The sequence below is a fragment of the Pantherophis guttatus genome, chromosome 4 (assembly GCF_059756535.1).
Source record: "Pantherophis guttatus breed Tessera chromosome 4, ASM5975653v1, whole genome shotgun sequence".
NCBI classification, from domain to species: Eukaryota; Metazoa; Chordata; class Lepidosauria; order Squamata; family Colubridae; genus Pantherophis; species Pantherophis guttatus.
The window spans coordinates 95,572,996-95,809,870 of record NC_142066.1 but is presented as its reverse complement, the minus strand read 5'-3'; the positions used below and the strand labels follow the sequence as shown (position 1 = coordinate 95,809,870).

Below are 236,875 nucleotides of genomic sequence, written 5' to 3'. Positions count from 1 at the left end.
TTAAAACCCTTATTATTTTCACTAATGAAAGAAACTGCCTTCCTAGAGCTCTTTTTCTATTAAATATACAGGTACCTACTGCCCAGAATTTCTATATATTTTCAGTAACTTTGGTGGTAACTCAGTGGCCAGATTTCATTAATGAAGGATCTGTTTTAATTCCAGCATTCTATATAACACTGTATTGAACATGTAAGTGGAGACTTTTTTAGGTTATTTGGTTATCCTTTTCAAGTTCATTTCATGCCACATTGAAACACTCATTTTTGCTTTACAACTACATTGATCATTCTGCATTCCCTAACTTGAGTGCTACAGCTCTCCCAACCCAATTTTAAACCAATAATTGCATGTATTAGTGTGCATTTTAACATTTAATTCCAAACAGGATTTAGTAATTCCCACCTGATATTTTAACACAAAAGAAAAGAGTATTAATACTGAAAACACTCTTGAATGAACTGCAAATAAGGCTGAAATAGTTCTCAATTCCTCCAATCTCTTAGCTAAAAGTGATATGAAACCTATTTGAAGACTTCTAGTTGATTTAAAACCTTTTCATATCCTTATGGGAAAAAATGTGTCTGTCTGTCCATACTAACGTGACTGTCCAGACTACTCAGATTGGTTTTAGTGAGTAAAGAGTATCACTCTGAGAACTTGGGAAGAACATACAAATGTGGGAATCTTCTCAAATTTGAAAACATCTTCCACGCAAGGCATTGTATGAAGTTTATTTTTTAAAAAATTACAGAAACATAAATTTCCCAGTCATACAGTCATTCTGTCTGTCTAATGCTGCTTCTACCTATTTTATTAGAACTGTGGCAAAACTGAAAAAAAGCCTGCTTCACTACATCCATTTACTGTAATATTTTAATTCAGCTGTTTATATATGTATTTTTCTTTTTGAAGGTTCTACAATTTGTGGGGTGGAGGGTGGGGGCAGAAAGTTTGAGACAAAAGCCAGGAAAGAATACTAAAGTACTTCCAATGTGTCCATCAAACCCATTTAAAATAGTCTGTTTATGTATGCATTGTAAAAATGTCTACAATTTACTCTTCCTTTTTAGGCATGGATAAATAAATGATTCTGCTCAGATGATCTACACATTCTCAAATTTCTTAGTGAGGACTGATCAGTTGCAAGGACATCAACACATGGATTTTAAAAATTATTACAAAGAAAGTAACAAAAGGAATAGCAGAAGAATTGATTGAGAAAACATGATTTTTATTTGATAGGAACTATTCATAACTAGAAGTGGTAGAGAAAGTAGAGTATGTGGAGATATACTTTGAGCTAAAAGACATAATTAAATTTTGGTGATATAAACACTTAAATAACTTTTAGGCACTAATTTGTGCTTCATTGGGAGCCATATTCATAGAGTGTACATGTGTAGAAAAGAATATTGAAATCTCTGTCAGTTATATTAATTATGGAAGTAAGCTTGAAGCCAGCCTAATATATCAAACACTACCTAGCATATTCTAAATGAAAGAACAAAGTATATGCAGCTTTGTAACATGTTGCATATTAGCAATTAGACCTACAGTGGGGAACAGTTACAAATTATAAAATGAAAAGAGAAGGCATAAATCTTGCCAGCCCCACAGAGCTAAAGGAAGACAAAATTCCTTCTAAATTATTCCAACTCCAGATTTCACATATCATGACTTCCGTAGTCATAAACTGTCAGAACTCTGCAAACTAAAAACATACTTCAATATCCTATTAAAACTCCATTAGATAAAATCAAAATAGTAATCCCCTGAAGCTACTAAAATTCTTTTATCTGTATATAATCTTTTGGCCCACAATCAAGGCTGCAAGCAAAATCTAGAAACTTAAATCATAACATGCATCTCTAGTGCCACCAAGTGATGATCTTTGGGAATACCATCATCACTATTCAAGGATGGAAATAATCTTTTCCACGGTTATTTCTTTTAGCTGAGTAGAATTCAGTTTGGCCACTATTTTCTTCAGTCCAGTCTTCTTTGGAGCACACACTATTTTGGATTTAAAGATTTTACCAGGCTCTATGTCCCTAAGAGAGAAAAGATAAAATGAATTGTATAGGAGCCTTTAGTTTGAAAAATCTGAGGATAGAACTTCTAGTTAAAATCTGCATGCAAGGGATAATTTTGCCATAATCTATAAGTGGAATTGTAGCTGAACACCAGTTATTTGGTATCTATATCTCCTAAACAGCAGACACGATGTGGCATAAAAGGTCTGCATGATGCTTGCTTACATTCCAGAAATGTTCTTAGGTATGTAGAGCAGGAATGTTGCATCCAATGTTCCTATTCCAGCCTCTAAGTCTCTTCCTCTTAATTTAATGTCATCCTAAATAACAATTTCAAAGAAAAGACACAAAGGAGCCACAGACTGACAAAAGAAAAAAAATATGGCAGCTTTATCCCAAAGGTGCTTTTTCAAGAGGCAACTGACTTTCTGGTTTTTCTTTGAAGATGTTTCGTTTCTCATCTAAGAAGCAACTTCAGCTCTGACTGGATGATGGGGAATGGAAGGATTTATATTCCTTGCAGGCAGCTGGTCACTTGCATTCTTTTAGTGAGTCGTTAAGGTCACCTGGAGGTTTATCTGTGTCATCAAGGTTACCTGAGATGTGGAGTCTTCTTGGAACTGTTGAAAGGATTGTGTTATAGATTGGAGATAGATGATGTCATATCTCTCCCTCTCTGTTGAGAGAGGGCTGTTCAATTTTGACATAGATGGCCTCTTGACCCCTCTTTCAAACCATTGGTTCTCTCTGTCCAAAATGTGGACTTTGCTGTCTTCAAAAGAGTGGCCTGTATCTTTTAAATGCAGATGGACTGCTGAATCTAGTCCTGATGTGTTTGTTCTCCTATGTTGTACAATGCGCTTATGAAGGGAAAACATTTCAACATTTCATGATCAAAGAGGCCATCTGTGTCAAAATTGAACAGCCCTCTCTCAAAAGAGGGGGGGGAATACAACATTATCTATCTACAACCAGTCCTTTCAACAATTCCCAGAAGGCTCCACACCCATTGGCACATTCAGGTGACCCTGATGACACTGATAAACCTCCAGGTGACCTTAATGACGCGCTAAAAGAAGCAAATGACCAGCTGTCTGCAAGGGATAACCATGATCTGGATAACTGAGAATCTCCATAGACATATGGCTGTTTTAAAAAGTTGCAGACAAAAATGCTACCATATGGTCCAAACTACCTATTAGAAGTTGCATTGTCTTATGCTTCATAGGGGCCTGCATCAAATGATAACCCAAATAAGATGCTTCTTAGTGCTTTATTAGCAATCTGTGAGCAAGTTCAGTTGTTGAACTAGCAGCATTAATAACAATAACAGTGAGGTGATTATGGTTACATTTAAACTACCATGGGACTAGTGTACCACACTTTAAAGCAAAGAAAAATAGCATGCATTACCATGTACAGAAAGAAGAGGTACATTTATGGTCACTAAGTCCAGAAAGCTAACTGCTTCAGTGTGCTATTGACTGACAAGAGAAAACAATTGTGGTTCAGCTATTTTCATCTTACCCTTGATCAAATACTTCCATCATAAAAATGCCCAGGCCTTCTACATACAATTTGCAGTTTTCCAATGGAATGGATAAAGTATTCTTGAAGATAAATGCACAGGTAAAATCTTGATTAATCTTTGCAGTATCTGCCATCTAAAAAGGATAAAAAAATCAATTAACTGAACATATTCAGTTAAAGAAAATGCAGTATAGAAGTCAAATATAATACAAAGATAGTAAAGGGAACATAATCATAGTATTTTTTTCAAACAACTATTTGAAGATGTTTAAGCCTGAGTATGGATGGAGAGGAAGTTCTTGCATTAATAGTTCAGGATCCTAGACTGATTATTTATTTATTTACTTATTTATTTATGTATTTATTTATTATATTTCTATATCGCCTTTCTCCCGTAGGACTCAAGGCGGTGTACAGTCAAGAAAAATATAGACACACAAACATCATAAAATTGCTAATTAAAATTATTACTTAGTTTGGTCAATTAAATAAAACCCAGAATTAGATAACATTTAAAAAATCATTCACATGTTCATATGTTTAGCCCCGCCTGTTGGAACATCAGGGTCTTGAGGGCACGGCGGAAAGCACGGAGATCAGGGATATTCCGTATCTCCGGGGGCAGTTCATTCCAAAGGGTTGGAGCCCTCACAGAGAAGGCCCTCCCCCTGGGAGTCGCCAGTCGGCATGATTTGACTGACGGTACCCTGAGTAGTCCCTCCCTGTGAGAACGAACTGGTCGGTGGGAGGCTATTGGTGGCAAAAGACGGTCTCGTAGGTACCCAGGTCCTAAGCCATGGAGCGCTTTAAAGGTGATAACTAACACCTTGAATCGCACCCAGAAGACCACCGGGAGCCAGTGCAGCTCGCGTAGGAGAGGTGTTACATGGGCGTAACGAGCTGCGCCCATAATCACCCACGCGGCTACATTCTGGACCAGTTGGAGCCTCCGGGTGCTTTTCAAGGGGAGCCCCATGTAGAGAGCATTACAGTAGTCCATACGGGAGGTAACTAGGGCATGAGTGACCGTGCGCAAGGCATCCCAATCCAGAAAGGGACGCAACTGGCAGATCAGGCGAACCTGATAAAAGGCACCCCTGGCCACAGCCATCAAATGATCTTCTAAAGATAGCCGTGAATCCAGGAGGACACCCAAGTTGCGGGCCCTCTCTGTGGGGAGCAAGATCTCATCCCCTATTGTCAGTGATGGTACCAGCTGACTATACCGGGATGCCAGAAGCCATAGCCACTCGGTCTTGGAGGGGTTGAGTCTGAGTTTGTTTCTCCCCATCCAGATCCGCACGGCCTCCAGGCAACGGGACATCACAGCAAGGGCATCATTGGGGTGGTCTGGGGTGGAGATGTATAGCTGTGTGTCATCAGCATACTGATGATTATGATTAGATTTAGTATCACCCAAAATTTGCACTGAGGTCCCTATTTAATCTCAGGAGCATTTTATCTGAATCAAATTTATTAGAATATAGGAAACTAACTTAATTCTATCCTCATCTATAGTCTCTTGTCTGTTTGCAACCTTCAATTAGCTGAAATGTTTGTATCAAATAGCAACCATTTTTGAATCAAAGTACCTCAAATCCTGTAACTTAAAAGAATATATAGCTGCAATGATGCAGTGGTTAGAATGCAGTACTGCAGGCTACTTCTGCTGATCACTGGCTGCCAGCAGTTTGGCAGTTTGGGTCTCACCAGGCTCAAGGCTGACTCAGCCTTCCATCCTTCCGAGGTCAGTAAAATGAGGACCCAGATTGTTGGGGGCAATATGCTGACATTGTAAACCGCTTAGAGAGGGCTGTAAAGCACTGTGAAGCGGTATATAAGTGCTATTGCTATATAGAAAATCCAGAAGCCATTATTCAGGATAACTGAAATTTCAAAGATATTCCCACCAGTTTTGTTCACAAATTTGCATCCATTGCAGGGCTGCTGCAGTCAGCTATAATCACAATTGTGATTTTTGATGCTGTCTGTCAGTTTTCAGCAAACAAAGTCATTGAGGAAGCTGTTAGAAAAGCGGAAATCACTTCCTCTCCCTCTGCTTTTTTGCCCATTCATAGTTATCTTGTTTCTCTCTCTAGATACGTAAATATTGACAAAAGAAGACTCAGTGGATCATAGGTTGTCTAGTGTGTTCTAAATACCAATCACAACCACATGTTATCATTGAATAGCTGTTTATTTTTTGTCATAGAAGCTAATCTCAAAGTAAGGAAGATCAAATCTGATTCATACCTAAGACAAATGGGAAATTCCATAGTTGTAAACTATACTATGAAGTTAAAAAAAATCACAGAGAGTAGAAAGAAAGCATTTTCATATTTATTGCAAAGAAAATAATATACTTACAGTTATCAGTGAAATTTTGAATATTTTATTCTTACCTCAATTTTGAGAGGTGGGTGCTCAAAATTTAAAGTAATCTGTTTTGTGAATTTTTCATTGGTTTCTTGAACTTCAGCAATAATATTTACTTTGATTAGAAGTTCATCCTCAGTAGACATCATTTTTTGCATGTAAGTGTCAGCTGTTATTTTCCAAGGTATTTGAATAACTGCAACAACACAAAAAAGGAACAGCTAGAGAAGGATAAGTTCACAGACTAGAAGACATTGTGTCCTTTATTTGGATAATTTTGCTGCTTTTTAAAAAATATTGCCGCCTTCTTTTGAAATGGAAATAGTAAGAAAGCTGAAAAGAGGAAGGCAATGAAGACACAGCTCCTCTATTTTTTATGTTCATATAGAAAATACTACAAATAAAAAGTCTAGGTAAAAGTGAGAAGAAAAAGGCTGCTTGTAACAAAAACTAGTTCTTGATGCACACATGCATGCACACACCTGGTTTGCCTTCAGTCTGGACAATCTGCTTGATTGTTGAAAGGTCTGCATATACTTTCCCAGTGTAAGATTCAAGCTGACACGAGGCAACAAGGCAGCCAGTCCAACTCCTCACAGATTCATTCTCTACAATGACATTCAGGTCAACTGGCTGCCCAGGCCACAAAGAATATTTTCCTTCCACCCCAAGTTTCAGATTTGCTTTCAGGAGGTTAGGAGGTGATATAGATTCATGGCTTGAAAGTTTTGAAATGAAGGAGTAAGCAGTTTCCACAGATTTTCTTTCCTCGTGAGTACCTTAAAAAACAGAACAAAAGGAACAACCAAGAACAAGAAAAAAGGTTGAGTTCATCAGAAATCATTTCCACTGTCAGTTATAAATATCAGATAAGTTTGTATCGAACAGTTTATTAATATTTAGAATTTCAGACTAAGAACTCTCCCATGCATGAACAGTTAGCAATGAAAAGGCTGTTCCTTATTGATTTACCTTTCTGACAATTATGCTGAATTATTTTTAAAATAGAAGTTTGTTTTAGTCATATATTTACAGCATAAGTGCACACTTCAAAATCTGAAGTGGGTACCATTAATAAACTAGGTGAAAAAATAAATTTCCCTGTTGATAAAAAAAGATCAAATGCATCAGTTGGTTACCTTCCAGAAATTTGTATTGGGTAGTGATGTCTTCACGGATGTTCTTCCCAACAGCTTTAGTGCTGATGTTCTTTCCTATTGCCTTAATTTCTTCCCACAGCTTGACACAGTCTTTTGTGCTCTTCTCATTCTTTACACGCCAAAAAATCTTGTCTGCATTTACTGCTGCAAACACAAACTTAGAGTCATAGGGAAGGTAGACTTCACCATTTTTGATGGCCTTGACCGGGCTTGGGCCACACTGGTAAATTCCTACAAAGAATGGAGAATAATTATGTTCCTATTAGTGGACCCAACAGAAGGCATTTCTGTGTCCATCCAGAATTTCAAAGTAAGCATACAATGGGCAGCATTAAGTAACACAGTTTCCTAAAGCCCTCCATTTCCATTTGCATGTCTTTGTAACCAGGAATTTTATTGTATTTATGAAAATACTGCAATAAACAATTATTAAAGAACGCCTGACGATGACAAGCAGTATACTAAATGTGCATTGTAGAAAAACATATTTTCACACATAACATAGATATAAATGGTTTGTCCTTTGGCAATTGTTATCAGAAACATGATGGCACCATAAAGTATTCCCTTGAACCAATTCAGTTTTATGAATTGCTTCACTGAGATCTAGGAATAATATTCCTGTCCCTCATCCATCTGTTATATTACATTCTTGAATTTGGTTTCTAATCTGAAAAAAGAACTAATGAATAACTAATCCACATTTAGTTTGTATATTCCATTCTGATACCTATGATTGCAATTTCCAGCCTGGTAAGTGATTTCAGGAATGCTGTTCTGTCTATAGAAAGTACATAGCACAGAAGTTAATAGTAGACCAAGAAAAAAATTCCTAAAACCTTGCTGAACAAGCTAGATACTAGGCCCATCTGAGTTGTTTCTGTCTCTTTTAACACCAAAAGTGCAAAAGACATGATGGGAATATAGAGTATAAATGTATACTGTATATAGAAAAGATAGAGAAAGATAGAAGCTCTTGGGCTGATGCTAAACTGCAACTCCCAGCAGTCCAAGTCAATATGAACGATGTTCAGATACCTCACATACTTCACTCCTCAGATCTAAAGTTACATTTCTGAATAACGTATTTTCCCCATGGGAACCAAGTCACTTAGATCTGTTTTGCCTCATCCACTATTGCACAATCCTTCCATAATTTCACTTCACTATCCCTGGTTTTCTGTAAAACTAAAGTTAATCGTACATTTCATGTATATAAGTAAAATATGCACAATTTTATTATACATGCATGCAGCATAAAGTAAATTAATTGTGAGAGGACAAACTTAATAGATTTTTGGGACTTCCGGTTGGCGCCGCCATCATCACTAGACGGTCTCTTTAAGACCGCCAGCCCCGCTGCCCGTAAAGAGCCGCCTCTACAGCTGAGAGGAGGCTTGAAAAACTCTGTGTTCCTGAGGAAACGTGAGGAGAGCCGGCAAGACCAGGTAGAGCCCCCTGTGAAGCCCCCAGATTGTCTTTTTTGCTTCTGGGGAGGAAGCAGGGTGAGGCTCCCTATCCAGCCCGCCGAGGCTCCAGACTCCGGGGACAACTCTGCATTCAGCAGAGCCAGACGACGTGACCAACATAACCAGCGAAATCCAAGAGATTTATCAAAAATAATCAGGGTGAAACTCAAAACTGCAAGTATTTGTATTAGCCCTGTGATTGAATTTAAGAACGGAGAAAGAGTGACAGTCTGCTAAAATGGCGTCCGGCTTCAGCGGTAGGAAAAAAGCTGAAAGCGAAAGTGGATTTGCCTGAGTGTTTTAACACGCTACAAAGTACTTAAAGCAACAGCGCTGGCTAGAAAAAAAGGGAAACGTTTTTTTTAAAGTGATTTTGATTTGTTCTTCCTCCCTTAGAGACTTGATTAAAGCTGGGGAAATTTCTGAGAGGATTCTGTGGTGGTGAAAAGGGAGGGAAGACTTCCTTCTTAGAAAGAGTCAGACTGCGTGGCAGAATGGCCTCAAAGCAGACAAAGCCAGCCACTAAAGCTGCAGGGGGGGGCTCCCCCACTCATAAGTCACAAGAGCAGTCATTAAGTTTGCAGACTCAGAGCCAAGCACAGGAGACTGGTTTTAAAGATTTGAAGGAATTTATTGCTGCGGCTCTGATGAATCAAAATGAAGTTATGGACCAGAAATTTAAAAAATCTCAACAGGAAATTAAGGAAGTGGTTCAAGAAAACTATGACAAGATGAAGCGAGACATACTGACAGTTGTGACTGGCTTGTCAGAAGTAGTTGTTCAGATTGATAAAAAAGTGGGAGAACTTAGTTCAGAAGTAGAATCTAAAATGAAGGAAGCTGATTATAAAATTTCCAATGTGGACAATAAAACGCAAAGGATTGAAAATGAAGTGACAATGATGCAATTTAGATTCATGGAGTTTGCTGTAAGACTGAGAGGAATAAAAGTAAACAACAGAGAGGATTTGAGAAGGGTTTGTGCTGATGCCTTGGCTGTGATGCTAAAGGTTAACCCTGAAGAGATTTTGTGCAAAATGGACAAAGTCTACAGAGTGAATTCTTGGGTGGCAAGGGAAAGGCAATTGCCTAGAGATGTGGTGATCTACTTTACAGATAGAAGAATAAGAAATGATATCTTGCAAAAGTCTTTTGTTTCTACTATTCAAGTGGATGGAAGGGAGATTGGGATTTATAAAGAGTTGCCGCCTAAGATGCTAAGAGATAGAAAGGATTTTGGATTATTGGTGACTGAATTAAAGAAACAACAAATTCCATTCAGATGGGACGCTCCAGTTGGCATAATATTGGGGCATCAAGGAGAGAGATATTGATTAAATACTGTTGAAAAAGCGGAAAAATTTTACTTCAATGTTTTTAAAACTGGCCCAACATCTCCATGTACATCCTCAGTGTTAGGTGTAGAGGAGGGCAATAAAGAGAAGCAATTTGAACAAGAGTTTGAAGAGCAGCGGAAACAGATGGAGGTGGAGGCAATGGAAATTCAAGGAGCAACAGGTTTTTTTTTGGATGAACCGTTGCTGGATCTTCCTTTAGAGGCTATAGGTGGACCACCCAAAAATACAAGAGAAGTGGTAGTGGATCTCAAGTTGATGTCGTATAAAGCTAAAGATCAGCGTATAACTCGATCAGCTTACAAACAAATTCTAGAGAAACAACAACAGCAGAGGTCTAAGCCACCACAAGATAAGAAGGGAGCCAATGGTAAAACAAAAATCCGAAGATATGGGAGGAGCTAAGCCGAAGACTACCAGTCTAGAACAGAAACTTCAGCAAATACTCTTAACGCTTCAGGAGACTACAAATGACAATTAAGTTTTTATCCTGGAATGTGAATGGATTGAACTCACCACAGAAAAGAAGGAAAATATTTCATTATCTGAGACAATTCAATAATGATGTTATTTGTCTACAAGAAACTCATATTAGAATACAAGATCAAAAATATTTGATAAAGTCTAGATTAGGAGCACAATTTATAGCCTCAAATCCGGAGAAAAAGAATGGTGTGGTGATTTATATAAATAAAAGATTGTCAGCTAAAATTATAGAAGCAGATGATTGTGGAAGATATATAGCAATTGAACTTTATACATATAATGGTTCAATTTTGCTGATTGGAATTTACGCTCCTAATCAGCAACAAGAAAATTTTTACAAAATATTGTACTCTAAAATATTACAATGGGACTATAGATCTATTTTACTTATGGGAGATTGGAATGGAGTAATAGATCCCAAAAAAGATAAAAAGAGTTTGGCAAAGTCATGTGTTAAATTACCACAGATCTTTTTCGATATGAAAGAAGATTTGGAATTGAAAGACATATGGAGAGTGCACAACCCAAAAGAACTGGATTTTACTTTTTTCTCAGACAGACATAGATCCTTCTCTAGGATTGATTTTATCCTACTTATGGCTGATTCACTTCTAAAAACAAAGAAAACAAAGATATTTCCGAGGACTTTAACTGACCATAGCCCGGTATGGATAGAAAGAGAAATGGGAAAGAATGAGAGAAGATTGTGGAGAGTAAATGAAAATTTGTTTAGATATGAAAAGAATGTAAATGAACTCAAAAAACAAATGAAGGAATTTTTTGAAATGAATTTGAATAAGGGTACCCCTATTGAAATTGTTTGGGACGCGAGCAAGGCGTATATGCAGGGGGTACTGATCTACATGAATTCTAAACTTAAATTAAATCAACAAAGAAAAAGATTAGAAATGGAAGGAGAGATAAAGAAAAAACAGTTACTCATAAAAAATCCAACAGATGAAAAACTACAAGGAATTATAAAACTTTTGAAAGATCAATTTCAAATGCTCACAGCGGAACAAGCAGCAACTAATTTACAATTTGCGAAACATAATACATTCTGTAACACTAATAAACCGGGCAGGTGGCTGGCTTACACATTGAGGAAGCAGCAGAGTACTCGGACTATTGGCAGTATTGAGTATGGAGGGAAGGAAGTTTTTCAACAAAGACTAATCAAAGAAGCCTTCTTAGATTACTATACCAAACTATATGCCAAAGATGATATACAGAATGAACTTATAAATAAATATCTAGAAGAAAGGAGAGTTATGAAAATTTCTAGTGATCACAAGGAAAGAACGAGTCAACCAATAACAGCTGAGGAGATTATCGTTGCTATTAAACAACTGAAAACAGCTAAAGCTCCAGGGACGGATGGTTTAACTGCGGTGTATTATAAAACTTTACAAGTAGAAATGATTGAACATCTTAAAGACTTATTTTGTAGCATACAACAAGGGGGTAAAATACCCCCTTCATGGAAAGCAGCTTTTGTCTCATTGATACCAAAAGAGGAAACAGGTTCTACAAAACCGGAAAATTTTAGACCAATATCTCTCCTGAATACGGATTATAAAATTTTTGCAAAAGTATTAGCCAACAGATTAATGCCAGTTATCCAAGAGGTGATTCATCATGATCAAGCAGGATTTATAGAAGGCAGATACATGAAGGATAATGTGAGGCAAATTATAGACTTATTGGAATATCTTGAGAAGAATAAACAGATCTCTGCAGTGCTGGCGTTTTTGAATGCGGAGAAGGCCTTTGATCGAGTGAATTGGAACTTTCTATTAAAGACTTTAAAAAAGATGGACTTTGGGGATCAGTTTGTGCAGGCGGTTTCAGCAATTTATCAAGAGCAAACAGCACAAATTATCATTAATGGAAGCTTAACTACAAACTTCAATATAGAAAAAGGCACAAGACAAGGTTGTCCGTTATCCCTGTTGTTGTTTATCTTAACTCTAGAAGTCTTGTTGAACACAATACGGGACTCGAGTACTTTGAATGGAATAGTTATAAGGCAAGAGGATTACAGAACAAGGGCATTTGCAGACGATCTGGTTGTTACCCTAACACAACTGATGGAATCAATAATCCAGATGAAAGACATTATAGAAGAATATGGTATGGTATCAGGATTTAGACTGAATCAGAAAAAAAACAAGATGATAGTTAAAAAGATGACAGAAGATCAAAAGAAGGAACTTGAAAGGAAGGCAAGCTTTGAAATAGTACCAAAGGTGAGATATCTAGGAGTCCAAGTTGCAGATTCAAATATAAAACTGTTCCAAAATAATTATGAGGTGTTGTGGCGAAAGGTACAAAAGGATATGGAAACCTGGAAAAAACTGCAGCTGTCCTTACTTGGAAGAATAGCAGCAGTTAAGATGAATGTTCTACCTAGATTTTTATTTTTGTTTCAAAAATAAAACGTAAGGTTTTTGTTATGTTAGTCATGATGTTTGCAGTTGCTTAAAAGTGATAAACAGCTGATGCTTAAAAGTGATAAACAGCTGATGGAATGGCAAAAAGGAGTGAATAATCTCATTCTTTGTTTGGAATGAGAAAAAGCCGAGAGTTAAACTGAAAATTATGCAAGATGTTCGTGAAAGGGGTGGCCTTAAACTTCCAAACCTACGACTGTACTATGAAGCAGCAGCGTTGACACAAGCAAGTGATTGGTTTGGAAGGACAAAGACTGGAATATTCAATAAAGAAAGTCATGACCTTGAACTTGGTTGGCATGCATATTTATTTTACGAAAATAAAGTGGATAAAGTATTCAACAGCCATATACTTAGAAACTCCTTGATGAGAGTATGGAAGAAGCACCAGTTCAAATGGGATTATAAAATACCGTTGTGGTTGGATCTTGGTCATATTATACGGAATACAAATATAAAGTCACTCGGAGGGGGTTTATACAAAGAAGTACTTTTTAATGAGGGGGGTAGATGGCAACTAAAGACATTAAATACACTGTTGGAAGAAGGGATCAATTTAACTTGGTTACAATATAATCAACTTCAATTGAGATGGAGAGAAGATCAAAAAACTGGTTTAATGTTGCATGAAGAAGAATTGGTAAGACAGATAAAAGAGAAAGGCCCAATGCATATCAAGAGGGTTTATAACGTTTTGCTAGAAAGAGATTCAGAAAATGAATTGGTTAAAGATTGTATGATAAAGTGGGCGCAAAACTTTGCAGAACCAGTTATGATGGAAACGTGGGAAAAAATATGGGTCCAGAATGTTAAATTTATGCAGTCACAGAATTTGAGGGAAAATTTTTACAAAATGTTTTATAGGTGGCATTTAGATCCTAAGAAATTGTCGTGCATGTATCCTAATGTTCAACCAAAATGTTGGAGATGTGATTGTTTAGATGCTACATATTATCATATATGGTGGACTTGCAAGAAAGTGAAGGCTTTTTGGATAAAAAATTGGTGGGTTATGCAAAATGTTCTGAAGAAAAAACTCCAATTTTCTCCTCAATTGTTTCTATTGGGCATAGTTAAGGACTTTTCATTGGGTGAAACAAAATTGATATTGTATATGGTGACAGCAGCTAGGTTACTGATTGGTCAATATTGGAAAAGGGATGTTATGCCTACTATTGAAGAATGGACTTTGAAGGTGGCCAGTTTTGCAGAAATGGTGAAGATATCAGCATATTTAAAAGACTGGACTCAAGAGACCTATGCATGGGAGTGGAAGAAATGGATAGATTATGTGCAGAATAAATACCAAACTAAGAAGTACCAGATAGCTTTTAGCTGAATGTTGTGTAGAAATGTATAGTATACAGGGAGTAGAATAGTTGAATGTCATGTAGAAATGCATAGTACACAGGAGGTAGAATAGATGGGCGGTAAAGTATGATACTTGCAGGGTCGTGCTGAGGATTTTGTTCAGTATCTGCACGATAAAATCACTCAGATTCGGGAAGGCCTGGTTTCCGACTGGGTAGGTACAGGCGGGATGATGGAGGCCGGTCTTGAGAATGTCATTTGGGAGGAGTTCGATCCTGTTGCTCCCGAGGACGTGGACAGGATACTGGGGCGGCTGAATGCGACCACATGTTTATTGGACCCGTGTCCTTCCTGGCTAGTACTGGCCTCCCGGGAGGTTACGCGAGGCTGGCTCCAGGGTATTATCAATGCTTCTTTGGGTGAGGGTGTCTTGCCATCAGCCTTGAAAGAGGCGGTGGTGAGGCCCCTCCTCAAGAAGCCTGCTCTGGATCCAGCTGTTTTGGCTAACTATCATCCGGTCTCCAATCTTCCCTTCGTGGCGAAGGTTGTTGATAGTGTGGTGGCATGACAGCTGCCTGGGTACCTGGATGAAGCTGTCTATGTGGATCCACGCCAGTCTGGCTTCAGGCCTGGGCACAGCACGGAAACGGCATTGGTCGCGTTGGTGGATGATCTCTGGAGGGCTCGGGATAGGGGTTGCTCCTCTATCCTGGTCCTATTAGATCTTTGATACCATCGACCATGGTATCATGCTGCGCCGGTTGGAGGGGCTGGGAGTGGGGGGCACCGTTCTACAGTGGTTCTCCTCCCATCTCTCCGACCGGACGCAGTCAGTGTTGGCAGGGGGCAGAGGTCGACCCCGAGGCGCCTTGTGTGTGGGGTGCCGCAGGGATCGGTTCTCTCACCCCTTTTGTTCAACATTTATGTGAAGCCGCTGGGCGAGATCATCCGTAGCTTTGGGGTGGAATTCCATCAGTACGCTGACGATACTCAGCTGTACATCTCCACCCCAGGCCATCCCAACGATGCCCTTGAAGTGATGTCCCGGTGCTTGGAGGCCGTGCGGATCTGGATGGGGAGTAACAGGCTTCAACTCAACCCTTCCAAGACCGAGTGGCTGTGGCTTCCAGCGTCCCGATATAGCCAGACTTCACCTTGGGGAAGTCATGGGGGGAGGGGAGGGTTAGGGAGGGTTAGGGAGGGAAAGGGGGGGAATGGGAAAATTTGTATTTGTAAAACTCAATAAAAAAAAACTTAATAGATTTTAAATATAACCAAATACTAACTTTTCATTTGCTTGTGCATATATCTGGCATCCTACCTTGGCTTATTTCCTGAGGTGTGGCATCAATTGCCTGCCAGCCGTCAAAGCCACTGGGCAAGTCCAGTCTTTTCATCCAGACCTCATTCCATACATGAAAGTTCCTACATGCAGATAAGTATTAAGAGTTCCAAATAAAGATACAAAATTATAGCCATTTCATTTATTTTGTAAATTGCAGAGAATGTTAACAGGCCTTATATATTCCAATCTTTCTTAGAACAGCTTTACCCCCAACTGATATCCTCCAGATGCATTGGCAGTTATATGAGGTTTATGGCCCATCTCGATGAAAATTATATGGGCAGCAGTAGATTATATTAGATTTTTCTCTAGTCTGATACCAAAATGGTTTTGAATACTTTGAATGAACCTTTTGTGTAACAAAGTGTAGGGTTTTCTAAGAAGCTTTTTGAAAGAGGATGATGGGCTTTTTTAAAACTTGCAGGACCAACTGTGTGCCATAGTGTTAAGGAAATTGGAAAAAGCATGAAGATGGTTCTTCTGCTCTGGCTAATGAGGTGGGTGAAGGACCAGGTTTTGTCATTCAGGTTCTGTGTCTTAAGATGATGCTTTCCTGCTTCTCTATTACGCAAAACAATAGGATTTTCAAAAAGGTTTTAATGTAGAAACAGGACACAAAGAAGCTATGTTCACAATGCATTTATTGTACATAAGAAGGCAGCAAAGATTTATTCTAGCTGTTCATTCATCTTCTAGAACATAAGAAAGTCTCCAAACCTTCATGAATAGGATTTTAGGAAACATAAAAAGAGTAATATATTTTTTTTAAGTAGCAATTTTGGATCTCACAACATTTCTAACATTTCTAAACTAATTGCCATTTCTGTTCAAACCCAAAGTTAACAGAATAACAGAGTTGGAAGGTACCTTGGAGGTCCTTATAGTCCAACCTCCTGCTCAAGCAGGAAACCTATACCATTTCAGACAAATGACTGTCCAATCTCTTCTAAAAAAATCTCCAGTGTTGGAGCACACACAATTTCTGGAGGCAACTCATTCCACTGATTATTTGTTCTGTCAGGAAATTTCTACTTAGTTCTAGGTTGGTTTTCTCCTTGATTAGCTTCCATCCATTGCTTCTTGTTCTGCCTCAGGCATTTTGGATAATAGGTTGACCCCTCTTCTTTGTGGCAGCCCCTTAGAGATAGGAATACTGCTATTGTATTACTCCTTGTCCTTTTTAAAATTAGACATATCCAATTTCTGCAACTGTTATTTGTATGTTTTTAGTCATCAGTCCCCTACTCATCTTTGTTGCACTTCTCTGCACTCTTTCTAGAGTCTCAACATCATTTTTATATTGTGGCAACCAAAACTTAGTGCAATATTCCAAGTAGGGTCTTGGGAAGGCATTATAAAGTGGTATTAATATTTTATGTGATCTTTATTCTATCACTCTGTTAATATAGCTTAGGACTGTATTCTGTTTTTTTGGCAGCTGCTGCACACTGCTGGCTCATATTTAAGTGATTGTCTAGGACTCCAAGATATCTCTCACAGTTACTACTATCTGTGTTTTTCCTGAAAATAAGACCTGGTCTTATTTGCTTTTGAGCCCCAAAATAAGCACTAGGGCTTTTTTTCAGAGGATGCCTTATTTTTTTTCCATGTACAGGAGGCTCACTTCTGCTTGTTTGCAATGGGGCAGGAAGCTACACGAAGTACAAGTGCTGCTGCAGTGAGGCAGGGGGTAGAACTGCCCAGTGCACCACACAACAGCTTACTTAGGACCTCCACAGCCAGGCCATCCACACCCAACACCTGCCTCACCTTGCATAACTTGATGCGGGGCACAAGGGACAGGTCCACCATGGCCATGAGCAACTAGACAGAATGGGTGGCTGGCCGGCTCTGCAGGCTCTTAAGTAGGGCTTATTTTGGAGGTAGGGCTTATATTAGGCGCATGTGTAAAACATGCTATGGCTTATTTTGGGGATAGGTCTAATTTTCAGGAAAACAGGATTATTGAGATAGGTACTATATATTCTATACCTATGTATTTGGTTTTTCTTGGCTAAATGTAGAACTTTCTGTAGAGATAAACTTTTTTTTATGTAGGGCAACTCCATCTCCTCTTTTATTAGGTCTGTTTCTTTCATGAAATTTAAGTCCCTCTAGTTATATATTCCATTCATGGGTTTCATTCCAAATTTCTGTAATGGCAACAATATCATATCTGCCGTCATGTACTTAGATTTCTAGTTCATCCTATTTATGCAATGGGGTATAGGCATTTGAGTCCTTTTTGACTCAAACCCCTGTGTTTGTTTTCTACATTACCTGTTTTGTGTCCGAGTTCCCCTTTAGCCTTACTACCTATTTGATTAGTGCACATGGTATTGTACATACTGCCACACTTGGTGTTTTTTTAACATCAATCTTAATATTCTTAATTGCACAAACATCTATGTTAGAAACACTGAGAACTCTATTGGTTTTGGGTTGCTGGGGATAGAAATGTTCTGTATCAATTCTGTCCCCATTATTCAGTTTAAATAATTCTCCAGAAAACTTCTGAATTTAGTACTAAATAACTCAGTCCCTTTCTGTGATGGATGTAAACCATCCCTTTTGTAAACTTTTCATCAGGTCAACTGCAAACATCATGACTAACATAACAAAAACCTTACGTTTTACACCATTCCTTTAGTCATGCACTGAACTCCGCTATACACTGGTCTTTTTGCTTGTATACAGATAAAACCTCTGAAAAAGTAAGATTACAGGCTATCCTGCTAAGTTCCTGCCCCAAGCACTGGAAATCCTCGACAGAAAGTATATCTTTTTTGTACGAGTCATTAGGGCTAAGATGCACAACAACAACAACATCCTTGTCCTTACTAGACAATCTTAACACCACACCTCTTTTCTCTGTTGGCAGTAGCACTGGGCAGACACCTTACCTGTTTCAAGACCTCCACATCCTTTCTTAAATTGTAATTGAATTGCCAAACAGAAAGTGGCTTTTCTTTTTAGCTACTTTGCTAAGGTAACTAAAACTACTTTGCAATACTTGATTCACAACTTCCCCTATCCATAACAATTTATTTCTCACAAATCACAATCCCCTGGTCAATTGAGTCATCGCTGTCATTATAAACAGCTAAGCCTGCCAACTTAGTATTAAGTTCAGTAAGGGCACTGTATCTATTATGCAGGGACACACCAAATGTTTTGTGTTTATGGCGTACAGATCTCACTCTGCTAAATCCAAAAATTGTCCATGTCAGTTTTGGAAGACAATTTTCTTTTTGCTTCTAAACTGCCACATATTTTAGTTGGGGAAGTTGGGAGGGGGTTGTTGTTGGAGCGGTAGAAAGTTAGTCATAACAACATTAAGTATTCAAAGACTTTTGCCTGCGTCTGATGGAGACTGCCTGAAGATTGTATCTGGTGGAGTGTGAAGAGTTGATTGGACAATGTGATGAACTTGTAAGTGTGGGGCAGGGCTGTGAACTCTTAGCTGGGTGGGGGAAACATGGAAGCTTTCAGATTTGGGTTTTCCCAGATGTGCCAACATGACATCTCTAATAAATTAGAGCTTTGAGGAACCTCAGGCCTCAGAGCTTTATTTTGTTTGGGGTGTTCCTTGGAACCCTGACATTAACCCAAATCTCCTAAATAACTAAGCAGCACCCCAAAAGGGGGCTGAATGGGGTGCTGAGCCCCAGCACTAACCTAAAGCTTGGGTGGTGCGAAGACTCAGCGAAGATGGAAGGGAGAGAGCAGATTGCAGAGGAAGCCATGGGAGCCCATACCAGAAGGTTTATTGAGACCTGGTATTCTCCTTCTGAAGGTGTGGTATGAGCCCTTGAAGCTGCAGAGGTGATGCAAAGCCTAGGAGCTTGGTCCAGGGAGATGGATTCTGGGAAAAGTTGCCAGCCTGATCCAACTCCAGAGATGGGACAGAAAGAACGATCACCGGGATGTCATCCTGTATCCAGCCCTCGTCAACCTGCTTTCATGCTACCCCCTGCAGAATTTATTCCCCCAGGCTGGGGATTCTATCCCAGCCAGGGGTGGGTCCACTGCCAGTGGATGCCAGTGCCTGCTGCTCCCCCTCTTACGGGATCACCATGGGCCCAATTTGCCCCAACGATCCCAGCACTGCTGTGGGGTCTGATCCAGCAGCCAGCAGCGCTGCCGCAGGTTCCAGTTCAGATGCTGGCATTCACCCCACCTCCAGTCGCCATGGCAATTCTGCCAGCAAGGGCCCCACCACCACGGTTTAGAGCGACGTTTGACGGTAAGCCTACCAAACTGGCCTATTTCCTCAGCTGGGTATGGGCTCATATAGATCAGTATGGAAAGCAATATGAAACAGATCGCGACTTGGTATCTGCAATCTCAGAAAGGATGAATGAGGGAGATGCTGCTGACTGGATAGCCAAGCTCCATAATGAGGGGGTTGCTGAATTAAATGATGTGGAAGGTTTTGTTGAGCTGCTTTGGGCCAGATTCAAAGACCAAGACCAAATCAACAAGAGTGAAGCTGAAATAAAGGTGATGAGTCAAGGAAATCGACCTATAAAGGATTTTGTATGGGACTTTAGACGGGTCGCGGGGAATCTTGGACATTGGCTGGACAGAATACTTCTGTATTATTTTAAAGAAGCCATTGATCAAGAAGTCAGAACCGCCTGTGGAATCCGGGGGGTGCCAGAGCAACTGCAAGACTGGTATACCATGTCAATAGCTCTTGATAGAGAAGTTCACCTGTGCCACAACCCCTCAGCTGAGAGGCCCCCAGGGAGAACTTTGGCTAGATATCCTCTAACAAACCCCACTGAAACCCCTCCTGCTCAATCTACAGGGGTAATCAAGTGCTATCGTTGCAGACAAGTAGGTCATTGAGCTGCGGAGTATCTGGCACCTGCGCCGGTTCCACACCCGCGTCCCGCCATGTCAGCCTGAGGCAGAAGGGACCCACAAAAGCCCCTGGATGCCAGCAGAATTTCCCGGCAGGCAGTCAAGATTTCCCCTCCCCCTGTAGAGAACGAAGAGACCTCGACCAAAGATTTGCCGCCTGGGCTGGCCAGTAGTAGCAGTGGTAAAGACGACCCAATGGTAAGTGGGACCATCCACCCCTTTGTGGTCAAAGTCAAGCTGACAGTGCCAGAGACAGGGGTGCATGGAGAGGTAGCAGCAATAATAGACACTGGCTGCACCCATTGCTTAATTAGCTCCCCCATTGTTGAGCAGCTAGGCATAAAGACATACCTCTTAAACCGCCCCATACGCTTTCAGCAAGTAGATGGGACCTTAATAGATGGCACCCCTGCTACACAGGTCACTGAGCTTGTCAGATTGGAACTAGGGATCCACACAGAACTCATTTGATTCATAGTAGCCCCAAAAATGGCAGAATCAATAATCCTGGGACTTGCCTGGCTAGACAAATGGGCCCCTACAATCAAATGGGAGGATGGCTACCAAAAAGTCATGATAGGGGTGGGGCCTTTGCCGCCCATCCCTCCTGAAGCTGAACCCACTGAGACAAGCCCTCAGAGGCCCCACCAATGAGAGGTAGCCACCACGGCCATCGAAGCCCTACCTGGGACTCCCCAGGTCCCCAAGGAATACAGGGACCTGGCTGAAGCATTCAGTGAGGAGCAATGCAACATCCTTCCCCCTCATCGCCACACTGACTGTGCGATTGAGATCAAGCCTGGGGCCAAACTCCCTAAACCAAAGATATACTAAATGACCCCAAAAGAGATGGCTGACCTGAGGAAGTACATCGATACAACCTAGTCTGAGGGTTCATCCAACCTGCAAAATCCAGAGTAGCCGCCCTGGTGCTGTTTAAGGAAAAGAAAGATGGGAGGATGGGGGGGGGATGAAGGTCTGCATGGATTTTCGTGAAATTAAATGCCATATGCGTGGAAAACACCTACCCCCTTCCCCTCATGAAAGACCTATTGAACTACCTTTCAAAAGGCAAAGTGTTTACTAAACTTGACTTGAGAGAAGCCTACTATAGGGTGTGCATAAAGGAAAGGGATGAGTGGAAGACTGCTTTCAACTGCCCATTAAGTAACTTCCAATTTAAAGTCATGCCCTTTGGTCTCCAAGGAGCCCCTGCTGTATTCATGCAATTGATTAATGAAGTGCTGCATGAAGGCATAGAGGTGGATCCTGGGAAAGTGCAAGCTGTACTTGACTGGCAGGCCTCTCACACCAGGAAACAGCTGCAAAGTTTCCTGGGGTTTGCTAACTTCTACCGGCAATTCATCCCAGCCTTCATGGAAGTGGCCCTGCTGCTTACCAAACTACTAAAGACAGGACCCTCCCCTGTAAAGCCATGGCCAATGCAGCCGTTAGCCTGGACACTAAGCTGTCAAAAAGCATTTGAAAAATTGAAAAGGCTGTTTGCAGAGGAGCCCATCCTTCAGCACCCGGACCCAGATAGGCAGTTCATTGTTCAGGCTGATGCCAGCAAAGTTACAGTAGCAGCAGTGCTCCTCCAGGAAGACCCCCAAGAGCGGCTGCTTCCTTGCGCATATGTGTCCAAAAAACTCACGGACACTGAGCGGAGATGGGCAGTATGGGAAAAGGCAGCCTTTGCTGTTCATTGGGCTCTTCTATCATCGTGGCACTTCCTAGAGGGAGCCAAGATCCCCTTTGAGGTATGGTCAGACCATAAAAACCTTGCCTTAAAGATGCCATGATGGCTCTCCCCCAAACAGGTCCGCTGGGCGCAGTACTTCAAGCGGTTTGATTTCAAGCTGAAATACATCCCAGGGGGGAAGAACCTGCTTGCAGATGCCCTCTCAAGGAAACCCAATATGACAGCCACAGGGAGGACATCATCCATGCCATCATCCCAGACACGCAGAGTGCGGCGCAAGTCACTACCTGGAGTCAGGCCAGCAGGTGGACTGATCCCATGGATGGGAAGCTAACTGCCGACTTGAAGGCAGCACTATCTACTGATCCATGGCTAACCGACAATTGAAACACTTTGACAACCTGTGATGGACTAGCTTGGAAATGTTCAAAAATTTACATCCCCAACAGCATGAGACTCCTGGTGCTCCAGCTAGGGCTGGATTTTCCTATAGGCTAACTAGGCTTCAGCCTAGGGCCTCAAGATGAAGAGGGGCCTACATTCAAATTGTTAGCAAAATTAAAATTACACTTTCACTATAGGTGAAAGGGCCTCATAAGTGGAATAGCCTAGGGCCTCTTTTCATCTAAATCCAGCCCTGGCTCCAGCGTAGCCATGATTCTCAATTGGCTGGTCACTTTGGATTTCTAAAGACCCTTCATCTGATTAGATTGCAGTTTTAGTGGCCAAAGATGAAAGCTGATGTGGAGGACTATGTAAAAAGTTGTGCCACATGTGCCAGCAATAAGACAAGACCGGGAAAGCCTCCCGGTTTGCTTCAACTGGTAGCTGAGCCCAGGCACTCTTGAGAAGAAATAGCTATGGACTTTACAGTAGAGCTCCCAGAAAGTGGTGGAAATACTGTAATATGGACTGTGATAGACCTGTTCTCCAAACAGGCCCATTTTATTCCTTGTTCTGGACTTCCCTCAACTAAGAGATTAGCCAAGATGTTTGTCAAACAGATCTACCAGCTGCATGGAGTTCCGCAACGGGTGATCTCCAATCGAGGAGTTCAGTTCACTGCTAAATTCTGGAGGGAGTTTCTGAGGTCCATCGGGTTACCTCAGGGACTTAGCTCAGCTTTCCATCCGAGTACGAACGGAGCCGCGGAACGTGCTAATGCCATGGTGGAACAGTATATCAGATGTTATGTAGATTACCAGCAAGATAATTGGGCTGACTTGCTTCCTTTCGTAGAAATGGCTTACAATAATGCGGTGCATAATAGTATGGGACTGACGCCTTTTCAGATTACGAGCAGCATGGAATTCGTCCCTATGCCAGAACTCTGAGAGAACAGCTTTCTTCCATGACTCTGAATGAATGGATGGAGTCATTAAAGAAAGGCTGGAAGAATACCAAAAAAGCCCTGAATGAGGCGGCCAAAGCATACAAAAAGCAAGCAGACAAACACCGATCTCTCCAACCCCCCTTTCAAATGGGAGATCACATGTATCTTTCCACCAAATACTTACATTTGAGGTTGAAGAGTGAGAAGTTAGGACTGAAATATTTAGGTCCCTTACCTATAATGAAAGTGATTAACCCAGTGACTGTACAGTTAAATCTTCCCCGCATACTGGGAAAAATTCATCCTGTTTTCCATTGTAACCTGTTAAAGCCTGCTGTGGGATCTAAATTGAGACCTCAACCTGCTGCTCCCCCAAAGCCAATTGTGGTGCAGGGTGAGACTCATTATGAGGTAAAGAAGATTTTGGACTCTAGATTGCAGAGGGGATGTTTGCAATATTTGGTTCATTGGAAGGGGTACCCCTTGTCTGAAGCCACATGGGTGAAGAGTTGGGATGTTCAGGCAGGCACCTTAATTAGACAATTTCATGATAAATTCCCTGATAAGCCTAAGGGTCCTCCGGGGGGGGGGGGTTAATTTGGGTTATTAATGTGGCTAATTGTGTTAACTCCTGATTTCAGTCTTGTCCCAGGATGCGTTCCTTTCCTGAGGGAGGGAAGCCTATCAGTTTTGGAAGACAATTTTCTTTTTGCTTTTAAATTGCCACATATTTTAGTTGGGGAAGTTGGGAGGGGGTTGTTGTTGGAGCGGTAGAAAGTTAGTCATAACAACATTCTGTATTCAAAGACTTTGCCTGCGTCTGATGGAGACTACCTGAAGATTGTATCCGGTGGAGTGTGAAGAGTTATTGGACAATGTGATGAACTTGTGGGTATGGGGCAGGGCTGTGAACTCTTAGCTGGGTGGGGGAAACCTGGAAGCTTTCAGATTTGGGTTTTCCCAGATGTGTCAACATGACATCTGTAACAAATTGGAACTTTGAGGAACCTCAGGCCTCAGAGCTTTATTTTGTTGGGGGTATTCCTTGGAACCCTGACATTCCACGCTACATTTCTCCTGCAGCGTCTTTGTAGTAAGAGGGGGGTTGATAGCAGGGCAGTTCAAAAGAACACACCGGCTAAGTTGGCCATCTAATTTCAGCCAGAAGAGCCCAATAAAGACTCTAGATAAGCAATAAGTCCATAAATTGGTTATAAATAAGACAGTATCCAAATTTGAAAAGAGCACCATGAAAGATAGCTGCAAAACAAGTGTAAACTAAGTTAGACATTGTAAAATAAAATTGTAATCACACAAATACTTACCAAGGATGAATTATTGCTATTTTCGAACTAATGATGTTTTCTGGTCAGAAGATCAGTTGCCCTCATGATGAATAATTTCACAGAGTCAGTGCAAATAGATATTCCCTTACAGCCTTCCTGTTTTAGATTTATAGCTGTATGATTTGTGTGCCATTAGTCATGTGGGCTGCTACCTTGCTCACTGGACCCAGTCTCAGTCCTGTTGAAATTGCTGTGAGCTGGGTAATCATTCATAAGACTGTACTATATATGAAGCAGTAAACTAACTATGATTAATCCCTCATTCACTTTGCATCTGCATAATAAAAAATAATAGTTTTTCCTTTTCCACTACCATGTTTCCCCGAAAATAAGACCCTGTCTTATATTTTTTTGAACCCCGAAATAAGCGTTTGGCCTTATTTTCAGGGAGGTCTTATTATTTTGGGGCGCGTGAAGCAAGACAAGACTCCTCTTGCCATCTTGCCTGATTTCCCGCTCTGTCTCCCTAACCCTAACCAGAGGAAATGGCGGGGACCAGCTGTGCATGCAGGGAGGACTTATTTTCAGGGAGGGCTTATTTTAGCACATGCACTCAAAAGCCTGATTGGGCTTATTATCAGGGGATGTCTTATTTTCGGGAAAACATGGTATTTTCTTCATAAATTAGCATTTCAATAAAAACAATTTCTTAATAATATATATTGATAATTACCAAACTGAATCATTTGTTAAAGAGTCTATTTTTCTTCCTTTTTCATCCAAATAAATGTCCACTTTAAGGTTTTCCTCTGTATCATGAGCTGAACCAAAATTTGACACACTTCTGCATGGAATCCCCAGACAGCGCATAACTGAGACAAAGAGAAAATTGTTAGCTCTCAGTTCATTAGCTGCTTTACTGTCTTTATTAACAATTTTGTTTATTTTCACATATAAAAAGTAATTAATAAATGCTTTCATAAAAAGGAAAAGCTTCTGCTTGGAGGAGTACATCTTACCTGTGGTAACCACTCCAGAGAAAACCCAACATTGACCATATAGGACACTTTTTTGTGTTCTGTAATATTGTTGCAAAATTGGGACACTTCCTGTCCAAGCCAAAGGAGCTGTACCACCAGTATAATGCCCTGTCCAGTTTGCATGCAGAATTCCTCGATCATCATCAGAATTAACCTAAGAAAGAGTTGATGAGAATAAAGCCTCCCATTCCTGGTTCTGTTAATAACATCATGAAATAACATCCTTCTTAAGGCTAGAATGCATGCTGCATTTTCAACCCTAATAGTACAAGACAGTCTTCATTTAAATAAATAGAGGATGTGCTGAAATTGTGAGGTGTATTTTTGAAACTTAAAGGCAAAAAGCTCAAAGCTTGCATTTCTAGTCATTTTTAGAATCATTAGATCTATGACTTCCATCCTTCCCCTGTCATATATAATACTGAAATGCTGTCAACCTGTCTTCACATTTCAGAAAAAGCTTTTATTATAAGCATTTTTACAGACAATTTCCCCTCCATTTGAAGGAGGGGAAATTGCTTAGATTAACAAAGTACATTTCAGAACAGGGTCTTACTGGTAGCAAACAATTGACTGCATAATGAACTAGAAGACCATTATGCTGTGGTCATGTTGCATGTACATAATATGCAGCATCTTGTGTGGAGAATAGATAGGAGAAAGAATGCATGGAGAGAGGAAAAACATTAGAGTACAGGTTTGGAAGAAAATATTCTTCAGGCTGTTGCTTATGTGAAAGAAAGTAAATACAACCATTATTTAGGGAATAGCATAGTGACAGGAAATCCAGAGTTACTTAAGTTCATTCAGAGCAAGGAGTCTTAATATGCTCTCCTCTATTATAGAGAGAGAACAAGGGCAGATCTGAACTTCCAGCTTTCTCTAGCACAACATAACCCACTCATCATTTCTGGAGGACAGGAATGCATGATGTCATTTTCAATCCACTTCCAGGAGGCAGGTAATATAAATTCCATTTGTGCTCTCTGGCCATATGTCAAAAGGAGTATTTTATGCATTGTGGAGGCTCAAGCTAGAATGTCTAGTTTTCATGCTGTACTTACTTCTTTGTAAACAACCTATAAATTCCTATTGACTAATAAAGTGGATGCTTGCTTTGTTCGGGTCACTATTTGCTATCTTCCACTATCACTTTATTAACAAGTTTTTAAAGAAACTTAACAAGAAAGGTGAAAAACTAGCTTTTTCTGATGAAACCATGCAGTGTGGACCTGTCTCCCCTTCCTCCTCCTATTTGAACCAGGTGAGATTCATGAGAATTCTGCCACTTTCCCCTTCAAGCTCAGCTAATAGGAAAAAAAACTAAAACTATATTTTCATTTCTTTATCTTTTTGAGTACCGTAAGTTTCTCTACTAGGAGAAATAGAAAAGCAAAGGAATTCAAGAAAGAGAGGTTCGGATCAAAGAATCCAGACCAAACATGAAGCCATCATGGTGGCCAAAGCAAAGAAAATTGTTGCTAGTTTGATTATTCTGGTTAGGCCCAAAGACTGTAGACTTTCTTGTGTCAATAATATTTATTTCTCATCTTCCTCAGGAATACTTTTGGACTGCAAGAAGTCTGACAGGAGTAAAGGCTTATATACAGAGGAGGCGGAGCAAATGGTAAGTAGTAACCAATGGCAAGGGACACAATGACATCACATAATGACATATATACAAGTACACATATTTATAGAGAGCAAGTTAGGTATTTTCAATTGTAACAAATCCCCCTCTAAAATACCTAACCAATGGTGGGTTATTAACATTATATATGTACATTAAGTTTAGAGGTCAAATATACATGTTGTTTGGTTGCTAATGGCTTAGTGAGGATGTCAGCGATTTGTTCATTAGTATCAATGAACAGCCTTAATGAACCCTATACTTGACAATTGCCTTACATGTTTATATTTGATATCGATATGTTGAGATCGTTGGCCTATTGCTTCGGAAGCTGATATATCTATTGCTGCTTTATTATCTTCATTGATAATAATTGGATAAATAGGTTCATCCCATACATTAGATAACAAATCATCGAACCAGGTTAGATTATTGACCGCTTTGGATAGACAAACGTACTCAGCTTCTGCTGTAGAAGTGGCAATTAAGTTTTGTTTGCCAGTGTACCAGTGCACCGTACAACCATTTATAAGAAAAACATATCCAGAGGTGCTTTTTCTGCTTTTTGAATCAGCAGCCCAGTCTGCATCGGCGTAGCAGGTCAACGTTGGTTTTTCAGAAGTGAATGGTTCTAAGTATAGACATACATTAATGCTAGATTTCAGATATCTCAAAATTCTCTTAATTCCTTCCCAATGGTATAAATTAGGATTGGTTACATGTCTTGACAACAAATTAACGGCAAGGGTGATATCAGGCCTCGTCCAATTAGATATGTATAATAAGGACCCAATAATTGATCGATATAAAGTGTTATCTTTGAATGGCTCGTGTTCATTGTGCACATTTCTATAAATATCAGTTGACATGGGAGTTTCACAAATTTTTGAGTTAACCATATTGCACTTTTGTATGAGTTCTATAATTTTATCTTTCTGAGACAATTTGAAACCCTTATCCGTTTTATCAATTTGGACTCCTAAATACTTGTTTACCTTTCCTAATATTTTTAAATTGAAATGTTTGCCCAATTGTTTAGCAAAATCATCACATTTAATCTTATCACGTCCAAAATATAATATGTCATCAACATAAATCAAAACATATTCAATAGAATCATTATTTCTTTTTGTGAAAAAACAAAAATCAGATGAAGTAGCTATAAAACCCATACCATTAAGTATCTTTGATAAACATTCATACCACCGCTTGCCAGACTGTTTTAGTCCATAAAGACTCTTATTCAATAGCCAAATTTCTCCCTTTTTTGTATCCTTTCCTGGGGGGGCTTTTACATAAATTTCTTTATCAAGATCAGCGTGTAGATAAGCTGTCTGTACATCAAATTGATATACTTCTAGATTTAAGATGGAAGCTAATACCAATGCTGTTTTCACACTTTCTGATCTAACGGTTGGAGAGTATGTGTCCTCATAGTCATCTGGAAATCTTTGGGCAAAGCCTTGAGCCACTAACCTGGCTTTATATAGGAATTTACCATCCTCTAACTCCTTGATTTTATAGATCCATTTAGTGCCAATGGGGGACTTCTCTGTGGGTAGATCTGTTGGTGAGTATACATTTAGTTCTTTCAAACTGTCCATCTCTTTTTTCATTGCTTCCTCCCACTTACTTTTTTCTTCTAGAGGTAACTTTAGTATGTCATCATATGTATTGGGAGTCAGGTGTTTAGCTTGGATAGACAGTACATAATCATCTAATCTTTTAGGGATTGTGCCTCTATTGGATCTAATGGGCCTATTCTGGGGATGTTCATCACTATGCATATATTTAGTTTCTTTTTCTGTTAATTGATCTACCTTCAGAGTGGGATGTCCTTTCTTCCATTCATCATTAATTACTTTTGGGTATTTGATTTTGCTCGTTGTTATACTTTTGGGGTTGGTATCTGATGTATAATGTTCTGTGTGTGTGTGTGTAGTGTTTTTTGATTCTGGATATATTTCGTTGAGATGTATTTTTGACCAGTTCATGTGTTCATGAAACACGGCAAATCTGGATACAAAGAAATGGTTATTTTTATCAATGAAGCGATATCCCTTGGTTCCTGATTCATACCCCATAAATATTAGTCTTTTGGATACTTTCTCTCCTTTGTGCCTTAATTGTGTGGGGACATATACATCAGCAGTTACACCAAATACGTGTAAATGTCCAATTTTTGGTTTTCTTCCATACATGAATTCATATGGAGTTTTGTTGATTGTACTTGACCATAAGCGGTTTATAGTGTAATTGGAATAAGTAAGGGCCTCAGCCCAGAATGATTGGCTCAAGCCAGCATCGTCTAACACACATTTAACCATGGTTTGTAGCAAACCATTTTTCCTTTCAGATACTCCATTTTGAAAAGGGGAGAAGGGACAAGATTTAAAGTGCAATATTCCTTGTGATTTTAGCCAATTTGAAAATTCGTTGGATAGGAATTCCAACCCCCTGTCGGTCATTATTTGTTTAATTTTAATATTGTGTTGTGTTTCTACCATTTTAAAGAACTCCTTGAATTTTTTGAAAACTTCACTTTTGTGGTTAAGGGTGTATACAAAACCGAATCTACTGTAGTCATCGACTATGGTTAGAAAGTATCTTTTTCTATATTTAATTGAAGGTTTCATTGGGCCTACTACATCCATATGGACTAATTGAAAAATTGATTGTGTGGTGAGAGTGGCTTTTTTGGGTCTAGGTTTATTTTTAAGTTTGGATGAATTGTACACTGAGCATTCCAAATAATTTTTACAGTTCTTTATTTTTAAATCTTTGGAACATTCTAACATCTTTCGTATGACAGGAAAACTTGCGTGTCCTAGTTTTCTGTGGAGTAGGTGGCTACAATTATCATGTACAGGTTTTCCATTGTGTAAATTTTCAGACATATTAGTATCAGTAGTTGATGCATTATTATCATTACCCTCATTATGACTATCTGACTTTGCCTCTTTGTTTTTCAATTGATAGTTTGCGTAGATTAATTCGTTACTTTGTCGTAGTAGATATGTTAGTCCGTCATTTGTGAATAGTTTACCTATGTTTCTGTTGTTTTTAGTCATAAATACCTTTCCACCTTTGAAAGTGGTTTCTACTTCATTTTCTATACTTAATTTTAGAGTTGTCAATATATTACTTGGAATTTCGGGTACAAATAGCACCCCCTCTATTTTTCCTATACCCTTTATATGCGTGTCTCCCATTCCTCTTACTAGGACTTCATTTTGGTTTGCTACTTTAATGTAATATTTCTTTTCAGTGAAGTTGCTTAATATTTTTCTATTGTGAGTTGTATGACATGTGGCCCCAGAATCGATGAGCCAAGTGTTGAGTGAATCAGATGTTAAAGTGTCACTGTTTCTTATTCCATATAGTGATCCTTTCTTAATTTCCCTAGGGTTATTTCTGTACATCTGTCTTTCTCTAGAATGTGGTGATTCCCTGCGTTTATATCTGTAGTCAGGGGAAGTTCTGTCTAAGAAATGTATTCTCCTATCTTTGTGTTGATATGTGTCACTGTATCCTGTGTTTTTGGGGTAGTCTCTTTTTTGATGTCTTTTAGATCCACATATTGAACATTCATGTGGGTATCTGTCTCTAACTCTAAAATCTGTCCTTTTTTGATTTCTACCTTCCCTTTGTTGTACATATCGCTCCTTTCTAAGTCTATCTTCAGTAATAAGTTTATTGGTAAGGTTTTCTAAGGTAATTTGTTCTATACTTAAGTTATCGATTAAGGTAATATAGTTATCCCAGCTGTGGTCTAATGAATTGATTATAATGCTTTTCATAGTGTTATCAGAAATAGTTTCCCCCCTTTGGATAAGATCTGCCCTGATCGCGTTCAGATTCAAGATATGTTCACTCATAGAGGTATCATGTTTTAGTTTGGTAGAATAGAATTCTCTAGAAATTTCTGTGGTGGTGGCTACACTTTTGCTATAGAACAAATTGAATAATTTTTGGTATGTTTCAAATACGGTTAGATTATGTTCAATACTAGGAAGTATACTTGGGGAAACAGAGGCAATTAATATATAATATGCTTTGTGATGGAGGCAGTCTATTTCATAAGTCCAAGGTTTGTCTGGTGGATTATCAATAAAAAATAAAACATTCTCTTTCAAATATGTAATCTGTAAACACTGGTTCCATTCCATTAAATTGCTCCCATCTAATCTTAATTTTATAAAGTCTGAAGATACTGTCCCTGAGTGTTGTGAAGTGTTATTTATGTTTAGGAGCTGTCCATGGTTTAAGACCTTAGCATACTCGCAATAAGGCCTGGGTATGGTAGATGCATGTCTGTATTTACTTATCTCTATGTTCTGGCTGGATCTGCGCTGACTTGTATCTATGTCTTCTTCTTTTTTCTTTGCAGGTTCGTTCTGCGCATGCTCAGTCCTCATTCTTCTCCAGCAGTCGACGAGGGAGGATCCTGTGTTTGCAGCTCCCGGGGTGAAGTCCCAGTCGGCCTTCTGTTCTTCGGCTTTGTTTCTGGAGGGCCTCTGGTGACTGAAGGATGCCTGGGATGCTGCCCTGCTCGTTGGGGAGTCTCCGAAGTCGCGACGATCGAGGAAGAAGCCACCGGAGGCTTGTCGGCCATTTTCTTCGAAGCAGTCAGGAGGTGGAGTTCGAGGCGGGCCGCCATTGTTGATGAAGCCGGGTTGCTCAGCAAGTCGTTCTTCGGTAGGTAAGTATGATTGCCAGTGCGTCTTTTTTCGGGTGGCTAGGTCTTTCTTTAGACAGTTTATTTCTTTTTGACTTTTGGTAGGTGATAGTTTAGAATTTTCTTTTTCATTTTCTGGTTGTTCGTTTGGTATTTTTAGTTTAGTCCCGAGTGCTGCAGTCAGCACCTGTATAGCGTTATCTATTTCTAGTTCAGTAGGTTGGGTTTTGTTTTGTTTAAATAGTTGTTTTTTATTTGTTTCTGAACTCGGGTAGTCATCTTCTTGGTAGGTTTTGTTGCCTACTTTGTAGTTTGAGGTTTGGGGTTCTTTTAGTAATTGGTCGGCCATTTTGGGAGTATTAGATGGGTTAGATGGCTGCCATGAAAAAGGCGGGAAGCTGTCGCTATCTTCGGTGTCGTTTTTAAAGTCAGGGGTTGAGTTTCTTACCTTGTATTTTTCTTGTTTGTTATTTTCGTTATCTGCTGCTGTTCCGTGGTCGTTTATCATGCTGCGGATTTTCACAAGCAGATTTGATTCAACTGTAGTTGTTTCTATTAATTCTAGTATTTTTCTTTTTACTTCATCTTCTTTGTTTGGGGTTGAGAAGAGTTCTTCTGCTCCAGCTAGTAGTTGTTTGTTTTGTGTTAGCAGTTCATTTTCTTGTAATTGCGTTTGTTTCTTCATGTTTTCAATTGGTGTATATTTATCAGGAGTCAGCTGAGCTGCCATTCTTTTTGTTATGTATCTGGTGGCAGGTCTTCTTTTGTCTTTTTGTGAGTCTTGCATCTTTATGTTTGGTTGGGCCTACCAAACCATCCTCTTGCTACAAATTTGTTGCTAGTTTGATTATTCTGGTTAGGCCCAATATAAAAGACTGTAGACTTTCTTGTGTCAATAATATTTATTTCTCATCTTCCTCAGGAACACTTTTGGACTGCAAGAAGTCTGACAGGAGTAAAGGCTTATATACAGAGGAGGCGGAGCAAATGGTAAGTAGTAACCAATGGCAAGGGACACAATGACATCACATAATGACATATATACAAGTACACATATTTACAGAGAGCAAGTTAGGTATTTTCAATTGTAACAAAAATCTAGAAAGAATTTGTTAGGCTTCATTTTCAATCAATTTACACACTGAAATTGAAGGTGGACAAGACCTAGAAAACTGAAATGACACAGGTTGAAAACAAAAGTCAGAGAGAGCTGACCTGTGAGATGAAGGAAGTGATTAAAGTGCTTAGAATAACCAAAGATGGCATATTATATAGAGGCAAGCATACTAAGTATTTTAGATAAGGAAAATGGGTAAAAATGCAAAAGCTTTATCTGTCATCTCTAGTAATCAATAGGCATATGTACATATAGATAGCCAGTGTAGGCAAAATTAAAGTCCAACAGTCTCTCTCTCTCTCTCTCTCTCTGTGTGTGTGTATGTGTGTGTAGTGACATATTTTATGTCACCAGAACATGTATTATTTTAAAGATATTTTTCCCCAATGGATTTTTGGAAACCATAATGTTCTCTTACAGGTTTTATATTTTCCCACTTCAAGTAAACACGCCACCAATTTTTGGCAATTGTGAGCACCAGAGACCATAAAACTGGTATGTTGAGGGTTACATGCAGATCAGGGGTGGGTTCTACTTACCTTTACTACCAGTTCGCATCGTGCCCACACGTGCGCTCTTCTGTGCATGCACAGATCACTTCTGATGATGTCCAGCTCAGTGGGCAGAGCCTCCTGCCAGTTTTACTACCGGTTCTATAGAACTGGTCTGAACTGGGGGCAACCCACCACTGATGCACATTCTTTGAACTTCAATTCTCTGCCCTAGCTAATAGGGCCATAGGGAAGTGAATCCCTGCAGCAAAATGCGGTAGATTGTAAGAATGATCACTTGATCTAACAATGTAATTTTAATAGCAGTTAACACTGATTGGGTAGATGCAGGGGCGACATTATAATATAAATTTAATTATATTTAAATAGTACTTTAAATTATTGTATTTTATCCCGATTTTATTTTAGATCGTATTTTATTCTAATTGTATTTTAATTGTGAGTTATTCCAATCTTACTTAATTTGTTTTACCAAACCTTTGTAATGATTTGTCTTTGTAATTCTGCACTTGATATGGCCCAAAGGGCTAATCAATAAATGAATAAAATTGATTGATTGAATTGAATCCAAGAGTTGTAGGCTAAAATATCTGTCAGGCATTAGATTTACACTTATAGGCTAAAGTTCAGGTTGATAGGAAGATTAGTTTTACTGATTTCTGTTTTGTGATTTACAATATACAGATTAGCATAAAGCATTTTTAATGACATACCAAAGCTGACATGACCCTGGAGATGATCACTGGATCCTTTTTAGCACTCGCCTTGAGTTGACTTTTGTCCAGAAGATAGATACAGCAATCCAAAATATCATCTTCAAACTATTTTGTAGTACAAGGCAAAATATGAGTAATGTTTTTCACTGCTGGAAAAATAATTCCTTTTTAAAAACATATTTATTTTCAAAAAGAATAAAATATAAAACAGAAAAACAAACATCCAACACTAACAATGAAAAAAAAGGCAAAGAATGATTATTTAACATTCTTCAATGCTGGGAAAATAGTTTCTTAATGCAATCAACAGCAACTTCATAAATTTCAAATGTGAAGTCTGCTCTGTAAAAAGTAGTTTGATATAATAATAATAATTTCACAATGAATAGTACTTAATGATAGAAATAGTCATCACTGTAGAAATCATCTTATGCAGACATATTCACAGTATGTTAAAAAAAGTCTTTCTTAATGCATTAAGCATCTATTATAGAGATAAATTTTCCTGTAAATCATACTTGAGATTTCCTATAAATCATAAGGTAAGGTAAAGGTTTCCCTCACACATATGTGCTAGTCGTTCCCAACTCTAAGGGGCGGTGCTCATCTCTGTTTCAAAGTCGAAGAGCAGTGCTGTCCGAAGACATCTCCGTGGTCATGTGACCAGCATGACTAAACGGCAAAGGTGCACAGAACACTGTTACCTTCCCACCAAAGGTGGTCCCTATTTTTCTACTTGCATTTTTTTATGTGCTTTCGAACTCCTAGGTTGACAGAAGTTGGGACAAGTAACAGGAGCTTACCCCATTACGCGGCACTAGGGATTCGAACCACTGAACTGCTGAACTTTTGATCAACAAGCTCAGCATCTTAGCCATTGAGCTACCGCGTCCCATGTATAAATCATACTTGACATTTAAAGACACCATAAACACATACATTTGTAATTTTATTAGCATTTTAACAATTGTGTGCAGACCAAGTAGCTTTTGTGGGAAACACTTATGACAACAGAGAAGTGCAATGGTATTTAAGAAATGTTTCATGAGAGTGAGAAAGAAAACAGCTTTTTTTCTCCACTTCCTGTTTCCTACTCCATTTTAATGTATATTCTTGACCAGAATTTCAACATTTCTTGGTCATTGTTTTTCTAGTCACTTAGGTAGAAGGATTTTATGCCCTGAACTTTCTTTATCAAGTTACTGAAAAAGTGAGAAAATGGAGTGATTTGAGAGAAACCAAAACAGGTGTCAGCCTCTCAAAATGGGAACCAGGTGAGGAAATAGATACCACAAGGATTTCAGGTATACATATTATGCTATTTTTTCTTCCTTAGTGCTTTTGCATTCCTTAAAAGTTATTTCACATTCTTCTACATGGGGAAACAAACATTCTTTCTTACCTGCCCAAAATTCCATGGCCTTTCACGAATATTTGCTACTGATCCTACATAAATGTAACCAGTATCATTGAGGATGTACTCCACTCTTTTATCATCATCCGGCATAAAAACAGAATCCGCTAAAATAGACATGTAAGCAGATTTAGGAGGTCAAGACCTGATGCAATGAAATATCCACAGGACCATCAACAATGGGATGGAGAAGGAGGTTAATTTATTTTCTTCACAGTTTTGAATCTGTTCAGGGTAATACCTTGAATCTCTTTGGCTGAGAAACTGCATACTTAGGGTTGGACACTAAAAACAATGACCGTTAGTCTCCAAAATAATATGAATATTCAGATAAGCAGACTGATAGATTTCAGTTCAGAGCCTTTCTTATTAATATGTTCTAGGTTTTCTTATTCCAGCTACAGTTACCCAAGAATTATCTCTCATTACAGAAGATTCAATATTCAATTAAGGTTTTCCTTGACTAAATCTCTACTTGTTTAACGGATAAAATTTGTCTCTCTGGAGTTCATTGTATCCATATTGTATAAGAACAGCCCTCCTGAATCAGACGAATCATCTGTTTCCCACAGTGGCCTCCCAACCCCTGTTTGAACAGCAGGAAGGCCTCAGCCCAATTTTGGTTGGTGCACTAGTACCCCTCTACTTGGGGCAGGAAAATCTTAACTGCAATGGCTCATGCCTGTAACACTATCTGTTTGTTATTACTAATGTACTAAACTTCCAACTGTTTTTAATAACAACTTGGGAGCTGCACAATGATCCACAACATACTTCAGAGAAGTCAGGGACATGGATGAGGGTGAGACAGGAGGCCCTGGTTTTTTATTGCAGCTACTATCCTTTGGAACAGCCTCCTGGTTAAAAGGAAATTGACTGACTGGCTTTTGCAAAGTGTTTATAGAAGATCTCTTTAATAGTGTTACAAGACTCTAATTGTTGTTTTATTATTGCTTTTCTACTGGTTTTTTTTAGTGGATGTTTTAATTGTATACTATATGTCTATAACTGTGAACCACTGGAAATCCTCAACGGAATTACAACTGGATATGATAAATAAATAAATATACATACATACATACATACATACATACATACATACATACATACATACAGTACATACATACCAGTGATAACTTTTAAGCCACTCTAGATTCTCTTAATTACCTTGACACCAAGGATTGAACAAAATATAGATAAAATTCTTAGGAGGACTATAAATATTAGATCCTGTATCCACTGTCAGAAGATATTTTCCAATTATTGCATCAGCTGGGCTGGTTATAACTATTACACACTAAGAGAAGAACAAGGTGTTTATAACAGTACAACATTGTATATGATAAATATCTAAATGCTGCAGGAAGATGTACATTAAGAAAAGTGTGCTAGTGTGTACATAGCTGTGTATGAATACAAATTCGTGGGGAAGCATGGCTATTGATTAGAATATGGGTGAGCCATTTTTTTCTCTTGCTCCATCTTTGCTATGTGTCTTCTTATAATGGTATGTGGGATTGACTATGGGAGAGAGGATAAAGACCCACAGCCTAGGTCAGTGATGGTTAACCTTTTTGGTGCCGAGTGCCCAAAGCACTCGCATGTGTACGCGAATGCATGCACGTGTGCTTGAACCCCCAAAATGCAATACGAATGACCTCCATGCATGCGCCCCACCCTCTGTGCCCCGTTTTAGCTTCCAGGTTGGTGCAGGAGGCTTTCCAGGCCCAAAACAGGATGCAGGGGGGCTGTGCAAGCCCCCCCCCCATGCCCCATTTTGGGCCTGGAAAGCCACCTGCACCAGCCTGCCTCCCCTGTGCATGCAGCCACCCCCCATGCATGCACGGCAGAGACCCGAAGACCGGCTGGCTGGCGGGAGGTGCCGCATATGCACGGTGGAGCTGGACTGGGGCGATAGCTGGTGTGCCCACAGAGAGGGTTCTGTGTCCAACCTATGGCACGCGTGCCATAGGTCCGCCATCACGGGCCTAGGTAATGGTCTGCTAAGAGGCAGCTTTATTTATAGGTGTGGGGAAAGCATAGGAAGCATTTGAGAAGATTAAGAAGAGCATGCTTTTCCCCTTCATCCTTTCTTCCAAGTTCATTCCTGCATACCATTACTCTTCCGCAAGAATGAATGACAATTAATATGGTACTTAAATTATAAAAGATTCAGCATACCTGATCTAGTTGTTGCATAAAATAGATGCAAACATATTTAACTCTCTCTGAGAAGAGACATTAGAATTATGCCACTATTTATATTCAGTGCTTTGGATCATCCAGAAGTTTGAATGTATTTCACTATTTCATTCAAATTTCTGCATCAGTGTTTGTGTGATGCTAAATTCTTTATTTCAGAAAATGCAGTCTTCCCTTGTTAGAAGTTTAGTTGCATTTTTAAAATGGAAGGTTATTATAAATTGATTAGTCATATGATGACACTTCTCATAAGGTTTGAGTTCACCTGGGGTCATTAGCCTAATGAAACAGCTCTGGAGAGTCAAATTCATCTTCAAGAGATTAAACAATAATCAATAAACAATAGTCAACACATTATATTTGCTACCCAGCTAGTCAATACAGAAAGTTCAAAGCACTGAGCACTGATGATGTTACTTAGTTGAGTAATGAAATATCTGCAATCAAACAAGCAAGTAAGAGAGCACCAAGGACTCCACACAGTTCAACCATTAGCTACAGATATTCTCTTCCATCACTTCTGTATCTAAAATTGTTTACATTCAGTTTCAAAAATAATTCTGTCTCCTATCATTCTTTTCATCATTCATCCTTTTCTTTTTTTATCACTATAAGAATTATTTATGCATAGTATTTCTTTTGTAGGATTCTTCTTAATGCCTTCAACAAAATGTATTTTGGTCTACAAACACTGCAAGTGCATTACTATTTAAGGAGCCACAAGACTTTCTGTTGCTTTGCTTCCTACATAAAACTAATACAACTTTACCTGTTGAGATTGCTAACATTGTAAGTATAACATGCCAAACTAAACTACTCCATCCTATGTCTGTGCTGAGTTTACAATTCATAGGTTTTTCTCAATACAATCTAACTTCCTCTGGGAATTGTGGCCTAATATATCTACAAGAAGTTGAGAAACACAGCTCTAAGCTGACATTTCAATGAAGAACATTCGAAAACTTTTTACCTCCTTCCCATTTGTTTGACAAATGTTAGCATGCCATGGTTGAGCATCTTGTTGTGCCCTTGCATTTAGGGTTATGAATGTTCCATTGGATGGCATTGGTGTTTGACCTACAAAAATATAAATTCATTTAGACTAACATTAATACATCTGAATGGTAGGGCAGCAACTTTGTGTTCTATCTGCAGCTTTGACAGATTCTATTACTGAAATAAAATTGTACTAATAATGCCATCAGAGCAGCACTATGGAACGGATGTCTAAGATCTTAGCCAAAAAAATGAATTGGGAGATTTCTAAAAATGGAAAGCCTGATTTAACACATTTCAAAGTACAAGTAATCCCCAGGTTACGAGTGTTCCCTTAGTGAACATTCAAAGTTATGCAATAAGCGCCCCCTAATGTTTACAAACAAGTCCCAAAACTATGAATCTTGCAGCACCATGGCAGTTGTTTGCCCTTATGAATAACTGCAGAGGCTCTGCAACATTCATCCTGCACGGTTTTAAGCAGGTGATGTGTTTCATCCCTAGGCCCTCATGGCCTACCCAACCCTGAAATACCTCAAGTGCACTTAATGAACTGTGCATTTGATTAGCAAATGTGTGGGTGAAAAGAGAGAGTGATCCCATTCAAGGTATGAGATTCACTCCCATGAATCCTTGGGTTACAAACGGATTGGGGAGGCTCCATTACATCCGTAACTTGAGGACTACCTTTAAATCAATGCACAAATCACCAATTAAACAGAGCATTGGGATAAATCATCTAAGAGAGAATAATAAGAACTCCATATATCCACTGAACAGCCTACTAAAAGTAGTTCTTAACTTACAACGGTTCATTTAGTGACTGTTCAAAGTTACAACGGCACTGAAAAAAATTACTTATGACCATTTTTCACACTTATGACTGTCGCAGCATCTCCGTGGTCACATGATCGAAATTCAGATGCTTAGCAACTGACTTATTGCCACATAAGTTGAGTGACTATATTTAATTTTTACTGCAGAGAGATAGGAAACTGTCTAGATTGTCTTTGTTAGCTCCAATAGGCCATAAAAGAGCATCTGCAGATTGATGTAGTCCTGTGCAAATTGTCCTTTAATAAAATACCACCTTTAGAGCTTTTATGAGCTATGGCATATATTTGTTTATTTTATTTATTCAATTTCTATAGCCACCCAACTCTGTTAGGGTGTGTGTAAAAAGTATTTGTTGCTTGTGCAACGAGCAGAGCAGAAACACACAGGGAAGGAGATAAACGTACAGCTCGTGTGAGAAAAATACTTTATATACAAGATAAGAAGCAGTCTCGGTGTAGGTAAAACAGTCCAAGGTCATAAACAGTAATATCAGTCCAGTAAGTATCTTCCCTTACTAAAGCAAACAGACTTTAGTAACTCTTGGTATACAGTACCATATAACAATTCAGTCTAACACGCAGGAAGCAGCAGGAACGATCAGGAACATTCAGGAAGAACCAGGAAGAACGAACGCTTCTCTGTGCTGCTTATTTATGCACTGTAGCCTAATTACAGGGTTCAGCAAACCCTGATTATGTGGCTCAGTTGTTTCTTAAAGAAACAGATATATTGCCTGACCAACAAGTTAGGAGTAAGCTACAAGCTGAACCTAACAAACTCAATGAAAGAGAATAGCAACATTATGTTGAAAGAACAGAATGAGTTGAGAAAACATTGTTTAATAGCTTAAACTCAAGGAACTCAGCTACTGACTTGAGACAAAAACAATTTTGGAGGCTCATGGATAGCTAAAAGAAGATGGGATACTAATGTAAAATGCAAGACAGAGCTTCTCCCATAAATTCCTCATCCCCATCCTTTTTCTTATCATAGGTGTTGAATATGCAAGTAGGAGTGAGTCTTACATCAGCCTTCACTCATTTGTTCATTTTCCCCGGTGGGAAAATGAACAAGCGTCAGTGGCTGACAGGCTGGACAGCTCTCTGTAAAAGGAGCTGCAGCCTTGGGCAGTTCTCAGTTCATAGTTATTTTTGTTGTTGTTCCTGTTGCCTGAAATAAACAGTTGTTTTACTTCACTATAATCGTCCTGCCTCTCTTTTCGTGTTCGGACCTAACACTGGTGACGAAGGTGGGATACTGAGAGAGATCAAAGGACGGATCACCCTCATGGCAGCCGCGGCCATCTTCGCAGAACCTTCAAGACTGCATCGGCTGTCACATGATGACCACACATGCTCCACCAGCACCTTTCGACCCCACCACCAAAGAATGGTCTTCATACATGGGCAGATTTCAGATGTTCATGGAGTGGAATAATCTACAAGGTTTGTCAGATCCCAAGAAAAGGGCCCTTTTTTTGAGCTACTATGGACCATGAATCTACAAGATGGCGAAGTCCCTGGCAGCACCCACAGATGTTGAAACCATCGAATGGTGAACACTGCAGGACATCCTCAAGGACCATTACATGCCGTCAGCCTCCCCACTAGCCTGCCAACATGGGTTTTATCACAGAGACCAACAGATGGGTGAGACAATAAATGATTTCATTGCGAGCTTGCGAGAGCTCACAGCGGAATGTGAATTTATAAATCTGGAGGAAATGATGCGCAATAGACTTGTCCTGGGACTGAGAGACCATAACTTACAAAAAAGATTGCTGGCCAGGAGAAACATCCCCTTCAAAGAAGCCCTCGAAGAAACTCGAGCAGCCGAGACATCAGACAAATCCGCCGCCTCCATTCAGAAGGCAAGCAGTGTTCATTCTTCGAGGGGTGAAATGCCAGGCTATTAAGAGGCTACAGAAAGGGGTGAGTTCTGAAGAGGATGAGGATATCCACCGAATAAGATCGGAATGGAAGACTGGCATGGCATAAGCAGGACAAAGATTTCAGAACTGTGCTGGATGCGGAGGGAACCATCCTAGGGCGGCTTGTAGATTCAAAGAAACTATTTGCTGCTGATGTGATTGCAAGGGACACATAGCCGAAGCCTGCCAAGCCAGCCAGCCAGCCAGTGAACCGCCAACAGAGGCAAAACACAGCACAGCCACCACCACGTGGCCAACAACCGGGATTCCGGAAGGCACCATTTTCAAAATACAAGCAGCGTGAAGGCTGGCCGGCTGAAGCGAGAGAAATACATCAGACAATAGTAGGGCACTCCGATGCATATAAGTCCAGGAAATTTCACATCACCATGGAAATAGAGGGAACCCCATGCAATATGGAGGTGGACATGGGTTCCTATATGTCCATTGTGTCCTGGACTATGATCAAGAAAGGGATCCCGGGAATCACCAGGCAGAAATTAAAACCACAAAAAACACTGCTGAAGGACTACCAAGGGAAACGCATACCAGTGATCGGGAGCAGATGGAAATGTCAGCAATGAAGAGGTGTTTGTTATGGGGGGATAGAGTTGTTATACCACAAAACTTAAGGGAAGCTGTGTTGGAAGCATTGCATGTGGGGCACCCAGGAATTGTGAGGATGAAAGCATTAGCTAGGAGCTATGTGTGGTGGCCGGGAATGGATAGAGAGATAGAGGCTTGGGTCGCCGCATGTAAGCTGTGCCAGAAAACCAGGCCGGCACCACCCATTACACCCACAGAAGAATGGGACACACCCAGGGCACCCTTGTCCCAATTACATATACACCTTGCAGGGCTGGTGCAAGGGAAAGCATTCCTCATAGTAGATGCCTACTCCAAGTCACTGGAAGTAACAATCATGGCCACAACCACAGCAAAAGCTGTTATTAAGGTACTAAGGGGACTATTCACAATGCATGGATTACAGACATAATGGTATCTGACAATGGGCCCCAATTTACAGCCAATCCATTTGAGATGTTCTTAGCTGAACAAGGGATCCACCATGCCCTCTCTGCACCAGGGCATCTGGACACTAATGGTCAAGCAGAAAGGATAGTGAGATCCACAAAAAAAAAACATTAACCAGAATGGGACCAGGAGATTGGCAAACAAAAATAGACACCTTACTATTAATTCAGCATATCATCCCCAGTGCAAGATATTCAGCAGAATTACTGATGGGTAGAAAATTAAGGTCAAAGTTAGACAGATTGCACCCCCAATAAAGTGCAGAAGTACCCGTAGAATCCACCAGTAAATGCCAGTCATTCAGCGTGGGAGACCCAATGTAAGCCCACAGCTATACAGGGGCTACTATGTGGGTACCGGGAAGGGTAACCCAGATCCCAGATCACAGGTCTCCGATCTTACCGAGTAGAGGACAAAGGACACACAGTGCCTGTAAACAAACAGAGTCAGACCAGGCCCTGACAACTAGAGATACTAATGCACAATTAACTCATTCCCCCACACTATACTCAAGCCAGGAGGATGAACGCAATAATTTAGCTAAGGAAACAAGAGTTCAGTGAAAAGTCTCTGAGGAACTGGGAGTCTGACCAGGAGTCATGTTAATAATCCAAACCGTGAAAGTTTTCCACAAGGTCAATAATCTCCTGAAAAACAAAACAAAGCAAATCCTTTGACTGCTAGTTCAGCTCTGATTAGTCCAATCAATCAAAGCAGAAATTATATAAAGGCCCCTTCAGTTTGACCCCTTCAGTTTGATGGAGGATGCAGTCTTACAGCAAGCAGTTGGTGTCCTGCCAACATCTAGTTTTCCTTAGACTCATCCTCCAAGTGACACACTATTAATATAGAGAGCTTGTTCCATATTTCAAAAGAAAACATTAGTTTCATGCTGGATTCTACCTGAAGTTTATTTAGCAGCAGTCAGTCCCAAGATGAAAATTCAGTTGTGAATGCACATCCTAAAAAAATTGGAAGTAGACCATCTTGATACCATGGCAAGGAATGTTGTGTGTGTGGATTAAATCATTTAGCTAGTCTGAAAAGCTAATGTTCCATAATCCATTTCATTTTATTATTTATTATATTTTACATAAATACATCACACTCTTGACATGTTTTGAGGATAGTAGTTGCCAGCTTACCAATGCTCAGTTGTAGAGTGACTTTGTCATTGTCTTGCAGCTCCCTACTAAGTGTCACTTTTAGCTGAAATTCCTGTCCACGTCTCACAATTAAGCTACTATGGGAAAACTCATTGGTATGATGAAGATGGGTGTTGTCATCCCTGAGAAAATCAACACCAACAGCTCTCAGAGGATCTCCTGTAAATAACAAAGAATGATTAACTTTTTAAAAATTGATATTATTGCCTTTTCACTCTTTGCAGCAGCACATAGCATAAACATGTTGTTTCGATGAAGAAAGACGCGTAGGCAGGAAGATGGTTTACGGGAAGGCCCCTCGGTGGGAAAGCACCTTGTTCAAGGCACACTGACCCCATTCAAAAGGCTCCCTTTTATTGTCATTTTACAACTATCATGGCAAAACATTAATCAACGTTTACTGGTACTGATTGGCTAAAGAAGGCTCGTGAATTCCATATGGACCCCTCGTGTTTCCCTCATGTTCTTCCTGTGACAAACAATGTCTACGTGCTGGGTCCCATGCCTTGCATATCTGAGATAAGGTCTCTGCCAGACATCCTGTCTTTACATTCCTGACGAGATTAGGACTTTGTGTTAACGTTGTTTACCCAGTGCAGTTTGCCAACCACTGAGATCACACCATCCCCACATAAACATGCCCTGACAAATATATTTTCTGCTATTTGCTTCCAAATAGCCCTTAAATGAGATAGGCAATAATAATCCTTAGCTAAACTGTAATATATTAGCAATATAAGTAATATTTTCCTATTTATTCTATGATTTGATTCACATTTTATTCACATTAACTGAATGAGAATATTCCCTATATGTTTAATATTTTTTGTCATACTGCAATTATACATTCAGGCACGAGCAAGACCCACATGCAAAGTTTAAGTCAACTACTTTATTATGTTCCATAATAGAAGAATCTCTTTAGTCTGGAAGTTCTCCCTTGGGAATAATTAGGTAAGGCTCCAAAGAATTCAGGGAGAGCGCTTTTATGGTTGCACAGTGACTCTACTGTAATCTAGCTCTGTGCTTTATCCTCCTCTCTGCCATTCTGGGTACTTCCCAAAATATTACTTATATTGCTAATATAATATTCCCAACAGCGAATTGTAGAAGGGCTTTGGGAAGCATAGCCAAAGTTTGGGTGGCCCTTAGTTCTGTGCCTCTTTCCAGGGATTTGGGGCTGGCATTTTTCCTTTCCAGTTGCTTTCCCCCCCCCCAAATGTAGCACTTTCCCATCACTCCCTTTAAGAAATATGCCCAATGTGGCCTCTAGCTGCATGAAGAATATATATAAGAATCTGAAATCTGACGATATAATGGGGCATGTGTTGTGGATGAAAGTTCCCATTCTTAGTTGATTAAATAGAGGTGAGGGATCTCTATTCAATTTTTGAGGAAATCCCTCTTCTCTGAAAGTCAGGGTTTATAGCAGAGATTTTTCTGGATCTAACCTCATCATTAGAAACCCATGTTGCCTCATGATAATAATCTGACAATGGCAACTTCTCGAGGAACCCTCTCGCCCCACTGGGATTTGCCCGCACCATTCATTCTGGCAGAGGTGGCATACTGCGGCTGCCATCAGTCTGATTATTCTGATTCGCAGGATCCAGGATGACGGCCTTCTTTGCTTTTGCTCCTGCCCTCTGAAACAACTTGCCCCTCAATGTAAGATTGGCCCCAATCCACCTATTTAGGTCCTTTTCATAAGGGCCTAAAAACGTGGCTCTGCCAGTTGGCTTGAGGCCCCAGTAGGGAAATAGCACAATGGAGATGGTTGATTGACAGTTCCCACCTCTCCCAACTCCGCCCCTGCCCTCCCCATGTCCTTGGTTTTAATGTCTGATTTTAGCTTTTTATGATTTAACTGTATATGTAACTGTAGGTCACCAAGAGTTACCCTATGGTAAAATGGACAGCCAATAAATTTTATGAATAAATAAACTTCTGGCTGAGATAAGCTTAGTTCTTCCAACTGAATTATTACTACTTTTTCCAAATTGGCAACCTCTGCTTCCATTCAACCAATATAGCCAAATTGGACGAAAAAGCAAAATGACATTAGAAGTAAAAATCAAGAAAAAATATTTTTCCTAGTCAACTGTAAATCTTCTTTGTAACTCTAAAGAAACAAGTGGAAGCCTATCTCATTAATAAGTAGCATTCTTTTATTCTTCTTCTCTAGCACTTAAAGCTATATCTGCAAGATTTGTGGCCCCAGAGTAATTTTCCATGGCATTTTTTCCTGATGGAACTTTCTTTTGAATATTTATGCCAAATGATTTTTTTCTAGCATATATGATTACATGGATCTCCAACTTCCTATTGCAGAAATGTTATGCAAATTAGACAACCACCTGACTAGACTAGTCAAGTAGAGGATGATAAGGCTGATAAGACCACATGTTTAGAGATGGTTTCTCTAAGTGAATCTCTAAGTATATGTGAGGGTCATCCCTCTCCTCATTCAGCTCTCTTTGTGCAGTCTTTAGCACATCCAGGCTGACATCACCAGTTGCCTTTAAACATGCTGCACTGTGACTCCTTTGCGCCTCTAAGAACACTGCCTTCCATTTCCAGCCAAAGTTTAGCAAAAAGGCATCCTATTCTTTGCAGGCAGGCAGAGTAGGCAATGTTTATTTCCCACAGCAAGAAGTAAAAAAAAAGTTGCTGGTTTCCTCTGCTTACAAAGAAAATTAACAGCTTAGTTGGCTTGATAACATCTTTGCCCTACTGCTGCAACTTCTTCAGATTTCACAAATGCTTCTGGGTGTCAACATGGTGATTGCTGCTACTTTTTTCTCTCTCAAGTGTAGTAGGGAATTATCAGCTAACTCTGAAAATGTAACAGTTACTACAGTCCTAAAATATATTAGTTTCCATGGCATCATTTAGGGTTAGGCCTGCCCCAGGTTCTGCAGATTTGATAACAGCTCCTTCCTTGATATCAAAAAAGAAGCTGTCGTTTTAAAGCACATATTTATTGTATTGTATAACAACAGTGAGTGGCTATGTTGCCTTTCAGAATGGGAAGGAACAATGTTCTCCAAAGCTCACTGAACCCCAGTTCCTAGAAACCCAATACATGATGTTTTTAAATTTGAGCTCAAGTTTCTTTCTCAAGGAAATGAAAGAGAATGACTGATGTGTTGTTCTGCACTAAATAAACAAAAGCAAGAATCAGAAATATGGGTTATTAAGATAATAATGATAATCTCATGATAATATATAATAGAAATTTCTTCTAATTAGTCACAGATTCCTTGCACTTCAAACCAGGGGTGAAATGCTCCTGGTTCAGACCAGATTGCGATGGTGGCAGATGGTTTGGAGCAAAAATCCCTGCTCCCTCCCGCCATGCCCAGCTGAGCTGCATGATCATCAGAGGGTGTTTTTTTTTAACTTTTAAAAGCTTTTAAAAACTTTTTCTACAACCTCTTCGGCTGAAAAAATGCTTTTAAAAGTAAAAAAAAAAAGCCTCTGATGATCGCATGGCTCAGCTGGGATCGTCAGAGGCTTTTAAAAGCATTTTTTCTACAACCTCTTTGGCCAAAGAGGTTGTAGGAAAAAAAAATGCTTTTAAAAGCCTCTGACGATCCCAGCTGAGTTGCCTGATCATCAGCGGCTTTTAAAAGCATTTTTTTCTGCAACCTCTTTGGCCGAAGAGGTTGTAGAAAAAATGCTTTTAAAAGTTTTTTTTAAAAGTTGGCCACGCCCGTCACATTAAACCCCCCTCCCACCAAGCCACGCCCACAGAACCGGTCGTAACAAATTTTACATTTCACCACTGCTTCAAACCCTATATATATTGTCAGAACTAACGTATCTTTTGTCAATTGTAACAGTTCACATGCTTCTTAAAGATTATACAGTATGTGCTACTATGGCAGCAATTCTATTGCTAATTATGTTGGAGTAAATTCTATTAATCACAATGGAACTTATCAGGGTAGAAGTAGAGCCCCAAGATAAACCTCTCAGATGAGGACCTTCATGATAGGAATGTCCATATGCCAAATCTCCTGCAGTTGTGGCAATTGAGGGTAGGCAGGAGAAAGGAAGAGGAGAGTCACCTGACCATTTTTTCCCATAATCACCTTAGCAGGCTTCAGCCAATGAGGGTCTCCCTTTACATTATTCTCACTAATCCCTCCTCTTCTTCTTGGCCACTAAAACTCTGTCATTTGCTTAGCAATAGCCCATTCAAGAATGGCAGCAGACATCAAACCAACAACAAAGTTGGTGACACTTCCAAACAGTTATATTAAAACAAAAAGATTGTCAGCCTAAATTGTGGTCCCCCCCCCATTGCTGATCCCTAATCTGCAATAATAAGTCTGGCAAAGGGTATAGCCCTCCACGATTAAGAAAATGGGGTGGAAAATTCCCAGGTTTAACCCAAAGGTGCTTTTTTTCAGAGCACCTGAAAAAAAAGCTGGTTTTTCTTTGAAGACGCTTCACTTCTCCTCCAAGAAGCTTCTTCAGCTCTGACTGGATGGTGGGAAATGGAAGGATTTATACTCCTTGCAGACAATAAATAAATAAATAAATAAATAAAAATCCTTCCATTTCCCAGCATCCAGTCACAGCTGAAGAAGCTTCTTGAATAAGAAGCGAAACATCTTCAAAGAAAAGCTAGAAAGTCCAGTTGCCTCTTGAAAAAAAGCACCGTTGGGACAACCATGGCCTGGATGATTGAGAATCACCATAGATATTTCTCAGGCTTAATTTGAAATGTGCATGACTCATCGGCTACTTATGCTGTGGTGACTGAAGGCTCTATCCTCCTCCAGCTCAAAACTGTGTCAACTGAATTAAATTTAGAACAACACAGGATACAAAGAATCATACACACAAATAAAATTCAGGCTTGACATAAAGATCTTATGGGTCTTCTACTTGGGTTATGTTTGGACTGTGAAAATCTGAACAACCACTTAGACATAGCAGTAAGAGAGGTAGAAAATTTATTCCAAATTTATTTTCTGCAATAATATCCTGTGGTTTTTTTTAAAAATAAAATGTAATCATAAAATCATTAAAGACTGAAAGCTGGAACTGAGGCTTTTAAAAGTAAAAATGCTTTTATTAAATGTTACTTCTTAATTATTGTCCTTGATGACTGGATAATAAATGAAATTTGCTTGAATTAGTCAATTTTTGGTATGTGCATATATTAGGAAATACAAAAAAAAAAAAAAAGATGTACCGAAGAATAGTTAAATAATTTATTTAAGAAAAAGGAATATATACTAAGTGCAGGAACATTAACCATTAGCAGGATAAAGGGTAGGAAATTTGAAAACAGGAAATTTTAATTGATACTGGAATTGGAAGGAAGGAAGGAAGGAAAGGAGGAGGTGTTAACCTTAGTTTTAAGCAATGCATCTGTCAGGCTCAAGTCTAAAGCCCAAAGTGAAATTTAATTGACAGCAATTCTTTATTTGCTCACACCTAATAGAATCTCGCCAGACTAAAACTATAAACTTCCAAATTACTATATATATCGTGAGAGATTCTAGGGTGTGGCTACCCTGAACTCTTCTCCCTTTCCCCTTCAGCTCAGAACTGCACCGTCTCTTAATTTGGGCTTTTGTCTGGAATATAGTGCCTCCTTCCTAGGAAATGATGCCCCCCCACCACTCCTTCTCCAGGTGCACATTCATTCACAGCATCAACATCATTAAAAGCTTTATCAATCAATCACAGACCCTAAAAAGAATCAGTCACAAGCCTGACAATTAAAATGTGGTTGTTCAGATTTTATTTTATTTTTTAAATTTAAAAATAATTTTTATTAAACACTTTTGTTTTTAAAAACAACATAGAAAACAACCACAAATACATAAAAACAAAACAAAACACAGCAAATAATACATACCAGCTAAGGTCATTTTACAGCTTTCTGTATCGGCATATGTATTTTGCTTTTCTGGTTCTCTATTCTATCATATCTATTTACTTCTCAATAATAGTATAATAACATTACATCAACATGTATATTAACACATATAGCAATATTCATTATTCTTGACTATTGGTTTATATTCATTTATAGGGGTATCACGTTTTGCCCACATGACACCACTCCTGCGCGAGCTGCACTGTCTCCCAGTGGTCTTCCAGGTGCGATTCAAGGTGTTGGTTACCACCTTTAAAGCGCTCCATGGCATTGGACCTGGGTACCTTCGAGACTGTCTTCTGCCACCAGTAGCCTCCCACCAGCCAGTCCGCTCCCACAGAGAGAGTCTCCTCAGGGTGCCATTGGCTAAATTATGTCGGCTGGTGACACCCGGGGGAGGGTCTTCTCTGTGGGAGCCCCTGCCCTTTGGAATGAACTGCCCCCAGAAATGCGTAAGATCTCCGATCTCCGTGTATTTCACTGTGCCCTCAAAACCTTGTTGTTCTGCCAGGCTGGGCTATCAATGTAAAGATTTTAATTGGTTTTAAATGTCGGATTTTAAATTTGGGGGTTTTATAATTGAGCCAATTATTTAATAATTTTAATTATTTTTAAATTTTGTCTGTCTTTGTGCTTTTAATCAGGCTGTACACCGCCCTGAGTCCTTCGGGAGAAGGGCGGTATAGAAATAAAATTATTATTATTATTATTATTATTATTATTATTATTATTATTATTATTATTATTATTATTATTATTATTATTATTTATTGGTTAATCTTTAGTGAGATTCACAGCCTTTGAGGCTGGTTAATAGCTCAGCAGCTCGAGTCCTAACCAAGGACCTAGGAACTGTTAAGGTATCATCGGAGGATGTAAGCTGTTCCGAGTAAGGTGGTTTTTTGTAGAGTCAAAATGTTCAAGTCCGGCAAATTTAGAATTTCTAAATAGCGGGGTAGCCCTTTGGGTATTGCTCCGAGGGCTCCAATTACAATCGGGACAACACACGATTTCTTTTTCCACAGTCGCTCAACTTCAATTTGTAAGTCCCGGTACTTTGTGATTTTTTCTTGCTGCTTATCTTCAATTCGTGCATCACCAGGTATTGCAATGTCAATGAACCATACTTTTTTCTTTTCAACTATTGTTATGTCAGGTGTGTTGTGGACCAAGTGCCTGTCAGTCTGAATCCTAAAGTCCCACAAGATCTTGAGTTTCTCATTCTCTAAAACTTTCTCAACCTGATGTTCCCAGTGGTTTTTGCTGTACTCAAATCCAAACTTCTGGCACAATTTCCAGTGAATGATTTTAGCAACACGGTCATGGCGTTGTAGGTAGTCAGTTTGTGAAATTTTGCTGCACCCACTGATCAGGTGGTCGACTGTCTCTTCTTTTTCATTGCAGAGGCGGCATTTGCTGTTGGTGGTAACATGTTGAATTTTTGCCTTCATACAGTTTGTGGCTAGGGCTTGTTCTTGAGCTGCCAAAATAAAGCTTTCTGTTTCTTTTTTCAGTACTCCTGATCTTAACCAGTTCCAAGTTAGTTTCTGGTCAGCTTTGCCTTCAATACTTTTCAAGTATTGGCCATGCAGAGCTTTGTGTTTCCAATTTTCAGCTCGCTGCTCAATTACTTCTTTCTTATATTCTGCTTTTGTTTTAGTTGTCTTTAAAAGGCCTCCTTTATTTACTTCCTTAATCATTGGTTCTTCACTTTTCTGGATGTAACCATTCAAGCTGCATTTTTCTTCTTCCACAGTCTGCTTTACTTGTAGGAGTCCTCGACCACCCTCTACTCTTGGTAAATATAATCGGTCAACATCACTTTTAGGGTGCAAGGCATGATTCATTGTCATAAGCTTCCTTGTTTTTCTGTCCAAATTGTCTAACTCCATCTGGGTCCAGTCAATTATACCTAATCACAGGTATAGCCCAGGTATTTATGGCTTTTATGATGTTTCCTCCACTCAATTTGGACATTAATATCTTACGAATTCGTCGAATGTACTTGGCTGAAGTTAATTCCTTGACTTTATTATGCATTAAGTCAGAGGCTTCTAAAATCCCCAAGTACTTGTAGCCTTCTTCTGATTTTACTGCCTTTATCATTTCTTCATTCTCTAGTTCTATTCCATCCTCTTCTATGATCTTGCCTGCTTTGGTTGCTATTGTTGCACATTTGTCAATTCCAAACTGCATACCAATGTCTTGGCTGAATTCTTTTGTGTTTTCAATTAATAAATTCAGTTCAGCTTTTGTTTTACCAAACAGCTTCAAATCATCCATGTACATCAAGTGCGAGATTTTCAGTCCTTTCTTTGCAAGTTCGTATCCACAGTTCATCTTCTTCAAAATGATTGTCAGTGGTAGCATTGAGAGTATAAAAAGTAGGGGTGAAAGGGAATCGCCCTGGAAAATGCCTCGTTTAATTTCAACTTCACCCAGTTCTTCTTCATTAGCCATAAGTTTTGTTTTCCAGAGGTTCATTGAAGATTCCATGAATTTTTGTATGTTGCTGCTGATGCCTAAGATTTCCAGGCATTTCTTGATCCAGCTATGGGGAACTGAATCAAATGCTTTCTTATAGTCTATCCAAGCCATGAACAGGTTGGTTCGTCTTTTCTTTGAGTTCTTTAGGATTAGCTTGTCGATCAGCAATTGATCTTTTGTTCCTCTTGAGTTTTTGCAGCATCCTTTCTGTTCTACAGGAAGCAAGTTATTTCTTTCCAGGTATCCATAGATTTGGTTTGCAATGATACCAGTAAAAAGCTTGTATGTTGTTGGCAAGCAGGTGATTGGCCTATAGTTTCCAGGGTCCTTTTCTTTTTCTTTATCTTTTTGGATCAAAAATGTCCTTCCAGTTGTCATCCATCCATCATTTTCAGGTGTTTTTAGGATCTGGTTCATCTGGGTTGCCAATCTTTTGTGCAGACTTGTAAGTGCCTTTAACCAGAAGCCATGCAGCTCATCCGGTCCAGGTGCACTCCAGTTCTTCATTTTTCTTGACTGTCTTTGCACCATTGCTTTTGTTATTTTCACGTCTTCCATTTTATGCATTTTAATAGAGTCCTCAACCTGTTTGATCCATTTTGCATTTCTGTTGTGCTTCTTGTTGTTTTCCCACAAATTCTTCCAGAATTTCAGAGCTTTCTCTTTATCAGGCTTTTCATTTGTTGTTACTCCATTTCCATTTTCTAAATTCTTATAAAACTGGTGCTGATTTGCTCTGAACTGTGAGTTTTCCTTGAACTGAGTTACTCGGTTTTCATACCTTTTAATCTTTTCAGCGATGGCAACAACCCTCTGCTTCAGCTCTTCAATTACTGTTGCAATCTCCTTATTCCTTAGATCGTATCTTGCTTCCAGGATGCTTTTGACCTGCTTGTTCTTTAGCTGACCTTGCCTTAGGTTCTTCAAGTTGCTCAAATCTCCACGTACTTTTTTGATCTTCAATTCTAACCGAATTTTCCACTTAGGCTTCCCCTTCTTGCCTCTTTGGTTCTTTTGTATTTTCAACCCCAGTTCTTTGGTGGTTATGACAGCTGCTGCATACATCAGTTGGTTAGTTTCGGCTAATGTAGTGGTTCGAATAGTTTGCACAGTCTCATTGACCTTTTTTAGTACATTTCTCAATTCTTTCCGGTTCACTTGGTTCAGCTTTGGCAAACGTGTTCTTTCATCATCTTCCATTTGGTGCTTTATTTTTCCAGCTAATTGAGCACTATCTGTTGGTGTTTGTTCTTTAGTGCTTTCTTGTTCTTTATCTTCATCCATTTCAGTATCCTCTTCTTCCCTTTCTTCCTCAATTTGCTTTTGAGTCTGGAAATCATTCTTGATGTTACTCCTCTTTGTTGTTGTACTCAGACCATTAATTGCTTTCTCTTCTATTGCTATTAATTCTTCTGTAGTGAAAAATTTGTGGTTTAGGATTACACGTCGTTGGTCCATTAACCTTTGTTCACTGGTGTCACAGTCCGTATGGTTCATCTTCCAAATCTGATACATTCTTTTTTGAAATCCATGTTTTGCTGGTTCAGACTGATAGTAAGCTTTCATAATAGAGGTGTTTTTATTATTATTATTATTATTATTATTATTATTATTATTATTATTATTATTACATCTCTTTGTTTATGTTGTTCAATTTCATCAGTACTACGTTAAACGGTTTCATCAGTAGTATGTTAAACATTTCCCATTTTGGTTTCTATTTTGGAGCCAACTGTACATTTTATTCCATACTTCATAATAGTCCGAATTATCCCTCTCTTTTAGCTCCATAGTCATTTTATCTATTTCTGCACATTCAAGAATTTTCCTAATTACTATTTTGTCTGAGGGTACATTATTTTGTTTCCAGTTTTGTGCAAATATGATTCTTGCTGCAGTGAGTATGTATAGTGTAATGTATTGAAATTTTTTGTTCATTTTCGGGTCCAGTATTCCTAATAAAAATAGTTCCAGTTTCAAATCTGTTTTTTGCTCTGTAATTTCTTCCAGCCATTTTTGAATTTTACACCAATATTTCCTTGTGATGGGGCATGTCCACCACATGTGATAGAATGTTCCAGGTTTGTGGTTGCATCTCCAGCATTTGGGGGATAAATTTGGTTACATTTTGGCCAATCTTGCTGGGGGCAAATGCAGTGGTGAAATGTAAAATTTATTACTACCGGTTCTGTGGGCATGGCTTGGTGAGGGGGTAATGGGACTGGGGGGGGGGGTAATGTGACTGGGTGGGCGTGGGCAACTTTTTTTTTTTTTACTTTTAAATACATTTTTTCTACAACCTCTTCGGCTGAAGAATTGCTTTTAAAAGGCTCTGACGATCTCAGCTGAGTTGCCTGATCGTCAGATGCTTTTGTTTTCTTTTAAAAGCTTTTTTTTTTTGCTTTTAAAAGAAAAAAAGTCTCTGACGATCAGGCAACTCAGCTGGGATCGTCAAAGCCTTTTAAAAGCATTTTTTTACAGCCTCTTAGAGGTTGTAGAAAAAATGCTTTTAAAAGGCTCTGACGATCCCAGCTGAGCCGCAAGATCATCAGAAGCTTTTTTTTTTTACTTTTAAAAGCATTTTTTCGGCCGAAGAAAAAATGCTTTTAAAAGTAAAAAAAAAAAAGCCTCTGATGATTGCGCAACTCGGGGGGCAGGGATTTTTGCTACCGGTTCTCCAAACCACCCACTGCCATCGCTACTGGATTGGGTGATCCGGTCTGAATCCGGAGCATTTCACCCCTGGGCAAATGCTGTCTATAAAACATTTTATAGAGGTTTTCTTTGTAGGCAACTACTGTTGTAAGGTTATAGTTCCTTGTCCATAGTTTGTCCCACTGTTCTAATTCTATGTTATGCACAAGGTTCCTAGCCCAGCTAATCATCGTTTTATTACTTCTTCCCCCATGGTTGTTCAGTTTTTTAATTACATAATTGAAATAGCTATATATCTATATTTAGACTGTATATCTTTTCTTAAATCTGAATCATCTGTGAATAGAATTGCTCTAATTTTAGTTTTGTTTGTATCATGTTTCTATGTATCTTCTATAGAGGAATTTCCCCACCTTTGCTTTTCACTCATCTTCCTCTTTGATAATGAGTACATCCTGTTATTTTGCAAAAGCAAATGATTCTGATATGCTAATAGGCAACAATTGTGACATAATCAGAGGAAAGTTTATCAGATTTACAAGTGTCATTTCCTTAACTGATCTTCTATTCATTTACATATTTAGTTGCCTATACAGAAATAAGGAAATTCCTTTATTTCCTCTACTTTCCATTTGGGACAATTATTGTACTTTATTTTTTTATTTATTATAAGTATTCTATCCTGTGACAATCAAATGACGTGGGCAGCTTAAAGGCTATACAATATAAAATAATTAAAACACCTATAGTGACATTAAAACCAAAAAACCATCGTAACTATAACCATGATAGCTCCTGAAACACCCATCCACCCCACTTCCCACCAAATAATAAACAAGAACAAAAAGCAAGATGGCATCAGATACAGAATTAAATAAAGGTCCTCCAAAACAGTTCATTTTTAGAAAGCACACAAGCTTAGTCTCCATTAGGAGGCTTATCCATGGAAAAGTAGAGTCATCTAGCTTCTCTCTCTCCCACGCACTACTTCTTAAAAATGTGGGGTTCCCAGTCCGGTAGACCCAGGCCTCCTTTTTCTCGAGTATCTTGCATACATTTTATTTTAATTCTGGCCCTTTTCCCATTCCAAATAAATTTTGTTGTTATTTTAGTGAGGTCCTTAAAGAAATTCTTTCCTGGCCAGATTGGGGCTACTTGGAAAAGGTAGAGTAATCTAGGGAGTATGTTCATTTTTATGGATGCAATTTTCCCTAGGAATGACAGTTGTAATTTATTCCACGTTTCCAGGTCTTTTCTAATTTGTTTCATTAATTTATTGTAATTGTCTTCTCTGATTGTTATTGCTTTGGCAGTAAGCCAGATTCCTAAATACTTTATTCTCTTTACAATTTGTATTCCTAATTTGTCTTCTAGTTGTATCTCTTGTACCTTTGTCAAGTTCTTTGTTAATACTTTAGTTTTTTGTTTGTTAATTTTAAGCCCTGCAACTCTTCCATATTCCTCTATCCTCGCTAAAAGTTTGGCTCCTGTTGTTTCCGGTTGCTCCATTATAAACACCACGTCATCAGCAAAGGCTTGCAATTTGTACTCCTCTTTCCGTATTCTCAAACCTTTTATTTCGGGGTCTTTCCTGACTTCATTTAATAATATTTCCAAAGAGATTATGAACAATAGTGGGGATAAGGGGCAGCCTTGTCTCACTCCTTTTTGTATATCTAGGTTTTCAGTCATATCTCCATTGATCATAATTTTGGCCGTTTGGTGGGAATATATTTTTCTAATCATTTGTAAAAATTTAGCGCCAAAGTCCATAATTTCTAATTGCGATATGAGGAAGTTCCAGTTTAAATTATCAAAGGCCTTTTGTGCGTCTAGGAAAAGTAGGGCTGCTTGTTTATCGTTTCTTTTCTCGTAATGTTCCAGGACGTTAATAATTGTTCTTATGTTGTTTTTGATCTGTCTTCTTGGGACAAAACCGTTCTGATCCGTATGTATGTATTTATGAATAATTGTTTTCAATCTTTGCGTTATGACCAACATGAAGAGTTTATAATCTACATTAAGCAGTGAAATCGGCCTATAATTTTTAATTTGTGTGGGGTCGGTGTCTTCTTTAGGGATAAGTGTAATGATGGTTTCAGTCCAGGATTTGGGAATTTCTGCCTCTAATAGTGCATCGTTGAGAACCAGGAGTAACAGTTCATCCATTGCATTTTGACAGTTCTTATAAAACTCCGTTGATATCCCATCCGGGCCTGGGACTTTGTTGTTTTTTTGCTTTTTCCTTGCTTCCACCAGCTCAGACATCGTAATTGGTCTATTTAATGCTTCTCTATGGGACTTCTCTAATTTTACGATGTTTGTTTTACATAAGTATTCCTTAATGTCTTCCTCCCGAATCTCTTCTCCCTTGTAGAGACTTTGAAAGAAATCTTTAACTATACGTTTTTTGTCTAGATTGGTATGATATATTTGTCCTGTTTCGTCTTGCAATTGAAATATTGTTCTCCTTTCTTTTTCTTTTTTCAATTTATATGCTAACCAGCGCCCCGTTTTGTTTGCATGCTCAAAGTGTTTCTGCTTTGCTAATTTAATTTTCTGTGCGATTTCTGTCTGGGTAGTCAGATTGATTCTATGTTTAGTAAGGTTTAATTTTGCTTTTATTGTTTTGTTTTGGGGGTCCTTCTGCAATTCTAATTCATATGTTCTGAGTTCTTCTAACAACTTATTCCTTGACTGATGTTTCTCTTTGTTTTTTTTTGCCATATACACGATTGTAAGACCTCTTATATATGCTTTAATTGTGTCCCAAAGATTTTGAAGTGATGTCTGTTCTTTAGTGTTTATTTGTAGGAACATTTTAACCTCTTTCTCGATCATCTGTATATATTCCTTATCCTTTATTATTCCCGTGTCCATCATCCACCTCCTTTGCTTTCGATGTCCCTTCCATATTATTCTAATGGGGTTATGATCTGCCCAGGTGTTCGCTGCTATTTCGATATCTTTTACCCCAACCCTCTCCTTTCCGCTGACTTTCAACTGCTTGTCTCTTCTGCACAAATCGGCTAAAAATGAAACTGCTTTAAGAATCCTCTTCCAAATTTTATCCCAAAGGTGTTTTTTCAAGAGGCAACTAGTGTTGTGGTCCACCAGCAGATTGTGGAGCTGGCAGCGGAGTCGGACAGTGAGGAGGCTGGGCCAGTCCTGGAGTCTGGGGAAGGCCCAGTCGAGGGCTCTGCGTTGGAGGCAGAGATGTGGCAAGGGCAGTGGTGGGTTGCCCCCGGTTGGGACCGGTTTACAAGAACTGGTAGTAAAACCAGTGGAAGGCCCCACCCATCACCCTGGATGTCATCATCTGTGATGTGTGCATGCAATCCCGTTGCGAAGTAGTAAAGGTAAGTAGAACCCACCCCTGGGCCAGGGCCATCCAGAGCCTCCAGAGTCAGACAGCAGAGAGGCAGAGGAACAGGAGGAGCCTGTTCCTAGTGCACACATGCACAGAGCTGCCAGAAGACATAAGCAGCTAAAGCAAAAAGGATGACTCAGGAGTAAGGCCAGGAGATGATTGGCCCCTCCCATAAGGCTTAAAAGAGCAGCAAAGGCACTTGGGCTCTTTGTAGGAAAGCAACATTGCTAAATCTGTCTCCAGTCAGTGTCTCTTGTTTCTGAACTTCGTGGGGCTTTGCCAAGAAAGGCCTTTGGCAGGGTGCCAAAGAAGATAAAGGTTTGTGATAAGCTCAAAGGACTTTTTCTGAAGGACTTGTTTGGAATTAGTTTGGACTAAGCTGGGAATGAAGTAATTTTCAGCTGTTATAATAAAATAGGTTTGTTGGGGACTAATTGTGTCTTGTAATGACTAAGTGAGCCTAGGTCACAACAGCTGGACTTTCTTTATCCTTGAAGACATTTCCCTTTTCATCCAAGAAGATTCTTCAATTTTGACTGATGGGAATGGAAGGATTTCCAGGTAGTCCTCAACTTACAACAGTTCATTTAGTGACTGTTCAATATTACAACAGTACTGAAAAAAGTGATTTATGTCTGTTTCTTACACTTACCATTTTTACAGCATCCCCATTGACACATGATCAAAATTAAGATGCTTGGCAACTGACTCATATTTATAATGGTTGCAGTTTCCTGGGGCCATGTGATAACCTATTGAGAATTTCTGACAAGCAAAGTCAATGGAGAAGCGAGATTCCATTAACAACTGTGTTACTAACTTAACTGCAATTATTCACTTAATTATTTCAAGAAAGATTGTAAAATGGGGCAACATTCACTTAACAACTGTCTCACTTAGCAACAGAAATTTTGGGCTCAATTATGGTTGTAAATCGAGGACTACTTGTATATTCCTTGCAGTCATCTGGTTGTCATTTAGAGGTTTATCTGTGCCCTCATGGTCACCTGAATAGTGCAAATGGGTGTGGTGTTGACCCTCTCTTAACAGACAGGAAGAGATACATCATCATCTCCTATTTACAACATAGTCCTTTCAGCAGTTCCAAAATGGTTCAACACCAACTTGCACTATTCTGGTGACCCTGAAGGCACAGATAAATCTTCAAATAGCCTCAATAACTCTCAGAAGCATCATCTGGTGCTAATGACCAGATGATGCAAGAGTTATAAATCCTTCCATTCCCACCATTTAGTCAGAACTGAAGAAACTTCTTGGATGAAAAGTGAAATGTCTAAAACAAAAACAAAGAAAAGCCAGTTGCCTCTTGAAAAAGCACCCTTGTATTAACCATGAACTGGATGATTGAGAATCTTCATGGACTTCCTGATTTTAATCTCTTCCTCCACTTTAGCCCTCCAGTGCTGGGCAACTGTTTTGCCCAGGCTACAATTAACATGGCCTCTGACTTGTAGACTCCCCTGCTTCTTTTCCTCTCCCACTCATGCCAGAAAAGCATATGTCAATTGCTTCCCTTTTGGTGGGGTGGCCTTTGAAAACTAGTAAAGGAGGAGGGAAAGAAAACAGTTTTAAGTCCTTCTTGTCATTTGGCCCAGAAGGGATAATGTAGCACAACTCTTGTCAATTTCACCCAGTTGGAAAAACTACCAAGGAATGGCAACAGTTTTTCACTGTTGGACCAATGAAGCTGTTTTTAAAAAGATCCATTAAAAAAAAAATCTAGCCTTTCTTGACAGCCCAATGCAAAATAAATGGAAGAAAAAAAATGTTATTTTTAGCACACGACAAGAAAAAATGGCAGGGTCCTTCCCTACAGATACTGTCCATTACTGCCCTACAAAAATGGTACCTGATCCATTCTCCACAGTGGCAAGGAGGAATATATATTAGTGTTCTATGCTGCCTGGTGAATTCTGGGAGTTGAAATCTACATATCTTAAGAGTTGACAAAACTGAGAATACTGATCATTTTCAATTTTAACAAGCAAAGGATTGCTAAGGATTGCAATTGCAATTTTATCAGCCCCAGCAAACAAAGGATTATTAGGAGCTATAGTGTAAAACATTTGAGGAGCATCAGTGTTCCTGTATTCGGTGCTCAATCAAATAATCAAACTCTTTTTTTCAATCAAGAGGCTATAATCTCATTATGCTTAATTATCCATACAAATAGTTTTCTGTTTATTTTTGGGATACTTAACATACTGAACCTTGATTTAACTACTGTTTGTATTTGCAGAGTTTCTCAGGCTAAAATGCAATCAACTGATTTATAGCTGTATCAGGGGTGAAATCCAGCAGGTTCTAACAGGTTCTGGAGAACCTGAAATTTTGAGTAGTTTGGAGAACCGGCAAATACCACCTCTGGCTGGCCCCCGAGTGGGGTGGGAATGAAGATTTTGCAATATTCTTTCCCCAGGAGGGGAGGTAATGGAGATTTTGCAGTATCCTTCCCCTGGAGTGGGGTGAGAATGGAGATTTTGCAATATCCTTCCCCTGCCACACCCACAAGCCATGCCCACAGAATGGGTAGGGAAAAAAATTGGATTTCACCCCTGAGCTGTATATACTATGCCAACCCAACCAGGGATGGAAGGGATGCACATTTAAGACAGGGATGATGGTAGGTGAATCTTCATGATTCTGCTTCTTTCATTGATGGCTTGACATGGCAACTCAGACCACATGTGGGACTTTGTCTGTGTTGGCTTACTGGCCAAGTAGAGCAATATAAAATGTGGAAACAGTAGCAATGGCAATGGTTCCTCAAACTATCTATCACACCATGGGGGTGAAAGGTCCTTAGATTTCATAAAACCAATGTCACAGAGCCTATCCCTCTTTTTTTTTTTTTTAATTTGATTTATATGCCGCCCTTCTCCGGAGACTCAGGGCAGCTTACAATGCTTTAAGCAATAGCCTTATTGAGCATTGTGAAACTCTTGAGCATTGTGAAACTATATTGCAATTTATTTGTCACTAAGACTTAAAACTATCTGCATTGAGATATGTTTAAACATTCTTCCACAAGATTGTAAATCTTTAAATCCTAAGATTTAGTTTTAAGGCTTAAGTGCCATTGAATAAAGTGCTACTTCCAAATCAGTATTCTGCAAGTTTTATTCTTTTGGAAATTTCCTTTAGGAATTCCTGAACCAGATTCATTTGGTTTATTTCCCTATCTGTTAATAGGCTTACAGGTGTATGATATCTTCTTTTTCTAATTATGGCATTCATCTATTACTGTATAGCAAATACATTTTGAAAAATATCCCTGTTATGGGTTTATATCGATCCATTAAATCATTATTAAATATATAAAAAAGCATAATATAAAAAAGCATATGACTCTTTGGTGTAGTACAACTGCCTTTGTTATGTGTGTGCAAGTCATGCATCAAGTTGGATCCTTAAAGCTTATGAAATATAGAGAGTCCCAGGATTTTCCACAAGACACTTCAATCACAGCACTCTTGAAAACACCCACGCCGATCTTCTCAAAAGGTAATCTTAACAAGTACAGCCTCTGCCGCCGCTTATTCACTCCAGCCTGTCAGTCGATTTGCCGCTTTCAATGGAGCCTCCCACACTCCCTCTTGTCGGTTTTCCCTCGTACACACACCTCTCCAAGCAGTCCAATCCCAGCACGGGTTCCTCCGCTTCACTTATCTCTGTGTTGTGGACAAATCTTCCACTGGTGCGAGCCTGGCTTCGGGGCTACCATCTGGAGCCCTCTTCCTCCGCTGGCATCCCAAGTGGGCAGGATTTCCCTTCGCAAACCCCCGCCGATCGCACTTCGGTGGGCTTGCTAGAGCTTCCCCTCTACTATACTCACCCCAACGAGGTGGGCAGTGGCCAATTCACGCCGCTCGGTGGGTAAAATCCAGCTAAGGGACCAGGAGCGGTCCACCTTAGCTGCCAATGATGTCATGTCCGGAAGTCTTGTGGAAAATCCTGGGACTCTCTATATTCGTGAATTAGACTTAGTTGGACTTGTTTGGGCTTGATAGTGAGTAAGGAGTCATTGTGACTTGCATTCTTAAGTTTCTCCGGAACTGCTGAATAGTAAGAGCTTCGCTGGGACAAGAGGTAGGAAGAGCTGATCTAACTGAAACTGAGGCAATAGCATCACCCTGTGGTGGCTTGGAAACTTACCACCCTGTGGTGGCTTGGAAATTTACTGTGCAAGAAAATGAGCCCTGGTAGCGCAGCAGACTAAAGCACTGTTATTAACATCAGCTGCCTGCAATTACTGCAAGTTCAAATCTCACCAGGCTCAAGGTTGACTCAGCCTTCCATCCTTTCTAAGGTAGGTATAATGAGGACCCAGATTGTGGGGGCAATAAGCTGACTTTGTATAAAATATACAAAAGTATGAAGGCTATTGCTTAGCGCATTGTAAACTGCCCTGAGTCTCTGGAGAAGGGCGGCATATAAATCAAATTTAAAAAAAAGAAAAAGAAAAAGTTTTTTTGGTTGATTCACTTTCAGACACGATTTCTGGTTCTTGGGGATTGAATTGAGTAGAAAATTGGATTTCTGGCTCTTGACTCTGAAATTACTTTGTAATCCTTTTGGATAAAGAGCCAGTGTATGCAAGAGTGGGGTAGGCAGTAGAAGCTTGCAATTATGTCGACAGTGACGAAGAAGGAGGTCTTAACCCTTTCAATGGTGCCTACTCCCACGGCGACATCTCCAGCATTAAGAGGATCAATGGATGATGTAAGACCCCCGGAAAAAGGGGTCGGAGGACAGGAACTTCAAAATATGCTACAGATGATACAAAACACTATTACAAAGAATCAGGAACAGACAATGAAAAAGTTTGAAGATATGCAGGAGGAAATGGCAAATATCAAACAGGAAATCATGCACATCCACACAAAATATGAGGAAGTTCAAAAAATATTAGTGGCTCATGAACAAAGATTTGACCGAGTAGAAACAAAAGTGGAGAAATCAGAGAATAAAATGGACAGATGTGAAGCATGATTAATGCAAGTAAATCAAGAGTTGGAAGGGGAGATAATCCACTTGGAGATGGATCGTACTGCCTTCTATCTTAGATTTCAGAATGTGACGGAAGCGAAAGACGAGCAGCTTGAAGATATAATCGGGGAAATAGTAGCTGGTGGGCTTGGGAGAGAGAAGGAATTGGTACAGCACGATATAGACGAGATCTACCGAGTCTATACAAATTATACTAGGCGGAATAAATTACCTTGTGAAATACACGTCCGATTTAGCAAAAAATCATTAAGAGAAGAACTGTATCAGAGCACTAGGGATCAAAAGATTACTTATAAGGACCGAGAAATTGTGATACTAAAGCAGGTCCCGCGACGTGTTCGTAAGCAAAGACAGAAATACCAGTTCTTGACAGAACAATTAAGGAAATATAGGGTTCCTTATCGGTGGTTGCTCCCAGAGGGATTGATGATGACGTGGCAGGAAAAGAGAGTGAAGATTGAGAATCTTCGAGATGCATACGATTTCTATGAAAACCAGTTTAATGCAAGCGAACCCAGTAGTGAAGAAGAACTGGAACAAAAGAATTGCGAGAACCGAAAGAGTGACAAAACAGAAAAGGGCGGGAAACTGAAAGAGACAACGAAAGAAGGAAAGAGTGATATAAGTGAAGATGAAATCCCAGGAACCTGATGAAAAACAAGACAACAACAAAGCCGAAAGCCAGCGAAGTGAGGATATGGAGAAGATTGGAAATTTGATTTCGATTAATATTAATGGACTAAATGCTCCAATAAAACGAAATAGGACCTTTTCAAAATTACAAAAATTAAAAACTGGTATAATATGTCTCCAGGCAGTCCACATTAGGAAGAAACTCATGGATATATTAAGATGTTCACGATTGGGTGAGTTATACGTATCTCTGGCGGACCAAAAGAAGTGGGGTGTAGCAATTTATGTTCAAACTTATATAGAATCTAAAAATATATACTCAGATGAAGAGGGAAGACTGTTAATGGTCAAAGTAACAATGTATGGTAGACGTATCTTGCTGGTGGGTATTTATGCCCCTAATAGTAATCAAAGGAAGTTCTATAAAAGGGTATATAAAAAATTGGTAGAATTAGAATATGAACATATTTGTATTATGGGGGATTTTAATGCTATAATGGATAGAGAGGATTATAAATCTGGAAAAGGGGGGGGAGTGAAAAAGAAAGGTAGGAAGATGTTGCCGGCAATTTGGAATCAATTAAGGGAAGAATTTGGACTACAGGATATGTGGCAGAACTTTTATCCGATAAGGGAACAGTTTACCTTTTTCTCTCCCAGGCATAAATCATGGTCCCGCATTTATATGATATGGATGTCGTTGGAATTAGGAGAAATGGTATGGGAGGTTGAAATTTTAGGGAATGATTGGGCAGATCACAACCCTTTAATGCTTGTCTGGAAAGGAGAGCACAGCAGAGGACGATGGATGATGAGGGCAGAACTGTGCAAGGATAAGGATTTTGTGGAATTGTTAAAACGGGAGCTGGCTCTTTTCTTCCAGGAAAATAGATGAGAGGATATATCTTTACAAATAATATGGGACACGGCTAAGGCAGTGGCAAGAGGGGTCATGATTAAATATATGGCCAAAAAATGGAAGGAAGATAAGCAGGAGAGACTAGAGTGGGCAGACAGATTGGAGAAATGGGAAATGAGATTACAAAGGAACCAACAGATAAGATAGTGAAAGAAGCAAGAGGATTGGTGAGGCACCATATGAATTTATTGGACCAAGCTGAGTTAGTGCAAAAAATCTGGAGAGCAAAGCAAAATTATTTTGAATATGCCAATAAAGCGGGAAGATGGTTGTCAAGCAGATTGAAAAAGGAACTAGAAAGCAGAAAGATTAAATGGTTAAGGGATAAATCAGGTCATTTAGTGGTCAGTACTGGGGAAAAAAAAGAAGTGGCGTATGAATTTTTTCAGGAGTTATATCAAAGAGAAGACACCAGTCGAAAGCAATTCAGTTTCCTAGAGAACTTGCCAGAGGTACCAGATCAGATAAGAGATATGCTAAACAGAAATATCTCAGAGGGGGAAATAGAAGAAAGTCTGAAAAAACAAAAGAGTGGTAAAACCCCTGGAACAGATGGACTGCCTGTAGAGGTGTATAATGTAATCTGGGAAGTGATCGGGACCCACTTGTGCGATGTCTTTAACAAAGTGCTGAATGATGGACAAATACCAAAGTCTTGGGAAGAGACGTATATCTCTCTCCTTCCTAAGGAAGGGGCCGATATGACCTATATTAAGAATTATAGACCAATAGCCTTGCTTAATGCTGATTATAAATTGTTTGCATCCATCCTAGCAAAAAGACTACAGGTTTTTTTAAATCAGTTCATATATAGAGACCGGAATGGTTTCTTATCGCATAGATTGTTGAGAGATAATCTGAGAGTAGTATTAAATGCTCTTGAGTATTATGAACACCATTCGGACAAACAGATGGCACTTCTCTTTTTAGATGCTTATAAAGCATTTGACAGCGTGAGTTGGGAATTTATGTTAACCCAGCTTCGTAAAATGGAATTTGGTGAAAAGTTTACTCAGGCGATACAAACAATTACTCTTCCCAGGTGGCATGTGTTTTAGTTAACGGGGAAAAAACAAAGGAGGTTATAATCAGTAGGGGTACGAGACAAGGTTGCCCGCTTTTATTTATTCTGACACTGGAATCTCTTCTTAGGGAAATTAGGAATATCCCAGCAATTAAAGGACTTAAAATACGAAGGCAGGAATTTAAAATACAGGCATTCGCGGATGACCTTGTCTTCATTTTAGAAGATCCTTTAGAGTCGGGCCCAGAGTTGATAGAGATGATAGAAGAATATGGTAGAGAGACTGGGTTAAAAATGAATAAGGACAAAACCCAGATATTGGTCAAAAATATTCCAAAGATGCAGAAGGATATATTAGAATCTAAATTGGATGTTCAAATTGTAAATAAAATTAAATATCTAGGAATTTGGCTAACAGCCCGGTGCTCTACAATTAAGGAAGATAATTTTGTTAAATTATATGATCAGACTGCAAGAGACCCGGAGAAATGGAAAAATTTACAATTGTCTTTGAAGGGACGGATAGCAGCAATTAAGACACACGTTTTGCCTAAATGGCTATTTTTATTTCAATCAACTCTGGCGAGGCTAGATAAAAGGTTTTTTAAAGGTCTGGATCGAGTCGTGCTGAAATTTATTTGGCAGGGGAAAAGGCCTAGGGTGAAGCTCAAAATGTTACAAGAATATAGAGAGGGGGGGGGGGCTTCGGCCTCCCCTACTGGGAACTATATTATCGAGCTTCACTACTGGCCTGGTTGAAGGATTTGGTGTTATTGAAGAGGAGGTCTTTATTAGATTTAGAAGGGCACGACCTACAACACGGCTGGCATGCACTGCTATGGAAAGAGAAAGTGCAACAGTATAAGTATTTTAAGAGACATTACCTAAGGCAAATATTGCTGGAAACCTGGGATATATTCAGAGGAAAATTCTATACTAAGATTCCAACCTGGATCTCAGCAACAGAAGCGATGACATATCCAACAGCTCTTAAACAGGATAAAATTGTTAGATATAAAGATCTTGTGGATGCTCAAGGGATATTAAGATCTAGGGGAGATTTGGCTGACAAAGGAATCAGGCTAGATTGGTGGACCTACGCTACATTTCAATCTCGTTACAGGAGAGATAGAGATAATTATGGGATATATGTGATGGAACAGAGTTTTGATAAAATATTATTGGGAGAGGACCATAAATACATAACGAAAGTGTATGCACAATTGCTTGAGCGAATGATAGGAGAGGAGGTTGTAAAAGATACTATGATTGCCTGGGGGAGGAATTTTGGGTCCTCAATTCCTTTAGAAAAATGGCAACAAATGTGGGGGGAAAATATTAAAATGACTATGGCAACATCTTTCAAGGAAAATGTATATAAAATGTTGTATAGGTGGCACCTCCCACCAGCAAGAATTGCTAAAATGTTTCCGGATGCATCAGAGTTATGTTGGAAATGTGGGAAAACCAGAGGTACGTATTTCCATCAATGGTGGACTTGTATAATGGCAAAGAAGTATTGGAGAAGGATTAGGAATTGGATTAAGGAAATTACTAATGTGGACCTCCAATGGAAATCTGAGATATATTTACTAGGTATTCGCCCAGAGGGGCTGAGTAAGAAAAAAATGGTATCTCACTCTACATATTTTAGTCGCAGCTAGAATAGTGTTCGCCCAACAGTGGAAAGAAAAAGAGATACCGGCTAGTGCCCAAATTATAAATAAAGTATTACAGTGCGCTGAGGCGGACAGAATGACATATATGTTGAAAGAAAAAGAGAATTCTGAATTTTTTCAAAGTTGGGACACTTGGTATCGGTGGTTGAATAAAAGGATTGAGATGAAGTGAGGGCCTAAGTCAATATGAGGAGAGATATACTTATCTAGATTGAAAGATAATTGTATGAAAACCATATTTGGGGATTATTTACTTTATTCTGTGTTGTGGTCATAATTATTTATTAATGAGGACAGGAATATTATCTGCTGGAATAGACGTGTTTAGTGTTATGAATGGGGGAGGGAGGGGAATGTATGGTTTTTGTTTTTATGTATAATCAATGTTTTTGTCTCATGTTGATTTTAACCTGGAAAACTTAATAAAATTTATTTAAAAAAAAAAACTTATGAAATAAAACATGTTATCTCTAAAAAGCCACAAGATTCTGATACTTCTTTTATAGCTGAGTTAATGTGCTATTCTTGAATTGGCACTGAAGGGACATAATAATAATATAATAGGTGGAATTACTGGGACATAATAATAACTTGCTGTTTTCCTTCTGTAAGAATTGCTTTGCTAAGAATTGGAATTGTGTTTCTACCAGTGATCTCATCTCTGTGTTATTTTGTTTTTCTGTACCACTCCATGCCTGATGAATATCTCAAGAAGTGGGGTATCTAGGCACTCAACCCCCCTGTTCCTTGCTGCACTGCCAAAGGAAGGCATGGGCCAGGAGGCCAGAATTTGGTATTCTGAAGGTATAAAAGGATACCATACCTTCCCCAAGGTGTGGCTATTCCTCACATGCATTGTATTTGTACGTTCTGGATATAGTCCCACCCAGTATTTTGTTTTTGGCCATAAATAAAATTTGTTTCTTTTTGCAAGACTCATCTTGAGTTTCTCTCTTTGGCATTCTGGTGACTCAAGTACATTTTGGGACCTTACAGCATAAAACTATTCTGGCATGAAATTTGTTGTCTCCAATGCCACTTCTACTCCTGCTTTTTTCCCCAGACACTATAGTCGCTCCAGGGTATTGGGTAATAGCCTAATAACCATGAGACTGATCTTGGGAGGCATCGGAAATATAGAAGAAAATATTATTTGGCACCAATCAAGTAATGAATGACTTAAGTCTGTTTCATACATGGGCTGATTATGAGATGAAGGTCATATCATGGGAACATGAGAAAAAAATTGATATTACCAGGGCATATTCATGCTGTGCATAGCCACAAATAGGGAAAGATGGTTGTTGTGTTGGCTGCAAAACACCATTACAGCTACTTCCAGAAATCTATTTTTTATAATGATTTAATTAAGCATTACAATTAAGAAGAAAAAAACTAATATAAACTAAAAAAATATAAAAGAATAAAAAGTGCAGAAAAGAAAGAAAAAATAGTGAAGAAAATATATAAGGAAATGACTTCCTCCTTCATATATAAACAATTTTAGTAAATTATTACCTTCTTTTAAAATGCAACAAATGATCTTCCGTATCTCATCTCCTATCTATAAACAGATCTTTGAAGTCTCACTGTTCAATTGTAGTCAAGAAAAGTTCATTAGACTTACCAAAAATAGCAACATATCTACTTTAACCTTGATCAAATAAAACAACTTAATCAATTAATTAAATTTCTATAGCTGCCCAATTCAATCAAATGACTCCATGTAGCTTACAATTCTAAAACTATAAAAGCAATGAAAAGATAAACAAAACAATCTAGATCTTTAATGATCAAGATAATGATGAAACTCGGTATCTTTTAACTTATTCTTTGTCCCATAAATATCCTTCAATATGTCCAATGTTGAAATATTATATTCCATTCTGGAATGGAATAAAATACTTAAATTTAGTAAGATAAATTTAAGTGTTCTTAAATTGTAATCTTTAGTTCCTTCCAGTTTCCTTTAGGCTCTAACCTTCAAAGTCACATCCAATATTGTTTTTTTTAACAACAGCAGCATTTTCTACAAGATTCTTATAATTCATTTCTTGAAATCTTATTTTATATTCATGTGGCCCCTTATTCATTTCTAACTTTCCAAAACCAACATTCTAATTACTCTTGTGATTAAGAAAGCTCACCAAACTTTATGTCCATTTAGACTGCATTATAAGTTTGGATGAAATCCCTTGACTCCCAGCCTCTTGACTCCCAAGCTGATCACAGAAAAATTCAGTATCTGCAGTCTATTCATGAGAAGCAGGTGTCCAGAATACAAGTGGGCAATCTCACAATCTCTTTCTGGAGATACTTTGCTGGTCAGAATTCATTACCTGGCCACCAATCTCCACCACAATGTAATCCCTGCTCTTTCAGGGACATCTAATCCCTTAAGGACATCTCATCCCTGAATTTACTTTTGACTGTTTAGACTCTAGGAGTTTTGCAAATAGAATGCAATACCATTGATTATTTCACCAAAGTCAGTTGATAATTGGTAACAGAAGCTCATTCCAAAATAAGGGGGCTAGGATGGCTCAAAGTGGCATAAATAAGAGCACGAATATGACTATTACTTTTTTACTGCACAAAGAGAGTTCTGACTGTAGTAGAATTTGTTGCAAAGGGAAGCAGAAATGTCTACAGGAAGTCCTTATTTACTATGGGTGTCCTTACACTTTTAATGGTGAAATCAGTGTTGAACTTAACTTCCATCTTAATATTATTTATTTATTTATTTAATTTATATTGCCACCTATTCACCCATGGCAATTCAAGGTGGCTTACAGAATATAAAACCACATTTAAAACAATAAAAACTAACAAAAAGAATCAAATAAATTAATATAGTACAATATAACAAAATCACCCCCCACCTGCCCCCCCGCCCAGCGACAGCAGATCACGAGTCATTTAATGGGCTCTATCCCGCTCTGGGTTCCCCAGGCCCGCTGGCAGAACCAGGTCTTCAGTGCCTTCCGGGACAATATTAGAGCAGGGGCCATTCTAACCTCTGGGGGAATGATGTTCCAGAGAGAGGGAGCCACCACGGAGAAGGCCCTTCTTCTGGGTCCCATCAGGTGTATCTTGCTCGGGGATGGGACCCGCAACATTCCCTATCTCTCCGCTCTGATGGGTCGGGTAGACGTGACCAGCAAGAGACGGTCCCTCAAATAACCTAGTCCTAAGCCATGAAGGGCTTTAAAGGTGAGAACCAGCAGCTTGAATTGCACCCGGAAGCAAATCGGCAACCAATGCAGCTCCTGCAGGAGAGGTAATACATGTGCACATTGGGGTCTGCACAAAACCATGTGGGCTGCTGCATTTTGCACCAACTGAAGCTTCCAGATGCTCCTTAAAGGAAGCCCCATGTAGAGCACATTGCAATAGTCAAGATGGGAAGTGACTGGGCATGAGTGACTGTGAGTAGGGACTGTTGGTCCAGGTAAGGGCATAACTGGCGCACAACCCGTATTTGCGCAAAGGCCCTCCTGGCCACGACCGCATATTAGCCTATGTATATATACAAATGAATCTTATATTAAGAAATATTGCAAGGCTTCTTGGACTTATACTTCCAGACAAGGCAACTGAATTTAAAAAGAACAATGTACCTATAAAATTTATCACAGATTAGAAGTTAGATCCACGTGAATAAAATTTAGTGTGATATATGATATTTGAAAATCATTCAGTGTGCAAATAAAATAATAAAATGAAAACAAAATGAAATGCAATCTGATATAGCAGAAATGCCTATATAAATAGTATTAAAACAGAATAACAGCAGTTCAAATTGCTAATCCAATTTCCACCAAAATGTGAAGAAGTGGCAGTTGCTGAAAATGACTATTTAAAATCTCTTAAACCTGCAGAAGCCCTAGTTTTAGTTGACTATACCTGCTGAACAAGGAGCTGTGAATTGTTTTACAGAGCTAATGTCCTTTAAAAATGATTAACAACAATATTTGGTGCATGTTATCACTCAGGCAAATGCATATTTTTAAAGAAAAATCCCATTGAATTTTGTGGGATAGAAAAATTAGCAATTTTAACCAGATTATCATTTATTTTAGCAGCTACATTAATAAATGTGGCGCAGAAATTTCAATGCAACCTGACAACCGAAGACTAAACTATTGATCCTACTGATAGGGAAAAAAACTCTATAGAACAAATGTAAAACAAATTACAATGCATATTGAGCACGGACATATTAAATCAATGTCATCCTTATTTGAAGATCCTGTAGTTCCATCTGTCATTTAAAAGGTTGAATTCCAGATTTTAAAATACCAGGGACTGAGTACTTGTAAAATTCCTAATATCATCCAGCATGCTGCTCAAAGTTTTGTTATTAGAATTATCAAATAATAGCAAGGAAAAGGAAAGGAATTTGAGTTGATTTAAAATATTTTCTTGTACTTACCAGTTGTCTTACTCATTGTATTTTTTAGTTTTATTCCTGCAAGTTTTGCAAGAGGCAGCCAGGAATTGTAACAGGTTTGGTGTTGTTTTTGAATGGGCCAAATGAACCTTTCTCCTTTTATCAGGTTTGCTGATGTCAGTGTACACTGCTGATGGGTGGAGATGGAATGGGGGAATTGAAACATGATTGACTTTAAAAGTTTGCAGAATACATTAAACATTAAGACTACACAAAGATCATTTAGATAAATGGCTTTTCTGAAATAAAAGAAAGCCAGTTTTCATTTACAAGAGGAAGCTATTACATGAAAAGGATGTAGAATGCAATATGTTAATCCCTAACAAATGATTATCAGAAATCATGCACATTTCAGATTTTGAAAAACCATGTCTCACTTTGTAGCATATATAGCATCTTTCTGCAACTTTTTAAAGCAGTCATATTTTCCCCTCAGGTAATACAGATATTCTTGACTTACAATTGTATTTCAACCCAGAATTAGTGATAAATCATTGCAATCTTAAATGCTCAGTCACTTTGTGTAAGATAAATGAATATATAAATTTGATAAATAAATAAATGTGTTAAAATAGAACCTAGACAGCCATCTGTCGTGGATACTTCTTGTACTTAACAGGAGGTTGAACCCAATGGCCTAAATTCTGATTCCAGTACATTTGTCAATTGTCAAACATTTCCAGAAGGGAAGTCACATTTATTTGTTAATGAAAGAAAAAACTTTTCACCCTTAATATAAATATTGTGTCTTGTTTGATTTTTGGTCTGGGATGATGAGCAAATAGGATTTACAAACCATAAGTATCTTCTCTACCTGTTTGATTTGAAGTTCACAAATGTTTGGAGGCCATATCAAGGAAGAAAGGATTAATGTGTTATGCAGTCCCAGGCAATTTTGATACCATATAACAATTAATAAATTCTGATTTAAATTTTAATATAATTCCACACCAATATGCAGTCTTATCCTCTTTAGACTAGAACCGTGATGGCAAACCTATGGCACGCAGAGCCTTCTCTGTGGGTACGCATAGCGTTGCCAGCTGTTCTTCTGGTTTCCAGTGTGCATCTTTGCAGGTGCCGGAGCACCAAAAAAACAGCCTGTAAAACGGCCAAAAAATAGGCCGTTTTTCAGGCTGGTTTTTTTTGTGTGTGGCTGTTTTCAGGTCGAAAAATGGGCTGAAAAACAGCCTGAAAACATCCAAAAAACGGCTCAGAAACGGCCTGAAAAACTCCCAAAAAACAGACATGCAATGCTGAGCAGCTGATCTTTGGGTTTCTGGTGCTCCAATACACACAAAGACCAGCTGGCCGGCGCACATGTGCATGCCGGAAACCTAAAGACCACCTGGCCGGCATGCACATATGCACTGGCCAGCTGGTCTTCGGGTTTCCAGTGCTCCAGCGCGTACACTTGTGCATGCATTCCAGTTTGGCCACTCGGTGCCGAAAAAGTTAGCCATCACTGGACTAGAGCATAGCAGTGGGGAAAGAGGTTGAAGAAGATTATACATTATATTCTGTTCATGGACTCTCTTCCTGTTTAGTGTTTTGAGTATTGAAGAAATATGTTTGGTAAAATCAAGAAATGTGTGAAGAAACAAATTGCACTTTAAGAAAACAAATTAAAAAACAAAAGTGAATGACCAGTGGGAAACAAAAGCAATAGAGATGGTTTGGTCAAATACAATGAAGATGGAATCACAAATACATATGCCCAATCACAAATACATATCAAGAGGAATGAGAAATTTGTGACTGAGAGTTGAAAAGGTTCTCAAAGAATATTGAGATATTTCAAGAACAAAAGGAAATATACAAAGCAATGTTTGAATGTGGCTGAAGGAAAAATAGTTTGGAAGGATAACAAGGTATGGAGAGACATAGTGAGTTGTTTTCAGATAAACTAGATAGTTCTATTTGTTTATTCTTCTGATGAAGCTTTAATGTCTTTTCCTTTTTACTTCTATGTATATGTCTTTTATATTTCTCACTATATATGTGTAGAGAAAGTTTTGTGTAATAGTTAAGGCATCAGGCTGGCGACCATGATGCCTTAACCACATCAGTTTTAGTCCTGCCCTAGGTATGAAGTCAGCTGGGTGACTTTGGTCTAGTCACATTCTTACAGCCTTAGGTAGGAGGCAATAGCAAACCACTTTGAAAATACTTGCCAAGAATATTTCAAGGACTTGTTCCAGCAACCTGTGAGAACTGGATATGATTGAATGGGATGTATGTGCAGTTCATATATTTATATTTGCTTTTCTTGGGAACTGCTAGAATAGATGCGGAAGTTTGCATTTATTTTAGATAAATATTGAGACTTTCCTGACCAACTTTAAATGATTTCCCACCCTGGATAAGCAATACTATCATTAGGAAGAAAAAGAAATACACCCTCCAAATAAATGTTGAAGTACATATTTGGTACATCAAATTTACTTGTTTTTATATAGAGAATCTTGACCTCAGAGGGCATTCTGAGAAGTGAAGACTTTTTTAAAGGTCTCAGTGTAGAACAGAAAAAGGTGATCTGCATCTCTCCAGAGCTTTGGCATATTTCCCACAGCCCATCAAAGTATCACATATTTCATGACACTGAAGGGGAAATTATTAAATAATCTAACTGCATCTAATTCAAACCATTAAAACACATTATCCTGACTGTAAGTACTAGGAGCGCAGCATAAAACCCAGCTTTTAAAAAACTTGTGGATGTATCTTAGGATGTAGTAAATTAGAAAATTCTCAAAAATTTAAAGCCATGGAAACCTTACCACGATTGATGCTGAACAGATGTCTGTACAAGGATTTATAGGTGTTGTCAGCAGTATTGTATTTACAGGTAGGATGTAAATACACATTTCCTATGACTAATGACTTTCAGACCTGTCTAAAGGATTTTGGGAGTTGAGTCTAGCAGTCAGAAGTAGACATATACAACTGGAGTATACTTAACCCCATATCTAGATAACTCAATCTATCAGCTTCATGTAGAATGGAGAAATCAGACCTCAGGGAATCCCATAAAGAAGAGGCAGACTTCTCTTGCCCATATTTGAACCTACCCTAGAAGAAGGAAGTTCTTGTTTGCAAAAATTAACAATAAAGCAAACCAAAATCAGATCCTATTAAGTTGGCCTCACTGAGAATGGGGAAATATCCAACAGCTGGAGATATTATTAGTCATAGGACTAGCACAAAAACTCACAAACATTTGTTGAGATATTAAAAAGATCAATCATAGATGAATTATCAAAGAAACGGGGTAAGTGAAGCGCTCTGGGAAAATGGAGAATGAGCAGCAGTTTTGAGCTTTGCTCTCCTTTTTACTCTCTATTTTTATCCTTTTTAAAAAATACTCTACTTTTAAATCAATTTTTAACTTTTAACTTTAAAAAGTTTCAATTTTACTACTTGAGAAGTTCATCTTTTTTTCCAGCTTTTACCCCAGTTTTTTACTCTAGCTAGTAAAGCATTTAGTTAATGAGAGGAAAGTTTTCTCTACTAAGCAAACCAGCTATCCATGGGTGCGACAACGCCCAGACAACCTAAGATAAAAGACTTTTTTCAGATAACGGACACTGCAAGTAAGTCTTCTTTTCTCTTTTCTTCCTCCCTTGCGACTCCGGCAAACAAACCTAGCCCCCTTCTGAATTGGGAAGAGGACGACTGCACATCTGTGGAGGAGGGAGTTGCAATTCCAGTAGGAGTTGGAGGGGAGAACAATAATAACAATACTAGGAACAATTTTAAAGGAGACTTGAATTTGGTTACTAAGAATTGCCTTCTAACAGTACAAACAGTTGCTGCCATATTTGACCAGCTCCTGGAAGCGAATGGAGGGATTAAAGAATTAAAGTCTTTAATGAGAAAACATATTAATAAGACAGCTGAAGAAGTAAACAGCAAAACTCATATTCCAAAGCTTACCCATGATGTTAGGCCAGCCTGTGTGGACTGCGGGTGTCAGGGCAAAGAGGATGCGGTGGAGAGGCTGGTTTTGCAGAGGCACAGGATTTTACTCCAGGTTGCTAACACCCCTCTGAATAGGGGCAGGTGACACAACAGAAGAGTGGTTCCGATTTCTCTATCCCAACTCTTACGCTGTAGGGTATAGTCTGACGAGCTAATAGAGATTTCTTGGCTCCCCGACAGACATGGTTGCAAAAGTATATTGCTAACCTTTGGGAAGATTGTATTACCATCGATGTTACTCAGGCTTGAGACCTCACTAAAGAAACTCTGTATTTGGCCAAGACGGGTATTTCACACCACCCAAATTCAATCCCTGTTAAAGTCTGGGCAGAGAGCCAAGACAGTGAGGGAGGTCGATACTAATCTTGGGAATGCCAAAATACCAACGGCCAAACAAACAAGCCCTCAACTAACAAGATTAGGAAAAGATAAGATAAAGAATTTCTAAACCTACATAATGGAAAGCTTCAGTTTATTGATGATGAGAAGGAACTGGTCCACCAGTTTTCTACCCTCTGCCCAGAAGACCAAGAGATGATACTGGAGAAGATTGAGGTAGTTGGTCTAATGTTGATGTCAGCAGCTGGTGCAACAGAAAGCTTGAACGTTTTGCTTCCTTCTGGCAGCTGCTCCATGGAATTGCTATCAAGACCGGCTTCTGAAAGCACTCAAGCTTCATAAATAAAAAGAGAAGGCATACTAGTCCAAAAGAAAAAGAGAAGAAAAGAGAAATCCATCAGGACTTGGTAGTACGTCCAAATTGACCATCCAGTAGAACAACTAGATAAGGAGAGGGAAAGCCAGAGTACCTGCTCATCTGAAAAAAAATTCATTCTTGGAGCAAGGGCAGAAGCACTGGCAATCAAGATAAAGAGGAGCAACAAGTTCTGCAACCCACAAGGAGAAGTATCAAACCTCACAATAACTGTGTTTATATGGGAAGCACAGTTGATATCGACCCTGCTCCAACGTCAAGGTGACATCCAGCATTTTTATCATCTAGCCAACCAACCAAGCCAGACCACCTTGCCTCCAGAAACTCTATACAGTTGCTGACCTGGAACGTAGCTGACTGGAAAAGGATGGTTGATAGTGGACTAATGAGCTTTCTCCCTAGATTTGATGTAATAGCCATTCAAGAAACCTGGTTAACCAAAGTGGACGAACCAGTACAACTGCCAGGCTTTCAGGGTGTCCCCAGCCCAAAAATAAAAGAAATACAAAGGGACACCCTCTGGTGGGCTATGCATTCTTATAAAGCAAGAGTTTCAATGGCAGGGGGAGAAACTATACAACAAAGACAATATTCATACTTCCTAGCTGTTAAATTTGGATATGAAGAGTACAAGTTAATACTGGTAAATGTGTATATCCTTCCAAACACATCCGAGTATTATAACTCTGAATACTGGATGGGCTTGGAAGTTATCCTAGATATATCTGTATGGTACCCTCAGCCCATAGTGGTATTACTAGGAGATTTGAATGCTAGATTGGGTCCCTTTGTATGAGCTCGCCCAGAAGAAGGGAATCCCAGGGGAGTTTTTTGATAACCATCCTGTGGCTCTCGAGACCGTAAAAGTAATGCTACTGGCCTGCTCCTAATCTCCTTAATTTTTAAGGGTAATCTCCAAATTCTGGGTGGTAAGGATAAGACTTACACATATCCTTACACATACCACTTGGCCAAATCAAGCAGTGTACTGGATCTCTTTTGTGTGTCTAGATAAAGTTGACCGCTTTTCGGAGGTCACAGTACACCTTAGCGACAATAGCAATCATCAGCCTGTAAGTGTGACATTGCGAGGCTGCTCAGATCGAAGATCATATAACATGGCTAACAGATGGCTCACCAAAAAGGTAGAAGTGACCCAAAATAAAAGGTTAATTTGGGCCAAAGTTGATACTAAGGCAATATCAGACTGCCTTAAAACAGAGAATGCTATTAAGTGGGGTAGAACAATCCAGTCATCTACTGACTGGCTGTCAGCCTTCAATGCATTCTCTAATCTCTGTAATATTCTGAAGAAACACCTAACAACTAAACCTGCTACAAAAAGAACCTGAGTCGGTAGATCCTGGTTTCATCCTTAATGCCAGCAACTGAAAAAGAAATTGAAGGCAGCCATGAGGCTCACCCAGAGGAATCCTACTGCTCATATACAAGCTGAGATGTTGCACACAAGGGAATATAAAAAAAATCATAACATTAAAGAAAAAAAGTTTTGTCATTTCAATCTGGTCAGAACTTGAGTTGGCTGCCAGAAGTCATAACTCAGTAATATTTTGGCACTCTGTAGCAGGTGTCCTGAAGGAATGGAGATTTGCATTTGACACACCAATTTCTGCTGAGGATTGGGAGAATTATTATCAGTGTTCGTTTGCTTCCACGGAATCTGCAGAGAAACTGTCTTTACGCAGTGATCTAGTAAACCCTAGAACTCCCCCCCCCCCAGTCTCTGAAAAGGAGATACAATCCATCATTAAAAGCTTAAAGAGCAATAAAGCCCCAGGTGAGGATTTTTTACCAGCAGAATTATTCAAGAAATTTTCCAACTGGTGGGGTCCAGTATTGGCAGGTCTTTTTACACATATAAATAACATTTGCCATATAACAGATGGGTGGAAGATGGCAATAATTGTCCCTATATATATATAAAAGGAAATAAAAAGGATCCTAGTAATTATGGGTCCATTAGCCTGATTGACATTGCAGCAAAAATATATGCTAGGTTCCTTTTGAACAGAATCGAAATCTGTGTAGAGGAAAACAATATCCTCACAGAAGAACAAGCAGGTTTTAGATAAAACCGATCCACTATTGATAACTGCATTGTCTTGAACCATCTAATTGCAAATATGCCTATAAGAGGAGACCCGTTTACTGTTTTTATAGACCTTACAGCAGCATTTGATATGGTAAACAGAGAAGTACTATGGAAAAAAACGGACATCTCTTAAAATAGAACCTAGACTGCTGGCTTTGATTAAAGCCCTTTACACAAGTACCTGTTTGAGGGTGTGGTATGGGGTTAATGGGACTCTGATTAACAGGATTCACACAAATAAAGGGATATGGCAAGGGTGTTTTATTATTTAGTTTATATATCAATGACTTGCCAGGGTTAATGAAGGATTCCTTGGTACACATGGCAATGATCCTAAATACTTATTGTAACAGCTTGCTTTATGCTGATATGATTTTATTATCAATTCATTAGTAGGATTACGAAAGCTATTAAGAAGATTCAGCTCTTATTGCCAGGATAACTCCCTAATCATTAGTAAATCTAAATAGAAAATAATGGTGTTTGGAAAACATCATCAGAGACATAGGTGGCAATTAGACAGTGAACCAATTGAACAGATGAACACTTCAATTAGGCGTAATCTTTTCTACAACTGGATCTTGGGCTTGCCAACATAAATGGAGTATACTTAGAGCAAAAGCCCATTTGAATTTACTGCTTATACTAAAGAACCATAGTTACCCAGGGTCCCTAGCCCCATTAATTAAAGTATATACAGTTAAGGTTACTATGCTCTTGTACGGAGCAGAGGTTTGGGGTCTATACTCAACCACAGTCCTAGAACAAACACAGTCCTAGCATTTGAGACGTATTTTGGGTGTAGATCTAAGAACATCTGCTGCAGCAGTTAGAGCTGAATTTGAGAATTCATACAATTCATGCACTATCCAAAATTAGAGCATATAACTATTGGTGCAAAGTCAATGAAGTGGAAACTGATAGACTCCCCAAGTTATGTCTACTAGAGCAAATAAAATTACAATCACAAATCTCCTGGATCACCAAACTAACAAATTTTGTAAGAAGCTGTGGCCTTCCTGTCTCTTGCGTAACAGGAGAACAGTTAAAAAAAAGAGCTGCCCAAAGAATTAAGGATATAGAAGCACAAAATGATATAGCTATCCTTAGTAAGGTACGTAACTTCAAATGGCTGAGCAAATACAAGCATACTTTTCAAATAGACAGCTATTTGAGTTACAACTGCCAAAACATCTTAGGGAGATATTTATGCGAGTGAAATTCAAACAGCTTGACACAATGGTGAGATATGAGAGATTCCATTCTATACCCTACAATGAACGTCTCTGCATTTGCAGAGTAGCAGAGGTAGAAGACCTGGCTCACATCCTATTTGATTGTTACTTGTATAAGGGGGTGAGAGACAAGTACCTTGGTCTATATACCAAACGAATGACCCATTGGGATCCCCATATCAAAACAACTTACTTTATGTGTGGCCAGAACCTTAAAATAACATTTAACACAGCACAGTACTTAAAACAAAATGGTTCAGTTGAGATTTGCATATGTGGGACTGATTGGGGTAGATTGTAAGGGTGACACCGAAATGTAATTTTATGTAATTTTATACTATTTTACATATTTATGTATTAAATTATATTATATCTTATCCTATAACTATTGTATTTTACCCTACTCTTATTTTAAATTTAAATTTAAATTGGTATATGATTTTATTGGTGATATGTGTTTGAACCTTGTGCTTTGATATGGCCTATAGGCTAATCAATAAAGCTATCTATCAAAGAAACATTTATTTTTATATTGAAATTCATCTTCTGCACTGAATTTTTTTTTTGAAGAGTGAGTATTTTCGTATTATACATTGGGAACAAAATTTAAATTCTTACAGTTGATTTTGCATTTTGTTCTAATTGAATGTGTAGCTTTGACTTTGAATAAAAGCAGCCCATTTTTCTGTTAGGAATTTTTCTGTTAAGTATTGCCATGTTGCATACATAGTTGGTTGATTATATTAAAGTGGTGGCATTCACAAAGCATGTCTAATCATATTGATGTCATCATATTTATATTTTTATTGATATATTTTTAAATTTTGTATTTGATATATATTTTGGTAATCTGCATTATCATAGATACCACACTGTCAACACCATCAGCATACAATGTACAATTTTGTAATATGAAAAGAATAAATCAATTTATTTCTTACTCTCTCTTTGTGATTATTCAGCTTAACATAGAAAAAGGGAAACCTATTGCATTTAGTACCATATCGTTCTTAAGAATTGTGAAAGATCTTTTATTCCAATTGGTCATGGTAAATTGTGTGATAATTATTCACCAAATATCCTCAAATGTCACGGATAATTGATGGCTGTCCTTTTTTCCAAAATTCTGTTTATGGTCCTTTTTGCAGGAGTTCAGTGTGATTAAAGTATTTTGATATCCAGCACAACAATATCTACTATAAGAACATCATGGCAATTCTGTATTTCCACCAAACCTGGACTTCTGTTTTATTTGTTTATTCCTTTCCTGTATTATGTATTAAAAGCCTATTGCATTCTATTTCTTTTTCTTCTTCAGACAGATTTGCTGTTCTAGTAGAGATGGTGTGGTGTGAAGTAACAGAAGTCCAAGGAGAGAAATGGATATTCCAGTCCACCATAACAGGTCATCTATTTCTCCAAACAACAACCTTCCTAAAAAGGCCTGTAAGACAAGAGGAAGAATAATCAATAGTAAAATTGTACTCTGATCAGAGCGTAAATTTCTCAGCTGCAGTAAACTGAAGATGCATAGATTATCTTTAAGACATATGCAGAAGAATAGTATTTTGAACATATTGAAAAGGTTCTTTATGTATAACAAAGGCTACAGTTGCAAGAAAAAGTATTTGAACCCCTTGGGATTATGTGGAGTTTTGCATGAATTGGTCATAAAATGTGCTCTGAACTTCATTTAAGTCACAACAATAGAAAAACACAGTCTGCTTAAAATAATACTACACAAACATTAGATGTTGCCATGGTTTAATTGAACATAACATGTAAACATTCACAGTGCAGGGAGGAAAAAGTATGTGAGCCCCTAGCCTAATGACTTCTCCAAGTGCTAATTGGAGCCAGGAGTGAGCCAACCTTGACTCCAATCAGTGTGATGATATTGGATGTGTTGCTGACAGCTGTCCTGCCCTTTAAAAACACACACCTGTTTTGGATTTACTGGTTTCAAGAAGCACTGTCTGATGTGAACCATGCCTCGCAGAAAAGAGCTCTCAGAAGATCTACGATCAAGAATTGTTGACTTGCATGAAGCTGGAAAGGGTTACAAAAGTATCTCCAAAAGCCTTGATGTTCATGTGTCCACGGTAAGACAGACTGTCTACAAATGGAGAAAGTTTAGCACTGTTGCTACTCTCCCTAGGCGTGGTCGTCCTGTAAAAATGACTGCAAGAGCACAGCGCAGAATGCTTCATGAGGTAAAGAAGAATCCTAGAGTGTCAGCTAAAGACCTACAGAAATCTCTGGCACATGCTAACATTTTTGTTAACACATATACAATAAGGAAAACATTAAACAAGAATGGAGTACATGGGAGGACACCACGGAGGAAGCCATTGCTGTCCAAAAAAAAATATTGCAGCACATTTGAAGTTTGCAAAAGAGCACCTGGATGTTCCACAGCACTACTGGCAAAATATACTGTGGACAGATGAAACCAAAATTGAATTGTTTGGGAAGAACACACAACACTATGTGTGGAGAAAAAAAAGGCACAGCACACCAACATCAAAACCTCATCCCCACTGTAAAACATGGCGGAGAGAGCATCATGGTTTGGGGCTGCTTTGCTGCCTCAGGGCCTAGACGGATTGTTGTCATTGATGGGAAAATGAATTCCAGAGTTTATCAAGACATTTTGCAGGAAAACGTACAACTATCTGTCCGCCAACTGAAGCTCCGCAGAGGATGGGTGATGCAACAGGACAATGACCCAAAGCATACAAGTAATTCAACAAAAAAATGGCTTCAACAGCACAGAATACGCCTTCTAGAGTGGCCCAGTCAGAGTCCTGACCTCAACCCGATTGAAATGCTGTGGCATGACCTTAAGAGAGTGATTCACACCAGACATCCCAAGAATATTGCTACACTGAAACAGTTTTGTGAAGAGGAGTGGTCCAAAATTACTCCAGATCGTTGTGCAGGTCTGATCTGCAACTACAGGAAACTTTTGGTTGAGGTTATTGCTGCCAAAGGGGGTCAACCAGTTATTAAGTCCAAAGGTTCACATACTTTTTCCTCCCTGCACTGTGAATGTTTACATGTTATGTTCAATTAAACCATGGCAACATCTAATGTTTGTGTAGTATTATTTTAAGCAGACTGTGTTTTTCTATTGTTGTGACTTAGATGAAGTTCAGAGCACATTTTATGACCAATTCATGCAAAACTCCACGTAATACCAAGGGATTCACATACTTTTTCTTGCAACTGTTTAGGATTTAAATATACTGTTTAGAAAATAGCTAGGGACTAACAAAAGAAATCACCCAATATTATCAACTATCAAATAAGGCTTGCTAAAACCTTATTTGTGCATTCAAAGTCCTGAGTGTGTTAAATGTTCCAGTTCCAGAAGGTTTTGACACCAAAATGAATTTTCTAAGTCTGGACAAACTATTTGGTTTTGGACTACTTGCAGATCATTTAGAACACTCATGAGTGGTACAGCAAGACTACTATGATATTCTGCCTTAAAGAAAAGAGAGGGTCCCCTTTTAGGATTTTCATCAATCATATGGTCTCACTATACTCACTGAAAAGATGAAGTTGGATGTTGTTGTTGTTACAGTTACTGTAGCTGAGGAGGAGGAATATCTTAAAGCTTTAGCAAAGGAAGTCCACATTATGGCATTGCACACAAATACTAGACCACCACAAACTATTCGAAGTATTATGGATACCTGCAGAACAATTGGGAGCAAAAATTATGATATTTTCTATTTATTTTACAAACATTCAATTTAAAGCAGAAACAACAGATATGCAGAACTCAGGTAGAACTCAGCTCTGAATATTACATTATTAAAAACATTCTTTTAAAGAGAGAAGGATGTTGTTGCAGTGGGAAATCTTATGAAAGACACTGGTCATGATTCAGATTTGCTTTGCAAATGGCATATCAATGTTCCATGCATCATCTTGTACAGGTAGTCCTCGACTTACAACCAACCACGATTAAGCCCAAAATTTCTATTGCTAAGAGAGACATTTGTTAAGTAATTAACATTCGTTAATTACTTTTTTCAGTGCTGTTGTAACTTTGAACAGTCACTAAATGAACTATTCTAAGTTGAGGATTACTTGTATTTGGTTCTGAAGGTTAAAAGGAATAATCACTTTAAATTGTGCAAAATTGTGCCAAAATTCCTCACTGAAACGGAAATAGTAATTCACTCACCATATTTTGATAATTATCACTGTAAGCATAGCATTAATGCTAGAGCTATTGAAATAGAAATACACTTTCAGAGTACATCAATTTTATTTAAAGTCATGTAAACACCAAGTTGAGGAAAGCTACTTTAGGTATCCAAATACATGAGCCAGCTACAGAGATAAGAATTAAAAATTACGCATCAGGTGATGAGGGCAGAAATTAGTAAATTAAGATGAATAAGCACACTACAAAGAAAAATAATTTATGTATTTCCATGTTTCTGACAACAGCACAATGGGACAAAATGCATAAAATGCACATGCAAGTATATGGTATTTTCTCACTCAGATACAGGAAGCTCCAAAACTGTGTTTGTTTTACTCATCGTTCATTTTTGTAATTATTTGACGTTTCTTTATACAATACATAGCACCACACATAATTGAACTCTATTTTTATAAAAATAAATGAGCATGTAAAAAATTATTTCTCTTTTTTTTAGAACATTTCCTGCCAAAACTTTGGAGGACTCAAATCATCTGTTATCAGGTTAGGAAACAATTCGTTTTCCCCCAGAGCTACTTTAGCATTTCTTAACTAACTGGTTTTCCCCAACTTAATATTTCTCAGTTGTTTGTAGGGAACTATTCTTTAAACAAATTAGTTTGTAAATTCTATTATCTAATTAGATACCAACTGCATTTAGCAAGTACTATTTTTCCTATTAGCATGCTATTTCCTAATTTCATATTACATACATATATGTAACAGGAGTGGGTTGTATTTACCTTTACTACCGGTTTGCAATGGGACCGCATGCGCAGATCACCCATGATGACGTTGTGGCGGGTGGGTGGAGCCTCCCGCCAGTTTTACTACCGGTTCTATAGAACCAGACCAAACCAGGAGCAACCCACCACTGGTATGTAATAGAAGTGAAGTAAAGTGTTATAAAGTTATTCATTCAGGGGCTACTACATGCATACAAAGCCTTCAAACCTGTCCTGTAATGCAGTGATCTTTCATGCAATTATTTGTCATCAGAACAGAATTTTTAATATAGAACCTGGGAGATATGGGGGGGGGGGGGGAATTCTCTGGTTAAGACTCTGTAAATCTCACTGCCCAACCAGGTCATGTGCTAGGATGTCTTTCATCATATCTACAGTTGGAGCAAAGCTTATTGATTTCATTAAGTGCTTTCACCAAACATGTACATATTTTGCCTCAACATCTTTACAGAACTGCTCAATTACTCTGAGCAACAGAATAATAACAGGGCATTATATTCATCTGGAAGAAAGACAACAATATGGAAAGAGCAGTTTTATTGGAGAAAAAGGTGATAATAGATAGCTGATTTCTCCAAGTAAAATCTGCAGCTTCATATTTCCTTGCTTCAAAAAAAAAAAAAAAAAGGACATGATTTGCATGCCACACTAAATCACAATATGTTCAATTCTGATTTAGAACATTATGTGAACTCATTGTTATGGTTTCTAAATCATTGTTCATAACTTGATCATAAACACTCAAGTTTAAAAGTAATACAGATAGTCCGCCTCTATGTACAATCACAACGATGGTCATAAGTCATTACGGTCTTAAATAGATTCAATTTTATGAGAGTTTTTACTATGGTCATAAAATGAGTCACTGCAATTGGCAAGCACCTGAAAAATGATCATATGACTGCAGGAGGGCAGCAGCAATTGTAACTTTGAAGACGAGTCATAAATACTGCGGGAAGATTTATATCAAAATATATTTTATTCTTTATACTGTTTCTATCTTTCCTTAAACATTAACAGAATCCACAATGGACTGAGAATCAGTGTCTCTACTAGATAATTGACAGTCAAACTGAAATTAAGTTAATCAAGTAAAAATAGCAAACAAGGCAGTCTTTTATTCAAACTTCCTCAAGCCCCCGCATACTGTATGTTTCCCAGACTTAATCCACTTATGAAAGGATAAGGTCTGTAAACACAAATAGAGTTAATAAAATTAGGTTTCTCAGTAGAACTGTATGTTCACAAGAATAAACATCATAGGCATATGTACAAACACATACATACCCTAGAATCAGCACATAGACATTTATACACCCAGGACAAGCACCCCTATATAAACTGTGTTGCTGTATCCCATTTCTCTACAGCTACCCCTAAAGGCAAACTTTTTGCTTGTACAGTAGCAATAAATATTTCTTCTTTCCTCACAGCTGTCTGGATCTCATTTTTATTTATTCTTGCACAAGCCCAGCTTAAGTTGGAACCCCAAATTATTCTTCTGACAATATGGCAATCCAGGTAGGGAATTGAAACTAACTTGGCCAGTGGACCTATCTTGGGTAAATTCACCCAGCTAGCACCAGAACATTTTTATTAGTGGGTGCTGCTCCTGGATTCTGCCTGCTTGGCGCTGGTAATAGAGGCCTTGAGTTTTGAACCACACAGCTACTTGAAAAGGAGAATCTTGTAAGTACCTCCAAATTTGTTTTTTGTGCCCAGGGAATGAGCGAGTGAATTGTGTGTCTGTGTGTATGCAGTTTCTTCCCTTCTTTCCTTTATATTATTTATTAATTTATTATTGAATTTGTATACCGCCCTACTCCCAAAGGACTCAGGGCGGTGAGCAGCCATAGAATAAAACATATAAATACAAAATTTAAAATAGATTAAAATGAATTAAATAATTTGGCTGAACAAATTTAAAACCCCAATAATTTAAAACCAGATTTAAAATTTCCATTTAAAAAGGGGAAAGATTTAGGTCAGGCCGGCTTGATGAAATAAGGAAGTCTTGATGTAATAAGAAATATTACTATTTGATTTTATGCTCTGTGCTTTTCCTAGCTACTCCCCAAATTCTTGCGGGCCTCACTGGCTATGAGATAGCAAAGGGATTGGCACATTCCATATCAAAGCCATATTATTTATTTATTTATTTATTTATTTATTTATTTATTTATTTATTTATTTATTTATTTATTTATTTATTTATTTATTTTTTTTTTTATTATTTATATTTTATTTTATTTTATTTTATTTTATTTTATTTTATTTTATTTTATTTTATTATTTTATTTTATTTTATTTTATTCAATTTGTATACTGCCCTTCTCCTAGTGGACTCAGGGCGGTGCACAGCCATAACTAAAACACATACCAATACAAAATTTAAAATTTTTAAAAGAATTACATGACTTTGGCCCAAAATTTAAAACATTCAAACTAAAACCCATTGACAATTTAAAAAGCTAAAAAAAAAAAAAGGGGGGGGGGTTTCACGCCAGCCCTGCTTGATGGAAAAGTTTTTAGGGCATGGCGAAAGGCCCGGAGAGCCAATATCCTTCATATCTCCGGGGGCAAATCATTCCAGAGGGCAGGAGCTGCCACAGAGAAGGCCCTCCCCCTAGGGGTCGCCAGCCGACATTGCCTGGCTGACTCCCTGAGGAGTCCCTCTCTGTGGGAGCGTACTGGTCGGTGGGAGGCTATTGGCGGCAGAAGGCGGTCCCGCAAATACCCAGGTCCTATGCCATAGAGCGCTTTAAAGGTGGTAACCAACACCTTGAAGCGCACCCGGAAGACCACTGGAAGCCAATGCAGCTCACACAGGAGAGGTATATAATATAATATAATATAATATAATATAATATAATATAATATAATATAATAAATATAATATAATATAATATAATATAATATAATATAATATAATATAATATAATATAATATAATAAATATAATATAATATAATATAATATAATAAATATAATATAATATAATATAATAAATATAATATAATAATATTATTTATTAATTATATTACTTATATTTTATAATATAATATTATATATAAATAAAACACACACACACACACACACACACAAACACAGGCAGGAAGGGAGAGGGAGAGACCAGTATCTTTTTAATACTTTAACACTCATGAAAAGAGTTAGGTGGGAGGAGGCCCATACTGTTCCAAATATAGCAATCCTCCCAAATAAAAAGCTTGAAAGCAGAACAGCCGGTAAAAATAGAGACACTGCATATCTTGCTTAGGTCATCTCCTTGGGTGTATGTGTACCTCCCAAATTAATAAGAGACATGGGTGTCAGGTAGGGAAAAGGAAAAATGAACTTCGGATTTGCATGTTTCCCCAACCTCTCCAGTGGGAAGGTTGCTGGACGCCTGGGTTTACACAGGAATGAAGAAGCGAAAAGTATAGAATTTATGTAAAGAAATGGCCTAAGATATGGGAACAGACAAATAATTTAATTTAGCAAAACAAAGATACTTTCAACTGTAATTAAAAAACCCCTTAAAAGAACCATTTTCTTGAAAAGTTACATTGTTATTGAATATGCAAACATTTCTACAAGTTTATAGTGAAAGTGAGACTATTTTAGTATCATTGTATATGTATGAGTATTGTAATTTTGTTTTAAAATTAAAAAAAACTTAAAAAGATGACTTAATTATGCTGTTTTGATGATCAATGAAAATAACCTATAGAGGGGCGTGGCCGGCATCAGGCAATATGGTGTGGATTCTGGGTCTCCAGGAGAACACCGATATCCTAGCCGATTTTGGGGATCCCCAGGAATCATAGCTGTCTTGTGGAGACAGCGCAGAAAGAAGACACTGGCTGGCATGGATAGGGAATGAGCAAGTTCCCTGAAGTGCCGGCATTAGTCTTCGACCCGTCGGCGAAGGAAGGCAGCCATTAAGGAGGTGTCACAAGCCAGAACGGCCACGATCAGAAAGAGGGAATGTAAGAACGGTAATTGAACGGAGTATTGTTACCGGGTGAGTAATTTGGCCAACTCACAGGTAAAAGAAAAAAAAATCTTTGACAGCTTGAAAAGATTGTAGTAGAAGATTAGTGGCCAATTAGCACAGAGACTAAAGTGGAGAGGAAAAAAAAAACCCGGAACTTTAAAAATCAAACCTAAAGCCTGGAAAAAAAATCTTCCATTCGGAGTTAAAACTGGATTTGGGGGGGGGGAAAATAAGGCAAGGAAAAGAAGATAGAAAAACATTTTAAACAGCAGAATAATTTAATTTAAAGAGTGAATGCTTTTTTATGGAAATTGTGAATCGGAGAAACAACTGCTGGCAGAAAGCGTGTGAAAAGAATTTATACAGCTCTACCAAGATAAGAGAACAAAGGAACAAAGACTGAAACGGTGCTGGGTCAAGTGAAGATTTGAAGTGGACATTATTTAAGGGGGGCGGGGAAGAACACTATATGGACTTGGAAATTTGAAATATATGTAAAGGAAAAGAATAAATTTAAAAATCTCAGCCTTTTAAATTGAAAATATGGAGAATGGGGAGGAGAAATATGGGACATTGAGGGAGAAGTTTCAAAAAATAAGGGAAGCTTTTGGGGGAAACAAAGAAGCAGAGGACTGGTTAGAATGCAAAAAAGAGAAAGAGAACAGAAAAATGAGAAGCAGGAGAAACAAAGAGATAATATCGGAGAAGAAATAATTGAAAATAAAGATAAAGATGATTATACTGGGTTTAGCAGTGACAGAATAAAAATGGATAAGGGAAAATGTATCTCAAATAAGAAAAGAAGAGAAATAAATGGGGAAAGATTGAGAAAGAAAATTAATAGAGTTAAAATTAAAGAAAAAGAGGCTGAAGGGGAGATATAAGAACAGGAAAAAGAGGAAGGTAAGAGAAGGGGAGAGAGGGTTAGACAAGGAGTAAGAAAGGAGGAGAAGGAGAATGGAAGGGGAAGTAGAGAGGAGTAGGAGAGGAGGGAAAAAGAAAGTAAGAAGGAAAGAAGAGAGGGAGATGGCAGGATTGAGAAGAAAGATTGCTGTACAACAAAAAAGATGAAATGGAAGAAAGGCAACCATGAACATATATAAATATACTAAGATAAAGAATGAATGGTTAAAAAATAAAAGAGAATTAATATGAAGAAGCAGGAAAATTAGAATTTGAGGGCGAAGGAAGATGCTGTTTATATAAGCAAAGAAATATTGAGATAAAAAAAGGGAAAAAAGAAAATTATGGCAAAAATTGTAATTGAGTAAAATATATTTGAATTTGATAAATTGTATAAGATGAGATATGGCCAATACTCTCTTCAAAAAAGATGTGGGTGAATGGGGGGGGGGGAACCAATAAAACTTGTTTTTTTAAAAAGAAAATAACCTATACAAATCGTTATTTCTTTCAGTTCCTGCATTTCATCTGCGTTTACAAGCCTCCTAGTAAAATCTGGATGCTGAGAAAAAGAGCGGGGGGGGGGACTCTTTAATCCCACTCCACTCTTTAGCCTATTCTAACCTTTTGCAACTACGAAATATTTCTTCCCTCTAAATTTCTTTAAGAAAACCAAGCTATGAGGAATAATCTTTCTAGCTTGACTTGTCTGGCCAGCAAGGCAATATGGAGAGAAATCCCTCTTCTCCTCATTCCTTTTCTTAACCCTCCCCCACCAAAAATGGAGCAAGAGTTCTGTTTTAAAAATCTTGTGTGAGTGTTTTGGATAAAATATGTTTATCAATGCTGTTTATATTCAGTCCTAATTTTAGTCAGCTGGTTTCTTCAATTAATTCCTGGTTAACTTACTGTTTTACTTATCAAATGTGCTAATTAAGAGGAAGAAATTGCAAACCCACAACTCAACAAAAGCTTGTTTCCCAACTCCAGTGCAAAGTATATTAAAAGAAATGCTAGCCCCATTATGCCTTTTTAATTATAACTGCATTATGAGAGAGTAGAATGTATGGATAAGCACAACTGTCATGTTTACAACTTTCATTTTCATAAACATATATGCTATAAGAAAGTTAATGATTTGTAACTCTGTGTAGAAAGGGGAGTTTGAGAAATAATGCCATGTTTTAGAAGAGTAGTTTAGATAGGATGTAGAGAAGGCGGAGAAAAGCTTATACTATATATGGTCAGTAATAAGAAAATTTAAGAAATTGATTTAGATGATCTGAAGCTAACATATATGACCATATTTTTCGGAGTATAAGATACACTGGAGTATACCTTTATTTTTGGGGAGGAAAAGAAGAAAAAAAATTCTGCCTTTGCCTACCAACATCAGGACCAGCAGTGTCCTCACTTCCATTCGGATTTTGATAAAGAGTAGCACAGATCTTTTTATCAGTTTAAAACAAATTCTAACACTCTATTTAACTGGAGTGGGTAGGGTGGGGTGGGGTATGATTTTCATGGGGGCAGAAGAGAGACTTGGCACCGAAGGCTCTACTCTTGAGATGCCCCCATCTTCCTACCTTTAGCTTTAAGTTTTGAAAGTCTGGCTTTCTGAAAGTTTGGCATGACCCCATAGAGGCACAGCACTTCAGTCCTCCTGGACACTGCCATCTCATAAATATGGTACTGGGCTTCCCGGCAAGCCCCCTGCACCTTTGCTGCCTTGGTTGGAGCCTGATTCTGGAAGCGGCCTGGGGAAGCACAGACGTCAGGACTTGGTTGGCGAAGCAGGCGCTGTGCAGGGGGCATAAGGCAAGGCGCTGCCATCCAAAAACACTGTTGCCGCGATCTCTGCTGCCTGGAGATCTCCGCTGCCTCCCCGATTCCAAAAATGGGGTGTGTGGAGGCAAAGAAAGAACAGTGGAGATCGCGGCAACAGTTTTTGGGTGGCAGCGCCTTGCCTTACACCTCCTGTGCAGCACCAGCAAGCCACCAGTTCCTTGAAGATGCGAGCCCACTCAGCACACCTGAAGCCTGCAGGTAGTAGGCATGGAGCCTACCCTATACCGCATAGCAGTCATGGGGGCAGAAATCTCAGGAGGTTAAAGAGAAGTCTACTGCTGTAGGGAGTGGGGATCTCCAGTCCTCACACAAGTTGTGAAGGCAGCCGTCAGAACTGCTGGAGCTGCTTCCAAGCAGACCCTGGGAGAACTTGGAACTCTCGGTGGCTAAAGGGGAGGAAGAAAACTCTGGGCACATTGAGAACACACACACTCCTGTTGCTGGAAGAAAGGGAGAAGGGTTGCTTCTCCTGCAGTCCCCCCTCCTGTTCTTGCGCCTTCACTCCTCCCTCCTCAGCCACCTTCTCCTCCAAAACGGTCTTCGTGCCCAGAGGGGCTCCATCTGCAGTTGAGGTTGGTTTCCCTCCTTGCTCTCTTAAACTGAACTGCACTGAGCAGCTGGGGGGGGGGCTGAAGGAGAAATGTCTCAGCTCCCCAGCCGCTTGGCGTTTTGACCACCCGAAATGTATCAGCAATGCCTCCGCAGTGGCCAGCTGCTGCTTTCTCCCAGGATCATTTATCAACAAGTCAGAAAAGCAGTGTAATTCAGTTTAAGAGAGCAAAGGGGGGGGGGAGAGAAACCAACTTCGACCTTCTTCCAGCAACAGGAGTGCATGTCTTCTCAATGTGCCCAGTTTTCTTCTTCCCCTTTAGCCACCAAGAAGGAGGGCGTGCAGCTCTGTGAATTGCACTGGAGAATCGGGGAGGAAAACCCCGGAAAACATGATGCATGGAGGCGATGCTCTTGCGAAGCGGACGCTTCTGCGTGAGAGGCGTAAGGCAAGGTGCTTGCTGCCCGGCCTGCCCCTTCTGCAGATGACTCAGGCTGACGGCACTTGGCTTCTGCTCCTAGCCCGGGAGACGGATTTGGCCAGGAGGAAAGAGAAAGTGAGACTGCAGAAAAGGAGGACGTGTGGCTCTGCGAATTGCTTCGGGGAGTGACGTAGGAGGCTAATGCCTCCTAAGGCAGCATTTAACATCCAGCTGCCTGCAATTACTGCGAGTTCGAATCTCACCAGGCTCAAGGTTGACTCAGCCTTCCATCCTTTCTAAGGTGGGTAAATTGAGGACCCAGTTTGTGGGGGCAATAAGCTGACTTTGTATAAATATACAAAAGTATGAAGGCTATTGCTTAACGTATTGTAAGCCGCCCTGAGTCTCCGGAGAAGGGCGGCATATAAATCAAATAAAAAAAAAATACTAGTATTGAACCTGGTAGCATGTACACTATATCTCTGCATTTGGTTTTTCTTGCCCAAAGGGACGTTGGTCCTACCTGATACGCCCTTTCTCTGAGTAGCTGTGGGAGAGTCCAAGAATCGATTGACTCATCTGTTCCTCCAGAGACTGAGCTGTCAACTTTGTGGCCATGCCCCATCCTCCTCCTCTCTGGCCCAGTTTCGGTGAGGAAGTAGCTGTGAATCAAATCTCAACAATGGTAATTGATAGCTCCTGGACTTCAGACCAATTGGTTGCCAGGGCAGGGTCTGGATTCTCCCGGAACTACTCAGAGAAAGGGCGTATCAGGTAGGACCAACGCCCCTTCTCCTGAGAGCTCCTGGGAGAGTCCAAGAATGGGACATACCAAAGCCAACCAATTTAAGGGTGGGTCACTGTTTGGTTGGAAGTCCCCATATCCACATGCACTCTTTGCCAAACCCTCCATCCAAAGGACACCTCCACTGAAGCAAAAACATCTAATTTGTAATGACGAATAAAAGGCGAAGGGGAAGCCCATGCAGCCCTGCAGATATCCTCAATGGACGCCCACACTGCCATTGTGGCTGCACTTTGTGTGGAGTGGGCAGTCACCCCTCTGGGAGCCAGTAAGGCCTGAACCTGATAGGCCATGGATATACAAGCCCTCAGCCAACAGCCTATGGTCAAAGGAGTCACCTTGGCACCCCTCGAGGAAGGGTGGAATGACACGAAGAGTGCCTCTTTCTTCCTAGTAGGGGATGTCCTCCTGATGTAAATTTGGAGGGGCCTCCTTACATCCAAGATATGCCATTTCTTCTCCAGGGCATGAGTTGGCCTTGGGCAGAAGTCTGGCAAAATGACCTCCTGGGCCCTATGGAACCAGGAGTTCACCTTGGGGATGAAGGAGGGATCCATCCGGAGGACTACCCTGTTCTGATGGAAGATACATAAGTCTTTTCTGACTGAAAGAGCTGCCAGCTCCGATATGCGCCTGGCTGAGGTGATAGCCACCAGGAATGCAACCTTAAAGGTCAGAAAGCGTAAGCTCACAGTCCGTAAGGCTTGAAAGATGCAGATGTCAGGGCCTGCAGGACCTTAGACAAGTCCCAAGTGAGGGTACCTGTGAATCACAGGTGGTTTGAGGTTTGCTGCCCCCTTGAGAAATCTCCAAATGACTGGGTGGTGAGCTAGAGATGCCTGTTCCCCACGCACCAACACCATTGATGACAGGGCTGCTACTTGTCAACGGATGGTGTTGTGCAACAGGCTCTTGTCTAGTCTGTCCTGGAGAAAGTCCAGGACTTGGGGTACAGATGCTGAGGTAGGCATAATGTTCCCTTCAAAGCACCAATTAGTGAAGGCTGTCCAAGTAGAATTGTAAATTCTGTTCGTAGATGGCCTTTGTGAGGCCTGAATTGTCTGTATTACCCTCCTTCCTCAGGAGCTGCTCTCAATGGTCAGATGGAGCCACTGTGGCTCCGGATGGATCAAGACCCCCTGGCTGAGGAGATTCTCTCCTGAGAAATCCTCCAGGGTTGAGAAATCGAAAGGCCTACCAGTCTGCGAACCACGGGTGACTGGGCCAATGGGGGGGGGGCAACAAGCAGGACCTCTGCCCTCTCCATCAATACCTTCCGAAGCCTCTCCTGAGGCTGTCCGCAAATGGGTATTATTATTATTATTATTTATTATTATTATTTATTCAATTTATATACCGCCCTTCTCCTGGTGGACTCAGGGCGGTGCACAGCGGTGCACAGCCAAAACTAAAATACATAACAATACAATACAGTATGCCAACAATACAATACAGTATGCCAGCGAGACTAGGCAGGGACTCTGTCAGAGTCCTTCAGAGCCTTCAGAGGCTATTACTAAGCTTCTGGGAGAGGTGGTGGCCGTATCTGAGCTGACAGCTCGCACATCCCAGCTGAGGCAGCCAGACAGTCCTATAAGAATCTGGCAATCCCACCAGATAAGGGGAGAGTGCAGTGATGTGCTGCGGCACTCTTGAGTTGCCGAAGCTCAGATGACAGGCCAGCAGCTCTATGAGGGAAATTGGAGTGCGTGGTGGCAAGTCGCGGCTCCTTCGCAAACCTGCAGCTCCAAAAAATCCCGCAACGCGAAGAAAAACCTGTTGTTGAGAGTCCAAGAATTCCAGTTGACATGCTGAGACCGAGCCGAAACTGGGCCAGAGAGGAGGAGTACGGGTGCATGGCCACAAAGTTGACAGCTCGATCTCTGGAGGAATAGATGAGTCAACCCATTCTTGGACTCTCCTGGGAACTCTCAGGAGAATGTAGAACTTTTTTTTTCACCATTGAATTTTATTTTGTTAGACAAGGTGCAACATTCAAGTCTGTCAAGATCCTTCTGTATCTTAGGTCTACCTTCTATCTTCTGAAGTGTTGGCTATTCCTGCCAGCTTGATGTCTGAAAATTTGATTAATTCCCCATCTATCCCCTTATCTAAACCATTGATGAAGATATTGAAGAGTACTGGGCTCAAGACAGAATCTTGAGGTGCCCTACTGCATATTCCCTCCATGTGGATGCAGTTCCATTGAGAACTATATGTTGAGTGTGGTTAATCAACCACTTATAAATCCATTTGGTGGTGATGCTGTCAAACCCACATTTTTTTAATCTTATCAAGTAGTAAGTTGTGGTCTACTTTATCAAATGCTTTACTAAAGTCTAAGTAAATTATATCCACAGCATTTCTCTGGTCCACTAATTTTGTCACTTTGTCAAAAAATGCAGTAAGATTTGTCTGGCATGATCTGTTTTTGACAAACTCATGTTGATTTTGTTTGCCTCTAGGAGTTTGAAAATTCATTGTTTGATTATCTTTTCCAGAATCTTCTCAGGTATTGGTGTCAGTCTGATAGATCTGTAGTTTCCTGGATCCATATTTTTTCTTTTCTTGAACATGGGAACTATATCAGTTCTTTTCAGTCCTCTGGTAGTTCCCCGGTGCTCCAGAATCTTTGAAAGATATCGTCAGTGGTTTCGAGATCACATCCAGAGCTTTGGCATGTAATCCATCTGGTCTTGATGACTTGAACTTATCTAGGGTGGACAGGGCTCTCTTACCATTTTCTTGCCTATTTTAACTTGAATTCCTAATCTGGTACAGTAAAAAGGTACCAGTAAAGGTACCTTTTACGATACCAGTAAAAGATAAACAAATTAGTGATGAGAGCCAGTTTGGTCTAAGGCAGCAAGCTAAAAAGTAAAAAAAAAAAAAAAAAAAGTGGCTTCAAGTCTTACTTTAGCCATGAAAGTGGGCTGGATGACTTTGGGCAAGTCATTTTCTCTTAGCCATAGGAAAATGGCACATTTTTAAAATTTCCCATCTGTTATTGCTTAATCTGCTGTACTGTTGTCTAATCTGCTGGGTTGCCTCCAAGACAAACTTGCATTTCAGCCTCTATCAATAATCCATCATCTGCCTTACACAGGAACATTTCAGCATTGTTGACTCCATGTGGGCCAGTGAGGAAACAAAGAAACTAAAGGTGTGCGACTTTATCTTTTACCTGTGTTTTACCTTTTTAAAAACAATTCCTAAATGGGTCATGAGAGTATATTTACTGAGTTTCACTTTTGTTCCTTAATATGACAACTGATAAAGGTGAAAGGGAGGAGGAAAAACAATGATTAAGCTCCATAGACGGGAATAGTTTATCTGCAATAAACTTTTTGTATTGCAGATAAAATAGTTTATCTCCAATACAAAAACCAATATAAAAAATAAATATATTTTCATGTACCTGCCTAGTTTTACAAGATCTTATTCTGGGTAATTAAGAAATGGGAAAGTATTAAACACCTCTATAGTTCAAGTAAAGGACAGTTCAAGTCTTGTTTAGAATATACGTGAATGCAAATAATCCTATCTCAGTATAATTGGCAACACGGCTAAGGGCCAAGACAGGAGACTTACAGACTCTGAGCTTGCAAGCATCCAAATTAGTTATAGCACTGATGATTTTAAAAGTATTTTTACAGTTAACCTATGTCCTGCTGACCATGGGCGTGGAAACCACTTTGAACTTCAATCAATGATTTGTTGACCCTCACCCAGTCAATGCCTAGCAAACGAGCCTTTTCCCAAGAGAGAAGTTTGCACATCCCATTTTTGGAAAGAAAAACCTGCTTTCTTGCTAGTGGACGTAATTGAGAATTACTGAAATATATCTGAAAAATATCCAATTACATCAATATGGAATCTGAATGGACACTCAGTAATAGACTTGGCTCTACTAGGTGTAGATATGTGGTGAGTGTTAATGGAATCCTGGCTCCTCCACAATAATCCTAACAATTGCCTTTTGATTCAATAGACTTCAACAGGAGAAACTACAATCACTTCAGGAAGAGTTCTCCAAGCTACTGAAAAGTAAAAATTTCTTTTTAATAAATTTACAGATATTTCTAAAACTGTGTTTTCACTTGGTCATTATGGGGTACTAAGTGTAGATGAATAAGAAAAAAATGAATTTCAACAATTGTAGAATCAGGCTGCAGCGTAATAAAATTGACAAAAGTGAATATTTGGGTTTGAATATTTTCTGAATGCACTGTATGTAGTCCTCAACTTTAACAGTTTATTTAGAAACTTTCAACAAAGTTACAACAGTACTGAAAAAAGTGACATGTCTGGTTTTCACACAATCATTACAGCATCCCCATAATCACATGATCAAAATTCAGATGCTTGGCAACTGACTTATATTTATGATCAGTAGTTTCCTGGGGTCATGTGATCACCTTTTGCAACCTTCTGACAAGCAAAGACAATGGGGAAGCTAAATGTAAGGTCTTGCCTCTCCAATCGTCCCAAAAAAGCAGGACTCATGAAACTTATATTGCTTAACGCATTGTAAGCCACCCTGAGTCTCTGGAGAAAGTCGGTATATAAATTAAAGCAAAAAAAAACAAAAACCCAAAACCCTGAAGTTGTTCCAAAAGGAGCTTTTTTTGAAAAGCTTGTTATACCAAGAGGTCTAGGGCAGGAACTAAATTTTTCCACTTAAAAACAGCAATTTAAAACAGTGCAAACAAAACTCCTCTCACAGTACAGTAATGCAGGAAACAGAAACTCACAGCATAGCAATGCAGGAAACAGAAACTTCATATAGAGATCTCTCCAAGCAGGAAATAGAAACAGAAATGTTATATAGAGATCCTTCTAATCCTCCCCCCTCCCATCAGAATGCCAACGTCCCAATAGAAATATATGGGACCTGACATGCTGTCCCCCTAGAAAAATGGAAATTTCACTTGAAAGAAAACAAAAAGAGGGGAGTCAAAGAAAACATAAAATCAATGAGGTTTGTCAGGATACAATTGGTACATTATGTTAATTGGTATATCAACGTAAATTAATATACATATTAATTTAGGGGCATACACATGTTTTTGTGAACCCATTCATTGTGTGAGAAGGGGAGGTGTTTCCAAGCCACCACGAGTGGCTCGGTAGAATTTCCTAGAGTCAGGAATTTCTTGAATGTCAAAATGTTGTTCACCCTCTACCATAATAGGGGGTGGAACAGGGATAGTGACCAGAGGAACATCAGAGGTGACTTCAGGTTTCAGCAAGCTACAATGGAAAATGGGGTGGACTTCCGTAATGACTTAGGGAGTTGCAATTCCACTGTGACAGGGTTAATAATACGAATGATGGGGAAATGCCCAATATATTTAGGACCCAACTTTTTAGACTGCTGCAAAGATTTTAAAAACTTAGAGGAGGGGGAAGAAAGGGGAAGTAGAGAAGGAGTAGGAGAGGAGAAAAGAGGAAAGTAAAAAGATATAGACAAGGGAGTGAAGAGAAAGAGAGGAGAGGAGAAGAATTGCTGTAAAAGAAGGGAGATGATGGTAGAAAGACAACCCCGAGAATGTGCAAATTTATTAGGATGAAGAACGAATTAATATGAAAGTTAAAAGGGAATATATATGATTAACAATGGATAAGGTGCTTGAAGCATTTAAGGGTGATAAGAAGCTGAAACCTGGTTAGAATACCAAAAAAAAAAAAAAAAGGAAAAAGAGAATGGACGTTGACTTACCTGAACGTCCCTTTTCTGAGCGCTGCGACCACTATCCATAGCTAGCTGGGTTTGTTCCTCAATTCTTGGCAACAACTGAGTGAGAGCTGTAATCAATTCCGTGGCTAGGCCACACCTCCACTCCCATAAATCCCCAGTCTGAATGAAGGCGCAGCAAACTGCTAGGTTCGAAAAAATTTTTTTTATTTCTAACAACGATAAAAAACCCCCAACAGAGACCAACCAACTCCCAACCGGGCAGGAAGCGAAACAGGGGAGGGAATGGATAGTGGTCGCAGCGCTCAGAAAAGGGACGTTCAGGTAAGTCAACGTCCATTTTCCTGATCGCTGCTTCCCACTATCCATAGCTGGGATATACCCAAGCCTAAACTCCAGGGTCGGGATGCTGAGTGCCCCCCAGATCTGCATCGGCAATGACGCTCTGTAAGACTCACTGGCCAAAAGAAGCCTCCGCCGAGGCGTAAGAGTCGATCCTGTAGTGTCTAATAAATGGTGAGAGTGACGACCAGGTCGCCGCCTAACAGATGTCCTCCACTGACGCCTGGGTGGCTCAGGCCGCTGATGTGGCTGCACTGCGCGTAGAGGGGGGGAGGACCCTGACTGGTACCGGCCTCGACGACAAATTATATGCCAATTCGATACAAGCTTTGATCCACCTGCCCACTGTGGCCGGTGAGACCTTCAGGCCCATCGACTGCCGGTTGAAGGAGACCAGAAGAGCCTCGGACTTCCGGAAGTTCGTTGTCCTACTAATGTAGTGCTGGAGTGCCCGCCGCACATCCAGATTGTGCCAGCGTCGCTCCTGGTGATCCCGTGGGGAAGGGTAGAGGTCTGACCACACAATCTCCTGCGCTCGGTGAAAGTGGGAATTCACTTTAGGAGTGAAGGCTGGGTCCAGACGAAGTACCACCGTGTTCTCTCGAAACAGACACAGGTCCTGCCTGATTGATAATGCCGCCAGTTCCGACACCCTTCTGGCGGATGTGATGGCCAGGAGGAAGGCCACCTTGAACGTGAGATGTTCTAGGGAAATCGACTCCATCGGTTCGAACAGTGGAGAGGTGAGCACTTGTAGTACCAATGGAAGCTCCCATGTCGGATATCGGTGTACTTTGGCCAGTCTCAAGTTTGTGGCTCCCTGAAGGAACCCTCTAATGCGTGGGTGCTGGGAGAGGGCCGGGTAAGGAGCACACGTGACTACTGTAGACAAAGCTGCTGTCTGACGTCTTAGAGTGGAAGGGGCCAGACCTTTCTCAAGGCCTGCCTGGAGGAATTCCAAAATCTCGTTGACGGTAGATGAAGCGGGGTCTACCTGATGATTGGAACACCATGTACAGAACGCTCGCCACATGGCTTCATAGATACGAGTGGTGGAAGGTCTTCTGGCTGCCTGGATTGTGCCAATCACTCCGTCTGACAAGTTGTCCTTCCTTAGCAGGCCCGTTCAAATGCCAGACGGTTAGCTTCAACCACTGGGGGTCGGGGTGTTGAATGGCCCCCTGGCACAGAGCAATCCGTTGAGGTGGGATCACCCATGGATCGTCCACCGACAGTGCCACTAGGTCGGCATACCACGGTCGGCGTGGCCAGTTGAGTGCTACCAGGAGTAAGTTTGCCTCCTCCAATAGTACCTTCCAGATGAGTTGTGGTATCAGCGGGATCGGTGGGAAGGCATATAGGAGTCCCGCTGGCCATCTGCACCGAAGGGCATCGTGATCTTCGGCCTGTAATGACGGGTAACGGGACACAAAGCGTGGCACCTGAGCGTTGGACCGGGTCACGAATAGGTCGACTGGGGTTCTGAACCGGGAGGTCAGTTCCTGGAACAACTATGGGTGCAGCTGCCGGGTCTATCTGTTCCCGACTGAGCCAGTCGGCTTGTACATTGGTCTCGCCGGAGATGTGATCTGCCTTTCGATTGAAGGTGTTTCTCCGCCCAATTGAAGAGGGCTTCCGCTTCGAACATCAGGTCCCGAGAAATCGTGCCCCCTTCCCTGTTCACATGGGCCTTGGCGGAGATATTGTCCATGAGCACTAAGATGTGTTGATCCTCCACTGTCGAGCGGAATTGAAGTAGAGCTAGTCTGATTGCTCGTAGTTCCAGCAAGTTGATGCTGCAGTGCCGTTCTGTTTCCGACCATTGGCCCTGTGCCACTAGTGAAGACAGGTGGGCTCCCCAGCCGTGGAGACTGGCGTCTGTTGTCAGGACCAGCCTCTCCAGTTCGAGGAAGTCGCAGCTCTTGAGAAGCGCCGGGGACGACCACCAAGCAGGAGCGAGGCGGACCTAGGGAGGTAAGTACACCTCGTTCCTCGAGTCTGCCCTGCCCGCCCGTTGGAACGGTAACAGGAACCACTGGAGTGAGCGGGAGTGTCTGCGTGCCCACGGTACGATGTTGAAGCAAAACACCATCTTTCCCAGCAGGCTCAATAGAGTCCGTAACGGCACCTTCTCCAAGCCCAAGACTTGTTGGACTAGTTTGACGATGCTCCGTGTTCTGTCTGGAGCCAAAAACACCTGACCCCTGGCCGAGTCTATCACCGCACCCAGGTGTAGAATGCGGGTTGACGGGACCAGATGACTTTTTTTGAAGTTGATGGTGAATCCATGATCCTGGAAAGCTTTTATAACTAAGTCCATATCCCTGACTGCTTGGTTCTGGGACTCTGACAGGATCAAAATGTCGTCGAGATAGCATAGGACCCGCACCGGCAGGGTTCTGAGAGTTGCTGCCACCACCGCAACCAGTTTGGTAAAGGTGCGGGGTGCTGATGACAGGCCGAAAGGCATCGCCCGGTATTGGAAGTGCTCTCCGGCAAACTCGAATCTCAGGAAATGCCTGTGGTCGGGGTGCAGGTACACTTCTTTCAGATCTACCGACTGCAGAAAGTCTCCGCGCCTCACACCCATTAAGATGGATCTTAGCGAGTGCATTTTGAATCTGCGGTAGCGTACGGACCGGTTGAGGTGTTTTAAGTTTAGTATGCCTCTCCAGCCCCCGGAAGCCTTTGGTACTAGGAAGAGTACGGAGTAAAACCCTTCCTGATGCTGGGCCGTGGGCACTCTTTCTATGGCCCTGATGTTCAGCAGATGATTGATTTCCGTGTTCATGAGCGAGTTGAGTTCCGGTGATGCCGGGCTCTTGCATCGTAAGAAGCGTGTGGGCGGTGGGCCGGAGAACTCGATGGACAGTCCCCTTGAGATGATGCGCTGCACCCATGCGTCCGGTGTTGAGTGGGCCCACTGATGGTGGAATAGGCGCAACCTTCCGCCTATGGGCCCCTGGCCCCGGGAGTCATTTGCCTCTCCTGAAGGGTTTGTATCTGGAACCCCAGCCTGGGTGTCTGGCTGATTGTTGATTCCTGCTGCGGTCCTGGAACTGACGCCTGTCGTGATAGCCGCCTCCTCCCTGAAACATGGAGCGTTGTGATGAAGGACCGCCTGGTCCTGCGTTAGTCCGAAAGGGCTGTCTTTGGGGGTAGGGAGTGTAACGACGCTCTGAGCGGCGGGATGAGGATGGGAGCACCTTCCTCTTGTCCTTGTCCTCAATGAGGACTGGGTCCAATGCCGCACTGAATAGCGACGGAGCCTGGTAAGGGGCTGCGGCTAATTTCCATTTGGCTTTAAGATCCGCTTTCCAGTGGCGCAGCCAGAACAGTCTTCTAGACGTGACCGTGGATGCCAAGGCTCTGGATGCGAATTTGGCCGAATTCAGGGAGGCATCTGCTGAATATTCTGTGGCTGCCATGATCTTGTTTATGTCCTGGTGCAGCCTTGTTTCCTCCGGGGGCAACCTCTCCTGCAGTTGACGGAGCCAGATAAGTGATGCCCGATTGAAGAACGATGTAGTCGTCGCTGTCCTGATCGCCCATGCCACCGCTTGGTGTGATTTCCGAAAGGTCATTTCTGCCCGTTTGTCTCCGGACTTGAGTCCATCCATGGCGTCCGTAGAGATTACCGAATTCGAGGCTAACGCTGCCACTGGTTGGTCCACTGTGGGGAATGTTAGTAGGTCCTCCAGTTCAGGAGCCGAACAGTAGAGCTTTTTCTCCTGGCTGCTGGGTGTAGTCATCGAGCTGGGCTGGCCCCAGGGATTCTTGATTACTTCCGAGAATAAGTGGGGACAGGGGATGAAATCTTTTTCCTGTCTTGACACCTTAAAGAGTGCATCGTGGGGTCCTGCTGGGGTCTGAGAGCGCTGGGGGTCTTCCCCAGGCACCCCCCAAATTCGTCGAAAGCCTTGCCTTATGCAGGAGAGATTTGAAGAGGGCAGGACGAAACAACCCCGAAAAGGGTGGGTTGTCTGGAGCCAGACCCTCGTCCTCAGAGAATTCCATGTCTTCCAAGCCTTCCTCCCCCTGGTCCGATTCCTCTGAGGATTCTGCTTGGCCGTGATCGGCCCTCTGGGATGGAGCTCTGGGTTCATGAGGTCTGCCCACTGCCCCCTGGCAGGGGGCCTGTGCGTTTTGTTGCAACTCCGCTGCTAGAAAAGATGACAATGCAGAGGAAAAGGCAGATTGTAGATCCATATGGGACATAGGTTGCAGACCTTCCGGGGCCCTAAATCCTGCTGCCATAGGGGTGAAAGTGGCTTCTGGTAACCGACGGAGAGACCTGAAGCCGCTGGCCGCTGACACATCGGGCAGGGATGTGGACACCCCTTTTGAAAGTAACAGAGGTTGGGCAGCCACGGTCGTTTCCTGGAAGGAGGGAAAAGTGGGTGCCAATTCCTGCTCTCCCCTCCTCAGACTTGGGGAGATGTTGTGCATAGGGTCTCCCTCTGTGTCTGGGGCAAGGGCCGCCACCTCCTGTGTTCTGGCGGCCTGGTATTCTGGGGCCTTCTGATGCCTCCCGGTGTCCTTTTCCTGACCCAGGATTGCCTTTGACTTGTGGGTCCTGCGGCTGTGTGCCTCAGTCCGCTGACCCGTAGTTCTCTTGGAGGCATTGTCGCGCTTGCGGGGGGGGCTCGCCTCCATTTCTAGATCGGAGGAGAGTGGGGAGTCTGTCATCCTGCAATGTCTCCCCCTAGCAGTAGCCTGCTGGCTTGAGTCCAGTCTCTCCCCCCTCCCGAGACTTCTTAACGTGAGCGGGTAACCGACGGTGGCCCGAAGGTCCTACCCATGCAAGCTCCCCTGCGGGCTTTAGGCCAGGCGGTGGAGTGACTTTAGAGGCTCAAGGGTCCTTCCAAAATGGCATCGCCTGCCTTGTGGGAGCAGTGATGGCGGCCACGTGGTTGCGGGCTTAAAATGGTGGCCCGGAGGTCCGACCAAAGGCCGCGTGGTTGGTAACGCTCTCCGCTCCTTCCACTCACACCCTCTTCGCCCTCAGGTAGGGCAGGCCAGCGTTCGCGGTCTTAAACTGACGGCCCAAAGGTCCTACCAGTTGCCGCGTTAGCTCCGGTGCGAATTGGGACTTTCCGCCGCTTTAGCGCTCATCTGATCCCCAGCTGATTCGACTTCGCCTCTGTTAGAAGTCTCCGAGGTGAGCCGGAACGCCGGTATGCAGGCAATTGAGGCGGCGGCGGCAGATGGTGAGCTCGCCGCCCCTCGCAGCTCTTACCTTGGCGCTCGCCCAGATCCCGAGTCCCTGGGGGGGGGGGGCTGGCGGGATATGCGGTGATTCGGCATTCAAGCGCAGCGTCCAGGAACCCCAGGCTAATCCTCGTGTCTTCAAGGCTTCTCTCCGTTCTCTTTCACGAAGCAAGCGTAAAAAAACGGGGTGAGAAATAATCAAAAATAAAAGAAATGCCTAAACGAACCTAAACTCAGTAAAAAATTAGAAAAAAACGGAGGTAAACTCCGCAGCTCAAAATTTCACAACAGTTCTTGCCAGCAACTGAGTGAAGACTGGGGATTTATGGGAATGGAGGCGTGGCCTAGCCATGGAATTGATTACAGCTCTCACTCAGTTGTTGCCAAGAATTGAGGAACAAACCCAGCTAGCTATGGATAGTGGGAAGCAGCGATCAGGAAAATATAAATGTGAAGCAAGAACATAATGTTGAAAGGAAAATAATTGAAGATTACACTGGGATTGACAGTGAAAAATAAAATGTGGATAGGGGGGAATATCACCCAAAAAAGAAAGTAAGAGAAGGAAATGGGAAAAGACTGAGGGAGAGAATTAAAAGGGTAACAATTTTAAAAATGAGAGAAAGGATTCAGGGGAAAAGATACAATAAATATAAAAACAAAAAGAAGAAAATAAGAGAATGGGAGAAAGGGAGGAAAAATATTAAGAAGTGCAATTTTGGAGAGACCATAAGAAAATGGGTAAAAGGGGAAGAATAATGGAGAGAAGGAAGGGAAATAAAGCATTTATTAGTTGATTTAAGGGAAATGTATTAATAGTAAAAATTGTATATAAGAACTAAACAAGAAGTATATTGTTTATTGTAAAATGGATCAGCAGATGCAATATGAAATGAAGATTGGTTTAAATGTGAAAATAACTGAAATTAAGATATAAAATTGAAAGTCTAGTAAATGAGTAAAATAATGGATGTTGGAATAAGAACTAAGGAAAAAGAGGTGGAAGGTTAATTAAGTTAAAAGGTTTCAATGTAAAAATGGAATGAGTTGAAATACATTGTTAGTTAAAAAATGTGATGGGGACTTTGAAAAATATAGTTAATAAGTGGGGAAGAAAATTGGGGTTGCCCGGATACCATTGTGGAAAATATTGAATTAAAAATGAATACAACAATGGAAAGAGAATGGAAGGAGGAGTAGAGGGAAGGAGAAGAGAGGAAGGAGAGAGAGGAATAGAAGAAAGGGAAAAGGAGAGGAAGAAAGGGAGGGAAAATAAGAGTAGGAGAGAAGATTAGAAAGGGAGGAAGGAATAGAGGAGGGGGAAGGAAGGGGAAATAGAGGAGCAGAGGAGGAAAGAGGAAAGTAGAAAGGGATAGACGAAGGGAGTGAAGAGAAAGAGAGGAGAGGAGAAGAATTGTTGTAAAACAAGGGAGATGATGGTAGAAAGGCAACCCCGAAAATGTGCAAATTTATTAGGATGAAGAATGAATTAATATGAAAGTTACAAGGGAATATATATGATTAACAATGGATAACTAACTGAAATAATGTTAAAAAACTAGGATTTGAGGGCGGATGGTGATGCTGTTTATATAATAAGTATAGAAGTATTAAGATAAGATTAAAAAGTATGGAAAAAGAATATTTTGGCAAAAATTGTAACTATATAAAATGAAATTGGATGTGATAAGTTGTATAAGATATGATGGTCAATACTCTGTTCATAAAATGTGTGTGTGTGTGAAAAAAATCAATAAAACTTTATTTAAAAAAAATTCTCACAACTCTTGTAGTGATCAAGGTCACTGTTTTTTTATTTAAAAAATAATCTTTATTAAATATTTACAATAAAATTAATACACAATAACGATTGGAAAGCAATATAGGAAGCAAAATATAGAAACACATAAACACAGGACTAAAACGAAACAACAAACATGACTAACCGAGAGTTAAGCTCACTCTCCAATTAATATTAACTAATATCATCCTAGCCAAACATTTCAATGCAATCAAGTTCTTTTTACTAACTACAAAACAATTGGTCTGTTTTTATCAAAATTATAAAGAGTTATAAAGCCTAGTAAATATCTAGTTAATCTAATTAGACGATCTTATCACCCTTTTCCTAAGTTTAACTATCAAGGTCACTGTTGTTATTTCCCAAGCCGGTCATTGTAGTGCTTTCTTTCCACCAGCAGATGTCTCTCTCCACTCCACAATTCTCAGAACAACAAAGTATCCAACTTGCAAAAGCATTTTGAATCAACATAGAAAATACTTTCTCTCAGATTTCTTTTCCTTTTATTGTTTTTAATTTCTCCAAATTCAATTTTAAATCCAGTTATAAAATTTCCTCTCCTGGGCTTTAATATTTTAACCTTCTCTTTGTTCTTCCTTCAAATATCCAAACTGTCAAAATTATTTCAAATCTTCATTAAAAAGTACTTTCCCTCGGGTTTCTTTTTCTTGTACTAGTTTTAATTTCTCCAAATCCAATTTTAAATCCAACTATAAGGTTTTCTTTTCTGGACTTTAGTACTTTCATTTCCTCTTTGTTCTTCTCCCTCCATTAAAATTCCCAAGTGCCAATTAGACGCTCGTTTACTCGCGAGGACACTTTAAAGTTGTTTTTTTGAAAAATCATTTTTTATCTGTGAGTTGGCCAATCAGTCACCCGATACAATACTCCGTTCAAACACCGCTCCATCACAAAGTCTTATTCTGGTTGTCTCAGCTTCAAAGCGGTTGTTTTTAATGGCCGCTACCCCCGCCGCCGGATCAAAGAACTGCCTCCGACCTTTCAAGGAACTTGCCTGTTCCTCTTGGTCGTTCGAGATGCCTCTCCTTCTTCACTGTCCCTACAGGACAGTTCCAGTCCGAAAACCCGCCAACAGACCCACTGTCTAGCTGGATTTTCGCAAGGCTCATTGGAGCCCGCTATTTTCCAGCCAGTCTCGCCACTATGCTTCTGGTTTCCCGCCCCCTGGTAAAATTTTGATGGCAGTCTATAGACCTATGGGAGGGAGGAAGGAGTTCATCTGAGGCCACTTCGCTGTAAACATCCATCAAATCTCGGTATTCTCTGGGGACGCCCGATAGGGGTCTATTCACCGCAGTCGCAGCTTACCTTCTCAGTCTGCGGTGTTCCAGTTTGGTGGGGTTCCTCACTCTGGATTAATTCATTATTAGGGAATTGGAGAGTCTCCTCCATCCAATATATCCTTGGGTTCCACTTCTTTAACCAGATCAATTCCAGAACTAGGGGCCAATCCATCCCTGGTGTCACAATAAAGCAATGGTTTCAGAGTGATTTGCCATCATTAGTTCAAGTGGTTCAGTGGCAAACATGGCGGGGCACCACCTGCAATGGACCCATCAAGTTGGCAGAACAAGACTGGACGACTAAGTGGCCTTAGTCGAATGCCCAGTTCCCCCATCAGAGTTGGCCTTATTAGACTTCTTGTGCACCCTGAATCCAGCAGTGCTTTAAGTCTCACTTTTCTCCCCGTTAATGGAATTAACAGTTCTACAGGAGTTGTGAAGGGTTTGACAATCCCACTTACCAAAGGGTCTTCATAGTCCCTCTCTGACTGATTGAGTTCTTCCACTGGAGGGGTCGGAGTTCCTCATACCATAATTAATCCCAGCAGGAATTCAACGACCACATAGGTATTTAGGGCAGTATCTATGGAATGTGGTAGTGGCTTTGAGGGTTTCCCTCCAACCTGCTTCTTTCCCTTCCAGGTGGGTATCCTCTCACAGCACTTGGATGCGCGGTGGCCTTCCTGCAATTGAAGCAGACGGCTGAGTGCTGCAGGGCACAGCGAGGTTGGGTTCCCTCCCTTCTCCCTTCTGTTGGGGATCTCTTCCAGGGGTGGCTTGCGTGGTACTGTTTTCGAGTTTGGTCGATTTCAGCTTCCTCAGCCAAGGCACACCAGCCGTGCAGGCGGACTGGGGCTCCAAGGACAACTCAGATGTTGTACAGGTCATTTGTTTAAGCCATCTTTGAACCAACTCATGAGTATTTCCTCTGGCCAATCTACGTGACAAATTAGGTTATGAAATTCTTTGATGTTGTCAGCGACTGGACTGCGCCCATCTGACATGCCTTATGTAGTCTCTAGTCTTGCAGTTGGCTAGGGGGTCCTCAAATCTCCATCTCAGAGCTGTCATGAAGCGTCTGAAGTTGCAGAGCTCTGGTGCATCTTTATTATGGAGGCTCACCATCCAATGTGCAGCTGGTCCTTCTAGAGCCAGTGTGAAAACCCTGACTTTGGCACCTTCTGTAGTGAGATCCCTCCCATACATGTGCAAGGAAAAATCCCAGTTGCTGGGGATTCCCTTTGAATTTAACACCTTCCGTTCTAAGGGTAGGAGCCTCCTGCCGAGTTGCAGGCCTTGCTTTGCATCGAGATGTCTCCGGGCGGATCTTCCATGATGGCAATGGGTTCGCCAGTAGCCCCTGCGATTTCAGTAGATGCCCCTGGGGTTGGGGAATCCCCTTTATTCATTGGTAGCCTCTTTTTGTGTTACCACGCCCACAGCGCAAGCCGGGGCTATCTGGATCCGCATGCCATGGATGGCCTCCCTCATGAGGTTCATGGCTTCCCTAAGGAGTTGGTTGGACTGGTCTGGGCTTCTTCCAGTTCGTCGTTGTCGTAGAGGTCTTCTATCTCCTGCTCCAGCTGGGTTGGCAGCTCCCAGGGTGAGGGTGATATCTTGGTCCTGCCGCCCCAGCCTTCCTTCTTCCAAACACTGATGGACCACCTCGGCTTGGCAGTGGTGCTTGAGGCAATGTTTTCCTTGATCCAGGCATTGAAGGCCTCCTCTGCTTGGGTTTTGGGTGGGGGTTCTTTTAGTTCTTTTTATTTATTTATTTATTTTATTTTATTAAAATTTATATGCCGCCCTTCTCCCGAAGGACTCAGGGCGGCTCACAAGTATAAAATGACAATAAAAACAATATCACTAAATAGCATTAAAAGTCCAATTTAAAATCCCAGAGTTAACTAAAAAACCCAACCAGATCAGGTGATTTGAGTAAAAAGCCAGGTCTTAAGATCTTTGCGGAAGGAACGGAGGTCAGGGGCTGTCTGGAGCTCAGTGGGTAATTCATTCCAGAGGGTCGGCGCGGCCACAGAGAATGTCCTCAATCTGGGGGCCACCAGCCGACATTGTCTGGCCGATGGCACCTGGAGGAGGGCAGCCCTATGTGACCGCACTGGGTGGTGGGAGGCTGGTAGGAGGTGGTCCCGCAAGTACCCCAGGCCCATGCCATGTAGGGCTTTATAGGTGAGAGCCAGCACCTTGAAGCAGATCAGAAAGGCCACCGACAGCCAGTGCAGCTCGCGCAGGAGAGGTGTTACATGGGAGTAACGAGAAGCTCCCGTAATAACCCGCGCGGCCGCATTCTGGACCAGCTGGAGTCTCCAAATGCACCCCAAGGGCAGCCCCATATAGAGGGCATTACAGTAATCCAAATGAGAGATAATGAGAGCTTGAGTGACTGTACGGAGGGCATCCCTGTCTAGGAAAGGGTGCAACTAGTGCACCAGGTGAACCTGTGCAAAAGCCTCTTGTCACGGCCATCAGATGATCTACCAAGGACAGCCGGGAATCAAGGCCAAGATTGCGAACCCTTTCAGAGGGAATCAGCAACTCCCCTCCCATCTGCAGAGATGGGGATACTAGATCAGGGGATGCTGGCATCCACAGCCACTCAGTCTTGGAGGGTTGAGTCTGAGCCTGTTCCGACCAATCCAGACCCGTACTGCCTCCAGGCACTGGGACATCACGGAAAGGGCATCCCTGGATTGGCTCGGAGTGGAGATGTAAAGCTGAGTATCATCAGCGTACTGATGATATCCCACCCCGAAACTCTGAATGATCTCACCCAGAGGCTTCATATAGATGTTAAAGAGCAGGAGGGAGAGAACCGACCCCTGTGTCACCCCGCAAGTGAGGGGCCTCGGGGAGGATCTCTGCCCCCCGCCCAAACAAACTGTGTATGGCCCAAGAGGTAGGAGAACCACTGTAACACAGTGCCTTCCACCCCCAACCCCCGAAGCCAACGCAGTAGGATACCATGGTCGATGGTATCAAAAGCCGCTGAGAGGTCAAGTAGCACCAGGATGGAGGAATAACCAACATCCCGGGCCCGCCAGAGATCATTCACCAGGGCGACCAATGCCGTTTCCATGCTGTGTCCACGCCTGAAACCCGACTGGTACAGGTCCAGGTAATCCGCTTCCTCCAGGAATTGTGGAAGTTGATAGGCCACCACAGACTCAACAACCTTCGCTATAAAGTGAAGGTTGGAGACAGGACAAAAGTTGTTCAGGGAGGCTGGATCCAGGATAGGCTTCTTGAGGAAGGGACGAACCACCACCTCCTTAAGTACGGCGGGGAAGGCCCCATCCCTCAAAGAAGCGTTGTTAAGTGGCTGGATCCAGTCTCCGGTCACCTCCCTGGTTGCTGCAACAAGCCAGGAGGGACACGGGTCCAATAAACATGTGGAGGCCCCCAATCTACCCACAATCCTGTCCACTTCATCTATGGAAACAGGGTCAAAGTCAACCCAGATATTACCTTCAAGACTACCTCCCACTTCCTCGTCGGATCCTGTACAGTCAGAGTCCAAACCTGTCCGGATCTGAGCGACTTTGTCCTGCAGAAACTGTTCAAAATCCTCAGCACTGCCTTGAAAGGGGTCCTCCCTTTTTGAGTGTTATTTGATTTGAAACCGTCAAGAAAATAACTTTTAATAGATTTGCCAAAGAAAAGTAAAGAGCAAGGATGCCATCTATTGACTAGAACTTGAAAATGGTGCTAACTTTGTTATAACTACAGAGGCCCTTGGGAACTGTTAGTTACAAAGTGTTTTTTACAGCTGGCTACTGATATCTGTGGGATGCTTTAGTGTGAGAACACTAAATACCTTGAGTTGTGAAAACTGAAAAAAGGAGTAATGAGTATTGTGAACATGAAAGCAATCTTTTCATCTTGATATTGCTTTGAAGTGAAAATCTATTGATTTGGATATACAGTGGGACTTGGGGCCCTGGTGGATTACAAATATTGTCAAAGAGAAAGAAAATAGTGGTTGTCACTGAGTAGAAAGCATAAAGTATAAAGAAGAAACAAAGATTATATTTGCAGCTGTCTTCACTGGACATATAAACACAGGCTGTGAAAACATTGACTCTTGTATGAGGAGACTTACAAATATAAATTAGTCTGGTAAGGTGAAATCAAGAAACAGCTTTGACTGACGCTGGATACAAGTGGAATATCTTTTTTTGGCCTGGACAGAAATTTAGGTCTTCCAGACACTGTCAGATACTGTGGATTACAATAAATGGGAAGGCTGATAGACCAATGTGGATTACAAATTTAAATTATTAAAAGAAGGAGGACAGAGGGAAACAGCTGTTCCTAAAGAAATTTTAAGTTGTTGATGGACTTGTTGGATTGATTAATTTTATGGATTATAGAGATATATGACAGATATATGACTGTAAAACAGGGGTGATTGGGAATCTTAGTTTTTTGGCTAATGTCTTGGAGTACTATACCAGAAAAAATTAAGAAGTAATATTTGGAGATTTGGAAAGTATTCTTATCCTGACTAGATAAAATTATTTTTTGTTTCTCCTTCTTTTAAGTTCCTTTTGATCAACAGAAATGACAAGTGCCTTGAATATATCTAAGATAGGAAAGAAAGTCTCATCTACACCACCTTCTGCAGCATCAGTAGCAGCATCTAGCCCGTCTAGTCAAAGATGTATAGAAAGTATGTTGGGTTAGGAGAAATTGAACTCTTTTCAGAATATGCAAGCGATGCTTCAATCAATTCAAGAAGCTATGGTTAAAAACCAAGAAGCCATGGCAAAAAATCATGAGATGAAAAATGAAATGGGGGAGATGAAGGGGGAGATATGTAAGATGGATGGAAAAATTGGGAATTTTCAGCAAATGATAGCAAAAAATGAACAGGATACAGAAAATGGAGGAAAAAGCAGAACAAACAGAAAAATGTGGACAAAGTAGCACAGGTTAACAAAGGCCTGGAGACTTCTGGCTGATGTTGCGGTAAGATCGGACATGAGGAGCAGGTCTCCGCACTCCCACACCAAGTTCTCCCCGTTGGAGGGCTCCGAAAGGAGCTAAAGTCACCCTGTAGGGATAGTGAAGAAAAGAGGGACGCCCTGCAGGTTGCGGAGAGCAGCAACTCTCCTGCTTGACCCAGAGCTTCTTCTCTCTCATCCATGACGAGATGGGGCAGCCATCAGGTCTGCCACAAAGCTGGAACAGTTGAGAGTGGTGTAGATGAACAGTGACTGGAGCTGGGTGAGAAGATTCCTTTTTTAGACCCTAATCTTAAAAGAAAAGAAAAAAAAGGAAAATCCAGGAAAAGAGACTCTTAGAACTATTTCTTAAAGCCGTGGACAACCATAGAGAGAAAATCCTGGACCGGAAAGAAAGGAAATAAGGGAGAAAAACTAAAGATCTTTTAAAACATAGAAAATTCTATTTTTAAGGTGGGTAGGCGTTGTTTTGGAAAGGCATTATAAAATGCTGGAACTATTTACTTGAATAGCCGACTTTGCTTACATAAATTGAACTAAATTTGGATTAATCAGTTTATCAGACTTGAAACAATGCTGAAACCTAAACTGAGGGCACCATCTACTGGTGAATAGAAAATATACCATACCCCTACAAGATTAGGAAAATTCTTGATAAGAGAAATAAACAACATTCATCTGGAGGACTGAGGTTTATACTTACTATTCTATAACTATCTACTTTATGATTATTGGAAACTATTGTGAGAATAAGGAAGACTCTTAAGTAAAGTAAAGTGACTCTTGATTTGTGGAAGCTGCTTGGACTACTTAAATGGAATTGATTAATAATCCTGAGATGTAAAGAACTATGATTATTGAACTTTCTGAGGAGCAACATTGGATTTGAATATATTGTTTTTGGACTTGAGTAAGAGCAGGACTTATTAAAATAAGACAAGATGCTCCATCAGGGGGAAATAAGTGAGATTTCAAGAGAAATTGTGATGTTTCAAAGCATTAGGGGTACTATGACAAAGAATCACAGAGAGATAAAGAATCTAATGCAAGACATAAGTGGGAAAATAGAAAATATGCTACAATTGATAACGAATGATGATCAAAGAGCCCAAAAATGAATAAGAATTAAATATTAAAACGGACAAGAGATGATGGATAGAAAGGAATTATTATTACTTTTTCTTCTTTTTTCTAATATAATGATGGCCTGATTAAAAACTAGAATAGAGGTAGAAATAAGAATACACACCTTTACATAAAGCAATATTTAGATGGAAAGATTGAAGGTTGAAAGATGGTATTATTAGGTATGTTTAAATAATAGGATGACTCAGGGGTGAAATGTAAAATTTGTTACTACCGGTTCTGTGGGCGTGGCTTGGTTGGGGGACGAATGTGACTGGGTGGGCATGGCCAACTTTTTTTTTTTAACTTTTCAAAGCATTTGAAGAGCATGGAGCATGTTCTGCTTTGCGCATGCTCCAAGATGGCGACCTGGCTCTAAGTCTGCCGAGGTAGAGATGGGGGTTTTTGGCTTGTGGGGAGCTCCGGGGGGCGGTTGACCATCTAGACTCCCTTGCCCAGCAAGTGCTACTTGAGGCCAGTGGATTGAGAGCTTCTGTGCTCTCTGAGACACTTTCTAAAATGCTGAAAACAGCGCGGCAGCGAGGCCCCGAGGAACAGCTGATCTGTGCTCGCCGCGAGAAGGGCGGCGTCCGCGGTTTATGGATGGCGGTGGAGGCGGAGACAGTGAAGCGGCAATGAAACAGAGGAACTCCCATGCTGGGGAGCCCACCGGCACGATGGCTGGGTCGGTGGCTGCGGTGGAGGCTGCGGTGGGGGCGCTGGCGTCATCGCGGATTGCACCCCCCCCGCGGTGGAGTAGTGGAGTTGGATGCTGGGGGAAGGAGATGGGCGTCAAAGGAGACGAGGAAGAACCGAAGACGTGACTGTTGGTAGTGCCCGCGAGGAGGCCTGCGCCTCCACCCCCCCGCCTCTGCCGCTGCAGCAGCTAGTTGCTGAGAGGACTAGAGTGATGTAGCCAAGAAAGATCATGAGGTGGGAGCCTCCATCGTTAAAATCTGTAATACTTGGGAACTTCAGGCCGCCATAGGGCTTTGGGGTAACTCCCAATTTTCAATTCCTATGGTGAGGCCCCCTTTATAACTATTGGGGGGGAGTTAAGACTGGGCATAGATAGGGTGGCTGGAGACCTGGGGGGGCTAAGGAGGGTTGAAAGGCTGTCGGAGTGGTTACTGCGTCGCCTCGGACAACCCTCCCCCATCCCTCCTCCTTCCCCCACTGGGCCATTACTAGGCCCGATAACTAACATGCTTGCCCTGCCGGTTTCTGCTTCGTGGAGGCGGTTCCCACCTGTTTTCCATCCACCCACTTGCCTATACTACCCAGCTATACACTGCCTGTATGAACATTGTGGGCAGTTTTTCCCAGAGACTTTGGACCTGGCTCTGTTTGTCATCCAGTACGCTGGCTGTATGGAAAATGGCAGTTTACGGGAGGTTGAACGGAGCCGGTATCTATCATTGTTTCACCACCGAATGGGATGCACCATCTTCCCCATGGCCAGTTGGCCGACCAGCGTGAGAGGCTGGTTGGAGGATCACCCTGAGCTGGTTGGAACATTGGACTCCGCCACTGTCGTGAGAGGACAGTGGAGACTCTCTCGTTTATGGTCAACCTGCCTTGTTTTCCTGGACAATTTTGGACTATCATAATGGAGTCCTTGGCCATGCCTCACGACTACCTCAGGGCTTTTGATGTATTTAAGGTCTCAGCTTCTTGCACTGCGAGACTCCCCCCTCTCGCAAGCCTGGCCCTCCACGTTATCGAGGGCCTACCTCAATGACGGGCTTTGGAACCCAGAGAGGTGGCATGTGGCGAAGAGGGGGTTGAGGGGTTTTCTATGTAAATTTTTGGATAAATTTTTAAGGGATCCTGGGGGGGAGGGTAGGATTCGAACTAGAGTAGTGGGTTTGGGGGATAACCCACTAAGAGGAGGGTCGGGCCTGGCCATGATGCGCGGTGAGGGGGTAGGGGATCCGGGGGTGATGGGAGGGGTCGAGCTTGTCCAGATTGTGTTTTTACCATCGGTACTGTGAGTGGAAGGGGTAGATATGGCGGGAGCAAGGGGCCATATCATGTGGAGGGAGCGCGCACCCGCTATCTTCAAGCGGTGGCGCGCTCCAGCCCCAAGGCTCCACTCGTTCTCCAGGTTGCACAGACCCTGGTCATGGGGGATTTTTTTTTTATTGAAAAAGTTTTACAAATACAAATTTTTCCCCCTTCCCCTCCCCCCCATGGCTTCCCCAGGATGAAATCCAAATCCAAATCCAAATCATATTATATAATACTTTACCGCCCATCTACTCTACCCCCTGTGTGGTATACAATTCCTGACATTCTAGTATACTATCCCCTGTAAACTATACATTTCTACACAACATTCAACTAAAAATTATCTGGTACTTCCTAGTTTAGTATTTATTCTACACATAATCTATCCATGTCCTCCACTCCTTTACATAGATCTCTTGTGTCCGGTCTTTTATATATGCTGAGAACTTCACCATTTCTACAAAACTAGCCACCTTCAGAGTCCGTTCTACAATAATTAACATAACATCCCTTTTCCAATATAACCTAACCTATCACCATATACCATATCAATTTTATTTCACCCACTTTCCCGCAGGTCCGCCATATATAGTTATTTATAAAATCTGAACAATCACATCAAATCCTTCTTCCAACAGTGTATTTAATGTCTTTAGTTGCCATCTGCCCCCATCATTAAAGAGTACTTCTGTATATAACCCCCCCCCGGAGTGACTTTATATTTATATTCCATATGATATCTTCTGCAAAGTCTTTCATCTAGATTATTAATTCCATCGACCATGTTAGGTAACAACCAGATCAACTGCAAATGCCCTTGTTCCGTAGTCCTCTTGCCTCATGATTATTCCCTTCAACGTACACATAGTCCATCTTTCTTAAAATCTATAATAGAAAGTTCCAATTCACTCAGTTACAGGCCTTCTCCACATCCTTAAATTCCAGCACTGCAGGGATCTGTTTATTCTTCTCAAGATAATCCAATAAGTCTATAATTTGCCTCATATTATCTTTCATATATCTGCCTTCTATAAATCCTGCTTAAACATAAATCAGTTCTTAGATAACTGGCATTAATCTGTTGGCTAATAATTTTACAAAAATTTTATAATCCATATTCAAAAAAGATATTGGTCTAAAATTTTCTAGTTTTGTGGAACCTGCTTTTTTTCTTGCCTTGTGCTGGCTTGAACCTCTGCTGTTGTTGTTTTTCTGGAATTTGCTTGTATGCTGTTCGAGTTATATGCTGATCTTTAACTTTGCAGGACATCAAATCAAGATCCAAAGCCACTTCTCTTGTATTTTTAGGTGGTCCACCTAAAACCTTTAAAGGTTGATCCGAGAACGGGTCATCCAAAAAGCCCCCTGTGGTTCCTTGTATTTCCATTGGCTCCACCTCCATCTGCTTCCACTGGACTTCAATCTCTTGTTCAATTTGCTTTTCTTTATCTCCCTCCTGTATTCCTGGCGCTGAAAATATACATGGAGATGTTGGACCATTTTTAAAAACGTTGCGATAAAATTCTTCCGCTTTTTCAACAGTGTTTAATCGATATCTTTCTCCTTGATACGTCAATCTTATACCAACTGGAACATCCCATCTATATGAAATCTGTTGTTTCTTTAGTTCAGTCACCAAAAATCCAAAATCTTTTCTGTCTTTTAGCATCTTAGGTGGCAACTCTTTATAAATCCCAATCTGCCTTCCATCCACTTGTAGGGTAGAAACAAAGGACTTTTGCAAGATGTCATTTCTTATTCTTTTATCTGTAAAGTATATCACTATATCTCTGGGCAGTTGCCTTTGCCTTGCCACCCAAGAATTCACTCTGTAAATCTTGTCAATTTTGGACAAGACCTCTTCAGGGCTAACCCTTAACATCACAGCCAGAGCATCAGCACAAATCCTTCTCAAATCTCTGTTGTTTTCCTTTATCCCCCTCAGTCTTACAGCAAATTCCATAAATTTGAATTGCATCATTGTCACTTCATTTTCAATCCTTTGCATTTTATTATCCACATTATAGATCTTATAATCAGCTTCCTTCATTTTAGACTCTACTTTTAAACTGATTTCTTCCATTTTTTATCCATCTGGACAATTACTTCTGAAAAGCCAGTCAGAACTGTCAAAATATCTCGTTTCATCTTATCATACTTTTCTTGGACCACCTCCTTAGTTTCCTGTTGAAATTTCTCAAAACTTCTGATCCATAAGCACATCTTGTCTCATCAAAGCCGCAATAATAAATTCCTTCAAGTCTTTAAAATCAATCTCCTGTCTCTGGCTCTGAGTCTGCAAACTTAAAACTGCTCTTGTGACTTATAAATAGGGGAACCACCCCATACAGCTTTATTATCTGACTTTGAAGCCATTTTGCCATGCAGACAAACTTTTTTTAAAAAGGAAGTCTTCTCTCCCTTTTTACCAGCACAAAATCCTCTCAGAGTTAATCAAGTCTCTAAGGGAGACAGTTTGAGGAAATAAAAAAAAACTTTTCCCTTCTCTTCTAACCAGCGCTGTTATTTTAGATACTTTGTAGCATACTGAGAAAATCAGGCAAGTCACTTTCGCTTTCAGCTTTTTTTTTCCTTTTCAAGCAGCTAAAGCCGGACGCCATTTTAAACTTTCACTCTTTCTTCATTCCTAAATTCAATTACAGGGCTATTATATATTGCAGTTTTGAGTTCCAGATCCGGATTTCACCCTGTTTATTTTAATAAATCCTTTGACTTTCGCTGGTTATGTTGGTCGCGTCGTCTGGCTCTGCTACAAGCAGAGTTCCCCCGGCGTCCGGAGCCTCAGCGATCTGGATAGGGAGCCTCATCCTGTTTCCTCCCCAGAAGCAAAAAAAAAAACAATCTGGGGACTTCACAGGGGGCTCTACCTAATTTCACTGGCTCTTCTCACGTTTCCTCGAAGAAACGGAGTTTTTCGAGCCACCTCTCAGCTGTGGAGGTGGCTCTTTATGGGCGGCGGGGCTGGCGGTCATGAAAGACCGTCTGGCGACGACGGCGCCACCAATCGGAAGCCCGTCATGGGGGATTTCAACCTGCCGTCCGTGGGTGAGGCATCTGAGGTGGCTCGGGAGTTCATGGCTTCCATGACGGCTATGGACCTAACCCAGTTAATTCATGGCCCTACACACGCGGGGGGAAACACGCTGGACTTGGTTTTTGTCTCTGGACAGTGGCTGAGTGATCTCGAGATAGGGGATATAGTCATCGAGCCCTTGTCATGGTCGGATCACTCTCTCCTTCGCCTTGACCTTCGAACTGCTGCACCCCACCACAGGGAGGCGAAACCAACAAGATGGTACCACCCCAGGCGCCTGATGGAACCTGACAGCTTCCAGATGGAGCTTGGGCCAATCCCCGAGGTTCTGGTTCATGCCTCGACTAGAGACCTAGTGGCCGCCTGGGATAGGGCAGCCGCTGGAGCTCTGGATCGAGTCATGCATTTGCGGCCTCTGACCCAGTGCCGATCTCACCTGGCTCCTTGGTTCACTGAGGAGCTAAGGGAGATGAAGCGCCGGAAAAGACACCTAGAGAGTAGTTGGAGGGCCAGTCATACTGAATCTGACCGGACACTGGTAAGATCTCATATTAAGAATTACCTAGTGGTGATAAAAGCAGCAAAATGTACTCATTTTGCTGCTCTTATTGCATCATGTTTGTGTGTCTATATTTTTCTTGACTGTACACCACCTTGAGTCCTACGGGAGAAAGGCGGTATAGAAATATAATAAATAAATAAATAAATCATCAGATAATCGCCCGGCCGCCCTGTTAGGGTGACCCGCTCCCTGCTCCACCAGGAAGCGTGGGAGGACTCCTTGGAGGGAAGAGCCGAGGATTTTGTTCAGTATCTGCATGACAAAATCACTCAGATTCGGGAAGATCTGGACTCCGACTGGGTAGATCCAGCAGGGATGACGGAGGCAGATCCTGAGAATGTTATCTGGGATGAGTTTGATCCTGTGACCCCTGAGGACGTGGACAGGATTCTGGGTAGACTGAATGCGACCATATGTTTGTTGGACCCATGCCCCTCCTGGTTAGTGCTGGCTTCCCGGGAGGTGATGCGAGGCTGGCTCCAGGGGATTATAAATGCTTCATTGGGTGAGGGTGTCTTTCCCGCCGCCTTGAAAGAGGCGGTGGTGAGACCTCTCCTCAAGAAGCCTTCCCTGGACCCGGCAGTATTGGCTAACTATCGTCCAGTCTCCAACCTTCGCTTTGTGGCAAAGGTTGTTGAGAGTGTGGTTGCGCGACAGCTCCCCCAGTACCTGGATGAAACGACATATCTAGATCCATTCCAGTCGGGCTTCAGGCCTGGGTACAGCACGGAAACGGCATTGGTCATGTTGGTGGATGATCTCTGGAGGGCTTGGGTGCTCCTCTGTCCTGGTCCTGTTAGATCTCTCAGCGGCTTTTGATACCATCGAACATGGTATCATGCTGCACCGGTTGGAAGAGTTGGGGGTGGGAGGCACCGTACTACGGTGGTTCTCCTCCTTTCTCTCCAACCGGTCGCAGTCTGTGTTGACGGGGGGGGCAGAGGTTGATCCCGAGGCCCCTTATATGTGGGGTGCCACAAGGATCGGTCCTCTCGCCCCTTTTGTTCAACATTTATGTAAAGCCGCTGGGCGAGATCATCCGTGGCTTCGGGGTGGAGTACCTTCAGTACGCTGACAACACCCAGCTGTACATCTCCACCCCAACGATGCCCTTGAAGTGATGTCCCGGTGCCTGGAGGCCGTATGGATATGGATGGGGAGAAACAGGCTCAGGCTCAACCAATCCAAGACTGAGTGGCTGTGGTTTCCGACGTCCCGATATAGTCAGCTGGTGCCATCGCTGACTATTGGGGGCGAATCATTGGCCCCCACGGAAAGGGCTCGCAACTTGGGCGTCCTCCTGGATTCACGGCTGTCTTTAGAAGAGCACTTGACGGCCGTGACCAGGAGGATTTTTCATCAGGTTCACCTGATTCGCCAGTTGCGTCCCTTTCTAGATCGGGACTCCTTACGCACGGTCACTCATACCCTCGTCACCTCCTGTCTGGACTATTGTTAACGCTCTCTACATGGGGCTCCCCTTGAGGAGCACTCGGAGGCTCCAACTGACGCAGAGTGCGGCCGAGCGGGTGGTGACGGGAGCGATGTGGCGCTCCCATGTAACACCTCTCCTGCGCGAGCTGCACTGGCTCCTGATGGTCTTCCGAGTGTGCTTCAAGGATTTGGTTATCACCTTCAGAGCGCTCCATGGCTTAGGACCTGGTTATTTACGGGACCGCCTGCTACCACCAATAGCCTCCCACCGACTAGTACGCTCCCATAGAGAGGGGCTCCTCCGGGTGCCGTCGGCCAAACAATGTTGACTGGCGGCCCCCAGGGGGAGAGCCTTCTCTGTGGGGGCACCTACTATCTGGAACGAGCTCCCCCTGGAGATACGGAGGATCCCGGATCTGCGTACCTTCCGTCGCGTGCTCAAGACTTTCCTATTTCATCAAGCCGGCCTGACCTAAGTCTTTCCCCTTTTAAATGGAAATTTTAAATCTGGTTTTAAATTATTGGGGTTTTAAATTTGTTCAGCCACATTATTTAATTCGTTTTAATCTATTTTAAATTTTGTATTTATATGTTTTATTCTATGGCTGTTTACCGCCCTGAGTCCTTTGGGAGTAGGGCGGTATACAAATTCAATAAAATAAATAAATAAAATAATTTTTTTCTAATGCTTTGCAAAGCCTCTGCCGATCAGGCAACTCAGCTGGGATCGTCAGAGAGGCTTTTTAAAAAATGCTTTGAAAAGTCTCTCTGCCGATCAGGCAACTCAACTGGGATTGTCAGAGAGGCTTTTTAAAAAATGCCTCTCTGCTGATCAGGCAACTCAGCTGGGATCGTCAGAGACTTTTCAAAGCATTTTTTTTACCACCTCTTCGGCCAAGAGGTTGCAGAAAAAAATGCTATGAAAAGCCTCTGACAATCCCAGCTGAGCCACGTGATCATCAGAGACTTTTTTTTAACTTTTAAAAGTATTTTTTCATCGGAAGATATTGTAGAAAAAATGCTTTTAAAAGTTAAAAAAAAGCCTCTGATGATTGTGCGGCTCAGCTGGCATGGTGGTGGGGGGGGCGCGCAGGGATTTTTGCTACTGGTTCTCCGAACCACCCGCCGCTATCGCTACCGGATCAGGCGATCTGGTCCAAACCGGGAGCATTTCACCCCTGAGATGACTGGTACTTGAATGGCGTACTGTGACTTTGTACAAACAAATAATGAAAGACTATGTCTTCATATAAACAATTAGTAATTGTGGCCTGACTAGAAGTTAAAATAGAGGTAGAAATAAGAAATAGGAGAAATATTAGCAGATATAATTTTTATATAATAGAATATAATAATTAGATGGAGAGATTAGAGGTTGAAAGATGGTATTACTATGTATGCTTAATAATATCATTGGCATTAAAATGGAATATTGAAATATTGAATAACTACTCTAAAACTATCATGTATATCAATACTAGGATTATATATATTTGATTAATGTAAGAACTATTAGTATCATTGCTGTTTGAATCAAAATGAATTATATCCAGAGGTCACACTGTTCATGTATTGATATTGATGTGTATTTAAAAATAAAAATCCAATAAAACAAAAAAACAACAAAGGCCTGGAGAAAACAGTAATTGTCCTGGAGATGGAAAAGGCGGCCTACTTCCTGAGATTCCAGAATATTGAAGAAGAGAAAGGGAAGAGCTGATGGACATGATGACAGTTGTTGGCCGGAGCTCTACAGAAAAGTAAACAAAAGGTTCAAGGGGAAATAGATGAAATTTAGAATTCATACAAACTACACAAGAAGACATAAACTCCCAAGAGAGGTACATGTGAGATTTACTAAAAAGACATTGAGAGATGAAATACTTAAAGGATCAAGAGACGAGCCTTTGAAATATAAAGGAAAATAAATTGTGACTTTGAACAGATCCCTAGGAGAGTAAGAGATCAAAAAAGACAATATCAATTTCTGACACACAACTGATTAAATGTAATGTGATTTTCAGATGGCTGATACCAGAGGGAATCCTGGTTATTTGGCAAGAGAAAATATTTAGACTGGATTCACTAGATAAAGCATATGAATTTTTTGATCATCATTTTACTGAAAATGGACAACAGGGAAGCAGAGAAGAGATAGAAAGTAAAAGACAAGAAAAAATACAAGCAGAAGAAAAGACTTCAAGAAGAGAGTGAAAATGAAAAAAGAGAAAAAAGAGAATGAGCAGAATGAGAAGGTGCATGAGCAAAAAACAGAGAGAGATAAGAACTAGGAGTGTAAAACCTATATATAAATGAAGCAATGAAAGAAGAAATAAAGATGTTATCAATTAACATAAATTGATTGAACTTCCCTATGAAAAGGAAAAAAAGTTTACAAAACTACAAAAATTAAAATTGGACCTAATTTGTCTTCACGAAGTGCATATTAAAAAACAACATGGTGATTGACTTCTGGTTGGTGCCGCGGGGACACAGACGGGGAAATGGCGAGCTCTGCGGAGCCCTGCCAAAATCCCGTCTGCCAAGCTGCCGCCGACTGGTCTTCGGACCTCCCCTGTCTTGAAGGGACAGGGGGATAAGAAGGGACCCCTCGGGCAGCTGAAAGGAACGGGCAGGTTCCTCAGGGCCGGAGGCTTTCCCTTCACGCCGGAGGCAGTGGAACAACAGCCATGGCGGCTGTCCCGAAACCGCAGCAACCGGGAATAAAGATCGTACTGGAGGAGAGGAGGAGAAGCAAAAAGCGGAGAGCGGAGCAGGGAGTTTGAAAGCCGGGTGAGTTGACTTTTGCCCAGGCAAGAACAGCCCGTAAATATTGGATTATAAAAAGTGTGCCCCAGCCTTAACAGCGGCTGAGAAACATCGGGGCAAAAAGACTCAAATGAATGGTGGAGAAAAGACCTGTTGATAGATAGAACTAATTTTAGACTTTTTGGAAATGATTTTACTACAGATTTGGTTTTCTTTTTTTTTATTTTTCTGGCTATTTTTTGTGGCTAAACAAGATTGGATTATATTTGAGAGAAAGGAAGGAGAAGAGGAAATAAATATGCTTTTAAAAGTAAAGATAAAAGACAAGCGGAGATGGAAAAGATGGCTGCCAGCTGAAAAATGAAAGCGTAAATTCTAGATTGCTTGTTACTTGAAAGAGAAACTTTGTCGCTTGTTATTTAAAGTGGATTATCCTGAGAAAAATTTCAAGAGGCTTGTCTTTGGACATATAATCTGTGTATTGGAGGATATTGAAGACTAGAAAGAAGAAACTAAATGGAATAATAAAATCTGATTTATTAAGCGTGGCAACAAGAGAAAAAGGGCATGGCAACAAAAGAAGAACATGATGATACCATATATGGAATAGTTAATTCAGAACTAACTTTATAGAATTTATAACTCTGAGGATATTGCAATGGAAAATAAATATACTCAGATTGGAGAAGGGAAAAAAATGGAATATAAAGTAACAAGTTAACAAAATACCATAGTTTGAATTAAATGGATGTAATGATGTCTGGGAGTTTGATCTTTGAATAATTTTAGGAGATATCTTCCTTCTTCTCTGGGCTCTCTCTCAATTCTATTTTATTTTATTTTATTTTTCTTTCCTTTCTCTTTTTTTTTCTTTTGTCCCTTCCCCCTCTCTATTTTTTCTAATTCTCTTTTCGATTTTTTTTGTTATATTTCTATTCTCTTTCCTATTTTTATTCTTGTTTTTTTTGTTTTTAGTTTAACTAGTATTAATCTTGTTACTATTCTCTCTCTTTTTTCAACTATTATTTTTACCCAAGTTGACTTTATGAATATACAATAATTTGATTAGGAAAAAATGAGTATAAATGATTGAAAATTATGATTTTTGGATGTTTTAATACCTTTTTAAAACTTGGAATTTTTAAGCTCTATTTATAGACCTAATAATTTAGAAGAAAACGTTCTCTAAAGTGCTGGATATTAAGAAGAATTAATTACAGGTTTAATAATTATAGAAAATTGATTTTACAGTAATTTAAAATGTTGATATTCACTGGAAATAAACATGGCACGGGAGAAAGCCTAGGAGAGAATAGGAGCTAAGATATTTGTTGATATACTTTTTTATTTTAAATTAGTTAAAGATATGGAGGAGAATGGATTTAAAAATGAATATGAGTAATAAATACATTGTGAATTAATTTAAAGTTAAATAATTGAATAAGAAATGTAGAAATGGAGGAAAACATAAAGCTGGACAACAATTAAAATAAAATGTTATGAATTAGTTAAACAAATGAAGTTAGGAGTGGAGGGAAGCATGATTCTGGAGAACAGTGAAAGTAAAGCTGTGATCTAGTCTTACAAATAAGGTAGGAGTGGAGGAAAGCATCATACTGGAGAACAGTTAAGGCAAAACTGGGAACCAGTTAAAAATAAAAATAAGAATTAGGAGTGGAGGAAAGTACGGGCTGGAAAACAGCTAAAGTAAAACTGTGAACCAGCTATTAGAGTTAGGAGTGGAGGAAAGCATACACTAGGTAACAGTTAAAGCAAAACTGTGAACTAGCCAAAAAATAAAAAGTTAGGAGTGGAGGAAAATATACCTGGAGAGCAATTGAAATACAGTTGTGAACCAGTTAAAAATAGGGGTTGGAGCAGAAGAAAGCATTGCTGGGAAGTAACTATTTCAGTTGCGAACCAGTTTCATAATAGATTTAGGAGGATCAAAAGAGATAAAGTTGGTATGCAGTTAAAATTATACTGTGAACTAGCTCAAATAAGTAAGGTTAGGAGTGGAGGAAAGCATTGCTGGAAAGCAACTGATTAAGATGTGAACCAGCCAAAAATAAACTTAGGAGGAAGTGGAGGAGACAATACTGGAGAATAGTTAAGCCAAATTGTGAACCAGTTAAATAAATAGAGATAGAAGTGGTGGGAAACACTGTTGGGAAATAGCTATTTAAATTATGAATTAGCTAAATATTAGATTTATATTACAAAATAAAGTATTTTGGAAGTGACAAATTTTAGATGGAAATGTTGATTGATTTAGAAACAATTAAGAGAGGAGGAAAATACTCCTTGTCAAGATTATGGATACTAGTTGCCATTTAAAAGAGGTATAACATAGATTCGATGAAATGGGTCTTAGAAAAGAGGAATATATATGAAATATTGATTGTTAAAATGACAAAGATTTGGAATGATGTCTATTTGGAAATAATTGTTTAGAATTTAGGGTGACATGGTAGAATGTTTAAAATTTAAATGTTTTGAATAAGATTTTTTTTCTTTTTTCTTAAGAGGTAAATGGATAAAATTTGGAACAAAATTGGTTGAGGGAATGTGAGTAATTGTGTTTGCTTTATACCGGATCAAATTCTTGCTCTAAAAAGATGTATTTTATGTTTTATGTTTTAAAAATAAAAAAAAATTCAAAAAAAAAAAAACATGGCATAACCCAAACTGGTATAACCCAAAATTGGGAAATTATGTTCCGCATTAGCACAACAAAAGAAAAGAGGGGTGGCATTACATGTTAAAGAAACGTTAAAAGCCAAACAACTATATTCAGATGAAGAAGGGAGAATATTGATGGTTGAGATTATAATAAATCAGAAACAGATTCTCTTGATCACAATATATGCACCAAGTAACAAACATTTGAAAATGCAAATAAACCAGGTTAGCATACAAGCTGAAAAAAGAGAGAAAAGAAAATGATACATAAGCTGATAGATGAGAAGGGGATCCTTCACATCAAAATGAAGAAAAAAAGGAATTCTATGAGAAACTTTACACTCAAGAGAAGGTGTCAGAAGATATAATAAAACAATACTTAGAAAAGGAAGCATTATCCAAATTACCAGAAACAGTGAAAGCAATGTTAAACAAAAGAATAACGATGGAATTAACAGAAGCAATTAAAAAACAAAAAAAACAATAAAACACCTGGACCAGATGGGTTTCCAGCAGAAAACATCCACAAGATGTCATAGGCTTGTCAATGTTGGAGATCTAATCTTTCCAAAACATGGGCAGATGCAAATATTACCTTAATACCAAAAGAAGACTCAAATTTACAGCAGATAAAAAACTATAGACCAGTATCATTATTAGACTACAAAATATATCCCTCAATAGTAGCAGAGAGACTAAAAAGTTTACTGAATAAACCAGAACGGTTTCTTACCTAAAAGACAAATTAAAAATAATATGAATATCATCTTGAATACATTGGAATATTACGAAGTACACTCTGAAAAGGGGCATTGTCTTACCTGAACGCCTTTTCTCAGTGACTGCAGAATAGTCCAGGAATGGGTGCTACAGTCGGATCTGCCCAGAGACTGAGTCATAAATTCTTAGACATGCCCTCTTGCCTCCCTCCCAAGTTTTTCGGCGATGTCACAGCTGAAAGAGAGGCTTTCCAAAAATATTACTGACAGCTGGCTCCAGATCCCACAAACATCAGGATGGGGCTGGACTATTCCACAGCCACTGAGAAAAGGCGTTCAGGTAAGACAACGCCACTTCTCTAGTGTAGCTGCGGAATAGCCCAGGAATAGGACATACCAAAGCCTGGCTGTCCTAAGGGCGGGTAGCTGTTGGGACTGGAGCCCCCAAGGCCAAATACACCTATTGTAAAACTCTCCTACAAAAGGATGCCTCTGCAGATGCAAAAACATCCAACTTATAATGGCAAATGAAAGGCGAGGGAGTAGTCCAGGTGGCCGCTCTACAAATGTCCTCCAGGGAAGCCTGCGTTGACTATGCAGCAGTAGTGGCTGCACTTCTAGTTGAGTGTGCTGTTATCCGCCTACGTATAAGAATTGACCGCACCTCGTAAGTTTTGGTGATACACGCCTTTATCGAAGAAGACACCTTGGTGCCCAACAATGTGGGCTGGAAGGAGACAAACATTGCCTCAGATTTCCGGTTTTACCTACGTAAACTAAGTTGTTCTACAGCCCTGGTTCTGTGAAATCTCATTCACAAATTTCTGGGCCTTTTTTCTGCTGACACTCTTTTAATTCATAGGTATAAATGTGTGATATTTTTTAATCAGGGTTTGTCCTATGTTAATAAAAGATGTTAAATGGCCATGGTGGGATGAAATCTCTAATCATCGCTTTCAGGCCTGTCAGACATTTTATGCTGTTTCTTCTGAGACTTATGGGAGACTGGGATAGCACTATTTCAGTTTTTTTGAACCTCTTCAGCCAGACACACCCATATTTTATTACTCCTCCCTGTAAAGGTCAAATATTTATTCCTTTTAATTCATAGGTATAAATGTGTGATATTTTTGTAATCAGGGTTTTTCCTATGTTAATAAAAGATGTTAAATGGCCATGGTGGGATGAAATCTCTAATCATCGCTTTCAGGCCTGTCAGACATTTTATGCTGTTTCTTCTGAGACTTATGGGAGACTGGGATAGCACTATTTCGTTTTTTTTGAACCTCTTCAGCCAGACACACCCATATTTTATTACTCCTCCCTGTAAAGGTCAAATATTTATTCCTTTTAATTCATAGGTATAAATGTGTGATATTTTTGTAATCAGGGTTTTTCCTATGTTAATAAAAGATGTTAAATGGCCATGGTGGGATGAAATCTCTAATCATCGCTTTCAAAAATATCACACATTTATACCTATGAATTAAAAGGAATAAATATTTGACCTTTACAGAGAGGAGTAATAAAATATGGGTGTGTCTGGCTGAAGAGGTTCAAAAAAACTGAAATAGTGCTATCCCAGTCTCCCATAAGTCTCAGAAGAAACAGCATAAAATGTCTGACAGGCCTGAAAGCTCAATGTACTCATTGGGAGAACTCCTCAAACTGCGAGATGCCCCCCTCTCGCAGGTCTGGCCCTCTTCTTTATCGAGGGCCTATCTCGATGACGGACTTTGGAGTCCGGAGAGATGGCATACAGCAAAAAGAGGGTTATGGGGTTTTTTAGGGAAATTTCTTAATAAGATTTTAAGGGATTCTGGGAGGGAGGTAGATTACGTGGGTTCGGGGGAAGACCCGCGGGGGAGGGTATCTGGGCCAGCCGTAGGGCGTGGCATGGAAGGTGTGAACTCTGGGGTCAAGGAGATGATTAGATCTTACGATACAGATGCCCATAACATCGATACTGTAGGTGGGAGGGGCAGATATGGCGGGAGCAGGGGGCCACATCATCCTATGGGAGTGCATCCTCACTGTTTACAAGCGGTGGCGCGCTCCGACTCTCAAAGCTCTTCTCGTTCCCCAGGTTGTACGGAACCTCGGGCCCCAGGCCTTCGGCTGATGCTGTGCAACGCCAGGTCCGTGGTAAATAAAGCCCCCCTCATTTGTGATCTTATTCAGGAGGGGGGTGCGGACCTGGCGGGTATTACGGAGACCTGGTTGGGCCAGGAAGGGGGAGCCCCCCTTGTTGATATGTGCCCACCAGGTTTCCGTGCTTTCCATCAGCCAAGGTCTCAGGGAACGGGCGGAGGGGTGGCGGTTGTTATTAACAAAGGTCTTGGACCAAGGGAGGCCACTGTTCCTCAGACGGCTGGATGTGAGTCCCTTCTTGTGAAGTGGGGTCATAGGGTGCAGTTGGGCTTGCTAGTCACGTACCTGGCTCCCTGCCATGTGGCAGCAGCCCTGCCTGAGCTGCTTGATGTTATAGCCGCGGTGGCTGTTGACACCCCCAGGCTTATGGTCATGGGGGATTTTAACCTGTCATCAGTTGGCGAGACATCTGAGGTGGCTCGGGAGTTCATGGCTTCCATGACGGCTATGGACCTGACCCAGTTAATTTATGGCTCTACTCACATGGGGGGGACACACACGGGACCTTGTTTTTGTCTCTGGACAATGGTTGAGTGATCTCGAGATAGGGGATATAGTGATTGAACCCTTGTCATGGTCAGATCACTCCCTCCTTCGCCTGGACCTTCGAACCGCCACACCCCGCCGCAGGGAGGCGGAACCGACCAGGTGGTTCCGCCCCAGGTGCCTGATGGATCCTGAAAGATTCCAGATGGAGCTTGGGCCATTTCCTGAGGTTCTAGCACACGACTCGGCTGAGGACTTAGTGGCCACCTGGGATAGGGCGGCGGCTGATGCTTTAGACCGAGTCGTGCCTTTACGGCCTCTGACCCGGCGCCGGTCTCACCTGGCTCCTTGGTATACTGAGGAGCTGAAGGAGAGGAAGCGCCGGAAAAGACGCCTAGAGAGCAGTTGGAGGGCTAGTCGTTCTGAATCCGACCGAACACTGGTAAGATCTCATATTAAGAATTACCTAGTGGCGATAAGAGTAGAGAAGAGTAACTACCCATAAGTCTCAGAAGAAACAGCATAAAATGTCTGACAGGCCTGAAAGCAATGATTAAGAGATTTCATCCCACCATGGCCATTTAACATCTTTTATTAACATAGGAAAAACCTTGATTACAAAAATATCATATATATATTTATATATATATATATGTGTGTGTATAGTTAATATTTCGGGTTTCTTCCCGTGTAATTGTGGATATATCCCTAATAGGGTAGAAGCGACGTTTCGGCAGAATCCCATCTGCCATCATCAGGCTTATGCCAGTAGTCATTTTAAAATGACTTTTTAAGAGCCTTGGTACTACAGTGGTTTAAAGCACCCTGTTATTAACACAGCTGCCTGCAATTTACTGCTGGTTCGAATCTCTCCAAGGCTCAAGGTTGACTCAGCCTTCCATCCTTTCTAAGGTAGGTTAAATGAGGACCCAGTTTGTGGGGGCAATAAGCTGACTTTGTATAAATATACAAAAGTATGAAGGCTATTGCTTAACGCACTGTAAGCCGCCCTGAGTCTCCGGAGAAGGGCGGCATATAAATCAAATTAAAAAAAAAAAAATATCCAGAGAGTCCTCCTTACATCCAAGGTATGCCACCTTCTCTCCAGGGATAGACAGACATTTGGCAGGATAACATCCTGGGCCCTGTGGAACGAGGAGTTTTACCTTGGGGATGAAGGAGGGATCGAGTCTCAGGATCACCTTATCCGGATGAAAGATGCAGAGATCAGCCCTAATAGAAAGAACTGCTATCTTGGATATGCACCTAGCTGATGTTACAGCTACCAAGAATGTCACCTTAAGAGTCAAGTATCTGAGGCTCGTAGTCCAGAAGCTCAAAGGATGGCCCCGTAAGGGCCCACAAAACCTTGGGCAACTCCCAAGTGGGGTATCTGGATGGTGGGTGGTCTCAAATTAGTCGCCCCACGAATGAACCTGCAGATGACAGGGTGGCGCGCAAGAGGGCCTGGTCATCGCCTGTCAGTACAGTAGCTAAGGCCATGACCTGCCTTCGAATGGTATTATGTGACAACCCCTTGTCCAGACTGTCTTGCAGGAAGTCCAGGACCTGTGGGACAGAAGCAGAAGTAGAAGCGATGTGAATGGTGGTACACTACCTGACAAATCCAGCCCAGGTGGCATTGTAGATTCTGATGGTCGATGGTCGCATTGATAGGTCTTATGACCTTGTCAGAGTACTTATCCCTCCTCAAGAATACCCCTTCAAGTGCCAGGCGGTCAGTTGAAGCCACTGTGGCTCCAGGTATTCCAAGACCCCCTGGCTGAGAGAGATCCTTTCCAGAGGGTTTCTCCAGGGCTGTGACGTGGACAGACTGACTAAGCCCACAAACCACAGTCACCTGGGCCAATGAGGGGTGACCAGGAGAACCTCTGCCTCTTCCGAAATCACCTTCTGAATCACTCCCAGCATTAGGGGAGAGGTGGGAATGTGTATAGAAGACTGGGAGGCCAAGCACTGCGGAGGACATTGGTCCCAACTCCTGGAGTTGGGAACCTTGTGAAAAAGCATGGAAGTTGGGAATTTGTCTGTGATGTGAACAGGTCTACTGTCTGCACGTGTCCTGGAAAATCACAGGATAGAGACACCATTCGGCGTTGTCCTCTGTAGTTCTGCTCAGGTAGTCTGCCTGAGCAGTCGATGTCCCTGCAATGTGCTCTGCCTTGAGGGAGAGGATGTTCAGTTCCGCCCACTTCCCTAACCTCAAGGATTCCTCCATGAGATGCCGTGAATGGGTTCCTCCCTGGCGGTTGACATAGCTTTTGCTGCTACATTGTTGGTCAGTACAAGTACATGTTTCCCCTGTATTGAGTCCTGAAATTGACAAAGGGCCAGGTGAATTGCCCTCAACTCCAACCAGTTGATGTTTTTTTTTTTTAATTTTTATTGAAAATTATTAAAAAATACAGAAAAAAAATATAATAATATGGATAGAATTGCAGAGAGTAATATAATACATATAGAGTTTTAAAGTATCAATTTTCGCCTGGAGAAAGTACAAACTTCCATTAAGCTAACTCATCAAAAGAAAGGAAGGTTTAACCAGAAAAAAAAATTCTCAATCGTCATGCAGTACTCCTGGAAGTATTTACCCACGTTCACATTAAGGTTAATATTTTCGTTCTTCTTAAGATTTCTTTTTTTGCAGCCAAGCATACCATCTGTCCCAGTTCCTATATAACCCCGATTCTTGTCTATCTCGCAAAAGTCCAGTAAGCTTGTCTGCTTCTGCACAGTCCATGATCTTTGCAATTAACGTAGCCTCCGATGGGATATTTTTAGATTTCCATTCTTGCGCGAACGAGATCCTGGCTGCAATGATGATGTGGAGAGCGAGATACCAATTAGATTTGTTTAAATTCTCTGGTTTCATGCCTAGTAAAAACGTTTCCGGGTTCAAATCTATTCTACATCCTATGATTTCTAAAATCCATTTTTGAATTCTAGCCCAATATTCTTTTGCTCGGGGACAGGTCCACCAACTATGAAAGTAAGTTCCCATAGCGGCGTTGCATTTCCAGCAAACCGGAGAGGTCCCTGGGAACATCTTCGATAATCTAGCCGGGGGCAGGTGCCATCTATATAGCATTTTGTATATATTTTCCTTATAGGAAACTGACATTGTTAATTTTAAGGTTGTCCCCCAGATTTCTTCCCATTTTTCAAGTTCAATCGAGTATCCCAAATTTCTCCCCCAGGCAATCATTGAGTCTTTGATGACCTCCTCTCCAATCCAGTCCATTAAGAGGAATTGATAGAGTTTGGATAATACCTTCTCATCCTTCCCCAACAAGATCTTATCAAGTTCCTGTAGAGAATTATAAATTCCTCCTTTATTTTTATCCTGAGCTGTCCTAGATTGGATCTGATTGTATGACCACCAATCTAGCTCATAGCCTAATTCCCCCAGCATATTTCGAGATTTTACTTTGCCTGAAGGATCCAACAGAGCTTGGTAGATTAGTGGTTTATTTCTGTTGTAAAGAGTCGGGTGTGTCATTGCCTCTAAAGGGGAAAGCCAAATCGGAGTCATCAGGTAAAATTTATTTCTTATTCGATCCCATATGGTCATCAAAACCTTTCGAATAAAGTGGTCCATAAAATATTTATGTTTTTTGGGCCTTTCCTGACTCAGATAATAGTGCCATCCCTGTTGCAAATTGTGACCTTCCAAGCTAAGGATTCTCCTCCTCCTCAGGGCAATCCAGTCTCTGATCCAAGTTAAGACAGCTGCCTGATGATAAAGCTCCCATTTAGGTAGGCCAAATCCTCCCCTGGAAGGGGATTCTTGAAGCATTTTCAATTTAATCCTTGGTTTTTTATTCTGCCATACAAATCTACGTATACACTGATCTAAAGAATGAAAAAAATTTGTATCTACTAAAACTGGGGCTGTCTGAAAGAGAAAAATCCATTTAGGCAGGATATACGTCTTAACTACTGCAATTCTACCTAATAATGATAGCTGTAAACTTTTCCATCCTTCCAACATTTCTTTAGTTTGACTAAGTAGTTTTTGGTAGTTGTCTTCTTTAATGGTCGAGCATTTAGATGAGAGCCAAATTCCTAAGTATTTTAGTTTTTTGACTATCTGGATCCCTAGTTCTTCCTCTAACTGCGCTTTTTGATTCTTGGTCATATTTTTAATTAGGATCTTGGTTTTATCTTTATTTAATTTAAATCCCGCTACTTTCCCGTAAGCCTCCAATTCCTGTAGCAGAATTGGTCCCGATTCCAAAGGTTCTTCCAAGACAAATATCAAGTCGTCCGCAAAGGCTTGGAGCTTAAACTCTTCCCCTCTGTTTCTTAGCCCTCTAATTCCTTGATTTCTTCTGACCTCATTCAATAATAACTCTAGGGTTAAAATAAATAAAAGTGGAGATAATGGACATCCCTGTCTAGTACCTTTACTTATATCAATTTTTTCAGACTCCTCCCCATTAATAAGTATTTTCGCTGTCTGTTTTGCGTATACTGTCCGGATTGCCCTGGTAAATCTTTCCCCAAATTCCATTTCGCTCAACTGTGCAAAGAGAAATTTCCAGCTCACTCTGTCAAAGGCTTTTTGTGCATCCACGGAGACCAGGGCCACCTGTTTATCAGAATTACACTCATAATATTCTAATATATTCATTATAGTTCTCACGTTATCTTTCAATTGTCTATGAGGTAGGAAGCCATTCTGGTCTCCGTGGATGTACTCATTCAGGAAAATTTTTAGTCTCTTCGCTAAAATCGCAGAGAATAATTTATAATCGGAATTAAGCAGGGAAATCGGTCTGTAATTTTTAATCAGAAGCGGATCAGTGCCTTCCTTTGGAATTAGTGTAATATATGCTTCAGACCAGGAGGGTGGCATTTGACCAAAGACCAGAACCTCATTAAATACTTGAGTCAAAAATTCCCCCAAAGTCTCAAGGAGGGCCTTATAAATTTCTACTGGCAGACCATCCGTATCTGGGGTCTTTCCCCCCTTTTGTTCCCTTAATACTAACTCTACTTCCTTCAAGGTAATCTCTGCATTCAATATTTCTCTCATTGGGGGTGGGACCTTCCGGGGATCCGCTCTAGCCAAATACTCTCTAATCTCCTGGTCCTGTTCATCTCCAGCTGAATACAAAGCAGTAAAATATTCTTGTATTATTTTTCCTTTCCCTTCCTTATCCGAAACACATCTTCCCCTTTGGTCCTTCAAACAAACTATCCTATTTCTCTCCTGTTGCTTCTTCAGTCTATAAGTAAACCATTTTCCTGCTTTATTTGCATGCTCAAAATGCCTTTGTTTTGCCCATCTAATTTTAGTAGCCAATTCTTCCTGATCTAATAGGTTTAACTGGTGTTGGGTTATTTTCTTCTTCTCAACTAGTTTTAAGTTCCCTGGGTCTGTCTGCAACCTCGCTTCCACTTTCTCCAATTCACACCTCAATTTACTCCGTTTCAGTCTTTGGGTCTTCCTCTTTCCAATTATATGAGATGATACTACTCCCCTGATCACCGCCTTCGCCGTATCCCAGATAATCTGTGGACTAGTATCCTCTTTCCTATTGACCCTAAAGAAAAAAACCATCTCCTCTTTTAGCTTTTGGAGTAAATCTTTGTCTTTTAATACTCCTACATCCATCTTCCATCTCTTTATTCTGCGGGCTCCTCTCCATACTATTTTCAACGGGTTATGGTCTGCCCAGTCATTAACCTCAATTGCCACATCTAACACCTGGTCACATAATCCTACAGTCATCCAGGCCATATCTAATCTGGACCAGGAATGATGTCTGGGGGAGAAATAAGTACCCTGTTTCTTTCCCGGATTTCTATCCCTCCATATATCTCTCAACCCTGTTACCTCTCTAATCTGTTTACAAATTTTTGGCAGAAGTTTCCTCCTCTTTTTCCCGGCTTTACCTCTCTCTGGTATATAATCCAAGTTTGGGTCTATAACCGCATTAAAATCCCCGAGCAAACAAATATTGGCATAGTTAACCTCTAATAGCTTCTGATATAATTTCCTGTAGAAGTTTACTTGGCATCCATTTGGGGCATAAATTCCAACCAACAAATATTTCCTTTGGTCCATTGTTACCTCTACCATCAGGACTCTACCTTTTTTCCCGGCATGAATTAATTTAGATTCTAAGTGTCCTTTTACATATATCACTACTCCCTTCTTTTTTTGATCTGCCAGGGAGGCATACAAATTTCCCAGTCTTTTATTCTCCAGTATCGCTTTCTGGTCTCCTTTTATATGAACCTCCTGCAGGCATATCATATCATAATTTCCTTTTACCAACCGGTTAAACACTCTCTTTCTCTTACATGGATTATTTAAACCATTAATATTAGCTGAAAATAAAGATACCCCCACCTTTCCCTTTATCATCCTCCTTACTACTTACTTATTACTTGCTCTCTGTTTTGTTTTTAGTCTGTCGGGTTCTCCTTGGGGAAAGGGGTTCTTTCCTTCCACCAACTCCTTCCCTCTCTATCTTTCTCTCCTTCCCATCTGTTCGTTCCTTAAATTCTTCATCCTCCTGTAGGTCTTCTAAGCTTCCATTTTCCGCTTCCCCCTCAGTCTCCAATTCATTCGCCTTAAAGTTTAGTTCATAGAAATCTCGTGCATCTCTCAAGTTCTCAATTTTAATCCTCTTATCTCGCAAAGTTATCAGTAAGCCTTCCGGTATCAACCATCTATATAGAATTGCATTTTTCCTTAATTGCATCGTCAAAAATTGGTATCTTCGCCGCTGCTCTCTAACTTTCCTAGGGATTTGCTTTAAAATCATAATTTGTTGTCCTTTATATGATATCACCTGGTCCCTTGCCTTCCTATAAACTTCCTCCCGTATATCCTTCTTACAAAATCGAATATGAATTTCTTGAGGCAAATTATGTCGCTTTGCATATCCCGTAAATACCCTATAGGCCTCATCAATGTCTTTCATTATTAACTCCTTATCTTTTTCCAAGATTTCAGTTAAAATACTTCCAACTACTTCTCTCACACATTCTTCTTTATCTTGAACCACATTCTGCATTCTTAGGAAAAAGGAGGAGCGTTCCATCTGTAAGAAAATTATTTCTTCTTCCATAATCCTCGTAGTTGCGGCCTGTTCACGTTCCAGTCCTGCCAAGCGTTCTTCATATCTGTTAGTACGGGCTTCCACTTCGTGAAGTCTTCCCTCTTGTTTAACCATTACCTCTTGCACTTCTGTCAATTGTTCATTTAATATTTTAATGTCTCCCCGCACCGCTCCCATTTCACTTCTCAAATTCATCGTTAAGTCCTCAAAATTTTTCATCATTACCTCTTGCATCGTCTGCATCATTCCCTGTAAATTCTGTAATGAGGGGGACTTTCCCAATGTATTTGCATCTTCTATAGGTTTAGATAACATTTGGGATGATAATACCGGCGATGATGCCGAGGGGGGCAGTAAAACTTTCTTGTTCCCTTTAGTAACGGTTGTAACTGCTGCAATGGACATCTCTTCTTGAGGTCCTCCTTGATTTTTATTTGGAGACCAAAAGTTCTTCCAACCCAGCATACACACTAAGTTCTCTCCACTTTTCTGCTTACTTAATTTTTCTCTTCCTCAAATTCTCTATTTATCAATTAATTTAAATCAGCTAAGTATATAGATATATTAATTATTTTCTACTGTAACAATAGTAAATCTTATTTAAGTTTCTATTCAGCCTGATATATCACTCAGGCCTGATCAGTAAATAAAGGTTGAAGAAAGGAGGGAGAGTACTGTCAAAGATTAACCAAAAAGGGGAGGAAAGAGGAAATGAGGAGGACCAAATCTTTAGATTTTAAATTTCCTCTAAGTACAGCACGAAGTTTCTTTTGGGGTTTCCAAGTCTGCCACTAGATGGAGTTGCTGATCTTATATTGCCGACAGTTCCAAGCAAAGACGTTTTCAGCTACAAACATAGAGTACCAGAAAGCTAGTGATTCAGCTTAATAAGGGAGATTATTGATAGTTTGTCCCGGATTTATAAGTTTATGATAGAAAAAGAAAAGTCCACAGCCAAATCCAATAATCCAATCAAGGAGATAGCAGATGCAAAGGAGAGAAAATTTACACTCCGTTACCAGCTCTTCCCCTATTAAATAGGCAGATTTCTTCACTGTCCGGGTTACTCTCACTCAGCCGCTGATCAAGTGAGGCTGTTTCGCCTCGCAGCTTGTCCCGGCAATTAGAGCTTCACCCTCTCTCTCTCCACGTTCCTCACCTCCGAATTCAAAAATCAGAGTTCTCCAATTCTCCAGCTCTCTGCAATCGGCTTCCTATCCAACACGATGAGTCATTCCTTTGGGGCCGCCATTCCTCGGCGCCCTCTCCTTGACTTCAGAGACCGAAGGAGGATCAAGCCTTCAGCGCGCGGGATCGCCACATCCACGCGCGCCCTGCACTCCTCACTCTCCCCGCTCCCTCCAGGGGCGGTTTCGGCAGAAAAAGAAGCCGTCTGAGTCAGGGAAAAGAAGATCAGGTCAGGAGTACTTTTCCTATCCTTCTTCTTCTTATGGTGACGTCACCGGAAGCCCAGTTGATGTTGTTGATGAGGTCCTGCAGGAACCAGCAGCCTTGCCCTTCTCTGGTGTGGAGGTGAGCCCCCCAGCCGTAGAGGCTCGTGTCGGACGTGAGTGTTATTCAGGTAGATTCCCTGAATACACTTCCGTTGTTTAGAGCTGAGGACACCCACCAGCAGAAGGACTTCAGGACAGGCAAGGAAACCCCGACCTTCATCAGTGAATTGGACCTTTTTCCTCTTTAATATGGGAGCAGGAACCATTGGAGGCTCTGAGCATGCAATCAGGCCCAAGGCACTATTGCCATACAAGATACCATCTTGCCTAATAGCATGGACAAGGTGGCTATGGGAACTCTGGGGTTCTGTTGGATCTGAAATATTAAGGCCCTTATGCTGTCTCACCTTTCTGGTGAAAGGAAAACCTCCACCCGTCTGGAGTCAATGATTGCCCCCAGGTGAGTGGTGATGATGGATGGATCCAGCTGGCTCCTTTTGAGATTGATCAGGGAACTATGTTCCTACAGAGCTTGAATTGTTATGTCTAGATGCTCTCTTGCCCTGGGAAGAGAGGAGGCCTGGATCAAAATGTCGTCCAAAATGTATCCTCACCAGAATTGATCTCGGGTGAGCTGCAAGGGCAGCCAGGAGCTTCATGAAGCTCCTGAGGGCCAATGCCAGGTCGAAAAGCAGGACCCTGTATTGAAGGTGACTTCCTGCATAACAGAATCTGAGAAACCTGTGCCAGCAGGATTGGAATGTGGAGGTACGCCTCCGATAAGTCTATTGATGCTATGAAGTCCCCAGGCCGAATCCCCTCCAGGATGGATTATAGGAAACTCATTTTGAACCTCCTGTAGACCAAGTGGGAGTTGAGGTTCTTTAAATCCAAGATTGCTCTCCACCCGAAGACTTTGGCACAATGAAAAGGATTGAGTAGAACCCTCATCTCCGCTGGGCCTCTGGGACTGGCTCTATAGCCTGGGATCTCCAAAAGGTGATGGATGGCCTCTTCCAGGAGGAAGAAACGGCACGTTCTGATGAGTCCCGCGGAAACCCCGGCTACCGAACCATTGCCGATGGGTCGTCGGACTGGAACTGTCCTGCAGGGACGGGGGAAAAGGAAGGGCACCTCGGACGACCAAGAGGAACAGGCAAGTTCCTCGGAGGTCAGAGGGAACCCTTTGTGAGTCGGCAGCAGGGGGAGGCAGCCATGGCAGCTGCCACGAAGCTGGGACAACCAGGCTAAGAAAAGTGCTGGAGGAAAGCGGAGCTCTTTGAAGCCGGGTGAGTGACAACAAACTCAGGCTTGCAACAACGTGTGGAGCAATATTATTATTTAGAAGACCCCTAGCCTAAAATAGCGGCTGTGCAACAAAAGGGCTTTGGAAAGTTTTAAACTGCAACCTTTAAGAGACAAAGACCCGAGAAACAACTTATTTTTGAACAGAATCAAGGGAATTAATTATTGAGCTATGGTAAAAAGACTGGATACTTTAAAATTCGAATTGATTCTAAAAAAAAAGATTTGATACTTTTAAAATCAAAAGAAAAATTGCACAAAATGGATACTTGCGTGACTAATGGAAAATGTGGATTGTAGAGAGACACCATCTGGTTTAAAAAGGAACTTTGTAACTTTTTTTTGTCATGGAAAATTCTGACCTCTACAGATAAAAGCCATGGGACTTTGCAGAGGAGTTTTTTTTCCCCCCTGTCTGCAGGCAGCTGGATTTTGGTGAAAAGAAAAGGAAACTATAATGGAACTCCTATAGTTGAAACAACAATAACAACAACTAAAAAATTGGCGCAGGGGCCGAAGGGGCCAAAGACTCGCCCCCAATAGTCAGTGATGGAGTCAACTGACTGTATCGGGATGCCGGGAACCACAGCCACTCAGTCTTGGAAGGGTTAAGCTTGAGCCTGTTTCTCCCCATCCAGATCCGCACAGCCTCCAGGCATCGGGACATCACTTCAAGGGCATCGTTGGGGTGGCCTGGGGTGGAGATGTACAGCTGGGTGTCATCAGCGTACTGATAGTACTTCACCCCAAAGCCACGGATGATCTCACCCAGCGGCTTCACATAAATTTTGAACAGAAGGGGCGAGAGGACCGACCCCTGAGGCACTCCACATATAAGAGGCCTCGAGGTCGATCTCTGCCCCCCTGCCAACACGAACTGCGACCGGTCTGAGAGAAAGGAGGAGAACCACCGTAGCACAGTGCCCCCCATCCCCAACTCCTCCAACCGGTGCAGCATGATACCATGTTTGAAGCAAGAACCATGTTTCAATGTTAAATTGTTATGAAAAAGAATAAGGATAAATATGATTAATTAAAAATGTTAAAAGGAATTTATAAATATATTTAAAGGTATGATTTAAGCAAGAACCATGTCTCAATGTTAAATTGTCATGGAAAAGGATAAGGATAAATATGATTATCTGAAAATAAGCAATGCATAGATGGATGGAAACAACAAAGAAAGGACTAAGAAGGGATTAATAGTTAAACCAACTATGATTATGCTGTGTTTAACAGCCAAAAACAAAATGGTTATGCTGTGTTTAACAGCCAAGAAATAAAAATGATTGGTTTAACAACAAAGATAAAGATAAAGATAAAGATGCTAGATTTTATGGCAAAAATAAAATGAGGTGGGATAGCCAAAATAAGGAGGAGTATGTTGAGATTAATAGTTAAAATGAAATGAATAAGTTAGGTTTAATAATAGAAATAAAGATTATAATTGTTGAGTTCAATAGTAAAAATAAAATGATTATGTTGGAATTAAATATTTTATGAATGTTTATAATAATTGTATGATATATATTTTTAAAATATATCCATCTAAGCAAATGAAAGAGAAAAGGGGAATGATATTTGGTTAGGATTTATGATTTAAGTAATGGGTTTTTGGAGATAATGGCATAGTTAAATAGACAGATTTGAGGGAAATAACTGAGTAAAATATTAAGTTGTGTTAATTGAAAATTAAGATTTGTTAGTGATTTGTATTAATTTGTGACCTGATCAAAAGCTTTGTTTTGAAAAGATGTGTTTTATGTTTGTTTTTTAAAAAATAATAAACTTTTTTTTTTTAAAACCAATTTGTCTGTCGTTGTCTGCATCCACTGGTCTATGAAGATGCTCAAGCACCCCCCGATATGGGGGTGAGCCTGTTGAGTCACTTCTGTCTACGGAACTGGCGGTAATCCACTCCTCAAAATGGCCGCTTGTTGGAAACAAACTGCCTTGGCCTGTCTCAAAAGCTCTGGTTTGCCGGTCTGCTCTTTGACCATAAAACCTCTGCTGGGATGGACCTGCCTGCTCGTTGGGGAAAAAGGATGGCCGTCGGTAGAAGGGGGTAGGACAACGGCCTGCCCACCTGGCTGCCAAAGGCAGAACTTTTCTCTTTTCCAGATTCTCAAATTAGAATTGGTTCAAGAGATTAGCCAAACAACATGTACCCTGTATAGGAAGAAGATGCCAATTGCCCCTTGGACTTCACATCAGCTTGCTACTGGCAGAGCCACAATAACCTCCTGGAGGTTATCGAGGAGGCCAGAGCTCTGGAGGCATATTTGGTGGCATGCAGAGTCATATCTGCAGAGAATGGGTCCCTGCAATGAGCTTATTAAGGTCCTGATGCAAGCGAGCCTCCTGGGAAGCCACCCACGATTGAAGTTGGCAGAGCCAAATGAGGGAGGTGCGGTCAAAGAACAATGCTGCCATAGAAGCCCAAATTGCCCAGGCCGCAGTCTGGTGGGATTTTCTCAAAGTCAATTCAGACTTTTTGTCCTCCGCTCTTAAGCCGTCAGTGATATCTCCCACCAAATATGGCGACGGGGAAGACAAGGCCAGAATGGGTGTGTCCACTGAGGGCAGTTGCAGCGCCTGTGACAAGCTTGGAGCCATGCCATAAAATCTTTTGACGTTCCCACTCGGAGTGGGAAGCAACGCTGGGCTTGTCCACTGTTTTTGAACAACATTCAGAAATAACTGGGGTGTTGGAATGAACTATCGGCTCAGAGAGCAGACCCTGACTATGATCCTGAGGAAGAACTGCCAGCTCCTCCACAGGTGAGTCCTCCGCCAAGTGGGCTGTAGCCCATGCTTTATGCAGTAATGACTTAAAAAGTCCTGGAGGAAACAGCCCCGTAAAGGCTGGGGCATCCTGGAATATCCCCTCATAATCTGAGATCCAGTTCTCTCTGGGACTCGCCACCCAAGGAGTCATCACTACACATGGAGTGAGTTGACTGATAAGGTATCTCATCTACAGTTACAGTGGGCGAGATCTGATGTGGGTGAGGAAGTGAGCCAGAAATGCAAGAGGCAGAAAACTGCTGATATAAGCCAGCTGCAATGCCCCTGGTTATGGCCTGAGAAATCAATTGCTGCAGGTTAGCAGGTAAGTCTGACAAATGAGCCTCGTTGGAAGGGAAATCAGCAGCTGGAGCCCTGTAGGAAGCTCCTGTGGCACAAGACCTATTATAAGAAGACTGACGCTATTCTGATGCTGGTTGGCAAGCAAAGGGATCAGGCTCTGCATCATTATCCCTGCTATTCAGTGAGGCTGAAGTTGGGGATAGCTCACCAGCTCCCTCTGGTGACCAGGCCTGAGGGGCTTGAGATGAGTGAGCCAATTGAGGAGACACAAAAGGGTAGGAAACTGATGTCTCATTAGAGACTGGCGGCTTTTCTAACCCTGCCAGGTGTCTCTCAGCTTTTGAAACCTGTTTTTCCAGAGCCCTCTGTCTCCTTTCTCTGTCTTTTATCTCAGCTTTTGAGATGTGCTTGCCCTTCCCTCCTTTAGAGGACTTGTGAGTTGCCTTCTTGCCCACTGAGGCTTCAGCAGTCTTCTGTGAGGAAGCTAGATGTGGCTTCTCCCCCACCACAGAGCGATCCACCAACTTGTTGCAATAATAAGGCCAAAGATCAGTAAGGGCTATTGATTAGCAATTCCGCTCCTTGGGGTTTTTAGGTAGCACCCTGGTGTTAGAGGGCAGGGACCTTTACCTAAGGCCACTTGTAGACTCTGAAAGGCTGGAAAATGAAAAGGAGAAGGATTGTGGCGGTGGCAGTGCCAGAATAGTTTCAGATTAGCCAGCACACACACGAGCAGCGACAGAACAACTGCTCAATAGGGCGACTTTCCTAGGGTGAACCTAGGGATAGCCAGCATCGTGAGCTATTCCGTAGTCCCTGAAAGCCAGGAGGTGGTCCCCTGAGCGTAGTAAGCGCCCTTACGCCACCTCGTAATGGCCGAAGATCCAGGGATTTGAGGCGATTGGCGCTGCGCCAATAACTGCCGCGCGCCCCGTGGTGGGAAAATGCAGGCCGCTCCACTTGCAATTAGAAGGGCTGGCCGTTCTGCTTGCAATTAGACAGGCACATGAGCTGTCTATACTTGTTTCTGAGCGGCTAAAGTTTGCCCGTTGCAGAAGCTGCCTTAAAGGCACAGGTATATCCACAAAGTCCGGCGAGCCTGCTCTTCAATGCCGACGCCTCTGGCCAGTGCGCCTCCATGGCAGAGAACTGTCATCCGTTTATCTCTCAGCTGTTTGATTAGAGCAAGCGAAAGGCTGATACGCTCCCTTTGAGCATTAGTGATAATAGGCCCCCTGGGATGGGGATGGCCTGAAACAACATCTAGGCTGGACCTAGCCAGCACGCTCCCCAGCAACGTGACTATGAATAATCGAACCAAAGGGAACCGATCGCAAGTTAAAATATAGAATATGATATAGAAAGAAAGAATACTCCAGGAATGGTTAGAAGCACAGCAATCTCTAAAAACATCTCTCTCATGCCGACTGAGACAAAAAACTGGAGAGAGAGGAGGGGGCAAGAGGGCGTGTCTAAGAATTTATGACTCAGTCTCTGGGCAGATCTGACTGTAGCAATTCATTCCTGGACTATTCCGCAGCTACACTGGAGAAACAGCTAGTGCTGATCTTCTTAGATGCACAAAAAGCCTTTGATAAACTGAATTGGCAATTCATGATACTACAACTAAAATGTATGGACTTTGGCGAAAAATTTATAAATATGATTAAGGCAATATATTCTAAACAAATGGCGAAAGTGATAGTAAATGGGGATATGACAGATAATTTCAATATAAGTAAGGGTGCAAGACAAGGATGTCCTCTGTCCCCTCTATTATTTATACTAACTTTGGAAGCCTTGATTAGAAAGATCACACAAGTCCCAGAAATAAAAGGTATGGAAATAAAAAAAGAAAATTACAAATTACAGGTATTTACGGACAATCTAGTACCGTGTTGGCAAATTTGTGGCACGCAGAGCCATGTTGTTTGGCACCCGTGGCGTTGCCCATTCCTCTTCCGGGTTTCCAGGACATGCATGCGCACTAGCCAGCTAGTCTGCGGGTTACTGGTGTGCATGCGTGCATGACAACCAGCTGGCCTTTAGTACAGGTGCGCACCAGCCATGCCATCATTGCCCGTATACAGCCCCAGGATATCTACCTCTTGCCAGTCAGGAGCACTGCACAAGTCGCTCCCCTATGCCCGGCTGCCTGTTTGCCTCATCACCGCCACTGCCACTGCGAGGAAAGGCCCTGAAGCTGTGCTGCCTGGAATCCACATGGGCTGCTGCAGGGGGAGGACGGGTATGGCTGCCTGGACACTGACCGGAGTGCGAGGGTGGCAGAAGGCCTCATAGCCGGCGTGACCAGCCTGCTGCTGCAGCCTACCGCCACCCTCTCTCCTCCGCCAGCTGCTCCTGCCACTGCTGGGGAAGGGGAGCACAAGAACCGCCGCTGCCGGGTGCAAGGGGGTGGTGGGAAGGTTCTGTCTGGGGCTTCCCTGTCTCCCCACCAGAGTAGGCTGTCCAGGGGAAGGGATTGAAGCCCCCGCCCACTGCTTCTGGAGCGCAAGAACCACCGCCGCTGGGTGCAAGGGGGTGGTGGGAAGGATCTGCTGTCTGGGGCTTCCCTGTCTCCCCACCCGAGCAGGCTGTCCAGGGGAAGGAAAAAGCTGCTGCCAGCTCCAGACTTGGTGGCCCGCAGGCTCAGCCCGAACTTTACAAGCCACTGTGGTAACTGCGCAGCCTTGCCAGATCACCAAAAAGCCCACCACGTAGGCATAACAAGAATTGGCTGGGCCAAACAGCCCTGCCTCGGAATAATGAAGACGCCACCCCCATCCCCCTTTTCCACCTCCTCCAAAAAAGAGTTAAGCGGGTCGCTCCCTTCCCATTCTTCATACGTTGCGGTGCGAAGGGGGAAAAACCCCACAAGAAGTTCTGCTCCTGGTCCTGTCAGGGAAGAGGCACCGCAAGAACTGCTGTTGCCGGGGGTGAGGGGGTGCCAGCGCCAGAAGCACACACACACTTCCAGCACGCAACGAGAAAAAGGTTCATTATCACTGATCTAGTATTTATACTAGAAGAACCACTAGAAATGGGATCTAAATTAATAAAAAAAAAATTGAAGATTTTGGTGAAGTAGGATTAAAAATAAACAAAAAAAAGACTAATATGCTGGTAAAGAATCTTATAAATAAACAGAAAAATGAATTGATGGAAAAAATAGGCATTTAGGTAACTAAAAAAGTAAAATATTTAGGAATTTGGTTAACGGCGAGATGTGCAACCATTAAAGAAGATAATTGTTTTAAATTAATACAACAAATTTATTTATTTATTATTATTATTATTCATTCAATTTGTATGCCGCTCCTCTCCAAAGACTCAGGGCAGCTCACAATGCATTTAAAATCATTATAAAAAACATTTAAGAATTAAAAACATTAAAAACATTAAAACTGATTCACACAATTCATGGCGGGATCTCACTGGATCGCAAGAGCGAGATCAACGGCCCCAGGCCTGCCGGAAAAGCCAGGTCTTCACCGCTTTTCGGAAGGCCAATAGGGTGGGGATGATCCGGACCTCAGGAGGTAACTGATTTCAGAGAGCTGGGGCAGCCACAGAGAAGGCCCACCCCCACGGGCCAGCCAGCTGGCATTGTTTAGCTGACGGGACCCGGAGGAGACCAACTCTGTGGGATCTTACCGGTTGTTGGGAGTTATGCGGTAGAAGGCGGTCTCAAAGATACCCTGGCCCTGAGCCATGTAGGGCTTTAAAGGTAATAACCAACACCTTGAATTGTGACCGGAGACCAATAAGGAGCCAATGCAGATCGCGGAGAATTGGTGTAATGTGGGTGTACCTAGGTGCATCCACGACAGTTTGCACGGCTGCGTTCTGGAACAACTGTAGTCTCCGAACACTTTTCAAGGGTAGCCCCATGTAGAGCGTGTTGCAATAATCTAACCGTGAGGTGACAAGGGCATGAGTGACCATGAGGAGAGCCTCCCAATCCAAGTAGGGTCGCAATTGGTGCACCAGGCGAACCTGTGCAAAGGTCCCCCTAGCCACAGCTGTCAGATGTTGCTCTAATCTTAGCTGTGAGTCTAGGAGGACACCCAAATTGCGAACCCGTTCTAAGGGGGACAATTTCTCTTCCCCCCCCCCCAGAACCAAGGATGGACAGTCAACATAGTCTTTAGGACGCAATATCCATAGCCACTCGGTCCTGTCTGGGTTAAGTCTGAGCCTGTTGACTCCCATCCAGACCCTCACAGCCTCCAGGCACCGGCCCATCACATCCACCGCATCAATGAATTGACCCGGGGTAGAGATATACAGCTGGGTATCATCAGCGTATTGCTACCTCACCCCGTAACATCGGATGATCTCACCCAGATGTTAGATGTTAAATAGGAGGGGAGATGTTAAATAGGAGGGGAGAGAGGACCGAGCCCTGAGGCACCCCGCAAACGAAGGGCCTAGGAGTCAACCTCTGTCCTCCTACCAACACCGACTGTGATCGACCAGAGAGATAGGAGGAGAACCACCGTAACACGGTGCCTCCCACTCCCAGCTCCCTTAGTCATCCCAGAAGGATATCATGGTCAATGGTATCGAAAGCCCCTGAGAGGTCAAGTAGCACCAAGATGGAGGAATGACCCCCATCTCGGGCTCGCCAGAGATCATCCATCAGCGTGAGCAAAGCAGTTTACGTGCTGTAGCCAGGCCTGAAGCCAGACTGAAAAGGGTCTAGATAATCCGTTTCCTCCAATGACCGCAGGAGCTGAAGTGCCACCACTTTCTCTACAACCTTTGCCACAAAGGGTAGGTTGGAGACTGGACGAAAGTTCTTTAATTCTGCTGGATCCACGGAAGGCCTCTTGAGAAGGGGCCTCACAACCGCCTCCTTTAATTGTTGCGGGAAGGCCCCTTCCCTCAAGGACGCATTAACTAAAGTCTGGAGCCAGCCTCGTGTCACCTCCCTGCTGGCCAAAACCAGCCAGGAGGGGCATGGGTCCAACAAACAAGTGGAGGAACTCATCGCTCCTACAGCCTTGTCCACTTCCTCAGGAGTTACAAGCTCAAACTCATGCCACACAATAGGACTAAGACCTGCCCGTCATCTCGGTCGGAATTGCCCAATCAGAGTCTAAATCCAAATAAAGATGGATCTGGAAAAATGGAAAAACTTACAGCTGTCAATGGTTGGAAGAATAGTTACAATAAAAATGAACATTTTGCCAAAGTTATTATTTCTGTTTTAAACAATTCCAATAAAACTAGAAAAAAAGGTTTTGAGGATTTAAACAAATTGATTTTAAAGTTTATTTGGCAAGGGAAAAAAGCAAGAATAAAATTGAAAATGCTACAAGAAGTTAAAAATAAGGGGGGATTTGGGTTAGCTGATTGGGAGTTGTACTGCCAGGCCTCAGTGCTTACATGTATGAAAGAATGGGTTAATTTGAGGAACAACCGAATATTGACTTTAGAAGGATATGATTTACAATTGGGGTGGCACGCATTTATGTGATATGGGAAAAATAAAATATATAGATAGTTTCAAAGACAGAGACTTCCAGTTGACGTCATGGCGAGAATTCCAGTTGACGTCATGGCGAGAACAGCTGGAAAATAGCGGAACTCTGCCAGGCTCTGAAATGCAGCCAGCAACTGCTTGCTGGGAGACCCTACGGGGTTAAGCTGTCCTGGAAGGGTGGTGAAGAAAGGAGAAGCGCTTCATCAATAGTGAGGAAATCACAATTTCCTCATTGATCTGAAAAAAGTTTTCCTGAACGGCAGCAGGGATGATGGCCATTTTTGGTCAGTCACAAGCTGGGACAACTAGAGCACTAAGATCTTGTGCTGAAGCAGTGTGTGGACAGAGCAGTGAAACTGGGTGAGAAAATTTCCAACTGTTAACCTAAGTTAAAAGTTCCAAAAAATGATCTCCAAATGTTAAAAAACCAATAATTGGATTTATGGAGAAATATTAAAGACTAAAAACTAAAGAGGAAGATTAAGATTAACAATTTAGAAGTAAAAGAAAAACCTAAAGGATGATTTAAAACATAGAAAGCCTGGAAAAGCCAAACAACATTGTGAAACATGACTATTGGGAGAAATTGCTTTTGTAAACTCTATCTCTAACTCCCTTGACTGGATGATAATCAGCTGTTTTTGACTTTTACACTCTGTTGAACTCTGGAATTGGGAGCAGGGGAGCCATCTACTGGAGAAAGATTACTGCAACATGTGACATTCAAAGGAAAGTGATGAGAGAAAGTAAACAACATCTGGAAAGCTACCTGACCTTGACTTTATCTTAGTAGACAATTTAGATGCTGGGAAATATTTACTGAGCTTTTTGAAAATTCATAAGGCAAATTAAATTAAACACTACAACTTTATTAGAACTATACAACGAAAAGCAGATTTGAAAGATTTGAAGAAACTTGGTGAGCTAAATTGGATTTGGGTTATCAACATCATGAGAAAAAAAAGAAAAAGATAAATAAGACTTTAAAATCTGAACAATTGGGAAGGTGTAAATTGGAAATTATGAAGACTGAAAAGCGCAAATTTATAGCATCTAAGGATTAGAAATTTAGGGGACTTGGAGGAATAACTTGGGGATTGACCAAATCTTATTAATAATTGATTTTTTTTCTGTAGTTTTCAGATATTGGGATACTGGGATATTAGAGGTATATTAACTTGTTACAAAATGACCCAGCAAGGTACAATAAAGTTTTATGAAGAAATAAATGTTAGAAATAGCGACGAAGAATTATAAGAAGTTGATAGGAATATTTAAAGATAAAGATGTGAAAGTAGAAGGCTCTCAACAAATGGTGGGAAAAGATGAATATAACACACAGAAGACAGCTGAGAAATTAGAAGGAGTAGTGGAGGGGACAAAGCAAAATAAATTACAAAAAGATAAAAATAAGTTAAAAGCAGATAAAAATACTGAAAAGTCAGTAATAATAAATACTAAAAATCAAATAGACAATCCCTTAAGAGCTTATAATAGAATAGAGGGGGGGAAAGGAAGATGTTTAAAAAATAATGAAAGGGTTATGGATGGATATTCAAAAGATGCAGCAAAAAGAAATAAAGGGTAAGGCAGAGGGAACAATCAGTCTGTGTAAAAATGCTAGAAAAACATAGGATTCCAAGAGAGAAACATAAAAGAATCACCAAAAAATCAATAAATGATGAAATTCTAAAAAGGAAATTTATAAACATAAATATATTAAGATTACAAAGTGAAAGACTAGGAGTAGGTATATCTAAAAGTAATTATTATGATCAACAGGATAAAAAATATATTGGAAAATATAATTTTCAAGGACTATAAACTCAGGGGACTTAAGAGATATAAGCTTGGAACATTAAATCTTATTGATAACTGGTTTTATTGGTGTTTATAGAAAATTGAGATATTGAAAATGTGGAACACTGAGTGATATTTATAATAAAATATTAGGGGTTAATAAGTATATTGTATAAAGAAATATTATTGATGTTTACATATACTTTTGGAGAAAGTGATAAAAAATCATAAAGAGAGAATAGTATTGTTTAAAAATAATGACGTAAGAACCCCAACAAATGGGAAAAATAAAGTAATAAGTATAAATTGGGAAAATAGTATAATATAGATTGATACATAGAAAAATATATTGAAGTTGGAAGATAAAAATTTTGTATATGTAATTGTATTATTACCACAAAAATGTTGGTTGTTAAAGAGCAACATTTGGTCTTTATTTGTATATGCAAATAAAACATATACCAAAAAAAGAGAGATATTTTCAAAGACATTATATTAGAAATGCTCTGCTTTTAGCACGGGAAAGAATAAAAGAGAAACATTACATGAAAATACTGGTCTGGCAATCCACAATGGAAGCACTAATACATCCAAATGTTCTTGAACTGGAAAAAATCACAAGATATAAAGATATCCTAAATAAACAATGGGAATTAAAATCAAAACAAGAACTGAATAATCAAGGAATTGATTTAGCTTAGTGGCCACTTATGCAAATACAATCAAGATACAAGAAAGATGCAGATATGTACGGATTTTACAAAGAACCTTCAGAATTAGAGCAGATATTTTTATAGACGGATGATAAACTAATAAAAAAAAATATATAGCTCCCTATTGAGTTTTAAAATGAAAGAACAAGAAGTAAAAGAAACTATTCTAGTATGGTCCAAAAATTTTGGATGTACTATAGAATTAGACAAATGGCAAAAACTCTGGGAAAGAAACCCAGAGTTTTGATGATGTCAACAGCCTACAAAGAAAATTTCTACAAAATGTTTTATAGGTGGCATTTGCCACCAGCAAGATTGGCAAGGATGTTCCAAAACATATCTCCCAGATGTTGGAAATGTAAACAGATACTGGGTTCTTACTATCATATATGGTGGACCTGTCCTATGGCAAAAAAAAAAAAAAAAAAGTTAAAAATAAAAATGTGACTAGAAGAAATGATAAAACAACAAATAGATCTAAAACCAGAGATGTTCTTGTTGGGTATCCTACTGGAGAAATTAATAAAAGAAATACATATTTAATTTTATATGTGATAACAGCAGTGAGAATTATGTATGCACAAAATTGGAAAAATGAAAATATACCTATAGGGGAAAATGTAATAAAGAAAATACTAGAATGTGCTGAAATGGATAGATTAACGTTGAAAATAAAGGATAAGGAAGAAACAGAATATTTTTTAACTTGGGAATTATTTTATCAAAGGTTAGAAAATAGAAGCAGAAGTTAGAAATTTAGAATCAGGAGAATATGTAAATAAAAATGAAATAAATATGTAATTAAATAATGAATATTGAATAATGAGGATAAGTAAACATTATGATTAATAGACTTGAGCAATAATGATTACAAATGTGATGATTATATTATATATATATGATGTTTATAATGCTTGATATTAGCTAATTATAGATAAAACTGAATAGAGCGTTTAATTAAATAATGGAAAATGTTTAATAAGGATATGTGAAGATTATGGTGAATAGATTTTGAGGATAATAGGTATAGCTATTGTGTGCATAAGATTTATTATTTGTATTTAAAAGAGATTATATCCAGTAAGTACACTGCCATTGTGGATATGGAAATTTTATATATAACAAAGAAAATTTGTAGTACAGTGGACTAAAGCACTGCTATTAACATCTGCTGCTTGCAATTACTGCAAGTTCAAATCTCACCAGGCTCAAGGTTGACTCAGCTTTCATCCTTTCAAAGATAGGTGAAATGAGGACCCAGATTGTGGGGGCAATAAACTGACTTTGTATAAATATACAAAAGTATGAAGGCTATTGCTCAACGCATTGTAAGCCGCCCTGAGTCTCCGGAGAACGGCGGCATATAAATTATAGCAAAAAAAAAAAAAAATGCATAATAAAAAATAATTTTTAAAAAAGAAATATATGGGATCTGACACTAGATTAATAATTGTATTACTAATTTAACAACTGTAGTGATTCACATAACAATTATGGCAAGGAAAAATAAAATGAGTTAAAATTCACTTAACTGTCTCTCTTAGTAACATAAATTTTGGGTTCAATTGTAGTCATAAATTGAGTACTACCTGTGTATTCAATTTGATTTACAACCTTTGGAGAGCCTTTACTTATCAAATTAATCAAAAATATTTCAATCTCGTTACCACAACAAAAATAATTTTCAATAACTGATTGTCAAGAAAGGATCAGAGAATTTCCAGAATGCAAAACACTGCGTGAGTTTAGCATAGCAAGGCTTCCTTCTGATGACAAAAGCAGAGAACTTAACAGTTTTGTAGAAGTCACCTGAAAATATTTACCTGCTTTATAGCCTCTTTATTTATATTTGTTTTCTGTAAAAGAGGCATGGAAAACAGGTGGTCCTCCTGTTGTTCCTGGCCTACAACTTCCAGAAGTCCCACACAATCAAGTCAGGGCCAAAGTAGTAATAGAATTGTTGGAAGAAATGTCCATCTGGGTTCAGTTCCAAGTGGGAAGAAAGACACTGGAAACATGGGGGCTGTTTGGAAAGATGATTTAATGGTGGACAGGACCACATGGGTTTTTTTGGTCCTGGGCAAATTATACCCTCTTGGGCCCCGCCTTAGAGCTTCCTGTTCCTGTGTAAGGGCAGGTATCCTGATTGGTTGTCAGGCTCCCATGGGGCCATATAGGGGTAACTTTTTAGGTTGTCTTGAGACCCAGACTTGGTTGAATCTTGCTGGGTGATGATGTAAAGAAGAGGGTTGTGTTCTTAAAGGGTGCTGGGCAATTCCTATTATGGCTGAATGGTTTTGTCCTGGTTTGGATCTTGAGTGAGGGCTAATCCTATCATGTCCTGAAGTTGAAGGTCCTTTGTTTTGTAGATATACTGGCCCAGTCTTTTGTCTTGTAGATAGGTTGGCACCGGTCTTTCTGGAGCTACTAACAAAGGTGGGGGCTACTTTCCAAGAGCATGTTTCTCCTTTTTTCATCCAGGGAGGTATAATATTCTGCCTTTTTAATATTTCCTAGAATAGTTCATTCTTCTAGAGAAGGGTGGATGCTAACTTTCTACAGAATGCAACAGATTTTCCTATTATATATAAATTTTGTGTACTCTTGCATAAATTTTGAAGGTGTTTTACAACATAATTATAAGCATATTATTTTTCTTGCAATGGCTAATTCTGCTTATTCTTCTGAAGCCAGTAATTGATTGTTTGCTGGTTATAGCAAACAAGAATGTTATTTAGTGCCATCTTTAAGTCAAACTAATTAAGTTGAGATCTTATCTCAAATCATTCATGCTGAATATGAAGGGTTTTTTGAATGTGGGGTCCTTGGTACTCTCTGATAAGGGCATCTTCACTAGCGTTGCTAATGTTACTTATTTGGGCAATGAAACGTCTGCAAGAAAGCAACCAAGCTCACAAGATACCCTCATTTCAACAGTAAGCTAAAATATTCGCCTTTATTTTTGAAGGATTACATGAACAATAGGCATTTCAAACTGAATTCTCAGCCAGGGATGATCATTGGGTAAATTTGAAATAGGCATTCTCTCTCAGCCCAACCTTCCCCACAAGGTTATTGCTGTGAAGAAAATAGGAGGAAGAAGGTATGTTGGATATATTTGCTGCTTTGAGTTATTTGTGAAAATAATAAAAATGGGAAAATAGAGAAATATAAACCACACAAAGGAGCCTTGTTGCAGCAACATAAGCTTTTGTACATCAGCCCCCAAAACTTCTTCCAAGGCAGAAGTATGGGCTATTTCCCTTCCTGCAAAAGAATTTGAGGGGAGGGGAAATCTGCCCAATTTTGCTTCGGATCCCTTGAAATATGCTACATTTATTGGACCCACGAGTTTCTCTCATGCGGCCCTGCATTTCTTCCTCGTAGGCCACTCGGCCTTCCAAGCTGCTGCCGGGCTAGAGGGCTTGCAGGCCCGCGGTGGCAAAGAATCATATCGCCAACCGCTTCTTCCGCAGCGAAGGCGGCCTCTTACCCAGATACAGGCTTCCCCGGTGATCTCTTCTTCTCCGAGGACGGCTTGGCAAGTAGCCCTCAAGTAATCATCGTCCAAAGCCAGCTTGGCTGAGGAAGCAGCCAGCGTCCCCAGCAGGCCAGCGCCTATAGCGCATGTAGTCCCCAACACCAGCGGCATAGGCCTAGCGATTCGCTTTCGCGAGTCTTTCGAAAAGACGGCGCTCGCGCGTTCGACTGAGGAATTGTTACGTGACAATGTGACTCCGCCTTGCTGTACTTATTCTCCAAAGGAGGTAGTCGGCTAACACCTTACTGTAAACTATGGGTATGCATTGTAAAACTTCCTCAGATGTCTGCAGGTCTATCTATTTTATTTTAAATGTCAGAAATCTTATAAAGTTGTAAAGTTGTGCTGTAACAATGCTCTCTAGTAGAGATATGTGGATTGGAATAAAAAGGGGAGATACATCTCTGTTCCATTGTTTTAAAACTACAGAGAAAAGTTGAGTTTCAATGCACCAATAATACTGCAACCAAGAATTATGTATGCACTTAAGGAAGCCCTCCCTATCCAAAGACAAAAGCCAGAATGAGGATTGTTGTAAATTTCTTACAATATTCAGCATCTTATTACACTTTTGTCTGAAGACAAAATGAAAGTGGCTTAATTGATTATACATGAAATAATTTTAAAACCATTACACTAGAAATCATGGAAAGTAAAGATTTTTCTCAAATGTTACAAATCTGGAGTGAAACTGCATCATAATATGGAAAAGACCTGTGCTCCATCATGACATCTTCAAAGTCACAAAACTCAGAAAATCTTTGATTTCATGGAACATCATATGCACACATGCAGAAGATCATTGAAGATGTACAAAGTAAGATGTACAAAGTAAGGGATTTCTCTCACTGCTGAGTCAATATGCCATCCATACTTTGGGGGGGCGGGGAAACTATCCCAAGATGAAATTGGATTCTCCAGTATGTTTGTCCTTCCCCTGTTGCCAAATAGATTGGTTGAAAAAGCTTAGTAGATGCTATATATCTAGAGAATGCTCTTGGATAGTTTCAGAATACTGATACAGTTTAGGATGATTTAGGATTATCCTGCACCTATTGGCGAGACAAGATGAAGTCAAAATTATGAAGACAAAAAAAAGCAACTTTTCTTCATCAACAAAAAAGGAATGTCCAAAGACTCGGGATGTATTTTCAAAGCAGGACTATATCTGCTTTACTAATTAGGTCTGAAAATAGACTAGAAACTTAACACAGATGGTGAAGAACTGACATGATTGCCCAGGCTTAATTAATATATACTTGGCCAATTTTTAAAATTATTGATTCTGGACACTTTTTAAAGACAGGATCATCTACACTACATCAGAGTAATCCAAAAGGGGATAACTAATCTGTATCTGAATTTACTATACTGGAAATAAAAGCAAAGTATTTTTGTCTGGATAGGATTGTGGGTGGCTTATCATCCTAAACTAATAAAAGTATTCTGAACTAGAGAAGCAACATTTAGCAATGGTAAATGGACAATGGACAAGATGTATTTTATAAACATCTTACATATAAACTTTTGCCATAATTCTCTTGAATGTTCTGAGTACTATAGACCAATTCAATTTGAAGGGAGGCCAGGATCCATGTGGATACTTCCTTAGCAGGGGTGGGTTCTAAATATTTTTCTACCGGTTCTGTGGGCATGGCTTATTTTATGGGCATGGCTTGATGGTCATGTGACAGTGGCCGTGGTTTGACAGTCATGTGACTGGGTGGGCGTGGCCAACTCAATGTCACTCACGTCAAGGGGTGCCTCGTCTGGCCCCTCCCCTCCCAGCCATTCCTTGTCACACCCTGCCTCAATGTATCTATAGTTCTGTAAAAATGTTGTTCACCTTTTTTCAACGTTATTATCTACATATTATAGATCTACTTTCATGGACCACTGAAAGAAGGAAATGGTTCACATGCTTTGCCCAAGAGTGTGATAGGCAACAAGCTTTTAAGGGGCTGCCAGAAGGGGAGGCAATGTATTTTCCAAAGCACCAGAAAGCAAACAAGAAGCAATAGATGGAAACTGAACAAAGAGAGAAGCAACCTAAAACTAAGGAGAAACTTCCTGACAGTGAGAACCAATATAGGTGCAGAAATATTTCAGTCATAATTTCACATATAAAATAGCCATTCGTGTAATACAACCTGCATATTGTTCAAAACAGTCATTAATATTATGGCTGATGTTTGACAGCAAGCCTAAGAATCAAAGATCACAAAAATGCTTCTTTCTCTGTATGTATGCAAAATATCACATACCAGGAATAGCATATTAAGATGGATTTATGCAACCTGATGTACAAAATAAACACGCACATATTTATGCTCTGGACTATAGTCATTGAATGCATGTAAATCCCGGAAAAATATGTGGTAGCCCTGGGCAAAAGAAAGGCAGTAAAATCTAGGTATAGGGAAAGTGTAAAATATTAACATATGATAAATAATGGAACAATTAAAAATAATAGCACAGAGTTTTCTCTCTCTCTCTCTCTCTCTCCCTTCCTTTCTCTTCTCTTCTCTCTCTCTCTCTCTCTCTCTCTCTCTCTCTCTCTCTCTCTCTCTCTCTCTCACACACACACACACACACACACACACACACACACACACACCCCTGGTCTGGGCACAAAGTATCTGTTGTCTCATTTCTCTCTATAATACACCTCATGCTAATCGATACCCTATCTCTCAACTATGTAAAGCCTATGCATGTTTACTTGGCAGTAAGGCTACTCTCTTTCAGTGGGATTTACTCCTAATAGATACACATGATTGCAGCCAGACAGCTAGCTCCGTTGTTTAATAGGCTGTAAGTAAAATTTCTACATTAACAAAATTTATATCTAAACAACAGAATATAGGAGCAAAAAAATCATAGCAATAGTCTGAGCTATGCTTTTTGTTGGATCGGCGAAGGGAAAAAGAGACGCAACTCAGCTTCAGTCTGTTCAGCACTTTATTAGGTAGAATAAGAACTGCCGGCTGTGCTGCGGAGCCTCCTTTTATGCGGCTCCGGCAAGCCAGCCGGCCAATGACAGCTATTTAAAACTCCCGCTGGTGGAATTGACCAATCCTCCAACGGATGTCCTTATAAGGACATAACACCCCTTCCCTCTTAGTTCATAGTCTGTCAATCTGTGACCCATGTAGGTCACGTAGTCGTGCAGGTAGGCGGGACGATTAATGGTCCTACCTGACCTGCGCGGTTCAGTTCTTTCCTCAACGCTGCTCCGGACGGGTTGTGCTCCTGTTCTCTCCCGTCCCTGTGGCGGTACATTCCGGAACTCAGCCGTTGAGTGTGTGGGGCCTCGCCTAGCACCTCCAGCTGGAGTCGATGAGCCATCCTGCAGACAGTGAGGTCCCTCTTCCCGGCCGGAATGCCAGGCACTCAGTTCCTGGCATTCACCCTGTGCTCGGACTGGACAGTTGAATCTCGGTAGGACCCTTGGTTCTTTTCCCCTTTCTTTGCCTCCCATTCTGGGTGTCCCACAGTCGATGGTGGTGGGGCCTCCCCATGGGAGTGTTCCCGCTTGACGTTGGGGATGTTGCCGGCCGGCCCTGCAGGGGTGATGCTGGCCTACCTTGTCAGGGTTGAGTAGGCCTCCCCCACGGGGTGGTGTTGGTCTCCCGGGCAGGGGCGATGTTGAAACCTGTCGTTGATGTGGTGCGAGTCCCCTGCGCTGGGGTGGCGGATGCTTACCTCGTCGGGTTGGTGTCAGCTTTCCGTGTCAGGTTGTCACCGGTCTACTTGGTTGTAGCGGCAGTCTCTTTCGCTGTGGAATTGCCGGTCGTTGTTGTTTGCGGGATGATGGCCTGTTGTGCTGGGTAGTCGCCGGTCTACCTTGCCTGCTGCACTGCGGTGGAGGTGGCCAGGTGAGGCAGGCCTATCTCATTGGGGTGTGGCAGGCCTACCTCATCGGAGTGTGGCAAGCCTACCTCGTTGGGGTGTTGCAGGCCTACCTTGTCGGTGTGTTGCGGGCCTACCTCGTCGGGGTGGTTTTCCTCAACTTCTCTCCACCTTTTCCGGAGTTGGTCGATGTGCCACCTGCAGGTCCGCCCGTCGTCCAGCTCCACCTCGTACGACCTCGGACCGCTGAATTTCAGCTGGATGCTGAAAAAGCCTTTGACAAATTGAATTGGCAATTTTTATTAAAATTAATAGAAAGGATGCAACTTGGAGAACAATTTGTACAATCTATTAAGGCAATATATCAAAAACAAACAGCACAAATAATAGTTAATGGTGGCTTAACAGATCCTTTCAATATAGAAAAAGGAACAAGGCAAGGTTGTCCCTTGTCTCCGTTATTGTTTGTGTTGACGCTGGAAGTTTTACTAAGTAAAATACGTGAGATGGATACAATAAAGGGAATTAAAATTAGACAGCATGAGTATAAGTTATGAGCATTTGCGGATGACCTGGTTGTTACCTTAACCCAACCGGTACAATCGATTACAGCCTTGATGGATATAACCTGCTTATATGGACAAGTATCTGGTTTTAAAATAAATGCAGCTAAAACTAAAATAATAGCTAAAAATATGGTTAGAAGCCAGAAAGAAGAGATAGAAAGATTAACAGGATTTGAAGTAGTTAAGAAGGTTAAATACTTAGGGGTTTATATTATGACTGCAAATATGAAATTATATCAGCACAATTATGAACCATTATGGCACAAAATACAAAAAGAGATGGAAAATTGGAAAAAACTACAATTGTCTTTGCTGGGAAGGATAGCCGCTGTAAAAATGAATATTTTACCAAAATTTTTATTTCTTTTTCAAATGATATCTATACTAAAAAAAGATGAAAATTTGAAGGAATGGCAGAAGGGCATAAATAAGTTTATGTGGGCAGGGAAGAAACCTCGAGTTAACAAAAGACAATGCAAGATATCCGAGAAAGAGGTGGTCTTAAAATGCCCAACTTAAGACTGTACTATGAAGCAGCTGCCCTCTCAGCAATCACAGACTGGATAAATTTAACAGAGGAAAAGATATTGAATATTGAAGGATATGGTTTGGTCTACGGCTGGCATGCTTATTTAGTCTATGACAAGAAAGTAGATAAGGCTTTTAAAAGTCATATATTAAGAAATTCTCTATTGCGGGTCTGGAAAAAGTATAAATATAAATTAAGTGATAAGTTACCAATATGGACAGTACCCAGACACGCGATAGAGAATATAAACTTAGAGCAAAAGCAAGATAAGATTACATATAAGGAACTTCTTTATAAGGAAGGAGTCAGATTACAGTTAAAACCAATGGAGCAATTAAGAGAAGAAGGAATTATTAGGACTTGGTTTCAGTATGGACAGCTGCAGGCCAGATGGAGAGAAGATCAAAAAATTGGTATTTTGCAGCAGGATGAGAATTTGATAAAGCAAACAAGAGATAAAGGTCAAATGCATGTAAAAAGGTTGTATAATGCACTAGTGGAAATAGATTCAGAAACAGAGTTAGTCAAGGACTGTATGATAAAATGGGCACAAAACGTAGGTGAACCAATAATGATGGAAACATGGGAAAAGATATGGGTCAGAAATGTAAGATTTACACAAGCACAAAATCTAAGGGAGAATTTTTATAAAATGTTTTATAGATGGCATTTAGACCCAAAAAAATTAGCCTGTATGTATCCAAATTTACAACCTAAGTGTTGGCGATGTGAGTGTAAACATGCTACATATTTTCATATATGGTGGACATGTAAAAAAATTAAGGCTTTTTGGATAAAAATATGGTGGATTATTCAAAACATTTTAAAGAAAAAAATTAAATTTACACCACAGTTCTTTTTGTTGGGAATAGTCATGGATTGTACTGTAATAGAGACTAAGTTAGTTTTGAACTTAATAACGGCTGCCAGGTTACTGGTGGCACAGTACTGGAAGAAGGAAGATCCACCCACCATTGAGGAATGGACATTAAAAGTTGTGCATTTGGCAGAAATGGCGAAAATTTCATCATATCTTAAAGACCATTCAAATGAAAGATACATATTGGAATGGGAAAGATTGATCGATTACATACAGAAGAAGTATCCGAATAAGAAGATTCATATAGCATATGAATGAAGTAATTTTAAATAGTTTATGTTTGTTTTTTGAATTATAAGGAGTTAAGGATCTAGGGAGAATATGAAATGTAATAATTTGTTAGTATATTTTAGCTTTTGATTTGTGAATGCTAAACCCTGTGCTTGTTCTGGGAAGTCTAGGGAGGGGGGTGGGGGGAAAGGAGGGGTAGGGGGTGGGAGAGGGGAGGGAGAGGTTGAGGGGGGAAGGGTGTGTGTGTGTGAAAATGTTTGTATTTTCTACAAAACTTTTTAATTAAAAAAAAAAAGAGAGAAGGAACTTTCCATCCACTGGCCCCGCGAAGTCGATATGGATCCTCGACCATGGGCTGCTGGGTGGTTCCCACTCCATTGGCTGGACTTGCGGGGGCGCCGGTCTCGTCGCTTGGCACGGGTCACATCTGGCGATCCAAGCTTCGATGTCTTTGTCCAGCGTTGGCCATCAGACATAGCTCCGTGCCAGTGCCTTCATCCTGACAATGCCCGGGTAGCCACTGTGCAAGGTCTCCAAGGACTTTTTCTGTAGGGTGTGAGGAATTACCACCCTGTCACCCCATAGAAGGCAGCCTTTCATGACGGAGAGTTCCTGTTGCCTTCGCACGAATGGGGTGAACTCTTCGCCCACTCTCCCAATAGGCCAGCCCCTTAAGGTCCAGGAGAGGACTTGCTTGAGGGTTTTGTCCCTCTGGGTGTGATTGGCCACTGTGGTTGATGACACGGGGCACAGCTGGTCCTCGTCAATGTGGTACAGCCCGAGGGTGGGTGCCGGGTCTACCACTGGTTCTTGGATGGGGCATCTGCTGAGGGCATCGGCATTGCAGATGTTCTTTCCAGGTCTGTGAATTAATTTGTAGGAATACCTGGAAAGGAAGATGGCCCAGGGTGTCATCCTGGGCGACATGTAGGTGGGCGTTTGCTTGTCCCCTGCCAGTAGCCCCAGCAATGGCTTGTCGTCGGTGATAATTGTAAAAGTCCTTCCATAGAGGTATTCATGGAACCTCTTAATGCCAGCTACGATGGCTAGAGCTTATTTGTCTAGCTGGCTATAGTTCCGCTCTGCTGAGGACATGGTCTTTGAGAAGAATGTGATGGGGGCTTCAGAGCCGTTGGGCAGGTGATGGCTGAGGACAGCTCCCACTCCGTACGGCGAGGCGTCGCAAGTCAAGGACAGGGGGAGCGACTCATGATACTGCATGAGGACGCTGTCTGATGATAGGAGTCTTTTGATTTTTCAGAAGGCTGCCTCTTCATCTTCACCCCACTTCCAAGGGACCGCCTTCCCTAAGAGTCGATGGAGTGGCTCAGCAATGGTGGCTTTCTGTTTTAAAAAGACACTGTAAAAATTCAGTAGTCCCAAAAAGCCTGAACCTCCGTTTTTGTTTTGGGGGCTGGAGCTTCGTGGATTGCTTTTACCTTGTTTTTGGTGGGGTGGATGCCTTTGCTATCGATTAGGTAGCCCAGGAACTCGACCTCCTGGACTCAGATAACGCACTTGTCCCTTCTGACTTTTAGACCCTTCACCTGGAACCGCGGCAGGGCAAGCCTGAGCCGTTCCATTAGTTGGGTTTCTGAGTCTCCGGAAATCAAGACGTCGTCGAAGTATGGCACCACCCCTGGTATGCCTTGTAGAAGGCGTTCCATCATTGATTGGAAAATACTTGGGGCAGCTCTGACTCCAAATTGGAAGCGGTTCAATGCGGTTGCATTTAAATGCGCCCCTATGCGTGACAATGGTTTGTGCCTCCACAGTCTTTTCATCTGCTGGCAGTTGCTGGTAAGCCTGGGCCAGGTCCAGTTTTGTAAATATGGTCCCGCTGCCAAGTGAATACAGCAGATGTTGCACCACTGGTACGGGATATGCGCTCTGCTGAAGTGCCCTGTTAATGGTGCACTTATAATTGGCGCAGATTGCACAAGAGTGTACCTATCCCTATCATAATTTCAACATTCTAAATTTGCTAGGCAGCCAAAGAATTAGGAATCCTTGACTCCAAGATAATGTAATGCTGACATTTTAAAGATAACTTAACTTGAGCCTAATGAGTCATGCATTTCTATTTAATCTGGATATTGACATTTGTTGTTAGTCATCATTTCAAATTCCTCTTGTTTCTTAAATCACATTATTCCTTAGAAAATGGAAGATTAATCCCTTTCCATTTATTTAGTTCAGCAGATAGTAAAACTTGTCCCAAGGGTGCTTTTTCAGGAGGCAACTGAACTTCCTTGTTTTTTCTTTTGAAAGCTTTTCGCTTCTCATCCAAGAAGCTTCTTCAGCTCTGATAGGATAGTGGGGAATGGAAGGATTTATATTCCTTGCAGACAGCTGGTAATTTGCATCCTTTTAGAGGATCATTGAAGCACTTGGAGGTTTATCTGTGTCCTCAGGGTCACCTGAGTAGTGCTCCTGGTCCCTGTAGTCTACAATTCTTTCCTCTGGAAATCCATTCCTACTCCCACACCATTCAAAGGGTGTTCATCCCGAATTGTATAGCTAAAGGTTTGTAGAGATTCTCAATCATCCAGGTCATGGATGTCCCAAAGATGCTTTTTCAGCAGGCAACTGGACTTTCTTGTTTTTTCTTTTGAGGACATTTCACTTCTCCGTATTGGTGGAGACAACAGCCAGGCATGGGTTGTTCTCATCTGTTCAGATTGGAGGACTGAGTCTGTTGAAGTTGTTAAGTTCTGCCTTCTCTGCTAGGGGCTTCCAGCTTTTGCCTCAGTCCTTCAGACTGGACAGACATGTGGGAGTAACTCTCTTCATTTCCTGATAGATCTTCTACCTTGGATTCCTTCTTCTTCTTTGGACTGTTGTGAGTGACCATCTGCTTTACCGGCTGGTAAAAGCAGCTGCAATCTGCAATTTTTTTTTTGTTTTTTGTCCTTTCAGGACATTCCCATTGTTAATTATCTGTTTTTAGGTGCTCCGATGGTAGCAGGCATTCTGGCGTTGCGGAGGAGTCTCACACTCCTTTTTGAGGGCTGGGACTGGCAGCTGGGGTTTCTTTGAGCTCCGTTTTTCCTTTCATTAAGCGCTTGGAGGAGCTTGCACTCTGGAGAGGGCTGGTCGGGTGGCCATTTTGTTTCACTATACAAGCCATTCGGCTTATTAGATCACAGGAGCTTCGCACTCCAACTAAACGGCCTGCCGTGAAGGCGACATTAAGTGCATCCCCATGTTTGTGGCCATGACCAGGGCCTTACAGACCAAATTTCGGTCAAATTGAACAGGAGCTTCATGCTCCATTTGCAGCAGAACCACCTATCATTTTTGTAACACTATCAGGAGTCTTGTGCTTCACATGTGGGACGGACACCATTTTTGTTGGTGACTTCCGGAAATTCTGCCTCTTTTTTTTTTTTATTAAAAAGTTTTATCAAAGATACAGACATTTTCTCCCCGCCTCCCTCCCATCCCTCCTCCTCCCCCTCCCCCCCCACCCTGCCCCCCAGACTTCCCAGAGCAAATACAGGGTGTAGCATTTAACAATCATAAACTAAAATATGCTAACATTTTATAGACTCCAAATTCTCCCTTGGTCTTTAACTCCACATAGTTCGAAAAGAAAAAAACTATGAACATGAACTAAAAGCTAGATTGATTATTTCATTCATAGGCTATTTGAAGCTTTTTAGTCTGATACTTGTTTTGAATATAGTCAATCCATCATCTCCACTCCCGTACATATCTTTCATTTGAATGGTCTTTCAAATACGCTGAAATTTTTGCCATCTCTGCCAAGTTCACTACTTTTAACGTCCATTCCTCAATAGTAGGTAAATCTTCCTTCTTCCAATACTGCGCCACCAACAGTCTAGCTGCTGTTATTAAATTTAAAATCAGCTTAGTCTCTATAATCGTTCAGTCTGTAACTATACCCAGCAAAAAGAACTGTGGGGTAAATTTTATCTTTTTCTTTAAAATATTTTGAATAATCCACCATATTTTTATCCAAAAAGCCTTAATTATTTTACATGTCCACCATATATGATAATACGTAGCATCTTCACATTCACATCTCCAACACTTAGGTTGTAAACTTGAATACATACATGCTAGCTTTTTAGGATCTAAATGCCATCTATAAAACATTTTATAAAAATTCCCCCTTAAGTTTTGGGCTTGCGTAAATTTTATATTTCTAACCCATATTTTTTCCCATGTTTCCATCATTATTGGTTCCCCAATATTTTGTGCCCATTTTATCATACAATCCTTAACTAGCTCTGTTACTGAATCTATTTCAACCAGTGCATTATACAACCTTTTTGTATGCATTTGGCCTTTATCTATAATTTGTTTTACCAAATTCTCATCCTCTTGCAAAATACCAATTTTTTGATCTTCTCTCCATCTGGCTTGCAGCTGACCATACTGAAACCATGTTTTGATTATTCTTTCTTTTCTTAATTGATTCATAGATTTTAATTGTAGTATACCTCTTTCTTTATAAAGAAGCTCCTTATATATAATCTCATCTTGTTTTTGCTCCACACTTATATTCTCTATCGCGTGTCTGGGTGCTGTCCACATTGGTAACTTATCATTTAATTTATATTGATACTTTTTCCAGACATGCAATAAAGCATTCCTTAATATGTGACTTTTAAAAGTCTTATCCACTCTTTTATCATATAATAAATAAGCATGCCAACCATAAACCAAACCGTATCCTTCAATGTTCAGTATTCTTCTCTCTGTTAAGTTCATCCGATCACTAATTGCTGAAAGGGCAGCTGCTTCATAATACAATCTTAAATTGGGCATTTTGAGACCTCCTCTTTCACGTATATCTTGCATTATCTTTTGCTTTACTCGCGGTCTCTTTCCTGCCCAAAGTTACTAATACCCTTCTGCCATTCCTTCAAATTTTCATCTTTTTTAAGTATAGGTATCATTTGAAAAACAAATAAAAACCTTGGCAAAACATTCATTTTTACTGCAGCTATTCTTCCCAACAAGGACAGTTGTAATTTTTTCCACTTTTCCATCTCTTTCTGTATTTTCTGTCGGTTCATAATTATGCTTGTATAATTTCACACTTGAAGTCGTAATGTAAACCCCTAAGTATTTGACCTTCTTTACTATTTCAAATCCTGTTAAGTCTTTCTACTTCTTCTTTTTGATTTATAGTCATGTTTTTAGTTATTATCTTTGTTTTACCTGCATTTATTTTAAATCCAGATACTTGTCCATATTGATTAATTATATCCATTAAACCTGTAACCGATTGTACTAGTTGGGTTAAAGTAACAACCAAGTCATCTGCGAATGCTCGTAATTTATACTCATGCTGCCTAATTTTAATTCCCTTTATTTTATCTGACCCATGTATTTTACTCAACAAAAGTTCCAGCGACAAAATAAACAACATTGGAGACAAGGGACATCCTTGCCTTGTTCCTTTTTCTATATTGAAAGTATCTGTTAAACCACCATTAATTATTTTTTGCGCTGTTTGCTTCTGATATATTGACTTGATAGCTTGTGTAAAATATTCTCCAAATTGCATCCTTTCTATTAATTTCAATAAAAAGTGCCAGTTCAATCGATCAAATGCTTTCTCCGCATCAAGAAACACTGCAGGGATTTGGTTGTTCTTCCCCAAATACTCTAACAGGTTAACAATTTGCCTTACATTACTTTTCATTTGTCTACCACGGTTTGATCATAATGAATCACTTGTTGCATAACTGTCATTACTCTATTTGCTAATATTTTAGCAAAAATTATGTAATCTGTATTTAAAAGTGATATCGGCCTATAATTTTTTGGATACATATGATCTTGATCCTCCTTTGGGATCAAGGAAATAAAAGCTGTCTTCCAAGATGGAGGTACCCCTCCTCCAAGTTGTATACTATTAAATAATTTCTTAAGTGGTTCCACCATTTCCAACTGTAGATTTTTATAGTAAACAGCTGTCACACCATCCGTCCCAGGAGCTTTACCCACTTTCAACTGCTTAATTGCAAACAAAATTTCCTCAGAAGTTATCAGTTGGTTTAAACTCTCTCTTTGCTCTTTTGAAATTATATGAATATTCTCTTCCTATAAGTATCTATCTATATTTGTATCTTGAATTCTATCACCAGTGTACAACCTAGTATAAAATTCTAAGAATTATTTTTTAATCAACTCTTGCTGATAAACCTCTTTACCTTTATATTTTATTTTCTCTATTGTCCGTGACTTTTGTTTCTTCCTTAACAAATATGCTAACTGTCAGGTATGCTTCCTTCAATATCCAGGAAAGGAAAACCGAAACTCAATCATTTTGAAGAGATTAGTACTTTTACTGAATATGAAATGATCGCAACCCAGGTAAAGCTGGAAGTGAGCAAAACGCGTGAAATAGCATCTACTAAGCTTCTCCCCCCCCGTGTCCATTGACCATCATCCAATCCAAAGGTCTCCCAAAGGTCAGGCGGCATCACGTCTGGCAACGTCATTCATCAGGAATGTAGGGCAGTTGGTCAGCCGGCCCCTTTGGAGATTCACTTTCGTTTCTTGGGAAGACCCGTCCTACAATGGAAAAAAAACACCTCCTGCACCTTCCCCCCCTTCGCCCCTTAACTAGTCCCTCCCCCCCGTTTCTTATGGCAGCTGAAGCAGGCAAAGCTGAGGCTGAGATTAACCATCTACCTGGTTTATTAGCATCACAAAAGGTATTATGTTTAGCATATTGTAGGTTAGTTGCAACCTGGTCTGCCATTAACATCTTAAACTGCCCTTTTAGTACATTAATTGCCTCATTTATTTTCTTGTCTGCTGGGTTCGCTATCGAAGCTTGTTCTTTTTTTTAATTTCTTCTTCCAAATCCTTCCTTCCCCCCTCCCGCTTATTTCTATATTTATTGTTCAGATATATCAAAATACCTCTCATATATGCTTTACTTGCATCCCACACCATTTCCATAGATGTACCCTTGTGCATATTCATAGTGAAAAATTCTGTCATAAATTTTTTACATTCTTTTATATTTTCCTCATACCTAAACAAATTTTCATTTAACCTCCAGGACCTCTTAGGTCCCTTTCCATGCTCCAGTTCCATCCAAACTGGACTATGGTCTGTTAAGACTCTTGGACATATCTTCGTATTCTTCACCCTGAAAAAAAGATCATTGGTAATTAATATAAAATCAATCCTAGAAAAAGATTGATGTCTGTCTGGAAAAAAAGTAAAATCCTTTTCTTCTGGGTTTCTCTCTCTCCAAATATCCCTCAACTCTATATCATCCATCATTTCAAAAAAGGATTTTGGCAGTCTTGCACGCATTAAGACGTTTTGCTTGAGTCCCTTCTTGTCTTTTTTAATATCCAAAACTCCATTCCAATCCCCCAATAAAATACATGAATTGTAATCCCATTGTAACAGTTTGGAATGTAAAAGGTTATAAAATTTCTCCTGTTGTTGGTTTGGTGCATATAATCCAATTAAAAGTACTTTTTCTCCTTTTATTAAAAGTTCGATTGCTATAAATCTTCCTTGATCATCTGCTTCAATTAATTTGGCTATTAAGTCTCTTTTTAAATATATAACTATACCATTCTTCTTCTCTGGGGCTGATGCAACAAAATGTGTACCAAGTCTTGCATTAGTTAAGTATTTTTGATCTTTTGTTCTGATGTGTCTTTTGTAGACAAATTACTTCATTTTTAAATTGTTTCAAATAATGATATATTTTCCTCCTCTTTTGTGGTGAATTCAAGCCATTGATATTCCAAGTTAAAAATCTAGTTGTCATCTTTGGCCTCCTGAAGCATTTGGAGCATCTGCTGATGGTTTTCTCGCATTTGACCTTTGGGTCTGGCTTCTGTTTTTGTGGTTTCTTGGGTTACCATCTGAAGTTGCTGCAATCTTAATTCTTCTTTACGTTTGGCTGTTGCTGCTCAAGTCTGTCTTTGATCCTTAGGTTCTTCTGTTATATCGAGTAGTCCAAATCTTGAATAACAATTTGAATTTGTATTAAATCTTCTTGAATATTCGTGACTCCCCCTTGAGCTTGTGCCAACAAATCTTCATTCTCTCCCTTCCTTGCCCCCATTACTTCCTTCTTTCTTTTAACATCTGGGGATTTTGGATATCCAGCCTTTAATACATTGACATAGAAATCTCTTGCTTTCTATACTGAATTAAGACGATATCTTTCTCCTGAATAATTCACCACTAGGCCAGCTGGTACCTTCCATCTGTACTGTATCTGGCGATTTCTCAGTTCCTCCACCAGAAAGGCATACACCCTTTTGGCCCTCAGCATTTTAGGGGGGATTTCTTTCATTGTCAAAACCTCCTGCCCTTCCACTTGAAGCTTATTTTTAAAGGTAGCTTGTAAAATTTCATTACGTATCCTCCTTGTAGTAAAATATATTACAATATCTCTTGGTAGATGTTTTTGTCTGGCCACCCACGAATTAACACGATAAATTTTGTCAATTTGCCACTCCAAATTAGCTTTTTGATGACCCAGCATCTGGGCCAGTGCTTCTGACATGATCTCTTTCAAATTCTCTTGTTTGTTCTCCTTCACACCTCTTATTCTTAAAGCAAATTCCATGTCTCTATATTGTATCATTGTTACATCTGATTCAGCCTTTTCGATTTTATTCTGAGCCTCTCCCAGCTTATTTTCCATAGTCTCATTGGCTTGCTTTAATTCCTCCACTTTGTTGTCCAAAATTTCAATATGACCTGCCAGACCTTTAGCTGCTAAGATTATGTCTTCTCTAATTTCCTTATTCCGAGTTGAAATCAAATCTTTAATGTCAGCCATTTCCTCCGCAACACTCTGCATTTTTTCATCAATCACAGAGGCAATTTTATTCTCTGTAACTTTTAAAGCTCCCTGCAGTATCTCAAGTGTTAAGGTCTGTGGTTCTGTTGGGGGAGCGAGAACTTGCAATCTAGAGGTATGAGTGGGGAGCTCCCAGCACTACCAGTTCCTTTAACGGGAACAGTTTTTATTGGTTTTGAAGCCATCTTTAACTTTCAATTTAATTTTTAGTTTAATCAGTCCCTTCTAAACTCTACTCAATTCCCTTTCTAGACTTTTTTGTCTTTGTTTCTTTTCTTTGGCCATACACTCTATCGCAACTCCTCTCATAAAAGCTTTTGCAGTATCCCAAAGATTTTGGTTATTTGTATCCTTTTTTTTGTTGTCTTGAAAAAATAAGCCCATTTGTTCATCCATTCTCAATTTGAACTCATTCTGATTTAAGATTGCCTTTTTCAAAGTCCATCTTTTAATGTTCTTTTGCCCTCTCCATTTAATTCCAATAGGATTGTGGTCCACCCACAAACTTGTGTCAATTTTATTTATTTATTTTTTATAGATATTTTATTGACTTTATATACATACATAAAATATAGTAACAATTCTATTTAAATCAGATGCAGCATTTATACATGAATACATGATATGTACCTGGTGTCACTTATGCTGTTTATTGCTATTTAGTTACCACACCTTTTACTCCTTCTTTGATTTTATCATTCATCCATTCATACCACCTTCCCCACACAGTATAATAATCTGAGTTCTCATCATTATTTATTTCATGGGTTAGTTTACTCATCTCTGCCACTCCAGTATTTTCCTAATTATAAGTTCTTCTGGTGGCAGGGCTTTCTCTTTCCAGTATTGTGCGTATGCCAGTCTGGCAGCTGTCTGGTTATATGTATTAATAGGTGAATCTTTTTCTTTCCATACCCCTTCTTTACTATTCCCAGGAGAAATATTTCCGGTGTCAATTCAATATCTTCTCCAATTATTTCTTGTAACCATCTCTGAATCCTACTCCAATATCTTTTCACTTCGGGGCATGTCCACCATATGTGAAAGAAGGTGCCCTGACCATAGCCACATTTCCAGCAGTTTGGGTGCATGTTGGGAAACATCTTTGCTAATCTGGCAGGTGCTAGATACCACCTGTGGAGCATTTTGTATTGATTTTCCTTATACGTCGCAGCTCTGGTCAATTTGTGGTTTTTATTCCATGCTTCTTCCCATTCATTAAAGTTTAAGCTATGTCCAATATTTCTCTCCCATACTCTCAATTGATTTTTAGCTGTATCCTCAGCTCTGTCCTCATCTAATAAGTAATTATATAATTTAGCCAAAACTTTTTTTTCCGTTCCCATCAGAATTTTATCTAGTCCATTATATCCTAGTTCTAGACCATATTCTTCCTTATCTTTCTGGTATCTTGATTTTATTTGTAGATATGTCCACCAGTCTAGGTTTATACCTTGATCTCTCAGGGCGTCGTTTGATTTGAGGTTTCCTCCTCCATCTAAAATGTCTTTGTATCTACACATTTTCTCCATTCCCCACCTATTAGGGTAAATCAGAGCCTCCATCGTGGAGAGCCATTTTGGGACTTTGGTATAGTATCTCTCCAGAAAAGGAAGCCCCCCCCAAGGGACGACATAAGGCCAGAAAGGGTGGCAGTAGCCATTAACTATATTGAGGGAGAAGAAAAAATTCCTAAAGAATATTGGGACCTCAAGGAAGTGTTCAGCGAAAAAGCATCAGATGCCCTGCCTCCCCACAGGGCCACTGACTGCACCATTGAAATACTCCCTGGGGTGAAGCTTCCCAAACCAAAAATTTACCCCATGACACCTCGAGAGTTGGGGGAATTGCGGAATTTTATCGATAAAAACTTAGAACGGGGATTCATCGAATGAGCCAAACCCAAGGTGGCAGTGCCAGTAATGTTCCGCGAAAAGAAAGATGGATCCTTCAGATTAGTAGTTGATTATAGAAACATGAACGCCATTTGCATAGAAAATGTCTATCCCCTCCCACTCATGAAGGACATGTTAGCCCATTTAGGGAAGGGAAAAATCTTTACCAAACTTGATTTAAGGGAGGCATACTACCGAGTGAGAATAAAAGAGGGAGATGAATGGAAGACAGCATTTAATTGCCCACTGGGATGTTTCCAGTTTAGAGTACTCCCTTTTGGACTACAGGGGCCCCCGGCTGTATTCATGCAGTTGATCAACAAAGTGTTGCATGAGCACCTATATAAGGGGGTGTTGGTCTATTTGGACGATATTCTAATTTATTCTGACAACATGGCCGACCATGTAAGACTGGTTCGAGCGGTCTTGAATAAACTTAGAGCAGCAGAACTCTATGCCAAACTTTCTAAATGTGAGTTCCACCAAGACAAAATCGACTATCTTGGATATCGTATATCGCATGAGGGAATAGAGATGGACCCGGAAAAGGTCCGGGCAGTGATGGAATGGGCCGCACCACGCACTGTAAACAATTACAGAGTTTCTTAGGGTTTGCAAATTTTTATAGACAATTTATCCTCTCTTTTGCGAAAATCGCACTGCCAATTACAGACTTGCTAAAAACCAAAGGGGAAGTAAAACCCAAACCCTCGAAACCACTAGAATGGACTATGGATTGTCAAGTTGCTTTCGAGAAACTGAAACGACTGTTTGCGGCTGAACCGGTGCTCAAACACCCCGACATGGAACAACCTTTTGTAGTACAAGCTGATGCTAGCGACGTCGCTGTAGGAGCAATACTCTTGCAAAAGAATGAGAACGGGATATTACAGCCCTGTGCTTACATGTCCCATAAACTATCAGACACGGAAAGGAGATGGGCCATATGGGAGAAAGAAGCATTTGCAGTTAGATGGGCGCTGTTAACATGGAGACAATTTTTAGAAGGGGCAAAACACCCTTTCGAGGTGTGGACTGATCATAAGAATCTAGAAACATTAAAAACACCACGCAAACTATCACCAAAATAGGCTCGCTGGGCCCAACACTTCAAGCATTTCAATTTCACTTTACGGTACCTTCCTGGTGGGAAAAATTTCATGGCGGACACACTTTCCAGATTGCCACAGTACAACAGCATCAAGAAGGAAGTGGTTCAACCAATGATCCCATTGACACAATTAGCAACACCTGTCACTACCAGAGCTCAGCGTAAAGCCGAACCAGAACTCTCGGGGGATTTACTTGAAAAATTGCGAGAAGCTCTAAAAACCGACGAGTGGTTTAAGAATCACTCGAATGAATGCACACTTCGTGACGGACTAGCTTGGGTTGGATCGAAATTGTATGTTCCAGCAACTTTAAGGACAATCGTATTAACATATGCTCATGATGCTAAGGCCGCAGGACACTTTGCGTTTGTCAAGACTCTGCATCTTTTTAAGAGACAATTTTGGTGGCCTGCACTTAAAAAGGACATAGAGACATATGTGGCTAGCTGTCCAGTATGTGCCTCGGCTAAGAGACCTCCAGGAAAATTCCCTGGATTGTTGCAAAGTGTGGCTAGACCGAACGCCCCATGGAAGGAAATATCTATGGATTTTATTGTGGATTTACCAGATAGTGAGGGCTGCACTGTCATTTGGGTAGTAACTGATTTGTTTTCCAAACAAGTACATTTCATCCCTTGCTCAAAGATCCCTTCAGCAAAAACCCTCGCAAAACTGTTTATTAGGCAAATTTACCGAATACATGGATCTCCGAAAAGAATAATTTCTGACAGGCGGGTGCAATTTACTTCCAGTTTCTGGAAGAAGTTTTTGAAATTGATAGGTTCAGCACAGGGGTTAAGTTCCAGTCACCACCCTCAGACAAATGGGGCCTGTGAAAGAACCAATGGGGTACTCGAGCAATACCTGAGGTGTTACGTAAATTACCAGCAAGACAATTGGGTAGACTTGTTGCCATTTGCAGAAGTGGCATATAACAATTCTGTACACAGTAGCACCGGATTCACCCCTTTTAAGGTCGCATCGGGCCAGGATTTTGTACCCATTCCCGAGTTACCACAAGATGATCCTCAAAATCCTTCCTTGATGGATTGGATTGAACAGCTAAAGAGCACATGGGCAGTGACTCGGAAGGCATTGGATGAGGCACTCCGGGCTCATAAGGCCCAAGCCGATAAGAAAAGGTCCCCAGCTCACAAGTATAAAGTGGGTGATAAAGTCTATTTGTCTACCAAATACTTACAGACTACCCAGAAGTCCAAAAAGCTGGGGCCTAAGTATGTGGGACCATTTCGTGTGATTAGATTGATTAATCCAGTAACAGTTGAATTGGAATTGCCAAAAACCTTGAGATGAATACATCCTGTATTCCATGTTAGTTTATTGAAACCTGAACACTCATCTCCTTTAAGGGCTGATCAAAGCACCCCTCCAGTTCCCATTCTCATAGAGGGGGAGCAACATTTTGAAGTTAAAGAAATTTTGGACTCGAGAAAACACCATGGTAAAGTCCAATATCTGATTGCCTGGAAACATTTCCCTTTATCGCAGGCTGAATGGGTGAATAAACGAGATGTCCGAGCTCCCAAGAAAGTACAGCAATTCTATACCAAATACCCAGATAAACCATAATTATTGTATATATTCTGTTTCTCTCTCTTTTCTTTCCTTTTACTTAGGAATAACGTCTCTTCTGCAAGGGGGGCCGAATGTCAGCCTCAGCTTTTGCCTGCTTCAGCTGCCATAAGAAACGGGGGAGGGATTAGTTATAGGACGAGGGGTGGGGAGATGCAAGATTTGTTTTTTCCTTGTAGGATGTGTCTTCATGAGAAACGAAAGTGATTCTTCAAAGGGGACGGCTGACCAACTGCCCTACATTCCTGATGAATGACGCTGCCAGACGTGATGCCACCTGACCTTTGGAAGACCTTTGGATTGGCTGATGATATATGGACAAAGGGGGTGGGGAGATGCTTAGTAGATGCATTTCGCGCGTTTTGCTCACTTCCAGCTTTACCTGGGTTGTTAATCATTTCATATTCAGTAAAAGTACCAAATTCTTCAAAATGCTTGAGTTTGGGTTTTTCTTTCCTGGATACTGAAGGAAGCATACCTGACATCCTGATTCCAATCCATGTTTGTATTAGGGAGTCCCTGATTTTATGTCTATGGAAATACGTTTTCTTTTTCTTCTCTGTGTCCCATAGGTATGCGTGCCACCCTCTCTGTAAGTCGTGGCCTTCTAAGGTTAGAATTCTTTTATTTTCCAGAGTATTTGTGTCAATTTTAATTTCCTTGATTTCCGAATCAAGTTCTAATGATACCCATGCCATATCAATCCTGGACCACGTATTATGTCTGCCTGAGTAGAAAGTATATTGTTTCTCTTTCCCATTCCTTTCTCTCCAAATATCTTTGATACCTGGCTCCTCAACCATTTGAAAGAATGTGATGGGCAATATCCTTCTAGTACTTTTCCTCTTTTTGTCACTCATATAATCTAGATCTCTATCTACTATTGTGTTGAGGTCTCTGATTATGCAAAGATTATCATATTCCAATTCTTCAATCATATTGTGTAATTTTTTATAGAACGTCATTTGGCTCTCATTCGGCGCATATAATCCCACCAAAATTATTTTCTTCCCATTTAATATTATTTCCATTATTAATATTCTGTCCTCCTCATCTTTACAGATCTGTTTTGCTGGGATTCCTTCTTTGATATATATCACAATTCCTTTTTTCTTTTGTTGAGATAAGGCTGTAAACATATTCCCCAGTTTAGGGCATTTTAATACCTGTTGATATGCCTCCTTTATGTGTGTTTCCTGCAACACTATTATATCTAAACACATCTTACTCAATTTGTTGAAGTAATTTTTCCTCTTGATAGGAGAATTTAAGCCATTAACTTTTACTGATAGAAGCATTATTCCCTCTTGTACATTTCTACTTTTGTCTGGATCTTGTCACCCTCATCTGTCTAATTTCTTTGTATTTTTTGTGTTTTCTTCCATCGTCATATCCTTCTTTATCCATTCTTCCTTCCTTTCTGTTTCCTTTTTCCTTTGTTGGAGCTTCTGTTGCATCCAGTGTCTGTTCTTTTGCTTCACCTTCTTCTCTTAGTTCTCTTTCCTCTAGTTCAGTGATGGCTAACCTTTTTGCCATTGCATGCTAGGAGAGGGGGGGCGGGGGAGGGTCGCGCATGCATGTGCCCCACACACATGCATGTGCAACCCCCCCGGCACATGATGGCCTAGTAGGCATGTTTTTCTTTCTTACCTGGTTCCAGATCCTCTCTATTTATCTGGGAAGGGCGAAAACAGCCTTTCTCACTCTCTCAGAGGCCCTCCAAAGGCCTGAAATGGCCCATTTCCCAACTCCCGATGGGACAGGAAGTGACATTTTTTGCTATCTCCAGCCACCAGAGCCTCTCTAGGAGTCTCTAGGAGCCTCTCTAGGAATCTCTGGAGGCTGGGGACAGCAAAAAAAGTCTACCTGTCCCACCGGGAGTCTGGGCCCTTTCAGCCTCCATAGGGCCTCCAAGGGAGTGGGAAAGGCTGTTTTTGCCCTTCCCAGATAAATAGAGAGGATCTGGAGCCAGGTAAGAAAGAAAAACGGGCCTTCCCCACCCCCCCAGGCCCTCGAGAGGCAGGAAACAACCTGTTTCCCTACTTCTAGTGGGCCCAGAAGGCCCAAAAATCAGCTGGCCAGCGCGCATGTGCCCCAGAGCTGAGCTGGCATGCCCACTAATATGGCTCTGCATGCCGCCTGTGGCACACGTGCCATAGGTTCGCCATCACGGCTCTAGTTCATTATCACTACCAAAATTTTGCCTATAAAATTCCTCTGCTTTGTCTATTGTATCAAATCTAAGTCTTTTTTCCTGCCAGGTTACCATAATACCTTCTGGTATCAGCCATCTAAAGTTAATGTTTAATCATGTTAGTTTGGAAGTTAGAGTTTGGTATGGCCTTCTTAGTTCTCTCACACTCCTGGGGACTTGCTTTAGAACTACCAGCTGTCTCCAATGGATCATCCCTTGTCCTGTGCAGTATTTCATCACGAATCGACTTCTTCACAAACCTAATATGCACTTCCCTCGGTAGATTATGCCTCCTTGCATAATTCATATGGATTCTATAGATCTCGTCCAATTGGTTCGCCATTTCCTCCTTGCCAATTCCTAGAGCTCCCGCCAGCAAGTCCGCCATCATCTCTGGTAGATCTTCACCTTTATTTTCCTTCACATTTTGAAAGCGCAAATAATGGTTCGCTTTTTCCGTCTCTAACTGGATATCCGTCAATTCGAGATCTTTATTGGCTTGTATTAAATTCATAATCATTTCATCCACACATTTTTCTTCCCTTCCCATTCTTTCTTCCATCTCCTGTAATTTTTGCTCATTTTTCATGATTTGCTGCTGGAAGCATTTGAATTTACCATCTATTGATTTTCCATTGCGCTGCTTAGACAATTCAAGCATGGGTTTTCTCTCGTCTGCTTACTAGGGACTGAGTGTAGTATTTCTTTAAATTTCTTGTGACCACGTCTCCCTTGCTCAGCTGATCCTCAGTTGTTTCGCTCAGTCTAGCAATAGGGACATGTGTGAAACTGCTCTGGCAGTTAGTCAGGTTAGGTTTTAGAAAAATTTTAGGTGTTTGTATTGCTGTGGGAGCAGAAGATTCCGATTAGAACTGTTTCTTGGCTGCTGGTGGTGGGTGAGTCATTGCTGGGGATCCAGAGTGCTGACCCCCACCTCAAGGATTTTTTTGCAGCTTTTGAAGACTGGCCATTCTAGGCAGCTCCGAACGGCAAGTACAGCCATTTCTTTGGCCGCTGGCGTGTGAGCTGGTTCCCCGGTCCGCCGGCACAACCACCACCGCCTATTGCTCCCACTGTCATCGGGCGGCTCCAGAGTCACTGCTCGGCACGCCGAGGCAAACTCTGTTGATTACATTTGCCTCGTGGTGCTTTGAGGGCAGTTTGCTCTTGTGCCTTGAAGGTTGGCTTTGTGGAGAGCGGCGAGGATCGCAGACTTCAGAATTGTGTCTGTTGCTGCGGTGGCACATTGGAGGCTGGATGAGCGGCCTCACGCCATTTTCTGAATTTTAATGAGCCGACTTGGTGTGAGGGGATTTGAATCTCCCATCATTAAGAAGAGGGCTATTTGCAAGACGGCGATTAGGGGGGGCTATATTGCTTTCCCTATCGTCTATTCATCAAGTGGAAGGTGAAGGCGCTGGGAGACAGTTGCTCAGTCTCATGCCAATTTTGTAGTTGAGGTGCTGGCTGGCTTTTAAATTTTACACCAAAATCAACATCTGATTCAGAGGAACGATAGTTGTTCGATTTCAGTCCTGAGTAGTTCCCTCCATTAATCAAGACTCAATATTGAGCTAAGACTTTAAGTTCACAATGGGGGATCAGGAATTTTCTTCAGACATAGAGCAGCCTATTACCTCCCCAAAAGAAAAAAGAACCTCTAAACATAAATCTAAGAGCTCTGCCTCAGCTTCCAGAAAGGGATCTGAAATCAGCAGGCCAGCTACTCCTTTGCCCTAATCCAGATCATCCAGTAATGACAGGGATGCACAGAGAAGGCATAATGCCTTGGAAAGGCAATTTGTTCGGGCTCAGAAAAAAGCCCAAACTGTCAATACTCCTGCGGTTTCTCAGCAAGAGACTATAGGAACTTCTGTACAGCCTAGTACTTCCATGTCTCTACCCAGAGCTGACCTATCACCATCTGGGGCACAAGACAGAACTACAGATCTTCACCATAGCTCCCTAGGGGAGTTGCAGGTAGTGCAGTCCAAGATACGCTTGGCACCAAAAACCACATTCACCCCAACAGCAGTGGGGCTTCACATAGGGGAAGGGCAGGGACCTGCCCAACCACTAGATTTTCAAGCTTTATTCACTAATACCTTAGCCCAGGCTCTGGCTTCGGGTCTTAACCAATGGGCCAGATGCCATCACTTTTGCCTGGGTGGCAGTCTCACCCCCACAACCCAGGCAATCCCTAGGCCTTTGTCACCTACCCAGCAGGAATCTATTATTAGTGAGGATTCCTGGCAAGCAGAGGGAGACCATGGGGACCCTGAGTTTTCAGAGGATGAAGGGGTGTTACCGGATAAACCGGCATTCACTACTCTCTTTCGTCCATCTGTTTTCAAAACATTACTTTGTAAAGCCAAAATGGCAATTAACATGGGGACTATTGTGAATCCACAAGATCAAGACCAAAGAGTGTTAAAAGCCTCATCGGGAGTTGTTTGCAGTTCCTACTCCAGATCAGGAATTTATACCTTGCCCAGAATTGTTCTCTGAAGGCATTAATAGACCAACCGGGTGCTCTATCAGCACCTAGTGGTCATGATAAGAAGCTTTATTGTGCAGATCCTGTTTTGGATGGACTGCTAAATCTTCCTACGGTAGATCTTCTGGTAGTTAGCCGTATATCTTCCACGGTTTTGTCTAATGACATAGTGGAAGTGTTGAAAACAGAGGATAGGTGGGTGGAAGTTTCATTTAGGAAAACTCACCAGGCGGCTGCTTGGGCCGTTAAAGTCGCGACATCGGCATCCTTTTTTAATTGCGCCACTTTAATCTGACTGCGACAATTGCATGAACGTCTTCCTCCTGAGGACATATGACTCCAACAGGATATTAATAAAATGGTAGCCGCTACCAAGTATTCGGCAGACGCGTCCTTAGATGCGGCCAAATTTGCGGCACGAGCATTGGCCTCTACAGTAACATCCCATAGACTCCTTTGGTTATGCCTTTGGAAAGCAGATTTAAAGTCTAAATGGAAGTTGGCTTCAGCTCCTTATAACGGATCTGACCTTTTTGGGGCAGCCTTAGACCCAATATTAGTAGAGGGGAAGGATAAAAGGAAGGTGCTGCCAGTTTCTTATTGGAGACTGGACCACAGATATTCCCAGCGGCAGCCCTTTCAGCAGGAATCTGGACCTGGCAGGTCTTACTATAACAGATCTTACTCCCAGGGGTTCGACCGATCGTCTGATAGGCAGGCCTTTAAGGACCGTGGCAGATATCACCCTCCCTCAAGGAGACCATTTCAGGGATCGGGGCCCAAGCGGTTAAACGGGGCAAGTGACTTTCCGCCTCCTCTTTCCATTGGCGGGCGCCTAAGCCAATTCCTTGACCAATGGGAAGTAACTACATCCGAAGCTTGGGTTCTTTGGGCGGTGGGGCTGGGTCTCACCTTAGAATTCAATGCCAACCCCCCAGACCGTTACATTCGATGTCCGGTTTCCTGGCAACCGGTGAAACGTCAGCAAATGACTACGGAAATCCAACATTTGTTGGACATCAAAGCCATAGAACCTGTGCCAGCGGGACAGGAACATACAGGGGTGTACTCAATACTATTCCTGGCACAGTGGATTTGATTTAAATTGAGTTGATTTAAATCACAATTTAGATCATGATTTAAATCACTAGTAAAAAGGCTTGATTTAAATCAACTCGATTTAAATCATAGTTTTTAAAGAGCAGCTGTCATCTCTGCTACTCCTTTGACCCACTGTTGACTCACCGATAGTCCCAGTGTTGCAGAATATACAGCCTCATGCTATATAACTAAGCTCCATTTCATGCTGAATAAACTAAATTATTTATGTATCTTAAATAGAAAACTATCGTACAATAGATTTTTACCCCAAAAGTTTTTTATTAAAATAAATTCGATAAAAATAAAAAAAAATCCAATTTAAATCAAAAAATCCGATTTAAATAAAAAAAATCTGATTTTTTTGATTTTTTTAAAAAAATCATTGATTTTATCCACCCTGATTCCTGGTATCCAAGACGTCTGGGGGCTGGAGGGGGATCTTGAATTTAAAACACCTCAACAAATTCATACAATACAAGAGGTTCAAGATGCATTCGCTCAGGACCATCTTGAGATGCATAAGAGAGGGCGATGTCATGACATCATTGGACCTTCAGGAGGCATATCTGCACGTGCCAATTCATCTGGCGTATCACAGGTTTCTGAGATTTGTGTATGTCAACCATCATTATCAATATCGGATTGTGGTGACATCAGATGTGAGTCTAGTCAGCTGGGGAGCTCATCTGAGTGCTCAGGTGGTCCAAGGACAATGGTCACAGGAGGATTGCAAAAATAGTATCAATTGGCTGGAGCTGAGGGTGGTACACCTGGCCCTTCACCATTTTCAGGACACTCTATTTCATCAACATGTCCTTGTATTAACAGACAGTGTGGCCACAAAAGCCCATATAAATCACGAAGGGGGCACCCACTCCTGGTCTCTTATGAAGGAGACAGAGAGATTGATGAGCTGGGCAGAGACTCACACGCTTTCATTGAAAGTGGAGCACATATCAGGGACATCCAATGTCTGCACAGACTGGCTGAGCAGGACGTGGCTGGATCCGTCGGAATGGAGACTTCATCCAGATCTGTTCCAGGAACTAGTTCAAAGGTTCAGCCAGCCGTCTGTCAACTTTTTCGCCTGGCCAGAAAACATTCAGCTCCCAAAGTTTGTCTCTCGATTTCCGAGCCAGGGGGCATTGCACTGCAATGCCCTAAGATGTACATGGCCTCTAGGCCTGCTTTATGCTTTCTCTCCCATTCCCCTCATCCCGAGGGTAATTCGGAAACTATTACAAGAACAGGCAGAACTACTACTAGTTGCACCTCATTGGCCAAGGCGTTCCTGGTATGCCGACCTGGTGGGCCTCTCCATGTCCCATCCCTGGAGGATTCCTCAGGACAGGATCTCTCTCAGCCAGGAGGTCATTCTTCATCCAGACCCCCAGTGGCTACAGTTAACCGTATGGCACTTGAGAGGATCCTCCTGAGGAAAGACAATCTTTCAGGGAAGGTGATACACACTATCCAGGCCACCAGGTGGCCTTCCAGTACCAGGATATACGAGACATCGTGGAGGACCTTCTGTCTTTGGTGTACTCAACGGCATGTTGACCCAATGTCGGCATCCATCTCTGACATTCTAGACTTCTTGCAAGCAGGACTGGACAAGGAGTTGGCCCCAACTACGCTATGACGACAGGTTGCAGCCTTGTCGACCATGCTAGCTCAGGATGTTCAGCACTCTCTGGCACAACATCCAAGAATTCGGGGGTTCCTTCAGGGGCCACCAATCTCAGGCCTCCTGTAATACATTGCTACCCTACGATCTGTCCGTAGTCCTGCAGGCTCTTACGGCTTCCCCTTTTGAACCACTGGCTTCCATTAGTCTATGCCCTTTGTCTTTTAAAATAGCCTTTCTCCTAGCCATTACATCAGCAAGGAGAGTTTCAGAGCTGGCTGCCTTGTCTATCAGAAGTGACTTATGTATATTCCATACCAACACAGTAGTACTACGGATAGATCCCTTATTCCTCCCAAAGGTGAATTCCAGCTTTCACCGGGCCCAAGAGATAGTGTTGCCTGATTTTTGTCCAGCACCCAGGCATCTGTTAGAAGTAGAGTGGCACACATTAGACGTGAGGAGGGCTCTCCATAGGTACGTTGCAAGAACTGCCTCATTCAGGAAAACTGAGGCGCTTTTGGTATCTTTTCATTCATCCTCCATGGGGAGGAAAGTTTCATCTACGACTGTAGCTCGCTGGATTAAAGCATGTATCTCATTAGCCTATAGCAGCAAGGGCAAACCTTTACCTGGTAGGGTGTTGACCCACTCTACAAGGAGTGCGGCTAAGTCTGCAGCCTGGGCCACTCAGGCATCAGTCATTGACATTTGTAAAGTGGCTATGTGGACTTCGTTAACGCCATTTGTGAAGCATTATAAATTTGACAGTTATGCTCAGCTGAGGCGTCCTTTGGGCGTAGGGTGTTACAGAGGTTCCACTCAGGGTCCACTCAGCCAGGAACCAGCTTCCCTCCCACTAAGTTTGACCTTGGATATATCCCAGACTTGAATTGCCTAAGCAGCGCAATGAAAAATGGATGTTGGCTTACCTGAACATTCCTTTTCATTGTAATGTGTGGCAATTCAACCTGCCCTTCAGGCTGCCTGGTGTTCGGCCTGGGGAGTGTTGTTTATGTTTGCTTTGTAGGACATGTTTGAAGATGACGCCTTCGTGAAACAACTGAGGCTCAGCCGAGCAAGGGAGGCATGGTCACAAGAAATTTAAAGAAATACTACATTCAGTCCCTAGCAAGCAGATGAGAGAAAACCCACCCTTGAATTGCCACGCATCGTAACAAAAAGGGATGTTCAGGTAAACCAACGTCCATTTTATCTTTTCTTTGAGTTCTCCAGTATCACTCCTCACTTCTCCTATCTCTCTTTTCAGATCTTCATGGTTTTTTAACATTACATCTTGCATGGATTGCAGCATTAATTGTAAGTCCTTAAATGAGTTGGATCTTTCTCTTTGCATTATTTCTTCTATTGATCTTTATCCTTCTGGGCTCAATTCCACTGTCATAGTTTGGGCTGCCTGCCTTCTTCCTGTGCCAATCCTCGTTAGGTTGGGTATACTCGTCATCTCTACAGCCAACTTAAACTAACCTCCCCACTTATTTACAATCCTCTTGCTTCCCTCCAGTACTCCCTAACTATTTCTTAGTTTATTCCTTTCCTATTTATCACCAGATCTATCCTCTTATTTCTATATCTATTGTACACCCTCTTAACACAATAAAACTAATAACTTGTAATTTCTGAGTGCTTATATCAATCCACAATTCAAAATTATCAATCTACCATATCAATCAATATCCAAAATTCATTAGCAGTAGCATATGTGAATCATCATCTCTAGCATTAATACCATTAATATTAATATCTATTAATAATATTAATATCAATAAGTAATAATAATAATAACACTTTCCAATATATATTGAAATAACAAGTTATATAGTTATAAATATTACTACTACCATGATTATATTCATTATGATTTATAAATTGATTGGTAGCAAATTATTTCTCACAGTTCTTCCCCCCCTTTCTTAAATATACTTTTCTTTAATCAGTCCTTCTTATAGATCTTCTTACAATAGTCTCTGCCCCCCCATAAGACTTCCTGTTTCTCTTTAGCCAGCAAACATCTCCTTGCCTCCTCCTGCATTACTCAGCATTTTAAAGTCCCTTCATAATGTCAGTAATCTCCAAGTTATCGGCTCTTTACTCTTAGTTTCTGCCTTCTAATTGTCAATTTTTGCCTCCAAAATAGCAGTAATCAGAAAAAGAAACCTCCGTAATCTTTTACTCCTTCTTTGTCAATCCAACCTGCCCAAGTGCAGAAATCTCTTTCACGCCCACGCCTCTGCCCCTGTCTTTTGAAGGAGGCTGCGTACGTCCTCCTTCTCCCTGGGGCCTCTTTCTTTCTCTTTTATTTTAGAAATCCTCTGAGTCACTCTTCCACCCAGATCACTCCTTCGAGGCTACCAGAAACACTTTTAACCAGATCAGTCTTGCCATTGTCCCGCTATTTCATTACTATCATTGTCCAACTGCTTGCTGTTATTTCCTTGTGGCCACCATTTCAGGCCACCTCCTTTCCCCGATCAGCTTCTCCGAGGCTTCCTTACAGCCCACTATCTCAGCTGCTGCCGAGAGCTATACTGCAGAGTGCCTCTTTCTTCCGATCTCCCTCCAAGGAATCTGGGACTCCACAATGTCTGCCAATTGGAAGGAATTCGCTGTAAAAGCAACTCTCTTTAGTGGAGAATCACTTTCCACAGCTTTCCTCCTTGACAGCTGACCCCGCCTCTGCCTCTTGTCTCCACAAGGTGTTTATTTGATTTCTGCCTGGCTGGAGCCTTGTTGAGCGTTTTTTTACAGCCTCTTCTGTTGAACGTAAGGGCTTTGAATTTGGCAGCCATTTTAGCCTATCTGCCAGCATAGGCAGTGGTGCTACTAGCAGGAGCTTCATGCTCCATATCAATTTTTGGCAAATGGCTGAGGAGGACAGGCTTATTAGCAGCTTTCTATACTCTTATTCTCTAGACCGTGAGCATTATTAGCATGACTGATACAATTTTTCTTTGTCTGGATTAATTAAATTATATATATTAATATTACAAAAATACATACATACATACATACATACATACATACATACATACATACATGGGAGTGTGGCTCTCTCTAATTGAATTGTTTTTTAATCTCTTATTAGGGATTATGCTGGTTATGAGCAGCATTATGCCTAAAGCACTGAGTAAGTCTAAACATGGCCGTTTAGCAGTAGCAGCTAAACAGACTGAAAAGGATCCTGTGACCGTTGGGTCAGGAATTCTTCAGTCCTCTGTTCCTCATCACAAGATCACAACTAGTAAGGGATCTCATTTCCAGCACAAGTCCCACAGTCTCATCATGAGCAGCGTAGGCACCAGACATTGCAGAAGATCTGCAATAAAGCCAGTAAAATCCCGACTTCTGAGTTGATTTTGAAGGAAATGTCTGTCACACCTGCCAGGCCAACTTCTGAGGAGATGTCTTCTGGTGTGACTCCAGATCAGGTCTCATTGCGAGACTGTCCCTTGTCTATTTCCACGGCTACTTTATGGGGGCCTCCTGTTCCTTCTTCTGTCCCTCCTGTGGGTGTGGTAACTTCTGATCAGGTCCAGGTGGCAGATCCACCTCCTACACATATTCCAGAGGCTGCTAATTCCATTCTGGCACAACAGGAAGGTTTTGTGCTATCTGACAACATACAACAGCTTATTTCTGCAGCTGTACAACAATCACTAGCTGCAGGTTATCAGCAGTTCTACAGGGATTCTTCAGTGCTGTCTGTAGCATCTGGACATACTGGTCATGATTTCCAGGATGATCTACTGTCTCTTTGGGATCCCGAATCTCCAGCTCCTTCCTATGAGTGCCGACCATCGCATCTGGAGGAGATTGAGCATCAGGATCCTGACCTTTCTGATGATGAAGGACTTTCACCGGAGCAACCTGCGTTCACTGGCCTTTTTCCACCGGCCATTTTCAAGTTGTTGCTCTTTAAGGCATCTAATGCAGCACAGCTGGGCTTCTTTGGTAGGGGATGAACCTTCTGCTTCTTCTCACGAAGTGCAGAATCCATTGTTTTTGGAACCAACTAAACCGGTGGATGCTATTCTGGCACCTCGTTTATTTCTTGATGTGGGCCTCTCCAGGTACAGCCCCGGCCCCTTCATCTTCTGACAGACATTTCTTCAATGTAGCGCCAGAGATGGCCACATTACTTCAAGTACCGTCAGTGGATCCTTCAATAGCAGCCTTGCTACTGAACTCTGCCATTCTAGGCAATCCGGAGGAAGGATTATGGACAGAGGAACAATGTTCTGATCAAGTCCTTCAACAGGTGCATCAGGGAGCAGCCTGGGCAATTCATTCGGCCACCATGGTTCATTTTTCAGTAGAGCTACTTTGTTTTGGCTACGCCAATGTCAGGACAAATTATAACCTATGATATCAGGCTTCAGCAGGATCTTAAGATCATAGCAGCAGTCCAATTTTCGGCTGATGCCACTCTGAATTCTGCTCGCTTCGCTTCCAAATCTCTGGCTTCAGCGGTGGTGGCACATCGCATGGTTTGGCTACATCATTGGCAGGCGGACGCCCATCACAAGTGGCATTTGGCATCGGCTCCCTTTGCAGGAGGAAACTTGTTTGGACCCTCTCTGGAACCCTTGTTGGTGCTCTAAGAGGAAATAACTTTTCTTCCAGGGTCATCAGGTCCATTCAAGCTTCTTGACAGCCTTCAACAGAACGCATTTATTCGGCCACTTGGCAGGCCCTTTGTACTTGGTGTGAATTTGGGAGTTTTTCTCCACTCCAGGCCTCCATAGCTCAGGTTCTGGAATTTCTTCAGGATGGACTTGATAGGGGACTATCGTCAAACAGCATTAGGAGGCAAGTGGTGGCTCTTTTGACGATTTTGATGTGTGGGTCATTTAATTCCTTATCTCAGCATCTTATCATTCGGAGATTTTTGAACGGTGCCACTAATTTGTGTCGTCCCATGCTGCACAGGTATCCCACCTGGGATCTGTCCATCTGTCCCCACCTGGGATCTGTCCAGGGTTAGGGTTAGGGTTAAGGAACTCCCTCATGGGGGTGCCGTACGAGCCATTGCGGACTACCAGTCTTCGCCTTTTGACATGTAAGGTCGCCTTTCTAGTGGCAATTACCTCTCTCAGGTGTATTTCAGAAATTGCTGCTCTCTCCATGCGGAGTGATCTCTGTGTGTTTCACACTGATCGAGTGGTCCTTCGGCTCGACCCCTCCTTCATTCCTAAGATTAATACTCCTTTTCATCGAATGCAAGAATTGATCCTTCCTGATTTCTGTCCAAGACCGACCCACTCGTTGGAGCGCCGTTGGCATACTCTGGACGTTTGGAGGGCTCTCCATACTTACCTTAAGAGGATGGCTGACTTATATCGTACGGAGTCATTGTTTATCTCTTTTCTCCCAGTCTCCTTAGGTGCCAGGGTCACTCCTTCTACCATTGGCAGATGGATTCGTCAAACGATTGCTAAAGCTTATGAACTATGATCCTTGCCACAGCCCTCACATTTGATGGTGCATTGTACTTGCAGTGTGGCCACGTCGGCGGCATGGGCCACGCAGGCGTCCTTGACTGAGATCTGCAGGGCAACAACTTGGACTTCACCATTTATTAAGCACTATAAAATAGACAAATTTGCCTCAGCTGAGGTGGCCTTTGGCCGTAGAGTGTTGCAAAGGGTTCAAGACGGTGGGGAGTCCTCTGACCAGACTGCGCCTGCCCATAGTTAGTGACAGTAAGCTTTGGTATGTCCCATGCCTGGCTGCTGTCTCCACCAATACGGAGAAGGGACGTTGGCTTACCTGAGACACACCTTCTCGTTGAGTGGAGACAGCAGCCAGCCCCACCCTTAGTCAGTCTTGTTTTTTTCCTTGCTATCCTTTCTTCTCCCATCATGTCGAGTCTGTATCTTCATATTCGCCAAAAGCTGGAAGCCCCCAGCAATGAAGGCGGAACTTAACAACTTCAACAGACTCAATCCTCCAATCTGAACAGACAAGAACAACCCATGTCTGGCTGCTGTCTTCACTCAATGAGAAGGTGCGTCTCAGGTAAACCAATGCCCTTTTTCATTCAAGAAGCTTCTAGATCAGTGGTTCCCAAAGTAGGCACTACCGCCCCCTGGGTGGTGGTGGGATGCCTTAGGGGAACAGTAAGAGGCAAGGGGGGTGGCAGGGGGGCACTAGAGGCAAAAGGGGGCAGCAGGGGGGTGCTAAGTGGCAAGGAGGGTGGTTCCCACCCTTTGGCCTGTGCCTCGCAGCAGTTACCTCCTTGCAAGCAAATAGCAAGAAAAAACAATTCCTTTCAGCTTCAGCATAGGCTAATTAGCCCGTTGATTAGATCGGCCTCCCAACTGTCAGCTGATTTGCTCTCAGCTGTTTTGCACAGGGCTCTGCTGCTTGCTGCAAAGAGCTAAATTGCTGGAGCAGATTTTTTTTCCTTGTGCTAATCAAGCTGAAAACGAAACTGAAAGTAAAGCAGGCTGTTGGCTGTTTGCTGTTTGCTGCAATGTTGGAAAATTAGGCAGAGGCAGATTTCTTTTTCTTCTTTTTCCTCACCAAAAAAGGTAGGTGCAAACAATGGGAAATTTAGGACAAAAGAGGAGAGTTCAAGATTTTAAAACGCAAAAGAAAAGAAGGAGAAAGAAAAAGGCAAAAATGGGAAGGGAGAAAAAGAAAAAAAATGAAAGAGAAAGATGTTATACATATTGAAATATGAATAGTAGTAAGAAATAAATGGGAAATCATGATTGTAAAAATGAAATGAATAATAATTGGAATATTTGTCTTTGTATTTTTGAAATCGAGACAATGATAAGTTTTTATTTTTTTATTTTTTTTAGAAATATGAATAAGTATAAACTGTAACAATTGAAATACCTTTAATGGTATATGGTGGTGAAAGTAAAAAGGATTAAGTTGTAGCTTGGATAACAGCTAGAACATTTTTAAATTTAATTAGGGAAATTGTAACGATTGAAATATTTTTAATTATATATTGTGATGAAAGTAAAAATGATTAAGTTGTGATTTGGAAGATTATATGGGCAAAGCTATTTGGGTTATTGGGAAAGTTTAAGATGTGAAAATGAGTAACGTAAGGGGAAAGCTCTATTTAACTAGGGAATTGTAATAATTGAGATACTATTAATTGTATATTGTGTTGAAAGCAGAAATGGTTAAGTTGTGGTTTGGAGGAATATATGGGGAAAATTATTTGGTTTATTATTATTGGTAAATATAATTAATCGATTTGTAAGAAATTGGATTGCATGGAAATAATTGGAATATTCATGTTCATATAGGGTTGCCAGGTCTGCTTCCAAAAAATAGCGGACAAGCCAGGGGCGGGGGGGGGGGGGCCTTAAGTAGTAAAAAAAAAAAAATTACAATTAAATTATATATTTTCTTACAAACATTTTAACACGTATTAAAATAATCACTTCAAAACTTTACTTAAAATTCAAAACATCAAATATATTATAATAATATGTAAAATATTAAATTACATTTTACTTTGCTGTCGTGTGTATTTTTTATTTGACTGCGCAGCTTTGATCAGTTCTTTGTGTTTAAGGAATAATTCTTTAATTTCAGTACAACGTTGAGAAATATAAAAAAATATACAAAGTTCATTTCGAACTGATACAAGCAGTCGGTTACGTTTGTCAGTCCACAAATTTCCCATGACGCTGAAAATTCGTTCAACGCTTGCATTTGATACCGGAATTGATGCACAATACCGGAACAGTTTCAGTAAACTTGGAGCTGGCTCTTTCTTGAAAAAGTATGCCCACTTATCAAGGGATGAATCGCCCTGCAGATGAACATAAACTTCTTCTAAGGCAGAAATTTCATCGAAGAGAGTGTTGGGTGGAAGTTCTTCTTGCCATGGTGATAATAACCAGATGTTCGTCATTTCTTCTAAAGTTGGAGGATTATTGCGATCAATTAGATTGAAACAACTTAGCGTCTCATATACTGAATTGGTGAAATTATACCACTTTTCTAGGTACGCAATGGCTCTTTGATACACGTTGATGGCTTTTTTCTTGAACTTTTGCACGGCATTCTCTCTTTTACGTAAGGCAAATAAAACTTTCATTCCAAAAAACTGCTCATCGTATTTTTTTTGCAAAGAATCACGCAGCTTACACATGATAATGTGAAGATCACATGCAAGAGTTTTCTTGCTTTCCAGCTTCAGTAGGGTGTCTTGCGTTATTGACATGAAGAAGTGCGTGAAATATAAATACAATTCTGAAATTGTTGGTTCATCGTCCTTTGCGAGTTCATTTTCCTGATCCGAAATAAGGTTCCAGATAACCTTATGGCACTCATCAGATCCAAGAGAAATAAAATACGATTTAGAGGTATCCAGTTTAAAAGAAGTCTTTTGACCGCTTAACCAACGTGTTGGAACATGGCGCAAAACTTCATGGAATTCTGACAAGCAAAACTCAAAAAATGATTTCAACTCTTCTCATTTCTTCGCAGAATTTGAAAATTCGGCAAAAACCTTCAGCACTACATTTTCGATATCAAAAGGTAACTTCTTTAATGCAATTTTTGCGTTGTTGTGTAAAATGTGATTATTGCAATGAGCAGCTACAATATTGTCATTTTCCAGCAATAATTTTTGGTAAACAGATTTGTTCACTCTATAATTGACTGATGCATTATCTGCTGAGTAAGCTGAAACATTATTTATTTCCAATTCGTTATCACTAAGAACTCGACACAGCTGATTTTTTATTGATGTAGAATCTTCGAAAGAATCCTCATAAAAGTCTAAAATTTTCACACACAGTCCTTCTTCACAAGTAAAATATTGGGCAACAACGGGATACATTTTGCGATTTCCCTTGTTTGATGTGTCAGTGGAGAGAGAAAATGGAATTACAGTTTTAAGATCATTGAGAACCAACTCAATAGAAAAAGGATACAAAACCTCAGTGACAATAGCTGATGATTTGGTTCTTCCACAAGACATCTTTTTTACAATTTCTGAATCATCAAAAATTTGCTTCATTAACTTAATACCGCAATCTTGAGCCAGGAAAGAAATATGGTGTTTGATCCCATGGTAAGTTTCAGCCATTTCAGCTACAGTCACTTTCTCACTGAAAGAGGAGTCTTTAACAATGAAAAACGAATTAATTCACTTGTTGCTGGAAGCTATTTTCTCCTTATCTAAATTATTTTTTGTGCTTGCATGCTGTGTGACAGCTTTTATACCATTATTTTCAATTGTAAACAATTTCTGACACAATTTACAGTAGGCTGTCATATTTGTTCTGTCGGTTTCGTTGTTGGTAATCCATGCAAAAGTAGCTTCCCAGTCTTTGGTGTATTTGCACACTCCTCTCTTTCATTTTAAAGAATTCAAAATCTCGCCGCTGTCACTCTCATCATTCGATGCCATTTTAGGTCAGTCAACACAAGCTACAATACATTTTAAAAATGTGAACTGTACATAATTTTATAATATATTTTTATTTTAATCTCATTAATTTTTTTGGAGAATCGAGTTCAATGGATATTCGATCTTTGTCTCATTCTAATTTATGAAAAAAAAGACAAAACGCGATTCTCCTATCCTTATTCTCTTAGACTGTACAGCTTTAGATTACGTACCATTTCATCATAAAGCTTTTGAATAAAAAAAATGTCCACTATTTTGTGAAAAAAATAGTGAACATAATGTGAAAAAAGTGGACTGTCCGCTCAAATAGTGGACACCTGGCAACCCTACTCTTTATTAACAAATTAACATTTTCACTGATTCTTAACCATTTTCTCTTAGTCTCTCCACAGTTCTCTTTCTTGATGTTTTCCTCCCTTTCTCCCATTTCTTTACCTTCTTCTTTTTCCTGTTCTTATATCTCCCCTTCAGCCTTTTTCCTTTAATTTTAAGTCTATTACTTTTCATTCTCAATCTTACCCCATTTATTTCTCTTTTCTTCATATTTGAGATGTATTTTCCCATATCCATTTTTATTCTATCACTATTGAACCCAGTGTAATCATCTTTATCTTTTTTTTCAATTATTTCCTTTTCAATATTATCTCCTTGTTTCTCTTGCTTCTCATTCGTCTTTTCTCTTTCTTTTTTTTTGCACGCTAACCAATTCTCTGCTTCTTTATTTCCCTTAAATATCTCCCTTACTTTTTGAAACATCTCCCTTAATGTCTCATATTCATCCTCCCAATTCTCCATATTTTCAATTTTAAAAGGCTAGGAGTTTTAAGCTTATTCTTTTCATCTACATATGTGGGGTGGGGGAGGAGATGCTTTTCAAGGAGCCACAAGGGGGGCTGAGAGCAGAGTCATTCTGACAGTGTCTTTTAAAATTGCTTGGAAGACCCATTTTTTCCCTAACAATAATGGTTTGTATACTTTGGAATAAAACATATACCTGGAAAAAGTACTTGCAAAACTTGGACAGAAGGAAAAGAAAGACAGAACTGGACACATTATCAGTAGCTAGTAATTCATTGTTATCAGTGACTCCCACTGATTCTAAACTCATTTTAAGACTGGGATTGGTGACTACTGAAATTTAAGTATTCAACATTGGTCTCAGAAATCTCTGATATGAACTATCAAATCTCTGATTTGAACTATCAAATCTTTGATTTGAACTTTGATTTGAACTATCAAATCTTTGATTTGAACTTTGATTTGAACTATGGCAAGAAAAATCGTAAAATGGGGCAAAACTCACTTAACCATAATAATTTCTAGATATTTTAAGTGTAGAGAATTTGAGTGTTGAGAATGACCCATTATTTCATCTCTTTTTTCGCACTAGGTACCACTATTTGATTTCTTTTCATTTTATTCAAATAACAACAGAAAACCCAATACAGTTCAGTATGAATTGGCTTTCCAGTCCTTCCTTGATGCACTTTTTCACATTGGTTATCTAGTTTAAATGCCAAAGAAAAATCAATGATATATTTTTCAGACCTTTGGAGAATCACATTGTCAATTGTTCACACTACTCAAGCAAAAGTAACAGGTGTGAATTAAGTTTTAGTTAAAAAATGGAGCTTTAATTCCAGAAGTCCATTCTTTAAATTTGGACTTCTGGAATTAAAAGGCTCTGGATTAAATGGTACTCCAGACAAAAGATGGAGAAGAGTATCTTGCTTTTAGACATGATAATAGCTCTCTAGAAAGGTGAGTTATGAGCTATTTTTACATCATCAGAAATTTAATTTATTACCTGTTAAAAATGCAAAGACAAGGAGTACAAGGAGCAAATAAAAGACCTTCATGTTGGGGTTGGTTCTGGACCAAAACTTACTTGTGGGACAGAAACCAGCTCTCAGCCCTCCTTGTGACTTCTTGAAAAGCTCCCCCCTCACATGCTCCACCACCTGAGGAGGGAGGGGAGGGCTGCAGGTTGATCCCAAGGGGGAATGGGTGTGAATTCATCCCACAGCCCTCTCCATCCCCTCCTCTGTGAAATTGCTTTCTCCCACTCACTGGTGGTCAGCAAATTCAAAAGGAACCCCCAGCTGAGAATCACTGCTCTATATTGGTTGATTCAGGGGATTTCTTTAGTGTTAACTAATAGTGTTAGGTACTTTTGTTACAGGGATAGATTTATATTGGAGCAGTCTGCAGGCCTCCCAAAGGATCCGCGCACCCTGTTTTTGGGAAAAACAGGCCCATTTTTCACAAAAACGGGACATGCAGGGCAAGGCTTCAGGAGGCCAAAAATGGCTGTATTCCGTGTATTTTACTGTTACTGTTAGTGGGTCGTGCAAACCGCTGTTCCGAACAATGCTATTTATAGGGGTGGGTGGGAGCAGTGGTGGGTTGCCTGGTTCTCACTGGTTCTATAGAACCAGTAATAAAACTGGCAGGAGGCCCCGCCCACTGACCCCGACATCACTAAAACGCTTCTGCACATGTGCAGAAGAGCACATGCATGCGCGAGCGAAGTGAGCATGCGTGGCCCCACTGCAAACTGGTAGTAAAGGTAAGTAGAACCCACCCCTGGGTGGGGGGCACTGAGGATTAGTTTGTAGTACCAAGGGGGCAGTGGACTGAAAAAGTTTGGGATCTATACAGTGAGGTATTAACATCAGCTAAAATGCCGGATACATGGAGGGAAGCATTAATTTCGCTAATCCCGAAGGGGGATACAGATGCCAGACTGATACAAAACTATAGACCAATCTCTTTCTTAAACATAGATTATAAAATATTTACTACTATTATTGCTAACAGATTTAAGAAAATTTTGAACGACTATATACACTAGATCAAAATGGATTTCTTCCAAATAGACAAATCAGAAATAATTTAAGAATAATAATGGACAGTTTAGAATATTATGAAGCCCACCTGGAGAAACAAGTAGCCTTTGTCTTCTTGAATGCCCAAAAGGCATTTGATAACCTCAATTGGCAATTTATGATTCAACAAGTTTATGATATGAATTTGGGCACTAAATTTGAGAATATTATAACGGCAACATATTCGATACAAAAAGCAAAAATTATAATTAATAGAGAAAACACCCAAACTTTAAATATAGAGAAAGGAGTTCGACAAGATTGTCCTCTATCTCCTCTGCTCTTCATACTGTCACTAGAAGTATTACTAGAACGAATCAGACAAAATTCAGAAATAAAAGGATTGAAAACCAGAAATGAAGAATATAAATTGCAAGCATTTGCAGACGATTTGGCTTTTATTATCGAAAAACCAATAGAGAAAGGACAAATACTAATTAAGGAATTAGAAAGATGTGGAACTGTAGCAGGACTGAAAATCAATAGACAGAAAATGAAACTTCTAGCGAAAAATTTAACAGAACTATAAATAACAGAATTGGAAAGAACACTTGGACTCCAAACAACAAGAAAAATCAAATACTTAGGTATATGGTTGACAGCACATTGCAAATCGATAAAGGAAAATAACTATAACAAACTATTACAACAAACAAAAACAGATTTAGAACTATGGACTAACATGCAACTGTCACTTTTAGGAAGAATAGCAGCCATAAAAATGTCTATATTACAAAAATTTCTATACTTGTTCCAGACCATCCCAGTTAAATTACAAAAGACCTTTTTTAATGACCTCAATAAAACAATAGCAAAATTTATCTGGCAGGGGAAAAAACCCAGAATAAAAATGAAATTACTACAAGATATGAAGAGCAGAGGAGGATTTGGATTGCCAAACTGGGAATTATACTATAGCGCAGCAACATTAGTTTGGTTAAAAGATTGGATCAATTTGAAGAATAAAAGAATACTAGCTATAGAAGGTCACGACCTGCAGAGTGGATGGCATGCCTTTCTGTGGGAAACAGGACCTACAAAACAACAATACTTCCACAGACACCTGATCAGGGATTCGCTAATAAATAATTGGATTAAAGTTAAAAAGAAACACTTTTTAAAAATCCCAACTTGGCTATCCACAATGGAAGCGGTGATCCATCCAAACAATTTAGATTTGAATAAAATGTTAAAATATGAAGACCTATTAGGTAACCATGGAAAGTTAAAAACATTTTACAGGACCTCCAAGAACAAGGGCTACGAGTTGACTGGTGGGCTTATCTCCAATTACAAAACCGATATAAACAAGATATAAAAGATTATGGAATATATGTGTGTGTGTGTGTGTGTGTGTGTGTGTGTATGTGTGTGTGTGTATATATATATATATATATATATATATATATATATATATATATATATATATATATATATATATATATATATATAAAGTCTTTGGTTATTCGGGTCTTCTCCCACGTAAAATTGGAAGTGTCTTGGTGACGTTTCGACGAAGTCTCATTCGTCATCTTCAGGCTGGTGTTCTCGGCTTCATGCTTGCTCCTGGAAGCACGAAGCTGAGAACACCAGCCTGAAGATGACAAATGAGACTTCGTCGAAACGTCGCCAAGACACTTCCAATTTTACGTGGGAGAAGACCCGAATAACCAAAGACCTACATACAAACACCCGCGAAAACCTGATATATATATATATATATATATATATATATATATATATATATATATATATATATATATATATATATATACACATACACACTTTAGAAGGCACTGCTGACAATGTTTATTTTCCATTTCAATGCAATGTACATCCGTTTTAAATCTTTCAAGCACTAGATCTTTGTTATGGACAATACATAATCAGAAAAGCACTTTCACATTTCTGTACTTGCAAGGCAATAAACAATATGATTTAAGGAAAGCCTTTTCACATGTTGGCTTTGCTGCATCCTAGTAACAGCCTGTCTTAACAGGTTCTTATGGGACAAAATCTTCTTTTATGTAAGACAAATAGTAGATTGCCTACAAATAAACATTTCTTCACTCTTCAGAATATATGGATGTTTTAACTCACAACCAGCATTTAAAAGGATCTTACCAAACTGAATTGTAAACTTTCCATAAAAATATTTCTCACTTTAAACAAGATATATATATATATATATATATATATATGCACTTAGCCCATCCCTGCTCCTTCCAGTGAACTTCACCCAAATGAAGATTTGAGTGAAACAAACTATTGCTTTCAAAATCTGTTACATCCATGTGACTTTTTCCTAGTATGGTGAATAAGTGTTAGGTGGAGAATCTGCTTGCCTTACAGGTGTTTGAGAAGAGGCACTATATATACTTCTTCAAAATAGATAAAAACTCTTTATTTGATGGAGAAAAAAAGAGCAAGGAAATGGTATCCTTTTCTCTTAACTAAAACAAAAATATTGTAAAAGAAGCACTTCCAAAAGCAACAAGAACAGGTTCAGTCTCCTTCCCTAGCAAATATTATAGCTTCAAGCTATTCTAGGCAGGTAGCTAACTAGCTTCTAAGGCTTGTTTTCTGCATTGTGTACTTGTACTGATAGATGAATTTTCAATAGTGGCCCAAATATAAAATGCCTGGGGTTTTTTCTACATTAAATTCTTTTTCCCCATGAACTGACCAGAGCTGGCATAATAGCCTTAGAATTTCTCATGAACTGACCAGAGCTGGCATAATAGCCTTAGAATTTCTCATGAATTGACCAGAGCTGGTATAATAGCTTTAGAATTTCTCTTAATTTGTAAAATCTTAAAAGAGATCTTCAGCATCAGCTTTAAACAGCTTTTTCTTTCATTAACAAGTTAGAATTCCACTACAGTTTCCTACAACTGTACCCAGTAGTTTAACAGGGACATACAAAGGTATGAGGGTAGATAATTGGGTCAAAGAAGAATCTTGATTTTCTACAAAACTAAATTGTGAGTAGAGTGGAAGGAAAGTTTTAGTTCTGCCATTTCCCTGTTTCCTTCCAACCCCTCCCCACCATACACTGGATGCAACACTCAAAATATGGCACAAATCATCCTTTAGTACAGCCAGCATGGCTGCATGTGTCCATAGGGGCTAGGACCGGTTTCTTTGGTATACCCCAGAATTGTGCAAATAATGTCCCACATCCCAGGCCCCCAATATATCCACAGCCTGGAAGCATGAACGAGAGCAGGGCTCAAAGCCACCTCAGTTAGTCTCATAGGAGGACAGCAGAGCAGCATCAACTGGCTCCATGCAAGAAGGACATGTGAATGATCGCATCAGCCAGTCATCAATGCAGTTTACATGGTAGATGTGTAGACAAGGCAGGAATCGGATGGGATCTCCATATACAAAATCCAGCATACAGATTACACATTCTTTGATTTTCTTTTCTGATGGCTCTGAGCCGGGATCAAATATTCCTTTAGGAAGGTGCTGAATTAGTCCAATCCTTTGAGCTATCTGGATTTGCTCCTCTTCTGTTAGTTGTGTGGCAAGACGTGCCTAGCTAGGCATTGGGTGATACACTGGAATTGGAGTGTGATCCTGGTAAGGGGACGGCGGGGCAGGGAGGGGAGGTTGGTCTCCAGGCCCAAGACTTGTCCCATCGCCGGTAGAATCGTTGAGTAGCGACAGGTCATCAGCTGCCTGGGAAGAGAGGCAGCCCCCCGTGCCCGCCCGCTCCGGGCCGCCCTATGGAATATATCTTAAACCACAACAACTAAACAAAATTTTATTAGGACCAGACAAAAAAAATATTACTAAAATTTACAAATACCTTTTGGAAGTAGAACTGGAGGAAGAAGTAGTGAAAGGATGCATGATTGCATGGGGTCAAAATATTGGACACAACATAAAACTATCAGATTGGGAGAACATATGGAACAGAAACCATAAACTAACAAAATGAGCAGCATATAAAGAAAACACATATAAAATGTTCTACAGTGTTAGAAGCTGGATCTAGCCCAATAACTCAAAGACAGACTTCAATTCTTTTCTGTAACTTTATTGTAGATTTAATGGTACTGGAGGTCACTGACCTTGTACCTTTCTCTTTTAGGTATACAGCTGGAATAACCTGTGGACCTCGTGGTCGGAGCTATTATACCCAGGAGGAGGGGCAAAGAGGTAAGGAGTGGTTACAGGGGTTATGGGATATATGGTTGGTTAACCCTTGCAGGGCTGGGTGATCAGGGAGGTGTTGTAGTTAGATATTTACCATGACATACAGGTGGCACTTACCCCCTTCGAGATTAGCGAAAATGTACTCTAAAGTGAGCCCCATATGTTGGAAATGTAAAAAGAAAGCGGGAACATGCTACCATATGTGGTGGTCCTGTCCTGAGGCTTGAAAATATTGGCTAAAAATTAAAGATTGGCTGCAGGAAATTACTAATGAACAATTAGACTTAGAACCGGAACTCTTCCTATTGGGGATCTTCAATATATATATATATATATATATATATATATATATATATATATATATGTGTGTGTGTGTGTGTGTGTGTGTGTGTGTGTGTGTGTGTGTGTGTGTGTGTGAAGGGCACAAAATATCTAGTACTACACATATTAACCGTTGCCAGGATTGCCTACGCTCAATGTTGGAAACAGCCATGTACGCCCGCAGAGAAACTGGTCATACAAAAGGTTATGAATTGCACAGAAATGGACAAATTAACACTGAGTTTAAAAGATAAAGAGACATTGATATTTTACAATGTGTGGGAACAGTGGTATAACTGGATAGAACGGAGATAGATTGAAGATAGATAGTTAATAAGTACAAGTAATAGATAAAATAAGAATGTACGCACAATTTTAATTTTTGTAAATAATGCACGAATTATTGTCATAAGAAAAACACCACAATTAGCTGTTGTTGAGTGAAATAATTTTTTATGTTTTTAATGTAATAAAAGTTTAACAAAGTGTTTATAAAAAAAGAATAAGAAGAATTTTTTTTGCTAATGGCGATTAATAATCTATTTCAGGTCCTCATAGAAACCTTCCTTGTTTTCTTCTGGATTTATGAGAATGATGTAGATGCTGACAATGGTAATGTATTGGCACTTTCTGAGAGGAAAGCAGAACTTCATAAAGATGCATGATTCATTTTAAGTGGAGTAGCTGTTGCACAGGAGTAATTCCATTCTCTCAGTAAAAGAAACTTTAATTCAGTAAGGTATTCCTTGATTTACAATCATAATGAAGCCTGCATATTATTGACTTGAACTGTGACAGTAATTAAGTGACATGCCCACATGATCATTTAATGACCCCGATTTTTGTTCTCCCCAATGCTGTTGTTAGGTAGAGCATGGGGTATCTCAGGGATGTGGGAGACCCTGGGAAGCCTAATCCAGGCTCTGGCCCACACAGCAGCAGCTCCTCAGTTCACATATGGCTTGCCCCAGGCTTCCTAGAGCCACACCAGCAGTCCGAAGCACCCTGTGCTCTACTTCCCACCCTTCTGGGTCCCTACAGGCTTTGGCTTGTGTGGCCACTTTGCTGGACCTACATCCTCCTCCCCACTTACTACATTAGATCAGATTACTTTTTCCATAGATTTATTTCAGGAAGGAGCTGCTCTGCCAAATTGTAGTTGCTCAAAATAGCACCTGCTTCTGGAATTAGTGCCGTAATATAATGTATCCATTGGTTCTCTTTCCTGAAGTAAATCTTTAGATTTCCACCCTGGGGATGGTGCTACATAGCTTCTTCTTTGTAATTGAAGACTTATTAACATAATATCCATAATAGGCCAATGTAATCAGATCAATAGAAAAAACAGGTATTAAAAAAAATGTAGTGAAATCTGCCACCATATTTTAAATTAACTAATGTTAGTTTGTTCAATGACCACACATAATAAATAATATAAAGTAGCAAACACAAAAAACATAAAATTGGCTTTCCCTCAATAAACCAAAGGAATATGAAAAAATATGAAAAATGAAAACGAGTTTGCTATTCCTCATGGCAACACTGAAAAGACCATTAATTGGATAAGAGAAAAATCATAATTTATGAAGACTGCTTATTCAGCTTCTTTATTTTGCTTTATTCAACTTCTCATTAACTAGCTATATTCCCAATTGCTATCTGGAGGTATGTCTTGAGATGTATGTCTTGAGATGTATCTTATGTATGAACCATTTTAATACAGTCAGTTTTTTTTTTAAAAAAAGCAGCATTGTTTTATTTTAACATGCTTGAAAGCACAATCAAGAAAAAAAAGGAAAAATAAAGGTGCCAAAAGAAATAGGATATTCACAAATAAAATTATGAGAAATGTCAACCTAACAGACTAGTATTGCCTATAAAGATGATCTTATAATTATTTTGTATTTTAAAATCATTGTCAAAAATCAATAATTAGCAAAGATAGTTAATATAATAAGAATCATCAATCAGAATATTTAAACAGGAATATTTATCTAGTTTGAGAAAACGTTTTGATCAGTAGTGGGTTCCACTTACCTTCGCTACCAGTTCAGAACTGTGAGCATGCACAGCGCTTCTACACATGCGCAGAGCGTCCGTCATGACGTCCGGGCGGGTGGGCAGAGCCACCTGCCACTGCCACTACCAGTTCGCCCGAACTGGGGTGAACCGGTAGAAACCCACCATTGGTTTGATCATGAATCAGACGAAATTTAACAATTTAAAGCCTTATATTAAAAGAAACCCAAACTTCAATAGTTTTACACAATTTCATGTGTAAAACTACAGTCCATAGTTTCTATATCAAATTATATTCAGTATCAGATATGTTTTTTAAAAATAAAAAGTTATTTTTCATGCATATTCATATAACTTAAGTTTTCCATTCTTCTAGAAAAAGGAATCATGTGTTTCTTCCAATACAAAACTGAGCAGGTATTATGTACAAAACCACTATGTATATTTAATGGAAAGTAAAGTTTAGTAATAAATTTTAAGGAGATTGTACATTTATATATGTCTTATGAGAAATAAAAATAAAAAACTTTGATGAAAAAATAAAATAAAATAAAGTTTAGTAATACTTAATAGAAACAGCTGGCAAGAATGAAACACTGATATTTAAGAACTTTATTTTAAGGTGAATCATCTTCCAGAACAGTTGAATTTTATGAGATTGCTAAAAAGTATGGGGAAATGATCACGATGGGTCGGACACGACTTTGCAACTAACAACATGGGGAAATGATTCTGCTTCTAATAAAGTGATAGCCCTGAATGACTGGATGAGTTGGACTTCTCTAAATTAAAAAAAACAAAAAACCAAGTATTTGATGATACTGTATTTCATTCATTATCTGGGAAAAGTCTTATGTTACAAAAAAAAATTGTTCCTGGAAATTTATTCAGTTTTAATTTTCATATCATTTATTTCGTTTCATCTTTTGACTTCATTTTGTAACACTGTGAATCTCATGATCTGTATTGCTTTTAAATATTCCATAATCTCTAGATTAGATATCTCTTTTCCATATAGCTGTGAATAATACTTAAATTGGTTGATCAGCTGTTCTAGAGTTGAGACATCCTTCTTTCTTACCAAACTGATTGATCGATTATGTGCCATCACATTGCTTTTAACTCCTAGCAACAGATAGCTCTTTTCCACAAAAATTTAGTCCTAGCCTGTTCTTTCAAGTCTCCCAATGGTGCACTCATTTCCACTGTAACTGAATGCATCCACTATGCTGCTGGTCATCCTCTTCTCTATCCTTTCACTCTTCCCAGCACTAAAGCCATTTCCAGAGAGTGAATGTACATGATGTATCTGAAGTACAATCATTTGAACCTGGTCATTTGTGCCTCAAGTGAGAACTCTGCACTGATTTGTTCAATGATCCATTAGTTTATTTTCTTGACTGTCCATGATATTCTCAGGAATCTTTGCCAACACAAAGTTCAAAGTGATTAATATTCTTCCTATTCTGCTTCTTTAAAGTCCAAATTTGACTTCCTTATAGGTTAATAGGGAATGTCACGGCTTGCACAATATTGATCTTTGTATTATAGACACATCACATGCACTTGAATATATTGTTCAAAGTCTTTGTGGCTGCTTTATCAAATGCTAGTCTGCAGCATATTTCTTGACCACCTGTTTCTTGACTGTTGATGGCTAATCCTAAAATAGCAGAAGCTATTCAGCAATTTGATATCTTCATTATCAATTCTAATGCTGATTGTTCTACTTATTGCCATGAGTTTAGTCTTCCTTATGTTTACTTTTAGCCAAAAATTTCCCTGTTATCTTTGACTTGTAATGTTAAGGCTTGCAGATCAGCTATCTATCATCAGGGGTACTATCATCAGCATAGTGGAATTTATTCATGTTTCTTCTCCAGTCTTCCTCCTCTTCTTCCAATTCAGCTTCTCTTAAATATATATTCAGATACTGCACAGCATAAATTGAATAATAAGTGGAGATTATAAATGGATTATAAATGGAGTCTGCTGCATCCTTTATCTTGTTTTTTATAAAAAGTTTTTTTATTTATAATACAAATTAAAAACAATGAACATAGTGTGACATCTCCAGTTTAAACAATTTCATCAAATTTTGTCATATAATTGATACACTTCCTTATCTCTATACATATTTACACTAATTATCAAATTTCAAATATATATATTCTTTCATCCATATAGGTTATATCAATATCTAATTCAATTGTATCTATCATTGGCATAAAAACTTCTAAACATTTTACTCGTCAATGGTCTTTTATCCCAGCATTCCTCCTCCATTCCAGCCAATAGTAAAAATTCCAGATTTCAGAACAGAACAGAACAGAATAGAATTTTTTATTGACCAAGTGTGATTGGACGCACAAGGAATTTGTCTTGGTGCATATGCTCTCTGTACATAAAAGAAAAGATACGTTCATCAAGAATCATAAAGTACAACACTTAATGATACTCGTAGGGTACAAATAAGCAATCAGGAAACAATAGCAATATAAATTGTAAGGATCCAAGAAACAAAGTTACAGTCATACAGTCATAAGTGGAAGGAGATGGATGGTGGGAACAATGAAAACATTAATAGTAGTGCAGACTTAGTAAATAGTTTGACAGTGTTGAGGGAATTATTTGTTTAGCAGAGTAATGGCATTCTTGTGTCTAGTTGTTCTGGTGTGCAGTATATAGCGTTTTGAGGGTAGGAGTTGAAACAGTTTATGTCCAGGATGTGAGGGGTCTGTAAATACTTTCACAGCCCTCTTTTTGACTCATGCAGTATACATGTTCTCAATGGAAGGCAGGTTGGTAGCAATTGTTTTTTCTGCAGTTCTAATTATCCTCTGAAGTCTGTGTCAGTCTTGTTGGGTTGCAGAATCAAACTAGACAGAGGTGCAGATGACAGACTCAGTAATTCCTCTGTAGAATTGTATCAGCAGCTCCTTGGGCAGTTTGAGCTTTCTGAGTTGGCGCAGAAAGAACATTCTTTGTTATGCTTTTTTGATGATGTTTTTGAAGTTGGGTGTCCATTTTAGATCTTCCGATATGATAGAACCTAGAAATTTGAAGGTCTCTTCTGTTGATACTGTGTTGTCTAGTATTGTAAGAGGTGGAAGTATGGAAGAGTTTCTCCTAAAGTCTACCACCATTTCCACACTTTTGAGTGTATTCAATTCCAGATTGTTCCAGATTAATTTGTTCTTATCTTTAAATTCCAAAGTCAGTCTGTCCCTTTCTGCCCAAATTAATATTTTAGCTAACACTTCTTTTTCTGTGGGGGTCTCTTTGTTTTTCCATTTTTGTGCATAAGCCAATCTTGCTGCTGTTAGAATATGTAACATTAGGTAAATTGCACTCTTGTTGTATTTGCCCTCTATAATACCCAGTAGAAAGAATTCCAGTTTTGCTTCTATATTTTGCGATAGTATCTCTTATCCATTGTCTTATCTGGTGCCAAAATTTTGTGGCTTTTGGGCATTCTCACCACATGTGATAAAAGGTCCCTGGCACTGCCTCACACTTCCAACACATTGATGAATGTTTTTTGCTTATTTTTGCTAATCTTCTGGGTGGGAGATGCCACCTATAGAACATCTTATATAAATTTTCTTTGTATGTAGTAGCTAAGGTAATTTTTATGTTTTTTTCCCAAAGATCCTGCCACTTGTCTAGATCAATGCTATAGCCAAAATATTTGCTCCAAATTAACATAAATTTCTTTTACTTGTTCTTCTAACATATTTTGTTCCAATAAATAATGATATATTTTCCTTATTGCCTTCTCCTCTGTTCTTAATAAAATTTTATCTAATTCTGTTAACTCTGTTTTTATGCTCCAATCTTTTCTATCCTTCATATATTTTGATTGTACTTGGAGATATGCCCACCATTCGAGTTCAATTCCTTCCTCTTTTAAACTTTTCCTGGATTTCAACTCTCCTCTCTCATTTAACAAATCTTTATATGTAATAACTCTTCCTAACTTGATAAAATTTGGGTGTGTGAACATCTCCAATGTCGATATACAATTTGGAACTTCCATATAAAGTACATTGCTTAATTTTGATCTAAACATCCAAGAGTGCCAGTCTGATGAAGTGCTTCTGGAAGTACTTGTGAACCTTGTATTTCTCTTCCCAGAGAATAGCGTGCCACCCAATCTACATATCATGGCCTTCCAGTGTTAGCAACCTCCTATTTTTTAGATATATCTAATCACTCACCCATACAAGAGTTGCTGCTTGATAATATTTTCCCCCAGTCTGGAAGGCCCAATCTCCCTCTTTCCTTAGCATCCTGTAATAATTTTAGTTTAATTCTTGGTTTTTTACCTTGTCAAATGAATTTCAATATGATTTTATTCAAATTTGTAAAAAAAATCCTTTTTAATGTAATTTAATGTAATGTAATTTTTTTTATTAAAAAGTTTTACAGAAGGTTTACATGTTTATTCCCCCCTTCCTTACCACCTCCACCCCTCCCCTCCCTTACCCCCCCACCCCTCCCCCCACCCCTTCCCCTTCCCATCCGCCCACCTCCCCCCCTCTTCCCAGAACAAATTACAGGGTATAACATTCAACAATCATAATCCATCCTAATCTAAATAATCATAACATTCAGCATCTCTTATTCCTTCAATTCCCTAATTATCCTGCTAACTTAATTACCTAAAAACACACCAAATATCTACATATTTATTCATAACCTATTTGCAACTTCTTATTCCGGTGTTTACTTTGGATATAATCTATCCATCTTCTCCAGTCCCTTAAATATCTTTTATTTGAATGTTCCTTCAAGTACGCCAAAAATTTTGCCATCTCCGCTAGGTTTGTTACTTTCATTGTCCATTTTGGATTGTAGGTAAATCTTGCTTCTTCCAATATTGTGCCACCAGCAATCTTGCTGCAGTTATTAAATTCAAAATCAAATTAGTCTCTATAACCATAAAATCCGTAACTATGCCCAGCAGAAACAACTGTGGTGTAAATTTTAACCTCTTTTTAAGAATATTTTGTAAAATCCACCAAATTTTTATCCAGAACGCTTTAACCTTTTTACATGTCCACCAAATATGAAAGTATGTAGCATCCTCACAATCACATCTCCAACATTTTGTTGTACATTCGGATACATACAAGATAGTTTTTTTGATCTAGATGCCATCTATAAAACATTTTATAAAAGTTCTCCCTTAAGGAACTTCCGGTTTCCTTGTCTTCGGCGACGGCGGTGCCTTTTGAAGGACCGCCAGCCCCGCCGCTTGTAGAGCCGCTTCGCGATCGAGAAGCGGCTCGAAAACTTCAAAATCCACAGGATTATTGGAGGAGAGGTCGCAGGGCACAGGTCGAGTCCCTGTAACCCCCCAGGGAATTGTTTCTGGGGAGGAAACAAGCGTGGCTCCCTCCCAACCTGCTGAAACTCCGGGCGGCGTGGGACGACTCTGCTTTTGCAGAACAAGCCGGCTGCAGGAAACATTTAAAGCGAAAGGAACCAACCTTAATAAGCAGCAAAAATTTACTTGGACTCTGAAACTCGGAACTGCAAGTATTAGCGCTTTGTTGATGTTTTAACTTCAGAAAGAATGCGAATGAGTGAAAGTAATTTGAAAAAACATGGTGCTCGGCTTGAGAGTTAACGAGCTAGCGAGTGTGGATTGGTGAACTCATCTTGCTTTGTCACAAAGTTACCAAGTTGTTACAAAGTTGCTTCGTTTGTAACAAGAGAAATAACAGAAAAACTTCTCCCTTTTTAATACTTGACTTTGTTCTACTTTAGTTCTTATTTGATTAAATCTGGGGGACTTTTTTAGAAGTCTCTGTGGAGGTGGGAAAGGAAAAGGAACTTCCCTCTTCAGAAAAACTAGCTTACGTGGCAGGATGGCCTCAAAGAAGCAAGAAGGGAAGGCAGCAGGGGGGGGGAATCCCCCACACACAAACAAGCAATGCAGCCTCCCCCTGCTCAACAGTTACAGACACAGAAAAAAGATTTTGATGTGGGAGATTTAAAAGAATTTATTTCAAAAGCTCTGGATGATAAATTTCAAAAATCCCAACAAGAAATAGATGATAAACTTCAAAAGTCTCAACAGGAAATTATGCAGGAAATTAATGAAGTTAAAGATATGGTGAAACAGAATCAAAACAAGGTGACTAAAAAAATATCAGAGGTGGCGTCTGGCCTTGCAGAATTTATTATTAAAGTTGATTCTAAAGTTGAAGAATTTAAATCAGAAGTCAATGTTAAGATGAAAGACAATGATTATAAAATTTCTGATGTTGATGATAAAATGCAGAGAGTTGAAAATGAAATTGTTATGATGCAATTCAGGGCAATGGAATTTGCAATAAGGCTTCGAGGAATCAGAGAAGATGACAGACAAGATTTGAGACAGGTTTTAGATTTGATTCTAAAAATTAATCCTGATGTGGTTTTTTACAAAATAGATAAAATTTACAGAGTGAATTCTTGGGTGGCCAGACAGAGACAACTACCTAGAGATGTGGTCATATATTTTACGGACAGAGCAATAAGAAATGATATCCTGCAAAAATCTTTTCATACTACTGTGCAAGTGGGGGGGCTCACAAATTGGAGTCTATAAAGAATTACCACCTAAAATGTTGAAAACCAGAAAAGATTTCGGCTTTCTTGTTAAAGAATTGCAAAACCAACAGATACCATTTCGGTGGGATGCCCCAACTGGTATAATTTTGAGATACAAGGGAGAAAGACACCGTTTGAACACAGTGGAGAAGGCGGAGCATTTTTATACTACTATTTTTAAAGAAAGAACACCATCTCCGCGTACATCCACAGTTCTGGAGATTAAGGAGAGTGATAAGAAGCAACTTCAACAAGAATCTCAAGAACAGTCTAAGCAGGAACCAGAGGAAATGCAGGGCGCTGAAGGAGGTTTTCTGGATGAGCCTTTTTTGGAATCTTCTCCAATTTTGGACCCGGTTCAGATGATTGAATTTAAGGATCAGCGCATAACTCGAGCTAAATCTAAGCAACTTAAAGAAAAGCAACAACAGGAAAGACAAGATAAAAAGGGAGCTAAGAGTACTACACAAGAGACTGGAGCCATGGGGGGAGCGAGACCGAAGATTTCGGAAGATATTCGGTTATTCTGCTCTTTGCTCCAGAAAGATAAAGATGACGATTAAGTGCTTATCTTGGAATGTGAATGGGTTGAATTCAGCACAGAAAAGGAAGAAATTATTTGCATATTTGAAACAATTTAATAATGATATAATTTGTTTACAAGAAACGCATATTACAACCCAAGATCAAAAGTATTTGATAAATTCCAAATTAGGAACACACTTTATATCTTCAACTTCGCAAAAAAAGAATGGTGTGGTTATTTATGTAAATAAAAAGTTAACAGCTAATGTTATAGAAGCAGATGAAGATGGTAGGTTTGTAGCAATTGAATTGCTTACAGCAAACGGCCAAATTCTTCTGATTGGAATTTACGCTCCCAATCAACAACAGGACCATTTCTATAAAATGTTACATACTAAAATACTGCAATGGGACTACAGATCTATTTTAATTATGGGAGACTGGAATGGAGTAATTGATTCTAAATTAGATAAAAAAAGTTTGGCAAAGTCTAGAATCAGATTACCACAGACTTTTTTTGATATGAAAGAAGATATGGAACTAAAAGATGTTTGGAGAATACATAATCCAAAAGAATTGGACTACACTTTTTTTTCTGACAGACACAGATCCTTCTCTAGGATTGACTTTATTTTGTTGTCAGATGATTTACTTGTCAAGACAAAAAGAACAAAGATTTTTCCAAGAACTTTGACTGACCATAGCCCAGTATGGATAGAAATTGAGATAGGCAAGACTGAAAGACGATCTTGGAGATTAAATGAGAACTTGTTCAGATATGAAAAAAATATAATAGAACTTAAAAAGTACCTGAAAGAATTTTTTGAAATAAATTTGAATAAAGGTACCCCAATTGAAACTGTGTGGGATGCAAGCAAAGCTTATATGAGAGGGGTGCTTATTTATATGAACTCTAAACATAGACTGAATCGACAAAAGAAAAGACTTGAATTGGAAGCAGAAATAAACCCAACAGATGAAAGAATACGTGGTGCTATAAAAATTCTGAAAGACCAATTTCAGATGCTTATGGCAGAACAAGTTGCAACAAACTTACAATATGCGAAGCATAATACATTTTGTAATGCCAATAAACCGGGCAGATGGTTGGCCTATACATTGAGGAAAAAACAGAGTATACGGACTATTGATAGTATTGATATTGGAGGGAAAGAAATTTTTCAACAAAAATTAATTAAAGAAGTTTTTGTGGACTATTACACCAAACTATATGCTAAAGAGGATGTGCAGAATGGACTTATAGAAAAATACTTAGCTAATACAAGAGTTACAAAAATTACTGACCAACAAAAGGAAAGAATGAATTATCCTATAACAGAGGAGGAGATATTAGTAGCAATTAAACAATTAAAAACAGCTAAAGCTCCTGGAACGGATGGTTTGACTGCAGTGTATTATAAAACTTTGCAAGCAGAAATGGTGGAACAACTCAGAGATCTATTTTGTAATATTCAACAAGGGGGTAAAATACCCCCATCATGGACAATAGCTTATATATCTCTGATACCGAAAGAGCAAGCAGGTCCCAAAAAACCGGAGAATTATAAACCAATATCTCTTCTGAATACTGATTACAAAATTTACTCAAAAGTATTAACCAACAGGTTGATGCCAGTAATCCAAAAGGTGATTCATGATGATCAAGCGGGATTTATCGAGGGTAGATATATGAAGGACAATGTAAGGCAAGTAATAGATTTATTGGAATATCTTGAGAAGAATAAACAGATCCCTGCAGTGCTGGTTTTCTTGGACGCAGAGAAGGCCTTTGATAGAGTGGATTGGAATTTTCTACTAAAGACTTTAAAAAAGATGGACTTTGGGGATCAATTTATACAGGCGATTTCAGCAATTTATCAAGAGCAAAAGGCACAGATTATTATTAATGGAAGTTTGACAACAGAGTTTAAAATTGAAAAAGGAACAAGACAGGGATGTCCGTTGTCCCCACTTTTATTTATTTTAACATTAGAAGTCTTGTTAAATACAATACGGGACTCTAATATCTTGAAAGGTATAATGATAAGGCAAGAGGATTACAGAATAAAGGCATTTGCAGATGATCTGGTTGTTACCTTAACACAGCCAATGGAATCAATAATTCTGATGAATGACATTATACAAGACTATGGTAAAGTTTCAGGTTTTAGACTGAATCAAAAAAAACCTAAGATGATAGTTAAAAATATGACACAAGATCGTAAACATGAGCTTGAGAGGAGGGCAGGTTTTGAGATTGTACCAAAGGTAAAATATCTAGGAGTTCAGGTTGCAGAATCAAACACGAAATTGTTTCAAAATAATTATGAGGTGTTGTGGCAAGAGTTGCAAAAAGACATGGAGACCTGGAAAAAACTGCAGCTGTCTCTACTTGGAAGAATAGCAGCAGTTAAGATGAACATTTTGCCAAGATTTCTTTTTTTGTTTCAAATGATTCCGGTGCTTAAAAGTGATAAGCAATTGAAAGTGTGGCAAACTGGAGTGAATAAGTTTGTCTGGAACGAGAAAAAACTGAGAGTGAAATTGAAAATTATGCAAGATGTTCCAGAAAGGGGAGGTCTTAAACTTCCAAACCTACAATTATACTATGAAGCAGCAGCTTTGACTCTAGCAAGTGACTGGTTTGGAAGGAAAAAGACTGGAATATTGAATATAGAAAGTTTTGATCTTGAATTTGGATGGCATGCTTACTTATTTTATGACAACAAAGTGGATAAAGTATTTAGAAGCCATATACTTAGAGACTCTTTGATGAGAGTTTGGAAGAAGCACCGATTCAAATGGGATTATAAAATACCGCTATGGCTGGATCTTGGTCATACTTTGTGGAATACAAATATAATGTCACTCGGGGGGTTTTTATACAAAGAGGTTCTTTTTACAGATGCGGGCAGATGGCAGCTGAAGACATTACAGACACTGTTGGCTGAAGGGATTAATTTAACTTGGCTACAATATAATCAACTACAATTGAGATGGAAAGAGGATCAAAAAACTGGTATTATGTTGCATGAGGAAGAATTGGTTAGACATATAAAAGAGAAAGGTCCAATGCATATTAAAAGGCTTTATAATGTTTTGCTAGAAAGGGATTCAGAAACAGAGTTAGTTAAAGATTGTATGATTAAGTGGGCACAAAATTTTGAAGAACCAGTGATGTTGGAAACATGGGAAAAAATTTGGGTTCAGAATGTAAAATTTACACAGTCGCAAAATCTGAGGGAAAATTTTTACAAAATGTTTTATAGATGGCACTTAGACCCCCAAAAATTGTCCTGTATGTACCCTAATGTTCAGTCAAAATGTTGGAGATGTGACTGTTTAGATGCTACATATTATCATGTTTGGTGGACTTGTAGGAAAGTTAAGGCTTTTTGGATAAAAATTTGGTGGGTCATGCAGAATGTTTTAAAGAAAAAAATTCAATTTTCTCCACAATTGTTTTTATTGGGTATAGTTAAGGGTTTTACACTGGGTGAAACAAAGTTGATATTGTATATGATAACAGCAGCAAGATTATTGATAGGTAAATATTGGAAAAATGAAGCTTTGCCCACTATCGAGGAATGGACTATGAAGATGGCCAGTTTTGCAGACATGGCGAAGATCTCAGCATATCTAAAAGACTGTTTACAAGAGACTTATGAATGGGAATGGAAAAAGTGGATAGATTATGTTCAGAACAAATACCAAACTAGGAAGTATCAAATAGCTTTCATTTGAAAATGATATATTAAGATAGAAATATGTTAATGTAATGAAGATAAAAAAGAAAATTATAAGGGGGAGGGAGGGGTTCAAGTTTTATATAAGTTTTATACAAAGGGGTTTTTTTTTTTACTTGATATGAGTATACTGTATGGAAGTCCGGGGGGAGGGGAGGGTTAGGGAGGGTTAGGGAGGTTGGGAAGGTTGGGGTGGGTTGAGGGGGGGGGAAAGGGGTGAAAATGTAATTGTAAAACTTTTGCAATAAAAAAAAAAGTTCTCCCTTAAGTTTTGCGCTTGTGTAAATTTCACATTTCTTACCCATATTTTTTCCCATATTTCCATCATTATTGGTTGTTCAAAATTCTGCGCCCATTTTATCATACAATCTTTAACTAGCTCTGTTTCCAAGTCTATCTCTATCAATATATTATACAATCTTTTTATATGCATTGAACTTTGGTCCCTAGTTTGTTTTATTAAATTTTCATCGCTTTGTATAATACCAATTTTCTGATCTTTTCTCCATCTGGCTTGTAGTTGTACATACTGAAACCAAGTTTGAATTATTTTCTCCTCTTTCAACACATTCAAAGGTTTTAATTTTACTATACCTCCCTCCATATTAAGAATATCTATATATGTAATTACATCCTGTCTACTTTCTATACTCGTATTCTCTATTGCGTGCCTGGGTACTGTCCATATAGGTATCTTTTCATTTAACTTATATTGATATTTCTTCCTGACATGCAATAAAGCATTCCTCAATATATGGCTCTTAAATGCTCTATCCACCTTTTTATCATACACTAAATAAGTATGCCAACCGTAAACCAAATCATGCTCTTCAATGTTCAGAATCCTTCCATTTGTTAAATTAATCCAATCACTAATTGCTGATAAGACAGCTGCTTCATAATATAATTTTAAATTGGGCATTTTCAGCCCCCCTCTTTCTCATATATCCTGCATTATTTTCAATTTTATCCTTGGTTTCTTACCTTGCCATACAAACTTATTAATACCTTTCTGCCATTCTTCCAGGTTGGCATCCTTTTTTAGTATTGGTATCATTTGAAAGAGGAATAAAAACTTAGGTAAAACATTCATTTTTATAACTGCTATTCTACCTAACAAGGACAATTGTAATTTTTTCCATTTATCCATTTCAACTTGTATTTTATGCCATAACAACTCATAATTATATTTATACAGTTTCCCATTAGAAGGTGCAATATGAACACCTAGGTATTTAACTTTTTTAACTATTTCACATCCCATTACCCTTTGTAACTTCTCTTTTTGATTTATTGTCACATTTTTAACTATCATCTTTGTTTTTCCAACGTTTATTTTAAACCCAGACACTTGACCATACTGTTTAATTATATCCATCAGAACCTTTGCTGATTCCACTGGTTGAGTTAAGGTCACAACCAAATCGTCTGCAAATGCCTGTACCTTATATTCATGATTTCTAACTTTATTCCCTCTATCTCATCTATATTACGTATTCTATTCAACAACAGTTCTAAAGTTAATATAAATAATAATGGCGATAAGAGGCATCCCTGCGTTGTACCTTTTTCAATTTTGAAAGTTTCTGTTAAACTGCCATTAACAATTATCTGAGCTGTCTGTTCTTGATATATTGCTTTTATAGATTGCATAAAGCAATTCCCAAATTGCGTCCTATAAATCACCCTCAATAGAAATTGCCAATCCAATCGATCAAAAGCTTTTTCCGCATCTAAAAATATAAGCACCACAGGGCTTTGGTTGTTCCTTTCCAAATATTCCAATATATCAACAATTTGTCTTACATTATTTTTCATTTGCCTTGTATGAAACCAGATTGATCAGCATGAATCATTTTTTGCATTACTGACATTAACCTATTTGCCAATATCTTAGCAAATATCTTATAATTGTATTCAATAATGATATAGGTCTATAATTCTTTGGGTGTGTCAAATCTTGATCTTCTTTTGGAATGAATGAAATAAAGGCTGTTTTCCATGAAGGTGGTACCCCTTCTCCCAACTGTATTCTGTTAAACAATTCTTTAAGAGGTACAACCATTTCCAATTGTAGATATTTATAATACACAGCCGTTAATCCATCCGTACCAGGAGCCTTGCCAGTTTTTAACTGTTTAATTGCTAAGAGGATCTCCTCCTCTGTTATTAATTGGTTCCACCGTTCTCCTTGTTCCTCTGTGACTATAGGAATATTCTGTCTATCCAAATATCTCTCTATATCTACACCTTGTATTTTGTCTGCAATATACAATCTTGTGTAAAATTCTAAAAATGCCTTTTTAATCATATTTTGGTGATAAATCTCTTTACCTTTATACTCTATTTTCTCTATGGCACTAGATTTTTGTTTTTTCCTCAGCATGTATGCCAACCATCTACCTGGTTTATTTGCATTACAAAAGGTATTATGTTTAGCATATTGTAAATTAGTTGCCACTTGATCTGAGAGCATCATATTAAACTGCCCTCCTAATAGGGTAATCTCTTCTTTAGTTTTCTTATCCCCTGGGTTATGTATTAACACCTTTTCTTTTTTCTTAATCTCTTCTTCTAATTCCCTCCTTTTTTCCGTCTGTCTATGCCTATATGCATTATTCATATTTATCAAGACTCCTCTCATATATGCTTTACTAGCATCCCATACCATATCCATAGATTTTCCCTTATTCATACTGAAAACAAAAAATTCCTTCATTAATTTTTTACATTCTATTACATTTTTCTCATATCTAAAAAGATTTTCATTTAACCGCCAAGATCTCCTAGACCTTTCCCCACACTCCAGTTCCATCCAAACTGGACTGTGATCCGTTAAAATTCTGGGACAAATCTTTGTCTTCTTTACCCTAGAAAAAAAAATCATTTGTAATTAATAATAAAATCAATTCTCGAACAAGATTGATGTCTATCTGAAAAAAATGTAAAATCTTGTTCTTTGTAATTCCGTTCATGCCAAATATCTCTTAATTCCATATCCTCCATTATATCGAAAAAAGATTTAGGCAGTCTCGCTCGCAATTTAGTAGATTGTAAAAGTCTTTTCTTATCAATATTGGAGTCTATTACTCCATTCCAATCCTCCATCAGCATACATGAATTATAATCCCAGTGTAATAATTTGTATGTATCAACTTATAAAATTTTTCTTGTTGTTGGTTAGGTGCATATATCCCCATTAAAAGTGTTTTCTTCCCTTCTATCAGTAACTCAATTGCCAAATATTTTCCTTGTTGATCTGCTTCAACTAATTTAGCCGTCAAGTCTCTTTTCAGATAGATCACTCTTCCATTCTTTTTTTCTGGGGCAGACGTGACAAAATGTGTTCCCAGTTTTGCATTTATTAGATATTTTTGATCAGTTATCCTTATATGTGTTTCCTGCAGGCATATTATATCATTTTTAAATTGTCTCAGATGGTGAAATATTTTCTTCCTTTTTTGTGGTGACATTCCAGGTTAAAAACCTAGAAGCCATCTTCAGACTCTGGAAGCTTGGCAAGAGCCGCTTGGTAATCCATTTGGAATTTCTTTTTCGCTCTTGCCCCTCCCACAGCTTCTGTACCAGTATTCACATTTTCTTGTAATAAGGCCTGCGCTTGTAACATTTTTAATTCTTGTTCTTTGCGTTTAGTAACTGCTCTGGTTTGTCTTTGATCTTTAGCTTCTTCTTGTTTTTCAACTATAACCCATGCTTGGACAGAACTTGAAAGTTGCAGTAATTCATCCTGCATACTCATAGCTCCACCTTCTGCTTGCTTCTGCAGATCCTCTTTCCTTCCCTCTGTTGCATCTCTTACTTTTTTAACTCCCACAGATGGTGGGTATCCAGCCTTTAGTATGTTAGTGTAGAAATCTCTTGCTTTCCAAATTGTATTAAGGCGATATCGCTCTCCTGCATAGTTCACCACTAATCCAACTGGAACTTCCCATCTGTATTGTATCTGTCGATTTCTAAGTTCATCTGCCAGAAATGCAAATTTCTTGGATTTCAACATTTTAGGTGGTATTTCTTTGAATACTGCCACTTCTTGTCCTGCCACTTGCAGCTTGTTTTTGTAAGAGGCTTGTAAAATCTCATTTCTAATCCTTCTGGTAACAAAGTAGATTACAACATCTCTTGGTAATTTCCTTTGTCTGGCAATCCATGAGTTAACGCGATAGATCCAATCAATTTGCCATTCGAATTCTCCTCTGGACTCTCCTGTAAACTGTGCCAGGGCTTCCACAAAGATCTCTTTCAAGTTTTCTTTAGGATCTTCTTTCAAGCCTCTTATTCTTACAGCAAATTCCATCATCTTATATTGTGTCAACATTACTTCAGCTTCTGTTTTATCAATCTTAATTTGTGTTTCCTCAAATTTACCATCCAGAATCTCATTAGCTTGAGCAACCTCTTTAACTCTATCCTCTACATAATTAACATGCTTCCATCCAGTCCCTGGAGTGCAACAACTATGTATTCCCTTATATGTTTATTTCTTGTTTTAATTAATTATGTCCTTCATTTCTTCCATTTGATCTGAGACTCCTTTAAATGCAAATGCAATATCTTCTTTAAATCCTTCTTTAACTTCTTTCATGGCTTCCTGAAACATCTCAAGTGTTAATGTTTGTGCTTGTGGTTGTGATTGAGCTTGTGTATCTGCTGGGGGCAATAAAGCTTGCAGCCTGGCAGTCTGGGCGGGAGAACTTCCCGCACTCCCTGCTTTAGGCAGCCCAGATTTTGTCTGCTTTGAAGCCATTTTAAAATCACACAGTCTCAGAATCAGTTCATAAAGCCAGTGAAGAAAATCCAGAAAATCTTTAAATTTTAAATCCCAAAGTCTAAAATACAGAATTAAGTCCAAAAAATTTTGAGCGGGGCTGGTAGCTGAAAGGTGCTAATGAGTTAACGAATCAGTAAAAACTTTCTTCTTAACTTTCACTTTCGTCTCTTTGTGTTAACAAGCCAGTGCCATCTTCCCCCCCTTTCCGCTTCAGCTCTGCTCTTGTAGGCTCAGAAAGAAACAATGTTCAATGGAATTGAGGTATAAATACTTGCAATTATGTAGCCTCCTGTCTTTGTTCTGCCTGCTTCAGTTCTCAATTTGTTTCAATTTCGTAGCAGGGGCGGTGGCGGCATTTTGCTCTGCCTTTTGACAGAGGTGTCCCGGCTTTGGAGCTTTCCCAGGCTCCTGGGGAGCTCTCACCTTTTGAGCCCCATAATTAATTCTAGGGCTCTTAGGGAGCTCTACCCTGCGCCTGGCTGCTCTCTTCCCCCTCTTCTACCGGGGGGGAAGGTTTTTTGCTGCTAGACACCTGTTTTTTTCGCTGTTCTAGCGGCTAACAAAATCACGGGGCTAGCGCTCCACAAAGGAGGGTCTACAATGTCCTGCGGAGCCGCCGGAATGGTAGAACATTCATCTTGATTGTCACGATTCCTCCCATGAAGGAGAGTTGCAAGTTTTTCCACCTATCTAAATCCATTTTAATTTGTTCAACTAATTTGTTGTAATTATCCCCTTTGAGTGTACTACATCTTGCAGTCATTTGGATTCCTAGATACCTTATTTTTGTTGTTGTTGTCTGAATATTTATTTTCTCAGTCAATTCCTTTTCTCGCAATTTAATATTTTTTGTTAACATTTTTGTTTTATCCTTATTTATCTTCAGGCCTGCTACTTCCCCATATTCCCCCAGTACTTACTTACTCCAGACTATAGGGGGTCTTCTATGATAAAGACAAGGTCAACTGTGAAAGCCTATACCTTAAAATTTTCTTTTTTGATTTCTAACCTTTTAATTTGTTTGTCTTCTCAAATTATTCTGGTCAAAATTTCTAGTGATAGTATAAACAATAGCAGTGATAGTGGACAACCTTGTCTTGTGCCTTTTTGAATTTGGAATTTTTAGTTAATTCACCATTAATTAGTACTTTAGCTTCCTGTTTAAAATTAATTGCTCTATACATATTTATAAAATTTACACCAAAATCCATATGACATAGCTGATTCAGCATAAACTCCCATTTAACATTATCAAATGCTTTTTGTGCATTGGCAAATATTAATACCATTTGCTTCTCATAATACTCTAAGATATCTAAAATGGTCTTGACATTGTTTCTTACTTGCCTTTTAGGCAAAGATCCATTCTGATCAGTATGAATAAGTTCTTCCAAAAATTTCTTAACTCTTTCAGCCATTATCATCATAAAAATTTTGTAATCTGAATTCAATAGTGATATGGGCCTATAATTTTTGATCAGTATCAGATCGGAGTTTTCCTTGGGAATCAATGTAATCGTTGCTTCTCTCCATGAAGCTGGGATCTTTGCATAATGCAGTACTTCATTAAATACCTCTAACAATATGCGGCCTAATATCTCTTGATGGGTTTCTGTATATTTCTGATGGTAGTCCATCAGGGCCTGGAGTTTTATTAATTTTTTGTTTTGCCTCCGTTAGTTCTAAGGGTCCTTGTTCAGCAAATCTTTAAAATCTTCCAAAACTTTGGGCAGTCCTGCTTTCTGAAGGTATTGTAAAATCTTGTCTTCACCTATATATTACTCTTCTTTGTACAAATTTTTAAAGAACATACATCACATTTCTCTTCCCTTCATTCTGGTGTATTATCTTTCCCTCATTATTACATAATTTGCCAATCCATCTTCTATCTCTTTTTTTAATCTGTATGCCAATCAATGCCAATCAGTTTGTTTGCATTTTCAAAAAAAATTTGTTTAGGACTTTTTATTTGCTGTGCCAGACTTTCTTTCTTAATAATGTTCAATTTATGTTTAATTATGTCTATTTGTTATTTCAAATCCTGTCTTTGTGGTTTCTTTTGAAGTTCTATCTCAGATTTACTAAGTTCTTCTAAGCTTTTCAGTTGCTGACTTTTTTGTTTGTTTTCTTTGGCCATATAGGCTATTGCAATCCCTCTCATAAAGGCTTTTGTGGGGCCAGCTGTCAAGGGGGCGGGGCCAACTGTTAAAGAGAAAGGTTGTGCAAGATGGTTCTCTGGTTCAGAGAGCCATTTTAACAGCCGCTTCCAATTGTGCAATGGATTTTTCAGAGTCCCAGGTTCCTCAGAGGGGGACCTGAAGTAAGAGGTGTCCTGTGGAGTGGTTCTTGATGGCAGTTGGGGCCGGGAGCAGTAGGAATAGCCTCGGAGAAGCCGGTCAGGGGAAGGAGATGGCCCGCAATAGCGGCGGTGAAGAAATGACAGCTGACAGCTGGACAAAGATTAGCGACGAAATAGCAGGACAGACCTGGTGAAATCTGATCCTGGCATCTTCCTGTGAGTGATCTGGAGCAAGAGAACTTCCCAGAAGATTTTTAAAAAGGGAAGAGAAGAAAAGGAGCCCCAGGAAGAAGGAGGGAAGAAAGTTCCTTTCCTGTGCTATAGCAGCGAAAAGCAAGTTTGGGCATAGAGAGATTTACTGCAATGTGATAGACCTTATTGGCTGAGAAAGGAAAAAGACTAAGGGTGGTTTTCTCTGTTTACTTCGTTTTCAAAGACCTTATAATAAGACACTAAAATAATCTACAACTGGAAAGTAAAAGTGCTGACAAATCGCAGGAGGTTGACATCTTGAATGTGAATTGAATGCTGAGTACCAGAGAGTGAGACAAGGGAGACACCTACTGGTCAAGAAGAAATTAGTCACAAATTACAGAGAGAAAAAAAGATACCTTAAATAAATAAATTGGGATAAAAGAAAGAAAAAGAATTTGGCTTCAGAACTTTGCTTTAGAAAGAAGAAAAGACAGTGGGTTAATATTTACCTGTCTAAGAAAATAAACTTAGTAGTCAAATAAGAACTTGTTGACTTAAAAAAACTGAAACTGAAAGAAGCAATAGAAAAACAAGAATTTGAGGGTGAGAGACTGTCTTTACGGGGTGATTTTTGGTACATTGATTAAATATATATATAGAGAGAGGAGATTAACTGTAAACTAAACAGTGGAAGTCATATTAAGAATGTGACTTTACAATTTATTCCTTTGACAATATATTCCTGCTATTGATTGTTGCAACAGATAGGCGATTCAGAACTATAGCTTGATATAAGTATTCCAAATCTATAAACCATTCAATTTACTTTTGTTAATAGTGTTTTATACTTAGCAATATCTATTAGAATACATATTATATGGTTTAGTTCTAGAAAATTTGATATATTTTGTATTTAATTGATTAATATATATAAAACATAAACTGTGTAGCGAGTAGGCACGGAACAGAACAATTGAGAGTTTGGGTGTACTGGAGGGAATACGAAGACTATAAATAAGAGGGAGGGCTGGTTTAAAACAGTTTTCAAGATGACTCTCAGACCACTCAACAAACCTGGGCACTGTAACAAACCACGCTGCAGCCGAATAAAGCCTTGAGCAGGAAACAGGTTTATTTATTCTCCAGGTCTGCCGCAGACAATGCTGAGTTCAATATGTGATAACACAAAGTTGGTGTTGGGATCCACTGCAACCCAACGCCGTTTAACTAGCCGTGCCACTCAGTCCTCCAATCGGCTACGCTTCCGGGTTTCCAGCCCCACAATCCCACAAGCTGCCACGTCCCCCAGATGCGCCAACAGGCGGCAGCAAACAACCGAATGCCCCTATCCCGTCCGCAAGGTGACCATCTGCCTACCGAGCCTCTATCACCCCCATCACCGTGAATATGCCCTTCCCCCCATTGCAGCCCACGATCCTTCCATAGTGTTTCCGGTTTTGCATGGTGAGTTCTTTGCTTTGCTCTTATCCCCTGTGTGTCGAGCGTGGGGTGTCTTGACAGGTGGCTCCCCCTACCAGGAGTCCACCTGCAAGATATAAAGGAAAGGGTTAGTACAGGTTCGTTAATTGTCCATCTTTCTGCCACCTCCGGGTTTATGAGGATATTTTCTGTGGTACAATTTCCGCAGCCTATTCGCCTTAAGGTTTTCAACAGGAACCCAGGATGCCTCCTCCAATGGGTAGCCCTTCCATTGTACTAAATACTTAAGCCTTCCTCTACTTAATTTGGAGTCCAGTATGCCGATGATTTCATATTGGTCCCCAACCAGCAGCCCTGGATGTTCTAGAGGGTCCCGTACACTATCTACAGGTTTTAGAAGACTGCTGTGAAATACCAGGTGAACTTTACCCAGTAAAGGTAGTAACTTTAATTCAATTGTTACCGAGTTTATGACTTTTGTAATAGTGAACAGCCCAAGGTATTTGGGACCTAGTTTTCTACTGGGTACTTTCAGCTTGATGTATTTAGTAGACACATATACCTGGTCCCCCACCCGGAATGGCTTATGATCCGTTCTTTTCCTGTCAGCGTATAGCTTATACTCCTTTGACACTTTCTATAATGCTTCCTTGACTTTCGGCCACAGGTGTCCAATCCGTATCCCCCATTCCCTTGGAGACACCTGCTTGCTCTTCTATTTCGAGTTCAGGGATTGCAGTGTACTCTCGACCATAGACTACCTGAAATGGCGTAACGCCAATGCTACGGTGTACTGCGTTGTTATATGCTACTTCAGCAAATGGTATGAGGTCCGACCAGTTGGACTGCTAATAAGAAATATAACAACGTAAATATCTTTCCACCATAGCATTGGCCCTCTCTATGGCCCCATTGGTGCTCGGGTGATAAACCGAACTCAACCCTTGGGATGACCCTATCATGGCGACGAATTTGCGCCAGAAGCGTGCTGTAAATTGTACGCCCCTATCTGATATGATCTGATGAGGAGCACCATGCAATCGATATACATGATGTACAAACAAGCGTGCTAACTTCCTTGCCGAAGGCAAGCCACGACAAGGGATGAAATGAGCCTGCTTAGAAAAGAAGTCAACTATGTCCATATAACTGTGTGACCCGTACTCTCGGGCAGGTCGACGATAAAATCCATCCCTATCTTGTCCCATGGTCTACTGGGGTTTGCAACCGATTGTAACAAACCAAGCAGTTTGCCGGGTCTTGCCTTTGTTGTCACACACATTTTACAACTTTTCACATATTGCTCAACATTTTTACGCATGCGAGGCCACCAAAATTGTCGCCTGGTGAGATGTAAGGTCTTGAGGAACCCGAAATGACCTGCAACCTTCACATCGTGATATTTGTTTAACACTGTTGTCCGTAAAGATTGAGGTATATACAGCTTTGTCCCAATCCAAGCTAAACCGTCCTGATGTGTCACCAATGTCTTATGCTCTGCTATCCATGGATCACGTCCCACTTTTTGCCATAACTCCTCCTTCCACATAGGGATCGTTGTTTTATTGTGCGTTCAACCTGCGTGTTGGGGTTTTGGTATTATAGCCTGTACTACATCTTCTCTTTTACTATTAAATTGAGGCATTCGCGACAACACATCAGCCAGGAAATTCTTCCCACCGGGAACATACTTCAGATCGAAATTGAAACGCTGGAAATATTGCGCCCAGTGTACCTGCTTCTGCGACAATTTCCTAGGAGTCTGGAGGGCCTCTAGGTTTTTATGGTTTGTCCAAACCTCAAATTTAATACTAGCACCTTCTAACAAATGCCGCCAGGTAAGCAACGCCCACCTGAATGCGAATGCCTCTTTCTCCCAGATAGCCCAACCCCGTTCTGTAGGTGTCAACTTGCGTGACGTATACACACAGGGACACAAGTTTCCCTCCTTAGTCCTCTGTAACAATACAGCTCCGACAGCTACGTCACTAGCATCTGCCTGCACGATAAACTGCAATGTGGGATCTGGGTGTTTAGGTATAGGTTCCTGGAAGAACCGTTCCTTTAACTGCTCGAATGAGTGTTGGCATTCAGGTGTCCACGGTAACAGCTGTCCCGGTCTTACTTTGTTGCCTACGGTATGTTTGGTTTTCAACAGATCAGTCAATGGTAGGGCCACCCAAGCAAAGGATGGAATAAACTGCCGGTAAAAATTGGTAAAGCCAAGGAAACTTTGCAACTGTCTCCTAGTCCTGGGCGCCTGCCACTCCAATACTGCTGATACTTTTTTCGGGTCCATTTCCACCCCGTCTCCTGAAATGCAATACCCAAGATAATCCAATTTTGTGTGATGAAACTCGCACTTTGACAACTTTATAAATAGCTTTGCATGTAGTAATTTGTTCAACACCTGTCTCACTAATTGTACATGCTCCTCCATGTTTTTAGAATATATGAGAATATTGTCCAGATAAATGAGGACACCTCGGTATAGGTGTTCATGCAGGACTTCATTGATGATCTGTATGAACACGGCCAGGGCACCCTGTAATCCGAATGGCATCACTCGGAATTTGAAGCTACCTAAGGGACAATTGAAGGTGGTCTTCCACTAGTCTCCCTGGCATATCCGTACCCTGTAATAAGCCTCTTGCAGGTCGAGTTTAGTGAACACTTCCTGTTGACAACATGGTTAGAAGGTCTTTCATCAAAGGCAGGTGGTAGAGGTGCTCGACACAAATAGTATTCAGACCTCTAAAATGGACACATAAGCCTGTCCTTCTTTTCTCGAAACAATACTGATGCGGCCATATGCGCCCGACTGGGTTGGATGAAACCCCTGGCCAAGTTCTTATCTATGTATTGATGTAGCTCGTCTAACTCATTTTTAGTCATCGCATACATGTGTGGTTTCGGCAGCTTAGCCCCAGGGATTAATTCTATAGCGCAGTCGGTTGCTCTATGCGGGGGTAACATCTCACACTTATCCTCGTCAAAGACAGCCGCCAAATCCTTATATACGTCCGGATAACCTAAACTATCCCTTATGTTTCCGCCACACTGCTGGGTCTGTGGTTGGGACTCAGGGACCGGGTCCGGACCCACACTAGGTCATAACTTCTGAAACCCACCTTCCCACCATATGGTGGGGCGCCACTTATCCAACCACGCTAACCCCAGTATAATCGGTTCGATCATTCGGTCTACCACTACGAAGCGAATCTGTTCTCTGTGCTTCCCAATCTCCAGGTGGACGTACTCAGTGACGTACGTGGCTGGTGTCCCCCCCAGAAGGGACCCATCCATCTATTAAACCGTATAGGGGATTTCAGTTTCAGCAGGTGGAGACCCAGGTTGTCTACCACTGTTCTACAAATGAGACAACGGGTACACCCGGAATCTATCAGGGCTCCCTGATGAACCCTTACAGAGGTGCGCACATTCTGTAGCATCACCGGTATCACAAATGGGTGTATTGGATCACTTACCATGGGGTCCTTTGGCGCACTCTCCTCGCTGTTATCCGATAGCACTGGTGACCCCTCTCCTCCCAAAGGACTCTTAACACCTGGCAGCGTGGAACGGGAACAACTAGATGGCATCAGTGTAGGTATCTTTGGCTGCTCTGACGTAGAACGAACCCTCTCTTGGATCTTGCCCCTGGTTGTTGGAGCCCATGCAGGTGAAGCTTGCAAGGGGAGTATAGGACACTTGGCAGCTCGATGTCTTAGTTGATTGCAGCGAAAGCAACAAAAGGTTCCTCTTCCTCCGACCATTGCGGGTCTGATGGGTGCAAGGCCATTTGTCTAGGAACCTGAAATGGCTTTGAGAATAATGCAAGGGTCCAAGTAATGGAAGGAGAGCTACTGGCCTTGAAACAGAGAGGACGTGGGGTGTCTCGACAATGACAAGTATTCCTAACTTGATGAGAATTGGTACAGGAAGGAGGCAGGCAGCCCAAGCCACAACAGTTGAATTGAGCCCAGTGGGACAAAGGTCTATAGAAGAGATGATGCAATGAGAAAGATCAAATTCATTTAAGGACTTGCAACTAATGTTACAATCAATGCAGGATGTAATGTTGAAAAACCATGAAGACCTGAAGAAAGAAATAGGAGAAGTGAGCAGTGGCATTGGAGAACTCAAAGAGAAGATGGATGGGAAATTTGAATGTTTTCAACAACAAATTATGAAGAATGAACAAAAACTGCAAGAGATGGAGGAGAGAATGGGAAAAGAGGAAAAGAGAGTAGATGAAATGAAAGATTGATACAAGCAAATAAAGAGTTAGAAACGATGGTCATCTTCCTCAAAACAGAAAAGGCAGCCCACTATCTACACTTTCAAAACGTGAGAGAAGACAAAGGCAAGGATCTGCTGGAAATGATGGACCTACTAGCAAAAACCTTAGGAATTAGAAAAGAAGAGATGCTTAATGAGATGGATGAAATTTACCGAATTCACACTAACTATGTGAGAAGGCATAATTTACCCAAAGAAGTTCACATTAGATTTGTTAAGAAATCAATTCAGGACGAGATACTACACAGAACTAGAGATGACCCATTAGAATATAGAGGAAGACAATTGGTAGTACTTAAGCAGGTGCCCAGAAGGGTGAGAGATTTAAGAAGACCTTATCAACACTTAACTTCCAAGTTGACCAGACAAAATATCAATTTCAGGTAGTTGACATGGGAAGGAATTATGGTGTCATGGCAAAAAAAAAGATTCAGATTGGATATGATAGATAAAGCAGAAGAGTTCTACAGGCAAAACTTTGGCAGTGAGGAAGAGTTAGAAGAAAGAGAGATAAGAGAAGAAGGTGAAACAAGAATATAAGCAATAGAATCAAAAGAATCCCAAATTAGAGAGAAGGAAGGTGGGAGAGGACAAAAAGCAGATAATGGAATGCATGATGAAGGTAGACTCAAAGAATTCAGAGAGGCTAGACCAACAAGGGCGATAAGATCTAGATCTAGATAGAAGCCCACAGGAAGAAATAGCAATTCTATCTCTAAATGTCAATGGTTTAAACTCCCCATTAAAGAGGAAAATATTTTTTTAATAAACTTAACAAGGTGAATTTGGACATAATAATACTACAAGAAACACATATAAAGAGGCAGCATCAAGATTTATTAAATTACCCCAAGTTAGGGAATATGTTTATATCATTAGCTCAACAGAAGAGAGGGGGAATTGTGATATATATTAAGGAGGAAAGTGTGGCAAAACAAATCTACAAAGACGAGGAGGGTAGGATACTAATAATGGAAGTAATTCTAAACAAAAAAAAAGTGGTTCTTGTGGGAATATATGCCCCGAATGAGGGACAAAAGCAATAAGAAGCTACACAATATCATTGGAGAAATTGAAAATGATAATATTTGCATATTGGGTTATTTTAATGCAATAGTAGACAGAAATTTAGACCATAGAAGTGATAAAAAAAAAGAAAGGAATCAGAAGAATACTACCTAACACCTTCTTTAAAATGGCGGAGGAACTGAGCATTCAAGATAGCTGGAGAGAGAAATCTGGAAAAAAACAATACACATACTATTCGGGTCGACATCTATTGTGGTCTAGAATCAAGATGGTTTGGTTGTCAATAGAACTAAATTTGGAAGTTGAGGAAATTATAATTGATACAAATTGTTGGGCAGACCACAATCCTATTAAAATCAAATGGAAAGGACAGAAGAAAACAAAGAGATGGACTTTAAAAAGAGCAATTCTGAATCATAAAGAATTTAATTTAAAGATGGAAGAACAAATGCACCTGTTCTTGCAGGACAACAAGAAAGAAGATACAAACAATCAGAACTTACGCTGCAGTCCTTTATCAATTTTTCCAAAAGCACCCTTCAGTTAGCTTTGTAGATGCTTCTGACACAAATACAGACAGACAAATCATGTTCTGTCTGTCTTCCTAATCTATACATTTTTCATGAAAACAGTGAGAAGTTCTGGTGTTTCTGTTTTTCTGAACACTTTCTTCAGCTTGACATGATCAACACAATTGAAGTATTTTCTATAATCAATGAAGCCCATACTAATTTCTTTTTGGTATTCTTTGGCTTTCTCAGTCTTTTCAATTTTTCTCTATTTCCTCAATCTTTCTCTCCTAAATCAAAATAATACTTCTTTCTTGTGTTCTTTTCTCAGTTGATAGATCAACAGTTTATGTAGAGCAGGGGGAGGTTGTGTGTATGTATGTATGGTTCTGAGTCAGGTTTGACTCTGTGCATTTTCTTTGCAACATTTTTGGATTTGCCATTGTGCTTTTCCCTGAGAAAGAGTAACTGGCTGGAATTATCCAGCTGAATCCTAAGGTAGGGCTAAAACTTACCATCTCCCAGTTTCTAGCTTAGTCCCTCTACCCACTTCATCATATTGATTTCATGTGGGTTACTGTAATTACTTTTCTCAAAATATTTCTGTAATGTATCAAGTTTCGGTGGGAAGTTTAAAGGTAAATGCACAATGGTGACTGGTTAGCTCCCTAGCCAGAAAGGTATATAAAGGGAGCTGTTTCACTGTATCTTTTGCTGGAGTCACACCGTGAATTAAAGAGCTGTTGTTACTGATGACCTAACTTCTGTCTCCTCATTCACCCAACTTAACATTGGCAACGAAAGTGGGATCGAGGTAGACAAGAAGCAAACCAAAAAGAGCTAACCATGATGAATCCAGCCCGGTGGACAAGCCTACAGTGAGAGCAAGGCAACCACGATGTCTGCTTTCACACTGCCAACGCCATTCGACCCAGCCAGAGAGAAGTGGGGGTCGTACATGACTCGGTTTGAGTGTTTCCTTGAGGCAAACAACCTGCAAGGACTCTCTGATAACCGAAAGAGAGCTCTCTTCCTAAGCCACTGTGGCCCAGAAGTCTTCGACATGGCTGAGTCAGTATCTGAGCCAACCCCGGTTCAGTCAGTACCATGGCAGGTCTTACAGATCACATTATGGGCACACTATGCCCCGGTACCCTCCAAATTCGTGCAGAGATATGAATTCCGACAGCGGCTACAACGAGAGAGGGGGACCAATCAGCGCTTACATGGCTGCTCTGCGCAAGACTGCTACGCACTGCAAATATCTAGACCTTGATGACGCGCCCCTAGAGCAACTAATCTGTGGTGTTAGAGATATTCAACTACAAAGAAGACTTCTAGCCAAGTCGAACCTAACCCTTCATATCACGCTTGATGAGGCAAGAGCACACGACTCATCCACTAAGGCTGCGGAGACTCTACAAAGACCAGCACCATCTCAAGCCACACAAAAATCAGTCCCGGTACACAGCGAGGAAGAATCAGACGAAGACGTCTTCAAAACAGTACAGACATGACCCAAAGGATCATCAGGAGGTCTGTGTGAGCTGTGGAGGGTCCCACCAATGGCAGACATGCCGTTTCCGAGATGCCATCTATAGACACTGCGACAGAAAGGGACATTTGGTGTGTCTGGCAAGCCAGCCAGCCAACCAGAAGCAAAGAACTAGAATGAGCCAACCTGAACCGCAGCAACACAAGAAAACAGACAAATACGGCCACCCGAAAAAAGGCACAAATTTCAAGGGTCCAGAAACCTGCAGTACCAGAATAGGCCAAGCGAGCACGGTTCCTGAAAAGAAACTACACATCGTGGTGGAGATCAAAGGAAGTCTGTGCAAGATGGAAATTGACACCGGCTCATCTCTATCCATCATGTCCTGAACCAGCCTGAAGACAGCAATACCTAGCCTGAAAAAGTGTCAACTACAACCCCAGCGGCTGCAGCTATGAGACTACCAAGGGAATCACATCCCCATAGAAGGCATCGGCATGTTTCAAGTCGAGTTCAGCCAGCACCGGAAGAAGCTACCCCTCACCGTGGTCTGCAGATGCCTTCCGAGCCTCCTGGGCCTGGACTGGTTCAAAGCTCTGGGAATGGGAGTCACTGGCATCAACCGTATGAGTGGCAGCCTACAGGACGACTTGATGCAGGAGTTCCAGGACATATTCGATGACAGACTGGACAAGTATGTGGGGACCCCTATCTCCTTTAATCTAGAACCTAATGTAGCCCCCATTAGACTAAAGGCTAGAAGAGTGCCCTTCGCACTAAAACCAAAGATTGATCTGGAACTGGATAAACTCATCAAACAAGGGGTCTTAGTTCCCGTAGATCACGCTAAATGGGAAACCCTGATCGTGACACCTATCAAGCCAGATGGGTCAGTGTGCATCTGCGCTGATTACAAATGTACAATTAACAAGGCACTCCAACAGAGCGCCTATCCAGTTCCAATTGTACACTCCAACAGAGCGCGTATCCAGTTCCAATTGTACACTACTCCATTCTCTGGGGCCTGGCAAGATTTTCGCAAAACTCGATCTTGTGCAGGCGTACCAGTAGCTGCCGCTAGATGATGCTACCGCTGAGGCACAGACTATCATAACTCACAGAGGTGCCTTTAAATGCACTAGATTGCAATTCGGAGTCAGCGTAGCCCCCGGTCTTTTCCAGAGCACAATGGAGCATCTGCTGCAAGGACTTCCAGGGGTAGTCCCCTACTTTGATGATGTCCTCGTTACTGCAGCAGACAAATGACAAGTAGGGGACCGCCTAAGACAAGTTCTAGAAAAATTCAGGAGCACCGGCCTCCAGGTAAAAAGAAACAAATGTATGACAGCAGTACTGTCTTTTGAGTTCCTGGGGTATAAGGTGGACGGAACTGACATTCACCCCACTGAAAGCAAGATTAGGGTGATTAGAAATGCTCCAACCCCCAAAAACAAAGTGGAGCTGCAAGCTTTCCTGGATCTCCTGAATTTCTATTCAATCTTTCTGAGGGACAAGGCAACAGTAGTGGAACCCCTCCACCGGTTACTGGCAAAGAATGCACTCTGGGTTTGGGGGAAGGATGAGGCTGCCCTTTTGCTGTGGTGAAGAGACTTTTGTCCGCAGACAGCCTCTTAATCCAGTACAACGCAACGCTTCCCCTTGTATTGGTCTGTGACGCGTCCCCTTTTGGCGTCAGGGCCATATTGAGCCACAGACTACCAAATGGGCTAGAGGCGTCCAACATTCCTGGTCCTCGTAGATGCATATTCCAAATGGCACGAAGTCATTCTAATGCAGTCCACTAACTCCGAGGCGGTCATCAAAGTACTTAGAAAATTCTTTGCCACACATGGGTTACCCAACACCATAGTGTCTGACAACAGACCCCAGTTTATGGCCACCCAATTCGAGGGGTACCTGGCGGAGCTGGGGATCAGGCATGCCCTTTCTGCACCTTTCCATCCGGCCAGTAATGGGCTGGCTGAAAGGTTCATAAGAACGGCCAAAGAGGCACTCTCACGGTTAGGCCCAGGGGATTGGCAGGCCAATAGACAAGTTCCTGGCCGCCCAACATGCCACACCATGTACAGCCACAGGATACAGCCTGACCGAGCTCTTAATGGGCAGAAAACTGAGGTGCATCCTGGACTGCTTACACCCCAACTATTCTCCTGATGGTTTCAAGGGGGCCGACAGGAAACTAAGGGAATTCCAGATAGGGACAACAGTATTTGCCTGAAATTATGCAAACGGACCCCTATGGTTGGTTGGGACAATAGTGGGAATCTCAGGTCCCAAATCCTATACTGTTGACATGGGGGATGGGAGGATCTGGCGCAGACACATAGATCAGATTAGAAAATGAATAGCCATCAAGATGGAAAACCCAGAAATAATGCCAGTCCCTAACTCTCAAAAATTTCCAATGGCAGATAACTCAACCCCGAAGTGGTCGGAAGACCTATCTGAGGACTTCGGTGTCCAGCGCTGCCTTCTTGAGAAGCCAGTCCCAGCCGAAGCGATCAGCACCCCCAAAATAACCCAGGAGGTTCCATTGGCAGAGTTGGGAGAGACAACAAGTTCCTCCGACTAGCTCGATGCCATGCCTCAGACTGAACTGCGCAGGTCAACTAGGGTACGGGTACGCCCTAGTCACTGCGTGATTTTGTATGTAAATATGTAAATACTGAGTCTAAGTGTTTTCTGGGAAGGGAGGGGTGTAATGTATCAAGTTTCGGCGGGAAGTTTAAAGGTAAATGCACGATGGTGATTGGCTAGCTCCCTAGCCAGAAAGGTATATAAAGGAAGCTGCTTCACTGTATCTTTTGCTGGAGTCACACCGTGAATTAAAGAGCTGTTGTTACTGATGACCCTGCTTCTGTCTCCTCATTCACCCAACTTAACAATTTCTGTCTTAATCTAATTAATCTTGTTATAAATCCATTAATTAGTTGATTATGTATCACTGTAATGTTTTGTTCTAAATCCATTAGATTCTGCTTGTGTCTTTATTCTAATTGTTTCAATTCATATATAGAGATGTTAAATTTTTACTTAGAAAAAAATAGCAAAATTGAATTTTTCTCTTGCTGATGCAAAGATTTAACAGCTTATGATGCATAAGAATATATTATGGGAAGATGGAAAAATAGCTTTCTTTGCCTCCTTGTGTAAAACTACCATTCAAACTGTTCTTTTGCCTTTGGGGTGGATTCTTTTTCTATGGACACTTTTTTGTTATGACTTACATGACTCACAGGGACTCACATGCATATCAGAGATATATCCTGCAGATGGCCAGTTCCTATTACTGACATCAGCCTAACTCAGTTCTCCTTCTCCTGCAATTCCTCCCACAACCATTCCTCTTCTAAAATGAGTTGAGAGAAGCAAACATTTACTTTATTTTTTGGAGTATAAGATGCACCTTAATTTGGGGGGAGGAAAATAGGGGGAAAAATTCTGCCTACCAGGTATTCATCTGCCTAGCATCCTTAGCCTGATCAGCTTCAGCACATTACTTTGCTCACTGGTTTTCAGGTTGGGGCTGATTGGGGCTAAAAAACCAGCTTCTAAAGCAGAGCTGATTGTCGGAGGGAGCAGCAATTGGAAAAACAGGCAAAGCACGGAAGATTGCTTCACTTGCAAGCATCGTGTTGGGGCTGAAAAAACAGCTTCAAAAGCACAGCTGATTGTTGGAGGGAGCTCCAGTGATTAAAGCAGGTGAAGCACAGAAGGGGTAAGAGAAGACAGCAGTTGGTCTGGGTAGCCATTTTGGGCACCGCACATCACATTTTCAACCTCCAAATGCGAGGTGCATTTTGGATGGCAATGGGCGGCGATATGGTTTGGCGATCCCTGCAGCCTTGAAGGGCTCTCAAACGGAACATTTGGAGGCTGAAAACGCAACCGGCGGAGCCCCAAAACACAAGCCATTGAGGGTGGCAATTTGTGCAGCCAGGAAAAGGGTGCACGGAGGCCAAAGGATGGGGGCCGGAGAATGGGTGAGGTTACATTCAGAGTATAAGGCACATCCAAATTTTCAGCCTCTTTTAGGAGGGAAAAAGTGTGTCTTATACTCTGAAAAATACGGTAATGTGGAGAGCTATTCCAAGAAAATTCCCCCAAAAATACAGCTACTAAGAATTTGCATGAGAAGGAAAAGCATTGGGAATATGCATTCCATTGTCTTCCTTCCAAAATAAAATGGCTCCATTCAAAAGTCTCCAAAGAGGAGACTTCCGGTTGCAACCTCAGTGAGAACAGCTGGAAAACAGTGGGCTCTACTGAGCCCCATGAAAATCCAGCTGGTAACCGCTGCCAGGAGACCCTTCGGGGTCACAGCCATCTTGTAGGGACGATGAAGGAAGGAGAGGCACTGTCAGATCCCTAAAAGTGATACTGTCATTCAATTGGGAGAAGGGGGAGACTTGGATTCAATTTACTAGCATTGCCTGTGTCAACAGATATTTTACAACCTATATCCTGGTGCCAAAGAGCCCTGAGATCCCGGTAACATCAAGAAATGTTTATGACAGCCATGTGGCCTATTTCACTTTAAAGAATAAAACGATGTGAATACATATTTTTCCAGTTCTCAGGGCATATGGTAAAGAAAACATCTTCACACTTGTGTATTGGCTAAAATCTGCATTTTGGCTTAAGAGAGGGGTCTCTACTTCTTTAATCCTACTTGTCTTGCCTAAGGGTACTCAGACCTTGCTTTGATTTCCTTGCTGTCACTTCTGCTTAATAAAAAGATTCCTTTTGAAATCCTATGTTTCAAGAGTTTTTACTTTCTTAAGTTGGAAGGAGAGGCAATCCTTACAGAAAGCAAGGTCTGCAAAACGGTCAACCCAGAGAAGCAATCTTCGCTCTACTGAGGGGACCTTGCAAACCATGTCTGAATGAAGCAGAGAATTGGGAGAAACCAAATGCGGGGGGGGGACATCAACCACCAACCATCAGATGCCTGTTTCATACACCCCATCAGAGAGGATAAGGTAACCTTGGAGAATCCTGAAAAGCCCTGCTGGTCAATTGGCATCGAGAAGAAAGATAGCTGGGATGAGAGAACTAGAGGAGTCACCCTCAGCCATGGCAACCAAAAACCAGGGTGGAAACTGGAACTAGAAGCCCTTGCTGACCAGGGGGAACTAACTGAAGCACCACTGAGGAGGATTGTCTGAAGAGGCATATAACCCAATTGGTGATGGAAACTTTGGAAAATCTCAACATCCAAGGGGAGCCAGGATGACAACCAAAGAGCGCTGAAAGGGCAGCACTTGCAGATGATGCCAGGGGAGGCACCCCCCTTCTGGAGCCCACCTATCAAGCAGATGGTGCAGCAGAAGACCCAGCAAACCCTCCCCTCCAGGCAGCATGCACACTGGCACCCATTCCCTACCAGCCCCGAGTCTCGCAACTGGAAAGAGAAACTCCCTCCCTTGAGGTGAAGTTTGATGGGGATCCACAACAATTAGGATACTTTATGGCACACATGCTCACCTACATGCAAGAGTACGGGTGTGATTTCCCAACCCAAGGATCCTGAGTGCGAGTTGTGACCCTAGCTCTAGAGGGTGCCGCTGCCAGATGGATGGTGACCCTGCATAACGGCAATGCACCAGAACTGCGGGATTTCAACCATTTCATGATGGCCCTGTGACGATGGTTTGAGGACCCACTAGCAGATCGCAAAGCACGTGACCACATTAAGGTGGTGAGGCAGGAACGACAGCCAGTAGGAGAGTATACTGAAGAATTCCGGGACATCATATGTTGTGTGAACATGGTCATTAGTTTTGGGCCTTGCATGGCTGAAAAAACAGAACCCCAAAATTAATTGGAAGCAAGGCATCATAAAATTTCAGATGCACGTGACTTTTGCAGAGAATCCACATAAAGAAACTGAGGGGGCAGGCTTCCGCTTCGGCTTCCATCATTGCTAGATGGTCTTTTGGGACCGCCACCCCTGCCGCCCGTAAAGAGCCGCCTTTACAGCTGAGAGGCGGCTCGAAAAATTCCGTTTCCTTAAGGAAATGTGAGGAGAGCCGGCGAGAGCAGGTAGAGCCCTCTGCAAAGTCCCCGGAGTTTTTTTTTTTACTCTTGGGGAGGAAGCAGGATGAGGTTCCCTATCCAGCTTGCCGCTGCTCCGGGCTTTGGGAGAACTCTGCGCTTTGCAGAGCTAGACGATGTGACCAACCTAATTAGCGAAAACTAACAGATTGCTTGAATAAGCAGGACGAAATCCAGATTTGGGACTCCAAATCGCAAGTATTTGTAACAACCCTATGATTGATTTTAAGAATGAAGAAAGAGTGAAAGGGAAAAAAAAAGTTTAAAATGGCGGCTGGCTAAGGCTTGAGAAGAAAGCTGAAAGCGAAAGTCTTTCCGTTTGAATGGCTTAATATGTTACAAAGTATTTGAAGCAATAGTGCTGGCTACAAGAGAAGAAAAAAAATTCTGTTTCATGCTTCTTCCTTCTTAGAGACTTGATATTGATATTGTGTGGAGAGAAGACTTTTTCTTTAAAAAGAGTCTGTTTGCGTGGCAGGATGGTGTTAAAACTGACAAAGCCAGACAACCAAGCTGTGTGGGGGGGGGCTCCCCCATTTATAAATCACAAGAGCAATTTTTGAGCTTGCAGATGCAGAAGAATGGTTTTAAAGATTTAAAGGAATTTGTTGTGGAGGAGTTGGCAAGACATGATGAGATTATGAACCAGAATCTTGAAAAATTTAGACAGGAAATTAAAGAGTTGGTTCAACAAAAGTATGATAATCTGAAGCGCTATATTGTAACAGCTTTGAAAAGCTTTTCAGAAGTAATTCTAAAGATGGATAAAGATATCAATTTAGAAATAGAGTCTAAAATGAAGGAAGTTGATTATAAGATTCATAATCTGGATAATAAAATACAAAGAATTGAAAATGATTTGACAATGATTCAAGAAAATAGCTCAGAAGTAGAGTCTAAAATGAAGGAAGCTGATCACAAGATTTACAATGTAGATAATATAAAGCAAAGGATTGAAAAAGAAGTTACAATGATGCAATTCAGATCCATGGAATTTGCGATCAGAATGAGAGGAATACAGGAAAATAACAGAGAGGACTTGAGAAAGATGTCTGCTGAAGTTCTGGCTGTGATTTTAAAGGTCAGCTCTGAAGAAGTATTCTGTAAGATTGATAAGGTCTACAGAATAAATTCTTGGGTGGCAAAGCGAAGACAATTGCCTAGAGATGTGGTGATTTATTTTACTGATAAAGGAATAAGAAATGATATTGTGCAAAAGTCTTTTAACTCCACTCTAGAAATGAATGGAATGAAGATCTGGATATATAAAGAGCTGCAGTCCAAGATGTTAAAAGATAGAAAGGACTTTGGATTTTTGGTGACTGAATTAAAGAAACAAAACATCCCATTTAGGTGGGATGCTCCAGTTGGTATAATATTGAGATATCAAGGAGAAAGATATCAATTAAACACTGTTGAAAAAGTGGAAGAATTTTACTACAAGGTTTTTAAAATGGGCCCAACATCTCCACGTATGTCATCAGTGTCAGGAATACAGGAGGGGGATAAAGAAAAACAAAATGAACAAGAGATTGAAACTCAGGCTAAGCAGATGGAGATGGAGGTAATGGAAAAACGACAAGTTATAGAGAGCTTTTTGGATGAGCCGCTTTTGGATTCTCCTTCAGAGGCTACAGCTGGATCACCTATAAATACAAGAGAGGCGGCTTTGGATCTCGATATGATGTCTTATCAAGTTAAAGATAGGCATGTAATTCAATCAGCTGATATACAAGTCCTAGAAAGGCAACCAGGGTGGAGATCTAATCCACAACAAGTTAAGAAAAGAAGAAGCAGGTTCTACAAAACTAAAAAAAATTAAACTACAATTCTTTTTTAGCCAACAGATTAATGCCAGTTATTTAAGAGACGATTAAATATAATAAGCGGGATTTATAGAAGGCTGATACATGAAAATATAGCTGAGGCAAATTACAGACTTATACTATTTTGAGAAGAATAACAGATCTCTGCAATGCGGGTGTTTTTGGGATGTGGAAGATGGCCTGTGATTGAGCGGATTGGAACTTTCTATTTTGGACTCTCTGAAAAATGGATTACGTATATGTTGAGCTATAAGGCAAGAGAACTATGGAATTGGGGCATGCAGATGATCTGGCTGTTACCCTAACGTGGTTGTTGGAATTAATAATCTAGACAAAAGACATTACAGAAGATACCATATGGAATATAAATATAAAGTCACTCGGGTTTTTTTTTTATATACAGAAATACTTATTAATGATGGGGGCAGATGGTAATTGAAGATACTGAATATACTGTTGGAAGCAGGACTTGATGTTACCCTAACATGGTCGATGGAATTAACAATCTAGTTAAAAGACATTACAGAAGATACTATATGGAATATAAATTTAAAGTCATTTGAGGGTTTTATTTATATATGGAAATATCTTTTAGTGATACGGGCAGAAGAATAAAGATATTAAATATATTATGTATGGTAGACCTGTAGGAAAGTGGGTGAAACAAAATTGATATGGTACAAGGTGATAGGTAACGTTACTGATTGCTTAGTTTAGGAAAAGGGATGTTATGTTTAGATATTAATATACTTAAAAGATTTGAATTAAGAGATATACGTATGGGGGTGAAGGAAATGAGTAGATTATGAGTAGAATAAATGCCAAATTAGAATCTATTATATAGTTTTATAGCCGAATGCTGTTTTGAAATGTATAGTATACGGGGGACATAATAATAATGTTAGAAAGAAATGTTTAGCACATAGGGGGTGGTGTAAAAGGGTGGTAAAGTATTATATAATGTGATATTAATTTGGATTTCATCTTGCAGAAGCCATGGGGGGAGGGGAGGGGGAGGGGGGTTAGGGGGGGAAGGGGGAAAAATTTGTATTTGAAAAACTTTTTCAATAAAAAAAAAAAAGAAACTGAGATGGCAGAGAACCGAGAAACAGCCATGCCTGGTCACGCCATGCCAACTGAGGGCATACCCATAGAATACAAGGATTTGGCTGAAGTTTTTAGCGAAAATGCCTCAGATGAGCTCCCTCCCCACCGCGCCTCCGACTGTGCGATAGAAATCTTACCCAGTGCTAAATTCCCTAAACCCAAGATGTACAGCATGTCACCAAGGGAGTTGGAAGAGCTGAGAACATTTATTGAGAAAAATCTAGAAAAATCTTTCAGAAGGGAGAGAGGGTACATGTTCTCCACACTGATTGTATTCAAATTTCTAAAATCAACACAGACGTTTTGAGTCATCTTTTTTTCTCTAAATAACACTGGAGTTGCGATTTTTGGTCGGGCTGGCTCAATGAAACCCCTTGCTTGATTTTTCTCAATAAACACTCTCAGTTCTTCAAGTTACCTTGGGGACATGCTGTACATCTTGGGTTTGGGGAGTTTAGCACCAGGTAAGATTTCTATCGCACAGTCAAGAAACATTATTAAAAACACAAGAAAAAATTGCAGATAATCATGAAGAAATGAAAATGTTCCATGCAGAAATCAAAAATGAAATAGGAGAAGTAAAAGAGGACATTAAAAACCAAAATGAAAAATTTGGGGATATCCAACAATCAATAATAGAAAATGAAGAAAGAATTTAAAAAGTTGAAACAAAAATAGAGCACGTAGAGACAAAAATGGAGACAATTGAGCAAATATCTTTTCAACT

At 40.4% G+C, this 236,875-nt stretch overlaps 3 protein-coding genes, 1 long non-coding RNA gene and 1 pseudogene across 4 annotated transcripts; 1 reads left to right on the top strand and 4 right to left on the bottom strand.

Annotated features, from left to right (window-relative positions):
- Nucleotides 1–1,217: 1,217 nt before the first annotated feature.
- Nucleotides 1,218–74,543, bottom strand: TGM4 (transglutaminase 4). The gene is made up of 14 exons (XM_060685955.2): nt 72,120–74,543; nt 43,964–44,143; nt 38,991–39,097; nt 36,986–37,115; nt 35,807–35,925; nt 34,402–34,509; nt 25,731–25,905; nt 25,445–25,583; nt 15,498–15,601; nt 7,082–7,333; nt 6,425–6,721; nt 5,969–6,138; nt 3,564–3,700; nt 1,218–2,054 (listed from the first exon to the last, which is right to left on the bottom strand). Exons 1-14 carry the CDS (start codon nt 72,337–72,339, stop codon nt 1,913–1,915), a joined length of 2,280 nt encoding a protein of 759 aa, XP_060541938.1. The 5' UTR covers nt 72,340–74,543; the 3' UTR covers nt 1,218–1,912.
- On the top strand, nt 25,841–34,254 carry LOC132710241 (uncharacterized). The gene is made up of 4 exons (XR_009620968.2): nt 25,841–27,378; nt 28,906–28,951; nt 31,772–32,083; nt 32,982–34,254. It is a non-coding gene; the product is annotated as an uncharacterized LOC132710241 (long non-coding RNA).
- Nucleotides 74,544–80,961: 6,418 nt separating the features above from the next.
- Nucleotides 80,962–154,671, bottom strand: TMEM42 (transmembrane protein 42). The gene is made up of 3 exons (XM_060685958.2): nt 154,447–154,671; nt 83,736–83,882; nt 80,962–81,625 (listed from the first exon to the last, which is right to left on the bottom strand). The coding sequence occupies exons 1-3, from the start codon at nt 154,603–154,605 to the stop codon at nt 81,479–81,481; spliced, it is 453 nt and encodes a 150-aa protein (XP_060541941.1). The 5' UTR covers nt 154,606–154,671; the 3' UTR covers nt 80,962–81,478.
- A 13,500-nt stretch (nt 154,672–168,171) lies between these two features.
- Nucleotides 168,172–169,358, bottom strand: LOC148114241 (uncharacterized). Its single transcript, XM_087893677.1, has one exon. The coding sequence runs from the start codon at nt 169,356–169,358 to the stop codon at nt 168,711–168,713; it is 648 nt and encodes a 215-aa protein (XP_087749803.1). The 3' UTR covers nt 168,172–168,710.
- Nucleotides 169,359–196,325: 26,967 nt separating this feature from the next.
- On the bottom strand, nt 196,326–217,286 carry LOC117656131 (RING finger protein 11 pseudogene; annotated as a pseudogene).
- Nucleotides 217,287–236,875: the final 19,589 nt, after the last annotated feature.

Coding starts and splice junctions, on each gene's coding strand:
- LOC148114241 (XM_087893677.1), bottom strand. CDS start 169,358: ATGGCTGACATTAAAGATTTGATTTCAACTCGGAATAAGGAAATTAGA.
- TGM4 (XM_060685955.2), bottom strand. CDS start 72,339: ATGTTTAATGTATTCTGCAAACTTTTAAAGTCAATCATGTTTCAATTC. Junction 39,098..43,963: donor CACTCTACAACTGAGCATTG/GTAAGCTGGCAA, acceptor ATATTTTTGTAG/GTCAAACACCAATGCCATCC. Junction 7,334..15,497: donor ACCTCAGGAAATAAGCCAAG/GTAGGATGCCAG, acceptor CATTCTTTGTAG/GAATTTACCAGTGTGGCCCA.
- TMEM42 (XM_060685958.2), bottom strand. CDS start 154,605: ATGCCGCTGGTGTTGGGGACTACATGCGCTATAGGCGCTGGCCTGCTG. Junction 83,883..154,446: donor CCGGGGAAGCCTGTATCTGG/GTAAGAGGCCGC, acceptor ATTGTTCTGCAG/GTATCCATAATACTTCGAAT. Junction 81,626..83,735: donor CATCCAACTTCATCTTTTCA/GTGAGTATAGTG, acceptor CTTGTCTTACAG/GCCTTTTTAGGAAGGTTGTT.